The 275617-nt window shown below is 52.8% G+C and overlaps 8 protein-coding genes and 1 long non-coding RNA gene across 17 annotated transcripts; 3 read left to right on the top strand and 6 right to left on the bottom strand.

Annotated features, from left to right (window-relative positions):
- Positions 1 to 24665: 24665 nt before the first annotated feature.
- TNNT2 (troponin T2, cardiac type) lies at positions 24666 to 30554 on the bottom strand. 3 transcript variants are annotated; one of them, XM_064732926.1, is made up of 11 exons: positions 29609 to 29626; positions 29064 to 29096; positions 28528 to 28563; positions 28313 to 28334; positions 27381 to 27441; positions 27160 to 27276; positions 26483 to 26560; positions 26290 to 26400; positions 25792 to 25901; positions 25208 to 25298; positions 24666 to 24786 (listed from the first exon to the last, which is right to left on the bottom strand). In XM_064732926.1, exons 5-11 carry the CDS (start codon positions 27432 to 27434, stop codon positions 24742 to 24744), a joined length of 606 nt encoding a protein of 201 aa, XP_064588996.1. In that variant the 5' UTR covers positions 27435 to 27441; positions 28313 to 28334; positions 28528 to 28563; positions 29064 to 29096; positions 29609 to 29626; the 3' UTR covers positions 24666 to 24741. The 3 variants fall into 3 exon arrangements, with proteins under 3 accessions (XP_064588996.1, XP_064588997.1, XP_064588998.1); XM_064732927.1 differs by lacking the exons at positions 28313 to 28334; positions 28528 to 28563 and adding an exon at positions 30538 to 30554 and having other exon boundaries at positions 29609 to 29665; XM_064732928.1 differs by lacking the exon at positions 28313 to 28334 and having other exon boundaries at positions 29609 to 29622.
- Positions 30555 to 36250: 5696 nt separating this feature from the next.
- Positions 36251 to 46962, bottom strand: LAD1 (ladinin 1). 3 transcript variants are annotated; one of them, XM_064732990.1, is made up of 11 exons: positions 46801 to 46962; positions 46562 to 46691; positions 43328 to 43468; positions 41651 to 42128; positions 41086 to 41220; positions 40339 to 40388; positions 39588 to 39660; positions 39057 to 39188; positions 38694 to 38783; positions 37594 to 37671; positions 36251 to 37281 (listed from the first exon to the last, which is right to left on the bottom strand). In XM_064732990.1, exons 2-11 carry the CDS (start codon positions 46597 to 46599, stop codon positions 37273 to 37275), a joined length of 1224 nt encoding a protein of 407 aa, XP_064589060.1. In that variant the 5' UTR covers positions 46600 to 46691; positions 46801 to 46962; the 3' UTR covers positions 36251 to 37272. The 3 variants fall into 3 exon arrangements, with proteins under 3 accessions (XP_064589060.1, XP_064589059.1, XP_064589062.1); XM_064732989.1 differs by having other exon boundaries at positions 46562 to 46962; XM_064732992.1 differs by having other exon boundaries at positions 41086 to 41217; positions 46562 to 46962.
- A 6203-nt stretch (positions 46963 to 53165) lies between these two features.
- On the bottom strand, positions 53166 to 58325 carry TNNI1 (troponin I1, slow skeletal type). Its single transcript, XM_064733036.1, has 6 exons — positions 58269 to 58325; positions 57132 to 57263; positions 56959 to 57048; positions 56318 to 56494; positions 54667 to 54777; positions 53166 to 54254 (listed from the first exon to the last, which is right to left on the bottom strand). The coding sequence occupies exons 2-5, from the start codon at positions 57255 to 57257 to the stop codon at positions 54670 to 54672; spliced, it is 501 nt and encodes a 166-aa protein (XP_064589106.1). The 5' UTR covers positions 57258 to 57263; positions 58269 to 58325; the 3' UTR covers positions 53166 to 54254; positions 54667 to 54669.
- Positions 58326 to 66032: 7707 nt separating this feature from the next.
- On the top strand, positions 66033 to 70165 carry LOC135458213 (uncharacterized). 2 transcript variants are annotated; one of them, XR_010442876.1, is made up of 4 exons: positions 66033 to 66106; positions 66831 to 67048; positions 67586 to 68877; positions 68913 to 70165. It is a non-coding gene; the product is annotated as an uncharacterized LOC135458213 (long non-coding RNA). The 2 variants fall into 2 exon arrangements; XR_010442875.1 differs by having other exon boundaries at positions 67586 to 70165.
- On the bottom strand, positions 69829 to 72047 carry PHLDA3 (pleckstrin homology like domain family A member 3). The gene is made up of 2 exons (XM_064733224.1): positions 70364 to 72047; positions 69829 to 70010 (listed from the first exon to the last, which is right to left on the bottom strand). Exons 1-2 carry the CDS (start codon positions 70713 to 70715, stop codon positions 69889 to 69891), a joined length of 474 nt encoding a protein of 157 aa, XP_064589294.1. The 5' UTR covers positions 70716 to 72047; the 3' UTR covers positions 69829 to 69888.
- Positions 72048 to 75845: 3798 nt separating this feature from the next.
- CSRP1 (cysteine and glycine rich protein 1) lies at positions 75846 to 91335 on the bottom strand. Its single transcript, XM_064733195.1, has 6 exons — positions 91162 to 91335; positions 84192 to 84304; positions 79125 to 79293; positions 78663 to 78789; positions 76679 to 76772; positions 75846 to 76239 (listed from the first exon to the last, which is right to left on the bottom strand). Exons 2-6 carry the CDS (start codon positions 84301 to 84303, stop codon positions 76163 to 76165), a joined length of 579 nt encoding a protein of 192 aa, XP_064589265.1. The 5' UTR covers position 84304; positions 91162 to 91335; the 3' UTR covers positions 75846 to 76162.
- Positions 91073 to 108136, top strand: LOC135457974 (serine/threonine-protein phosphatase 4 regulatory subunit 3B-like). The gene is made up of 3 exons (XM_064732824.1): positions 91073 to 91440; positions 99401 to 99929; positions 108047 to 108136. The coding sequence occupies exons 1-3, from the start codon at positions 91073 to 91075 to the stop codon at positions 108134 to 108136; spliced, it is 987 nt and encodes a 328-aa protein (XP_064588894.1).
- Positions 108137 to 110859: 2723 nt separating this feature from the next.
- Positions 110860 to 248406, top strand: PPP1R12B (protein phosphatase 1 regulatory subunit 12B). Of its 4 annotated transcripts, XM_064733337.1 has the most exons (25): positions 110860 to 111253; positions 146466 to 146596; positions 147866 to 147984; positions 151155 to 151314; positions 155839 to 155983; positions 158283 to 158357; positions 160986 to 161065; positions 161636 to 161775; positions 166694 to 166797; positions 169935 to 170132; positions 170913 to 170995; positions 173117 to 173242; positions 178575 to 178754; positions 179270 to 179452; positions 192763 to 192853; positions 193850 to 193993; positions 194711 to 194894; positions 195432 to 195544; positions 196815 to 196859; positions 231299 to 231315; positions 231780 to 231927; positions 233562 to 233666; positions 233897 to 233950; positions 235287 to 235337; positions 245178 to 248406. In XM_064733337.1, exons 1-25 carry the CDS (start codon positions 110966 to 110968, stop codon positions 245262 to 245264), a joined length of 3051 nt encoding a protein of 1016 aa, XP_064589407.1. In that variant the 5' UTR covers positions 110860 to 110965; the 3' UTR covers positions 245265 to 248406. The 4 variants fall into 4 exon arrangements, with proteins under 4 accessions (XP_064589407.1, XP_064589409.1, XP_064589410.1 ...); XM_064733339.1 differs by lacking the exon at positions 178575 to 178754 and having other exon boundaries at positions 110862 to 111253; XM_064733340.1 differs by lacking the exons at positions 178575 to 178754; positions 179270 to 179452 and having other exon boundaries at positions 110863 to 111253.
- A 1101-nt stretch (positions 248407 to 249507) lies between these two features.
- SYT2 (synaptotagmin 2) lies at positions 249508 to 273525 on the bottom strand. The gene is made up of 9 exons (XM_064732945.1): positions 273358 to 273525; positions 258319 to 258501; positions 258014 to 258183; positions 256539 to 256655; positions 256154 to 256321; positions 255838 to 256005; positions 255314 to 255431; positions 253995 to 254128; positions 249508 to 253250 (listed from the first exon to the last, which is right to left on the bottom strand). Exons 2-9 carry the CDS (start codon positions 258482 to 258484, stop codon positions 253044 to 253046), a joined length of 1248 nt encoding a protein of 415 aa, XP_064589015.1. The 5' UTR covers positions 258485 to 258501; positions 273358 to 273525; the 3' UTR covers positions 249508 to 253043.
- Between the last annotated feature and the right edge of the window lie 2092 nt (positions 273526 to 275617).

Below are 275617 nucleotides of genomic sequence, written 5' to 3'. Positions count from 1 at the left end.
GGATGGGATTGTTGGTGTGTCTGTGCAGGGCAGGGGTTGGACTCAATACCTGTGGGTCCCTCCCAGCCCAGGATCTTCATGATTCCATGATTTCATCCTCAGTGGATTTCTCTCCCAAGAGCTTTCCCAGCCATGACTTCAGTCCATGGAAAAGTTAATTACCATGGGTGTCATTTGTGCCATTGCTGAAAGGATCCAAAGGCTGCAGCAGGGAAAACCCCTCAGCTTTTCCCAGACCTGAGCTGTGTTTGAAGCTCTGTGGTTCTGACATTTCAAAGGTGAGGTGAGGGCAAGGGGATCCTCCCCAGTTTCTCTGGGCCAGGCTGGGCAGGCCCAGCTCAGAGGAGCTCCTCACTCAGACCAGCAGCTTCTGGCACTCAGTGCCCTCCTCAGGGCCCTGCCCCATGGAATGGCTCCTTCCTGAGCCCAGGAGCCAGCACAGGGCACAGGGCGAATGAGCCCAGGCCTGTGCTGGACATCACAGAGCTGATCTCTGCTCCATCCCTGCCCTTGCCTTGTCATTGTTAGGGTGGTCACGACACAAAGCAGAGACCACAAGCAGTCTCAGATGGCTACTCTTTATTGGCCAACACAGCTGACTTTTTATACACTTTCTAATTGTTTATACTTCTTCTGCCTTAACTATTGGCTACAATAAATTAACATAACACTATTGGTGAAAAGTTACAGACTTCAACTAACTTTCTAAAAATACTTTGTCCAGCTGCAAAGTTCTCTTATCTTTCTTCAGTTCTTCTCTTCTCTTGGTCTCCCCTTAGTTACAGCCTTGGAGAGAGCTCCTTATCAGCTTCTTGCTTCTCAGCTTCTTCTTGCTCCTTTAGCTAACAGGATTGCTGTTAGCCCCTTCCCACAATAGCTGATATTCCCTTGGAATATGAGGTTGAGCTTTTGTTGAGCTGTCACTGGGATGGGCTGGCCATGAATCGTCCATGGAGTCCCCTCCACGCCCATCTCACAAATAAAAGATTATTTCACCCCACATGTTATCAACATTTCACTGTGCTGATGTTTGTCTGTCATTTACCTCCCCAAAATTCCACAGACATTCCTCCATCCTCAGGAATGTCACTGATGTATCAGGTAGAGCAGCTTGTAGGAATCCTCCCCATTTTTCACAGGCATCACAAACTGGAAAAGGTAAATAGCTGCTCCTCTCTGGTCCTCTCCTTCCTGACTTCTCCTTCTTGTGATCCCCACTGATCCCCACTGATCCCCCAATATCCTGGCAGGGCCTTCCCCTCTACTGAGAGATGCTCTGAATTTTTGGCTCGTTCTTCTGACTCCAGCTGGTTGTTCCTTCAACTGCTTTTGGCAGGTTTAGTGTAGTTTATGTTGAACTTGGAAGAGGTTGTGAAGCCTTTCCTATTTTTGTCTTCAGCTGTTTGAAAAGCACCTGCTGGTGCTTCCTCCTCCTGCTGCTCACCCAGGCCAGCTGCCATCTCCTGCTCCTCAGGGAGTTCCTCACTGCTGGGCTGAGCCTCAGGATGATGAATGCAGCCCACATTGCCTGGAAACTTTAACTGTCCCTTTCCTTTTCCCTTTAAAAGCATCTCCCTCTGAGTTCCTGTTTTGGAGGATGAGCCTGTGCTGGTGGATATGAAGGGGTTTTGTTGAGCCCAAACTTTTCCTGCTACTCAGGACCAAACTGGAAGCTGCACCTGCACCCCTTGGGGACCCCCAGCCTGCTCCATGGTGACAACATCAAAGGATTTGGTCTTTCCATCAGACCTGCAGGAACCAGAGCCCTGTGCAGGATGAACAAAGGACTCTGTACTGCCAGGGCTGGGGTGGGCAAGCACAGGAGCAGCCTCACACAGGGGATAAGGAACAGCTCTTGATCTCCTTCAGAGACTTTTCAAAGCAGACCCCTGGCAAAGGGGAATGAGCTCAGCTCTGTGTTTGGTATTTACTCAAGGCAAGGCTGGGGAATAATCCTCTGCCACTGCCAGGATCTCATGAACAGAGGATTTGCAGCCCATCAGACAGGCTGGGCTCACTCTGTGAGCCGTGCAGGGGACAAGGGACAGGTGCCACTCCCTGCACGTGGCTCAGAGCTGCTTTCCAGGAGCACCCTCTGCTGCTCTGCTCGGGCTGCTCAGGGTGGGTGAGCACTAAAGGATTAAGCACAAAGGCAAAGCATCCAAACTCAAATGTCTAAACGAGCTTTGGGTGGACCCAACAGCCCTTCAAAGGCTGATTGCATTTCAGCTGTGATCACTCAGATGTTCCTGAGCCCTGGCACAGCAGCAATGTTTGTCACTGGCCTTGAGTGTGGTACATAATAATTGTTTTATAAAGGCCCATTAGGGAGCAGCACATCAAACAGTCCTAGGGAGGATTAAATTCGGCATCACAAACATCACCAGCTGGGGATATCCAGTGTGCAGGCAGCTTCTTCAGGCATTAATCCCACCTGAAGTCACATCTAAGAAAGGTCAGATCAAGGACAGGCTGGGAGCTGCCTTGTACCCAGTCTGGAGTGTCTACAAGGAGTGCAGGTGAGTCCTGCTGCCCATTCCTGAGTAGCTCCCTGGACACTGAGAAGGGCAGGACATGACAATGTAGTTCAGAACACATCTCCAGCTGGGAAATGAATTCTTGCTCACCAGTGGAGCCAACACACAACCCCGTGTTTGGATCTCTGTCCATGTGCAGCCAGTGAAATGCATCCCAAGAAACCACTGGGTCTTATTGGGGTTTGCATCCTGTGTGTGGACATGAGACAAAAGCCCAGTTTTGGATAGGGAAGTCTGTGGACACACAGGGAGCACAGGGAGGGTGCAAGGTGGGACTCAGCTGTGCTGACAGGCACACAGCACTGATTTAGCTCACGTGTAATGGGACTTACAGCAGGATCCAGGGGAGAAAATGGATACCACAGGGTGCAGAGCACCCACAGAACATTCAGTGTCCCAAAGAGAGCAGGCACCAAATCCGTGGAAAACATACAGGTCCTACAGCCCCAGAATCTCCAATAATCCATGGGGCTCCACCAGCAAAGCCTCATCCCACAGCCAGGCAGCACCTGGCACTGCCCCTTCCCATCCCACAGCACAAAGTCTGAATCCTTTTCTCTGCCTGTGATGCTTCAGGGCATCACAGACCTCACTCTGCATTTTCAGGTCCCTGGGATTCCATCCCACAGGTCCCAGGCACCAGAACTGCCTGACCTTCCCAAGCTTCCCATGCAAGAGAATTCCACAGCCCAGGCTCCAGCCTGAACTGTGCAGGCAGCACCGAGCCCAGGGCAGGAACCTGAGCAGCCCCAAGGACCCCCCAGCATCAGCAGCCCCTGCAGAGACACACAGAGCCCCTGCAAGGACACACAGAGCCCCTGATGGGACACACAGAGCCCTTTCAGGGACACACAGAGCTCTGTGGGACACACAGAGAGCTCCTGCAGGGACAGGCTGACTCAGCAAAGCCCCACTGCCTGCGTTTCCCAGCTGCTGGGAGGGATCACCCCGAGCTCAGGCTGTGCTGTGGCCCCATGGCCAGGCACAGACACTGCTGCTGGCCCTGCCACAGCCCCAGGGCAGAGCTTGGCACTGGCACCCAGAGCCCCCAGCCCAGGGCAGCTCCTGTGGGATCTGGGCTGGCTCAGGAGGGGGCAGAGCCCCACAGGGACTCAGTCCCTGCCTGCCTGCCCTGGAACAGGCCGGGCTTTGGGCTCCTGCACACCCCCAGTTGTGCCTCTCCCATCCCACAGTTACCCAGCCTTGCAGACTGGATCTTGCACAGAAGGTGTTGCAGATCCCACATTGCTCTTGGGCCCTTTTTGGTGTTTCCTAAGCTTGTCTTTGTCTCAGAAGAGCCTTTTGAGGGATCCCCAGGAAGCATCCCAAGCACAGGGTCAGATCCCTTGCATCCAGTACCAGGAAATTTTTCCCCTGCACTGTTGGGATGCAGAAAACTGAGCCTGAGTCTCCATCAGAGTGGATGTGAGGCAGTGACACCCAGAGAAACGTTTCCCAGATAAAGGAAACTGAGAGCATTTTGTCAGGATGTGGCATGTACTCCCAAGCCCCAGGGATGCTTCTCCCATTCCAGCTCTCTGCAGCTTGATCCTCTCATGCAGAAAAGGCTTTGATGAGAGGTTTTGATGTAATTTCCTCCCTCTTACCCCTCCTGGATGTGGTGGCAGAAATGAGATGAGATCACTGGTGCTCCCAGCCTAATCATCACAGCAGATGAAGACCAAGAAAGAGTTCCAGCACAAAAAGAGCACAGCAGGAATCCTTGCAGGATACCAGGGAATGCCATTGGGATAATGTGGAACAGGCATTTTTAGGCAGCAGATCTGGTCTTGATCAACACTTTGGCCAATATTTCAGCTCCTGGATGAGACCTTGGGTATCCCAAAGGTGGGAGGTTGTCCTGGATTGTCAAGCAAATTGGATTCTATTTACCATCTGTGTGGCAGTTGTATTCAGTTCAGGGGGCAGTTTACCTTATCTCTTCCACAACTGAGGAGACACCTGCTGATAACAGCTATTGAATGTCACTGCCTGGCTGATAAGAGCTACAGCATCCCATTGGGAGATGTGAGCCCAGAGGGAGGAGCCAAGCATTGCTGCCCAGATATAATCTGGAGATTCTGGAACACCAGCACAGCTTCTGCACTGGATTGCCCAGAGGAACAGCAGCTGCCTCTTCTTCCACTGGATCTTCAGAGGCAGAGACTGCACCTTTCTCCAGGATCCCTGCTCCAGCAGAACCAGCCCTGACACTGCAGGAGGGCTGAGCCACAATTCCAATGGGACTGCTGCCAGCAGCCTGACCCACAGGGTGTCAGGTTGGGTTCTGACTCTGTCAGTGTTGGTTAGGTTTACTGCATTGTTTGTTTTATCCTTTTATTTTCTTCCCTACTAAAGAACTGTTATTCTTGCTCCCATATTTTTTGCATGAGAGCCCCCTAATTTAAATTTTATGGCAATTTGGAGGGGGGGGAGGTTTACATTTTCCATTTCAGGGGAGGCTCCTGCCTACCTTAGCAGACACCTGGCTTTGAAACCAAGACAGAGGTGGCCAGAGCTGAGTACAGTTCCTGCAGCAGTCCCAGAGCTCAGCACTGTGTGTGTGCAGAGCCTGCAGGGGCCCTGCATTGCTGCATTTCTACAGAGGAGAAGCAAAGCAGCCAACCCCCAGGCTGGGCAGCAGGGAAGAATCCCCTCATGTCCAGGGTGGGTCTGGCTTCCCAAGGGAATGCCATGGGAAAAAAAACAGGTGGAAATTTTCAAAGGTCATAAACTTATTGGCTATTCCTGGCACTGCAAAACCAAAATACTTTCCCAGAGAAGGAAAGTTGTTCCTGCCTTTCCCTGGCACTTGTCTCCACAAAGAGCCTCACAAGGTAAGGATCTCACTGGGAGCTGAGCTCAGGCAGTCCCTGTCCCTGCTTTGGGTTCCCAGGCCAAGTTTTGGTGTGGCAGATGCCCCAGCCTTTGCTGTCCAGGGAATGGCAGCAGAGATTTGCTTTGTGCATCTCAGTGCCTTCTTCCCAAAGTTGTTTCTTCTTTCTCCAGGAAGCCTCCTTCCCTCCCAGTGGAGGTAACTCCTGCTTCAACCAACGAGGATCTCTCCCAGCAGAACAGGAAAATCAGTCCCACTGATTTTCCCACGGCTGAAAGAAATGCTCAAAAAAATGTAAAGGAAAGAATTGGAGATTGTCTGGGAGCATTTGAGTAGAAAATTGATTCCTGTTTCCCTCCAGGGGAGGAGATGCAGTCAGGAGGGAGAAAGACACTGGAAAGGATCATTGGAGCAGGGTCACTGGCAGGATTTCAGTGGGACCCTGGATTTCCCAGGCAGCAGCACATCTCTTAAATAGCTTCTGTCATTCTTGGCTGTGTAATGAGAAACTGGCTATGCCTATCCCAAATATTTTTCTTTTTTTTCCCAAGGGTAAGCCAGAAGTCACACAAATGATTTCCTGTAGGATGTGCCAAAGCAGAAGAGGAGCCAGGAGAGAGGGAGCAGCAGGAGATGTCTCAGGGAGTGTTTATGGTGTTTGCAGTGGTGGCTGCCTGGTAAGGGAGCAGATCCCACACCCAGCACCCAAGAGCAGCAGCACAGGAGGAGCCACTGTGAGCCCAGCTGGGGCTGAGCCACTGCCCTGCGGGGACTGCAGGAGGCAGAGCCCAGGGGGATCCAGGCAAGGCTGAGCAGAGAGGGGCAGAAAAAACCTCATCCCATCCCACTGCCGGGGCTCAGCCAACCCGATCCCATCCCTCTGCCCGAGAGTGCGGCCGCAGCAGGGACAGAGGGACGGATGGACGGATGAGCTTTTCCTCCAGTGATTGAGGCAGTGATAGGCTGATGGTGACTTTCAGGTCTCTGGGAAGGGGATGGGATGGGATGAGCAGACACCTTTACTTATGGGCAGGAGTGCTCAGCTTTGCCCTGGGACAGGTCAAGCAGAGCCCAGTGCTGACAGAGCCAAGAGTAAGGGATGTGGGAATATCCTGCCCATGGGTGTCCTCTGCCACCACCATCCTGCCATGGACCATCCCTCTAGGGGGAAGTGCCAGCAGATTTCTGAGGCTGGGTTTGTCCCACACATCTCCTGGGCTTTGGCAGAGGGAGGGACCCTTCTCCCCTCCACCTGAGCTGGGGGACAGGAGCAGATTGTGGCAGGGCACACGTTCAGTGTCCTGCAGCCCCATGGCTGTGCCAAGGACAGGGTGGTAACCGTGATCCAGCAGCAGCAGAGCCACAGGCACCCACCATGAACTATCCAGAGGGGAATGCAGAATGTCCAGAATTGTCCAAGGGCAGCCCCTCCACACCCTCCAGTGCAGAGCTGGGTTCTCACCACAGGAGCACCAGTGGGGCACAGCCCAAGGCCAAGCCCTGAGGAGGAGCCAGGCCCAAAGCATTGGTGTGTCCAGCTGTGCCTGGGTGGGTGCTGCAGGGACAATCCCCGTGAGAGAGCACTGTGGCTGTTTCTGTCCATGGTAATGGATGTGCCACTGGGCTGCTCCTCCTTCCCAGGAGGGCCAGGAGCACGAGGTTCCCAGGCCCAGGTGCTGCCACCACCCTGTCACCCTTCCCTGGGCCACAGAGGGGCTGGCACCATGACAGCCTCTTTCCTTCAGCATTCAAGGCCCAGCCAGGAGTGGGTTTCTCTCTTTCCAGGTGCCTGCTTGGCCCCAGGGTGTCTGTTCTGCTGGTTTGGGAAGGTCCCAGGCCATTAACATGGGGCACCTGCTTTGGTTCTGAGCTGCCCCCACAAATCCCTGCAGAAGAGGAAGCTCAGGCATCCCAGGGAGTTCCCTGTGCCTCTTCCTTCCTGGAAATCCTGGCAGAAAACTCCTCACATAACCTCAGGTGCTCTGCGATACCCTCAGACACATGGCTGGAGCAAACTGGACTCATAGAATGTGCTCTTGCCCATGGCAGGGTGCTGGAACCAATGATCCTTGAGGTCGTTTCTGACCCAGATTGTTCTGTGGTTCTTTGATTCTGTATTTTTGAGCTTGGGGGTATCTCCAAGCATAATTTATTCAGAATAAGTGTGTCAGCAGTGCTGGTGCAGGGCAGGGCAGCTGTGCCAGGTGTGGGAGCAGAGGATGCCCACAGCACCTGCCCTCCCACCCCTGTGGATGGAGTTGCAGCACTGGCAGCTGCCTTGGTTCTTTTTTTTTTTAAGGTGCCACCAACGCCTGTCCACAAACTGAGCTCAACAACCACATCTAGGAAGATTTCCCCACCTTCCTGGCCTTTATTGCTCCTTCCTTGTTAGAAGGAATCTCCAAAGGTCAATGCACCCACACTTGGACAGCTTAAAATGAGACACTGAAGTCTGAGATGGCCGCTCTGGGTTCCCTTCATGGCCAGGGGGGAGAAATAAACTGCCCAGGATGTGGTTCACCTCATGGCCAGGCCCAGGTGGATGGAGGGGCAAATGAACAGTTTTCTATTTCCACTGCTGGTTGAGGAAGTGCAGATTAAGACAAGCAGAGCTCAGGCACAGGAGGGCTGGAACCTGACCCTTTATCTGCTGGGAGAGCACAGGCACAGTGTTGTATTCATATTTCTAGAGTCCCACACCTTCTGAGTGATTTTCTCACAAGCAGCTCTTCACAGCAGTGTTGTTCCTGCTTCTTCATCAAGGCTCCTCCAAGGCTCTCCCTGACCAACCAACCCACCCCCTTTTTATCCCAGTTATCTTCATTAGCCACAGCTGCACCCAATTAAGGACATCACAGCTGCAGCCCATTTAGAACAACTCCACTGGGGCAAGGCCACTTATACAATACATATATTTTACTAGAGCTCCTACTATATTTCCCCCTTTTCTTTTACTTACAGATATTCAAATACAATATAGATATTTAAGTACAATACATACATTTCCCCGTGACTCAAAGGCTGTGTTTCACCACAGCTCCTTACTCAAAGGCCATGTTTCTTCACAGCTCTCAGGCAGCCACAGCTCTTGGCTGTCCTATCTTCTATCACACCGGGGTCGCCACTTGTTGTATTCATATTGTTGCTATCATATTTCTGGAGTCCCATACCTTCCGGGTGGTTTTCTCACAAGCAGCTCTTCACAGCAGTGTTGCTCCTGCTTCTTCATCAGGGCTCCTCAAAGGCTCTCCCCACCCAGCCAACCCACCCCCTTTTATCCCAGTTATCTTCATTAGCCACAGCTGCACCCAATTGAAGACATCACAGCTGCAGCACATTTAGAACAACTAAGATCAGGGCAAGGCCACTTATACAATACATAGATTTTACTAGGACTCCTACTATAGCACAGGCAGCCTGTGTTCCCTGCAGAGGAACAATCTCCTTTCCAGGAAGCCACACCAGCTCTGGCCTGGCAGGCTGGGATGGCAAACAGCACATTCCTTGTGTCTCTGGCTAGAACTGAAACTGCTGCCAGCCCAACAAAGAGTTGAAACCACAGCAGCTCTGCAGCTCCTGCTGCACCTGAGGGGCTCCCAGCACTGCAGTGCTGCCAACTCCTGCCTTGCCATCCCCATTCCTCTGAAATCCCCTCCTCTTCCAGTCATTACCCTGCCCAGGACATTTGCTTTCTTTTCTTTGCAAGCAGAAGTCTTCAGAGAAAAGCTTGGCACACTCAGCACCACCCTTGTGCTGCAGGGTAATGCATCTTTATGGCCAGGATTAAGAGATTTCTCTGTAAATCCTGAGTGCTCTGACTCATGTTCATTGTGCTCAGCCTCTGTGGAAACCCTTCTGCCTGCATTTCCTTGGCAATTTGTGGCTGCTTTCCCTATCTCTGGTCGGACACAGCAGTGCAAAGGGAGCCTGGGTAACCAAGAAAGCTTCACCTGATGGTCCAGCCCTGCCCTCGTGGGGCTCTGAGCCAGCACTGAAATGGGAGCTGGAAATTGGGAACTGGTGCCAGTAGCCACAAAAGGCAGTGAAAAGGAAACATTTTGTTCCTCAAACAAGGAATACCATTAATTCCTCCTAGTATCAAGGGATAAGAGGAATTAATAATTTCTGTCCAGCAACACCAAGAAACAAAATTCATAGCAGACTCTGGGAAGGTCTCAGGAGTGCTCATGAGATGGTATCAGTGAAACCTGCAGTGAGGAGTGAGCCCTGGGAGCAGTTCATGATTTAATTCCCATTTATGTTCAGGCCTCGCACGTGCCCAGGGCTGAGGCTCACACTCAGCAGAGCCTTTCCCACAGGCTGGGCTTGGGCTGCTCCTGGAGCTGCAGCCTCAGGCTGGGCTCTGCAGGGTGACCAGCACAGCCCACGTGAGAAACACATGGATATTTCTGCTCAGGGATGGTCTGGAATTCAGCAAGAGGCTCATTCTGCATGTGAGACCACTGCAATGGGGCCAGCACAGGTGAACCACCAATTCTGACACACAATTCCTTGGAGCAGCCCAAATCCCAGCACATTCCAGCTTTTGAGGTGCCTCTGGTGAGATCCCAAATTGCCAGAGCAGCACCAGTGCCCAGCTATGACAGAGCTGTTGGAGCTGCTGCTGCCCAGGGCAGGGACCTGGCCAGTTCTCCTTGGCAGAAACACAAACAAAACTGCCAATACAAGTTCTGCTCTTTGGGCCAGACACACAGGAGCTGCTTCCTGTGGACAGAGCTGGTCAGAACCCCTCAGTCAGCCCCAGCTGCTCATTCATGGCTTTCTGGGCTGCTTCACTTTACTCCTCTCTATAAAAATCTCAGGTTCTCAGATGCTGAGCTTGACCCTGAACACACCCACATCAGGGTAGAAATTGTAAAAAACCTCAAACTGTCTTCAATCCCCCCTTTTGTGTCTGAGAGGAAATAAGTAGAAATATTTAAATTAATGGCCCAAATTCCAGATTTCCAGGTGTTCTGTTAGGGTAAGGTCAATCCTGGAGCTGTTGCTGATTGCCAGGGCTGGGATGCTGAGCCCTCCAGTTCTGCCTGAGTTGTGTTAAAGAGCTTTGGACTGAGGAGTCATTGAGCCTTGAATGAGACAGAGAGAAATCAGAGAGCTGGGTGTGAGGACAATTCAGATTTTAGTGCTATTCAGCATCTCAGGCTGAGCCTGGACTTCATTGCTCTGTCACATAAAAAGGATTGCAGATGAGCTAATAACACTCCACTCTCCCAGCCTGCTTTGCATCTTCAAAGCCTCCACAGAACAAATAATTAATTGTCCAGAGCACAAGCTCATAACTAAGAGCTGAGAAACCAAGTGAGTCAATGTGCTTACGACAGCTCCTTGCAGTTTTCAGTAAAAACTCATTTTGGAGGAAGGGCTTTACTGGCCCAACTGGTCGCCCCAATCCACATTCCAGGGACAGACCCGGGAGAAGCAACTTCAAAAGAGCAGCACCTGGGTAGGAATGCCCCAAACCCAACGTGGGGCTCCTCCTTTTCATCTGCAGGCTCTGGGTGAAACTGCTGAGCTCACACCCAGTGCTCAGCTGGGCTGGGGAGGGGGCTGCACACAGGGAGGCTCTGCCTGCACACAGCCCCTTCCCAGCATTGTGGATTCAAATGAGAGGAATTAGGGATTTGTCTTTACAAACAAGCTCTGGGGCTGCTGGGAGATAAAACCAGCACTGGGAGGTAAAAGAAACAATGGGAAGGGTTCCACTGATTGATGAATGGAAAAAGATATTTGCCTTCACAAATAAACTGTATGTTTGCTGATAAACGAAATTGGATATTGAAAGATGAAAGAAACAATGGGGAAGGAAAACCCCCTAAATTTCATAAGAATTAAAAATTAAAAGGGAGGGTTATACATTAGAGGCAAATCTTTGGTATCAGGTGTTCTGGGAAGTGTTAACCTCTCAAGTACCTCAGTCAATGGGGAAAGAGAGAAGGGAAATGTGGCTGGAAATTGGAATAAAAAGGAAGCTGCATTCTCCAAAATGTGAGAGACCCCAGGGGAATGCCCCATGGCCTCTCCCTTTATTGGAATAAAGCCAAAAAAGGACTCCTCTGTCTCCTTTTTGGGCATAAACCTCTAGTGTTTGTGGATTAATTTTCCTGACACAAATGAACTCCATTCCACTGTCTGTTAGTGTAGAATTAGCTTTTCTTAACATAACTCTGGGTGCTACAAACTCCATGCTCCTCCAGCCGGAGGAGCTCTGTTAAGTCCCAGCTCTTATTCCTTGCTTTGGGCAAATTCTTAAATGCCACAAGAATGTGACTTCTCTTGCAGGTCCTTGGCTTTGGGGGAACATGGGTCACATTCACCTGGGCAAAATAAAGATGAGAACATTGTTTTTTAACATGGATAAATGAAGTCAGAGCCTCAGCCCTACAGAAGAATTTAGAGATTTCAGGCCAAGAATTTTGTCTTGGAGATTCCTGCCTAGCTGTGTGTATTTCCAGCAGGAAACATCCCTGCTCTGTCTCTGAGGCAGAACCTTGAAACCTCAATCCAAATTAAACCAAATTTCCCCAGATCCACAGCAAATTCCAGCCCAGATTGAGGGGATTGGTGGGGAGGGAACACAACTGTGGGGCTTGCTCAAGGGCAGGGGCCTTTCCAAGGGAGGTGCCCAGATCCAGGACCCCTTTCAGGGATGCCAGGCCCCATCTCACCACCCCAGTCCCAGGGATGCTGGATGGGCTCCCATCCCACCTGGATGCAGTGCCAAAAACAGGTTAGAAACCTCTGTAAAAGAGCTGATAATTGTTAAGCATGTGGTGTTAGTTTCGTTATTGTAAAAGGGGTTAAAAGGGTAGTTATAAGATGTGACAGTGGTCACAAGGGTTTTCAGGTGAAGAGAGAGGTGAGAATGTTGATTCCATGTTCAGAAGGCTTGATTCATTATTTTATGTGATATATACTACATTATAACTATACTAAAAAGAAATAGAAGGAAAAGTTCTCAGAAGGCTAGCTAAGCTAAGAATAGAAAAGAATGAATAACAAAGGAGCTCTCTCCGAGCTCCCAGAGAGAACTCAGTCCTTGATTGGCTATTAATTATACACATCCAACATGGGCCAATCCCAGATGCACCTGTTGCATTCCACAGCAGCAGATAACCATTGTTTACATTCTTCTTCTGGGGCCTCAGCTTCCCAGAAGGGAAAATCCTAAAGAAAGGATTTTTATGAAAAGATGTCTGCGACAATAAGAATGCTCAATGTACCATAACACACCTGAGCAAAGTCACCACCCCCAGTGAAACAGCCAGCATGGGCAGAACTGTCATGGGCCAATTGAGTGCCTTAAATCTTCCTGCAAATGAGGGATCCAAACAGAAACCAACCCAGAGGGAGAAAACGCAGGATAAACAGGGGGATCTGACCCAGTGAATCTGTGCCACTCCCCCTGGAACATCGGGGACATCATTGGGGACATCATTGGGGACATCACTGGGGACATCATTGGGGACATCACTGGGGACATCATTGGGGGACATCACTGGGGCCGTCCCTGCTGAGCTGGGGCCGTCCCAGCACCGCTCCATTCTCCACAGGAGCTCTTGCTCAGCCCCTGGGCCCCCCTGCTTTAGGCCTTTCTTTTTATTATAATAAATGCTTGTTAGGAAAAGTAATCCACAAACACCAGAGGTTTATGTCCAAAGAGGAGACTGAGGAGTCTTTTTACTTTATGCCAATAAAGGGAGAGGCCATGGGGCATTCCCCTCAGATCTCTCACATTTTTTGGAGGACACAGCCTCCTTTTTATCCCAATTTCCCTTCTCTCATTCCCCATTTCCAAGGTACTTGAGAGGTTCAGACTTCCCTGAACACCTGATACCAAAGATTTCCTTCTAATGTATAACTCTCCCTTTTAATTTTTAATTTTTAATTTTTAATTCTTACAGAATTTAGGGGTTTTCCTTCCTCATAGTTTCTTTCATCTTTCAATGTCTAATTTCATTTATCAGCAAGCTTAAAGTTTATTTTTAAAAGCAAATATCTTTTTCCATTTATCAATCTGTGGATCCTTCCCATTGTTTCTTTTATCTCTCAGTGCTGGTTTTATCTACCAGCAGACCCACAGCTCATTTGTAAAGACAAATCTGCCATTCCTCTCATGCTGAAATCACTTTTAGCACTGGGAGTGTGGTCCCATTTCTAACGGCAGGATGCTGAGGATGCTGCCACCATGCTCTTGCTGTCCCTCTCTGCTCTCTGAGGGCTGCAAAGCCCCAGCCAGAGCTGCAGCTTCCCCTGGAGGAGCCAGAGAAACATTTCTGCACCTGTCACCCTCACACCCTGAGGCAGAACCTATGGGCCCAGTGCTTTTCCATGGAGCACTGAGGCAGATTTCCAAAATACCTGTCCCAGACAATGGGGTCTGTAACTGCAGAGGAGTTTTGTGCCTGAGGGAACCTGGCTCTTCAGGAACCATCCAGGGATGGGTTTCATGCTGTACCCACCTGCCTGGAGCCACCCTGGTTCCTTGCCTGGTTTGTGGGCAGAAGCCTTGGGGGCATTTGCATTGGTTTTCCTTCTTCCCAAAAGAGAAGCTCTTCCTTCCTTCCAAGCTGTTTGCGGGCTTGTGTCCCAAGGGCCTTCAGGCTGCAAATGGGGTTCAATAAGTGCCAGCAATCTCCCGAATCCTTTAGTTGGTTTTCTCAATAATGCTGTTTGGAGGCCGCAGTTAATCACAGGGCTCAGGAACATCCAGCACTGATTGCCCCATCCAGCAAACACTCGGGAGCTGGTTCCCATCCCAGCCAGGACCCTGTGCTGGCTCTGCCCTGCCAGTCACACAGCACTGAATCACCCTCTGGAGATGTTTATCTGTACCCACTGCTGGCAGAGACCTGGAGCTGAAATCAGGCCATCCTCTGCGAGAGCTAGGATAAACCTGAGCCTCCTGTGCCTGATCCTCTCTGAGCGGCTGCAGAAGAGTCAGGCTGAGCCCTGGGGGTATCCAGGGCTCGGTTTCAGTGGGGACATCCGGACCCAGGAGGGCTCAGAGCCCCTCCACACCGAGCCTGGTGCAGCCAACCCACGGTGGCAGCTCTGGGGATGTGCAGAGAGCAGGGACATCCCCGAGATATTCAGCCTGAGGGACCAGACCCGTCCTCCTCCAGCCCAGAGATGCTTCTGAGTCTTTGCCAGGTTATAATTACACCAACGGGTCTGAAACAAAACAAAAACCCTGAGGTGGAAACCTCTCAAAGTCAAACTTTCCTTTTCCAGAGATGCTGGTCCAAAATTTGAGAATGACAGGACTTAGGTGATTTTAATATTCAGTTGGACTTGACATTCTGTTGAATTCCGTGTCCTGTAGCTTTTCCCCAAGGTGTGGCAGGGACAGGGGACAGGGACAGCCCCCGTGGCACGGCCGCTGCCACCCCACGTGAAGAGTGCCCATAATTGCTCTATTTTTACAGCTAATCAGCAGCATCTGACTCACAGCGGAGATCAAAGAGCTGCCCTGGATCAAAGTGTTCCCTCTTTGTCATGCTATCAGAGCCGCATCTATTGCTCTGCCGAGGCACTGCCGTGTTTGTTTTCAGGCAGATAAAAGGTGTGAGCGGCTTCCAGCCCTTCCCAACGCGGAGCTGCAGAGGGATGGAGCCCATCCCATCCCATCCCATCCCATCCCATCCCATCCCATCCCATCCCATCCCATCCCATCCCATCCCATCCCATCCCATCCCATCCCATCCCATCCCATCCCGGGGTGCCACATCCCAGCGTGCCCGTGAGCCCGGAGCGCTGATTTACCCACCGGGGACACCTCAAGGGCCTTTTGGGACCTACAGGGGGCTCAAAAAGAGCAGCTTCTTACCCAGACAGTGACAGGGAGAGATCTGGATTGGTTATTGGAAATTCTCCTCTGGGAGAGGAACAGCGGATTTGTCTTTCCTAGCAATCTCTGGGTCTGCTGGTAGGTAAAATCAGCACTGAGAGATAAAAGAAACAATGGGAAGGATTCCGCTGATTGATGAATGGAAGAAGATATTTGCTTTTACAAATAAACTTTAAGCTTGCTGATAAATGAAATTAGACACTGAAAGATTAAATGAACAATAAGGAAGGAAAACCCCTAAATTCCATAAGAATTAAAAATTTAAAGGGAGGGTTGTACATTAGAGGGAATCATTGGTATCAGGTGTTCTGGGAAGTGTGAACCTCTCAAATACCTCAGAAATGGGGAAAGAGAGAAGGGAAATGTGGCTGGAAATTGGGATAAAAAGGAGGCTGTGTCCTCTGAAAATGTGAGAGATCCCAGGGGAATGCCCCATGGCCTCTCCCTTTATTGGAGTAAAGCCAGAAAGGACTCCTCTGTCTCCTTTTTGGGCATAAACCTCTGGTGTTTGTGGATTAATTTTCTTAACACCTGTAAGGTTGGTGAGACCCTGGCACAGGTGCAGAGCAGGTGTTGCTGTCCCATCCCTGGCAGTGCCCAAGGCCAGGCTGGGCAGGGCTTGGAGCAGCCTGGCACAGTGGGAGGTGTCCCTGCCACGGCAGGGGTGGCACTGGATCGGATCTGAGGTCCAACCCAAACCACTCTGGGATTCTGTGATAAACCAGCACCTCACAAAGACAGCACTGAGTGCTGCAGTTTTTAACCCCACCTCAGCTGGGTTAAAAAGCAGAGCTCAAAGCCATGTTTGTGTCAGACAAGGACATGAACTCGCATTTTCCACCCCATCAGCAAGTGCTGCGCCCTCTGAGCTGTCAGATAAGGGATGCTTTTCCCTTCCTCTGCTCTTCCCTCCTCCTCTTTGTTTATGGTTTAAGGCTCAGCTCGGAGGCAAACTGGGATAAAGCCCAGAGCTCTGTGCAGGTGCTGAGGCTGCAGCAGCCCCAGAGAGCAGGCAGGGCTAAGGGAGGTGTGCTGGCACCTCGGGGTCAGGCCCTCCCATCACCTGCACCAGAGCAGCTGCTCACGTGTTCACTTCTCATAGCAAGACATCCAAAGGGAATTGCTGTGGAATGAAGCTTTCCCAGGCTCGGGTCATTTCAGGCCTGAAGGGAAAGCCTGTGAGCCTGTGAGCATTTCCATCTCCCCCAGCTGTGGAGCTGGGCTTGCAGCTCCTGCGGGTACAGCCCTGGCTGTGGGACCTTGCTCTTGCTCTCTGAAACCCCATCCTCCCCTCACCGTGCTCATGGAGGGGCCTTGGGCCACCAGCAGAGCTGGGACCCGAGAGCGTCCCCAGAGAAACCCAAACTGACCCTGAGCATCCCCCCATGCCCTCCAGCACAGCCCCTGTGCCCCTCTGCCTGCCCTGTGCCCCCCGGACCCCCCTCTGCCAGCACAGCCCCAGCTCTGAACAGGGGTCTGGGAGTGGGGGACACCCAAAGCCCCATCCCGGGCTCTGGGACAGCCCAGCCACCAACAGGGCCTGGCAATGCCAGGGGAACAGCTTCTGTGCCCCCTGTGCCCCCTGTGCCCCCTCTCCCCAGTGCTGCTGTTCTATCTCCCTCTGGAGGGCCTGCACAGTGACTGGTGCTGGGAGTGTGGAGGCTGCTCTGTGTGTGTGTGCACACCTGGGACTGCACACGTCTGTGTGTGTGTGTGTGTCTGTGTCTGTGTGTCTGTGTGTCTGTGTGTGTCTGTGTGCGCGTTTATGTGTCTGTGTGTGTGTCTGTGAGTTTGTGTCTGTATATGTGTGTGTGTCTATGTGTGTCTGTGTCTGTGTGTCAGTGTGTGTCTGTGTCCTGAAGGTCCATGGCCTCAGAACGGCAGGGGTGGTTTCTGGGACCTGTCCCTGAGGGGTTTGCCAGAGGTGGCACCTGGGGGACCCTGCTAAAGGCTCCTGCCTTGCACTCACTGCTCCTGCAGAGCCCTGGGAGCAGCTCAGCCAGGGAGAGTCCTGTCCCCATGGGGTGAGTCCCAGATCATGGGGTGAGTCCGGTTTCTGTCCCCATGGGGTGAGTCCCATCCCCACGGGTGAGTCCCATCCCTGTGTGCCCTTGGCTGGGGTGGGTTGGGGGCCGTGCTGAGCAGGACCAGCTCCCTGCAGTGCTCCAGATGTGCCATCCCTTGCCTGTGCCTGCCACTGCACGGATCCCTCGGGGCTCAGCTCCAGGTCGGGCCCACAGGGCAGCACCACCCTCACCTGTCAGGGTGATCCTCAGGGATCCAGAGCTGGGCACAGGGCAGTCCCAGCTCCAGACAGGATCCAACCCCTCCGTGCTCCTGCCAGGGGCTGCTGCCTGTGCTCAGGAACAGAGTTTACACCCAGGCCCCACACTGAAACCAGGGCATGAGAGCACACGCAAAGCAGTGATTCACACATCACCAGGAAGCTCATTTTCCTTCCACCGAGTGCCAATAAAATGCTGCTCTAGACAGCAGCCAAAGCCTCTTCCTTCCATCCCAGAGCATCACTGCCTGCTGTGTCAGCGGGGCTGGGCTGTGGACACAGGCATTGTGTCAGTGCCAAACCCAAACCTCGCTTGGGGTGCATTAAAGACTTCGTTGGTGACTTAACACATCTGTGGAATCAGCAGAAACCATGGGTGACTTTACCCAATTAAAGGCTATTAATTGAGACCTGTGAATGAGCTGCTAGGGGCAGTGATTTACAGGGCTAACACTCAATGAAACTGGAAGTTTTATAAGGCATTTAAAAACAATCATGAGAAACTTGCAAACTCAGATGTTTGCAGGAACAAACAGAGCTGCCCTGCAGGGGCTGTGTGAGGAGGCCACAGCACAGCAAAACCAGGACTGGGGACTCTGAGGGTCAGGGCTCCACATCTGGAAGGTGCTGCAAAGTTCAGCATTTATGTTCTTTTTCCTGTCTTTTAATTTACAGGTGGTTGTTGGACCTGACCTGCAAGAAATCCAAGGTTGTACTTCTCCATTTTCTGTTTTTGGTTGTCATTTGGCCTTGGTTAGAGCTGGAGGCTGGGCACCCATTGCCTATGTGGGACAGTGGCACTGTGGATCAGGGCAACACAGGCACCCTGGACATGAACAGAAGGGTGCTGGAAGCTGTGAATTCCACAGCACACTCCAAAGGATGGGCATTGCTGGCTGCCCACAGTGGTGGCATCCAGTGCCACCTGCCCCCTGCTGCCCTGCACACCCTGGGTGGCACCAAAACCCTGACCCGGGCAGTGAGGGCTGTGCTGGCCCCAGCCCACCATGGGCACAGGGTCAGGGTGGGTTATCCTGCAGTGCCCTCCCCCTCTCCAGCCCCACAGGACCCATCCTGCAGCAGGAATGGGGCTCATGGTCTCCCCAGGAGCAGGAGAGGCAGAGTAGCCCACCCACCCTGGATGGGCCTGAGGGGGAAACAATACTCAACATCTCCCTGCTTGAGCAGGAAGGGGTGACTGGATCACAGAATCACAGAATTGTGGAAGGTCCTGAGCTGGGAGGACCCACCAGGACCATCCAGCCCAGCCCCTGTCCTGCACAGACCCCCCCCAACAATCCCACCCTGGGCATCCCTGGCAGCGCTGCCCAAACACTCCTGGAGCTCTGGCAGCCTCGGGGCTGTACCCATTCCCTGGGGAGCCTGGGCAGTGCCAGCACCCTCTGGGGAAGAGCCTTTCCTGATACCCAGCCTGACCCTGCCCTGGCGCAGCTCCATCCTAGCAAACCTCCCCTGGCCATCCCAGCATCCCCATTCCACATCTGCCATCTCTGAGCTGGGGTGAGGGGATCCCTCACTCTGTGCCCCAGCTGATGGCCCCAGTGAGAGGCCCCACATCCCCTCTGGTGAGACCCCGGGGCCCTGGCTGGATTCCAGCCCCAAGAGCTTCTGCTCCATTGTCCCAGAGGGCCTGTGAGCCCCTGCAGCCCCATCCTGGCCCGCAATGCTGTGGGCACTTGTCCAACCCTGGTTCCCTGGGTCATGCATTGGCCAGATGGCCCCAGGACATCAATCCCAACATGTCCCAGAGATCTAAATACATCTCCAGAACAGCCCTGGATAAGGGGAACTGGCCAAAGCCATGAGCAGGCAGTTCCTGTGTGGATGCAGGGGCAGCACCAGGCTCTGCAATATTTCACCGTGGCTTTGCTCTGGGTCTGGAATAGGCAGAGAAGAGCACGAGGCTGCCTCACTCCCAGCACTGCTTTAGCACCAGGACAGCCCCAAACACTGCCCCAGCATTTATCAGCACCTTCTCAGTACCACATGCATCCTCCCTCACATCCATGCCACCCCATGGGGACAGTGGCACCAGGGATTGCCCTGGCATGGGTGTCATGAGCTGCTGTGAGCCCTGGCACGAGTCTGCTGCAGGCTGGGCTCCTCAGCAGGGCTGGGACACCTGTGCTGGACACTGTGGAGAAGGATTTGGACGCTGGGCTGGCAGCAGCCTCTGGAGCTTTGAGCTCCTGCCAGGACATTGGCACCACCCTGGGGAGGGCAGAGCCACAGGAGCCCTGCAGTGCACACAGCACACACACACTGCACTCTGCAGTGTCACTGAGCAGCTCCTGGCTGCCTGCCCTGCTCAGGCTCCCTGGGACACAGCCTGACCGCCGTGCCCAGGCTGACATGGTTCCCATGAGCTCCAGAGAGGTGCTGCACAAGGGGCTCCTCAAAGGGCCACAGCATGGAGCTGGACTGGGTGATCCTCGGGTCCCTTCCAAGGCAGGGAATTCCATGACCCCAAGTCCACGTCCTGTGGCAGATGCTGCTCCTCTGCAGTCTGTCAGGGAAGGTTTCACCTCACAGCTCCTGGGCAGGTGCCCTGCTAGGGAAGGGCACAGCTCCTACCCCTGGCACCAGGGCAGTGCCTTGATGTGCCAGCCGGAGGTGCTGCTGCCCACGGGGACAGTGAGAGCACACAGCAGAGATGGAGGACAGCAGAGCCCTGCAAACACAGAATCCCTGAATGCTTTGGGCTGGAAGGGATCTCAGAGCTCACCCTGTTCTACCCCCTGCCATGGGCAGGGACACCTTCACAGGCCAGGCTGCTCAGATCTGATCTCCACAATGAAGCACTTCCAGGCTGTGAACGCTCTGCACGACCCTCCCCAGGCTGCTCCTGGGATCCCTCACCCGGGCTCAGCCCTGCTCTGCTGTGCTACCCCAGACTCACCATGTGCTCCACTGGCAGGTGGGGACAGCAGCACAGCACAGAGTCCTGGCATGTCCTGAGCTGGAAGGGACCCACAAGGATCATCCAGTCCAGCCCCTGTCCTGCACAGACACCCCAACAATGGCATCCCTGGCAGCGCTGCCCAAACACTCCTGGAGCTCTGGCAGCCTCGGGACTGTGCCCATTCCCTGGGGAGCCTGGGCAGTGCCAGCACCCTCTGTGGAAGAACCTTTCCTGTGATTCAGCCTGAGCCTTCCCTCGGCTCCGGTGGCTGCCCACAGACAGCAGAGATCGGAGCTGCCTTCGGGAGGAGCTGCAGTCCCTGGAGAGGGGTTGGGGGCAGAGCTGCCCCCCAGCACCAGCACAGACCCCAAGGCAGCTCCAGCCAACCCTGGCACAACCTCCCGAGGCACGGCAGCCACCCCTGTCAGTGCAACACCTGGGGCCTTTGCAGCACCCCGGGACCCCCAGTGAGCACCACAGGCTGTTCTGCCATATCCCAGGGACTGCAGCACCCTGCTCCTGCTTTGGGACTGCAGCACCCTGCTCCTGCTCCTGCTCCTGCTCTGCCTCTCCCGAGCCCAGTAGCAGCAGCACGCTCAGAGCGGGATGCCGGGGCCGAGCTGGGCCGGGCCGGGCCGGGCCGCGCGCTGACTCAGGCCGGGCCCCGGCGGTGCCGCACCGGGAGGTGCCGGGATCGGGCTGGAGCGGGGCCGGGAGCTGCCGGGACAGGCAGTGCTGTGGGAAGCAGGGAGTGCCCTGGCACCGCCGCCCTGGGCGCTGCCAGCCGCAGGGACGGGCAGAGCGGGGCAGGGGCTGGGCTGAGCTCCGGCCCTGCCTCTGCCTGCCGCAAAACTGCGAGGATGCGTCTGCAGGGCCCGGGAGAATGGATCTGCAGGGCTTGGGAGAATGGAGCTGCAGGGCCTGGATGGATCTGCAGGAAGGGCCTTGGAGAATGGATCTGCAGGGCCTGGGAGAATGGATCTGCAGGGTCTGGAGAATGGAGCTGCAGAATCTGGGAGAATGGATCTGCAGGGCCTGGGAGAATGGATCTGCAGAATCTGGGAGAAAGAATGGCTCTGCAGGGAGGGCCTGGGAGAATGGATCTGCAGAGAGGGCCTGGAAGAATGGATCTCAGGGCCTGGGAGAACGAATCTCAGGGCCTGGGAGAAAGAATGGATTTGCAGAACCTGGGAGAATGGATCTGCAGAACCTGGGAGGATGGATCTGCAGGGCCTGAGAAAAGAGATCTGCAGGGCCTGAGAGAATGGATCTGCAGGGCCTGGAGAATGGATCTGCAGGGCTGGGAGAGTGGATCTCAGGGCCTGGGAGGATGTATCTCAGGGCCTAGGAGAATGGATCTGCAGGGCCTGAGAGAATGGATCTGCAGGGCCCGGGAGAATGGAGCTGCAGGGCCCAGGAGGATGGATCTCAGGGCCTGCACAAGGGAGGTGTTTTCCAGAGCACACACAGCTGATTTCCCCTCAGTGCTCCTGTCTCTTGTTGCCATGCACCAGGCAGACTGGAAATGTTCCTTGCTGGACCATCACCCAGCCACCCTGTGGATGTTTCCTAGTGTCCCAGCAATGCCACCCGTCACAGCTCTCTCCTTTGCCTGCCACACCTCGGTTCTGAGGAGGGAGGTGGTGGGGAACTGGTTGTCCTCCACTTGTACCTCACTGATTCTGAGCTTCCCAGAGCCTTATTCCCCAAAATCTGGTGATGTATGTTGAAGTAGGGAAAAATAAATCCTCATCCAACAGGAACACATGGGAGAAACCTGCAGGGCACCCCCACATCACCAGGCAAGGGATGGGGAGGACAGGCAGCCTCAGCAAGGGGGACACAAAACATCTCACCAAGGGACAAGATTCACCACCCTGTGCATCCTCCCATCCCCACTGCTCTGGGAAATGCTCCTTGGATGCTGGATTTTGCTTTATCAACAGCATGGGACAGGCTGTCATACCATAACAGGGCAGCAAACAGCGCTCCAGGCCTCTGGTGCCTTGGGCTGGCTGCCAGTCCATGTTCAGCTACAGATCCAGATCCAAAACCAGATCCAGATCCACCAGAAACAGTGGGGGTTCTGCAGGTGATGTGTCCCCAGGGACAGCACACGTGTGACATGCTATGGATTCCCAGCCAGATGGGAGAGATCTGCCCCTGAAGCACAGAGCAGTGGCCTCCCCACACAGCTTTATCTCAAGGCTTCCTTGCATGCTGTCAGGAACATGCAGAGGCGGCAAACACAGCTGGTCAGAGCCTTTAGCAAGAGCTGGAAATAGGAATGGAAATAGCCTGGAAGGTGAGTTAGTGACTATTCCATGGGCCAAGAGGCTTGGAAGCAGTGCCCTGTCCATGGTGTCCCACAGGGGACCAGAGAGGAGCCAGTGGGGCTCTGGTACAGAAGTGGCCGTGACGAGGATTGCCCCAAGGTGCAGCAGGAAAAGCAGCTCAGGGCACTGAGGTGTGTCACCAAACTGCCAAGGAGTGTAGCTGAGCTGATGCTGGGAGGCACAGGGACACTGGCTTGGGGGGTCCTGGGTGGTTGCTGTGACCTCTCACAGCCTGGGCAGCAGGTGGGCAACTCCTGGAGCTGTGCTGAGCCTGGATCAGAGCCTCAGGATGGAGAGCACACCTGCACCCCTCAGCACCTCTTTATTTACAGACACAACAACACTGGGGGGTGGCAATGGGACACTCCTGAGGCCTCTGCCCCCTGGAACCCCCACTCCTGCAGCCAGGGCTCTGTGCAGCCCCTGCAGCTCCTGAGGCTCCTCTCTCCCTGAGCCTCTACTTCCTTCGGCTGCCCACCATGGTCTTCCCACGGGCACCCTTGGATCTGCAAGGAAGAGGAACAGCACGTGCAAAAAGGCATCAGTGACACAGGGAGGAGGAGGTGGGTGCTGGCAGTGGTCCTGCAGCCTTTTCCCATTGGAAACTGCCCTGGGGTCTCCACTGGCCCCAGGTAAACCTTGGGACCTGATCCAAAGAGCCTTGGGACCCCCTGGGAACAAGCTCATGCAGTGGCCGGGTGATTCTAAGGACCCACCATTTCTCTCCCATGTTTCTACCCCCCAGGAATCATTCCAAGAAGAATTGATAAGCTGCATGTGTGGCTGCAGAGGGATAAAAGCAGCTGCAGGATCCTTCAGGACCCAGCCCATGGCTCGCCTTCACCAGCACAGGGGAGCACAGAGGAGGAGTTTGGGTGGGCAGTGAAGGGCAGTGAAGGGCATTTCTTGCTGCCAATCCTTGGGATTGCCTCATCCCTGAGCCCTGCTTCTGCCCTGGGGTCCTGGTGTCCCTGCCACACACATGGAGTGGGACACACAGAGACACACACACACAGAGCTCCTGTGCAGGGACACACAGCACCTGTGCAGGGACACACACACACACACACACACACACACACACACACACACACACACAGAGCTCCTGTGCAGGGACACACAGCACCTGTGCAGGGACACACACACAGAGCTCCTGTGCAGGGACAGACACAGCTCCTGTGCAGGGGGACCAACAGACAGACACACACACACACACACACAGCACCTGTGCAGGGACACACACACAAAACTCCTGTGCAGGGACACACACAGCCCTCAGAAATGCCTGTACTCACCCTTTGCTGCAGGATCACACCATGGTGGGGCAGGAGAGAAGAGAGATCTGGTGTAAATGGGTGGGAGCTGCTGCCCCTGACACATGGGTGGGCTGAGCACCTCCCACATGAGGGGGAAGTGGGATGGGGATGTGAGAGCACCAGGGTTCTCCTGGGAGTAGGGGTCAAACAGCCTCTCCCACCCTCCTATGAAGGGTTCCTACATGCAGGAGCCATGGGCACAGGGACAGTTCCCATGGCCTTGTGGGCCTGCACAAATCCCACAGCCCGTGGGACTTCCCCTGCTGGACAAGCTGGCATCTCCAGCAGCTTCCTGAGGTGCTGGGCAGAGCCCCTGCAGGGAGGGGGTGGCTGGAGACTGGAAGGACCCCAGAGGACACAAAGCTTCCCATGCAGAGGTGGGTTCTCCCTGGGGCCCATCCCCTGCCAAGGTCTCTGGGGAGGGGGGGGGCTGGTGACAGTGGGACCATGGAGGTCCATCAGGAGCAGAGGGGCAGGGACTGAGATCCTGGGACAGACCTGCAGGTCCAGGAATGCCGGGCACCAGAAAGAGCAGAGGCAGGAGGGGGAAGGGGAGGAGGTGGTTTAGCAAGGGAGATCCACAGGGAGGGAACTGGGGAGCTGGAAGGGCAGGAGATTGAGGAGGGGTGGGCAGCCACTCACACTTTCTGGTGGTCACTGATGCGGTTTCGAAGAACATTGATCTGCAAGAAAAATGGTGGGTGGTGAGGTCTGACAAGAAAAAGCTGCAGGTGGACAGTGAGGTCTGACAAGAAGCCCCAGGTGGGGGCAAGGCTGGCTGAAGATGCATCACTGCTCTCTTTTCCCCAGCAGTTTTTCTGTGGGGTTGAGAATCCCAGAATCCCAGGATGGTTGGGGTTGGAAGGGACCTTCAAGCCCATCTCATTCCACCTCCTGCCATGGGCAGGGACACCTTCCACAGTCCCAGGTTGCTCAGGGCTCCATCCTGCCTGGCCTGTGATGTATTTGCCCTGTGGTGGTGCCATGCACGTCCCCAGGAGCTGGGAGATCACTTGCACAGCCCAGCTCATCCCCTGGCAGGGGAGCACAAGGACCAGTCAGGAACACAGAGGGTGGACAAATCACAGAGGCCCTGGGGCTCACCTCATATTTCTGCCGCTTGAACTTCTCCTGCAGGTCAAATTTCTCAGCCTCCAGGTCATGGATGTTCTGCCACAGCTCCTTGGCCTTGTCCCTGCAGGAAGAGCCAGCTGTGGACAGTGCAGGGAAGGGCTATGGCTCCCAAGGAGCTCAGCAGGGATGGGGCACTGATGCCAACCCCTCATCTGCTCTAGGGGATGGGGCTCAGGAGGCTCCCAGACAGGGATGTGTTATCCAGGCAGTGAGTTCCGGACAAGAGCCACGGGGGAGGTCAGTACATATGGGGACACACATCACACCCGTGTGACCCTGGCTCCTCAGGACACCCCTGTGCCACCCGTGTGACCCTGGCTCCCTCTCATGGCTGATGCCATCAGTCGCAGCCTGGCCATGGTAGCCCTGCACAGCCTTGGCACCCGTGCCCCCACGGGGTGTCACAGCCCATCCCCAGCTGTGCCACCTCCTCAGCTGGAAGCTCCAGGGAGCTGTCCCCAGCCCGGGATCCTGCCCAGGAGCTGTCCCCAGCCCAGGAGCTGTCCCCAGCCCAGGCTCCTGTCCTGGCCGTCCGTCCTGCAGCCTGTGCTCACCTCAGCTTGTCCTCACTGAGGTGGTCGATGTTCAGGGGCTTCCGTCGCTCACTGAGGATCTTTTTCTTCTTTTCCCGCTCTGTTTGCTTCTTGCCACCCTTTTTCTCTGACTGAGGAAACCATCATTCCACTGGAGAGAAGGAAGTCTGCCCAGCCTTTGCTCTCCCCCATCCCCAGTTCTGCACGCAACACCCTCAGCTTTTGGGACTCCAGAAGCACAAGAGGTCCTCGAGGACATTTTGGCATCAGTGGACAAGACACCTTGTCCCTGACCCCATCCCTGTCCCTGAGGCAAGGCTGGAGCTGCACATCTGCAGAGCTGAGCTGAGCTCAGGGCAGCTCTGAGCTCACTTTGGCCTGGTTACTCCTGACCCAAGCACAGTTCCCTGTCCCACCTGCCTGTAAACCCCCCAGTGTCACATGGATGAGGCCAGCCCATGGCCAAGCCCTCCCCAGGAGCAGCAGTGGCTCCATCCCAGCCCCTGGGGAGGGTCCCACCTTCTGCATGTATCCCCCAAAGTGCAGCATGTTGGAGAACGCCTTCTTCTTCCGCGCCTCCTCCTCCGCCCTCTTCCGCGCCTCCTCTTCCTCCTTGCGGGCTCTTTCCTCCTGCCAGGGTCAGAGGGCGGTCAGCAGTGGATGGATGGACACACAGCTCGTGTCCCAGGCCCCATTTCCAGAGGGCACTCACGGCCATGCGGGCCTGGCGCTCCTTCTCCCGCTCGCTGCGGATCCGCTGCTGCTCCGCCCGCTCCGCTCGCCGCTGCTCCTGCACGGGGAGGGCACCTGGGCTTGGACACCGCCGGAAATCTGCATCTTCTCTGCTCCCAGGGACAGAGCCCTGACCCCGAGAGCCCTGAGAGCCCCAGGGGAGCCTGGGCACAGTGACCCGGGGAGAGGTGCATCGGCACCGGGCACCGCAGCACCACCGGCGGCATCCCAGCGAGCAGGGACAGGAAGGGAAGGGCTGGAGCTGGGCCAGGGCAGGGTCAGCCTGGAGAGCAGGAAAGGCTCTTCCCCAGAGGGTGCTGGCACTGCCCAGGCTCCCCAGGGAATGGGCACAGCCCCGAGGCTGCCAGAGCTCCAGGAGTGTTTGGGCAGCGCTGCCAGGGATGCCCAGGGTGGGATTGTTGGGGGGTCTGTGCAGGGCCAGGGGTTGGACTCAGTGATCCCTATGGGTCCCTTCCAGCTCAGGGAATTTTATGGTGTGCAGGCACTGGGGTTAATAAAAATCTGGTTCAACCCTCAGGCTCTGTCCTGCAGGGTCAGGGGTGTCCCAGGTGTGCCAGCACTGTGGGGAGGGGACAGTGGCTGAGTGCCCACAGGACCGGGTGGCAATAGCCAGAGAGGGGAAGGCTGAACACGTACAATCCTGTCCTTGAGGGACAGCAGCTCCTCTTCCTCCTTCTTCCTGCTCTCAAAGTGGGCTTCGATGAGGGCCTGCAGCTCGTTCAGGTCCTTCTCCATGCGCTTGCGGTGAATGTCCTGCAGCAGGCACAGACAGCCAGGGCTCCAGCAGCTGCCGGGCACTGAGGGGGGAGCAGAGGGAGGGCAGCACCCCCAGGGGTGGGAACTGGGCCATAACTTACATCAAAATCCAGTCTCTCGCCATCTGGGATCTTGGGGGGCACCAGGTTGGGCATGAAGACCCTGCAGAGGAGGGGGAGCCGGAGCACGATGGGGCTGCAGCAGGTCTGGGACAGCCCGTGCCCCTTACCCATCCCACCCCCTGAGCCCCCGGGGTGCAGGGGGGCACAGCTGGAGGTGAGGGAGTGCAGTGCATCCTGCTGGAGGTGCCAGCTGGGCAGCCACAGAGAAAGAACTGTGGCATTCCCTGGAAATGCTCCCAGGTGCCTGCATGGCTGGAATAACCCTGCAAGCTGCAGACAGGGCCCTTTGCCAGCCCCCTGAGCTGGCAGCCACCCCCTGTCCCCACAAAGGTCACTGTGTGCTCTGTGTGACCTGGCACAGCTGGATCCTTCCTCCTGTGGGGCGTGAGGGAGGGCAGGGGATGCCCAGCAGGGGCACAAAGGGATGAAGGGATGATGGTGGCTGAGGGCAGATCTGCCTCCCACACTGCAGAGTCCCAGGGGCCCAGGAGGACCCCCAGGTTTCTGGCAATGGTTCACAGTCCTGCTCCCTCGGGGTGAGTCCCTGGCACTCCTGGACACATGTGCCTCATGCCAGCCATATCCTGGGCTCTGTATCCCACTCTGGGTGCTCTCTCTCTCTCTCTCACACACACACACACACACTTCTGCCACCTGCAGGGTCACAGGGCAGCTGAGCTTCTCCCAAGGAATGTACAAAATGCTTCAGAACTGCCTAAAGACCTCGTTCTCAGGGTTCCCTTCACGGGCTGTGTTTTGCTGTCATTTCTCTCCCTTTTCTCTCCATGCCCCATTCCCACCCTGCCCTGGAGGCTCCCTGTGCCCTGTCCCTTATGGACCAGGGCTGTCACACGGAGCCTCTGCCCTGGCATAGCTCAGACCTTGCCCCAGGGACACCCTGCCACACTTACTTGGGTTTTGGCTTCGATTCCCCTGCAGGTCCCAGGAGCAGCACAGAAAGACAAGGTCAGTGTCACCGAGGGTTCCTGTCACACCCTGAGCCCAGCCCTCCCTCTCCCCACAGCAGCAAGGTGCCAGCCCTGTGCCCCAGGTGTGCCCCAGGTGCTGCTGGCTGAGCAGGGCACAGCTGGAACCCCATGCAGGAGGAATGAGGGTGATACTTCACCTTCCCCAGGCTCCTGCTCCCGCTCTCCCTCTCCACCTGTGGACAACACGATGCTTTGTGTCCCCGTGGCCAGTGCTGCCCAGGGACACTGTGGGGGGCTCTCCCCCTCTTTCCCGTGCTTGTCCCCACTGCAAAGCCCAGCTCCATCCCTGCAGGATGAATGGGGGGACAGCAGCCCCTGAGGGACACACCTCACTCGCACGCCTCACTCACAGGGGGCCAGGAGAGCCCCAGGTGCTCTCAGGAGGAACCCAGACAAGTTGTGCAGGAGCTCAGGCTGGAAAAGCAGCAGTGCCTCCCTCTCCTGCTGTATTTTGGGTGAATTTCTGCCAGAGGCAGCACAAATCCATCCCTCCTGCTGCCCCTTGTCCTGCTGGGGGATGTGGCCAGGGCAGCTCTGCCCCTTTTACCACAGATTGTCCCTTTGGCAGCAAATAAATTCAGCACCAAAACCTCATTACAAGGGCCCAGTGTCTGAGGGGAATGGGATCAGGACTGGAATGGCCAAACCCATCTCTCCTCTGCTCCTGCATTACCTTCTCCTGCTGCTTTCGTTTCATCTTCTTGCTCTGTTTAAAAGCAATGGGAGAACATGAGCATCCCTGGGTGAGGGCAGCCACACCCCAGCACAGAGGGGCCCCAGCACCCTGACTTGGGGCTACAGCCAGGATCTGAGCCTGCCCCAGCAGAGGGGACAGCACAGGGTCACACACCATGCCCCAAAGCCACCTCATGAACCCAGGGCTCTTTTGGTGATCAGACACATCAGAGCTCAATCCCAGCTCTGGATACCCCCTCTAAGGCAATGGACCCCTTGGTGAGCCAGGCTTGGCCCATTTTTGGCATTATTTCAGAGGGCTGGACACAGGCACCAGCAGCAAACACCATTTGTATTTCATGGATTTCATCACCATTTCATGTTTGTAGGGCCTAGACAGAGCAGGGAAGGGCATCTCAGTTTGACACCCCCTTACTGCACACCCCATCTGGGTGATGTCTCCCTGTCAGCCCCCAGCTGGCAGCCCTGGAGCAGAGCATGGCCCAGCCAAGCCATGGAGCTCCTGGCACGGCCCCCACTCACCTTCTGCCTTGGCTTCTGTGGTCTCCTCCTCCACCTCCTCTACTTGCTCCTCCTGACCTGTACAGGGACGGCAGAGTGAGCACAGCAGCATTCCCTGGCTCCTGCAGCTCCTCACCCTTATCCCTGCAGCTCCTCAGCCTTATCCTTGCAGCTCCTGCAGCTCCTCACATCCATCCCTGCAGCTCCTCACATTTATCCCTGCAGCTCCTCACGTTTATCCCTGCTGCTCCTCACATTCATCCCTGTTGCTCCTCATGTTTATCACTGCTGCTCCTCACATTTATCCCTGCAGCTCCTCACGTTTATCCCTGTTGCTCCTCACATCTCTCCTGCTTTGGGACAGAGCCCAGAGGGACCTGGGCAGCCTCAGTGCCTGGGGAGCAAAGGGCTCCTCTCTAACCCTACCCAGGGCTGCCTGTGCTCCTCAGGGCAAAACCCCCTAAATTAATGAAATGCGAGGATTTGTCACCACCTCCTGCCTTGTCCCTCATCCCCTCTCACGCTGTCGGTCCCCCACAGCCCAGGAAGGAAGGAGGGATCCCCATGGCTCTGCTCTGGCAGGGAGCCCCAGGGCTGGCTGAGGATGCTCTGTGGCGCTGCTGGAGCCTTTTTCCACTGGAGGGAGCAGCGTCCCCGCGGGATTCACCGGCAGAGCCAGAGCGATGCCGTGCCCTGGGAACACCCGCGGGGCCACGGCCACGCAGAGGGGAAGGAAAAGATGACAGCAAACCACGGCTGCAGATATAGAGACAAGGCACAGACAGAGGATGGACACACAGCAGAGCAGGGCACGGCAGGAGTGCAGGAAGAAGAGAGAGAAGTGGAAGAATGAAAGAAAACCATTCCCCAACCAGGGAGAGGCAGAACACATGGAGCCAGGAGTTCTCCCGAGAGCAGAGAGAGGAAATAATGAAAGGTGCAATAACTACCGTCATCTTCCTCTATCCATTCTTCCTCTTCTGAGCCAGGGAGGAGGGAAGGAATAAGCACAGGGATTAGTTGGGTGCCACAGAGGTTGGGCGGGCGTGAGGTCAGGACTGGAGCACAGCAGGGGCTTCCCCCTGCACCTCTCTTTGCTTTTACACTCAGGGTGCTTTGCCTGGCAGTGGCCTAGAGCAGCCAGAGGCTCAGCCCAGCTCAGCCCAGCCCAGCCCGGCCCAGCCTAGCCCAGCTCAGCTCCCGTGTCCCCATCAGTCCTAGGCAGTGGCAGTTTGAGCTTGGCAAGGCTGTCACACACTCAGCAGAGCTCCAGCTCCCGTTGGGATGTTGGGATCACCTTTCAGCCCAGCCCAGCCCAGCCTGGCCCAGCCTGGCCTAACTCAGCTCAGCTCAACCTGGCCCAGCCCGGCCCAGCTCAGCCCAGCCCGACCCAGCTCAGCTCAGCTCAGCTCAGCTCAGCCCAGCCCAGCCCAGCCCAGCCCAGCCCGGCCCAGCTCCCATGCTGGGTTGTGTCCCCATCAGGTCAAGGCAGTGCCAGTTTGAGCTTGGCAAGGCTGGCACACGCTCAGCAGAGGCTCCAGCTCCTGTTGGGATATTGGGATCGCCCCTCAGCCCACAGCCATGTCCAGCATTGCCAGCCCTGCTTTGAGGCACTGACAAAAGAGATCCTGAGAAAATTCAGACTGGTTTGATCCTACTGATGTTTCAGGTGCAGGCATCTCAAACATGGTCACATCAGCCTTTCCTGGACATGGTTTTCCCATTGCAGCCCAGGAGATGATCCCAACCCCCAGCAAAACACTGAAGCCCTCTCCTTTGGCTCTTGGTCCTTGCAGGTGCAGCTCCTACCTTCCTCCACACACTCCTCTTCAGAGAGCACACAGGGCACAGACAGAGAGAAGGGAAAGAAGCCTCAGGTTATTGGAGTTTCTCTGATCAGTTTTTGGCCTCAGGGCAGCTGCAGGTGCTCCATGTCCTCTTACCTTCCTGCTCCCTGCAAAGCACAACAGGAATTTAGAGTCACATTGAGCTGCTGGAACAGGGCCATCAGTGAGGCTGAGGTGAGTTTGGGGCTCCTCAAGGCTCCCCTGTCCCACAGCACAGGCCGTGGCTGCCGGGGGGCTGGCAGGTGGCACTGGGGACAGGGACAAGGCCCAGGTCACCCTGCAGGCTGTGGAGAGCAGGGCCTGAAGGTCTGGGCCGGCACTTTGACAGTGGTCAGGGCACTCCCCCATTTTGCAGCATGAGAAGATGAATGACCTTGACCTGTAATCCCAGACATGGGAATCTCACATCCCACCTTTGCCCCCAAGTCCTTCCCTGGCCGTGGGGGAGATGCACAGCCTGTCCCAGGGTTAGGTTAGGACTGAGTCTTTTGTCCTTGGGTGTGTGACAGCCATCTTGACATCTTCAGTGTCATGCTTTTTATAAGCTACAAGAACGTGAAATTTGGTGGGTGATTGCTTGATGATTTATCATCATGGTTTGTATTTTTGTTTGGTTTTTTGGGGGGGTTAGTTCTGGGGTTAATTCTATGTTTGTTTGGGGGTGGTTGTGGAGTGATGATGACAGTTGGTTATTGGTTTTGATACTAGGAAATAGAAAGGAAGGTTAATTGAAAGTGTATTGATGACAAATTATTTGGATAATGTAGGAATATATGGTTTAATTATTTGACCAAAAAAAAGTCAAGGTTACAAAAAATGGATGCATAAAACTGAATTTAAATACTAGTTCCTGGTAAATGATAAAATAATTAATATGTCTGGCAGCCATTACACTATCTGTAATGGTTACCAGAAACACATGAGTCTGGTGTGGCACTGAAACCCCAGAGGGTTCAGGTCCTTTCCCTGCAGGTGGATGAGCAGTGCGAGCTGTGTTGGAGCTCAGCCCTGTAACCCAGCCCCATCTCTCCAGGATGTGCCTCCATCAGCAGAAGCTGCTCTCAAATCTTGGAGAGTGATGCTTTGCATGTGGCAGCAGGACCCCAGCAGCAGCAGATTGAGTTTCCCATTTCCCCACTGACTCTTGGGTTTTCCCATCTCTGTCCCACACATTGAGACTGCAGCATTTTTAATACAGCAATCATCCTTGTCCTGCTCGTGGCTGTGGGTACAGCTCCCCACGCAAACTGTGTGTGTTAATTCAGCAATCATCCTTGTCCTGCCCGTGGGGAGGATCCAGCTCCCCACACAAACTGCCCCTGCTGGGGTCAGGCACTGCCAGGGCAGGGGGGCTCAGGCTGGGGGTCCATGGTGGATGCTGGGTAACAATGAGAGCACCCCCAAGCAATGCTGCAGTGGGAAATGGGAACAGGGAGAAAGAGAAAGGGGTTAAAACCACCCCACTTACTGCTCATACTCCTCGGTGACCTCCTCTGTGTCTGACATCCCCGGTTCTCTGGCAGAGGTGGAGGCAGATTGGAAAAAGTGAGGGTTAGAAGGGAGATAAGGGCTGGCACAGCCTGTCCCTCAGCACAGAACAGGGGCACAGAGATGCTGCCTCTCTCCAAAGCCCTTGGAGCTGCCAGCTGTCCCCAGCTAGGCTGCGACAGCGTTATCTCAGCAGAGATAAGGTGCCTGCCCCCCCCCCCCCCGCCCTGTCCTGGGATCACAGCATGCCCCAAACTGGAGGCAGGAGGTTGGACACCACCTCTGTGACACTGATAACTCTGTCAGGAGCATGTCCAGGGCACTCAGCCCCCTGGCCCAGCCCTCTCAGGGGCTGTGTTTGCTCAGGGCACAGGAAAATCACCCATTGCAGTGTTCAGCTTGTTTTGCTTCCTGACTATTCTTAGCCCAGGGATGACCCCTTCGCTCAGATTTCCAGCCCTGCACCAGGCACAGCACAAGCCCTCAGCAAACCCTCCCAGCCCAGCCCTGAAAGTGCAGAACTGCTGGGAAAGGGGCCGCCTGGCCTCAGCAGGTGCATTCTCCCCCTGTTAGCTAAAAGGAATAATTTACAGCCTCGTTTAGTAACTTAGCCCTCATTTCAGGGCTAAAACATCTGCAGAAACAACTTTTCATCCTCCCAGCACATCTGTCTCCCTCCCATCTGTGCTCAGGAGGACTTTGCTCATTATCTCACCTTATCTGACCTTCACCCAGCACTGCACTTGGAGATCTGCACCCACCAGCCCCATCCCTGGACATCCTGGAGCAGCCCAGAGCCCCAGCCCAGCCCAGAGCCCCATCCTGAGCCCAGCCCAGAGCCCCATCCTGAGCTCAGCCCAGAGCCCCAGCCCAGCCCTGTCCCCTGCTCGTGCCAGCCCTCAGCAGGGCTGAGATGCCACAGGACGATGCAAGGCAGCTCAGAAATAACTTCCATGTGCTGAAGCACCTGTTCCCAGAGCAGCAAGGCTTCCCTGCTGCTGCTACCCAGAGTCTGAGAGCAACTGCTCCTGTTTGCATCTGTCAGGCATTCATTACCCGGGATGGGGAGGCCAGGCCTCAGGCTTATTCAGGATGCTGGAGCCAGGGCTGGAATGCTCAGGCATGGCAAAGGGGCATTCCAGGAGGGGAACCTTGGCATACCCACGGCTCCAGAGGGTCTCTAATCTCACTGTTCCCCACAAGGAGCTTTTTGGAGACAAACAAAGGCAGAACTCGGCTCCCTCTGCCTCGGCATCACCGCCTGCTCCTGCCACCACTGTTCCCCTTTCTGGGATGGGTCTGGGGCTTGGCTCCAGCACCATCCCCAGGATCCCTGCTTCCCACCAACAGCAATTCCTGCTTTTTCCCCAGGCTCAGCATGGTCCTGATGTCCCAAGTGTGGCCAAATCTGAGCTCCACACAATCATTTCATGGCACGGGAGAAGAGGGTTCCCAGTCCCCAAGCCTCTTCCTACATTCTCACTGCCCTCCTCCCTCAGACACCATTAGATCCCACAGAGCTGAGGGAACAGCAACAAGTCCGGCACTGTTAAGAGGGTACACAAAAGAGAAAGTGGCCCAAGGAAATATTTATGCATCCTCTGCACAGAAACACATAAACCTTTTCATTAAAACTTGGAAATCTTGATTTGGTAGAATTAGGAGAACCCAGCAGATATTACAGAGATGAAGAGGAAATATTGCACTGACTAGAAAAAATCTCCAAGAATTTGCTGTGTATTAAACAATCCAGATATACCTCACACTCCTTGAAATCCCCCTGTCCTTTAGCTCAGGGCTGGCTGCTCACAGCTCTGATGCTGAGTTAATTCTCCACAGTTCTGAGTCTCTGCTTTCCTCCAGGCTGCCCAGACATGGAGCTCTCCTTTCCCAGGAATGGGTTATGTCCCTGATCCACGTCTCATTGGCAGGGTCAGACCAGGCACAGGAGCATCCCATGCCATCCCATGCCATCCCATCCCATCCCATCCCATGCCATCCCATCCCAACCCACCCCTGGGCTGCCACAGAGCCAGGGCCAGGCTGCCCGTGGGCATCCCATCCCTGCTGTCACTGCAGACACAGGAATGGGATCCGGGAGATTTCCCAGGGCAGCCAAAACCCCTCTGAGGCACCTGGGCACCCACCAGCGCAGTCCAAAACAGAAATGGCAAACACAACCCGCTGGAGAGGCTGCAGATGCTTTGTGCATGGGAATGCCTGCACGTCATAAAACACCCGAGAGTGTGGCTGGGACACCCCGAGCCCAGAGCCCGTCCCGGAGCCCATCCCGATTCCCCCGAGGGGCGGCCAGAGACACTCCGATTCCAGGGCCCATCCCGGATCCCATCCTGGAGCCCATCCCGGAGCCAAGACCGGAGCCGATTCCCCCGAGGGGCGGCCGGAGACACTCCGATCCCGAGCCCATCCCGGGGCCCATCCCGGAGCCAATCCTGGATCCCATCCCGGACCAGATCCCCCGAGGGGCAGGCGGTGATACCCCGAGTCCGGAGCCCGTCCCGGAGCCCATCCCGGAGCCCATCCTGGACCCCACCTCGGGGCCCATCCCGGATCCCATCCCGGGCCGATCCCGAGCCCATCCCGGACCCCATCCCGGATCCCATCCTGGACCCCACCTCGGGCCCATCCCTGATCCCATCCCGGATCCCATCCCGAGCCCATCCTGGGCCGATCCCGAGCCCATCCTGGACCCCATCCCGGACCCCATCCTGGGACCAATCCCCCCGCGGGCCGGGCGCCGCCCCAGCCGTACCTGGGCACCGGAGCTGCGGGAGCGCGGGGAGCCGCGGGGTCTGGGCAAGGCTCTTTGGGCCAGGAGGCTTTAAGGGGCTGCAGCGCCCACCCCGGGGCGGGCAGCGCCGCAGGAATGTGCCCGGCGCCCAGCGAGGAATGCAACACTTGTGAGCTGCTATTTCGGCAGCCGCGGCCCTGGCCCCCTCCGCCGCTCCCCCTTCACCCCCAGGAGCCCATATAAGCCCAAGCTATTGTGTGGCCTCAGAGATTTGCTATTTTAAACCCTCCGGAGCGAGATACGTGAGTGCCCGAGGGGCTGACACAAGCCAGCCCAGCTGTCACCACAGCCGGGACGCTGATAAGGCAGCGCTGTCACCAGCACAGGAGCAGCCCCTGCCCGCACTCCGGCCCGGCTCCCGCAGCCCTGCTCCCACCGCGGGATGCTGCAATCACAAGGGAAGAGTCTGCTTTTAACCCCCCAGGACACATTGGATTCGGGGTTTTCCTTATTTTCCCCTTGTCGGGAGAAGGGAACAGTTCCCAGTCCCAGACCAGCAGTAGGTGACCAGGAGTGTTTTAGAAAGAGCAACTTTTATTAGAAAACAAAAAAAGCAGAGTCCTTTCCCAAGCCTAACAAGCAGGATCAGCTCCAGGGGCAGCAGTAGATTCCCACGCTGAATTTGTCACCACAGTGGTTGTTCAAGGCACAACCCAAACCCAAAGAATGGCCCCAATAAGAGAATTTGAGTCCTTTGCCCATGGCACCCTAAAGGCCTCGAGAGAGCATCCCCCATCCCTGCTGGGTGGGCTCAGCAGCCACGGGAATGCAGGATCAGGGGCTGCACAGCAAAGGGCTCAGGAGGAAAGGCAAGAGGGAAATGGGGCCCAGCCCGGGGCACTCAGCTCCATGAAATCCCCCAGACAGGTCTGTGGCCATGGCCAGGGCCAGCTCAGCTCCCCTGGGTAGTGGAAGGTCAGTGCTTGCAGGGGCAGGGGGTGGCAGGGACAAGGACAAGTCTCTGGTTCAGCTGTGTGTGGAGGGAAACACCAGGGCCAAGTCCCCCCTCATTCCATGGGACATCTCCGAGCACTCGTGTGGCTTCATGAGCCTCTGGTTGTGCCCCTGTGGCAGGGACAGCCTGGCAGGGTGACAGTGCCTGCCCCAGGCAGCAGGGACAGACGTGGTCCATGGATGTGCAGCTGGAGCTCCCTCAGCCAGGCAGGTTCTGACATCCTCCAGCTGCCAGGGAGCCCTGTGGGGATCCCCTTGGCCAGGGCAGCTCTGGGGCACAGGCAGAGATCAGGAACAGAACAGCAAAATGTGCTGGGCAAACAAGGCAGGAGTTTGCCTTCAGCATCTGTGGGGAGCCTGCAGGCCTGGACAGACCCACAGACAGGCAGTGATGGGGACTGGGGGCACAGGGAGACTCTTCCAGGCTTCCTCCTTCCCATCCCACAAGGACCCCATGCCCTGGGCTGCACCCACACATGGCACAGGGGACTCGTGGCAGTGGCTGCTGGACGGTTGGGTAGGGCTGGGCTTTGATCTTTGGAGCAAACCAGTTTTTCCCAGATGGTCTGATAGCACAGCTGGTGTTACTGCAACTGCAAAACAAAGTGGGAACCACTGAGGCTGTGCCTGAGGCTGCAACCCCCCCAGAGCAGCTGCTTTAACCAGGACAGTGGGTGAGACCAGCAGGGGATGGGGCAGGCAGCAATCCCCTAAACCCCATGACAGCCACTTTCCTTCTCCCCCCAGACCAGAGTCCTCCTCTCCCTCACAGATGCCTCCAGTTGTCCCCTCCTGCTGACTTCCTAAAGTCACAGGGTCCTGATTCCCCCACATCACCTCTCCCTGTATATCCTGGCTCTGCCTCAGATGATGCACCAGGTTCCAGAGAGCAGTTCCACAATTACCTTGGTGTCTCCAGAGGTGTCCCCCGGCTGCTTTATCCAGACATCTCGCTTTGCCAGGCTGTTGATTCTCCGGATTTCCTGCAAACAGGAGAGTCAGAAGTGACAGGAGATGTTTTCCCCAAGCATCGTGTGCAGCATTGCCTTGGTGTGACTGTACCTAGACCTTGAAGCACACACTGTCCAGGTAAAACCAGCCAGCTTTGGGATCCTTCCTGCACCTGGGAGACCCTCAGAGCCAAGTGCAGCTCCAGCCACAGAAGTGGAGCAGGTGCTACTGAAGGAGAACTGACCAAGGAGCTGCAGGCGTTCCCCAGGAGTCACCCCAGGAGAAACCCTTTGCTGGCACAGACACGTCTGGGCAGTGCTGATCTCCCAGCCCAGCCTGGCTGCAGGGCTGGGCTGGAGCTGCCCCTCCTGGGCTGCCACGAGCAGGGGCCAAAGCCCTCCCTGCTGTGAGCAGTGAGCCCTGCCCAGGAACACCAAACAACCAAAGGCTCTCTTGTCCCTCTCCTGCACATGGCCAAGTGGTGACCTCTGAGTCCCCTTGGCTGGGCACTTGGCACCCACAGCCATGAGACCCCCTCATTTTGGGGGGCTGGTTTCAAGTGGGGGTGCAGATGACTCCAGACCCCTCAAGCCCCTCAGAGCTGAGGGGCTGAGCACACAGCTCCTCTCCCACTGGCCCAGGCAGAGCTGCTCATCCAGACAGAGGAGATGGATGGCAGAGATGGGATCCTGCTGGGGGCAAGGTCAGGTGTCCTGGGTCAGGATCATGCTGGGGGCAGGGTCAGGTACCCCTGCATGTCCTGGGATATGCACCCAGCTGGCTCCTCTCCCTCCTCAACCTCAAGGGCTGGAATCAGCTGTCCTGGGAATTTTGGGCTCACAGTCAGGATGTAGCAACAAGGAGAGCCCTGATATCTCATTGTGGTGGTCCTGCAGCTCTGACACCTCCAAACCTGGCTAAACTGCTCCCAAATCCTTTAAGAGGTTCAGCCAAGGGTTCATCCACCCTTCAACCCCACCCCAAGGCACAGCACCATGTCCTGTGAGCCTGCCTGCTCCCAGGGCTCTCACTTGAGGCTGACACAAGCTGCTACCTTGCCATTCTCCTCCTTGGCAGGCTCCTGAGCTCGGCTGATCCACAGATTAATGCGGGATGTCACCGACCCTGGGATCTTGAGGCTGTCCTGTGGCACAGAGAGGGACACCGGGGTTACAGCAGCGGCTCTCCCTGCACGAATGTAACCCGGCCCGGTCCGCAGGGCCCAGCCCACACACTGGCTCCATCCCAGCTCCCCAGATTCCAGCGCTCGGCAGGAACCCACACAGCGCCGGGGCAGCACCGGCTCCCCCATCCCTGCCACAGCCTGCCAGGCCCAGCCTGTTATCGGGAGAGGGGAAATTCGCTCCAGAGCGGAGCCCGCCCCTCACAGAGCGCTCCGGGCCCCCTCCGGCCTCACCTTCCTGGGAGCCGCCGGCTCGGCCTTGCCCGGAGCGCTGCGCTCGAAGAAGTTGCGCTTGCTCGCCACCCCCTCCGAGGAGAGCAGGCGGTTCTTCTGGGACGGCACGGAGGATTTCACCCCCTCCGAGCGCTGCGAGAGAGAGAGAGGGGCGTCAGCGGGGCTGTGCTGCATGCCGCGGTGAAAAGGAAAGTGCAGCTTCTGGCTCATACCCTGAGCCCTTGGGGTCCGGTCCTGCTGGCCAGCCCCAGCTCACAGCCTTGTGCACTGCTCCCCTCAACGGACCACAGCACCCCCAGAGCCTCTCCACAGCACATCTCCTCCCTGCAGGGCCATGCAGCATCCCCAGACCCCTCCAAGGGTCCCTGCTCCTAAAACCCTGAGGCCAATCCCTTTTCCTGCCTTTCCACCTCCTTCACCCCCATCAGCTCTGTACTTGGTGCAGCTCAGGCCCTCGCCTCCCCACTGGGCTCCAGGCCACCCCTCTCTGTCTCCCCATCCCCTCCTGGCTCTGCTGAGGGCCCTCAGTACCTGCACAGCTGAGTTGTACTTTTCCAGCTTCTCCCCAATGGTGCTGTTGCTGCCTGGGATCCTCAGACTCGCACTGGGGAACAAGAGGGAAGAGTTGAAACAGCCCCCCAGGATGTCCTGGGATCAGCCCATGGTCCTGAGGCAGCACTTGGCAGGAGAAGGCCCGATCCCACCCAGCACTCCTGCATCTGTCAGGTGCACCAGGCAGCCCAGTCCTGCTGGTCACTGAGCTTTCTGGGCGTCACTGCCTTTCCAGGGCCACACTCAACACCAAAACACCTCAGAGCTCCTCAGCCTGCCCTGGGTTCAGCCCTGCCAGCCCTGAATGCATCACCCCCAATGTCAGTGTGGCTCTGCACACACCTGCCCCTGATCTGGTCACCAAAGCCAGGTCAGGCTGTCATGGAGCTGCTTTGATGTCCCCATGGATGGGACCTGTGCACACAAGCACCAACACGGAGCTCCATGACCCCAGAGAAGTGGGGGCTTGCTGGGGGATATTGGAGCAACCTGGCACAGTGGAGGATGTTCCTGCCCATGGCAGGGGCTGGAATGAGATCTGCAGGGTCCCTTGGAACCCAAACCATGCTGTGGTTCCAGGATCTCATTCAGATGCAAGCTGCACTTGGACATTGTCCTGTCCCCTGCCACTCCACAGGGCTGGGGACCCAGCACCTCCTCCTGCCTTAGAAAACAGAGCATGGCCATTCCTGCCCAGCAGGACCAAAGCAACACGACAAGAGGTGCTGACCTTCTTGTGAGAGGGCTTTGGCTCTCTTCTTTCTGCTTCTTGGAGATGATCTGGAAGAGAAAAGGAGAGGAGATCCTGCAGTGAACTTTGCTTATCCAAGATAAGCATGGGAGACACTATCTCACTGATCTCCCCCAGGAAAGCTCCATTTGCACCCACACCAGAGCTTATCTCATATCAAAGCTCCCCAGACCATAGACACTTTATGGTGATAACAGTTTTATTTCCAGTAAAGCCTCATGGAAGTCAATCAAGTGTAGCCAGTCAGTCCTGACTCACAGCAGGGATGATCTTGACAGTTCTAGGCTTTCCCAGCCTCTCCAATCACTTCATTCCAGAGATCTCTTTTGAAATGAAATATATTCTCAGACTGTAACATGGGATGAGAGGGAGGATGGATGCTATTTTTATCCTGTGCTTTCACATAAGACTGGAAAGGCTGGAAGGGGGATGGCAATTCCTGTGGCTCTGGAAATTCTGAGGACAATGAGTTCCCTGTTTTGTCATCACTTCCCATAAGTTTTCTGGCCAGCACAAGGTAGATGAACTGGACAGGTTCATCCTCATGGGGAAGGAAAACAAGGGGAAGAGGGAAGCAGGACTGCAGTGCCCTGACCAAGGGGAAGTTTTGAGCACACTTCTGGGAACAGGTTCTGCCCACATAATCCAGAGGCCACAGCAATCCTTCCTTCCCCCTATCCTCCTCTGCCTCACTGGAATCCCCTCCCCACCTGCTCCAGCTCTTACCCTGAAGGAGACAGTTCTGGGGCTGGCCCGTCGGATGGAGGTGACGTGGGTTGGAGAAGGCTCTGGCTTTTCTTCAGCTTCATCTTGGGGAGGGGACAGCTGGATTACCTGCTTTGAGGGGTTCCTGGATGGCTGCTGAGGAAAAAGGAGACCTCAGATGCATCTCTGCAGAGCCTGCAGAGAGGGCTGAGGTGCAGGAGTGGGACAGTCAGGGCAGGAACTGGGCTGGAGGCCAGAGTTTGAGGTCAAAACCCTCCAAACCTTTCCTGTCTCCGTTGGACATACAGAGTCCCCAACAGCCCTTCAGTGTCCCCATGATGGCAATCAGTGGGCCTTGCTGGAGAAGGTGATCAGGACAGCACAGATCAGGGAGGGGAAGGAGGTGGTGGGACCCTGTCCACCACGTCGTGCTTTGCAGCTCTCCGAAAATCCTTCCTCAAAATCCATCAGGTCCCCTTTCCCTGCTGGTACTTTTGGGCTGTGTCTTTCTCTGCTTCTCCCAGCACCCAGGAGAGGTGAGAAGCTCTCCCCCCCGAGGCCTGGTGCCCCATCCATTCCTGCTTACCTGCTGCTCTGGAGATGAGGCCACCGCTGAGGTTTTCTCTTCTGCGCTGCGGTTCCCCACCCTGGTGAGGATCTTCACCTCCCGCAGCCGGCAGCTCCCCACCTCTGGTGGCTCCTTTGCCTCCTTCCTCTGCTCCCCCCGAGCAGCCTGCACTCCCTGCTCTGTGTCCTGGAGCCGTGCCCTCAGCACCACCTTCTTCTCGGGGGCTGGCTCCGGGTTCCTGTCCCGGGCCGGGTCCCCCCTGCCCCCGGGCGCCTCCTCTGCAGCGCGGCCGCTCTGCTGCCTCCCGCGGGGCTGTGCCTCTGTCTGCGGGCAGCTCTCGGCCGCCCCCGCCTCCTTCTGCTCCTTCTCCTGCCGCAGCTTTTCGGACACGGGTGGGAGGCACCTCGTCCTTCTCCCTTCCTGTGTCTTCAGCGCCTCTGAGAGCTTTCGCTCCTCCCCATCCTCCGGGGACTGCGGCTTCACCAGGGATGAAGGTCTAGGGACAGGGACAACATGGGATGAGAACTTCAGCACTGGGCCTAGAGGGGTGCATTTCATGCTGCAAGTGAGGCAAAAGGCTCTGGAGAGGGACATAAAAATCCTGGAATCCTCCCTGCAGACCAGGGCTTGCAGCCACTCTCATCCCCATCACCCCAGCTCGGCTGTCTGAGAAAAAGTTTGCATTAAAATTATTTTTTTTCCTTTCTGTCATAGAGATGAAGCATTTCTGCAGCCTCATCCCAGGACACCAGGACCCACCAATCCTGTGCCAAGGAGATCCAGGCTTAGGGCAGTCTGGGTCTGCTGCTGGATAAAAAGTGCGGCTGTGACTCTTCACTGGACTAGGAAAAATCCCAGCAACTTAAAGTGGGAAGTGTTGGTTGGAAGCCAATCTGTTCTGGCAGGTCCACCCACAGTCCCACAACCTGTGAAAAGCTGTTTCCCCTCCTTCCCCCAGACAAACAGGCACAAGGCCTGGGAAGGGGCAGTAGGACACCTGGCAGGCTGTGTCTGCACACTTCCAGCACTGGGGAGGAGATGGGATAACATCTGCCCTCCTCCTGAATTGCAATCACCACATGGCCAGCCTGTGTCAGCACCTTGTCCTTCCCAGCTGGTTCATTTTAGTAATTCCCCATATGCAGCCCAAGTGTCCCAACTCCATCCTGTGAAACACAGGAACACCTCTGGAGTGGGAGTGTCACTGTGGACACAAACCACATAAACACTGGACACTCCCAGGACCAATTTAGAGAGTAGGTCAGGTTGTGTAAGGGCAGCCTGGTCCCAGAGTACCTCCAAACCCCAGCTCCCTGCAGCCAGGGACTTTGGCAGCACCAGTGGAAAGCCCTTGGCTCAGATCCCCACGTCAGCAAAGGAGCCACAGCGTCACTGTGAGGTCCAGAGGGGCAGCACAGCCAGCCAGGCTCTGCCTGCTCTGCTGCCCTGCACAGCTGGGCACCCCTCACCTGCTGCAGATCCCCCTGCAGCCCCACCCTGAGCTCAGCCCTGGCACCAGCCCTCCCCAGTCCCTGTGCCATGGGGAGCCCACCCGAGGTGCCCCCCTTGTGTCCCCCTTGTGCTCCCCTTATGCCCATCCCTCCTCCCAAGCTCTGCCCACAGCTCAGCCCTCCCTCAGCAGCTGCCAGGGCCCGGGGTCAGGAGCCTGGCCAGTACCAGCAGGGCCCCACAGACCTGCTGGAGGCTGGGCTGGTGTCCTTGGCAGGGCTGGCAGGTTCCTCCTCCGTGGAGGTGGATGACAGCAGGTTCCGGTGCCTTCGCCGGCGCTCTCTTTGCTGCTCTTCCTCATCCTCCAGGGTCCTCTGCCTGGCCAGGCTGTTTGGGAGGAAACACAAGGACATGGGGGGGCTGTGTCCTGCATGGGCACCCTGAAGCTCTGGTGCCAGATAATAAAGGAACACCCTGGGCAAGGCCAAGGGCTGGCAGAAGTCACCTTGCTGGAGGAGAGCAAGGCCAGCATGAGCCAAGAGCCCCAAAGGGCTCTCACTCCACCCAGCTGATGCAGGCCCTTCCCAAAGCAAGCACTTGACTTCCCAGCTCCCATTTTCTCCTGCTGGAGGGAGCACTCATTTCAAAGGAGTCCCTACATTAAGCAAACCTTGCAGGGGAAGGATATTGAACCTGTAGCTCAGCCAGACCAGGACCCTTGAGCTACCACACAGACCTCAACCACACAAACTGGAAGGGTAACCACTATGGCACAAGATTTTAGGCCAAAACCAAGATGTGGTGATGGCAATTTAATTTTTATAGAGCAAAAAGCCTCAGATGCAAAAGTCTCAGAGGCTGAAGGCAACTGCTGAGAGGCTCTGCCTGGGGCTGGGGCTGGCAGGGCTCCGCTCCCCTGCATGTGCCTGGACTGGGAATTGTTTATAATCACAGACTGAGACAAAAAGATGAGGTTTGGAATCATCTTTGAGCATTTTATTTTGTACAATGTGGGTTGGGTTTTATTAGTTTTGGTTTTTGTTTTGTTTTAATAAAATGCCACTCGGAATAAAAAGTTGTCCAGAAAACACCAGCTCTGCCATCCTTTCTCTGTGCCAAAGCTGCCCACCCTCTGTGCTGGTGTATGAAATGTGCTGGAAAATATTTTTATTGGCTGATGGAGCTTTTCAGAGCCTGGTTCTCCCCCAGCACGAGCCCTCAATCAGCCACAAACACTGCAGGGCACCCAGGGGAGCCTCCCTGCCCAGGTCCGTGCCAGGAGCTCAGCCCAGCTCAGCCTTTGCCACCAATTTGACTTTTAGTGAAAGTCAGAGGGGCAGGGCCGCATTGCGAGCGGGGACTCGCGGCTGGTTCCGAGTTACTCAGTAATCCCAGCCGGTCATAAATTAATCCGCTTTACCCCCCGCGAGTGCTCGGTGCGGCTTCTGCTCCTCCTGCCGGGGCGGGCGGGAGCGGCGGAGCGCGGAGCGGGCGAGGGCAGGGCGGGGGACAGGGCTGGGGACAGGGACAGGGCAGGACAGGGCTGGGGACAGGGATGGGGACAGGGCAGGGCTGGAGACAGGGCTGGGGACAGGGCAGGACGGGGCTGGGGACAGGGCTGTGTGGGCTGGGGACAGGGCCGAGCTGGGGACAGGGCTGTGTGGGCTGGGGACAGGGCCGGGCTGGGGACAGGGTTGCCCTGCCCTTCCCTCCGCTGGCCCCGCAGCCGAACAGCCCCAGCAGCAATCGGACCCAGGCTGGGGAGCTCCGGGCGGGCTCTGATGCCCGCTCAGCACCGGGACAGACGGGGATGGCGAGGCTGGGACAGCCCAGGGAGCAGCCCCTGGGCTGGGACAGCCCGGCCGTGCTCGCACAGCCCCGGCGCTCCCGGGCACATCCCAGCTGCAGATTCCCGGGGAGGGGACACAGATCCCGGTGCTCTGCACTCCTGTCCCTGAAGCAGTGACAGCACGGAGCACTAATGCTGAGCTAAATCCTCACAACGACCAGGAACTTCTTTGATTTTACACAGCCTCCTTCCAAGTGAAAATAGGATTTTCCTGCCTTGAATTACCGTGGCTCCTTCTGAGGTAGCACAAAACCTGGCACTATCCACAGGCAGCTCCTCGTTATTTGTAATTAAGTGATCCACCCATCAGGCTATGGATTCACTCTGCCAATCTTTCTCTCCTCTTTTCAAAGATGGATTTATTTTTCGCTGTCTTACCTTTTTTAGCTGAAAGAGATGAGTAAAAATCTTTGGCAAGTGTCCCTGCCTTGTCCTCTCCTGCCCTGTCAATGATTAGTGCAGAGGTTTCTGACATTTGTGCTGTTTCAGTGCTGCCTCATCTTAGGAGAGCTCAGGAAATGCCTCCCGGGCTTGGGAAGCACACGGGGTGCAGGACCCAGCTGGGCTGGGGTTGGGGCAGGTCTGGCTCAGGGGAGATGGATCAGGACAGGGCTGGAGGGGCCTCTGGATCTGTCCCACCCACGCCAGAGGCAGCTGAGAGCTGGTGGCCTCTGAGCAGAGGGGTCTCAACTAAAATAAGGACGTTTTTCACACTGAGAGTGGGCAGGCCCTGGCACTCAGGGCACTCACAGCAGCTGTGGCTGCCCCTGGATCCCTGGCAGTGCCCAAGGCCAGGCTGGACAGGGCTTGGAGCAGCCTGGGACAGTGGAAGGTGGAACTGGATGTGCTTTAAGGTCCTTCCCACCCAAACCAGTCTGGGATTCTGTGGACTCCCCTTCTTACATCTGGTACTGAGGTTTGCAATTAAGTCTCAGAGCCATAGCATCCATTTGGGCCAGGGTTCCTGCTCTGATGGTGGCACAGTGTGGCTCTCTTTGAGTTTCCATCCCTGGGGTCTGCAGGGGGTCAGGGCTGATCCCACCTCGCTCCAGCCTCGTGTGAGAGCCTGACCCAGCCCAGGGTGCCCGGGGGCCTCCCCTGCTCTGGAGCACTCTTTGGGGAGCCGAGGGAGCTGGTGGTGCTGCGGGGATTGCTCGGGGATTGCTCAGGGATTGCTCAGTGCCGCTGAATCAGGGCTGGCTCAGCACGGGAGGGGCTGCAGACTCCGCAAGCAGAGCAGGACTCACACCCGGGGGCTGCATGGGCATGGAGGGAGGCAAACGCCCCCATCCAGCTCAGAGCAAGGCTGGAGGCACAGCCCAGATGGTCTGTTCTGTTCCCCAAAGAAAGGCAAACCAGCCCCAAAATGTATCCAGCATGGCGCGAGAATGCTTATCCAGGTAATTCTCCTGTGCCTGGCCCAGCTTCCCCAGGCAGCAGAAACAAAACCGCCTCTGATCTTGCCCAGCCACAAGGAACTCCAGCAGCGCCGAGCTCTCCGTGGGGCTGGCATTCACCTCTGCAAACAGCAAACACCCCCAGGGCAGCTGCCCCCTCCTCCCATCCTCCCCAAGCCCCTTGGCCACCCTCACTCCTCCGTAAAGGGTTAAGCATTGATCCCCAGCACTCACCTGGAGAGATCGGACCAGTTCCTCCTGCTGAAGGACATCGCTGCTGGCCGGGAGTTCAGAGAGGCCCCAGAAGCTGAGCGGGCATCCAGGCCCAGGGAGCCGGGGCTCGGCGCTGCCCGGAGACTCTGCTCTAGGAGGGAGGGACGGAGAGGGAGGAACTCCCTGCAAGGTTATTTCCCTGTGCACCTTCACCCTGCCTGCCTGCTCCCACCAGCCGCATCACATGGTTCCTTATCTACCTGGCACAGGCAGGGCTGTGATTTGTGTGCCAGCGGCCCAGGGCCGCCCTGCCCAGCAGTGCCCTCCTCGCTGCCAGGCCCGGGACCCGCGGCTCGGGCCATGCACGGCTCCGGGCTTTCGGAGACAACTCCCTGCACAGAACCTGTTCTACCAGCCGCGATCCGCCCGTCAACAACCGCTGCAGCCCGCGGAGGAGGCGAATTACCCGGGCCGAGTGGGAGGAGGTTGGCTCCGGGGATCCAAAACAGTCATTAAAACACCTCCGGCTGGGCGCAGTGCGGCCTTAACAGAGCTTGGGAGGGTCCCCTGCTCCTTCCAACCTTTCTAGATTCTCAAATGGAGCTGTCAAGGTCTTCTCGTTCTTGGGCTTTGCTGCAGCAGTGAGCACTCACAGTCTCAGAGGGGCCTGGGGCATGGGGGGATGCAGTTTTCGTGTGCTGGAGCCCTGTGCCAGACAACACCTGTGTGCTCAGGTTCATCCCTCACCCAGACCCACCCTGGTCTGTGCCCTGAGACCCCCATCCTTACACAGGGCAGCCCCTCCTGCCAAGGGCAGGTGTGGAGCCACAGGTTCACTACCTTTGGTGGGATTGTCTTAGGGGAGGATGGGGGGCCCAGGCACAGCAGAGCCAGGTCCCAGCCCGGATTTTCCCACAGCATGGCCATGAGCCCGCTGCTCAGGCTGCCGGGCACTATTCCCTGCAGGAAATGTCATCCAGGACCCCTCGAGTACAAGCTCTGCTCCCAGTGAGATCCATCCCTGCACCAGCCTGAGGAACTGGTTGTGAGGCTGGGCTGGCCCTGCATGCCTCCAGCCCACAGGGGTGTGCCATGACCTGAGCAATGATTTTAATCAAAGGCTCCTGATTAAAATCCCATTTCTAGGAGATAGCTCTGTCAAATGAGCCTCCTGCTCCAAGCAGGGCTCGCTCTCTGCTCTTCTTTCTTCTCGCAGTAATCGCTTGTCTTTCAAGTGTTTTCATATATACAGAGAATTCAGTTAGTTGTGGCATAAGGGAAAAAATTACTTAAATAACCTTGCAAGCATCCTGCTAATTGCTGACAGACTATATATAGCAGCCCAGCATCAGCAGCTCCTCTAGAGCAATAAAAACTCTGTGATTAATGCACGGCGAGCACAGCGCTCACAAAACTCATTGCCAAAGGATAGCACTGGAGCACAGGACTTAGCGGGGTTTTCCAAAGGATTAGACTGAACGTGGCAGTGAAAGAACACCCCCAGCTAGGATCTACACAGCAAAGGAATATAAAACCTCCCAGTCTGCAATTCCTCTGGTTATTAAGTTGAAGAAATTCTAGATGGGCATTTAGTGCCTGGGGATTAGTCAGAGGATGAGCCTGGCTGACACTCGCCCCCTCGCTGACACTTGCCCCTTCCTGGGGCCTTATTTGCAGCTCAGAAACCTTTGGAGCTGAACAGAGTTTCCTCTTTATTCAAGATCTCTCAGAGGCTTTCTCCTCTATGGGTTTGCCCTGTTTCCCTCAAACCCAGGAAAACGGTCAGAGGATAAAATCTCCTTCAGCAAGAAGTTCCCAAGGCCCATTCCCCAGTGCTGGGAATCTGGAAATTCCCCAGATTCCCCAGTGCTGGGAATCTCCTCCTTTATCTTGGATGGGTCCTGCTGGGCTGTGCAGCAGCACAGAGCATTGACCTCTCATGTCTGGAGATCTTTGCTGCCATGGAGCTCCTGTTTCCCCTGATGTTCCTCACGTCCTTTCATGTCCACCATAACCCCAAAATTTCACTGCCAAGGAGGTAAAGCCGAGGTCCAGAGCTCCTCATCTCATAGATGAAGTTGTGTTGGATTTTTCCCCTGTGTCACTTCATACCCCTCTAAACCTCCTTTGCCATTTTATCCCAAACTCCAAGTGCTGCCAGATCCTTCTGAATGTCTGCATCACCAGTCTTCCCCTCTGCTGTGACAAAATCACAGGAATTATCAGCAGTCTGTTATCTCACTACTGTTTCCTCTCTGCTGGTTGATTATTTAGCTCTGTTTGGACTTTCCCTCTGAGCTGTGCTTGTCCTAAAGGTCTTTGCTTCTGGAATCCCAGGAAAATGCTTGTGTCCCGGGTCACCCTTATCCATAGGCTCATTGATGCCTTCGGCAAACAACAGTCACTTTGTCAGACCGGATTTCCCTCAGCAAAGTTATTTAGGCCACCCTGAACTCATCCTCAAAGCACAGCCCAAGCTGCAGGTCCCAGAGCTGAGGGTGATGAAATCAGGCAGAGGGATGAGTCTGTGAGGGAAGGGATGCCCAGAGAACCAACCTGGTGTTTGTCCAGACCCACTCCATTCTCCAGGCTGTCCAATCTGCTGTTCCAGACCCACAGCCCCCAGGGGAAGGCTTTGTGCTCATGGCCCAGGGAGCAGAGCTGCAGGATGTGCCCCGAGCCTTCTCCCCTGCTCTGCCCGGGGGAGCTGTACCTGCCCGAGGAGGAGCCCAGAGCTTCCCCTGGTGTGATCAGCAGAGCTCATTAATACCCTCTAAGGAGCTAGACCAGTTTCAGCAGGGCTGTTTTTCCCTTGGGAACAGTGTCCTGTGTCTCATCACAGAGCAGAGCCTGTTTCTTTGGCTACAGGGTGGTGGAGAGCTCTCAGTTTGCACAACTGTGTGTAATTATGGCATTCCTCAGCTTCTCTGGGGCCCAGCTCTGAACCCTGCACCTCCATCCCTTGTGCTGTGCTGGTCCCTCAGCCATGGCTCAGCTCCCCTCTCTCTCCTGAGGCTCATCCCTGCTGCTCTGCCATGGTGGAGCTGCATTTTCTTCCCAGGCTTCCCTCCTGAGCTGGGGCATGGGGCTCCATGGCCAGGAAAAGGGGTTTTCAGTTTTCACTCCTGCTGGGCTCCATCCACCACAACTCCCAGAGGTCCAACCAGCATTCAAAAGCTCTGGGAGGAGCTGGAGGTCTCCCTCCATGCCTGGAATGGTGCAGGGTTCTCCCTCCCCCTGAGATGTGTTCAGCTTTTGGGGAGATGTGTGTGATGGTGCAGACAGCTTTGTGAAGGGTTTGGAATTGGTGCTTGCTCAGGAACTGAACCATGGCCTTTTCTAGGACAGGAAATATTCCTAGTAAAGGAGATATCTATTGCCTGAACTGCCTGGCACCAGCTACCAGAGGGCTTATTTTCCTTTAGAATTTAGCTCTTTATTAAAAAAAAGACAAATCTTGCTTCAGAAATTCCACCATGGTGCCTCATTGTCCTTCAGTTCCCTTTCCATTCCCTGCAGATTGGCTCCTCACTAGATGCCATCCCTGTGACACTCCAGATCTAACCATGGCAAACGAGGGGCATCCCCCAAAAGTGCCATCAGTGCAAACTCTCAGGTGCTGCACAGAACAGGCTCAGTGCCAGCAGCTCTGTGACAGCTGCACCCTCCCAGCAAAGGCAGTGACAGAATCCCAGGGTGCCTGGGGTGCAAGGGACCTCTGGGGATCAGGCAGGGTGACCTGGAGCAGGGACACAGGGGTATATCCAGCTGGGTTTGGGATGGCTCCAGAGAGACACTGCAGGCCCTCCTTGGGCAGCTTTCCAGGGCTCTGCACCCTCCAAGGAGTGAAGTTCTTCCTCATGCTGAGGTTGAATTTCTTGTTGGGGTTTGTGGCCACTGCCCCTTGCTCGTGCTGTCCTTGGGCACCCCTGAGTTGGTTGTGATTCCCGAGGAGCCCCTGAGCAGTGAGGGACAGAGCTCAGGCCCAGCAAGGACAGCTGAACAAGAGGGATGTGCCCTGCTCACCCTGAGCCCTGCTCCTCCCTGGAGCTGCAGCACCTGGGGGGCTCCAGGAGGGAAAAATTCCTACCTGGATTCTACCACAGGGGACACACAGGGCCAGGGGGCTGTGCCATGGCCCTGCCATGGGGTCTGGCCTGCTCCCAGAGCCCTCAGAGGTCCCAGGGTGGAGTCCCAGCCTCACGTCAGGGACTGATCCTGTGCCAGCCCTGTGCAGGGCAAGATGCTGCAGCCACCTGCAGAGGCCATGGAATAAACTCCACTCCCTTCCCATCACCACTGACCTTTCTCCCATCCTCCCTTTGCAGCACCACCTCCAGCTGAGCTGCAAATATTCAGGGAGATATTTGGGCACAGTTCAGGTGTCTCTGAGTGTGACTGGTCAGCAAGGAGGTCACACAGCCCCTGTGTGACTTGGAAGGGACCAGGTTACAGCCAACAAACAGGGATGCTTTTGGCAGTCCATACTGCCTTGATAATATTTTTTTCCTTCTGTCCAATTTAATTTGAAATTTGTGTAATTTTAAGATTCTAGTGTTTTGCTTTGATTTCTTTCAGTCTAGGCTGCAGTGGAGAAAAGTGCAGGACAGTGGGGACTGGGCTCTGCTGAGCTCAAGGAGACAGGGCTGACTTCCAGTCCCTCTAGAAAGAGACACCAGTGACTCCTCCAGCATCACCCCCTCTCCCTGAGAGCAGCCTTGTGAACTCCCCCATTTGGGCTGAATTTTCAGTAAAAATGTACTGGAGGGCTCCTTTCTGATTCAGTGAGCAGAAGCTGAGGTTGTTGTCACCTGGGAGGGAAAAGCCACAGCACTGCAGAGCTGTGGCTGAGGGAAGGCAGCTGCACCCTGGGTGGGAGGCTCAGCCTCCCTTTGCCATGGGAGCACTGGCACCCAGCTGGTCCCGGGCCACAGGGCAGCTCCAGGGCAGAGATGGAGACTTGGATCAGTCCCTGATCCAACCAGGAGAGCTCAGAGCTGACTGTCCATCCTTCCCTGGAGATTCAGTCCCACTAAAAGAGATTTGTTTTCCCCTGCACTTTTTCTGTGTTCCTAATAGAACTGCAATCTGTAGAACTTTGTTTTCCCATGGCAGCCAGTGTGGTTTTCCCACCAGAGAGGGATGAAAATGGGACCCAGTGACTGGGGAGTGTTATACCTTGAAAAAGTGGGGAATCTTGTAGAGGGAAAAGTTTTGGGGTGGCTTTTCCTCTCCCCACTCAATCTAAAACACAAGGTGGTCTCATGAAGCCATCTGTAGGCCATGACAAGGGCATGTGGGCCCTGGGACCTTGCTGAGCACACCTGGCTGCCTTTGGGGCTGCAGATTCTCCCTGGGGAGCCCCTGGGTTTGGCTCTGCAGCAGTTTGTGGTGAGCAGGATCCGAGGGCAGGCTGGGCACAGGGACAGGGAAGGGACAGACACAGGGACAGGGACAGCCTGAGTGCCCAGCACTGGCCAGGGCCTGCTGCACAGCACCCACCCCCCCGTGGCCTTTCATCTCCTTTCCGTCCCTCCCCAACTCCACAAACCCCACCCTTGTTTTTTAATTACTAAATTAGCATAATTGTACTAAGCTCAGAGAACTGTACTCAGCCCCTGCTGCGCCGTTTTCTGCTTCTGTTCCAGCCCTGAACAAGGCTTTGTTTCCATGAAACTTCTCTTGCATTTTCCAGCTCTACCAGTTGGTCAGGTCACAGTTATTACCTCTCCCTGCACATCTTTCTTCCTCTGCCAGGACCTGTGTGAGTTCCCTCTGGGGATTCCTGGAGACATCCCAGGATCTCAGACCTGGGCCCTGCTCCTGCCTGGGCCCTGGGCTTGGAGGGGAGAGCTGCAATCCAGAACCTTCTTTCTCCAGAGTGGGCACCATGGCAGGCCCTGGGTCTCACCACACACCCCTGAAGCTCAGCCACCCGTGATAGCCACGACAGAGACACTTCCCAGGGCTGGGCCTGCCTGGAACCTGTCCTGGGGTGCCTGGGATGAAGACAGGGGAGTCCTGGCACCCTGCTAGGCTGCAGCTGCTTGGCCAAATTAAGCTTGAAAAGATAAAAAATAGGTGGGAAAGGCTCTGTGTGCCATGCAACTGCTCCAGTCCTGCAGGGGATGCTGAGGGGCTGAAGGGCCAGGAGGAAGGACAAGGACTGAGCATCCCAAAGCCTGAGCCAAAGGAGAATATTTTCCAGTGGCAGCTTCCTCTGCTCCAATCCTGATCTGGGGAAGAGTTTGCATTTGAGTTTTGAATCCTTCCTGAAGGAGCTGCAGGGTGCTGTGACAGCCTTGAGTACTGGTGGCTGGGATAGAGAGGTGTCCCCAGTAGTGTCCCCCTCACCCTCTGTGGCTCAGGATCCTGAATAGGCCAAAGGAAGGGATGTGAGGCCAGAGGAATTCAGCTGTCCTGGAGACAAATCCAAACCCACCTCCCAAAGCCTCTCCCTCACTCCCTCTGCCAGCCATGTCCTGCAGGAGCATCGGCATGGGGCCATGCTCTCCCATCCCCTGCTTTGGGAATGCAGTGTTTTCCTGGGAAGGCTGATCTCTCTGGAGCCCACACACTGTTTGATGCTGTTCCCTTCCAGTCCTGTCTGGGACCTGTGCTTTTCTCTCAGTTTATTGCATTTTCTGCACTTTACAGGCTCTCTCCAAAGGGATGGGGGGTGCTGCAGCACACCCCGGTGTGGTGTGGGCTTCAATCTGGGAGTGCTGCAATTCTCTGGATACCCTGGGAACACAGACAAGGCACTGCTGTAACTGGCAAGAGCAGCTCTGCCTGTGGGCTGAGCATCCCCTGCAGTGCCCCCAGCCAGGAGACCCCAGCAGTTTGAATTCTCACAAATTCACCCCTCCAGCCCTGCTCCAGAATGAGCTGGCACATTCCCAGCTGCCTTCACTGCCCAGCTGCAGGCTGGGGGGCTGTGACACAGAAATGGTTGGACTGGGGGGAAGAACGGGATGTTTGGCCTGAAATATGGATTCATCTCTGGAATTAACCCTTGAAATGCCCCAACTGCCACAGCTGCAGTGCTTGTGGTGGGCAGCTGGAGGGGAGCTGGTGCCTGGAGCTCTGAGGGCTTTTCCAGAAGCAGAGGAGTGGGGATGGAGAGCAGGCAGCTCTGTTCCCCCAGGCTGGTGCTTGGGGATCTCTGCAGCCCTGAGCCCAGCAGGGCTGGCTCTGAGTGGGGCCAGGGGGCTCAGCAGGGCTGTGGGATGTGAGGAACAGCCCAGGGCTGGAAGGGACGAGCCCAAAGCCTGTGTGAGCCCAGGGAGTAGGGTCTGAGTGCCAGCATGGGGACACTGCAGGGTGGCCTGGCCTGGCCCTGGGCAGAGTTCCCCAGTGAGGAGTGCACACAGCCTCGGCCCAGGACAGTCCTTTAATGCACATCTGGCTGGCAGGGACATCTCGGGCTGCCACGGGGCACTGGGGGCACAGGGGGGCACAGGGGGCAGCTCTGCAGGGCTGGCAGGGGTGGGTGGCACTGGCCCTTGGGGACAGCACGGCCTGTGGCTGCTGAGGGGACGCTGTGCAGAGGCGGGGCTGAGGGCACTGCTGGAAGGAAGAAGCTCAGGACTCCTTTCCACACCGCTGTCCTCGTGTTCCAGCTCAGGGGGAATTCAGGGACGGGCACAAAGGGACAGGGAGCAGCAAGGGCAGGCTGGCAGCAGGGACGGGGACGGTCTTCTTCCCAGTGCTCCTGTGGGAAAGAAACAGCAGAGGGGCAGAGAGGCAATGGGGCAGAGGGGCAATGGGGCAGAGGGGGAGAAGGGCAATGGGACAGAGGGGCAATGGGGCAGAGGGGCAATGGGGCAGAGGGGCAATGGGGCAGAGGGACAGAGGGGCAGAGGGGCAATGGGGCAGAGGGGCAGCTTTGGCTGTGGCTGGTGCCAGCAGTGCCTGTGGGATGAGGGTGGCACAGGCAGCACATCCAAAGGGCAGCACCCTTTGGGGTGGCAGGCACGCCATGGCAGGGAGGTGTGGAACAGACCCCAGCCAGGTGTGGGGTAGGACATGGGGACGGGTGGCCTTTTCTGTAGGGAGTGGAGACATTTCTGTGTCTCTCCAAGCACAGCACAGGAGGTGAAGGAGCTCAGGGGGATCAGCCCTACCTGTCACTGCCCCGTGGGGGACTTGGCAGCGTCGAACATCTTCTTCCTGCCCTCCATGCCCGACATGGCCTCCACATTCTTGCGCCAGTCTCCCACTTCCACAGGGCGCTCCTGCCGGGCACAGGGCTGGGCATGAGGCTCTGGCAGCCCTGCCCTGTCCTTCCCTGCACAGAGCCCCAGCTGGGACACTGCTGCCCCTGGCAAAGCCCCTGTCCCTCTGCCATGTGTCCTGGGGAGGTGGCAAACAGTGCCCTGATCTCCACAGGGAGCTCTGGATCCTTGTGGGCACTCCCCTCCCCAAAGCCTGGCCAAGCTGCTTTCATGCACCAGAAGGCTCAATAATCCCAGAAAGATTTCTTTAGGAGGAAGAAACCACATGGGACTTTGGGTTTACAGCAGCACAGTGGGGCAAATGTTTGTACTGAAGTAAAAACACTTCCTGCATTGTCCTCACCTTCTCTGAGCCTTTGGTGGGGACTGGGATTGTTGGTGTGACAGTGGGAGCCTGGCAGACACTTCCAGAGCAGTTCTGGGCAGGTGACAGCAGTTCTGGGAGCCCAGGTGTCTGTTCTGCCCCCCAGCATTCATAGATTACAAGCTGTGCCCCAACACCATCCCACCACACCTAGAACAAACCCAGATCTGTTCTGGTGCTCAGGGCTGTAAGCAGAATTTTCTGTCCAAAGGGCTGGAAAAGTGCTATACCACAGTGGGGGGACAAATGAAAAACTGCTGAAAATTGAGATTCTCATCCAATTCTGCTCATCCAATCCTCATTCACTCTGCTGAGCTGGAATGAGCTGGTGAAAGCCCTCTGGGAAGAGAGAATCCCCAGCTGTGCCTGGGGATGAGGCTCAGCTCCTGCTGCTGGGCACCTGCACACCCCAGGCAGGTTTGGGCATCACTGGCATTGAGATTTTCCCTTCTCACACCTTTGCCAAGCAGGTGGGAACTGGGCCATTTATCTCAGGCCAACTGCTGGGCTGCTCTGTCTTATCTAATCTGAGTCTGGGAGTTCCCTGGGAGATTTCTGGGTGTGATTGTGCCCAGCAGGAGCTCTCGTGGTTCCCTACATGATCAAACTCTGCATGTGCAGCTCAGCCATGGTGCTGGGGGACCCTGGTGAGAGAATCCTCCACATTCTGGGAAGGAAGAGCACCACGGACACAGCCCTGAATCTCACCAGTTACACCCACCTGGCCCAGTCAGATCCATAATCTCACCAGTCACCATCCACCTGGCCCAGTCAGATCCATAATCTCACCAGTTTCCATCCACCTCGCCCAGTCAGATCCATAATCTCACCAGTTTCCATCCACCTGGCCCACTCAGATCCGTAAATCTCACCAATTTCCATCCACTGGCCCACTCAGATCCCTAAATCTCACAAATTTCCATCCACCTGGCCCAGTCAGATCCGTAAATCTCACCGGTTTCCATCCACCTGGCCCAGTCAGATCCCTGAATCCCACCAGTCACCATCCACCTGGCCCAGTCAGACTGGTCCCACATGGTCCCACAAGATCCCACAGTGGGAATGGCTCACAGGGCTCTTTCCAAGGCTGATGGGGGTGAGCACAGGGTGCCCTGGAGAAGGGCGAGGGCACCCATGGAAGTGTGTCCATCTCCAGCCTCCAGAGGAGTCACCCACCTTCTCCGTGTCCTCCTTCTTGACAGACTTCAGGTTGGCCCTGAGGTCCATGGACACCTTGTGCTTGGAGCCCAGCAGAGCCCTGAGCATGGCGTCGGCCGAGACACGGACCCGGCGCAGGGGAGGCCGCTTGAACTTGCCCCGGAGATCGAGGACTTTGATTTTCAGATCTTTAATCTGCAGGGGCAGGGGAGGAGCAGGAGGGGAGGTCACTGCTTGGCTGCCTTGCACAAAGAGCCCCTATGGGAAGCAGGAGCTCTGGCAGCACCGAGCCCCAAGGGGATCTGCTCCTCTCCTGTGGGACCATCCCCACCAGGGCTCTGCCCCACCAGGCTCAGGGCTGGGCCATGGGCTGGGCCCAGCCTGCTCAGGGGGCAGCTGTGCCACCAGAAGCTCTCAGACCCACAGGGGTGACCAGGAGAGTGAGGAACCTCTCTGTGGACCGCGATTCCCTTGGGATTCCCTTGGGCAGGGATGAACCTTGCTCTGAGTGGTGCCTTGCAGAGCAAACATCAGCCCTGAGAAACCCTGGTGTCTGTCCCAGATCCCAGCCCAGCCTGGTCCATGACACATCCCCATTCAGGCCAGAGCTGCCACTGGGAGGGAGTTTCCAGAAGGAACCAGCCCGTCCTCCCTCCTACCTCCCGGGTGTTATGGTTGCATTTCGCTTCAATGTCGTATCTCTCCTCATCCACAATTTCCACCTTCTCGTGCAGCTCCCTGCACAAGTCCTGGGGCCAAGAAAACAGGAGAGGGGTGAGTGAGGCCCCTCATGCTCCCAGGGAGCCCAGTGCACCCTCGGGCTGAGCAGTACCTGGAGCTGGCTCAGGGAGAGCCCGCTGGTGTGCAGTGGGGTGACCCTCTCAGACAGGTACCTCTCCTTCTCTGCCTGCTTGTCCACAATCTCCTGATCCCACTCCTCCTTGGCCTTGGCCAGCATCAAACTCTGTGAGCACCAGGAAATGGCACAAGTGTGAACAGGCCCCTGTTTGCCCTGAGCCGCTCACACCACGTCTGTGGGATGGGACAGACTCGTGTGCCACCCCCTCCCTGCTGTCCCCAAACACAGCAGAGCCTCCCCACAGCTGGGTGGGGCCGTGGGGCTGTGGGCATGTGAGGCTGTGGGTCTGTGGGGCCATGTGGCTGTGGGGCTGTTGGGCTGTGGGACGAGGGGCTGTGGGGCATGGGGCTGTGGGCTATGGGGCTGTGAGGCCATGGGGCCATGGGGCTATGGGGCTGTGGGGCCATGTGGCTGTGGGCTATGAGGCTGTGGGACGACGGGCTGTGGGGCCATGGGGCTGTGGGGCTATGTGGCTGTGGGGCTGTGGGACGAGGGGCCATGGGTCTGTGGGGCCGTGGCACTGTGGGTCTGTGAGGCTCTGGTGCCATGGGGCTGAGGGTCTCTGTGGCTGTGGGGCCGTGGGGTTGTGGGGCCATGGGTCTGTGGGGTCGTGGGGCCATGGGGCTATGGGATGTGGGGCTGTGGGGCTTTGGGACTGTGGGGCCATGGGACGAGGGGCCATGGGGCTGTGGGGCTGTGGGGCCATGGGGTTGTGGGGCCATGGGTCTGTGGGGTTGTGGGGCCATGGGACGAGGGGCCATGGGTCTGTGGGGCTGTGGGTCTGTGCTCCCGCTGGCTGCTGCCGTTGGCCCTGCTGGGACAGGCAATGTTTATCCCAAGCAGAGCCCGGGGAGCTCCCAGGCCTGTGCTGGAGCACAATCAGGCTGAGGCCTCAGAGCTGAAGGTGTGGGGGTCTCTCCCCACCCCAGTGCAGGGGAGGTTTGTTTGGACCACAAATCCCACATGAGTGAGAAGAGAGAGGTGGGTGGGAGCTGCTCCCCACAGCCCATCCCTGAGCTTTCCTCGCCCCTGTCCCACCAATGTGCTGCAATCTGGCTCCTTTCCCCCAGCAAGACAAACCCCAGGGAGTTTCCAGCCCTCGGGACTCACCTTCAACAAGAGTTTGCGTGAGGCTGTGATCTTGGATTTTCTCTGGGGGAAAGGGGAGGGAAGGAAAACACCCTTTGAAAACAAACGCGCAGCAAACGCAGAGCAGCACCAAGGGCTCCACCAGAGGGAAAGGCACTTACCTCCCTGCAGGCAGGGCAGCAGCCAGGGAGCAGCAGAAAGAACAAGAGAAGAGAACAGGGCATCAAGGAATGAGAGTGAAAAAGAGGGGACAGTCAAGGAATGCATCTTGTGTGGTTGCAGTTGGTTCCTTATTTCTGTATCTCACAGCTGCCACCAGCATGTGAGCCAGGCCTGAGGGGAAGGTGCCCTCTGGAAATGCAGTGGGAGCTCAGGGCCACAGCTTAGAAAGCCAAAATGTCACTCAGGTGTGACAGGTGAGCTGGCACTGTGCCCATCATGCCAAGCCCAGTTCACTCCCTGTGGTTCAGACACCCTCATTGCCCCAGTCCCACTTCAGCTGGGCCGGGATGCTTGGATGCTGCTCAGGTTCACAGGGTTGGGACATCCCCAGGTCGTTGCTCCAGGAGAGCTTTACAGGGAGTTCCTCCCTTCTCTGCTCACCAGGGAATGTGTTGGATTTGTGCAATGTGCTACAGAGAGCCTCACGGCAAATCCAGAGCTGCTCCCTCCCCTCCAATCTGCATTTGGGGATCTGGGAAAGCCCCGAGGTTTGCACTGGGACATTGAAAGGGCAAACAATTTGCATTTAAAGCCGGTTTTTGCAAGGGGGCTGGCACAGAGGTGTGGGGCAGGGCAGGGTCTCCCAGCGGACCCTCCGCAAAGGGAGAAGCGCAGCCGGGCGAGGCTTTGGGGATCCGGGGAGCGCAGCTACTCACGGCTCCGGCATCGCGGCGGGGCTGCTCCTGCCGAGAGAGGAAAGCGGCTGAACCCAAGGAGCAAATCGCGGTTCACAGAGGCACAGGCAGCAGGAGCGATGCCGAGGCGCTGCTGCCCCGCGCTGTCGGCGTTGGGAAGCGGCCCCGCGGCTCCATCAGCCTCCGGGACATCCCGCCCGCATCCCGGGCAAGCTGCGGCGGGCACAGCCGGCCCTGCAGGGCTCAGCCCGCGGCTCCTCGGGGCTGTTCCCAAGCTCCCAGCTGCTCCCCCGCCCGCCCCGGCTCTGGAAACACCGAGAGAAATGGGGGTGCCTCGGGGGTCCCCCACTGGGTCGGCTCAGGAGTCCTGTCCTGCAACTCCCGTGGGCAAGGCAGGGATGGGAGAGCCAAAACCAACCGGGGAACGCCAGAGCAAAGGGCAACACCTCTGCTCTGAACCGGGCTGAGGGATAGGGGTGCCCAGCCTGGAGAAATGAGGGATCCAGGGAGACCTGAGAGCCCCTTCCAGAGACCAAAGGGGCTCCAGGAGAGCAGGAGAAGAACTCTGGGACAAAGGATGGAGGGACAGGACAAGGGGAATGGCTTCCCACTGCCAGAGGGCAGGGTGAGATGGGATATTGGGAAGGAATTCTTGGCTGTGAGACCTGGCACAGGTGCCCAGAGCAGCTGTGGCTGCCCCTGGATCCCTGGCAGTGCCCAAGGCCAGGCTGGACAGGGCTGGGAGCACCCTGGGACAGTGGAAGGTGTCCCTGCCATGGCAGGGGTGGGACTGGATGGGCTTTAAGGTCCCTCCCAACCATTCAGGGATTCTCTAAGTCAGATCCCACAGCTGAGCAGGGTCCTTCAGCAGTCACATTCCAGGTGAAACACTCAGGGTTTCCTGTTTTACATTTGCCTGGTGATCCCAAGCCCTGGCAGCTGTTCCAGCCCACACTGCTCCCCTGGCCCTGCTCTGACCCTGCTGTGCTGAGCAGCCAGGGCACCCTGTGAGGCCAAGCAGCAGAAAAATGTGGGGGGAAATTTTAGTATTTTTCCCCCTTTAAACAGCATTTTCCAGGCATGGGTTTAGTGCTTTTCCTTGGGAGTGAAATGGACAGGCAGGGGTTTTTTTGCCTTGATCCTTTTGCATCCCCTGATATTTTGAAACTGTTTTAGACCCCAAGGATTTTTGCTGGGAGAAATGAAAAGCTGGTCTCAAACAGCTGCTCACAGGTTTGTGTGGAGCCTGTGCCAAGCAAATCTCAGGGCACATCCTGGCTCTGTTCCCTTGTCCCTGTTCCCTCCCCATGTGCCCACAGCTCAGCCAGATATGTCCTGAATAAATGAAGTTTGGGGGATGGGGGGGAATGTAATAAAATCCCATCAGGAATCATCTTCCCCAGTGCCTCCCAATCCAAATCCCCAGATTTACAAGGAGAAATCCCAAGAACAGGAATTTCTTTGTCCTCAAACCACATCAAACATTCAGTTTCCTGCTTTTGTGGAGGTTTTTGGTGCCGTGACAAACATCCCAGCGGACAGCAGGCAGCACTGGTGCCTTGAGCAGCCTGGGTTTATTCCTGCTCCCAGGTTTATTCTGGGGGTGGCAGAGGAGCCTTTCTTTCCCTGGAGCTGAGGGGGCTGGGAGCAGCCTCAGCCTTTCCTTTGTCCCCTGCTGGAGCAGAGCCCGGCATTCCTTGGGGTGGGATCCACACCACACCTCGAGCTCACGACCTCTACCAAGGTCAGTCACATTTTAGGGCCAAACAGTTCTAAATTGGCTTCCCAAACAGCTGCAGGGACTCAGCTGTGCCAGTGAGACATCCCCAGCAATCCCCAGTGCCAGGACTTTTGGGCTCCAGCTGGATCTGGAGCATCCAAGAGAGACTTTGGTCCCTGATGGGGACGAGAGGATCTGGGCAAGGTAATTCTGTAATATTTGCATTTTCCCAGCTGTGAAAAGCTTGTAAAGCTTATTGAACCACTGGATCATGGAAATCCTTAAAAGAAATAATCCCATAAACCCAACCACAGTCCACTCTGACATCCTCCCCCATCCCAGGAGGCTGGAGACAAAGCACAAGCACTTTCCCAGCTTGGAGGGAGGGATCTCTGTTCCCACCCTGAACCTCCCACCAGTGAGCCAGTCTGGAACACACAGCAAGTGCTCCTCAAACAGTCGTGTTTGCCATGGTTTGGGAAAAAACAGGCAAATATCAGCTCAAAGTCTTTGTCCCCATTGCAGCCTCACCAATCCTCTCTCCCAGAGCAGAGGAAATGTCTGAGCCCCTCAGAGAGGGGCAGAAATTCAGGCAGATCCTCGTGCTGGGGGTTCCTCTGTGTCCCATGCCAGTGCTGGGGGTCTCGTGCCCATCTCAGCCCCAGCACACCCAGGGGGACAGGGGACAGGGCAGTGGCAGTGCCTTACCTGGCTGTGCAGGAGGGAGGTGACGCCTGGCTGGGACAGCCGTGCTCTGCCGGGGCTGGGGCTGAGGGGGGATATTGAATCCCAGCCCTGCCTGCAAGTGGTCGGTAAAAATAGCACAAATCCCCTCCTCTGCAGGCATCTGCTGCAACCCCGGGCGTGCTGGGACTGCTGCTCACACCTGGGGCCCTGCCTGGAGCACAGGGGCACACACAGGTCACCCCTGTGTCACTGCTCTTGGGTCCCAGGGTGCCCACAACCCCCCTTTGGTTTGGAGGATTCCAGGGCTGCTTGCATGGGAATAATCCCAGACTGATTTAGGTGGGAAGAAACCTTAAAAATCATCCAGTCCCAGCCCAGTCATGGCAGGGACACCTTCCACTACCCAAGGGTGCTCCAAGTCCTGTCCAGCCTGGCCTTGGACACTGCCAGGCATGGGGCAGTCCTGTGCATGGTGGGCACCCTGTGCCAGGGCCTGCCCACCCTCACAGGGAAGAATTTCTCCCCACTCTCCCCTCTATCCCTGTCTCTGGCAGTGGAAGCCATTCCCCTTGTCCTGTGCCTCCAACCGTTGTCCAGTCCCTCCCCAGCTCTCCTGGAGCCCCTTTGGGCACTGGGATGCCCCAGGACAGCCCCTGCTCACAGGGGGCTCTGGGGGTCACACACACAGGCTCAGGCTGCCCAGTGCTGGGGATGCCCTGGGCATGGGCTGCATCCTCCTGGCACCTCTGGTGTGACAGAGCTCCAGAGAGGCTGCAGAAGGCAGGGGAGGGGGTGTGAACCGCCTGGGAGCTGCTGCCCTGCACCATAGGGCACACACAGGACAGCCCTGGCCAAGGAACTCCTGGGAGCCACCAGAGGCACCAGAGCAGGACAGGGAACCCCAGCAGGCCAGGCTGCACTGCTGAGGGATGATAGTGAAAATCAGCCTGGTCACACCTCAGGCCAGGTGGGGTGGGGACCAAGAGGGCACTGTCCCCTCTCTAAGGAAAAGGAGCAGCACCACTGCCCAGCACAGCGCTGCAGCTTGGCATGCTCAGCCAGCTCCCAGCCCCTCACAGGCCCTGAGGTTTTCCCCGTGAAAAGCAGTGAAAAAGCACTGAAAAGGCTGCTGTCTGTCCCACTGCTCCCCACAAAGCCCCTTGCCCAGTGTCCCTTTGCATGACAAGGGCTGCAGGGCAGGCAGCACCTGTTCCCCGGGATATTTTTAGGGACAAATTTAGGAGCAAACAATTCCCTACGTGGGGCCCAGCAGGGACAATGCCTGGCATGTTAATCCTGGGGCTTTTATGGCCAGGAGGGACAGAGGGACACACAGCTGCAGGAGTGGGGCAGCTCGGCTCCTTCCCTCTGCCTGGGCACAGCAGGAGCTGCTGGCAGAGGGGTGACAGCAGCACTGGCAGTGGCAGTGCCATCCTCGTGGGAATTGCACCCAGCAAGTCCCAGTGGGCAGGGGAGAAACCCCCCTGCATCCAGCCCACCCGGGACCCTGCAAGGACCCTTCCCTGGCCAGCACGGAGGATCTGCTCTCCCCTCGAGCAGCAGGAGGAGGAGGAGGAGGCTTTAACCAGCCCCGTCAGACCTTTATAAGGAAAAGCCCCCTCGGGGCCAGGCCTCCAGCATCTTTCCTCCCGGATGCCTTGGAATTGTTTTCGGAGCACAGAGGAGCCAAAATTAGCCCGTGACAACGGCGCTGCATTCCCGCAGCTCCGGGGATGGGGCGGGGGCTGCTCCGGATGCCATCTGCGCCAGGCTCGGGTTTCATCCTCTGCTGGGACCCGGGGACAGGAGGAGGGAGCGGGATGGGCAATGGGACCCCCAGATTTGGGGTTTTTCCATGGGGTTCAAAGCCCCGGCTCTGCCATGGGGGCTGCACAGAGGGACTGACAGGGGACAGAGATGCCCCATCCCTCCTCCCCAGCTGACACAGAGGGGACGTTCTGAGTGCCCATCCCTGGCTCACACAGCACAGGGAGCTGCCTCCAGGTGAGGGGTTGTTTTATCAGGTGCCACCTGGGCCTTGGACACCACTCTGAGCTGCTGGGGGTGGGAAGGATCAGGCTGGAAATCTACAGGGCAAAGCAGTGCTGAGGGCAAATGGAGAGCAAAGTAATAAAAATGTATCTGGGATTGGCTCAGCTGGTCAGAGCTGATAACAGCCAGGTCATGGGTTTGATCCCCATTCACTTTAGAGCTGGACCCAATGATCCTTGTGGGTCCCTTCCAACTGAGACTATTCCATCATTCTGTGATTTGTCCATGTGCTGCTGCTGCTGCTACAAATATCAAATATCCCTCTGTTACTGGGAGCCACTGGTTGAAGGGAAGGGTTCCTCATGGGCTGCCACCAAGGGGATGGATGCCAGCAGAAATTTCCCAGAGAGCTGTATGGGGAGTTCAGAGCCAGGCAGGAGCAGTTCCCCAGGGACAGCTGCTTGTCCCTGAATGTCCCTGGGACCTACAGGTCACCCTTGTTTAGTCTTTTACACGTGGACCCCTGGCATGTGTTAAGAGGGATGGGGCATTTTCCCCCTCTGGTCCTTCCAAGTCCCTGGAGGGTGTTGGTGCATCAGCCCCACACCCATGGCAGGGGCTGCCAGAGCTGCGCATGGTCCCTGGCTCCTCAGGGTCTGGAGACCCCACATGCAGAGGTACCTGACTCTTGTGAGCAGTTCAGCTGCCCCACATGAAGCCAATCTCCCTGCAGAAATGGACTTGAAGCAATGCTGGAGGGATCTCTTCCCTTCCTCTGGAACCTTCCCATCCATCCTGTCCTCACCCTCTCCCAGCCACCATCCTTGTTCCATCAACCCCCATGGAATTCACAAAACCAATAGGTCCCAGAGCATCCAGGACAGACTTAGAAATGACAGCTGAGCCCCTGGTGTCCTTTGGGGCTGAGCCTCTGGTGTCCTGTGGGTCTGAGTCCCCGGTGTCCTTTGGGGCTGAGCCCCTGGTGTCCTTTGGGGCTGAGCCTCACTGCCACTCTCAAAGTCCAGCACTGGGGGCTGACAGGAGAGCCCCCAGCTGCACCAGGCTTGTCAGAGCCCTGGGACAGATGATGCCCCACAGACTCACCACGGTGTGGGAGAAGATTTTCCTTCTGTGGGACAGCTCAGGGACCAGGGCACAGTGAGGTCACCCCCTAAGCTGGGTGATTGCAGGGTCAGGTGGCAGTGAAGTGGTGAAGGGCCATGTCTTGAGGAATGTCCCCCATGGTGTTCCTCCTGCAGACCATCCAGCAGGAACCCAGCCAGTCCCACCTGCTCTGTGGATTGGTGACAGTGCAGTGGGAGCTCCTGGGATGCTTCTGTAAGAGCTGATGCCTCCTGCAGCCCTGAGGGGAATTTCCTCCCCCTGCTGCATCTGTGAACAGATCCCACCAAACCTGAGGGATGCCCCGAGATGGAAAGGGGGCCGAATTTGGATAATCATCACAGCCCAGCCTGGGAACCAGCACAGCCCCAGGCCAGACCCCAAATATTCCCCAGGGACTGAGAGGTCTCTCTCAGCTCACCTGCCCCACTGATCTTCATCCCATTGCATCAGCCCCACCAGGGCATCCCCATTTCCCACTGCCTGGCAGGGCAGAAGCTCCTCATCCCTTTGGGATGTGCTGCTCCATGTCCTGCTCCTGTCCCAGCCCCATTCTGGGACCCCCAAGCTCTGGAGCCCCCCTGGGCTGGTGCAGCTCAAGAGGGTGCCCATGCCAGCCCCTCCATGCTGGGAGGGACTCACCCTCCCCACCTGGCTACAGAGGGCAAATTCATTGCAGGCAGCTCTGGGGCTGGATACAAAGCAGGGAAATTGTCCCAAAATGCAAGAAACACCTTCCACTTCTAGAAATATCATGGCCAGTTTGTTTTTCTGTGCTTGAATACTTTGGGGAGGCCTGAAATGTTTGCATAAGGCTGGGGAGGGTCCCCCAAAAGCCAAGGGGCCCTTTAGGAGCAGCACAGGCTCCTGCCTTGTGCCTCTGGCACATGGAAAAGGCTTTGTTAAATGAGGAGGAATTACCTACTTTGGGATAGTGGAAGGACATTATTGAAATGGAGCCACCCACTGAAGACTTGAAGCTTTCAATGGCTTTGCCAGTGACACATGAAACCTTCCCAGTGCTGATCCTGTGGGCTGTTCTCACCAGGAGGGGGATTTGGGCTGTTCTGTGCCAGTGCAGTCATGGCTCAGCAGTGACATCAGTTTGAGTATCACAAACTCCAGGCTGGTTTCCAGCCGAAGGCAAAATATTCTACATGAGCAAAAAAAGACTATTCCAAATAATTCAAAATTTCTGGCCTGGGCAGGGACCCTGACAGAGTTTTTGGACATTTTCAGAGTATTTGCATGTAGGGGGATACAGTATGGGTACAGAATGTAATCTTATCCCCTAAAGAGTTGCAGCTGAACCAATTACTAAAGATTAGGAGCAGGCCTGATGATAACAGGCCACACCTGTAGCAAATAAGAACGGGGGTATAAAACAGTGGATTGGTGGGAGTCAGAGGAGTTAGATGGCTGCTGTGAGGGCTGGGAACAGTCAGTGCTTAGAGGAGCTGCTTGTGACAAACATTGAAGAGGTATGAAACTCTGGTGATATTGAATCCTTCCACTATCACGATAAGAGAACTCTTGATATATAAGACAACATTTGCAGACCTTTGCATCTGTCTCTGAGACACATCTCAGTATCCACTTTGGGTTGGCTGTGCCACCCCTGCCCCCAGAGCTGCTCAGTGGCTCCTGCTTGGGGACAGACAGGTGCTGGTATGTGCTGGTTGTTCCCCCTGCAGCTCCAGCAATGTCTGGGCCCTCGTTTTCTTTCTTCCTGGGCTCCCACAGCCTCTGCTCTACTGCTGGGGATGTCACAGGCACAGCTCTGAACCCCCTGGGACACAGAGTCCCTCCAGCAGGGCCCTGTGGCTGGGGAGTGAAGGTGTGACCCTGCAGTCCCTGCCCTGGCCCCGCAGCACCCCAGGGGCTGTGCTGCAAGCACAGGCATTTCTTCCCACACTGCAGTGCAGGAGAATTCAGTGGGGATGGCCAAGCCCCCACAGCAGTGCTGGGGACATCCCAGGCTCTGCTCCCTGCAGCAGGGACACACAGACAGAGCTCTGGGCAGGTGCCGTGTCCCAAACCAAAATCCAGTGATTTAGGAATTGTCATTAAGGATGGCCAACAATGAAATCGTTTTAGGAGCATCTGGAGGAAGTTGAACAGTTGACCTAAGCCAGAAAGCAGAATGCTACTTGGTACAGCTGGGGTTTCTTTTTTTTTGTTGTTTTTTTTCATTTTTATCTGAAGAGGAGCCACCCACGAGCTCAGGGATGATCCCAGGAGAAGCAGGACAGTGCCAGGGTCTCTGCAGGGCACCTGGTGATGGAGGAGCTCCCATGTGACAAAAGCATTGGCGCCATCAGGCTGCACCTCCCTGTCTCAGCACTGTGACCCCAGTGCCCTCCCTGGCACTCAGGGTGTCCAGCCAGCCCCAAACTCCAAAGCCAGCCCTGGGATGTCCTCAGGTAGGAAAAACTCCTGTCCTGTGCACCCACTGCACCCCCGTGGTGCTGCAGGGAGAGTGCCAGTCCCTGTAGGTGCCCCTGCCCAGGGTGGGGAGCACGGGGCAGCCCCCTAGAGCAGCCTCAGCACTGGAGCACTCTCACAGAAGTGTGGGGAGGGATGCTGGAACAGGGCACCGTGGGCTGGGAGCAGCAGAGCCAGATTTTCAGGCTCCTGCCTTTGAACTCTGGGTGCTCCAGGGCACCTCTCTCCTCTCCCTGGAGGCTGGGGGGGCCCAGCCATGGGAGCCCCAGTGCTGGAGGGGCTGAGGGGCCACAAACCCACCCTGCATCCCCTGTTGTGCCTCAGTTTCCCCACATCCAGGGGCATTGGAAATGCTTCCTGTAGGTCCTCTCCTGCTTTGAACTGGGAGGGTGCTGGCACCACATCCCTGGTGCTGGGGATGCTCCAGCCTCTGGCCCTGGCCCCTCTCCACTCCCTGGCTGGCTCTCTGGGCTGTTTATTTGTTTTTCAGTCTCAGGATGATTTTTCCTCTGCAGAGACATTCAGGCCTCCCAGGGGAGATGAAGCCAGCACACCTTCCACCCCCACAGGATCAGCCTGGGCTCTGACCCAGCCCCTGCTCCAGGGTCAGCCTGGGAATCCACCCCCAGAGGATGGGGCGAGTGTGGGTGTCTGCTCAGAAGGAAATCCCAAACCTGGAGGCCTGGGGAGCTCTAAAGTCCCTGGGGGATATGGGGTCCAGGCAGGGAGCCTGGATGTGTGTTGGACTGGATGAAGGGCTCAGGATGAGGATGGAAAAGCTTGACTTTGCCTGGACCTGAAACACTGACACAGGATTTGTGTTTTCTTATTGTCCCCTCCCTGCATTGACTGCCTGAATTTCCCCCCAGCTCTGAGGTACCATGGCCTCTCTGCTGCCTCATCATCAGTGCCCAGGGATGTACCACGGCCAGGGCTGGTGCTTATATACTCTCCTTGATAATTTTTTCTGACAGTTCCTTGCTAGTAGTTGGAAAACAGAAAATATCTATTTACAGGGGGCAAGAGAGCAGAAAAATTGATAAAAAGGAGTCACACTGAATAAAGCTGGTAACTTTGGGAACCCCTGGCACTGGGTTCTCCCCATCCTGGCACGCACCATGGCACAGGCTTGGGATACTCACATGGCTTTGACTGGGCCTCACTGAGTCCCCTGGCTCTGGGAGCTGGGGATTCAGGGGAAAGCCCAGGACAGGGATCCTTCCCCTGGAAATGCTGTGTAAGCAGCAGCACCTTCCTGCCACCCCATTCCCTCCTGACACATGTGCAGGGACCTGCTCTGGGGCTTGTCCACACAGGGCACCACTCCTGAAGCATGTCCTGTGGAGGGTCCCACCACCCCTGGAGCCCCCCTGTCCCCGTCATGACTCTGAGGTGGTGCAGAGCCCCATCTGTGCAGTGCTTGGGTCTGGCTCCATCTGCAGCCCCAGCCGGGGGGGTCTCGGTAAATGCAGCTCTGAGTCCCCCCTGGCCAAGGAGGTTCTGCTGGGTGGAACACCCCGGGGACTGTTCCTGCAGAGCCAGCACGAGCCTGGCCCTGCACAGAGAGCCCTGCCACTGTCCCCAAAGCCACCAGCACTGCCCCGGCATGGGGACCCTCAGGCTGGGCACAGGGTGGGGTACAGAGGTACAGGCTGGGGTGCAGGCTGGGGCCAGGCTGGGGTACCGATCGGGCTTCAGGTACAGGGTGGGGTACAGACTGGGGTGCAGGCTGGGGTCAGGCTGGGGTAAAGATCAGGGTTCAGGTACAGGCTGGGGTACAGAGGTACGGGATGGGGTACAGGTGCAGGCTGGGGTACGGATTGGGGTTCAGGCTGGGTGCAGGCTGCCTGGCCCGGGCAATAAGGACACCGCGCTCCATGGTTCCCACGCGGCCGGGAAATCTCCGGCAGGATCCGCAGCGCCTCCGGCCCCGGGCTGGGCTCAGGCTCCGGCTTGCGGAGCGCTGCTGGCTCCAGGCGCTGCTGTCTGCGCTGCCTGTCGGGGCAGGGCCATCCCTCCCTGCTGCGGAGCCACAGCGCTGCTCCCGCGTCACCAGCGCACAAACCACCGTGGGAATCCCTGGGGACACGGGAGCAGCGGGACTGGTGACCGGGGAGCCTCGGGGCGCTGCTGGGGGCCTCTGGAGCCCGACTGGGGGATGCTGCTTTAGGGGTCATGACTGGCAAAGCTCTGTGCAGGATTTGTGCTCTCCCGTGCCCTGTGGGTCCCACAAATCAAAGCAACACCAGGGTAAGAAGCTGAAAGTCCTTTTAAGGGACAACTTTGGTACAGGGAATTGGGGTCCCCAGCATTCCCCCACAGCACAAGGACATCCCAGGGTGAGACAATGTCCAGCAGCACGGCTGTGTCACCACACCATCGTTTCAGTGCCCTGCTGAGGGGTCCCTGCTGCAGCAGCAGCTTTCCAGCCCCTTTTTAAAATTGGGGCCCAGCCACATCCATCTGTCCCAGTGTCACTGTCACACAGGCAGAGCTCCCTGTGGCACAGATCCTTCGGGCACAGCCTCATCTATCCCCTGTCCCGCAGGAGAGGCCTGGGGTCCCCAGCAGTGCACCAAGGTCCTGCACACAGCTGAATGAAGGGCGGTGGGGCCCCAGGCAGGGATGTCACCTCCTGCCTTGTCTGAAGTAAGGTGGTGGCCCTGCCTGTGTCCTGTGCCCCGCTGTGCCGAGGGGAGGTGGCTGTGCCAGCTCAGCTCCTGCGGTGCCTCTGTCCTGCCCCAGCAAGGGGGGGCCAGCGCCAGCACCGGCCTCCCCGGGGCCACTGTCCTTGTCCCCGGGCTGCACAGCGGTGACCTCACTTGCCCGCAGGAATCCCGTTCTCCCCAGCTCCTGCCGAGCCGAGCGCCATCTCCATCCGGCTCCTGGGAAGCTGCGATTCCCGGGGCTGCCCCACCGGGGCTGTGTCCAGCTGCACCACTGCAGAGAGAAGGCTCCTGTCACCCACTGGGCCAGCGCTGGGACATGGGGCATCCTGAGGGACTGAGGAGTGGGGCGACCCCTCCTCACACCACCCCACCCCCCATCCCACGTGCAGGATAGCAAAGGGCCCTGTATCCCCCCAGGCCACCCCAGACAGAGGGAGGATGTTAGAAAGTCCCTGTCCAGGGATACAGAGAGGCCAAACCCACGGGGGCATCCCAGCCAGTGCAGGGGGGACATGGGAACATCAGCCTGCAGACCCACCCCTCTCCACGGGACCCCCTCTGTGATTCCCAAACCACTCAGGGAAGGGAACCTGCGCCCAGGGACCTCATGCTGGGCTGCGGTACCTGCTCGGCAGCTGTGCCGGGCGCGCACCTCCTGCATCGCCTGCTGGTTCTTGAAGCGCACCAGCCCCATGGTGATCTCGGCGTTCCAGCCCGGGTCCTCCTGGGCGCAGCGGAAATCGATCTCCAGGCTGTCGTCCATCACCACCGTGAAGTAAATGTGCCGCTCCTTCCACTCCACGCACTCCACGGCCTTCATGCGGGCGAAGCTCAGCTCCTTGCGCCGCGAGCCCTTGGGCTCGAAGAGCTGCAGCCCCTTCTCGGTCAGCAGGCACCGCTTCTTCTTCCAGAGCTGCAGGAGCCCCCCGCTCCGCTTCTCCAGCACCCCCTCCCTCAGCACCTTCTCGGGGGTCATGGCGGCTGCTCGGCCCCGGGCTCCTCAGCACCCTGCGCCGGCCCAGCTGGGCATTACCCGCCGGGGGAATCCCAGCCGAGCTCCCGGGGCCGGGACCCGCGGTGGCCGTGCTGCCCCGGGCCTGGCCGCTCCCGCCGCGGCTCTCAGAGGGGCCGAGGCTCGGGGAGCCCCATCCGGCCCGTGCCGGGCTCCGCTCCCTGCCCGAGCCGCGTGTGGGATCCGCGCTCGCAGGAGCTGTCGCTACTTGCCCGGCCGCTCTCCCACTCGCATTCCTGCGCCTCGCCTGGCCCCTCCTGCTCCCAGGCTCCCTTCACGCCCAGGCGAAGCCCGACCAGGCCCGGCGCAGCCCCGCTTCACCCGGGAGGAGCTTCTGGGGTGCCCGAGGGCAGGCGCGGCCTCGGGGCCTTCGTGTGAACAGGCGGGGTGAGGGACGGGGCTGCATGGCAGCGGTGCAGGGTGTGTGAGGGACGGGGCTGCATGGCAGCTGTGCATGGATGGAACGGAGCAGGGCTCGGGGACTTGTGCACGACCGCCCGGGGTGCAAGCACAGATGTTGGAGGTGCAGGAGCAGCTCTTGGGGGTGCAGCACCGCGGGCACAGGGTGTAGGGTGCAGAGGCCTCTGCGTAGCCAGGCAGGGGTACCGAGTGCAGTGCTACCGGGCAAGGGGGGCTGGGGTGCAGTGCCAGCCAAGAAGGGACAATGGGCTGCAGTGCCAGGGCAAGGGCTGCTGGGTGCAGTGTCAGCTGGGACAGTAGGCTGTGCCTGCAGGGGCCCTGGGGACCCCGAGAGCAGCCCAGGAGGAGAGACAAAAGCAGAGAACAGCAGCAATGAGGACAACCCCTGACAGTCACCCACCCCCAGTCAGTCACCCAAGGGTGCTGGGCCACGCCTCAGCACACAGAGCTCCCATCCCTCAAACCCCGAGATGGGAGTTTGAAGCGCCCAGGCTGTCCCACAGCGAGCAGCAGCATCCCCAGCCCTGTGACCTGTGCAGGAGCCGTGGAGCGGGGCCGGGGCAGCGCAGCGGTCCTCCTGCCTGATCCTCCCCCCCTGCCGGCAAGCACCGTCTCCTTTCCAGCCCGTCTCGTTCCCGGCCACCGCAGCACCGTCTGTTCCTATGCCAGCGCCCGGCACCGAGGGTTCCCCGGGCCGGGCTGGGCTGTCGGGGGCACACCTGGGGACTTATGCGGGCTGCCACGGGGGGTGACGGTCACAGCTGGCTGGGCAGCTGAATGTGCCCCTGCATGGGAGAGTGGGTCCTTCACCCATATGAGGTCTGCAATGGGGAGAAATCCTCCCGGGGTCACTGACGGGGGCTGGATCAGCCGCTGTCTCCCTGGCACACAGCGCTCACCCTGCTCCTGCAGCCCCCGCAGAACCCCGGCCGGAGTCCCCTCCTGCCCCAGCCCCTCCATCGCTCCGCTCCCTGCCGGGGGCTTTGCCGGCAGCCGCCGTGGCCGGCGGGCAAGTCTGCAGCGCTGATGAGATGCACCTCATTATCCCTCATTAAGAGGGCAGGGCGGCTGGCGGAGCCAGGAACTGGTTCGTGCTCCCTGGGGCCAACCTCGCCACGCTGGCAGAGATCCCGGCTGTCCCAGGAGACCCGGGCTCCTGACGTGGGACGGCCCCGGAGGTCACCCCGAGCACCCCGGTGCTTCGGAAGGGGCAGAGCAGCGTGGGTTCCCCAGCAGAGCAGAGCAGTTTGGGTTCCCCTGGCAGAGCAGAACACTGTGGATTCCCCCAGCAGAGCAGAGCAGAGCAGAGCAGTGTGGGTTCCCCAGCAAGGCTGTTTTCCCACACACGGGTAACGCTCAGCTCCAGGAATGCTCAGCCCTGGGAGCTCGGAGGGAGCAGTTTTGGGACTGTCACTGTTCTGGTAAGCTGGGATGTCCGTGGGCAGTTCTGGTTCACCATCCAGCTCCAGCTCCATCCTCACAGCCTGTGGAGAGCCAAGGGCTGCCAGTCCCTGCCTGAGACCCCTGCCACTCTGCTCACCACAGTCACTGCTCCTCCAGGCACCAGCCACCAAGGGAAGGAGCTGGTCCTGCAGCCCTGGGTGTGAAGGAGCTTTGGGAACGTCCTCCACTCCCATCTCCCCAGACACAGCAGGGGCAGGGCTTTCACTCTGCCAGGCTGCCCAGGGGCACATGGCACCTCCTGCCCTGCAGCAAACCCTGCAGGACCCGCTGTGCCAGGCTGTGGGTGAGCCAAGGGCTCTGCTGCACTCCATGGGCTGCCCACGGCTCATCCCATCCACACGGGCCCTCAGGGCAGGTGACATCCCCTCCCACGGGGCTGCCAGGCTCAGCCCTGCCCCGAGGTGACATCCCCACAGGGCTGGGTGACAGGGTGACATCCCCCCTCACAGTGGGGCCTGGGGGCTCCACTCTGACCCCTCCAGTGGTGCCATCACCTCGAGGCTCCAGGGTGCTGATTTGTCCCTTGAGGGCAGGTGTGGGTGCCTCAGCCCCTTCCCAAGGGTGGGAGCTGCCGGGCTCAGCGCGGCTCTGCTGCCTCGAGGGGGAGCTGGACAGCACCTGGCACAGGTGAGCAGACTCGGCTGGGCCCTGCCGTGCTGCTGGCCAGCAGAGGGTAGCAGGGTCAGAGCTGTCCCACTGCAGCTCCGGCAGGAGGTGCCCAAAAAGCACCTCTAGTCCCACCCTGCTTCTCCTGGGCCATGTCCCACCACCTCCTGCAGCCCCCCTCATGCCTCTGTCGGGATGTGATCCCATCCTGGTGTCCCCACGGTGGGCTCTGTCACTCCCTAAGCCACCCTGAGTGACCAGTGCAGGATCAGCAGGAGTGTGGCACCCAGGGCAAACCCCCAGGACATGGTCCCTGTCCTGGGATATGGTTTATCTGGGACCTTTGGGGCTGGGAGCTCTGCAGGGACCACCAGGCAGGAGAAAAGAGGACCTGGGGAGGCTGAACTTCAGTTTTCCACTGTCTATAGAAAGATTGTGGAGACATGGCCCTGCCTGGCAAAAGGACACAAGACACCAGGCACAGGGGCACCAGAGGACAAGCAGGGATTCAAAGAATCATTAATGTTGGAAAAGCCCTCCCAGGTCACAAGATCATCCATTCCAACCACTCCCCCAGCACTGCCATGATCACACTAACCCACGTCCCCATGCGCCACACCCCACACTGCAGCTGTGCCAGGGCCTGACCACCCTTTCAGTGATCAAACAACCCTTCCAAGGCTTGTGTGGCTCAATGCTGACAGGATCCACAGTGGTGGGACCTCCATCCTCAGACGGTTCCTGTACCTCAGTGGACACCAAATGCTCTGGCCAACCTGACCTCTGGAACCCTGCCTTAAGCAGTCAAGGTTTCTGCTGGTTCCTTCCTCCCAGCATCAACCTACATCTATCCATGGCCCTCCAAAACCAAATCCAGCATTTTCTCCTGGCTTTGACCAGGCCTCCAAGTGGAATTGGCCTCTCTGGGGTCCATCACATGTGAAATGTCACTATCTCATAGACCCACCAACTGGTTTGGGTTGAAAGGTTAAGAACCATCCTGTTCCACCCCCTGCCATGGCAGGGACACCTTCCACTGCCCCAGATTCCTCCAAGCCCTGTCCAGCTTGGCCTTGGACACTTCCAGGGATCCAGGGGCAGCCACAGCTTCTCTGGGCACCCTGTGCCAGGGCCTCACCATCATCACAGCCAAGAATTCCTTCCCAATATCCATCTAATTCTGCCCTCTGGCAGTGGGAAGCCATTCTCCCTTGTCCTGCCACTCCAGGCCCTTGTCCCCAGTCCCTCTCCAGCACCCCTGGAGTCCCTTTAGGCACTGGAAGGGGCTCTGAGCTCTCCCTGGAGATTTTTCCAGGTGACATCCCCAGCTCTCCCAGCCTGGCTCCAGAGCAGAGGGGCTCCCTCTCCTCCCCTCTCTCTGACAGAACCCCTACAGCTGCATGAGGAAGGGACAAAATACTCATTGTAGCTTTACTGACCAACCAGCACTGCCTGGGCACAATCCCACCTGGGGCACATCCAGGTGAGATGCCAGAGCAGCAGCAGCACAGCATCCCTTGCATGCTCACAGAGAAGGCAGCAGCTTCCTGACCCCTCCATCCCTGCAGCAGCTTCCAGAACAGGCCCCCTCACCTCTGTGGTGGAGCAGCAGGGCCTCTGCCAAGCGAGGGAGGCAGGTTTGGGTCTCCCCACCAGGCTGGTACCTGAGCCCTCTGTGCTGCAGCTCCCAGCCCTTCCTGAGCCTGGGCTGTGTGCCCCCACACCAGACCCCTCATTCCAGCCACCCCACAGCCCAGAGCAGGGGGTCCTGCTGGAATCTAGAGGGGGGAAGTTTCTGGAGATGGTAAAGATGGTAAAGATTCAACTCCCCATCTCTACTTCATAAACATCATGTAAAGCTGAGGGTGTGATGAACAGGAGAAAGCACTGAGGTTGATAAAGGAGCCCCAGGCCTGCCCCAAAAAAGGATTTCTGCCTCTGTTGTGCTTCTCAGAACACTCCCCATCTCATTTGCTCAACCACAATGTTTGTAACTCTAAAAACCTCAGAACTCAATTGCCTGTGGAGTCCCTAAGCTGCAGCGAGGGTGATCCGAGTCTGTCCCACCAGTCCAACAGGAGAATCACAGAAAGGGAGTGAAGAGTTTAGATGGAAACCAATTAGACCTGGGCAGCTGCCAAACTGGAGGCTTAATGATCCACAAGCTGTAAAAAAGCAGGGAGTAGGTGAAAAGCTGTTAATTACTGCTGGGCACACCTCTTGGAGAGGTGCCACCTAAAGCACTGATAGGGGTTTTGAGAGCCTGAGCACACGTGTGGTGCTACCAACACACCCAGGAGGGCCGTCCTGGCCTCCCAGCATCAACCTCTGCTTTTGGAACAGATAGCCCCATTCCTGGAAGTCTTCAACAGGGCTTGGAGCAGCCTGGGCTAGTGGGAGGTGGAACAAGATGAGCTTTAAGGTCTCTTCCAATCCAAACCATTCCATGCTGATTCTTGGTGGGAGCAGAGGGGGAGCCCATCCCGTGTCAGACTGCACCCCCACATTGCTGCCTTTGGGCTTTCATTCCAGTCCAGGGCTGCAAACAAACCCCTCCCCAGCCCGGGCCCTCAGCCCCAGCCGCAGTCAGAGGAAGGGCCAGGCTCTGATGTCGCTGATGTTTTATTGCTTGCTCGGTGTCACGGCTGAGCACGGGACGGGCGGGACTCGGGCACCGGGGCCTCTCTGCAGAGCCAGGGAGTGCCCCCCCCGTGCCCCCTGCCCCAGCAGGACGCCACGGGGACAAGGCTGGGACCCCCCGGCAGTGGGGAGCGCCGGGGCAGGGCAGGAGGGGCTGGTGCTGCCAAGCAGCGGTGGCTGGGGGTGACAGGGTGACAGGAGGTGACAGGGGGGCACTCACTGCGGCGTGGGGCGGGCAGCGCAGGACAGCCCTGGGCGAGGGCAGGGCTCAGCCCTGGGGCTCACTGCGAGTGGATCAGTGCCCCGGCGCCCTGCCCAAAGCCAAAGCCCTTGGGACCGAAGTTCTTGGCGTAACAACCTGCACAGGATGGAAGGGAGACACGGGTGAGGCTGGCACAGGAGCGGGTCCCTCCAAGGGGCACACCCTGCCTGGCCACGACAAGGTTTACCAGATCTGTTGGGCAAACAGAGGCCCTGGATCAGCAGGAAATTCTCCAGCTCTGTGGCTGGCACAGTCTGTCCTGAAAGCAGCTGCTGGGCCACCCCTTCCCAACTTCCATCCATCCCCCTGGGGCCTTTCACCTCTTCCCCAACCTCCACCCATCCCCCTGGGGCCTTTCACCCCCATCCCTTCCCAGCCTCCAACCCCCCCTGGGTCCATTCACCCCCACCCCTCCCCCAACCTCCATCCATCCCCCCTGGGTCCTTTCACCCCTTCCCAGCCTCCATCCCCCCTGGGTCCTGTCACCCCCAGCCCTCAGAGCCCAGGACAAGCCAGCAGGGAAGGTAGGGCTCACCTTTGCAGTAGATCTCCCCATCTTTGTCTGCCAGGGTGGTGGACTCCAGGCTTTTGCCACACTTGGCACAGCGGAAACAGGACTTGTGCCAGGACTGAGGGACAGGAGCAGAGCCCAGTCAGAGCCCAGGGACAGCACAGCCAGGCTCTGCTACCAGCCAGGCTCCCTGCCCTGCTGCTGATCGAAAGGGGCTGGCAAAGAGCTCTGAACGGGATAAAAGCTTTTCCCTGGAAAGCACTCCCAGCCCCACAGGGAAAACACAGAGAGGAAACATCAGGTGTGGGCACTGCTCCTGTGCTGATCTAGTTTTGGAGATATTTTGCCAACACTCTTAAGAAGTCACTTGTGCAGCAATTTCTGGAATAATTTGTAAGGAGCAATCCCCCCCTCTTTGGGGACTGCCCTCTTAACCAGTGAGATAAATCCCCCCATTGTCCAGCTGAAACCCACGACTGGGGTGGCAGCAGGGAACAACTGCCCCACACAACCACAGCTCCAAGGAAGGCAGAAAACAGAGAGGAAAAATGCCAAAACCAGACATGTTTAAAAATAACCCCCCATGGTTCCAGCAGTCCCCTGGAGATAAATGAGCTCACAGCCTTCAGGCAGACCTTAAGTAGCCAGAGCTGCTCACCGAGGAATTTAAACAAACACTTGGGAAAACATGAAACCTTTTTTGGAAGAAAATGTGAAATTCATGGGCTGGAGGAGGAGGTATTGGATGCAGTCATCCAGCAAACATTAGCACATGAAATACATGCTCTGGAATCCTCTGTGGGTCTACTTTGATGTAATTGCTTCACTTACTTTGGTTCTCAGTAAACATTGGGGCCAGAAGCTGACCAGGAAGCCCAGATCGTGGTTTTAAGGGTAAATTCAGCTCCTGACCCTGGGCTGAGCCTTAACGTGTCCACCACAAGCCAGCTGGGGGGTGATGATGCTGAGGGGCCCCTTCCTTCTGTTGACCCCCTCCTTGTTCTGGGGACAGGGGACAAGCACAAAGCCCCAGGAGGACAGAGCCCAGGCAGGCCAGGGAGTGAAACCGCATCACTAAGTGAGGCTGTCCCAGCATGGCCATTCTGTCCCCACGGCATAAAACCTGGCCTGGTGTCCCTGACAGGCTCTGCATGTGCCTGACCTGAGGAGGGCAGCTCCAGGCAGGGGCCTCATCTGGGGTCCCGGGGCTGGCAGGGCAGAAGGGACCCCCAGGCCTTGCAGAGGAGCTGGGCTGGGGCCAGGTCACAGCTCACGGTGCAAAGAACCCTGGTGAAGGGATGAGCTTGGCACAGGGGGTGCCAGAGCTGTGACAGCGACCTTCACACCAAACCTGAGCTGACCCAGCCCCACCAGAACAGCCCCAGGAACATTCACCAAACCCATGGCCACACTCCAGCACCCTGCCCGAGCTGTGGGCAGTGCTGACCACTGGAATTCACTGCCTGCCCCAAAGCCTGGCCACAGCATCCTGGCCTGTGGCACAGAGGGGAGAAAGAGGCACCTTTCAGTGACCAGGGACACTGGCCATGGCACATGTCACTGCTCACTCTCCCAGCACATCACACAGGATGTCCACTATGGCCTCTGCTGAGCAGGGCTGGAAATATTTAACATAAAATGTATTTTTCCCCCATCTACCAGTCTGTGAGAGTGGCAGCCTGGACAGCCTGGCTTCCAGACATGCCAACTTCTCCTTTTGGTGCCAGGCTTCCAGGTGAACGTGGCATTGGAGCCAAGCTCAGCCTTGGCTGAGGGCAGGTCCAGACCCTCTCTGAAGTGTCCATGCCATGCAGCACCCTGTGCCCCCCATTCCTGTGTCCCATGCCCCCCATCCCCATGCCCATCATCCCTGTGCCCCCACCCCCATGCCCACCATCTCTGTGCTCCCCATCCCCGTGCCCCCACCCCCATGCCCACCATCGCTGTGCCCCCCATCCCCATGCCCATCATCCCTGTGCCCCCATCCCTGTGCCCCCATCCCCGTTACCTTCCCAGCTCCGATGACCTTCTCGGCCGCGTACACGGCCTGCCCACAGCGGGGGCACCCGTCAGATCCTCCCACCTTCTGGGCCATCCTGGCTGCGTTGGGGTTCATGGGTCGGTGGGGCTGGCCCCTGTGGGTGGCAGGGAGCTCACGATCAGGGGTGCAAGGTGGATTCCAAACCCCAGCCCAGTTTATAAGGGAACTTCCCGAACAGTGAGCCCCATGGAAAGTTCAGCCTGGGGGCTGTGTGCTGGGAGGGGTGGGCAGTGTGCTCAGGCAATGGGGACATGTCCCATCCCATCCCATCCCAGTCACCAAACAGGGCTCAGTGGGATTCCCTGGAGCAGCAGAGGGGCCAGGCAGCCCATGGACACTGCTGGGAGCTGCACCACAGCCAAGCACCACAGGACAGGTGTGGGGAGAAGCTCCCACAGCCCCAGTGTGGAAAACAAGGCTCCAACTCACTCTTCATATTTGATTCCCAGGGACTCTCCCCTGTCCGTGCTCAGGGTCCCAGCTCCCTGCCCGTAGCCGTAGCCCTTGGGGCCGTACTTCTTCCCGTAGCAGGACTTGCAGTAGATCTCCTCACCGTGCACGGCCACGGTGGTGCTGTCCAAATTCTTCTTACAGACCACTGGAACAGAGGGGAAGGAGTGGCATCAGCCTGCTCTGCCAGAGCTCCTAATGAGCTGGGGAAAACAAGCCCTCACAGGGACAGCAGAGCTCCCAAGGAGCAGGGAGAGCCTCGCCAGGATCCAGCTGCAGGGAGCACATGCAAACCAGGCAGATAAGGATCACAACAAGAGCAGTGTCTGGCTTTAAAAGGAAGCAACCATCAAAGCCAACAGGGTGATACCAAGGGAAGGAAAGCTCTCTTAACCCTCTGGGCGCTGCTCTCCTGCAGCTGAACTGAAACCATGGGGGTGAATTTTCCCTAGGAATCACTGGGGATGGATGTCCTAGCCCCACACCTTATCCACTGCAAATCCACAGCAGGAAGCACTCGAGGCAGAGAAATGTGAGCAAATGTGGTTTTGCTGGTGTTTGGAGGGACCAAGAGCCATCCCAGAGCAGCCCTGTGGCCATTGCCACACCTGAGGCACTGCAAGGGCTTCACACATTGGGCAGTCACCTGTCCAGAGCTCAAAGGCTCCCTGACACCTCAGCCCTGGGTCTGGGGTGGGCATGGGGGGTCCCAGGTGAGGAACCCTCACCCAGCCAGGTGTCTGAGCCCTGGGGGTCAATGTGGGATGCAAGATGGGACAGGAGGAGATGGCAGCCAGGCTCAGGGGCCCTGCTGAGCCCACCCAGAGCTTCAGCTTGAGCTTGGTGCTGGGCTCAGGCCTTCTCTTGATTTTTAGGTTTCTATAGAATCACAGACTGGTTTGGGTTGGAAGGGACCTTCAAATCAGATTATCTGATTCCAATCCTCTGCCATGGATACTTTCCACTACCCCAGGTTGCTGCAAGTCCTGCCCAATCTGGTCTTGAACACTTGAACACAAGGATGGAGCAGCCACAGCTTCTCTGGGAAGCAATGCTCCACCACCCTCTGAGTAAAGAATTACTTCCTTATATCTAATCTAAACTTTCTCCCTTATATCTAATCTAGATTGTTCCTCTTTCAGTTTTAAAACATCCCCCATTACCCAGTCATTATCTGCCTGCATTTAAAGTCACTCTGCCTCTCTTTTATAACCCCCGTTAAGGTCCTGGAAGTACCAGCTCCTGTCCCAGCTCTGCCCACAGCTGCCCCATTCCTTCCCAGCCCTTCCTGAAACCCTCTGTGTTACGAGTAGAACAGCTGCCCATTTTTTTAAGAGTTCATAGGTTGGGATAGTTGCTGCCAGGGTGGAGTTCTAACTGTTTGTCGTTGTAATCACCTTTTTCGTTAACTAAGTGTCGTTGATGGTTAAGAATTCCCCCTTTTGTCGAGTGGCACCTGCTGCTTCCTGGAGGATGGCACTGGAGGGTGAAGAGGAGGGGACATCGAATTGGCATGCAAATGAAGAAACCCCTCACCAAACCTAGCCAAAAACCCCTAAAAACATTGAGCGAACATGGAATTGAGGGATCAAAGTGATGTCTACACGTGAGGAACAGAATCCAGTATCCACTAAAACCCTTTTTATCCCTCATCCTAACCTAAAAGATGTCGGCTGGACAGAGGCCCTCAAACATCAAACCAAAAAACTGGGACTCTCCTGATACTCTGGTGAGGATGGAAACCCAGCTCTGCCTGCAGACACAGCTGCACTCTTCCTTCTCCTCCATGCCCCTCCTGGGAGCATCAGTGGCATAAGCGCGACCTGTCGGCTCATCCCACCGGAGCTGATTTTTAACAAAGTCATTACAAAGCAAAAAGATCTCCTGCCCTATTTATTTCACTCTGCCAGGCAGAGCAGGCCCCAGCACCCAGGCTGCAGGTGCTGCCCCTTGTCCCTGTGCCCTGTGCAGGGTGGCACCCCTGGGGCAGAGTCTGCAGCGCTGGCAAGCCAGCCCCACACACATCCAGCTGCAGCTGCCACAGCTTCCCCAGCCTGCTCTCCACGCCTTAAATGTCGAGGCTTCCAGAAGCTTCTGGGCCAGCAGAGCAGCTCCTGGGCCTTTCCCAATATCACAGGAATGCAAACAGAGCAGAGTTCTCCCCTTGGAGCAGCACAAATTGAGCGGGGGCAGAAGGCAGCCCTTCCATGACTAAATACAGCCAGGAGAAGCCTGTGTGCCTCTGCTGGGCCAAGGAGGAGGAAAGGGAAGCATCTCCTGCCATCTAAGGAGGCTCTGGCAGAGTCCTCTCCTGGCCACATGCCCTGACCACAGCAGGAGCTGGGATGGAGAACAGATCTGCTGGGAGAGACCAGGGCAGAGAACTGGCTCCAAAGCTGCTCCTGGGCTCTCTGCATTGCCCTGCAGTGACACTGCTCAGCCACACCATCAGGAAGGAATTTGGGCACTTTCGCTGGCATTTCAAAGGGTTTTGTGTGAGCTTTGCCCGGGGGCAGCAGTGAATGGTCTCGGTGGGATCTGGATGCTCCAGCCCAACCTTTCACAGTCCCTCATCTGTACTCACAGAGCTTTGAGAGGCAACAGAAAAATTTCTTACCCAGCCCCCGGGTTTGTGCATTGCAGAAATTCCAGGGCACTGCACTCAGGAGTTAAGGACCCTTTGTTTTTCTAAGAGCAGCTGAGCTGCTCCCAAAACAATCAGACAAGAGCTGCCTCTGCTTTCCAAGGCCATGGGGCTCATTCCAGCTCGTTTTTGCTGCACTACCCAGGCAGCTGGACCATGGCCAGGAGTCAATCACCAAGCTGCTCCCCGAGCTCTAATGCACTGTGGTAGGCTTGGCTCCTTTTAGATGATGTTTTTGGCAGATCTGGTTGAAGTATTTGTTATTGTCCCCTAAAGATAATGGTTTTAAGTTCCTTGATGGGGCCCAAATGCAGCACTGGGGAACAGGCTGGGAATGCAGGAGCTCAGGAGCACCATGCACAGCCTGGGAACAGCCTGGGAACAGTGGGCAGCAGTGGGCACACGAGGCACAGCCTGGCAGGGGAGCCACAGCCAGAGCTGCTGGGTACCTGTGGAATGGCAAAACAAATGCCTGCAAAGCACAGGGACAGCAGTCCTGAGCCCAGGACCCCTCCCTGGGCATTTGCTTCCACAATCACACACGGGGCACCTTCCTCCCCTCTCTGGCTGTGTATTCCCTCCTGGAAGAAATGCCTTGGGCCTCATTCCATGGCTCTGGAGGCCTGCCCAGCATCCCATGGCATTTCCCTGGCAAACAGCTGTGTGCACAAGGGGTGAGGGCAGCGCTCCCACCCTCCTTATCTGAGGCTAAAACACAAACAGGATTTCCTTCTGCAGAGCAGCTGCCATACAAACCCAGTCTGTCACCCTCATCCTGCCCAGGAAATGCCTCAACAACTCCCACCGAGCCCTTCCAGCCAAAGCAGGTTTGCAGCCTGGAAACTGCCCCAGATGGGAGCTCCTGTTCACCCTGCAGGGAGCATGGGCACAGCAGCAGCTCCTGTGCCCTGTGCCAGCTGTGCCCAGCCAGGCTGGACAGGTCCTGCAGCCAGGCTGGGTGGGCACAGGGGCACCACAGGGATCATCCCACGAGGGCCCTGGAGTTTCCTGCTGGAAGGGATCAGCTCCAGGGCGTGCCTTGTTTCCAGATGCCACCTCTGCTTGCTGCCCCCATGGCAAAGACCCCAGCTGTGCTCCCTGCTGTGATGGGATGCTGAGACTGGCACCAGCTGAGGGGACATTAAACCTCAGTGGGGCCCTGCTGCAAGGCCAGCCTGGAGATGCACTTCTGCTGCTCTGTGACAGATCAATGTCTCAAGGAGCCATCGCAGACACAGACAACGTGTGTGCTCCTGCCCACAGAATTCCAGAGAGGTTTGGGTGGGAAGGGACCTTAAAACTCATCTTGTCCTACCCCTGCCGTGGGCAGGGACACCTTCCACCAGCCCAGGCTGCTCCATGCCCCATCTCCTGTAGGCACTGGCTCTGATATGTGTCAGTCTCCAGGGACAGAGGACAGTGATCTGGTACCACACAGACTGAGGACACTGCTCATTTTTTAATCAAACTTCTTGTGGCCTCTCTGGATTCCCCAGATTTAAGGAGCTGCTCTCAGCACTGCCCTAGGATCCCCAAAGGCAGGGAGGGGGTCTGGGGATTGCAGCAGGATCCCAGCAGCATCTGTAGGACCCTGCAGAGGGGGCAGGGAGGGGGCTCAGCACTGCATCACCTGCAGCCAGGTCCTGCCCTGCTGCCCCTCCCCAGAGGTGACACTTGGGTCCAAACACAGCCCAGAGACACCCTCAGTGACAGGGGATCTGCAGACAGGCTGGGGATGATGCTTCAGCACTGCTCAGGAGGCTTTCCATCAGCACCAGGGCCAGGACAGGATCTCCTCCCATTATCCCCTCAGACATGAGGAGATTCCATGGCTCAGCCACATTTAGTGTGGCACAGGCACAGAGCAGGCCAAAGGCAGCCCCTCCTGCAGCACTGCATGGCATGTGCCACCTCCTGCCCTGCCACCACTGCTGGGAGGGGCCCTGGCTCCTGCTGCAATCCTGAACATCTGGACACAGAGCAGAGCACCCAGCCTGGCCCTTCCCTGCAGGAGGGATGGACAAAGGCTTTGTGTGGGTGCTGGCTGAGCTCAGCCCTGGCAGCTTGGGCAGCCAACCTGTCCTGGGATGATCTGTGCTCCTGCCAGGCTGGGGATGAGAGAGATCCTGAGGAGCCCTGCCCAGGAAGCAGAGGGGGGAAGGGAAGGTTTGGGAAGGTTTGGGAAGGTTTGGGAAGGGAAGGTTTGGGAAGGGAAGGTTTGGGAAGGTTTGGGAAGGAAGGAAGGGAAGGTTTGGAAGGTTTGGAAGGTTTGGGAAGTTTGGAAGGTTTGGGAAGGGAAGGAAGGGAAGGAAGGAAGGAAGGAAGGGAAGGGAAGGGAAGGGAAGGGAAGGGAAGGGAAGGGAAGGGAAGGGAAGGGAAGGGAAGGGAAGGGAAGTACTCACTGCACAAGAAGCAGGACTTGTGGAAGCTGTTGCCTTCACATTGCACCTCCTCAGCGAAGTACACAGCCTTCTGGCACACCCCACACTTCTTCCCTCCTCCCCAGTTTGGCATCCTGCAGGGAAAGCAGAGTCAGGAGCAGGGCCAGGGCTCTGTGGGGCTGAGATGGGGCAGCCAGAGCAGGCCTGGAGCTCCAGCACCTTCCCACAGGTGCAGAGAGCACCCACAGTGTCTGCAGGGACTGAGATCCCCAAAGGCAGGGAAGGGCAGAAGCATTGGAACTCAGGGCCCCAGCAGTGCCTCCCAGGGAGCACTGGTCCTGTCTGCCAGGGGCAGCAGAAATCCCTGCCTTGGAGCCGTGGGACCTCACAGCTCCTGGCAGTGCCAGGAAAAGGGAGGAGCAGCACCATGCTGGGACAGAGCACCCACAGAGCCACCCAGGCACCTCCCTAGGTCACAGCCCTGCTGCCACCCCTGCCATGGCCAGGGTGACTCTGGTGCTGCAGTGACAGAGCTGCTGCTGCTGCCCTGGACACAGTGCCAGCTCCTCCTCCCTGACCAGGCTCAGGCACTGCAGGGCAGGGCAGAGCCAGGGATGCCCCTGGCACCACCAAGGCCCAGCTCTGGCACAGCTCCCACAGCACCACCAGCTCCTGCCTGACCAGAGCCTCCCTCCCAGGCACTCCCTGCACTCTCAGTCTCCCCCAGGACTGCAGGCAGAGTCACAGCCTGGAAAATCTGAAAGCAAGAAGACAGAGCAGGGCAAAGGCCTGAGCTCCAGCCTAAGGCACATCCAGCTCCTCAGCAGGCTGTAAATGCTTCTATTTCTCTTCTCATTCCTAAACTGTGTCTGATGAGACACCATCAAGAGGCCCCTGGATCTGCAGATAACCCCAAAATACTGTCAGCTGCTTACAGGAGCAGCAGAGCTCCAGCCCAGAGGGGCCCTGGCACTTGTCAAGGCCATAAACCTTGAAGCATTCACACAACAAAGTCCTGCAAGGAGATCCTGAGGGAGCCAGGCTCAACGAGTGTGGCCAAGAGGAAGCCAAGGAGGCTCAAACAGCAGGGGTTGCTACAAAGACAATAAAACACTTTTTGGAGGGGCCCAATGATACAAGCAAGGTCAATAGGCACAAGCTGCAGCCTGAGAGGTCTCCAGGGGCCTCTTTCCATCAACACCTCTGGAATTCCCCATCCTGCTCCCCTCTGGGGACAGGCAGCAGAGTCACCATGTGCTTCCTGACCCCTGAACAGTTAAAGCAGGGCAGGGTCTCCAAAACCAAACCCCATTTTCCCAGTACAAGATTTGCCAGCCCTCCATGTGGGCTGGATCTCGTCACCTCCCTCAGCTCAGCTGTGTGGAGATGAGGAGGGGAGCTGGCTCTGCAGGGCCCGCCAGGAGCCCCCCTTGGAGCAGATCCTGGCTCACCTCGGGCAGCGCAGCCCCCCAGGCCCTGTGGCTGTCCCAGCTGGGGCGGTGGGAGCTGAACCCTGCAGGGCTGTGCAAGCCCCAAGCAGAGATGGGAGCACGAAGGGCTCACAGGCACAGCAAGGTCCCTGCACCTCCCAGGCCGGGGCAGTCGAGATCTTCCCTGTGTGAGAGCTTTTTGTCAGGAAAAGGGAAACTGACCCCAGCCTGGCTACCAGGGCAGGGTCAGAACCGACCCTGCTTTATCCTGGGCAGAGCTCCCAGGTGCCCAGAGGGTCTCAGTGCAGGACAGACAGACAGAGGAGGGGAACGCAGGGCTGGGGAGGCTGTGCTGGCCCCCGGGATCTGGGAGCATGTCTGGGCTGTGCTCACAGCAGCTGGGAAGCCTTTTCTCCACAGGCTGGGCTCCCCACGCTGCCAAACCCCTCCCTTCCAGCCTGATCCTCCCAGTCCCAGCCTTTGGATTGCCTTAAAAGGACACAGGCTGCTCTCTCCTGCTGTTTCCCCTCCATCAGGACGGCCTGACCTGGCTCGGGAGTTTCCTTGGAGGGCAGAAACATCCAGCAGCACCCTGAGCCCTGCACGGGCTGGGAGCCCACAGCCCCTGTGTCAGATCCCAGTCAGGAATGACAGACACATTTCTGCAATTCTGACCCCCCCATCCCTCTGCAGCCACCACAGCTGGCAGACCCCATCTCTGGGATTGCCAGCCCTGCTTTTGGGGCAGCCCAGAGCCAGGACATCCACAAATGCACCCCATGTTGTGGGAGCAGCTGCTCCCTTTGCCTCCACAGCACGTTTGTTCCCCTCAGAGCAGCAGCAGTGAAAGAAGAGGCTTGGTTTGTCCTGAAGATGTGGCATTCACATTCTCTGAACTTGGTTTGTCCTGAACACCAAGGCTACCCTGAGATCAGCAGTGGGGACACCTTCCCCTGAGCTGCCTGGAAGCCTAAAGGAGGAGAAAACCTGATTGTGGGTGAAGCTCACCTGACATTTGCCACAAGAGGAGCCCCAGCCCTTTTGCTGCTGCTGATTTTCCTCAATCCACCACGGGAAGGCTGCAGGTGCCTCCACTCAGTTTAAATGATGTGATTAAATGTGATTTGAGCAGGTGACTCTCACCTGCAGCACAAACAGAGCCCCAGCAAAGCCACATCCCAGCAAAACCTCCTTGCACACACCAGGATGGATTTTCTGAGGGCAGAGACCATGGACATCAGTTTGTCCTGGGGATCCCTGTGAGGGCTCACAGCCAGACACAGAGAAAACATGAGATAAGATTTAAGTTGCTGAGAATTCCCTGTTAGTCCACAACAAATTCCCCCCACATGCTGTGAGCCCAGCAGGCCACACACAGCCCAGATTTGTGCTACAGGCTTTCAGCAGCAGCAAGAAAAGGAATAGGAAATCTCTGCTTTGGGTGCCTGGACCTGACCAGCCACATCCTCACAACTGTCATCCAGACAGATCCTCCCTCCCAACTCCCTAAGGAATGGCCACTCAAGATATGTCAGAGTGTTTACAATCCCTTCAGCATTATTTTCAGAATACTTTGCATATTTTGCCCAATTGCAACACTTGGTGACCACAGTCACACTTCTCCAAGTCACTCTGTGCCCCATGCAAAATAAGGAACAGGAGGTGACAATCCCAGAGCCAATGACCTCACTGAGCACAGGCAAGGGCCTGCCAAAACAACCAAGATTATTCTCCTTCCTCTTGCAGCTCCACAACTCCCAGTAAACATACCCAGAGCCCTACAAACACCACTCTCAGTGCCAAGCAGGGCTTGGCCCTGGAGCCACTCCATTATCCACCACAGATAAGGGAAGAGGCCTCAAACCAAGATGCCATCCTTCAGCAGCAGCTGCACCGTGGGGAGCACAGACATGGGGAGGCTTGTGCAGAACCAGCCAAGGCTGACCCCAGTTCCAGAGTGTGACGTTGCAGCAGTCCAGCTCTCCAGCAAAGACCAGCTCAGATGGAGCCTGGAGCAACCTGAGATGGTGGAAGGTGTCCCTGCCTATGGCATGGGTGGCACTGGGTAACCTTTGAGGTCCTTCCAACCCAAATCTGGCTGTGGCTCTATGAAATCCAGGCTCAGGCTCACACACATTTCAGAGGTGCTGTGTCGCAGACAACTTCTATGGAAAATCCTTTCCTTAGGATTTTTCCTCCTGAGAAGCCTCAGGAACAACATGTAAACAATGGTTATCTGCTGCTGTGGAATGCAACAGGTGCATCTGTGATTGGCCCATGTTGGATGTTTGTAATTAATGGCCAATCACAGTGAGCTGGCTCGGACAGAGAGCTGAGCCACAAACCTTTGTTATCATTCTTTGCTATTCTATTCTTAGCTAGCCTTCTGATGAAATCCTTTCTTCTATTTAGTATAGTTTTAATGTAATATATATCATAAAATAATAAATCAAGCCTTCTGAAACATGGAGTCAGATCCTCATCTCTTCCCTCATCCTCAGACCCCTGTGAACCCTGTCACAGTGCTGTGCTGCACCAGCCTGGGAGGCAGGGTAAGCCACACTGAACACCCAGGCATAAACCAGCATGGATGCAGGATGTCCTGGTGCTCTGGGATGTCAGCACTGGCTGTAAGAGGAAGCAGTGAGCTGCTGCAGCCTTCAGGCAGCACAAACACACTCATCCTCTTTTTCAGTGTGCTCCTGTCACTGTCCCCAGAGCTGACACCTCAGCCCTGCCATCCTGGGAGCAGCTGGGTGGGAGCTGCCGGAGCTGAGCAGGGCCTGTGGCTGTGGGGATGCAGCTCCATGGGAGCACTCAGGGCAGGGCAGGTCCTCCTGTCACTCCAGGACCATCCCTGCAGCCACCAGGATATCAGCTCAACCATCCCACCTTCTGCTATAGCTGGACAATCTTCCTGTGTCTGTGCCCTACTAAAATCCTACAGTAATTAATGGCAGAGCAATCACTTTGTGTTTGGAGATCACTTGTACTGACGCATGTGAAAAGTTCTTTTTTTCTGAATGGGGGTATTCAAACAAGCAAATGAGAGAAGAGCACGATCAGTGCTGCACAAAATTCACTCCTAAGCATGCTCACAGCAGTCCAGGCAGAATTAATCCATGCCCTGGCCAAAGGAAAAGTCAAAGGGGAGGAAGCCACAGCAGGAGCCCCAAGCCCAGAGGTCTAAGTAGAGCCTGCCAGTTTAGAGAGCAGCTGGCATGGCCATAAAATGGGCAGAAATTTGAAGCAAGAGGGACCCAGACAGATGGGACGTGGGCAGAGCAGAGAGGAAGCAGCTCCCAGGGACAGAGCAGGGAACATGCCCCGCTCTGGGAATGTGGCACCAGGGGCTCAGCGTGGGGACCTGCAGTCAGAGCCATGGGGACCCTGCCCCAGGCAGCCAGGAGCTGTCCCAGAGCAGCTTCCCCATCACCTGGGCACCTGGAACAGCTCTACAAGGGGCAAGCTAGAGCTGTCCCCTTGTCCCTGCTGTGTCATGGGCTGGCAGGAGCAGCAATGTGAGCGGACTCTGGGCCACCCACAGCATAAACAAGGATGAGTGAAGGTCATGTGTGACCCAGTGATGTTGAACTGGTGAGCAAGAGAACGGGGACCTGAGATATGGAAAACCACTGGGAATTACCAGGGAGAAATCACAGAACTGCCCCAGGAGATGCAGCTGGATCACATCAGATGCCTCTGAGTGTTTTGCTGGGATAGGAGGGAAGAAGTCAAGAGACTCTGAGCTCGAGAGTGATGCTCACATGTGGCTCATCTGCTCTATGACTCCAAGAGCAGTCAGGCCTGATTCCAGCAGCAATCAAATGATTCTGCCACCAAGGCAGCCTCAGGTTGTGCAGAGCAGGGGCCTGAGAGAGGCCAGCACAGAGCTGAGCCCCTGGCCAGACACGGCTGTCACAGCCACGGGCCCCTGCCTGCACACACAGCTCCCAGGCTTGGCTTACAGAGAACTCACAGAACTCACAGAATCACCAGGCTGGAAGAGACCTTCAGATCATCCAGTCTAACCCTTGCCCTAACACTCAACTAACCCTGGCACCCAGTGCCACATCCAAGCTGTGTTAAACACACCCAGGGATGGGGACTCCACCACCTCCCCGGGCAGGCTTTATCACTCTCTTCAGAACTTTGCCAGAACTTTATCACTCTCTCATAAAAACCTTTTCCTGATATCCAACCTACATTTCCCTTGGCACAGCTTGAGATTGTGTCTCCTTGGAAGCAGGGTTCTCCATGAAAATCCCAACTTGCTCCAGAACAAAAGAAACAGCATTTTCAGGGGTGCTAACAAAAGCTCCTGACTCCCACAGGGATCAAGATCCATCACTGGACTGAGCCCACTCGAGCTTCCCCAAAGCCCTGAAATGCCCCAGTTGATTGCATCCTCCCCTTCCAGGAGCAGGGGGCTGAGCTCAGACGCTCTCAGGCACTGCCAAGCTGCCTGGAGAGCCCCTGATCCAGGGGACAGCAGAGGCTGGCACAGAGCCCGTGACCCACTGGAGCAGCACAGCCCTGAGCTCCTGGGAAGGGCTCTGTATATATCCCAGCAGAATAACTGAACATCCTGAGCTGGAACTGATCCGCAAGGATCACACCCAACCCCGGCCCTGCACAGACCCCCCAACAATCCCACCCTGGGCATCCCTGGCAGCGCTGCCCAAACATTCCTGGAGCTCTGGCAGCCTCGAGGCTGTGCCCATTCCCTGGGGAGCCTGGGCAGTGCCAGCACCCTCTGGGGAAGAGCCTTTCCTGAGATCCAGCCTGACCCTGCCCTGACACAGCTCCAGTCCTGTCCCATCTCACAGAGAGCAGAGATCAGAGCTGTCCCTCTGCTGCCCCTCAGGAGGATGCTGCAGACCCCGGGGAGCTCTGACCTCAGGCTGCTCTGCTCCAGCAGTATCAGACCAAATGAGCACAGTTGCTCCTTGCAGGGCTTCTCCTCTCACCCTTCCCCAAGCTCCAGAGCCAGGAGGAGCAGCGCCCAAAGCTGCCTCACCCCTCACACTATTGAAGCACTGGCCCTTCTCATGCAGGCAAAGACAGAAGATCTGACACAGGAACTTGGCAGAACCCGAGTTTGCCCAGTGCTCCTGAACCCCCTCCTACGGGCTGAGGGCTCTGAGGCTGAAAAGCAGCACCTGGAGCTGTGCTGGAGCCTCTGCCCAGCCCGGTGCCCAGCAATGCAAATCTCTGCGAGCCGACCCGAGCCCCCAGCTGAGGTGCCCAGGCTCCCTGGCAGTGCGCGGTACCGAGCACCGATCTGATGCAAGAGCTTTGGCTTCCGCATCCCGCCATGTGCGCGGCGGCAGCGCGGGCACCTCGGGGGGCTCCGTGCCCGCCCCAGGGGCACACGGGGGGCTGAGCCCCTCCCAGCCCCGCACCCCCCTGCGGCCCGCGGGGATGGGGCACCCTCAGGGCAGGGACAGGGATGGGCAGGGATGGACAGGGATGGAGGCAGCCCCGGGCACGGGAGGGGAGGCGGAGGCGGCTCCGCTGCGCTCGGCGGGACCCGGCGGCCGCCTCGGCCCCGCACCCACCTGCGGCCGGGCCGGGGTCGGTGTCGGGCTCGGTGTCAGATCCGGGCTCGGTGTCAGATCCGGGCTCGGTGCCGGGTCGGTGCTGGGGTTCGGTGTCGGAGCCGCTGCCGGTGTCGGAGCCGCCGGGGCCGGCGCCGCTCGGCGCTTTTGTCCCTGGCGGGGCAGGGCGGGCCCGGAGGGCGGCACTGATGTCACGGACCGGGGGGTGACGGCACGGCCGGAGCGGCTCCTGAGGCTGCCCGGGAGCCCCTTCCCAGCACCCGGGCCGGGATCCTCCGGGTCAGGGCCCCAGGCTGGCTCCGGGCGGCGGGAGCGCTGCCCACGTTTCGGCGCTGGTTTGTTCTGCTGGGCGGTTTACTCTAAGTTAAAAGAGTTGCAAGATTGGAGAATGGAGAGAGAGCAGCCCTGGGCAGAAGGACATGGGGGTGTTGGGGATGAGAAGGACATGGGGGTGTTGGTGGAACAGGAGGACATGGGGGTGCTGGTGGATCAGAAGGACATGGGGGTGTTGGACATGAGAAGGACATGGGGGCGCTGGTGGATCAGAAGCTCAGCCCCAGCCCCGTGCTCTGGCCCCCCAGAGCCCCCTGTGCTGGGCTGATCCCCAGGGGGCAGCAGGGCAGGGGGGATTCTGCCCCTGGGCCCTGCTCAGGTGAGGCCCCACCTGCAGAGCTGCCCCAGCCCTGGGGCCCAGCACAGGAAGGAGCTGGAGCTGCTGGAGAGAGCCCAGAGGAGGCCACGGAGCTGCTCCAGGCCTGGAGCCCCTCTGGGGGTGTTCACCTGGAGAAGAGGGCATTCTCCAGGGAGGCCTTGCTGCAGCTTCTCCACAGATAAAAAGGAGTTCATAGGACTTCAGCAAGAATTGTTGTCCAATATGGGTGGTGAGGCCCTGGCACAGGGTGCCCAGAGCAGCTGTGGTTGCCCCATCCCTGGAAGTGTCCAAGGCCAGGTTTGACAGGGCTTTGAGTAACCTGGGGTAGTGGAAGGTGTCCCTGGCAGGACAGGTGGGACAAGATGGGCTTTGAGGTCCCTTCCAACCAGCCCAGGCTGGAGTTATGAGTCTCTCATAACAAATTGCAGAGCAGGGGATGAGGAGAGATTCTCTGGCAATGGCTCCCATGGGAACCCACCACAACAGTGCTGCTCTGGGTGCAGACAGATGGGGTGGAGAAATATGCACAGCCCCAAACTGCAGAGGAAAGGCTGCAGAGGTGTTGGGAAAGCGCTCCCAGCACAGCTGGAGGACAGGTGGGAGCCTGGCTCCCTGTGAAGGGAGAGCTCTGAGAAGCGAAGAGGCCAAAGCAGTGCAGGAGCAGAGACTCTGCTGCCCTTCCCTGGTGTCCCACACACCCTCTGTACCCTCACACGTGTCCCTCTGAGCCCAAACATTCCCAGAGCAGCCTACAGAAAGTGTGGCTGCAGGGCTGCAAAGCTGCTTTTCCCTTTTCCTGCATGTTTTATGCCAGGGCAGTACAGGAGCCCAGGAAGGCCCAGGACAAACATTTGTCAAACAATTGCCACAAACAATTCCAAGGCTCCAAGGGATGCTGTTTGCACCCTGAAAGGCTGAGGATGATCCATGTGTGGCCCTGCAGCCTGACCCCACCCTGTGTGCTCTGTCCATGCTCAGAGCCCTGGCAGGACCCCAGTCCCAGCTGGAGTTTGGCTGTGCCCTCATGTGCTCATCCCTGATGGATCTGCAGGTGCTGGGGTGCAAACTGCCATTCTCCATCTTCTCCATCCCCCTGGGAAACAGTGTCCTGGGTCTGTGCCCCTCTGGCACTCCGCTGTGCCTGTGGAGGAGGGCAGGGATGGCAGTGGGACACTCTCCCTGGTCCAGCAAAGCCCACACAGGGTCAGGAACCAGGTGGTACCAACAGGGAAAGGATCTTCCCTTTCTTAGGCATTTTTAGTGCTCTGGAACATTCCAAGAAGATTCCATCCATCAATGTTCTGCTCCCTGGACCTAGAGGTCAGCAAAAGGCTCCCACTTCCAGGAGCAGCTGCACAGGAAGCTCCTGCAGGGGAAGTCAGGAGAATGGAACAGTTCTGGTGACTAAATGGTTTCCCACCCTGAGCTGCTGCCCCGGCAGCCCCTGGGGCTCTGTGCTCCAGGAGGATCTGCCAGCCCTTGCAGCAGGGGAGGCTGGAGAGGAGCTGGATGCTCCAGAGCTCCTGAGGGCAGTGGCCACGGGCAGGATTGCCAGGGGAGGCCAGGATGCCATTGGCAAAGGCTCCCATTGAATTCCTCTCCCTGGGCTGGCCTTTTCTCCTTGACAAATGGAAGAGGGAACTGAGGAGCAGGCAGCTGACACGAGGAGCTGATGGCCGCTCTCTGGGGTTCAAGAATCCTTCCTCCCTCCCCTCTCCTGAGGCACCACAGCTTGCTGGGGCAGGAGCTGGGGAGCCCAGGCTGCTGGAGCTGCTGGGATTGTGCAACTGAAACTGGCAGGAAGGGAGGAGGACTGGGAGGGCAACAAGGAGCTGCTTCCTTTGGACCTGGAAAGCTTTTGGCACCAGATCCCACAGGAATTTTACTGTGAACTCTGGGTGAAGAAATTCCTGGCACAACTGGGGCTATTTCCTCTTGTCCTGTTGCCTCCCACTTGGGAGAAGAGCCAGATCTCCACCTGGCTCCAACCGCCTGTCAGGAGTTGTAGAAAATGAGAAGGTTCCCCCTGAGCCTCCTTCTCTCCAGGCTGAGCCCCCCCAGCTGCTCCCCCAGTCACTCCTGGTGCTCCAGAGCCTTCCCCAGCTCCATTCCCTGGACACACCCCAGCCCCTCAGTGCCTCTCTTGCCATAAGGGCCCCAAACTGCCCCCAGGGCTGGAGGTGCCCCAGCAGTGCCAGCACAGAGGGACGGGCACTGCTCCTGCTGGCTGCACCATGGCTGGCACAAGCCAGCATGCCACTGGCCTCCTTGCCCACTTGGGCACACTGACCACTCATATAGAGCAGCTGTCAACCAAAACATCTCCCCCTGCAGCTGCTCCTGGTGGCCAGGGATCTCCCACAGGGATCCCAAGGCTGTGTAGAGCATTACACACATCCCAGAGCTGATGCTACTGCAGTATTTGGGAATGAGCATCCTTTCCCTGGGGTTGGGAAGCCTCTGCAGATGGCCCAGAGACTGTGGCCAAGGCAGGCTGCAGGAGATGGTGCTGCAGATGCCAACCTTGGGCAGACCTGCCTTCCCCAGCCTCCATCCCACAGGAGCAAGGCAGGGGCTGCCAGGTTTCAGAGTTCTCCTACTCCTATTTCTTTTCTCCAGAGGAGGCAGAGCCAGTGGATTGAAAGCTGCCTGTCAGCTTCAGAAAGGTTCCCTGTATCTCCAATTCTACTGTGGAAATGCCATCTCTGGTCTTTGCTCTGAAGGGGCCTGAAGGGGACCAGGCTTGTGAAGGACCCCATTGCAGAGGGAGCGGGGCCCAGGCCTGGCCCCTTCCAGCACTGGCTCAGGATGCCTTGTGTGCCACAGGGGTACTCTGAGCCCCTCAAAGGGAGGAGCCATAAGAAGGCCCCCAGAACGAGCCCAACTGCCTCAGGATGCCTTGTGTGCCACAGGGGCCACTCCAATGAGAGCACTCTCAGGGTGTGACAGAGAGCCCGCAGAGCACAGGCATGCAGGATGCCTTGTGTGCCACAGGGGCACTCTGAGCTCCTTCAGGGGTGCAGAGAGCCCAGAGCCATCCCAGCTCACCCCCAGTGTCTCCCCAGGGGCAGAGTGGTGTCTCTTGGGCTCGGTAACCTGGGGCTGTCTCTCACCTGCTGCAGCCTTCCCATCTCCCCAGCAGAGCCCAGGGATGCAGGAGAGAAGGAGTTTCTGTTCAGGGACTTATAGCCAGGGGAGGGTCAGTCCCTTTTTCCAGGGAACAAGGGATGGGACAAGAGGAAGTGATCTCAAGTTTCCCCAGGGAAGGTTCAGGTTGGATGTTAGAAAAAACTCAATGGTGCTTTGCAGCTGAGAAACTGCTCAGCACCTGCTAGCCACGTCAGGGAGGAGGAAATGTCCTGCATCCAAGCCAACATCCAAACAGCTGGGTGAAAATGCTCTCCTCTGATACCACTCCTCTGATAAACGTGGTTCATTAAAGTCTAATTGTATCATTAACACACCCCTCCATCCCAAAGGTACCCCCTCTCCCAAAAGTATGACTACCCCTCACTGGGGTGGTTTTTGTGACTCATCTTTAAAAGCAAAGCAAAGGAATTTTACACATAAAGGCCTGCACCACTTGAGTCACTCAAGTTCCACCCAAACAGAAATAAACTGATAAAAAGTAAGTTGAGAATGGGGGAGGAGTGAGGGAAGACTCCAGGGTTACTGCTGGGCTTAGTCAGTGGGCTGAACCTGCCTTCTTCCCCTTCAGGACCTGTTGGGTAAGAACTGCACTCTGTGCACATTGAATGCTTTAATTGGGGATTAGAGCTTGTCTGGGGATTGCTTTGAACACCTTTATGCAGTCAGATCCTATCAGTGACAAATCCTATCACTGACAGGTGGTAACACAGACAATTCTTGAACTATAACCTCACAGTCTTATATCAATAAAGGGATTTATTCTGTGAACTCTGAGGGTGAACCCTTCCCCAGCACCAGCTGTCACCAGCAGGAGGAAACACTCTTGGTAAAGAGGAAGGGCCCCTGCGGCGTCAGAAAATGGGAAGAGCTGCTGAGGGCTCTCCCTTATGCTGGAGAAGGTCAGTGGCACCACCAGGATCCAGCAGGATGACCTGGGGGGGCTCCTGATGGGACACTGACAGACTGCTCAGGCACAAGGCTTGGCTGTCCAGGGGCACTGAGACAAATTAAATACCGAGGGTGTCTTGGTTTGGAAAGACAGGAGTCTGCTAAGGAAGGCAGGAGCGTCCCCTGAAATGGAGAGCGCAAACCTGCTCCCTCTGAATTGCTGTAAATTTTAAATTAAGGGGCTCTCAGGTAAAAAATATGGGAGCAGGAGTAACAATTTTTTATTAGAGAAGAAAATAAAAGGATAAAAATAAACAATGCAGTAAATCAAAACAACACTGACAGAGTCAGAACCCAGCCTGACACCCTGTGGGTCAGGGTGCTGGCAGCAGTCCCATTGGAATTGTGGCTCAGCCCTCCTGCAGTGTCAGGGCTGGTTCTGCTGGAGCAGGGATCCTGGAGAAAGGTGCAGTCTCTGCCTCTGAAGATCCAGGGCAAGAAGAGGCAGCTGCTGTTCCTCTGGGCAATCCAGTGCAGAAGCTGTGCTGGTGTTCCAGAATCTCCAGATTATATCTGGGTAGGAATTCTTGGCTCCTCCCTCTGGGCTCACATCTCCCAATGGGATGCTGTAGCTCTTATCAGCCATGCAGGGACATTCAATAGCTGTTATCAGCAGATGTCTGCCCAGTTGTGGAAGAGATCAGGAAAACTGCCCACTGAACTGAGTACATCTGCCATACAGATGGTAAATAGAATCCAATTTGCTTGGCAATCCAGGACAGAGGGTCAAGTAACTCTCCCCACATTAACAGTATAGAAAATCTCTTTTCATGTGACAGATGTGGGTGTAGCACTCAGGGACACGGGGTAGTGCTGAGCATGGCAGCTCTGGAGGAATGGTTGGACTCGATGGTCTTTAGAATTTTTAAAAGTTTAATAATAGGATAAAAAAGGACAATATTTCCAGTGCTGGTGTGCTTTTGACAAATGGCCAAAGAGCATGCCAAAGAACCTTAAAATCATGCTCTCTATATACAGTTACTTGTTGGGGTTACATGCATATTCATTAACTTGTACATTATTTAAATATTTCTGAGAGCTTTTGATACTGCAGGGCTCTTCGTGTTTAGCTTTCCCATCCTGACTTATCTGTATGACATCCTGAGATCAAGTCAATAAATTGTATTCCTTCCTGAGATTTCATCCCCGTTGTTTCACACTTTTCTGATAAGAGGAGTGAAGGAGTTCTTCCCCACTCTCCTCTGGTGCTCTGTCTTGTGTCACTGTTATCTTATCACTTGGACAGTCAGTCAATGGATGGTTTTGCACTGTTCTTAGTTACACAAAAGCTTTTTCACATCTTATGTCTGCTCAGGTCTATAGTACAATTCATTCATCACCCCACTATTTCTATAAGTGATACATAGATATCATATTCATTACACTACTGTTTCTATGAGCAATACATTACATAAACTGATGGATTATATTGTATTAACAAGCAGCTAAGAAAAGTTATAATTGGTACCATATCTAAATACTTATGATCAATAACAACATGCAAAAGCTAATACATAAATGTGAAAGCAAATATTATCTGGTCATTTTTAACACTCAGGAATGCTCACACTTGAAGGTCCAGCCAAGGAGTGTCCTGGGGCAGTGAGATGGGGCCAGAGGTGCCCAAAGCAGTGACCAAAACCAATCAAGGCATCACAAATACTGTTTAGACCTCGAACAAACGGGGTGGTGTTCCCTGAGGGAAGGACTTGGGGGTACTGGTGCACAGGCAGTGGCCCTCTGTGGGCAGGGGCTTACTTAGGGCCAAGCCCTGCCTTGTGAATCCCTGACTGATGGGATTTAGCACGGAGTTTTCCAGAGAAAGCAGCTGTGCCAAAATTTGGGACAAACTCCTCCAGGTGCAGATTTCCCTGCTGCCCATGGCGTGGCCATGCAGAGGCAGCTGTGCCCTGCAGCCCATGGAGGGCACGGGGTGCAGCCCCTGCAGGACCCTGCAGGCTGGAGCAGGGGGTGCCTGAGAGAGGCTTTGAGCCCCTGGGAAGCTCCTGCTGAGCAAGGTCCTGGCAGGGCACCACAGAGCCATGCAGGGAGGAGCCCTGTGTGCTGGAGCAGGTTTGCTGCAAGGCCTTGGGAGCCTGTGGGGGACCCAGGCTGGTCAGGCCTGAAGGACTGACCCTGAGGCAGAGTGACCCACCTGGCAGCAGGCTGTGGAGAGCTGGTTCCCATGGGATGGACTCCAGTAGGAGAAGTTCCTGGAGAACAATCCCTGTGACAGGGACCCTGTTGTCACAGACATCTTTTGTGAAAAATGCTTTCTTTAGGATTTTTTCCCTCTTTCGGGAAGCTGAGGCCCCAGAAGGAGAATGTAAACAATGGTTATCTGCTGCTGTGAAATGCAACAGGTGCACCTGTGATTGGCCCATGTTGGATGTTTACAATTAAGGGCCAATCAAAGACCGAGCTCTCTCTGGGACAGAATGAGACAGAGCTCTTTTGTTTATTCACTCCTTTTGAGTTCTTAGCTTAGTAAGCTTCTGAACTTTCCTCTCTATTCCTATTAGCATAGTCATAATGTAATATATATCATAAAATAATAAATCCAGCCTTCTGATCATAGAGTCAAGATTCTCGTCTCTCTCTTCACTCTGCAACCCTTGGAAGCCCTGTAACACCCTGTGCTGGAGCAGGGCAAGGACTCCAACTTCTCTCCTGAGCAACAGCAGCAACAATGTGGGATGAACCGATCAGAACCCAAATTCCCATCTCCCTGTACTACTGGAGGGGGGATGAGGGAGACATTGGGAAGGAGGGAGGGCTGGAGGAAAAGTGACTGTGAGATTTGTTTGGTTTCTCATGATCCTGCCCTGATGCTGGGAGTAGTCAATTCAGTCAATGCCCAAAAACTGAGGCAGTTTTGCCCATGAAGCTGAAGGGGGAGGGATGTCTCCCTATCCTTATCTCAACCCAGGGACCCTTGGCTCCATTTTCTTTGCCCTGTCCAGGTGCAGAGGGCAGGGACAGGGCTGTTCTGGTGGGTACCTGTTGTCCCACCAGGGCCAACCCACTGCACACCTCCAGGCCTGTGAGTCCACAACCTCTCTGGGCAACCTGGCCCAGTGCCCAGCCACACTTCAAGGCAAGAATTTCTTCCCAAGACCTCGCTGAAACCTGCCCTCCCACAGCTTCAGGCAATTCCCCCTGTCCTGTCCCTGAAGGCTGTGGGGAAAAGTCCCTCTGCAGCCTCGTGGTGGCCTTCTCCTGGTGGGTACTGGGCTGCTGGGATGTGTCCCCTCAGTTCTGCAGGTTCTCTCCTCAAGTCCCACCAGTTGGTTATGGGGACACAGCAGAGTGCAGGAGCTCTGGCAGCCTGGGCCAGGTTGTCAAGGAGCAGAGCAATGGAAGCCTCCTGCTGCAGAGCCAGAGGAGCTGAGGCAGCTCCAGGGGCAGAGCCAGCAGGGGGAAAGCACAGCATGGCCTTTCCTCTGTCCTGTGCTCCCCTGTCGCTTCCCTCTTGCTGCCTTTTGGCAGCCATGACCTGCACTGGAAGTTCACCCCAGATCTTCTGCAGCCACCAGAGGAACAGCAGGAGGAAATGGCTGCAACTGGCCCTGGGATCAGCCTTCCTCCCTGCAAGACCCACAGACTGGCAGAGATTGCTGAGCTGATCACCTCTGCTCTCTCCTCAGCCAGCTGCAGGGAAAGGCTGGTGCTGGCCTTGAAGAAGGAAAGCCTCATTCCCAAACTCTTACAGCTTTTCCAGATCTGCAAGGGGTTACAGCTCAGATGGGGCTTGCAGCATTTGTCAGCCATTATACAAGGAATTCTGTGTCTCAACCAAGCAGCTCTGCTGGAGGTGATGCTGTCCCAGGAGTGTATCATGGATGTGGTCATATCCCTCGACTATGGCCCCTCTCTGGCACAGCCCAAATGGCACCAGCAGCTCCTGCAGCAAACAACCCAGCTGAAGGAGCTTCTTCCCATCCGAGACCCTGAGCTCCAGCAAAAATTCCACCAGGTGTTCTGGGCACAGGATATTCAGGCTGTCATCTTGGCCAAGGCAAGCTGGGCTGGGAGAGGGTTCTCTGCCCAGCCTCACCTCCTTCATCAGCTGCAGGAATGAGGAGATCTTCCATTGGAGGGAAGTGCCTTCTGAAGAATGAGGAGATCTTCCATATCTTGGAGGTTAGTGCCTTCTGAGCTGCTCCCAATGGCTTGAGACCTGGAGCTGGGGTTGCCCAGGGACCACTGCTCCTCAGACATGCTTGCATGAGCACAGGATGGGAATGATCCCCCTTCTTTCTCCTGCCTTGGATTCTGTAGTTTAGTTAGGGAAGAGCTCAGGGAAGGATCTAAAGATTCCTGAATGGGCTGTCAAGAGTCTCAAGTTCTTCTCTTTGCTGGCCAAGCAACAGCCTGCTTTGGAGCTGGTTTTGGGGGAAGCTGGGAAACAAGCAGCTTTTGGGATTCCCTCTCAGGGCCAGGTGCAATGTCTGTGGAACTCATTCTGAAATGAGATGCCAAAGAGCAGGCTCAGGGAAATGCTGCCAGCGCTGCTTCCCATGGGAAGGAGTGGCGAGAAATGCAGGGACAGAGAGGGCAGAAAGCATCCAAAGCCTTGAGAGAGGATGATGATGATGATGATGATGATGATGATGATGATGTTAGCCTGGCTTTCTTGTCCCTCTGGAGGCTTAAGCAATGAGTGAACTGAAATCCTTGCCCAGAAGGGAGCTCTTGTCCTAGATGTCCTGAAGTGTTTCTTGGGAGAGGCTGTGGCTGTACCAAGCCAAGGCTGGGGCAGAAGTGCAGAGCAGAGCATCTGCAAGGGGAGCTGGTTTGAGTGTGAGGAAGGGCAACCAGGCCGTGGCTGCAGCCTGTTCATTTGCTCCCCCTTGCCTGGGGGGCCTGAAAGATGCTTTGCAGGGTTGCAGCTGCACAACAGGGAAAGGGATCCCTGTGGGATGTTCTCAGGGCAGGGGGAGTGGGGCAGGTGCTGCATGGGACAAACTGTGTCTCAGCTGGCTCTTGGGAGCTGCACTTTTGGGAGCCTCCCCTGAGCTCAGCTTCCCCTGTGGCTCTGGCCTTCTGCCCCTGCTGCTGCTACACACAGGCACTGCTGAAACAATGCCCTGGGAAGGAAGGATCCTGTGGGATCTGTGTGCTCTGCACTGGCCTTTGTTGGACTACAGTGAATGGAGGGGTGGAGAGCTGGGCTTGAGGAAGCGGGGGATCCTCTCAGGATGGAAGTTTTGCCTTTCCAGAGGGCTCATGCTAGTTGTGTTCCTTTTTTGTGTTCCACAGAAGGACCAGAAATTCTGGTCAGAAGTTGTGGCCCAGTTAGCAGATGGAAGTCCAGGTGCCCACCAGCAATGGGAACTGGTGTCAGTGCTCACAGGCTTGAAAGGAGAGGGAGGAAGCAGAGAAAGGGAAGTTGCTCTTGAGGCTTTCTGCAGTCCTTGAGGTCTTTCTGGAACCCAGGAATCCTTGCCAGTGCAGCTCAATCTTCATTCAAGTCTTCACTTAAAGAAATATTTCTGGCAATGTAAGCTCTGATGTCTTTGTTGTAAAGCAGGATTTCCTTGTGTAGAAAGGACTATCATGGAGCCAACAGGCTTGAATTCAAGCTCTGCTTTCTTCCCAGAATGTTTCAGCATCCCAGAGAACTTTATTTCTGTATCCCTGTCTTTCTGAGGTCAAGGCCAAGTGACAGATTTCTTCTTTCTCTGTGTGTTTCCTTTCCATGGCTTTGCTTTGTTGGTGTTGGCAAAGCTTGGAGGAGACACCACGAGAAGAAGACCTCTCTCTAGGAAGGGCCAACCAGGACACCAATTCTGCTAGAAATTGTAACCCTTTCCTCCTTTCAGGAAATTCTTACTCCGAGACACCAGAAATTCTTTTTCCTATGCAACTGGTGAATTTTCTGAAGAACTTCTGTGCCTGTTCCCTCATGTTTCACCAGAAGGGAGAGGCATTTTTACGAAGCTTGGCCAAGCTGGGACTTCTTCCTGCTCTTGAAATTCTACTGGTAAGTAAAAAGTTCCAGCTGCTCTTCCTGAAAGCAGGAAAGGCCAGAGCCACTGGCACACTTGTTGGACCTGCTGAGCACTTGTGTGTCCCTCTGCTGGCACACAGTGGCTCTGCTGAGAGTGGAAGTGGATTGGACCACTCCAATGCCAAAGTTCCTACAGCTCTTGCAGGTGCCTACCTGGACTGCCCTGATCCTTGTGACAGCACCAGGGGCAAGTTCTGTGCCCAGTGCAGTCCTTAGGACAAGGCAGAGTTAAGATGGAAGGAGACTCTTTGCCACGGGGCAGCTGCATTGGTGATGTTTTCCCAGGACTGCTGTGCTTTTGGTTGGATCAGGGCCACAGAGTCTTTTTAGCTCCTCTGGGGCTGTTGGCTCATTCCTCCCCAGAAGATCCTGTCCTGCTGGCAGCAGCAGATTTCTCTGTCGTGAGCAGCAATGGGAAACCAGAATTTTGTCCCTCCTTTGGCCGGGGCAGCTGTTACCACCACAGCATTGCAACCAGGCCCAGAGTTTGCAATCCAGGCTGCTGCTCCTCACAAACTCCAGGGGCTTTCTCTGCTGCAGGAACAGCCTGGGAACTGAGCAAGGCACAGCACTGCCAGCAAATCATTTGTTCAGCCCTGCTCAACTCAGCTTTAGGGGAAGGTTGTTTGAGCCCCTCACAGCCCTGTGTGGGAGGAACACTAACATTCCCAGCAAGTTCAAGAACAAACTTTGACTCACAAGCTTGAGGACATGAAGGCAGAATGAGGCACTTGACAAGTTTTTAAACAACATCCAGGCAAAGGAAGGCCCATCACAGACTTGACCTTGGCAAACTTAAGCTTAACCAGCTTTAACCCTCACACAACAAGGCAGGGGCTGGAGTTGTTTAGTCTGGCTTACAATCCATTTGGATGAGGAGAAGTGAGGAGAAGAAAGAGACAGATTGATTTGTACAATCAGTCCTTTGGTATAAAATGAATCAGTTGTGGTTAACAGGTACAGAAGAACAGTGTCTCAGCTATTCCAGCCAGAAAGTGGCACAATGGCAATGGTTCCTGCTTAAAAGAGAACTCACAGATTCACAGAAAGCCTTGTGTCCCTTCAAAAGGAGCCCACAAGTGGGCAAAAGAGGCTGCTGGTTTATTGTTGCTTCTCTGCAACCACATTACTGTGTTTCTCAGAGAAACTTGGGAATGAAACTTTCCCAAAAGCTTTCACTCCCTTTTCTTTGCAGCTTAACCTGATGAGAAACAGCAAACCTGATTTACCCTACCAAATTAATCTCTTTTTTTTCTTAAGGAATGGATGATCTGCAAGTGGCATCTGCTGCCACAGATATCTTGTCTTGTCAACTTTTGTCCATTCCCGGTCCAAGAAGTTGTCATGCAAGAGGCCCAGCAGAGGCACCACGTAAGTAAAACTGGTTTGGAGGTGCTTGGATAGAACAGCCTAAGGCAAATGGGAAACAAACCAGCCAAACAAAATCTCAATTCTTCTATTTAATTTTCATTTTTATTAAAAGAAATGAACCAAACTGATAGAAACCAGGAAACGCATTGCACTCTAATTATTTAGGGCTTACTTTGTCTGGGATTTTTGCAGGGTATCAACCTCATCCATGCACTCATGCCATGATGTAATGCCATCATGCTGCTGCATTTGGAGGAGCTGATCAGGTCATGGAGCTGCTGCAGACTCTGCTTGATCCAGGGAATCTCCTGGCCACAGCTGAGGTAAGGGAATGCAAAGGGCTGAAGACTTGGGACTGTCTCAGCCCAGGGAAACCCTGATCTTCCCAAGTGCTCTTCTTGTGGAAACAGCATCCAAACAGGTTGGGCTTGGACTCAGTGCTTGGCTGTACTGCGTGCTCTGAGCCTAAATGGCAAGAAGCTCCAAGGCAGAAGTTTCCAGAGCCTTTGGCTGAGGCCAGGGCTGTGCCTGGGACACTGTGCCCACAGTTGTTCGCCAGGCAGTGCTTCATGGACACAGCCCTGTCTGGCCAGAGGTCCCACAGCACAGCCCAGGAGAGGCCCTGGCACCCCTAATCCACAGGTTCATACCCTGGAATGGACAGGAGAACCTGGGAAAAGGCTGGCAGGTTGTCATGATGCAATGATGCATTGGAGAGAACTTGAAGGACACTTTGCCAAGCCTTGGGAGTCATGGATGGATTGCCATGAGAGATTAGTATCCCTGGTGGGGATTCTCTTGGGGATAGCAGGGTAGCCTGGATGTCTCTCATATTTCCTCCCAAAGAAAGAAATGGCACTTTGTGCAGGGGACACCTGAATGCTTCAGGCCCCACCAGAAAGACACAGGCAGAGCTGTTGGAGCCAAGGGAATTCTTTGTAGGCTGTTTCTGTTCATACTGTGCTTTCTGATTGGAAAGGTCTCTGCCAAGGGCAGGATTTAATGAAGCCATTTTCTCCCTTAGGTATCCAAAATACTTGGATTTTTTAATTCCTTCTACACCCGCTGTCTTTCTGTCCTGACTGTGCTGCTTCTGGCCAATGCAGCAACAGGTACCTGGGAAGTAGCACATGAGGATTTTTCCTTCTTTTCCCCTTTGGAGGCTTCTAGTGTCTGGAAGGGACTGACAGGGGTGCTCCCAGCAATCAGCTGGGAATGCACCTGAGAAAAATGGCTGCTCCCCAGGGACAGGGGTTCTGCAGTAGCACTTTTCAGCCCCTTCTTGCCTCTCCCTGACATGGCTTCAGGCTGTGCTTTGTAGCAAATGGACCTCCTGGAGAAGGGTTGTTCAGGAGTTGGACTTGTATCCTTTCCAAGATTTGCTTCAGGTGCCAAAAAGTCACCATTGTGTTGGCTGTTTTGTTCTCCCCCAAAGTTCTGCCTCCTAAAGCAACCCAGGAAAGCCAAAGTCCTCTAAAACCACGTCAGGAAGTGCAGGAGCACTTGAGCTGGGTGGATGGCACAGGACATTTCTTTTTTTCTTTTTCTTTGTTGCTCATTGAAGGCATTACTTTTCCTGTAGATGATTATCAAACAGCACAACTGGTCTTAATTCTGGAGCTGTTGAGTTTTTGTGTGACACAGCACGAGGAGCACATGAGGGGTTTCATCCTCCACTGGGATTTGCTAAGAAGAGTCGTGCTCTTGATCAATTCCCACATTTCTGGCCTTGAGTGAGTAGCCTTTGGCATTTCCTTCTTCCAAGCCTAGCATTTCCTGGGTGGAAGGTGTTCCAGGGGACACCTAACTGAGGATTCATGGGAAGGGATGGAAATGAATTTTCAGACTGCAGGCCTGGCCTGTGGCTTTGGAATCCTTGCATTTCTCTCTTCACAAAGGTTCTCTGCACTTCCTGAGGAAGATCGTTGCACTGAAGGATGAGCTTTATACCCGTTCCATCACCCAGGGAAAGCTCTTGGCATCCCTTGTTCAGGCTCTGCTGGATGATGGAGCTACATCCAACCTGCTCCACTGGGCTGTGCTGGAGCTCTTTGAATTCCTCAGATTGGAGTTCAGCAGCAGCTGCAGCTTGGACACGGCCGTGGCCTCTCAGCTCAACAGGCCCAGTGCAGCCTCCTGCTTCCATTGTCACCAACAGCCTCAGACACTGCTGACTCTGGTGTCCCTTGCCATGGGAAGATGAATCCTTCTTTCCAGATTCCAGCTCTTGCCTTCAGGATCAACCTGAATTGCTTCAGGATTGCTCCAGACAAATGTGTTTTAGTCTGGCCAAGGAATCTGTTCCTTTGCAAAGGGAACTCAGAAGCTTTCTGAACTTCAGCCTGTGACCACTGGAGACTTGAGACCATGTTCTGTTCCTCTGAAGGAAGATTGTAAGTCCCTGGTTGCCCGTGTCATTGAAAACTGGGTCCACTAAGGAGTGGATCTTGCCCTGCCCACTGGCTGGTCTGGCTGGGGCATGGACAGAGGAGATGGCATTTGGGTGTACAAAAATTGCACCTTTATAAGTATTCTTTCAACAGGAGAATTTCCTTTTTTCTTTCTTCTATTTGCAGAGACCTTGACCAGTGGAATCTGCTGATGATCAAGACAAAGTAATTCCAAAGAAAAGACTGCATGTAGCCTAAGGAAGGAAACCCACATTTTGGGATTTTCAGGCTGGGAACTGTTGGATGATAAATAGGTTTAGTTTGTATTGGGTTTAGCTCTTGTTTGTTAAAAGCTTTGCTGTTTTCTGTAGATAGACAAGTTGGTAGAGTTTGTTCAAGAAGGAGAAGTTTGCTTTCTGTTCAAGTTCCCAATAAAATTGTTTGAGATTGTTCAAAAGTAGGTGTTAAGATTAATAGATTAAGGCTGAGCTGTAAAATTCAGGAACTGACATTGGACTCTGTAATTGTAGAAGATGTATTATTGATACATGTTACTGGGATAAAATGTTCTCTGAAACTGGAATGGGTATGTTTGCCTGGTTTCCTGAGAGTTCTTGGACGGTGCAGTCAGCCATGGAATGCTGTGGGGAAAGGGGGACCTCTCCTGGTCTCATTTCCAGTCTCCTCACGCCAAAGCAGGAGAGGATTCCAAAAGATTTCTATGACTCTTCACATCAATTGTTGGGGACAGCACCAGCTTGGCATCTAAGGCAATTCCTTTTGCTTCAAGTTGTGTTTATAGCAAACTTGGACCCGCAGGCTGGGAAACTGCTCCAAATTTCTGTCAAATTATATAATCTGGTCTTCATATGGACATGACAGCTTGACTCCAATGTGCTGCATCTTTCACAAAAGCCAGAAACAATGGCACAGACTGCAGGGGTTTGGGGATGGCTGTTGGTGTGGGTCACAGACAGTTCTCCAGAGTTGTGGCTGTGCAGGCATTTTTGGCATTTGGTAGCTCACTCCAATGTCCAGAAGTCCTGGGAAGAGGCAGAAATCTCCACAAATACCAGGATCAAGTCCTGTCAGGACAAGGAAAGGCCTGGTTTCAGATGGCTGATTGGCCCAGCCGGGCAGTTTGCACAGGAGCCTGCTCTTGTCAGCTGTGCAAACAGAGTGGGCTCTCTCCCAGTCCCACAGCTCAGGCCGGGAAAGGGATTCCAGAACCCAAAGCTGAACCCAAAGACACCAATGTGGCCGTGCCCACAGCTTTGGGCCAGGGCTCCAGCTCACACCAGCCTGGCTTCCAGCCCCAGGGAATTCCATTCTGGAAACAAGAGGGGAAAAGCTCAGCAGCTGCAGGCCTGCTCCAGCACAGACCCAGCATCCTCAGGAAGAACCAATCCCGCTGGGAAGAGACAGACTGGGGGATGAAGGCACTGAGAGCAGCCCTGAGGGGAGGGACCTGTGGGTGCCTGGTGGGTGAGGGGTGGACATGGCCCATCCACACGTGCTGGCACCCAGAACCCCCCTGTGCTGGGCTGATCCCCCAGGGGGGCAGCAGGGCAGGGGGGAGCTCTGCCCCTCTGCCCCACTCAGGTGAGGCTCCACCTGCAGAGGTGTTTTCCACCCTGGGGCCCAGCACAGGAATAACATGAAGCTGTTGCAGCAAGCCCAGAGGAGGCCACAGAGATGACAGAGAATTAAGGAAAGGCTGAGAGAGTTGGTGTTGGTCAGACAGGAATAGCAAAGGCCTTGTAGTGACCTAATTGCAACCTTCCAGTACCTGAACAGAACCAACAAGGAAGATAAAGGAAGACTATTTACAAGGTCCTGGAGTGACGGGACATGGGGAAACAGTTTTAAACTGTAAGAGGAGAGATTTTAGTTTGGATATTGGGAATAAATTCCTCCCTGTAAGGGTGGTGAAGCCCTAGCACAGGTTGCCCAGAGAAGCTGTGGCTGCTCCATCTGTGAAAGCGTTCAAGTGTTCATCCAGCCAGGCTGGATGGGGCTTGGAGCAGCCTGGTCTAGTGGAAGGTGTCCCTGCACATGGCAGGGAGTGGAATCAGATAAGCTTTAAGATTCCTTCCAAATCAAACCATTCTGGGATTCTATGATATGGAGCATGGGAAAATAATCACCCAAGCCACAACCAGTCTCGTGCTCCCCAGGAGTGTGTGCAGAGGGATCCCAGCCTGCAACAACCACAGCTGAAAGCCTTTTTCAGGCTTTCAGGCCAAGGAGAATTATTTGGTATTGACTTACTGTAAATAATTTGTCGTGATGCTTTCACACCCACCTGAGAGGGACCAATCTGATTTTATTTATGCCTCAGCATATGCTATATTCTTATAGGGGCTGCAGATGCGCTGGCAGCCCTGTCCCCAGGAAGGCTTCACCTGGCAGGCCATCAGGGCAGAGGAAGCCTCCACGATCGGGATGTGAGCGGGCCCTCCACTCTTTGGCCGATGGGGCAGATGCCGCCAAACCGGGCTGTGAGGGAGCGTTAGCCCAGGGCTGCAGCGGCTCCCGACACACCGGGAGCGTTTCCTTCGGGCACCTCGGGGGGAGCGGGGCTCGCCCGTAGGGTTCGCCCGGCCCCCTCTCCGCCTGGCCTGTTCCTCCCTGTGCTCCTGCGTCCCTGTCTGCCCCCGTCCTGCCCTGCCTGGCCGGTGCCGCGATGCAGCTCGCCGCCACCACCAGCCGGTGTCCGCTGTTCTCCCGACGGAGCGGGCGCTGCTCCCGCGGCCCCCGGCCCGCAGCCACCGCGCCCCGACCGGAGAACAGCGGCGGCTCCAGGGCCGCGCCCGCGGCCTCGGCAGCCCGGCCGTGTCTGAAGGAAGGAGCACACAGCCCGCTGCTCTTTGGATACCGTGCCCAGCCCGCTATGTCCGAGGGAAGGAGCACACACAGCCCGCTGCTGTTTGGATACCGCGCCCTGCCCGCCTCGGCAGCCACGCAGACCGCGGTTCGCAGCGCACACGCTGGGTCGGCCAAGCCAGGCTGACACACAGCCGGGTTCTTGTGCTGACGCTGGCCCTGTCTTCTGTTTTGTTCTCTCGTTTTCCCTCTCTGCTCTTTTTTTCCTATCCCGCTGTAGTAAGAACACTTACCCTTTTTTATCAATAAACGGTTCTCAGATATCATATTGTTGCATTTGTGCTTTATTTTCGTCTATCAAATCTATCAAAAAGAATCCTTGCCGACTCCTCGTTTTATAGCGGATCGGACACCACCTCAACAGCCACTGTCCATACTGCCCGCTGCCAGGAGCTCCACACGGAACTCTGCCATGTGAAGCCCTTGTCCTTGTTGCTCTGAACTGAACCATTTCTGTTCTAGCAATTCCAAACGTCGTGTTTGTGATTTTATATTGTCATGTCAACCATTATCTGGCTATTCTATTAATATTGAACAGCCCTGTGGCTTCTAACAGTTCATTAGAGTGAGTCATGATATTTTGCACGCTGTGGGTATCAGATACTCGGCTCCACAGCTCCTGGGGGTTTTCCCTAGAACTTTGCTGAAAATTGCTGGAGTTGTTTTAAGGCTAACGAGCAAATGCCATCTGCTCTGGGGGGACTTGTCACTGATCATTCAGCAGCGTAGCCGTCCTGAGATTCCTCCAGTGAACAATTTGAGGCAAATCCTCCGTTCGGCAGCTGGGTACCACAGAACAACCTGACGGAGAGGGGCAGCCCCTTCGCCGAGAGCAGAGGTGCTGTGTGATGCTCAGCGGGACGGGACGGACGCGCAGCCACGAGAGGGGGCTCGGGGAAGGCACAACGAAGCCAAGGCAAACGCACGGTCCCAAGCCCTGAGCGCTGCAGCGGGTCCGGCTGGAAGGGAGCGGTCGGGGGGCTGCGCCGGAGGGAAGGAGCCCCAATGGAAGGGAGCGGCCGGGGAGTTGTGCCGTGGGGAGCCCCGCAGGTCCTGATGGAGGGGAACGGCCGGGGCGCTGTGCTGGGGGAGCCCCGATGGAAGGGGGCGGCGGGGGCTGTGCCGGGGGAGCCCCGCAGGTCCCGCTCGCCTCCCGGGGACGCCCGGGCTCGGGGCTAACCAGATATTGAAATACTAAATGTATTCGATCACGCATATTTGTCCCCCGCTATTTTCCCCAGGAATTCTTGAAATACATCTTTAAATGCCCAGAGAATAAAAAATTCTTGTAATATTTCTTCTCTAATGACTGTAACCTTGCGCAAATCCTGTATTAGTGCGGCAGAAGAGTTGCACAAAGTTCTGAGAAGCCTTCTTGCCTTCTGAGCTTTTCAAGGAGGATGAATTTGGTTTCACGAAGGTTTCAGAATGCCATACTTTTTTTTTTTTTAAATGTTCATTATGCCAGGGTTAGAGTTTTCACAGACCTACATGATTATGGCTTAGTTCTTGCTTGCAAATCTGCAGGTTCCGGCACTTAATAAAATAATCAGCCACTTGTGTGACTGATTTTAGACTGGCAGCTCTGGGAGCTCCGCACCCCTCTGTCGGTCCCGATGGCAGCGGGATATTTATCCCGAGGCTCCAGAGACGAGAACGGAGCTGGGAAAGGGTCTGGAGCCCCAGGAGCAGCTGAGGGAACTGGAAAGGGGCTCAGCCTGGAGAAAAGGAGGCTCAGGGAGCCCTTCTGGCTCCGCACAACTCCTGACAGGAGGGGACAGCCTGGAGGAGCCGGGCTCTGCTCCCTGGGAACAAAGACAGGACAAGAGGAAACGGCATCAGGTTGTGCCAGGGGAAAGTTTCGGTTGGATATCAGTAAGAATTTCTTCCCGGAAAGGCGGTCAGGCGTTGGAAGGGGCTGGCGGGGGCAGTGGTGGAGTCTCCATCCTTGAAGGCACGAGGCCTAAGGAAGACTGGACGTGGCACTCAGAGCTCTGGGTGGGCAGGTGGCGATCGGGCACAGCCTGGTCCCAACGCTCCCGCAGCTCCTCCCCGCCCTCAGCGGTGCCGGCGTTCCGTGACTCCGGGGAGGGCGGGGTCCGAGGCAGCCACAGCAATGGCACCCGACCGCGCCCGCGCGCGGGGGCCGCCGGGAGTTGTAGTCCTGGTCGCGCCCAGGTGCGGCGCCGCGCGGGGGCCGCCGGGAGCCGCGGCCGCCCCGGGGCAGGTGCGGCGCCGCTCCCGCCCGAACTACATGTCCCGGGGTGCCGCGGGGCGCGCGCGGCGCGGGCGCGGCGGCGGCGGGGGCGTAGCGAAGATGGCGGCGGGGGCGCTGCGCCCCGCTCCGGGCTGAGCGCGGCGCGGCCCCGCGCGGCCCTCAGAGCGGCGGCGGCGATGTCCGAGCCGGAGCACCTGGGCGGGAAGCGGGCCGAGTCGGCGCGGCTGCGGCGGGCCGAGCAGCTGCGGCGCTGGAAGGGCTCCCTGACCGAGCAGGAGCCGGTGGCGCCGGGGGGCGGCCGTGGCCGGCACCGCGGCGCGGGGGGGTCCCGCGTCCGCTTCGAGGAGGGCGCCGTGTTCCTGGCCGCCTGCTCCAGCGGCGACACCGAGGAGGTGAAGAGGCTGCTGGGCCGCGGCGCCCGCATCAACACCACCAATGTGGACGGGCTGACAGCCCTGCACCAGGTACCGGGGCCGGGGAGGCGGCCCGGCTGTGTGTGCGCTCGGTCGGCACCGGGCCGGGGGCGCGGCGGTACCTGAGCCCCGGCCGGGGGTGTCGGTAAACAAAGGGCTCGGTGCCGTTCAGCCGGTGTCACAGAACGGACCGGGGTGCTTCCAGTCGGGCAGCGGGATGTACCAACTTTCACAGGGTTATTAAGTAGCTTAATTAGCGAAATAAAGCGGGGGCTGGCAGGGCTGCGGGCCTGACCAGGCAGACAGTGTATTAATTTTTTGAAAACTTAAAATGTGATTGGAGTCTCCTGAAATGCCGGGAAAATTTCCCGGCAGGAGTGCGAATTTTGCAAGATCAGGGGTGTCTGGCCAATTCCCGTGTTGTGTTTTACCAGAGTTTCTTTGAAACTCCTCAGGCTGTTCCTTGGCAGGGAGCAGAGAGTGGCCGCATGGCCGATAAGCGACACAGATTCTATTAATACTCATCCAAATGTGAAGATGATACAAAGTGGTTGCAGGAATTGGCTGCCGAGCGGTAAAGCCTTGACTGTCAAGAAACATGTGCTGTGTTCCATCCGTAGCTTTGGCTGCTCTTGTATAAATGAGCAGGAATGCGAGGGAACATGCAAAATTGCCTCCACAGAATATTGGGAAACCTGTTGCTGTCCAAGACTGATTGAGGATTTAGCAGAATGTGTGAAATCAGTGTCCCAGATTGGTGCATCTGGTCAGCGAAATGAATCTGATTTGGATTCAGGCCAGCTTCATGAAGAAAATATTCTTAGCTCAAGACAGTGTAGATTAAGCATGTAGTGTAGCAACAGGAGTGGGGAAAAAAGCACAGTTCAGGAATAACATCTGGAACTAATGTGTTTGTAAAGAATAATGTGTTAACAGCACAAATACCAGGATAGTTCTTGAGTTAATCAGGATTTTTTCTTTGCCGGGCTGATGTTACAGAAGCATTTGGGACTTGTACAAGGTGGTTCAGGGGCTTGCTGGCTCCTGGCTGTCAGGGAGCAAGGGGCAGGGAGATGTATTCATTTTGGTTTAGGCTTCCAAAAATAAGTAGTGAGGTAAAGAGCATGCAAGCTTACAGACTGTCAGGCTGAATGAGACTTCAGCTGGCAAAGCAGTGACCTTTGTAATGGACGGGCCTTTTTCTTGGTTATTTGTGGAGTTTGGTGTAGCAATAGCAAATAAATTGCCCTGCGTTGGTAGCCTCCAGCACAGCACGTGTACATTTATTATCAGGTAAATAAGTAGTCCTGTGGACACTGGTAAGAACCAGGTTGTTCATTTTGGCAGCCAAGAAGGCTGAATTTGAGGTGGATACATGGTAGAGTTGGGATGACTTCATAGGGGTTTCCAGCCAGGATGGGTTGTGATCCCCTTGGAGGGGCCTGGCTCTGTACTGAGGTGTCTGGTGAGGGCTGGATCTGATGGCAGGCACTGAGCTCAGCAAGGTCACACTCCTGCAGACTGTGGCAGGCCATGTATTGACAGGCAGGCTGCAAATTGAATTCTGTGTACGTAAAGGATACAGAATTGTATCATATGTGCCTTATGAGCACAGTATCAGGTGACACTGACCAGTAACACCTAGGGCTTGATGCTTGGGAGAGCTTGGATGAGTGAGTGGTGGAGCAGATGCTGGCAGTAGCAGCCAGCTGCTTACGTGAAGTGTTTCTTCACAAACTTGACAGAAAGGGAGGGTGACCTTACTGGGATTGGAATAAAAACTCTGTTCCAACGTCCCATGGATGTAATAACAGTTTTGCTGAGGAGTGACAGGATGTTCTTGCACACCCAAGTGGTATAAACACTGTTTTGTAAAAGATTTTGCTGTGCATCTGTATCCTCAGTCTGTAAATCTCTATCAGATGAAAATGGTTATTAGCATGGTCGGGGAGGTTGTTGTGAGTTCCTTTCTCTGAACCTCTCCAAAACAGATTTGTTTTCATGTTGCTTGGAGAATGGTGCTGCCTATGGTAAAGCATCAGCCAAGGCCAGTTAGGTTGGGGATCCCCAGAGCACTGGTTGACAGCTAAAATGATGTAGTGCATGTGAGGATATTTAAATAACTTCTCTTAGTATTAGAAACACAATGTTACATTACAGGGCAGGTGGTAGTGACAGTCTGCCCTTGTTTAGTACCTGTGCAACCAAATGGCCACTCAATGCAGAAGGAAATCCTACACATTGAAAAGAGTTGTCTTTGTTGACAGAAAGATCAGGTAAAATATTTTGCTTTGGTTAAATAATTTAGTACATGAGACTTGCTCTGGATGAGCATCAGGTCTTTTTAGGTAATGGAAGGGTTAACCAAGTCAATTGACTTAATTTGTCAGACTCAGCAGCTGCTCCCACAAAACCTAAGACCAATCTTACAAATCAGGTTAGTTTGTTTGAAGTGCAGGGTGGCCCCAAATATTGTGTGTGTTCACAAAGGTAAAATTACACTTGCTCTGGTATCTGGGCCACTGTGGCTAAGATCCATTGTGTGCTTGCTGTGTGAGAAGCTGCCTTGGCTATTTATAGCCACCAAGCTGTATTTTGAAAATACCCTTTTAAATTACAGTGATGTTTCTGAGCCTGCAGCCTGTGTCACTGCCCTCTTTAGAAGCATCAGGTGCCACACAGACCTGCACCACAGACCATGTCTGGAACCTGCAGGGTGGCTTCAGCTGTGCTTTGTCTACCTCAGTGCCTGCAGAATGTTGCTGGAGGAACATCAGTCCTGTATTTTCAATAATTAACTTAATTATGTTCATTGAATTATTTTTGACAATGATTTTGTGTCTAATGCAAAATGGAAAGGGAGATATTAGTTAAATGTGAGTGAACATTTAGAAATCATCAGGAAAACTGCTACCAGTTGGTGAAATGAGCTGTTGGTGGCAGTTGAACTTCTCTGGTGTTTGCAGGTGGTGGGAAATGGGAATGAACTGCTGCTTTGTCTCCTGGGTGACAGATAAAACCAAAGAGTAAACTCTGTGAAAATTGAGTCTTAAGGGAAAAACATTCTGCTGCTTCTAGTTGGTAAAGCATCTCCCAGTGTAATAATAGCAATGCTTGGTTGTCTTCAAGGACTGGTTCACAAAGGATGACAGCAAAGATTGTTTATCCTCTGTCTGCCCTTTGATGATTTACTCTCTGTTTCCCTTTGGCCTGTTCCAAGGAGCAGTGAGTTGCTCATGAAATAGCTCCTGTGTCATTTACAGCACTCTGCAGTACCTTGGTGCTTGCTGTTGACTTTGTTTTCAGGTGCTGGGTGCCTGTGATAATTCAGGAGCTGCTTCTTGAATAGTCAGGTACTTTGTGCAGTAACTCTGGGTTAGGTGGAGGCTGTTTGTTGTTCTCAGTTTGTTATTCCTCCTTCTGAGCCACAGCTGTAAAACTGCAGGCATGTCTGGTTGCTCCTCAGAGCTTTATAAGGTGGCATCTGTGTCAGAAGGTTTGGACAATTTTCAGTTGCTGCTCAGCAAGTTTGCAATTTCCTCATACAGGTTGTGTGCAGCTGTAACAAAGCAGGAAGCAGCAGGATTTTAGGACAGTCCAGAAACCAGACAGAGATATGAGACAGCCCCCTGCCCATCACAGCAGTCTGGAGACTTGGAAGAGGCACTGAGGTGCTAACACTGGGACAAGATCTGGAGACTGAGGGGGAAGGAAGAAAGGATTCCCCCACCACTTCCATGTTCAGCACTAAACCATGTCCCTAGGTGCCACAACTTGCACTTTCTGAACACTTTCAGGGGTGGTGACTCCTTTGCCAGGGCCTGACCACCCTTTTGGCAAGGACTTTTCCATAAGATTCAGCCTAAACCTCCCCTGGCACAGCTTGAGGCTGTTCTCTCTCATCCTCTCCCTGTTCCTGGGAGCTGATTCCCCCAGCTGTCCCCTCCTGTCAGGAGCTGTGCAGAGCCCCAAGGTCCCCCCCGAGCCTCCTTTTCTCCAGGCTGAGCCCCTTCCCAGCTCCCTCAGCTGCAGCCCCTTCCCCAGCTCCCTTCCCTTCTCTGGACACAGAATTTCTTTATCACTGGAAGGTAGCAGCCAGTCTGTGCCTTGAAAGGTGAGGAGATAACACAACTTAAGAGTGGCATGATAACTCTGGAATGGATGTTCAGGTGCCCATCTTTGGGGCATCACAGCTGTGTTTTAAGGTAGTTCAGCTTCTGATCTTTAAGTTGGTGATGATAGCATCATAAATCAGGCTGCATTTTTTAAGATTGGGTGGCTGCATTGCCTAAAAATACATTCATTCCTGGAATAGAAGGTTATCTAGGGAGAGTCATACCTTTCCCACTGTGCTGTGCAGAGTTCCTCTCTGAAGGTGTTCTTCTGCCAGGAAAAATAAAAGTTGCAATCTTCTTGTGCTGCATGTAACACTGCTCGTCAAAGTGAAATATGGCACTGTCAAAAATAGGGTTTATCACTAGGGTGAGTGGAATGGGGTTTTTGGGTTTCAGTTATAAATGGGAATTTAGTAGCATGTACCATCCCACAGGGCTCAGAATAAAGTGAAATAGCTTGGAAAATGCCTACAGTACACAAGGAATTTATGAGACAAAATAGTTAAAATCTGCAGTGCTGTTTTATCAACCTCGTGCTTTTATTTTCTTCCTTTTGGCTTACTCAGTCCCTGTTTTGCCTTGATACTTTCATCAAGGGTTCAATTGTCTTTCCCTTGCATCTCTATTTCCAAGCAATCTCCTGAGTGGGCAGAATGAACTGTAGACTACACAAGCTAACCTTGAGCTGCAGTTAGAGCCTGGGAGAGCTGCTGCTCCTGGCAGCAGGGCACAAACCTTCCCTGCTTTGCTTTGGGGCACTTTCAGCTGCTTGCTTTGGCTTCTGGAAACTGAAGACAACCACATCATTTACTCAGTACTGGGTGCCTGGGAGGAAACTGCATTTTAGTAAGTAAATGGGTGTTTGGGAGGGGAAATGTGCATCTTCATTGCTTCCTTCCTCAGCCTTTGTTTATCCTCCCCAGTGATTCCGTGTGTCAGGCTCTGCTGCTCCCCATAAACACTGAGCAGGGGAGCTGGTGGGATTTGCAGCAACAACTTCCATGGCAGCAGCTGGAAGTGCTGACCCTGGTCCCTTAGTGCTGCCTGTGGAAAAGTTCTCATCTCCACTAGAGCTGCTGGGCAGTCTGGAGTCCTGGCCTCACATGGAAAGCTCATTTGGAAAGCAAAGGTCTTTTAGGGAAAGCTTGTTGTGCCTAATGTGTGCTGAAAGCTTTCTGACTCGTGCAAATGAAATTCTTGAGCCTGCATCAGAGATGGAGACAAGTTTTCCATGCTGCATACTTGTCTGAATCAACATGGCTTGATAAGATTGAAAGCCAGCTCAGCAGAAATGCAGGAATTAGCAATGAATGCAGTGCCTGGCCAGCCCCTGCTCCAGCAGCACAGCTCCTGCTGCCATGGCTGGAAACATTCAGTGTTTGTGCTCAAACATTCAGTACATTTATGTGCACAACTCTCAGCTGTAAGCTAGATGAAGCTCCCATCATCCTGGCATTATTTTTTGCAATTTATAATGTCTTTTGCTTATTTTAACAGGGAGTGTTTGGGCTGGGATCTGTTTCTATTTCAAACAGTTTTAGAGATTCAGAATTCAGACTTGGTACTGTGGGGCTTGTGAGACATCACAAGTGCTGTGCTTTGTAATATACTGAGATCATAACTGACTAATATTAAAATATAGGACTTCTGAATTGGTATGCTGGCTCCCAGTTGAGGATTATTATATACCATAAGTCAAAAAGGCCTGTCAGACTGTGCATATTAGAGCCATCAGTTTTAAGAAGGCTGGGAGAAGGGAATATTATGTAAGTGGTTGTATGAATTGATATTTATTCTTTCTAACTTTTGAATACAAATGAAGGCAGGTGGAGCATTAAATATTCTGAAACATGTTTTTTAAAAAAATGTATTTGTGCAGAGGGTTGGGGTAAAGAATGAAAGAGAAACCCAGAGCCTTCCAGGGGAATGGCAGCCCCTGCTATGCAGTGACAGGATCCCAGCTGAGTGAACCTTTTGACCTAGTGATGATGGGATGGTGAGGGTGCCCAGTATAAATCCTGGGATCTGAGTCTGCAGTTTATTTTCAGCTGTCCTTCTGAAGGGGGGTGCCACAGCTGTCCCTGCAATCTCCTTTCTTGGGCTGCAGCAAACTGATCTGCATGGGGAGGAAGGTGCAGCTTGCCCGAGGAGCTGGGCCATGGGCCTTGGCAGGAAAACTTCACTTGCTGAAAATCTGAGACCAGGTTGGACAGGACTTTGAGCAGCCTGGCCTAGTGGGAGATGTTCTGTCCATGGCAGGGTGTTCAGTGAGATGAACTTTAAGGTCCCTTCCAACCCACACCAGTCTGTGATTCTCTGAAGGATTTAGTGGGGATTTAAGTGCCTGTTTTCATGGGGCTCACTTCAGCATGAATGGACTTAAGAACAAGCTCATGGTGGGTATAGTCTGTCCAGGCCTGTGCAGAGATGTCTCAAGCTGCTGTGAACTTCAAATGGGAGCAGTGGAAGCCAGAGCATGGCTGTGCAACCTGCACAGCTTCAGGGAGCCACATTTTATTTCCTCCCTCCACTCCTGAGATATTCCCCCTCTCACTGTAGTGAAACACAACCTTGCTTAAATACCTAAGGCTTCAAATGATTTTCAGAGGAAATTTGCTTTTCTGCATTTCCAGCCTAATGAGCTCAATACCACACATTGCCAGATCCTGGCAGTCAGGCTTCTCTTTTCACATCCAGCTGACAATCAAGGGCATCAAAATTCCTGATTGAGACACCTACACCATTTTTCATGTCAGTTTTCATTCATAATAATTATAGCATGCAGTGCTTACAGGTGATCAGTATTTTAGAAAATACATCTGTGTGTTCTCTTGTTAAATATTTTCCTTGTTAAACAAATTTTGGAAAAATCAGTCTCCTTCGAGCTTTAAACTCTAAGTTTAAATATAGTCTTTGCTGCTCTGAAAACCACCAAAATAACTGAAAATTCACTCTTTGAGAGTAAATAGTATGATTTATTTTTCTTTAGTGCTGATTTGTTTGGGATTTTTGTAACTTGTTTCCTTTGGCTGGACAAAATAGAACACTCTTAACTTCCACTTTCACTGGAAATGTTTCTATAATACAATAAGCTGACCTTGCAGAGGGACACAAGCAGCTTCAGCGTTGCTTTTCCAGCATTCAGCCTTGCTCATAAATCTTTGTGAGATGTACAGAATGCAGAGTGACCACCTGCCATTAGCTTTTTATGTGTCACTGCCTTTTCAGGGTAAAACTAAACCTGGTCCCTGTCTGATCCTCTGAGCCAGAGCATTGATTTGCCACAGTGATTGCTCACCATCCATTTCTGGAATCTCTCTGAAGCCACCTCCTATTTATAATTTGCCATTCCCTGCTGTATCAGTTAATGTGATTTTGTATCAAAGACTGATGGGTTTTACATCTGAAATGTGGGATAGCAGCAAGTGCTGGTCCAGGCTTGTCTAAACACAAGTGCTGGCTTAGTGAGGGGACTCCAGCAGTGCTTTAGGGAGGTGAGGTGAGTGTGTGTGGGCTCTGCCCATACCCAGCTTATGTCTGTTTAGTTTGGACCTGTAAATGGAGTAGCATCCCCCAGAGGGATGTAAACCAGCGTGAAGCTGGTAGGGCCTGCACAGGGAGCTGCTCCCAGTTCACCACCTGGGCTTTGTGCTTGAATTGAAGCATCCAGAAGTGCTGCTGGTTTCATCCTGAAGTCAAAGTATGAAGCATCTTCATCTTCCAGGATTTCAATTCATATGGATTGTCATCCTTACCCAAAACAGCTATTAATTATGAATTATCTTGAGTGACAGTTATAAAAAGCAGGAGCTTTATTTAAAAAGTGGCTTTTTACACAGGCAGATAGCAATAGGACAAGGGGGAACACTTTTAAGCTAAAAGGGAAGAGGTTTAGATTGGATGTTGGGAAAAAAGTCTTCCCTGTGAAGGTGGGGAGGCCCTGGCACAGGTTGCCCAAAGAAGCTGTGGCTGTCCCACTCTTGGAAGTGTCCATGGCCAGGCTGGGCAGGGCTTGGAGCCACCTGGTGTAATGGAAAGTGTCCCTGCCCATGGCAGGGAATGGAACTGGATGAACTGTAAGTTCCCTTCAAACCCAAACCAGCTGGATTCTGTGATCTCTGACAATTTGATACTTTATGTGAGACATGTAAATAGGGATTTCCCCCATAGAAGGTTGGTGGGACAGGGGAGCTCTAACCCAGCTGGCTGTGAGTGCTGTGGCTTGCTTTAATTGTTTTAGTAAACTCAAATATATATGTGTATATATATATTTATATAATTGCTCTGAGTTACATCATCAGCAGAGACCCTGCCTGTGCCAACAGAAATAATCAGAATATTTACTTTAAATACTTTTGTGGTACTGGAGGATGAAATGTTCTAAATTTTTATCTAACAAGTCATTTTTCTACCCCATTTGCTCTGTGGTTTCTGTGAGATGACACACTCAGTGTAGACAGCTTTGGTGTTTTTGTGGATAGCACCTAAATCTGAGCTACTGGTTACATTAGCAGAGCAAACACATGTCCAGGAAGAGGTGCACATCCTGAGCCTGGGTAGGAGTCTGACTGCATCTGTGACACACTTCACGCTTGCCAAGTGTGTGATTTAATTTTTTTTCAAGTGCTGTGAACATGCCTGTGGTGGTTTCTGCAGTAGTGAACCCTGTGCCCTTACTTGAGCCTTTTAATGAACATCATAAGTGATGTTGGTATTACTGACATGTTGGTTTAATGTAATCATTTGTGTTACCAAAAAATATTCCACAGGCCAAGATGCTTTCAAAGTAACTTGATGGCAGTGAAATGCTACATTCTAGCCTATTACCAGATCATCTTCCATTTTTCATGCAAGATGTTGGCTTTAAGAGTCTGCAGCAAATATTTCAAGCAGAATTATGATTTCTGGGCTGAAATAGCTCTCTAGAACAGAGCTGCTGAGTTGCTGGGTTAAACCTTCAAAGGTGGTTTCATCACTTGATGCTGGCTCTCAGTTCTTCCCTGGCTTCATGCTCCCTCCCTGTGTTCTCAGGAAGCTGACTGATCTGCTCCATGCTTCAGCCAGCTCGACTTAGTGTGGGCTGATGTTCTCATCACACCCTTTTAGGGGATTCTGTGTACCCTGCAAGGCTTTGAAAGGTAGAAGTTGTGTTCGAAGGGACTCTTTCAAAGGCTTTGGAGAGGCAGAAAGTCACTGTTGAGTTGCAGAGTCTTCCAGACAGTTGTATGGATTATCTGTAGGAGCAGTTTATTGTGTCTGTCTGGCCTCTCTCTGTCCCCTTGTTCCCTGAGAGCTTGGCACGTTTGCTGCAGAGCTGAGGCAGCTGCCCCAGGGTGTGCTGGTGCAAGAGCAATTCTGTCCTGGGCAGGGCACTGTGTGCCTCTGTTCATAAACCCTCCCTCAGCCCCTTTCTCCAGGCTGTGCAGGTCCCTCTGAGAAGGATCTCCTGCCCCAGCCATGCCAGCAGTTTGGTATCATCTGCTGACTTGGTGAGAGCACTCTGACCCATAATTGGTGTTAATTGAGTTTGTTAATGAAGACGTGGATTTGTATAGACCCCATCATCACCTGAGGGATGCTGCTGGTGATCAGCTGCTGGCTGGACTTTGTACAGCTTTTGAGCCTGATATTTTCACCAGTGTCAGTCATCTGCTTCTGCAGTCCAGCTCCTGCCTGTTAAACACTGGCAGAGATGTGTCAAATGTGTACCACACTTGCTCTCCTGTCTTCCACACAGGCAGCTTGGAGGGCAATCAAGTTAGGCAAGATGTGCCACTGGTAAATCCACACTGGCTGTTCCACCTGCTGCTGGAAATGGCTGTCAGCAGGATTTATTACACAGCCTTTGCAGGGGCTACAGTGAGACTGAGATGGATGATGGTCCCTGCATCCTTCTAACATGGTGGGGTGGTGTTTGCATGTCATCAGGCCTCCCTTTGTCACCATGACATTTGAAAGTTGGCAGTGATTTGCAGTGACATCAGCCAGCTCCCTCTTAAGCCATGTCTGCATCCCACCTGGTCTCAAACGTGGTCCATGGTCATTCCTTCCCCCTCCCTCGCTGGGTCTGGGCTCTGGTGCTGCACACTGGGGCTAACAGGACACGTCTGTGCTTCCTGGGACCTGCACTTGGTCTGTTCCATCCTGTAGGACCAGGGCTGTCATCAGGAGCACTGCTGGAGTTGTGGCCTGCAGAAACTTCAGCCTTACTGGCCTCTGACTCTTTGCAGTGACTGTAAGACATTCCTAGAATCACAGAACTAGGGAATGGTTTGGGTTGGAGCAGCCCTTAAAGATTGTCTTGTTCCAGCCATGTCAGGGACATTTTCCACTGAACCAGGTTGTTCAAAGCCCTGTCCAACCTGGCCTTGGACACTTGCAGGGTTGGGATACTCCTGTGAGCACAAACTAACCATTTTGTAGGGCATTTTCCTGATTTCCTCATTTCCCTGATTTTCCCCTCCACCAGCCCTGCCCTGCCTCTCCCCATCCCCCTCTACAAAATGCAAGTTTCATGGTGAAGTCCCTGCCAGGAGGGAAATAGGAGATGTTCTTTCCACTTGACTTGTCTCCTGTTCTTCAGCACTCAGTCCTGCAGGAACAGCCAGTGAGCACTTGCTGTTGTGTCATACCTGTGGTGCCTTCCCTGCTTTTAGGTGCAAACTTGCACTTCCCCATCAGTTCCAGTTCAGCTCTAAGGCACGTTGTGACCTCTGTTCTTCAGGAGCAGACACACAATCAGCAGTGCTGCTTCCTCATGTCTCCAGGAGAGATGATAGCTGTAGATTTCTGCTTTCTGCTACTGCTTTGGTAAATGTTTCTTCCCATCCTGCACAGACATCAGTGGCTCCTAAGGTTGGAGGTATTCTCTTATAGAACTTGGCTGTCTTAATTTTATTAATGGCCTTAGCAATTGCTTCCAGTTGCTGAGGAATGCTTCTCGCTGCTGCAGTGTGCTGACACTGTAGGAAATGCTACAAAGCTGAACAGACATTTTTGGTTCCTGAGCCCACTTTAGTGGAGCCCTCTCTACTTTCTGTCCAGCTACCAGTTTAATCTCTGCTGCACTTTGGATATTAAGTGTTGCTCAGTGCTCTCTGAATACGGGAAGGGAGTGCAGGAGGCACCAGGTAGGGGCTGGGCTCTGGGGAGGATGCACAGCCTGTCAGTGGTGGCTGCTCAAGACTGAGCAGCCATAAGCTGAGCCATAAGACTGAAAAGCTCAACCTGGTCCTTGCAAAAAGGAATGTCCCAGTCCCACTTGTTAACTCCATGAGCCTGTCACAAGTCAGTCCCATGTGCCCAGCTGACACATGTGCCACCCTGGGGAGCTGGGTTTGAGTAGCTTTGAGTGCCAGAGCTTTGTGCAGGCAAAGCCTTGCTTCTGCCAGCAGGTGAGGAAACTGGGCTGGTGGGTGGGAGTCAGTGGCACCTGAGGTTTGGAGACCAGCAAACAGGGCAGTGAGGGGAGAGCAGGGCTTGGCAGCTGCAGTCCCTCTCTTGGACCAAGTGGAATAGCCTCTGGCTGGGAGGGGAAGGAACCAGTGAGGATAACAGCCCTGTTTGACAGCTTGTGTTCTTTTGCATAGTCCTGGGTGGGACTGTTTGTTTGCTGTTCCTGGGCAGTTCCACCATGTGTTGGCTGCTCTGCATCTCCAGGGCTGCCCAGATGCTTTCTGGACCAAAGTGCTGCTCTGGGGCTTCAAACTTCCTGGAGCTGTTGAGCTTGTGCCAGGCCCTTTTTCACTTGCCTATCAACTGCCATTTGTTTCCCAGACCCTCTAGTAACCTAATCTGATTAATTCAGTGAAAAGCTGAAAGGTAGTAGAGTTCCTGCCAGATCCACAGGGGTCCACTTTTCATCCAGGTGCCCTAGGGGCCAAGAAGGCCAGGGGTGTCCTGGGGTGCATTGGGATGAGCATTCCCAGCAGGTCAGGGAGGGATCCTGCTCCTCTGCCCAACCCTGGTGAGGCACATCTGGAGTGCTGTGTCCAGGTCTGGGCTCCTCAGGAGGGACCTGGAGCTCCTGGTTTGGGGCCAGCAGAGGCTGCAGAGCTGGGAAAGGGCCTGGAGCATCTCCCTGCCAAGGAAAGGCTGAGGGAGCTGGGACTGTTCAGCCTTGAGAGAAGACAGCTGAGATGGGACCTCATTCCTGTCAGTGTCTGCAGGGAGGGCTCAGAGCAGGGCCCAGGCTCTGCTCCCTGGGGCCAGCACTGGCACAAGAGGAACGGACAGGAGCTGATGCCCAGGAAGTTGCGCCTGGACATGAGGCAGAACTTTGTCCCTGGGCAGTGATGGAGCCATGAACAGGCTGCCCAGAGAGGTGAGGAGTCCCCTCCCCTGGGGATATCTCAGACTGTTCTAGACGATCCTGGGCCTTGCGCTCTGGGATGACTCTGCCTGAGCAGGGAGGTGGGACCACATGAGCCACTGGGGTCCCCTCCATCCTGACACATCCTGTGATTCTGTGGTGCCCAGTGCCATCTGAGCAGCACCCAAAATGCTGCTGTAGACAGAGGTGCTCAGGTATTGGTGTGTCAGCCCTCTGTGCAAAGGCTCTGGGCATGAACTTTCCAAATTCCAGGTTAGATCACCCCCACCTCTGCTGGGGTTTGCCCCTTCCCTGTTCCCACACACCTGATCTGGAGGGTGGGCTGTACAGGGAGAGGTGGGTTTGTGAGCATGAGCATATTGGCTGCACACACATGGTACTTCTGCAAACATCTACACACTGGACCTATGAAATGGGACTTCCAATGAAGAAAATAGGAAAGTGATGATCTAGAAGAATTTAAATCTAATTATTTCAAATTGGAAAGAATGATATGCTGTTCTGGTGACATATCTTTTATATGTTGTGGCCTGTGTGCATTCTCTTCTCTATCATAAATCACTGTTATAGGTACATGCTCTATTCAGGGAGCACACTGTGTCTGTTTTTGAGGGGATTTTCTTGAATGTATTGGGAGAATCTGAGTCTTGGATACAGCTCAACAGAATAGTTTCAAATGACAAATCTGTCCCACTTTTGGCATTGTGTGCTGAATAGTTTTGTAGTGTTTTCTCAGTGATACCAGGGCTGCGTGCTGTCAGTCTTTCCTGTACAAACATCTCTTAAGATAAAAAATTAAAATTCAGCTTTCTGAGCTTTCCCGAGCTGTAGTATTGACAGAACAGGTTCCAGAGCTGCTCAGACAAATGAGAAGTATCAGGTCTTCAGCATCAGTTGGAACTGGCACATGAGGTCACTGAGCTGTTATCCACTGTGTGTGATGGATCATTTAAAGCAGCTACCAGAGGATGTCAGCAGGAAATGAGAGTTTCAAAAGGGACTCCAAGAACCTGGGGAGTGATGAACCCAAAGCAGGCAACAAGCATGTGGAGAGGAGAAACCTGGTGGAGATGATGTGTTTGGATTTTCAAAACACTTTTGACAATATCCCTCTATGGAAGCTCTAAGAAACAAAGCTATTGTGAAATAAAGAGGTCTTATTAATTACTGTCTGAAAGAGAGAACACAAAGGCTGGCAATAAAGGGTCCGTTTGCAGGAGGAAGGAGAGTTATCCTGTGCATGTCCTCTGCAGTCTGTGGTGCTCTGCTCACCTTTGTGTGAGACAGGAAAGGTGAAATAAATAGGGCAGGAGATCTTTCTCCTTTTTAATGCCTTTATTAAAAATCAGCTGGGGTGGGAAGAGCCGATGGGTCACGCTCACACCACCGCTGCTCCCAGGAGGGGCACAGAGGAGGAGTAAAAGTGCAGCTGTGTCTGCTGCTCTGCAGGCAGAGCTGGGGCTCCATCCTCACAAGAGCACCAGGAGATGCCCATTTGTCAGTTTGACATTCAGGGTCCTCTTTCTAGCATCCTTTTAGGTTAGGGGGAAAGGTAAAAAGGGTCTTAGCAGACACTGGATTCAGTTCCTCACCTCTAGACATCACTTGGCTCTCTTAATTCCGTGGTGGCTCATTGTTTTAGGGGTTTTTCCTGCTAGATTTGGTGAGGTGTTTCCACATTTTCATGCCAACCCCGATGTCACCTCCTCCTCACAGTCCCAGGTGCCACCTTCCAGGAAGCAGCAGGGGGATACTCGACAAAGGGGATTTCTAACTATCAGCAACAGATAATTAAAGGAAAACTATTAACAGCAGGTGATTGCAACATGAAATTATTAACAACAAATAGTTAAAACTCCAACTTAGCAGCAATTGGTTTAACCTGTTAACTCTGCAACTTTTTTTACAAAATGGACAACTTTTCTACTCATAACAAAGGGAATAGTGTGAGGTTACAGTTAGCAAAGGTTCCTGCATAGTCGAGGTAGTGAAGTGTGAGCTGGCCCTGAAGGGTTCTGTATTGGCCAATTCACTGATACAATGGCTGGCAAAATTTGGTCTGTAAATGGGGAGTAATGTTTATGGGGAAACAGTGGCTGCCAATCCAGCTGTCACAGCTGGGAAAGCTTGTATTGGGCTCATGTGTAGATTAGTATATGCAATTATTTCTACCATCTCAAAAAATAATATAGTTAAGGGAAAGAGATGGGAAATAACATCAAAGGGATCAAAGTCATGGATTGGGTTCTATACCAGGGAAGAGCAGAACTTTGTGATTCCTTCTGACTGACAGAAAGCCACAAGCACAGATAGGATAAAGGTTTCCAGAATTATATGTAAAATGGCATTCGGGATGTTCAGTTTTTCCTACAAGGAGGGATTTAAGGACATCAGAGTTTTAAAACAAACACTTTTTCTCATCCAGTGTAAAATTCAGCTGTGGAACTAATTGCTTTAGGACACTGCTCATGCCAAAAGCTTCAGTGTGTTCAGAATCTGCATAGTGGGTGCAATTCTAACTGTGTAAATTAAGCTCTGGATTGCCAAGCTCTAGGATGGGTGGAAGATACAAAGAGCAATTAAAAAATATTATTTATTGCAAGTGAGAGTCAAGAAGAGAAAATAAGATATGGGAAAACTAGTAAGGCCAAAAACCTTCTCAAATGTTAAAGCAAAAGTTTCAGAATTAAAACCTGGTGCTTTTTAGAGGGCTCATAATACTGTCCTGCAGAAATTGTGGCAATTGTGCTTTGTGCTTAGTGGGCAATTTTATTGAATGTTTTGGTAACTTGCTGCAGTGGTGTGAAGTTTACATTTCATAATATCCTCTAAACTAGAAAGAATATGTATATGTGTAGGATATCATCTCACTAATCCAGGAGGTTTTGAGCATTTTTCTCTTCTGGCTCATAATAAACTGAACTGATACATCTGACTGAACACAGTGTCCAGGTGTTCATGCAAGGGATGGATTTCCTCTTTCTTCATCATCTGCACTGGCTTTTCTTTTCATTCTTGGGTGATTGACAAACACAATTTGACCTTCACAGCCCTAAATGGTTTGTCTTTTAAATGAACATCACTTGAGTCATTCTGAACAAGCATTCCCTCGTGCTGAAAAAGATAAGTGGTAAATGTGTCTGTCTCTGATGAGAGACTTCAGGGCTGTGCCAGCCTGTGCAGCAGCAGAGCCAGGGTTTGAACTTCAGAGCATATTGCAAGAGTTATTTTTGTTCCCTTATATTAATAGCTGCTGTAGAAGGAGCCCTGTGCTTAAGGCCAAATCCTGTCTTACACTTACTGTGAGTATTGGCTTCTCTACAGTCTACAACTCTGTCCTCAAAATCCATTCTTTTCCATTTAGTTTAGGTGCTGTCAGTCTGTGAGGAAATGGTTCAATGTTGCAGAAAGTGAACAAGGAATAAAACATTGATTGTAGTCCTTGGGAGGGGATCCATATGCTGACAGCACAGCCAGCTTCTTGCAAATTGTGCTTGGAATGTCACTTCAGGCCCTGGCCTAAACAAGAACTGCTGCATCTTTTAAATTACAGTCTTGTGGTGATGAAAGAAACCTTCAGAGTCCTGGAGATTGGGTGATACCTATTGTTGACAAAACTTCTAGCTTCTTTTTGTAATGGAGTCATGGAACCATTATGTTTGAAAAAGACCTCCAAGATCATCATGTCCAGCCTCTGACCAACAGGTCAACCATGTAGTCAGGCAGACCTGAGCACTGAGTGCCTTCTCCAGTTGGTCCTTAAACACCTCCAGAGATGGGGAAGTCCTTAAACACCTCCTTGGGAAGTCCCTTGAAATGCCTGACCACCTTTTCTGTGGAGAAATTCTTCCTGATGTCAACCTGAACCTCCCCTGCTACAGCTTGAGGCTGTTCCTCTTGTCCTGTCCCTTGGAGCCTGGGAGAAGTAGCCAACCCCTGTCCTGCTAATGTGTTGTGCTGGCCTGGTCTCAGTCTCTAACCATTCACCTCTTCTCCAGTTTGGTCAAACTTGTTTCCTCATGCCTTGGCTTCTTGGAGCAGTGCTTGGCTAATTCCCCTTCTGTGGTAGATGCTGGAAGCTGCACCTCTCCTGCTGCTTTGTGTTTGGCCTTTTGCTGTTTGCCCACAAACCAGACTGGGCTGTCTCATGGTGAGTGTCACCTGTCTCTGGTGACAGGCAGGTGAGGGCAGGTGGTGTGTGGGATCTCAGCACAGCTGTCCTGATGTGCAGAGACACCGAGACAACCCTTGGGGGGCTCGGAGGTCCTGGAATGTGGCCAGAAGTGTCTGGTGGTTGGACTTTGACCCAGCACAGGAAACATCACCTGTATGAGGATGGGAGAATCACAGGGGATAAATGGTGAAGAGATAGATTAGTTATGGTGTGAAACACAGGATTTAGAATTTCGGTACAGGGGGGTGTTAGGGAGACAAAATGGAGGAATTGGGGCGTGTCCTGTCCTTCTTCTTCTTGTCTTCCATCTTCTGTGGTGGTGGTGGCACTTTGGGATTGGTTTTTACTAAAGGCACACTTGTCAATAAGGGTGAAAGGTATTGGGGGGAAAAGGTAAATATCTCATACGTACTTTTGGGTATAAAGATAACTGACCGCCCCGAGGGCACGCAGTGTGCTCATGGCTGACGTGCTGTGTGGACCTCTGTCGGGCCGAGAGAAGATATTGTAGACAAAAAATTAATAAACACTGAAGACCAAAAAAACCTGAAGACTCCTTTCGTCCTTTGGAGAGCGGGCTGCCCCCAAGGCTATCCCGAGCCTTTCTAGGCCATCAAAACAGCCGACAATGGGACAGTGGTGCTGCTGGAGAGTTCCAGACACAGCTGGAAGAGGTCACAGAAACCCTTCTAGTTCAGTCCTCTGTACTGAGACACGACCAGGTTTATCAGAGCTCTTTAGAAAAGACAGTTAATTATCCCCTTCCCAAACATCATCACAAAGCACTTGTCTGAACTTTCCCCCGAGGGTGAGAGCCCCAGTGGTGGCAGGCTCAGCTGGAACCATGGGAGATGTTCTTCCTGCTTCAGCAGCACCCTGTGAGTCATTCAGCCAGCCTCAGTTACCCACTGGGGACACAGAGGAGGGCACAGATGCTGGATTAAAGCAGAGCTCTCAGTCACTGGTGCTGTAACAACACATCAGTGAGGGCTTGGTGGAGGACTGAGACCCCCAGGAAGCAGCGTGGGAGCTGCCAGGGCTGCAGCACAGCAGGGCTGGGGCTGCTCTGGCCTCCTCAGAGATGCCACAGTGCTGTGGCCTTTATGTGCTTGTTTTGCCTTTAGATTCTTCCACCTAAATGTAGGCATATTCCTATTTTGCTTCATTGTAGGACTGTTTATGAGGGGCTGGGCTGTGCTCTCTGGAGCTCTCCACCTTCTCTGCTTTGGTTTCATCTCACACCAGTAAAAGGTGAGCTCTGATTCTCCTTTTGCTGAACAGGAGGGACAGAGCTGGGCCTTGTTAGTCTGTGCTGGTGTGGGACCTTTGGAGGACTCAGGGAGCTGCAACATCACTTATCACAGTTCAGCTTTAAGGAAATGCTTTCTTTGAAATGCTTCTTTGAAATCTTGATATAATTAGATTCCATGGATTCCCTGCCCAGCCCCATCCCTGCTGTGTGGCTGCAGTGGGTCAGGGTAGCAGCTATGGGAAGCAAATGTGTAACAAACGTCCTGGTTTCCTCAGCTTTTACAGCTTGTTCTTTTTATCTTTCTGAAATCTTCAGCCAGTTTGTTTTATCCAAGGAGTTTATTTCTGTGGTACCCTAGAAATAGCATCAACCATATTTGTGATGGCACAGAAATCCTTAAGAAATGCTATTGGAAAATAAGGGCAGTTGTTTGGGTTTTTCGGGAGCGAGCTTTTTCTAGTTTGGTTTTTTTTTTTCATTTTTTTAGCTGAGCTTTTTCTCATTCATGCCCTATTCATATCTTGTATCTTTTTCAGTTGTGGAGACCAGAATTTCTTATGATACGGAAAATCTGTTACATTATATAGAGGCCTAATGATATTTTATGGTTTGTTTTGTTCCGCTCCAAGTAATTTCTAGAATTTGCTTTGATTTCTGAGCTTGGAGCTGATATTTTCCTACAGCTATTTGTTATAATCCTAAGAGCTTTTCCCTGAACTCAGTAATAAGCTCAGAGCCTTTCATTTTGGTATGTTTTGTTGGGTGCATTTTGTGCCTGTGATTCACTCTGCAGTGATCTGCACTGCATTTTATCTGCTGTTTTATCAGCAGTTGCTCAGTACTGTAAGATTTTTCAAGTTTGTCCTTTGCTTTACCCCTTGAATAGTTTCACCAGCAAACTTCACCTCACTGATCACCTCCTCTTCAAAGTCCTTTTTGCAGCACATTTGGTAGCACAGCCCCTGGGAGAGAGCTTTCTGCAGAGCTCTCCAGGAAGATCTGTCTCATATTCTGGTCTCCTCATCAGGAAAATACATTTAATTGTGCAAGAATCTTCCATCTTAGCTGGGCAACTCAGTGGCTTCAGGAGCCACAGTGAGGGTCCTGTTGAGAATCCTTTAGAAAATCTCATAGAATCTCTGGAACTGGAAGGGACCCACAAGATTCATCAAGTGCATGCCCTGGCTTTGAACAGGACAACCCAAAAAATCACATCATGTATCTGAGGTGAATGTCACCTCTGCACCTTCCTTGTCTGCATGCTTATTTACCTTTCAAAAGATTCCACTGGCTTAAAAACTTTGGTGGATATTTTCCAAAATACAACCATTTCTTATACACCTGCTCTTCTGCATTGTGCCATCCACTAAAGTGACTCCAGCAGGTTGGTGGTTCTTGGGTTTGGTGAAATCTTGTCCTTTCTCCATTCCAGGAGTTTCTTCACTTATCAGTGACTTTCCTTCCATATTCTTAGTCATATAGTGACACACTTGCTGTTTGTCCATTTGTCTGCTACACCAGAGGCTCAGGCTGGATCTCAGGAAAGGCTCTTCCCCAGAGGGTGCTGGCACTGCCCAGGCTCCCCAGGGAATGGGCACAGCCCCGAGGCTGCCAGAGCTCCAGGAGTGTTTGGGCAGCACTGCCAGGGATGCCCAGGGTGGGATTGTTGTGGTGTCTGTGCAGGGGTTGAACTGGATGGTCCTTGTGGGTCCCTTCCTGCTCAGAAGGTTCCACTGTTCTGGTGTAGCCTTGATGAGGTTTCCAGTCCTGCTGCCCAGCTCCTGTTCCAAGCCTTGGAGCTCCTGGAGCCTCCCCTGGCTGTGCCTGCCATGCCTGCAGGAGGAGCTCACCTGCATCCATGGCCATCACCACCTGCCCACACTTATGCCTGAAATCCACCTGCTCATGGCCTGGCTTTTGCTTCAAGCTGAGAACTCAGGGGTGCATCCATGGTTTTGGGGATCTGCAGTCAAGTTGCAGTGGGAGAAACACAGGATTGCTCTCCCAAGGATCATTTCACTGCTTCTTCCTTGAGCATTTCCTTCACAGCTGGCACAGAGATGGGGCTGCATTTTAAACCCTCTGAAAGTCTTCCTGTGTGGTGTTCTTTGTGTCTCTACTCTCCAGCAGAAACCATAGAATCATGAATTGTTTGGCTAGGAAGGAGATCTCAAGACCCATCTGGTTCCAGCCCCCCTGCCTTCAACTAGACCAGGTTGCACAGAACTTCATGCAGCCTGGCCTTGAACTCCCCTGGGGTGGGGCATCCACAACTTCCCTGGGCTACCTGTTCCAAGGCCTCACGTCCCTCACAGTAAATAATTTTTTCTTAAGATCTAATCTAAAGCTGAATTTGAACCCATTCTCCCTTGTCATGCCACTACATGCTCATGTAAATAGCGAGAATAGTAAATAGTCTCGCCACATCTTTCCCTTAAATTTCTCTAAGACACTGGAAGGCAACAATCAGGTCACTCTGGAGCCTTTTCTTTTCCAGGCTAACAATCCCAATTCCCTCAGCCTTTCCTCATGGGAGAGGTGCTCCATCCCTCTGATTCACTTGGTGGCTTTGTCTGGCTGGGGTGATGCACTCAGACAAGAGGTTGTTCCATGCCTCTGGCAGTTGTGCTTTGTTGACAAACCTCACCCTCTCCTTGATTCTCCCGTTCACCATGCAGGTTGTAGCACTCTGTTCCTGAGGATTTCCTGTGCCACCCACCTGCAGGGCAGGCTCGTGCTCAGGAGACACAGTGCAATAAACAGGGAATTCACCATCCTCCAGCTGGGCTTGCACCAGCTTTTGATTTCCTTCAGGGATGAGTAAGGGCTGTAGTTCACCTGGAAGCCCAGGCAGCTGCCTGGCTGGTGCTCCTGGTGGCTCCAGAGGTGGGGAGTTTGCTCTGCTGCCAGCCCTCCCTTTACTGGGTGCATTCATTGCTCTCACCATGTCTGGCTGTGACTTTTGTCATGTGTGTGACACTTGGGAGTCCTGTTGGGGCACTCAGGCAGGGTTCACAGCAGGCTGCCAGACCTCAGCCAGTGGGGTATGTGCACAGCACTGAGGCAGTGACTGGCTTTATGTTACTCTGAGGAACACATCAAAGTTTGTATCAGGTCTGTATTTCTTAGATCATGGAGACCACAGTTTGTGATTAGATTTGAAATGTGATTCATGCCACTGGGGAAAGCTGACACCTTGGCTGTGTCCATCTTTCAAACTACCAAGGTATCTGATGTCATGCTGTGACAAGGGGCAGTGCATGGCCACATCCTTGGCGCACTCAGCTACCCTGGGAGATCTCACAGGGCAGTCAGGCAGTTCCTCTCCCTCTGCAGTGACCTTATTCCATAGGTCATTTTCTTTAACAGCTCAGTGCTCTCTGTACCATGTTGGCCACCACCTCTCTTTTCCACAGACATCACCAGAATGGAGTTCCCTGCCCTTTCTTTGGACTGCTGATGGCAGCAGGAATGGAATGTGCTCAGAAACAAGCGGTGAAGGATTTTGTTACTGGTGGCTGTGCTGAGATTTGCTTTAGTTTGTTTCCCACAAGAATAAAAAAAACTCAAAGACACTTTGCTGTGACCAAGCAGCTCTAGCAGTGTCAATTGATTTCTTTTTCTTCTTTTTTTCCTTTGAATAAAGGCAAGTGCAAAAGAGCTCTGCCTGACTCACACAACTTGGATCCTCAAACATATATATTTTTCCAGTACTGAGAGTTCTTGAAGACATTTTACCTCTGCTCTGGAGCCAGCTTGGGGGAGCAGGGGGTGTTCAGCCTGCAGAAGGCTAAGAGAGTCTACAGGGGCCCTTCCAGTGCCTAAAGGGGCTCCAAGAGAGCTGGAGAGGGACTTTGAACAAGGGCCTGAAATGCCAGGACACAGGGAATGGCTTCCCACTGGCAGAGGGCAGGGATAGATGGGATATTGGGAAGGAATTCTTGGCTCTGAGGGTGGGCAGGCCCTGGCACAGGGTGCCCAGAGCAGCTGTGGCTGCCCTGGATCCCTGGAAGTGTCCCAGGCCAGGTTGGATGGGGTTTGGACCAACCTGACCAATGGAAGGTGTCCCTGCCCATGCCTCTCCTGGAGGCTCTTAGGTCTCCCCAGAACCTTCTCTTCTCCAGGCTGAGCCCCCCCAGCTCTCCCAGCCTGGTGTCAGAGCAGAGTTCTGACACTTCAGAGCTTTAAGTTCCTTTCAAACCCAGACCAGTTTGGATTCTGTGAAGGATGTGCAGACTCTGTCACAGGACCATGAACTCCTGTGCTCCTTTACCTGCTACACTAAAAATGCCAGCTGTAGTCCAGGCTTTAATTGCTATCTTTAGGTAGATTTATTTGCTGTGTTTTGGGAAAATGCTTAACTTCTGCTGTAATATCTAATTATATCAAGGTTTCAGCAGCATTTTAAAGAAAGCATTTCCTTAAAGCTGAGCTGTGATAAGTGATGTTGCAAATCCCAATGATAGCACTAGAAATGGAAATGCTGCAAAATCGTGGCTGTGGGCCTTTCAGGAATAGTGTAGAATTACTTTATTTTTAGAAAGATTTCTTTATCCAGCCCCCTCTTTGTCAGCTCCATCATTTGTTATGCTTCAAAGAAAATTCTGTGTCCTCTGATTGCTGTGGAGCCTTTTCCTGCTGAGAACTGTGACTGTGGCAGTTGAGCCAGGCTCTTGTTCAGGTGTGGGCAGGAACAGTGGCAAAACTCAGAAAAACGCCTTGTTTGCTTGGCTGAGAAGGCTTTGAGTGGCATGGGACTGGAAAATGCCCAAGCAAGCTGCCACACATCTGCCTGGGGATGATTTTTGCCTCTAGGAGCACATGGACTGATCCTTAGAGAGGTTTGAGCCACTGAATATAGAACCGCAAAGTAGCAAATTTAACCTTTCCTGCATGCTGCCAGACTGGAAAGGAAAATGAATAAATAGAATTACTGACTGTATGTGCTTCTCTTTATATACCACCTTCTTTTTTTTCTGGCCACAAAGGTAAAATTCAGATCTTGAAACAAAACTTGATGTGGCAACAAGACAGCAAGACAGGGATGTGTATGGAAACCAAGGGCCTGACAGTCTGTCTGTGAATAAACTGACAGTGAATCCCTCCAAGGAATCTCCTCTTGCTCTTCACCTGGGCTTGTGTTGAGGTGTTTCTGCTCCTGCCACTGGTTTCCAGTCCCTTAGTGCTAATTCAGCATTTTTGGCATTTGCAGGAGTTCATGAAAGTTCTCGTACATGAACCTTGATGTCTGTACAGCAGAGCTGGTTTCTGTGAAGGCAGTACTGGGCCTGGAGTGACTTGAATGCTTTCTGTGTTGAAAAATCCATTTTTCCCTGGGCTGTAGGCAGCATGAGCTGTCTGTCTTGACATAAGCAAGGTATTATGTGGCAGCTTAAGACTATCTCAGTGCTGCCCTTCCTGCTGCTCCTGTCATGTGCCTTTGACACCAGTGCCAGTGCTTGTCTGGTCCCACTGTGAGCCAGTTGAGCTCCTGGATCTGTTCAGGGGGGTATCAAATGAGTGCCAGTGCCCTTGCTGGGGCAGAGGGTCTGCTGGCAGGGTATCAGGTGTATGAGGGCAGCCCTGGCTTCAGCAGAGCCTGCTGCAAAATCCTGCCATGGCAGAGACTAAAGAAAGCCTGCAGTGATCCACAGAGATTTTTCTGTCTGCCTTTGAGGTCTATAGTTAGGCAACACAAATCTCACCTTTAGTTTGCCAAGTTGTAGCTAAAATCATTTGCAGCTGTTTTTCCATGTCTCTGCTGGGGTAGGAGACCTGGAGAGGCTCTTCCTGTGGAGGATTCTCTGCCAGAGCAGAGGGGCCCTGCTTGGCCTTCCCACCCCACCTTGCCCTTCCAGCAGGTGTGCTGTGAGTGGAGCCACCTTTCCAAGTGGGCCACAAAGTGATTTTGCATTTTTTCCTCCCATTATTCACCAGGAGAGTCCCCATTTGGCACTGGCCATGCTGTGCTGCTTAGCCCCCGCCAGTGGCCCTGCAAGGCACTGGGGTGGGTGTCAGCCCTGGCCTGCAGGGCACCACCTGGGTTTGGCTGAAGCTGATCTAAGGCTGCATCTTGGGTGTTTAGGGTGTGTTTGTGTTGTAGAGATGATGGCAGAACCATATCTATATTTGCTTGTGTTGTGAAAATGAAGTCTTAAGGAACTGCATTAAATAGTGCAGTGTAGCCCGTGATGGAGCTCCTGTCAGGTCAAAGGATTGTTAGCTGAACATTTCTTTGCTAAGCAAACCTGCAGTACCTAAATTTCAATTTTCCACTCAGGATTGAGATGCTTGTGAGTTTTCTAATTATAAAACATAGTTATTTTGGGCAGGAATGAAAATTTCAGTAATTTAAAGGCAAGGTTTTATATAGACTGTCTTGATCGAGTGCCAGGGAGCGCTGGCTGAGGGGGAGAGAAATTACATACTCAGTGGTCAGAATGACTAAACTGGTGAGACTTGAAAAGCCAGTGCTGTTCCACACCATTAGAAAACTGGCAGTCCCTGCTTTTTAGTGACAGAAAGACTTTATTTTTAGTGTTGGCAGTTGATCACGTACTGGACTCATTTCAAGCTCTTCTCAGATGGTACCAAGCATTACCCTGTGCTGTTGAAATAATGGGTATTAAAAATCATACTGGAACTAGTGGGATGATGATGATGATGATGAAGAAAAGGAAGGGAGTAAAATGATGATCTAGAGTGAATTTTGAAGTCAGTCCCACGTGGCCTGGTGCTGGTTTAGAGCTGTGTTGTGGGCTGTAAACACAAATGGCAAACCAGTCAGTCAGCTGCAGGGGAGGAGCACTGTGGAAGTGGCAAATCAATGTCTTGGGCCCTGTTTGGGTGAGAGGTGAATTCAGTGCAAGTTGTTGGACACATGGGAGCACAAATACTGTGAGGCTGGAGGGGTTCATAGGACCATAAAATGTCCTCAGATGGAAGAGATCATGGAATCTAACTCCTGGCCCTGCACAGGTACCCCAGCAATCTTAATCTGTGTCTGAGAGCATTGTCCAAACCCTCCCTGAGCTCTGGCAGGCCTGGGCTGTGACCATTCCCTGGTCCCTGGGGCTCTTTGCATAATGAATCCATGTCTGTGTGGTCCATACTGATCTTCTTAGGTTTGCCAAAATGCTTTTTGATTAGAAGAGTTCAAGGAGAGGCAAAGAGCTGGCAATCCTGCATGCCTGTGCCTGTCATCCTAGGAGAGTAAAAGCAAAGCAATTTAGCTTTCTTGCCATTTCCCTCCCCTTTCAGTAACACAGAGTGTGAGTGTCCAGCTGACCTTCTCTCTCCTTCCCAGTGGCTCCTGTTTCTTACAGAAGCTGAGCTGGGAGCTTTGGCATTGCCAGGGTGAGGGCAGGTCCTGCCCAAGCAGGGACCAGCAGTGTGGTGCTCCAGCCCTCAGTGGCAGCTCCATCTCTGCAGCACATGCAGGGGTTCTGGCAGCTGGAAAGAATCCCACAGACATTTAGCCAAGCTATCTCTGCTTTAGTGCAGCAGGGATTTACATCTAACTCCCTGGAAATAACTTGATGGCCCCACTACATATATGAAGGTGTGGGGAGTTTCAAAATAGTTTCAAAATGTGGCTTCTATTCAAAGCACTTCTCCACCTGACATTTCATGGTGCTGTTTCATCTTGGAAATGCTACATTCATGGCATAATTATGCCTTTGCACGTATTCCTCTCTTCCCATGTGCTCTGCTGGGTTTTTTGTTGTGCTAATCATTGTAAGAGATTTGTTGTTGGTTTCTTTTGATGACTGACGTGGATACTGCTGAGTACTTCTCGTTGTGTGTGGGGCTTTTTTCAATGGAAAAATCTGACATAATCCACATATTTCTCTTCCTGCTTACATGAGAAGTATGACTCAACTGCTGTTAAAGAAATGAACCTCCATAGCTAATTAATCAGACTAGAAAATTAATCTTTTTATCTAATTTCACTCCCTTTCCTCTGTTCTTTTTAAAGCAGAATTTACCTCTCTCTCCTGGTTTTAATGTGGTTGTTTCAGAATTAGATTTGCCAAGAATTTTAGAGCATAAAGATTTTGAAGCTGGGTTGGTGGTACAGAAGTGCCTGTGCAGGGTGTCAAGGCATGAGGGCATGCAGAAGCCAAGGCTGAGCAGAGAGAGGGTGCAAAAGCTCTGTGGTTATGCAGGAGCAGCAGTGGGAGCTGTTTGTTGTTCCCCAGATCACTGGAGAGTGTAATCTGTGCTGCCAGAGATAGGGGATCACTTGGAGGTGGAATTTTTGGGCAGTGCTGGTTCTGACAGAAGCCCCTTAAGAGCAGAGCTGTGATCATGGGACACCATGGCAAGGTCATAGCTGCAGTGCCGACAGTCCGAGTGCTGACAGTTGCCAGGCTATTTTGGGAGCGCTTTTCCCTTTGTTTTCTGTGAACTCCTCTCTCTGTGCTCCCAGATTTAACCCTGGTGCTGTTCAGCTGTCATCAGCCCTGCCTTTGTTTGTGGTTTTGAGGTGTGTGTTGACATCACGTATTTACTCTTGCTTTGCATTTGCTGGAAGATGCACTCCCCTATCTCCTGGCTAACCTTGTTCATGGATTTCAGACTTACGACAGGAGAACAGTTGAGAAGTGAGTCTTGTCATTTAATCCCTTTGGCTGTGCTGTGACAGCATGGCTGAACTGCCCTGCCAGTGCTTCCAGCCCAGTGTGTTACAGTTAATGGTGCTGCTGGTGTCAGCGTTGGCCTCTGGTTTGCAGGAACCCTTTAACCATTTCCAGAACTTCAAAGTGGTCTCGTTACACCAGTAGAAGAAAATGTTGTAAAGAAAATGTAGAAAATGTTGTTGTAAAGAAAATGTAGAAAATGTTGTTGTAAAGAAAACCCTCTCAAAGCTCAGGCTAAGGGGTGAGCTGGTGGATCTTGGCTCGAGGAGCGTGGCCTGTGGCTGCTGGTCAGTCCCGGAGGGGGGCGGCTCAGCTCCCCTGGTGTCACTGGGTCTGTGCTGCCCTGCAGGCAGTGGGAAAGGACAGGCACATCCCACCCAGCTAGGCAGGCAGTGCCCTCTGGGCACATTTTGAAAATGTGGATGAGACTGATCCTGTGCAAGGCACGGTGTGGGAGCACATGGCTGGGAAGGAGGAACCCTGGCAGGCCGGGCTTAAACCTGCTGGGGCTCTTATGGTGATCTTGGGCTCAATTCAGACTGCACTTACATGAATTCAGAAACCATCCTGCTTGTAGACTGCTGCTTTTGATGGCCTCTATTCAGTCTCACACTTCACTTAGCACAGAGCAAACCTTTTAATAATTTGAGTGTGCTGTCTCCCCTTGGTTTGTTTAAACAAAACCGACTTTTTTCGCCCATATCTGATGCAGAGTTTTTTGTAGTTCCTGGGTGGTGCAGCCTCTGTTTTCAGCATGAGGACATCATTTAGGAGGCAAAAGCCAGAGGCTTGGGCACATAAAGCATCAAAGCTGTGGAGGTGAGTCAGGTCTGGATCAGAATGGCTGCACAAATCTATGTCTTCTAGTCCTTCCCCACAATTATAAAGTTCCCTGAATTTTCAAGGAATAAATGTGTCTTTGTATGTCTGTATGAACATACATGCACATGTACATATGCATATATGTGATAATCCACACAGCCCAGAAGGGCGAGGAGAATTCCCTGCTGAGCCTGGAGGCACTAGCCAGGAGTCTCCAGAGGGGCTCCCCAGCTGGTTCCCTGCTGTGTCTGTGCCTGCTCTGTGCCTGACTGGCACTGGGCTCTGTTCAGAGCTGGGTGCTCTTCAAGCAGTAGCAGCTGCTCCCTGCTCTGAGGGTCTCCATCTGAATTGTAAGTGCTTTCACCTGATGGAAGGATGGAGTGGCCTTCTGGGCACATGGATGTGTGGAGAAAGGTCCTGAACATCAGTGCAGGAGTGATGGATGTGTGGTTGTGTGGGAGAATCTCAAAGGACTCAAGAGTTGCAGAAATTTGGAACGGTGGTGGAACAGAGGGAAGCAAACCATGTCAGGGTAGGGCTGGGTGTGTAAACATGGTCCAACACTTGATTTCTAGATTGGAGGAGAGTCTGGTAGAACAATTAATAATGGGGGTTTCATGAGCAATCTGATTTAGCAGCAGCATTTTGCACAAGGCAAGGGGTGCCATAGTGCTGGGAGGCTCTGGAGGTTGGTATTTCCTGCAGTAATCAAGAAGAGCTGAAGCATGGCCTCTCCTGGCCTGGCAGCTCATACTCCATTTCCAAAGGCAGCCTGTGCCTGAGCAGGCAGTTTATGTATCACATTTATGTGTGACAAGGGGAGCTGCCAAGTGTGATTTCCATGTGGGAACCATGGGGATTGCTACCCCAGGATCTGACACGGTAGGATTACGAGATTTTCACTGTGCACAGAGAAGTCACCGAGATTGGGTTCTGTCACAAGACTGGGTATTCATAGCAGAAACACATAACACAGCAGCCAAGCATGCAGCCCTTTCTGCTTTCCCCCTCCTGCATTTTCCTTGTGCCTGGAGCAGATGCATGGCTTCTCTCTCTCAAATCCCAACCAACCACATTGGGAGCACCAGGGAATTAAATTCAGCCAAAGTTAGCCCACAGCAGTTATTACAGGCTTCCTGGCTGGCTGATGCCAAGTGTCTACATGCTGCTTTATCCTATGATCATATGACACTGGCAGATGTGACATATTATTTGTAAAGTGACTGTTGGCTCAGAGGGGCTGCAGGGAGCAGAGCTTGTGCTCCCAGCCAGCTTCCCCCTTGTTACAGGTGTTGCTGTTGGCAGGGCCAGCACCTTGTGCAGGCACAGGGCAGGACGTGGCCCAGCTGCTGAGTGGCTCTCACTGACATCCTGGCCAAAATTGTTCTTCCTGCAAACAGATGTGCTGAATGTTATTCTTGTATTTACGTTAAATCACTAACAATTGGGCAAGTTGTGGAGAAAACAACCACGTCCACATGGGTGCCTGTCACAGCACTGCAGATGTGCAGTTACTGCCTGACATCTGTGTTCTCCTGGGCTTGTGTTTGTAACCACTTTTCTCCTTGTGGAGGTGAAAAGGGTGGGGTTTTTTCCCCTCTCAGCTGATCCCAAGCAATTTCTTAGGAATTTGTGAGGTGGTTTAGATGCTCTCCTCGCTGCTATCCTGTGTGTATGTAATATGTAGTGAAATGTAACACCAGTCCTAGGGACTTTGCTAAATGTGCTGCACCCCTAGAAGGTGAGCAGTGTCACACTGTTCACACCTTCTTGGAGCTCGATTCCCAGTCTCTGAACCCTCAGTCTCATCCCATCTGTCTCCTTTTCCTCACTGATCCTCCAATCTCAGGACCAGGGGATGCTCAGGAGATATGCAAAGCCCTTGGCAGGCAGCTGGAGCAGATCCTCATCAGGCTCAGCGGTGCCTGTGCGTTCTGGGTGCTCAGAGGAAAGAGCAAACACAACACCATTGTAATAATGAGGTTTCATTCAAGATAAGATCAGATTTTGTCTGGTTGCTGGACAAGCCTTGCCAGACAAGCCAAGTTGTTCTGTCCCATTTCCTGGTGTCCCCGTTTCCTTACTGTAATGTAAACTTCATGCTGGGAAGAAGAATGCCTTGGCAAGAGCTCCTGGCAAACTGCAGTCTGCAGCGAGCGTCCCTGCCTGGAAAGGGCTCCACCTGTTCACTGCAGAGGGGGTAAGCTAATATGCCATATCTGCAAATTTTAGAAACTGAGCACTTCCTCCCTATGGAAAAACTGCTAAATGCTGGTCTCCTGCCAGGAGCTGGAGGAACACCATGAGCTGGGGATGGAGGCTTGCCCAGCGATGCCTGGGATTTAAATCCTATGAGCCAACTTTCTTTGCGTGTTGAGTGGGTAATTCTGGGCACTGGATGTGGTTTGCATCAAGGACTGCTAAAACTGTAATACATTAGTACCATTCCAGAAGCCCTTGAAGCTTATCAACTGCCAAGAAAAATACAGGGGTGGCAAGAGATTAGCCTGCTGAAGATCCACCATGAAAGGGAGAGATACTCACCCTCTACTCCCACCCTGTCACATCACCTTGAAGGTTGTGTTAGAGCTTGTACAGAGGCAGAGGATAAAGAAGGAATTAAAAATTTCAAGACAAAATTGCTATGCTTTGTAGCTAACCTTGCTTTTAGCCTCTCCTACGTGTGAACCAAGCAGCTGAGGGTTAGCAAGGCCTGAAATGGAAAGAATTAAGCCTATCCCTCTATTTTTCTTCATGCCTGATTCCAAGGGCAGTTTAAGAGAGAGAGTGTTTCCTCACATGAAGAAACTACGCACCAGGAAGGCAACATTACTTCTGAACCAACTCTTTTTGACTGTCTCCCCTCCCTTTGGGGGCTGAGGGCAGGTGTCTGCTCTGTGACTCTGCTCCCTGAGGTCGTGGTCCTTACCATGTTCCTGAGGAATGAGGGATCAAATAAGAAAGGAGAACTCTGCATAGCAATAGATCCTCTCGGGTTACTAAACTTATCCACTCTCCTAAATCTGTTGCAGGATTAGTAGTACTTAAAGGACAACATATCTACCCCTTTACTTCCTCTTTGTCCTCTTCTCCTTCCTCCAGTAACCTCAGGTAACCCAGCTGGTCAGCCTGAAGGTGAGCTGTACCCCTGAACCCCAGAAAGGCCATTTTTCCGGCAGCCTGGCTCACAGGGCTTAATTTCAGTAGATTGGCACAAGAAAACACACAGCAGAGATGTGCCAGAGGGGTATCAGCTGTCAGGCCTCTCAAAAATTTTAGGTGGACAAATGTGTGCCCTAAGTTCTTCTAAACAGTGAGAATTTTGTTCTTCTTGGTTAAATGGTGACATGTATGAAACTATAAATACCATTGATGTATGTGCAAGTATGAATTCTCTGATAACATCAGTGTTAATCAGTTGATACCTTAAAAGTACTCACAGAAATACATTGCAACCCCTAAAAGTTGCCATTTAATCTGTTGTAACATTTTTAGAGGCTTTCTAAAGTTCTTAAAGTTCAGAAGATCATTAGAAGTTACCAATTTTACTCATTATCCAAGTTATTGACCTCGTAATTCTTGCTCTGAGTTGTGTTAAACATGTCATTATCATATCAAGATCTGAGAAGTGTGTTCTTTTAGGGTGTTTGACTAAAAAATTGTGTAAATAATCAGTTGCCTGATAGTTTCTTGCACGACACCATGATGAGATTTTCAGAGCTGAGCAGGAGTTACTCAGTACATTTTTGTCTAATGCCGGTTTTGGAAACTCCTTTTCCACCTCACTTTTTCAAATATCGCCCAAGGTAATTAGTTGCATGTAATGATACAACAATGCAAAAAAATCTTGTATTTTGGTGTTTGAGGTAGGCATGGCCATACCTGTCAGTTAAAAAACTGTTCATGTTACTCTGTCTCAGTTCCATTCCTGTGTGTCATCAACTCGTACTAAAATCAATATTTGCCAGGCTGGATTACATACGTGCAACAGCAGCTTTTCCTTGATCACATACATTGAGCAGAGCTTTTCATGAACTACAGAAGAGGGGAGGAGGGTTATTTCTCTTACAAATGAAAGAATATTCTCCTGCTGCATTAAGGATAAAGGTGGAGGCCTTTGCACTTGGCTTTCTCTTGGTGGTGAGTGCAGACAGCAGGTGTTAAATGGTCCTGGCTCCCTTGGGAGTCCCTGGTGCTGTCAGCACCCACAGAGCCCTGACTCCTCATCCTTGCTCTCTGCAGGAGCCAGGAGAGGCAAATCACTGCAGATTTCTGTGCAGGAACAGGTGGGGATTGATCCCATCATCCTGCTGGTTCCAGCATGCATTCCATCAGAGCCAGGCAGGGTGGGCACAGCACAACAGCAGGGCCAGTAACAGGGAGAAGTTTAAAAGAGTGACAGGGCTTCTTTATGCATTTAAACAGGCATTTAATTGGAGAGTTCAGTTTATCCAGTGGCTTGGGCAAGAACTGTGCTTCTCCCTTGGCTGATTCCCAGGCTGTGCAGATGTAGTGGGTGTGTTTGATAAACAATGTAAATAAAATTCTCTCTCAAATATGTACAAAGCTCACGCTCTGGAGACATTCTTCAGTCTAAATTTAGATTCATGCTCGAGCTACAGGTAACACTTGAACAAAGCCAGCAGAGCAGTGAGTGTAGGCAGGATCCATCCATCCACCTTGCTGCCTTGGCTGATAAAATTCCTCTGTGAGGCTCCAGGGCTGTGGGCAGCCAGAAGGGATTGTGCCCAAAAGAAAAGCACTGCGTGGGTGAGCCTTGCCTGGCTATTTCCAGAGCAATATGCTTTTAGATGAAGTCAACACTGGTGGTGTTCCAGGTCAAAATGTAAGTAACTCATCAGGAAGATGTTAAGTGCAGTTTATTTTAATTGTGTTGGGGCAAAGCTTGAAGTAAATCACAATAAATATAAGTGCTAGCAAAACAGAGATTGGATCTGAGTTTTGCAGGATCAGACTTGAATTCTCAGAGAATTCCTCCTTGAGCTGAAGAGGGATTATTATGGATCCATGTGTTTCCATGCACCTCTCTATACATCACATCCTTTGCCTTCCTGCTGCATTTCAGTGTGTTGGTACAGACAGAAGAATTCATAGATTTGTTTGTGTGGTTTGTGGGATTATGCATATCAGGCACTTATCCTTTCTACAGTGTGTCTTAAAATTAATCAGATGCACATTGGGCGCGCTGAGTTCTCCTGGACACTAGGAATATTTGACTTGTGTTTCCTGCCCTCATCACTTTTCTGCCCATCCTGCACTCCTGCTTTTCTCTTGATATTGAATTCTGAACTTCTGAGGATGAAGGTGAAGCCTTCAACTGGTTGCCTTTTTCTGTTGCCATTGGACTCTCTTATGATTCATTAGGTACTTTAGCTAAAGTGCCAAGCAGAAGGGAAAATGGGACAGCTGCTACAGGGGTGTGTAGTGAAGGAGCTGCTCCCTGTGAGGGTGGGCAGGCCCTGGCACAGGTGCCCAGAGCAGCTGTGGCTGCCCCTGGATCCCCGGCAGTGCCCATGGCCAGGTTGGATGGGGCTTGGAGCAACCTGGGATAGTGAAGGTGTCCCTGCCATGGCAGGGGTGGGACTGGATGGGCTTTAAGGTCCCTTGTGACACAAAGCAGGCTGGGATTCTGTGAGTGCATTTCCTTACCACAGACAGACTGAGACCTGGAGGCTGCATCTGTGTTGCTGAAGCAAAAGGAACAAGTTGCAAGGAAAATCCTGATTAGATTGTGAGAAAAATTAGCCACAGAGAGGCTGGTGAAGCACAGGGATAGAGAGTGTCCATCCCAGCAGACTGAACTGAAGCAGGCCCTGAGTTGTGTGGTCTAACAAGATTTAGCCATGCTTTGAACAGGGGGTCAGACCAGATAAACTAAAAGAAGACCAAACCCTTGCTCCCGAGGCTGGTGGTAGAACCTGGTTTGCACCCACATTGCTGAGATTTAACCATGTCCTGCCCCATCATGCTTGGACCTGGGGCTCCTCCAACCTTATGGTGATGCTCTTCAGTCCCCAAGGTTTTTTGTTTGTGTTTGGTTTGGTTTTTGTTCCCAGTTTTACTTTTTGAAATCATCTAAGAGAAGCCTCTCAGAGCAGGGTTTACAGGACAAAACTGTTTTGGGCCTGAGGGTGGGAGATCAGAGATGGACTGAGCAGGGGGGATGGAGCCGGTCCAGACTGGGCTCAGCCGTTCTGGGTTAGGAGCAGCCCCTGAAGTAAATGACTTCTAGATTTCTGCTTGTGCTTTTCTGGCCAAGGTTCAGGTAAACCAGTCTAAAGCAGGGCCAGGAAACACACTGATGCTTCAGCACAGGCTCAGCTGGGACGTGAGCCTGCTCCTGGGGCATCCCTTCCCAGTGCTGTGGATGTTCCCTGTGCTGTGTCATGTCTGCCAAGTACCTGCACTAGGAGTTAGTTATCTGCAATGTGCTTCCTTGGGGGTTTCAAAGCTGGGCTTGTGCATGGCTGCTTGTGAGCCAGGCAAATGGAGGAGTGATTGTGTCCTGAGTGGGCAGTTTGGGATTTGCACTGAGGATCCCAGAGTGTCCTGAGTCAGAAAACCTCCACAAGGATCATCCAGCCCAACTCTCTTTGCAGTAAAAATAACAAGAGCTGGCTGTCCTGGTCCAGGACATGCCTCTCCTTTGACTTGAGCAATGCAGCACAGAAGAACATGTGGTCAAACCAGGATTGTTTATTTTTGGGGTGTGTGGATATTGGTTCAAGAGGATTTCCTCATTTTTTCCCTTGCTGGGACAGGAATGGATGGATAGTCAGTGCTGCTCATTTGAGATGGATCATCTGGGAGTCACCTGCCTGCTGTAAGCAATAGGTGTGCCACATCAAACTGTGCAAAAGGATTGGGATTTTGCAGGAATCCTGAACAAGCTGTTTCCCTCTCTAGTGATGAGGAGCTGTATTTCTGCCTGGGGATGGACATGTGGTAAAAAGCAGTCCTTGCACCTCCTGGTCATGCCCTGTGCTCCCAGCACAGGCACACACATTGGGATGTGTGTATGAAGTTGCCAGCTCGTCCTTGAATAGCAGCTTCCAGTGAACTGTAAATGTAACACAAAATGTGCTGGAGACAGGAATTTGAGGAAGGAGGAATTCCACCCAACAGAAGTGCTGAGACTTGAAAATCAAGCTGGGTTTTCTTCTGGCAACTTCAAAGCAGGGAGCTCTCTGTAAATGCAGGCTCAGGAATGACTACAGCAGCTAATCAAGGGCTGTCATTCTCTTCAGCAGCTCATGGGGCTGTAGAACAGGCAGGGAAAGTTTCCTGTGTCAGACTCAGGAAAACAAAGAGGTACTGCTGAATAAAGAAGTTATTAAGTTCTCTAGAACTCTGCTTTTGCAATGATTACCTCTGTAACTGAGCTGCTTTAGTCTGGCTCCTGGAGCTGCTGCTTTCCCCTCTCATCCCTGCCCCTAGTGAGGCCTCATTGTGTTCACTGTTACAACCCTTAGTCACTGACATTTTGAGGACCAGTATAATCTAAGTAAATGCACAGCTTGCCTTGCTTAGAGGTATTTGATGCTGTACCTAAAACTACCACAGATTCATCATGTCAGTGTCCCCATTGTGGGGAGGGAACTGTGGGGGAGACTGGAAGGAGATCTCTGGTGAAAAGGGAAGTTGGAGCAAATTCAGAGGTTGTCCATCTGGGAACTCTGGGTTACAGTTAATTTTTGAAAATTCTGAAATTAATTGGTTTTCATTGACAGATTGAAGTTACCCTGAGCTTTAGGGTGTGATTGCTCACAGCAGGGGGAGTTCAACCCAGATATTACTGCCAGTGAGGGTTGTATGTTTGATTTAACACCAACGCAATTTTTTTTCTCTCTTTCTTTTCCCTTCAATTCTTCTGCCCCCTGGACATCCCCTCCCATCCTCCCTCAGGCCTGTATTGATGAGAACCTGGACATGGTGAAGTTCCTGGTGGAAAATGGAGCCAATGTGAACCAGCAAGACAACGAGGGCTGGACCCCTCTTCACGCAGTGGCATCGTGTGGCTACCTGAACATAGCAGAGTGAGTGAGTCTGGGGCTGTGCTGGGTATTGATAACACTTCCCTGTGCCTTTCCATTCAGAGCAGGTACTCAGGTGATGAATACTCTAAGCCTTGTTCAATGCTTTGGAAAGCAATGCTAAAATACCATTGATGTATGTGCAAGTATGAAAAAATAAGTGCTTTTCTCCTGGTGTTGAATTCTGAACTTCTGAGGATTAAGGTGAAGCCTTCAACTGGTTGCCTTTTTCTGTTGCCATTGGACTCTCTTATGATTCATTAGGTACTTTAGCTAAAGTGCCAAGCAGAAGGGAAAATGGGACAGCTGCTACAGGGGTGTGTAGTGAAGGAGCTGCTCCCTGTGAGGGTGGGCAGGCCCTGGCACAGGTGCCCAGAGCAGCTGTGGCTGCCCCTGGATCCCTGGCAGTGCCCATGGCCAGGTTGGATGGGGCTTGGAGCAACCTGGGATAGTGAAGGTGTCCCTGCCATGGCAGGGGTGGGACTGGATGGGCTTTAAGGTCCCTTGTGACACAAAGCAGGCTGGGATTCTGTGAGTGCATTTCCTTCCACAGACAGACTGGTGTGAGCACTGCTGTGGTCAAGTGGGGACTTTCAAGTTCAGCTGTCAATCCAGCACCACCAGTACATTCACCACTAAACCCCAAGTGCCACATCCACTCCTTTTTTGAACACTTCCAGGGATAGTGATTCCACAACTGCCCTGGGCAGCTGTGCCAGGGCCTGACCACTATTTCTGAAAAGAAACTTCCCCTAATCTCCAACCTGAACCTGCCCTGGTGCAGCTTGAGGTCATTTCCTCTTGTCCTGTTCCCGTTCCCTGTTGGAGAGACCAACTCCTACCTGGCTGCACCCTCCTGTCAGGAGTTGTGCAGAGCCAGAAGGGCCCCCTTGAACCTCCTTCTCTCCAGGCTGAGCACCAACCCTTTATTCCTTACCAGTCATACAATGCTTATATATTTAGTCCACCACAGCTACTAGAAAGTTTCCAAAATTTGAATTAAGATAACTATTTCTTAAATGAATTGAAAACAAATTATAAAACCAGGCAACCTCACCCTCCTATATTTGTGTGCTTAAACAGATACTTCTTTTACTTCTCAGAATTCTACTGATTAAAAGATGTGCAAGCCAAAGAAGATGTCTGTTGTTGTAAAGTTATGAAAGGAAAAATTTAAAAATTGGTGATACTTCATGAGACTTTTTTAAAAATTAGTAAAATTTCCTTTTCTTAAAAGAAAATCAAAAGATAATCAAGCTGTCCTTGCTGCAGGTACCTGATCAGCCACGGGGCCAACGTGGCTGCTGTGAACAGCGAGGGCGAGGTCCCGTCCGACATCGCGGAGGAGGCGGCCATGAAGGACCTGCTCCTGGAGCAAGTCAAGAAACAAGGTAAAGGAGGGGCTTGAATGAGTGAGAGCTGGCACCCCTGAGAGTTTCTGTATGAGAATTCTGCTGCCTCGCTGTCCGTTGGTGAAGAGATCTGAGATCTGGCCCAGGAAGCAGCAGGCAAATTTTGCTTTGCTGTCAGGACAGTGGAGCAGATACAGGAGGTTTGTGGTCTCTGTCCTTGGGGTTCTTCAAAGCACCACAGTCCTGAATTCTGATTCATCAGATCTAGTTACTTTTAAAGTGAGATTTAATTCTGACCTCTGATATCAATGAAAGGTCTTGTTTCACAAAGGCTTGATAAAACTGAGGTGAAATTTGTCATGGTGAGGGAAGACTTGGGACACTTAATATGAGATCAGCAAGCTTCCTTTATTGAAGAGAGCATCAGACATTTATGCACAACAAGTAATAAGCTCATACATATTCTGTAAGCTAAGCAGTCTATTGGTTATACTGTAATTATCAGCTCCTCTCTTACTCCTTCATTCTTTATATCTTGCATCTACTTTTTCTCACATCTTTGTCTCAGCTACAGCACTTTGTTATTGTAATCCAGCTATGCTCAAGGCTGCAGTGTCCTTGCAGGTGCAGGGACCCAGATTAGCTGGGTCCAGCACCCTTCCAATTCTTGGTCAGCTATCCAAAATTCCTCCACAAGATTTATGGGACTGCCAAAGGCAGGGACCAGGAAATGAATATTCCAGGCCTGGAGTGACATGCTTTATCCTGATCTTTCCCTAGTTTTCTTCTGCCATATCCCCTTTCTCAGCAAGTGTGCCTGGCTGAGGGGCTGCTCTCCAGGCTGTCCCTGCACAAACATCCCTGGCTGAAGAATAGTTTGGGACTGATATTAAAATAAAGAATTGCTTTATCAGGCTAAAATTTTCTTCATACTCATGGAATTCATTTGGGAGTGGTTGAACGTCTGCATGTGTGTCTGAGAAGTTTAAATCATGTCTATGAATTTCATCAACAATGCTGGAAAAGGAACCCAAGGAATTCCTGGAGCTTCTATCCTTGGACATAGGCAAAGCTCAGCTGCATTCATGTCTGAGCTGATTCATCTGGCTTTGAAGTTACTCTCCTTGGAGTGTGTGTTGGGGCTACAGAGCCCCACAGACTCTGCTCTGGGTTATTTTATTCCTGCAGATTTGGGGTGGTTGTTTACATGCTGGATTGAATCCAGTCCCTCTATCAGATATATTTTGACACATGGTGGTAACTTTGTTTATTAAGGTATAGTTAGGAAGGAATCAGTCCCTCGGTGCTTTTCACCCGTGTTAATGTTCCTGGGCCACCAAAGGCACAGCTTGCCCTCAGAGAAGCCAGGCTGGCTGTCACCTCCTTATTTTCCATGGGCCTTAACAGTTTCCAGGAGAATCTGCTCCATGATCTTGCTGTGCACAGAGGAGAGGCCAATTGGCCTGTAGTGCCCCAGGTCTTCCTCTTGTCCCTGTTTAAAAATGGGGGTTATGTTTTCCATTTTCCAGCCCATGAGAAGTTCACTAGGCTGCCACAACTTCTCAAATACAAAAGTGATTTAGATACTTCCTCTACCAGCTCCCTTGGGTGCATCTCACCAGGTTCTGTGGACTTGTGCACCTTCAGGTTCCTTAAATGACAGTAATGTGGTTGAAACCTTACAGGACATTGAGGCAGTGGTTCTGCCTTACCTGCAGGTCTTTTGCCAGACACTTTTTGGGATTCTGCTTGCATTGCCTCACCACATTAGTGGCATCCTGCTAAGATACCCTGAAACAACCATCTGTCTCCAGATGAAGATTCCCATCTCACAGTTTAAAAGATCATATTGCTGGAGGAAATGGGGTTGAACTTTAAATAAGCATCTGTCCAGCTCTGCAGCCTGTCCTCAGCAGGGGCTGTGAGCAGATGCCTGCTGCAGGCTGTAACAACAGCTCAAGTGTGTACAATTGCCCTCCCAGCCTCCACCCACTGTGCCTCCAGAAATTCCTGAGCCAAACTGGCTTTCTGTGTATTTGTGAGTGCCCCATGGCTTTCTGTTTCCTGAGCTCGTGTAGCCCTCCTTGGGAACTCCAGCATGTTCAGAAATTGTGTGTAACACAATTTTGTGTGTAACAGCTACAAACTTATCTAGCCCTTGATCTGAAGCCAGTTTATTTCTGATCTTTGCAAAATCCTGCAACAGTGGGTCTCACACGGCCTCACTCTGAGTTAAATGTTTTCCTTGGTTCTGTTTTAAACCTAATGCCCCATAATTTAATTAGCAATTATGTCATTCTTATACTGAAAGTATTAATCCATAGGAGCACTTGCACTTCAGGACCCTTCTTGATTTTTGAGATTTGTCTTCTTCTAATTTGTATGTTTTCCTGAGTGGAGAGTTCAACTCTGATTAATCTTGTTTGAATTGGTATCAATACTTGTGATTGATATATTGTCCTTCTATGATCTCATTGTTGTGGAAACTCCACTTAGGAAAATAAGTGGAGTTTTTCCTCTCATTGGTTTAATGAGTGTGTCAGCCAGAGATCTCCCTCTCCACATCATCCTCCTGCCTCCCCACACCTCCACCTGCCCCTAAGCAGTCACTTAGGCCATCAGCATAGACTTCTTCTGGCCTTCTAATGCCAAAATTATTTCAAATTGTGTTTTGTCAGAATCTGGGGGTATGCTGCTCAGTGGAATAACTCAGCCCTTCTCTCAGCATGCCTGTCAGGAATGCCTCTGGAGCAGTGCAGATTCCTGTGTGTGTCACATGCAGTGTCCTGAATATGGAGTGAGCACAGAGCTGGCATCACTGTGCTCTTGCAGGAACCACCTGAGGGTCCTCAGACCTTCCCTGTAGATGATACCAGGTCAATGGAGTCAGTTAAGCTGTTGTTCATGACTTTGTTATTTCAGTCTGGGACACAGCCCATGTAGAACTGAATCCTTCTACCCTTAATGCACACCTGAGCTTTTAGTTAACTGGACTGGGTTGCAACCACTGGCCCAGCTTTCACAATTTTTAACTCAGGCAGTTTTTGAAGTCTCTGTCAATGACACAGAAGAGGCTTTTGCTGATTGTTTTGTGGAAGATCAGAAATAGTTTACCAATATTTTATAGCAAATGAAGCATAGGTTAAGTGTAACAAGTACTTCAGAGCTTTCATCTCTTGTTGGTTTTTGTTCTGTGCTTCACCCCCTAGGTGTGGACCTGGAGCTGTGCAGGAAGGAGGAGGAGCAGCAGATGCTGCAGGATGCCCGGCAGTGGCTGAACAGCGGCAGGATCGAGGATGTGAAGCAGCCCCGCACAGGGGCCACAGCTCTGCACGTTGCTGCAGCCAAGGGATATTCTGAAGTCATGAGGTAGGAGCTCCTCCAGGGCTGCTGCATGAAGTTAAGGCTGAAGACATCTTGCTTTACATTCAGAGAAATTTATTCCATAGTGAGATTTCCAGGCTGCCGTTTCTCTGTGGTGTTATGTGTACAGCCACAGTGGTTCACCCAGAAATACACAGGGACTGGAGGATTCCCTTTCATACCTCCAGGCCTTTTTGGAGTAATGAAAGCTTTTTGGAGAATGAGGCATAAATTAGGAGGTCTCTAATTTTTCTAATCACAAGGTCTGATTTTCACTGTTACAGTTTCAGGACTAGCAAGTTAAACAGCAGTAGGGGATAAAAGTATAATGTTGACATACAAAGTGACAACACATACTGCATGACAGTCACAAACATGACCAGTCTTGTGGGAAAATGCAGTGTCCACCCCTGTCTCACTGTCCTCTGCCTCTTCTTGTTACTGCTCCTCCAGTGACAGAGGGATTCCAGCACCTCACAGCTCTGCTGTCCTGGCACTAACAAGATTGTTATGACCATAAACCTGCCCAGTGTAGCATTTCCTGGTAAAAAACCATTAATATTGTTACAGGTAATGTCAAATTAGGCTTTCCACCAATAAAGCTTTCTTCTCTGCTCTTTATTTGTGGCTGGAGCTGCCCATGAACATAGAGCTCATGGAATCCCAGACTGGGTTGGGTTTGGAGGAACCCTAAATTCATCTTCTCCCACTCTCTGCCATGGGCAGGGACACCTTCATCTGTCCCAGGTTGCTCCAAGCCCTGTCCAACCTGGCCTTGGACACTTCCAGGGATGGGGCAGCCACAGCTGCTCTGGGCACCCTGTTGCCAGGGCCTGCCCACCCTCACAGGAAGGAATTTTTACTTCATTCTAATCTAATCCTGCCCTCTCTCCATGTGAATCTGTTCCTCTTTGTGTTGTTACTACATGCTCTTGTGAGTAGTCTTTCCAAAGTGTCATAGTTTGACACTGCCCAATGCCAGGCACCCACAGGATGGACTGACTGACTGACTGACTGACTGACTGACTCACTCACTCACTCACTCACTCACTCACTCACTCACTCACCCTCCCCTTCCACAGCTGGGCAGAGGAGAGAAAAAAATTACCAAAGTGTTCATGAGATGAGATAAGGACTGGAGAAAACCCTTCAAGGGCAAAACAGACTCAGCTTAAAGTTGCAAAGTGAATTTATTACTATCAGAATCAGAGGAGAATAATGAGAAGTAAAATAAGCCTCTAATAAGCCTCTAAATAAGCCTTTTACCCCCAGCCCCTTCCTACTGACAGCACAGGGTGTGGGGTTTGGTCAGTTCATCACTGAGATTTTCTTTGCTGCTCTGGGAGAGGAATCCTTCCCCTGTGAGACCCTGGGTTCTCTGTGAACTTTCCAGTGTGGCTTCACTCTCACAAGCAGCAGACCTCCCAGAATTGCTGCAATGTGAATTCCCCCCACAGGCTCACAGTCCTCCCAAAACTGCTGCAGCCTGGGTCTCTCTTCCCACGGGGTGCAGTCCTCCAAGGCCAGGCTGCTCCAGCCTGGAAACAGAGCCCCCTCTCTCCACTGGGTCTGCCTCTGGATCACAGCTTCCTCCAGGCATCCACCCACTGCAGTGTCAGCACCTCCCCTGGGAGGTGGCTGAGGGTGGGTCTCTGCATCCCCCAGGGATCCCCATGGGCTTTGGGTGGATCTCTGCATCCCTGTGGATCACCACAGGGTGTGGGTGGATCTCTGCATCCCCATGGATCTCTGCATTCCCTGTGGATCCCCAGGGGCTGTGCATGGATCTCTGTATCCCCCATGGATCCCCATTAGTTGCAGGGCACAGCTGCTTCACCACAGCCTGCAGAGGAATCTTGGCTCTGGTGTGTGGAGCACCTCCTCCCCTCATTCTTCTTGGTGTCTCCATGTTGTTTCCTTCACATGTTCTCACCTCCTCTTCTCTGACAAGAAGAAAAACTGTGCATGCCCACTTTGTTTTGATTTCCTTCTTAAATCTGCTGTCACAGAGGTGTCACCAGCCTCTCTAACTGGCCCAGCCTTGGCCAGCAGCCAAGGTCAGAACCATCAGGGACTGGCTCTTCCAGACATGTTAGAAGCTTCCAGCAGCTTCTCACAGAAGCCACCTCTGTGGCCTGCCTGCTACCAAAAGCCAGGCTGTGTAACCAGCACACAAGCTTACTCTGTTGCCTGTGTTAAAATCCATTCTGGAAGTGTTCATCTATCTTGATCCTAAGTTTCATAATTTTAAGTGGCATGACTTGATGTCAGAGAGCTGTTTCATATCAAGCCCAAGCATTTTACTGTACTTCATGTTTCTGATTTGTATTCAGTCATTAGAACTTATAATTGAGTGATGAGCTGGCTGTACCTGTACTGTGCCCAAGAACAGGAATCTAACACAGCTCACATGAATAGAAATGTAACATCTCTGAGCTGGAGGTGTTGGTCCCATCACCTGTCAGGGGAGGGCTGTGTATCCAGTGCTCCTTGAAAGTTCAGTGTGTGCAGGATGACTTAGCTCTGGAAAGTCTCTCCTTGGCATTAATTGTGGTAATGATAAACACATCTCACAGCAAGCTGACATTGTTTCACTCTTGTGTATGTGGTGGCTGTGCTGAAGTTCAAATCCAGAGCTTTAGTGACTTAAACTAAGGGGGCTGACAGCCAGGAGCCAGCTAACTCTAAATGAGACATGGAATTTGTCTGTGACCTTGAGTCTCTTAGCAGCTCTGTTTCTCCCTTCTGCCAGCTGGAAAATCAACAGAAACTCAGCACCTAATTTACAATTTCTTTCACAGAGAAGCCCACAGCTGTGACTGTGTTTTATTTAGCACAGTAGCACTTTGGTGTGAAGCTGCAGGAGTTTCCAAGCATTGGTGCCATGTTGGGGTCCTGCTGGATTTCCCTCATGCTGTGCAATGGTGGCTCTGCATGGGGGAATTTCCCACAATAGAAATTTTCAGGAGCAGTTTGACCAAACTTGCAGGATTCCCCTGGGATGTTATTCACTATTTAAGCAGTTTGGATAATAGTTTTGATACAGGAGCTGCTCAGTGCCCTTGCCTGATTACTGCCACACCATTGTGCACATGGCTCTGGAGCTCCAGACTGTACCAAACCTTTTGTGTTTGTTATGGTGTTAAATATTCAAGCTCCAGATGCTGTGAAACACCAGTGTTCTCCTCTGAGGGAGAAGGGAGGCTGGAAGGGGCACAGCAGTGAGGGTATGGGAAGGAGATCCCAGGCAAGTTCACTCGTGGAAGGTTTGCCTGAACTGTCCAAGGGCTACTCTGAAAACATGCATTTGGGGTTGTTTAATCCACATGAGGGTTGTTTAGCATACAGATTTTACCTCTGTCATTGTCCCTGGTGCTTCCCTGCAGTCCTTTGGTCTCCTTGAGGACCACCCCTCACTGTGGCCTTGTGTTCTCAGAGAACCAAGCGGGAGCTCCAGTTCCCAATGTCCTCTCCAGTTCCCACTGTCCCTCTCCGGTTCCTCCATGTCCCTCTCCAGTTCCCACATGTCCCTCTCCAGTTCCCATCTGTCCCTCTCCAGTTCCCCCATGTCCCTCTCCAGTTCCCACCTGTCCCTCTCCAGTTCCCCCATGTCCTCTCCAGTTCCCACCTGTCCCTCTCCAGTTCTCCCATGCCCCTCTCCAGTTCCTATCTGTCCCTCTCCAGTTCCCCCATGTCCCTCTCCAGTTCCCCCCTGTCCCTCTCCAGTTCCCCCATGTCCCTCTCCAGTTCCCCCATGTCCTCTCCAGTTCCCCCATGTCCCTCTCCAGTTCCCCCATGTCCCTCTCCAGTTCCCCCATGTCCCTCTCCAGTTCCCCCATGTCCCTCTCCAGTTCCACATGTCCTCTCCAGTTCCCCCATGTCCTCTCCAGTTCCCTCATGTCCCTCTCCAGTTCCCACCTGTCCCTCTCCAGTTCCCCCATGTCCTCTCCAGTTCCCCCATGTCTCTCTCCAGTTCCCACATCTCTCTCAAGTTACCCATGTCCCTCTCCAGTTCCCACATGTCTCTCTCCAGTTCCCACATCTCTCTCAAGTTCCCACATGTCCCTCTCCAGTTCCTATGTCCTCTCCAGTTCCCACATGTCCCTCTCCAGTTCCACATGTCCTCTCCAGTTCCCACATGTCCCTTTCCCGTTCCCACATGTCCTCTCCTGGCACAGGGATGCAGCTGAGCCACTCCAGACTCTCTCCTCTGCTGGAGCAGGAGTTCAGGCTGGGTCACCAGTGCCAGATGAGAAGCCAAGGTGTTCTCCCAGTTCAGGACATGCTGAAAGGAAACCTTATCAGTTTGGCATGTTCCAGCAGGTTTTACATTGAAGTCACTTTTTGTTCATTGCCCTTTCCATCACCGTTTTGAGCACATCAAGTGGGAAGTTGCTTTGGTTAATAAACAAGTCCAGAAGCTCCTGGCTGTTATGGAGCCAGGCTGCCCACTTGGTGCCTAGCAGGGGAAAGTGCTCTGTCAGGAAGTCATTCCTGAGGGGCAGAGATCAATGCTGCTGCTTTCCTCAGGCTCCTGATCCAGGCTGGGTTTAATCTGAACGTCCAGGACAATGATGGCTGGACCCCACTCCACGCTGCTGCTCACTGGGGAGTGAAGGAAGCATGTTCCATCCTGGCTGAGGCTCTGTGTGACATGGACATCAGGAACAAGCTGGTCAGTACACAACTAATGCAGGGTATTCTATAGCCACAGTAATAGTGACTGGTGCCTTCTGCTTGATCATGGAATCATAGAACCCCAGACTGGTTTGTATTCAGAGGAACCTTAAAGCTCCTCTCATCCCACCCCTGCCATGGCAGGGACACCTTCCATTAGCCCTGGTTGCTCCAAGCCCTGTCCAGCCTGGCCTTGGACACCTGCAGGGAATGAGCAGCCCCAGTTTCTCTGGGCAACCTCTGCCAGGGCCTGCCCACCCTCACAGCCAAAATCTCCTTTCCATATCCCATCTAACATTGCCCTCTGGCAGTGGGAGCCATTCCCTGTGTCCTGTCCCTCCAGGCCCTTGTCCCCAGTCCCTCTCCAGCTCTCCTGGAGCCCCTTTAGACACTGGAAGGGGCTCTGAGCTCTCCCTGGAGCCTTCTCCTCTCCAGGTGAACATCCCCAGCTCTCCCAGGCTGGCTCCAGAGCTGGGGGGCTCCAGCCCTGTGGTCAGTTTAGGGGGCTCCTCTCAGTTCTTTCCAGCAGGTCCATGTCTGTTCCTGAGATGGGAGCTCCAGAGCTGGACACAGAGATCCAGCTGGGGTCTCATAAGAGATCCAACATCATGATCCATCTACATGACAAAGTCATTGCAGTCGTCCTTGCCTGTGCAGTGGATAATTTAAATATATCAGTAAATGAAGAATCTTGACTGGCAGAAGACAGAAAAGATTTCAAATATTATGGGAGATGTGACCTGATTGAACCTTAGCACTGAGCTTGTAGGAAGGGATAGGAACTGATCTGTGCCATCCTGAGTTAGTGTAACCCTGAGAAATCAAACAGCAGCAAAGAAACCGTCTTGGAGTGCAAATAATATACCAATATTAAGGTATAAGGCACTGAAAACAAGTGAACCCAGGAGAAACTGGCAGTTTTAAATCCTCCTTCTTCTATGTATTGGTCATAAAAAAGAGGAAATTGAAGATTTGTGAGACATGAGTGAAGAAAAATAGGACAGAAGAAAAGGAGCAAAACCATTTCCTTTCTAACAGTTGCAGGTTTTTCCTTGAGGAGCCCTTGAACTTTCAAGAGTTTGTCCAGGGCTGCTCTTGGTGTTCATCCCTGCTGGGATGTGCACACTGGTCTGTGAGCTGTTCCCACTGGGCCAGGTGTGCTGTGGCTGCCTCTGGGCAGGAGGGAAGGCTGAATGTGCTGGAGGAGGTGATAAGAGAGGGCCCTGTGTGTTCAAGTGCATCCAGCTGTGCTGGAACTGCTGCAACTCAAATGCCCCATGAGGAGCCCTTTCAGCCTGGTGAGCTCTTTGGCACCCAAAATCTGGGGAATCTTTTCTGTTTAAATGCCATCAGGTGCTTTTCCTGTTCAGTGTTCAGGATGTGTATGGGGTCTTCATACATATATTCATACATTCATACATACTGAAACAGCCACAGGTGTATTTATTGTGTTACCTGCTCCTTCCAGCCCAGAATTGTCTCCTTGTTGGGTCAGATGGACAAGGCTACCTTTTATTTTCTGACCTGTAGCCATTGGATTCCAGGTTATTAATGGCATTTACAGCTTTAATTTGGTGAAAATGTAACCAGCTGCTTGGTTTGTGCACTAGAGTATTTTTTCTGATTTGTTTTAGTTGATAAATTCCCATGGACGTGGAAATGGATCCCAAATTTTTTGGCTTGCTGGCAGCCTTTCAGAACATTTACATACATGATGAGAAAGTAACACAGAATCAGGAATCTCCTGGGCTGGAAGGGACCCACAGGGACCATCCAATCCAACCCCTGCTCTGCCCAGACCCCCCAACAATCCCACCCTGGGCATCCCTGGCAGTGCTGCCCAAACACTCCTGGAGCTCTGGCAGCCTCGGGGCTGTGCCCATGCCCTGGGGAGCCTGGGCAGTGCCAGCACCCTCTGGGGAAGAGCCTTTCCTGAGATCCAGCATAAGGAGAGGTTGATCACATTCCCTCTCAATACAAGAGTGTCCTTTTTAGAAACTTGGAAACTCAAGCGTAGTCCTGGCTGTTGGACTTGAGCAGCAGCAACCAGGGAGCTGCAGTGCCCTGGGAAAAGCTGCTCACCGAACATAAACATGGTCCTAGAGGTGTTTTCCAGCCAGAATGGTTCTGTGATTCCATGATCACTGGCACTTGGGTTTCCTTGCTCTGGAGTGGAAGAATGTCTCTCACCACTTGGGGAGGGAGGATGTGGAGCATATGCTCTGGGAAATGGGACTTTCTGGAATATTCCCACTGTGCCATCTCAGACATCCTCTTGTGTTCTCTCTTTGGACCAGGGCCAGACACCCTTTGATGTTGCTGATGAGGGACTTGTGGAGCATTTAGAAATGTTGCAGAAGAAACAGACTGTGGTGAGTTTCTGGAGATCTTTTTCCAATTACCTTTTCACACCCAGGTGTTCTCCAGGACATATGGTGCCAACAGATGCAGGAAGATGAGGCCTACCTATTTTCTTTAGTTACTCATTTGCAATCTTTAATCACAGCAACATTTTTAATAGCTAGAAATCTAGATAACAGCAGCAAGGAGGTCAGTAGTGTGATGGCATGCAGAATTATGGGAACTGGTAAGGAATTTGTGTTCATCTTTGTAACTGTTGTTACCCTGCAGTTGCTTTGTTGGCTGGCAGGCTCTGTAGCATCAAAGAGCTCTGTTCCCAATGAGTGATTACCCAAGTCAGCTTTGTGTTTGCATCCAGGGAAATACACTGTCAATGTTGAGAAAGGGATCTGTTACCATGTCTCCCTTTCTTACAGTAGGGAGGCTTTGGATTGAGGAAGAAGAAATTATAAACTTCAGGGAATTCTGGACTGAAAAAATGTCTGGTTTCAAAATGATATTAAATTGCCATTTCATAATGCAGTGGAAGGGATTATAAGCCAAAAGTTGGCATAAAAAAGGAAAGCAAAATATATCTTGTTCAAAGTAAGGGCAGTTGTCAAGCCAGAAAGTTTGGATTGAATTTTTTCCTATTTCATCTGATCTACTCAATTATCTCATTTGGGTGCTTCCAAAACACAAGCTAACCTTCTTTGAAAAAGAATTAAAAATCTGTAAGTATCACTTAAAACATTGGGTTCAGAAACAGACAGAATGGGAGCACTGCTGATAAACCCAGGAAGGGATTTTCAGGAACTGACAGTGTGGGTGGTTAGAACTCCAGCTCTGATCACAACACAGCTGCTGCCATCCTCAAATTGCAGCCTTAGTATTCACAGGAACCTCTTAAAAATTAATCAGCTTCTCCCTAAATGAGGTGTTGATAAATACTATCAGGGTTGTGTTTTGGATTCTGCTCTCTCTCTCACTACCCAGGATTTTGCAGATAACTGCACTTCTTAAAAGAAAAGAAAAAGAAGAATTTTTTGGGTGACTGCTCATCCATTTTTAGGGCTGCTTTGCAGGGGCTACAACCCCCTGTTCTCTATATAGAAGCACTATATAAAGGCCTTCTCCATTTATTCAGTCAGTGTAGAGCTGAGCAGAAGAATCCAGATTTTATTACACTTTATTTTAGTGGATATGTTTTTTTAGTGGAAGAGCCCAATCATCACGTGTTTATCATGTGCCACTTCTGTCACTTAAAACCAGAAAACTTATATTTGTTAAGGATAAAACAGGCAGTTCCATGACATTATTTCTCTTCCAAAATGGCTTTCTAGTCAGATATGTTTCTCAGTCAAAGGCAGAGCACTGTGCCATCCTTGCTGAAAGATCTGCTGCCATTATTGCAAAGCAGGAGGGATTTTTGTATGCTGGAAGCAATTCATTTAGTTTGGGTTTGGATTTTTTTCCCAGTTACTGAATTACCTGTGAATGGAGCAGGCTGTTTCCTGCACTTCCCTTTGCTGTGCTCCAGCAGTTGGGTCAGTTTAACAATGTTGTAGCACAGATTTTTGGTGTTCCCTGGAATCCATGCAGCTTTTCTCACTTCACAGGGTGCCCAGGGCAGTGTGGCTGCCCCACAATCCCTGGCAGTGCCCAAGGCCAGGTTGGATGGGGCTTGGAGCCGCTGGGATAGTGGAAGGTGTCCCTGCCATGGCAGGGGCTGGGGCTGAATGACCTCTAAGGTCCCTTCCCACCCAAATAATTCTGGGATTCTGTGATTGAGAATTTACAGTGCTTTTACTTCCTTTGCCTGGTGTCAGCTGCTGTCAAAAGAAAAAGAATAACCTGGTGAGCCATGACACAGCAGAGTCAGCTTTAAATTGAGCCCCTAACTGCCATCCCTACTTCTGCCTCAGCTCTTTCTGTGCTTCTGGAAGGCACTAAAACAATTTTTGGGTACTGTTTTGGCCACTGATGGTAAAATTAATATCGTTACTCTCTAGACAAAATCTTTCCATTTCTGTGTGATCCCAGTTATTCCCATGCAATCACTTTATGCATTTGAGAGATTTAAGAAGTGACCCATCCTCACAGGAGTTCCCTGGTTGTCTGTACAGAGCAAGTCAATAACAGCCACAAAAGCAGCAGATTTTTAGCTGAATCTGTTCTGATTTCATGGGCACACACACATGGACAGACCTCCAGCAGAGTCCCAGAATGGTTTGGGCTGGAAGCAACCTTAAAGCTCATCCCACTCCAACCTCTGCCATGGGCAGGGACACCTCCCACTATCCCAGGTTGCTCCAAGCCCCATCCAAGCTGCTTTGGACCCTTCTAGGGATGGGGGAGCCCACAACTCTCTGGGCAGCACTCAGGGTTCATCCCTGGTCATGCAGGGGCAGCTGCTAATAAAAACTTTGAAGTTTTTGGTAAATGGCAGCTGCATTCCAAGGACATGCTGGGTGCTGTGCCCAAGGCTCACAGTGCCACTGCAGATGTGCTGCTGTCCCAGTGGCATCTCACACCAGTCTGCAGTGGTTGGTGCAACAAGGCTGGGCTGACCTTGTGCTGCTGCTCACTGGGTTCTGCTGACAGGGCTGGTTAATGTCTGTCCCCATTCTCTCTCTCCCATCTCCCTGGACTGTGAACAGCTGCGAAGTGAGAAGGAGACAAGGAATAAGCTGATTGAAGCTGACATGAATGGCAAGCCTCAAAACAGACTCTTCACCAAGTAAGTCTCTCCCTCTTAGTTGAAAAGAAACTGCCCAGAGAGTAATGGGAGAGCAGCTTCAGCTCTCACAGGCAGCTGGCCTCAGCTGGGTCAAAAACAATTCACTGCTCTTTAGTTCATGCATTTTTTTTTAATCTTAGTACTCTCAAGTGCAGTTTTAGTTGTGTCAAATGCAGTTTGTGTTGTGTCTTAACATACCCAGTGAGTGGTGGAACAAGGGCTTGGATTGGTGTTTGGTTCTCCAGCTCCTGCTCTGGCTGAGGATCAATCAGATCTTTGGGCTGGGAACTGCACCTTTTTGTGGCACAAAGCCCAAGAGCCCAACTGCTGTGTTGTGTGGCACTAGAAAAGGAGAGATCACAATTTTGTGGATGGAAAAATGCTTGCAGAATTAGAAAATGTCAGACTGGCAGTGGAATCCATGGCAAATTGGCCATGATGGAAGTGCTGGAGTGTTCAGTCTGTAGATGGATTTTATCCTTTGCTTATTCTGTATGTAGGAAATAATGTTTGTGTCTTCCTGAGAAGTACAACTTGCTTGCCTAGTCCTAAAAAATTCCTATTTTGCAGCAAAGAGAAGATTCTTTATGAGGAAGACACGTTGAAGTCCATGGAAACTGAGGAAGAGAACAAAGACTCAAGCAGTTCTAGTTCTGAAGAGGAAGAAGCTGAAGATGAAGTTTCAGAGTCAGATGCTGAAAAGGAGTCAGGTAAGACTTAGTACAGCCTTGGATTTAATAACTAGCCTAGCTATTACCATTATTAATGGTGTTGTTATTGTTAACTAATTATATAATTAGTTGTTAAGGACATGCTGAAAGTTTTACTTCCAGTGTATATGAATTTGAGAGTTTGGAGAAACCTGGAGCTACTGTGCTAAAAAAGCTGATTCAAATGCTGACTCACAGGTCAGCATAATTATTTTTTTTTAAATCCTTCAGATCCTGTTTTAATTCATACTTCCAGCTCACATGTATTGAAAATAACACATTGTCCATAGCTTGTTCTCAAACAGGGTGTTTTTCTTGTTGGCCCAGTTCAAGAGGAATCCTTCAGGAGGGTAGGGAAGCAGGTGAAGGTGTAGGAAGGCAATAGCCTGTTGTGTTTGGATCAGTCTGAAATGAAGGACTGAAGCTGTTCTGACTGATTATAGAGGTGAGGAACTTCTGTTTTCTAGGCTGTAATGAATAATGATTGCAAAAGGTAGTGGAAAATAAGGATTAAGTACACAGTCACAGTAGCATTTACATTACAGTATATTGCTGGCATCTTACTCTCATTCCTTTTCCATAATTTCTGTGGCTACCTTAATTAATTTCAGAAGTGTTTATGTGCAGCACAGAAAGTTTAAATGCAGATACTTAATTGTACAGTAAGCCAAGACTTATTTGTACTTAATATTTTGCAAACACAGATGGATCTTGGAGTATGATGTGTTTAAAGGTTAAACTACTTTTAACATCAACTCACTTGGTCTATATCCAGTATACTAAGAAACAGGTCCTGAGGAGAAGTGTAGTTTAAAGTTTTGTTGTGCTTTGTGCCGGTGAAATTGTCACTGTGTTAGGATTGTATCAGTGAATGCTTTGGGACAGGGTGGGAGAGTGGGAAATGCTGGCTGGGCTCTGCTGCCCAGGCATGGGCATGGCAGGAACACAGGGAAATGATCTTGGGGCTTTTAAATTAAGCAAGTCTAGTGGACATGTCAGGGGTAGAAAGAGACATGCAGCACAGATCACATATATTTTCTCCATAAATCAGGGGTTTACCCTGACTTATATACATATTTATATAAATATAAATGATACCTGTCTAGCTGGGTGTCCTTGTTTATAATCCTTGTAAACACGGTGGCAGTTTGACCAAAACAACTCAAATGTTTGCACACCTCTAAGACTTATTGCTGTGTGGGGTTTAACTGAGTCAGGAGCAGCCTAAGATCCTTCAGCAAGGAAAGGTCTGCAGCACTCAGCATTAAATTTTGTTTAAAGCCAGAACAGGTCTTTTTATTGCATTAACTCACTGAGCAAGGCACATTATAGGAGTATATGTTAAACCACTGAAGCTAATAGAAATGGGAGACAACAAGGATTCAGGTAGTGATTCAGCTGCAGGCTTTGTTACCTGTGCTCTTCTTTCCTGGGAATGTTATTGGGTCCTTTGAGAAATTGAAACCTCACCTTATAAACTTCTGAAATCTCTGCTAAAATGAGTGTGGGGTTGCTCAGCTGGATGGAGACACAGCTCTCACTTGCTGCAGGTGTGAGTGGAGGGTCACATGCTTGTTGCTCTTTTTAAAGCAAGATTCTGGAAGGTAACAGCATCAGCCCACATTGTAGGAGCCTCCAAAGAGAAGTAGGATTTTTCATTTTGGTAAAAAAAATAACAAATGTCACAGTATTACTGATTTCCAAGACAGACAATGGTGTTCCTGGGCTGATCCCCAGGGGGCAGCAGGGCAGGGGGGATTCTGCCCCGGGCCCTGCTCAGGTGAGGCCCCACCTGCAGAGCTGCCCCAGCCCTGGGGCCCAGCACAGGAAGGAGCTGGAGCTGCTGGAGAGAGCCCAGAGGAGGCACCAGGGGGATCAGAGGGATGGAGCAGCTCTGCTGGGAGGAAATGCTGGGAGAATTGGGATTCCTCAGCCTGGAGAAGTTTTAGGTGACCTCACTGTGACCTCCCAGGACCTGAAGGGAGCCTGCAAGGAAGGTGAAGAGAGACTGCTTACATGGGCCTGGAGTGACAGGACAAAGGGGAATGGCTTCAGACTGACAGAGAATAGGTTTATATAGAATAATAGGAAAAAATTCCTCCCTGTGAGGGTGGGCAGGCCCTGGCTCGGGTTGCCCAGAGAAGCCGTGGCTGCCCCTGCATCCCAGGAAGTGCCAAGGCCAGGTTGGAGCAGCCTGGGATAAATGAAAGTGTCCCTGCCATGGCAGTGGGTGGAATGAGATGGGCTTCGAGGTTCCTTTTGGTTCAAACCAGTCTGGGATTCTGTGTTTCTGTGTTTATCTGGTCAGCATTTTACATGCTTGCATTCTGCAGGAGGCAGGGGTATGAACACATGATTATTATTCCCTTATTCCTCTTCATTTTCTGTAATATTCCCATACCTTTATCATTCTGAGCAGTGCTGGACACATAGATTATGGCTGTTGTTCCAAAGTGTTCAAAGTCCAGATGAAAAAGAAATTTTGAATGGTCTTTTTAAACCTAAAAATCCCAACCCCTTTGGTAGCTGAGCATAAAGCAGGACATGTAGAAGCTGGCAGTGTAACACATAAGTTTATTTTGAGGTGTGTTTTGAAGAGTCTCAGGTTGCAATTAATTTGTTGAATTTGCAGAGACTGTGAGAGGAAGAAATTGGATGAGGGAAGCAGTGAAATTGTTGGAAGGCTTCAGAGTAGTATGTTTCTTATAATCTGTAAGAAATTTTTGTTCTTCAGACAAAGGAAACTAAGAGCATTCATGTCACTTTATTCATTTTGAAGACAATTAATTTGGCATTGAACTCTTGTAAACAAGAGAGAGATCAGTGTAAAATATCTGTGCTGGGAACTTTTACAATATGTAATTATTGGGAATTAAAGCAGGCCAAGGAAGCTTTTAATGTTGTTTTGTTTAGAAAGCAATCAAACAAAAGCCCTTATCCAAAAAGCCTTACAGAAAAGGAATTAGAAACCTAAATTTTTACTCTTACAAATTTGTTTTGAGGAGATTGAACTAATCCTCTCCAGTTTTTCTTGTCTGGAATTCATAATGTTTATGACTGAAATTTTGGTAGAATAAAATGTAGGATCCTGTCCAAAATAAAAATAAAATGTGGGATCAGCCCTGCCAGCACAGAGTCCCTCTGCTTGTCCCTTTCTGCAGTGACAGAAGATGTCCCACAATGTCCCAGTCACATTGCTCACAGTTAGTCCTTCCCAAGCTGTCATTACCACTTTAGCCTGTGCCCTTCTAATTAGGCTTGACCTTAAATCTGTCCTGTGTGCTGTGAACTGCAGAGCAGGCTCCCAGTGCCCACCCAGCCCAGCCTGGGCAGCTGCTGCCACCCTCCCTGCCTGCAGTGCTCTGTGGTACAGCCCCAGTCACAGCAGAGAGCAGCTGGCACAAAATGGGCATTTCCATGCTCTTGGATGCCCAGGGTGGCAGGCAGGGCCTGCAGGGAGGAGTGAGGGAGGCTGGGTGAAAGCTCTGCTCCACAACTGACATTTCTGCTTCACAGAGAGGGAAAGTGGCTGGGAATCCATTCTTCTGCAGACCCACAGGAGCAGCTGGAGCTGGGCCAGGGCAGGCTCAGGCTGGATCTCAGGGAAGGCTCTTCCCCAGAGGGTGCTGGCACTGCCCAGGCTCCCCAGGGAATGGGCACAGCCCCGAGGCTGCCAGAGCTCCAGGAGTGTTTGGGCAGCACTGCCAGGGGTGCCCAGGGTGGGATTGTTGGGGGGTCTGTGCAGGGCAGGGGTTGATGGATGATCCTTGTGTGTCCTTTTCAACTCAGGAGATTCCTTATTCTGTCATTGTCTCTTTAGTTCAGGCTCTGTCAATCCTGGTAACTTCCTGCTATTTTAAAATGTTTCTCTTGGCTTGCTCTTTTCTGCTTTTTGTGTCCTTTGAATCCTTATTTTTCTAGTACTGAGAATATTTGTTACAGAAAGATTGATCTTGACACTCCAAGGTGCCATCCACCAGATGCTCCATCCCAAACAACTCCAAATATGGAACAGCAGATTTTTATTCCCTGCACATAGGTTATTTGCTAGGACTGTTGGGATGCTTATGCTTAAAATTGCTTTATTTTTTCCAAGCCATGACTGTGTGAGCACTCATAGCTATAAGGAAAGCTGTGACTGGTGGGTGTGGGTACATCATTTCTCAGGCAGGTTCCATGTGCCTGGGTTTATGATGAATAGTCTGTCTCCAGCCTCTGCTCTTCTGTCAAGTGAACCTGCTGCCTGAGTCACACTTTCTGCTTACTCTCCCCCTGGTAATGTCTGCTGAATGTTCTTTTGTCAAGCATGTGCATAGATACAAAAAAAAAAAAATGTGATACTGGACAGCTGCTCTTATCTAACAAGCAGGGAGCCAGCTGTAAGCTTGCTTAGCTTGCTTGGAGCCCAAGTAAGGGTTTTTGTTGGGCAGCAATCCTGATTTCTTGTAGAAAATGGATTTTGCTGCAGAAGATCAGAAATTCTGCCCAGCAGCACAAGCAAGTGCAGAGAACTGTGCAGTGAAACCCAGCACTGGGCACTCAGGGCTGGGGGCTGTACCACACTTGTGTACAGGAAGGAGGAACAGCATGTGCCCCTTTTCATCCCAGGATTTACCAGGGAAGAAGTTCCCATACAGGAAACAAAACTGTGAAAAACAAAAACTATGTGTCCTCTTTATGGTGCTTTCTGCAAAGATTCTGCTTGTCTGTGAGGATAAAGTACAAAAGCTTTGCCTGGCAAACGTGTCCATGCTGTTCTTTAGGAGGTGGGGAGCTCCTTGCAGAAAGCCCTGGCACTGCCAGTGCAGAGGGAGGTCACACAGCCCTGAACTGGAGTGCAGACCACACTCTGGGTAAGGAAGGGCCTCAGAAGTGCAATACTGAAACATTTGGTTTCTCTTCTTGTTTAAAATTGTAGAGAGGAAGGAAGAGCCCTTTGCCAACTACTCGAGCCGGGAATCCAGGCCCAGCATCCCTGAGCCAGCACCTGAGCCCAACTCCTTCACTGCATCTGCCAGAAGAGTAAGTGAATGTGGATCCCTGGGGACCCAGGAGTGCTCAGCAGCAGGAGGTGTTACTGGGAAGTGGATGCTCTGAAACCAGTCTTCAGAGCACTTGAATTTAGAAAAGCCTGGTAGTTTGAAATTCTGATAAAGATGTGCGTTAACAGCAGTGTAGGGACAATATGGTTCCTCTTGAATCTCTGACCTCCAAAGCCAATTGTGGTGAAGAAAGCCAGCCTAGAGCACATGCTTTGTGTGCTGTCAGTTCTCAGGGGGCTGGTGCCAATGTCTTCTCAGCAGATCTGTCACCAGAGCTGATTTCTGCCTGTGTGCCAGTGGTGAGTTCAGCACCATCATTTAAAGTGCCTCTGACTTGCCAAAGCCAGCTGAGTCAGTGGTGTGCTGTTAATGCCCAGCAAGCAGAGGGTGGTTTGCATGTGGCTGGCCAGCTGGGCTATGAAAGCTTTGAAAGGTGAAGTGGTCACTGAAATCTTGTGTGATTGAATCCTTCAGCTCTCAGATCATTCAGCTAGATGGCACCAGGAGACTCTGCTCTGCACAGGACTCCTGTTGTGTGCTGCTGCTTTCTTTTTGCACCAGACTGTGGAGAAAACAGCACAGAAACCTGGCCCAGGGCTGAAGCTCTCGGTGCTTGTCAGGGGGAAGTGTTTCTTGCTTAGTCACAATTTTTTATTTTTCACATGTAACAGAGCATAACCAAGATCAAATGAAACAGAGCTCCTCTGGGCATTGTTCAGCTCAGGCTGGCTTAGCAGGGGAACTGTTAGAGGGAGAAGGATGCTGGGAAGTGTGAGTACTTCAGTTAACCTTTTCCCAGCTGCAGAGGTTTGGTCTCTCACTCATTTGAGCTGTTGAACACAGAATAAGAGTGTTAGGGTGTAGGAGCTGACCTGTGAGTGGAGGAATTATTGATTTTACCTCAGTGACTTAAGGTCAGCTTTTTTACCTTCTCTCACCTGTTTGTTTTTTCTGTAGTTCTCTTTGACTGACTGGGCTTTAGATAGTGTTGCCCTCTATGAGGGGAGTTATTAGTATGTGCTGTTCCTGTGTTGTTCAGAATTCACAGATGGCAGCTTTTGCTGTGGTTTTGAGCATTCTCTGAGGAAAGCATCAAAACTACATGAAAATGTTAGAGCTGTGTAGCTCAGTAGACTGGCAGTGCTGGAAATGGTGGAGTACAGATTAACCCTTTGCATCTGCATTGAAATAACACAAGCTGAAAACATTGCTCAAATACTGGAGGGATAATTTCAGCTTGGCAGTCTTCAGACAGTGAGTCTGAGGGCGGAGCTCTCCAGTAGCTCCGTTTGTTCTGAATAGTGTCAGATAGAATATGGTGTAATAATGCTTAGATCAGCTTTGATCAAAAGCCTTGTCTGCCCACTGTCCTGCCCAACAGTGACCATCAGAAGCTACTGGAGAGCACAACCTTGCAGGAATTCCCTCCCACACTCCAGCAGTTGGCTTTTCAGGGACTCGCTGACCCTGGTTATTTTTTGTCTTCAGTAGCCCCTGTTGGACTTTTCCTTTATGCACTCACTTTTTAATTGGGATCCTCTAATGTCCAGTCCTTCAGCTTAGTTCAAAACTCTACAAAGCTCCCTGTCCCATTAACCAACCACACACTGGGTTTGTTTGCTGTCCCTCATTCCTTTATGGGAAGAACCAAAGAATAATTGTTCCTTACTCACCCTTCTGTGTTCCACTGAGGGTTTCATGTAGCTTGGTCATATCTCAGCCTGGAGACTACTGAAATACTGAATATCTCCTCATGCACAACCTCTCTTGCTCTACTCATTCTTGCTGCCTTTCCCTGAACTCTTCCCTTCTTGTCAACTGCTGCTGATTGCTGGACCTGAGCTATGTGTGGTACCAAAGGTGTGATTGTACCCTGCAGTAACACAGCCACAGGGGTTGTGTGGTTTGTATTCTGTACTTTGCCAAAAATTCCTTATAATCTATTTGCTTTATTTCCTGTACAACTTGGTGCTTAGCCCTGCACAAGTACCTCTTGTGATGCTCAGGCTTCATTCTTGAATGGCAGTGTGCAGCCTTTTGAAAGACTTGATCACTGTAGCCAAAGTCATGCATTGAAGCAGTTGTACATGGAAGCAGTTGTACATGGAAGCAGTTGTACATGGAAGCAGTTGTACATGGAAGCAGTTGTACTTGAGGCAGTTGTACATTGAGGCAGTTGTCCATGGAAGCAGTTCTACATTGAAGCAGTTCTACATTTAAGGACTAATACATGCAGGTCACAAGTGCCTCATGTAACAGAAAGCACAAATCCCATTCTGTGCTGTGCATTTACCTGCCCATGGAAGGGGCCTTAGCGAGGCTGAAATCCAACGTCCTGCTCAAAGCAGGATTAAGCTCTTGTCATGTTGCTTTGTCCTACCTGAGCTCAGCTGAGTATTGAAATGTCTCTGAGGATGGAGATGCTCTACTCCTTTACTCTCTGTCCCAGTGCAGCTCTGATCCTGCCAGGAGTTACATCTCCATGTCAGCTGGGATTTCCCAAGTGGAAACTTGTCTGTTGCCCTCCTTTCACTGTAGACTGCAGAGAAGTGTGGTTCCATGTCCTCTGTAAACCCACCCCTAGGTAGCAGAGCAACTAAATCCTGTCTTTGCCTTCTCTTTTCCATGCTGAACAATCCAGATTGCCTCAGTTTCTTCCTTTACAGTGTTGTTGGCTACAGCTCCCTGGTAATCTCAATGGCTTCTTCTGGACTCCACTGGTTTATTTGCAACTAGTTCCATAAGAACTGAGTATTTGTTTTTGGAATTCTGCCTTCACTGAATAATTCCCCCTTCCTAAATGGGTGATAATGTAAGCTTCATTGTTCCTCATATTCTTTCCTCAAAGCTGGAGGAGGACATTGTGTAGGCAAAGACCTGCACAGTGACAGAAGATTCCTTTCATCCTCTGTCCTTGGGGATGAGGCACCACAGCAGTTTGCATCCCTGTGAGTTCACCTTGAGCTCGGTCCTGTAATTAAAGTGAAGCAGGAAATAAGTCATTCTACCTTACAAGTCTAGCCCAGCAAAAACTGGAGCTTTTTGAAACACTTTGTCAACTTAGAGTTGCCTTGCAGTGCTCTTCCTTTTCCCAAATGTTCACTTTCTCCTCCACAGTTCAGTTGGCTCAGCAAGTCAGACGAGCAGAAGGACGAGTCGCCTTCGTCGTGGCGCCTGGGCCTGAGGAAGACTGGCAGCCACAACATGCTGAGTGAGGTCTCTGCCACTCGTGAGGCACAGAGGGACAAAACTTCTTCCATCTATCGCTCCTCGTCCAGCCCTCGCATTTCTGCACTCTTGGACAACAAGGAAAAGGTTTGGCTTTCAGCAAGGATATTTCAGTGCATCCACTTCACCCCACAGGTGTAAACCCCTTTCCCTTTGAGTTGTTGCTGGGGTTTGTATCCATAACAAACAAGGGTCTCTTTCATTCTTATCTTCTTTTTCTTTTGAAAAATATTTTCCTTCTGTCAGTTGTTTCTCCAGAACTGGAGTTTGGTGCCCCTTTGGCCCAATTCCTACTCAGTTTGGACTGGGCTGCCACTAAACAGGGGCTGCCAATCTGGCACAGCCTGTTCTTTACCAGAAAATGTCTAGCAGACAACAGCACATACCTGCAGTGGAGATTGTCCTTCTCCATCATTTATATGGATTTCTCCTCTGTCTACCAGCTGCATTTGTAAATCCCATCCCACGTATTCAGTAACTATATCCCACGTAACTGTAACTTTTCTGCCCATGGGTAGATCCCTCATCCCTGGAGGCATTCAGGGCCACCTGGGATGGAGTTCTGGTCTAGTGGACTAAAGATCTCTTCCAACCCAAACCAGTTCTCTGATTCTGTGATTGACAAGTTATTCTCTAAGTTAGAAGATGCTTTTATTCACTGGTCATCAGGAAATCCCTTTCAGAACTGATATTTCTATGCTGTGCTATGTTGCTTTAAGCAACATTAGAGAAGCAAGAAGCTGCTTTAAACCAGCTGGTAGGAGAATGCTTTCTTAGTTGAAGAAATTTGAACATGAATTTATTTACTACTGGATGTGCTGGAAGGGTAAGAGATGTATAGCTGAAGTTCCTCTTTTGCTTCACCAGGACAGAGACAACAAGAGTTATCTTGCCACCATAGTCCCCAGAAGACTGAGCAGTACGAGTGATACAGAAGAAAAAGAAAACAGGTGAGACTGGCTGAAGTTAATGCTCAGCTTCCATCCTGTCAATAGTACTTGTGGAATATAATTTTTCTGTAGTCATGCTCTGTATATTTTCTCAGCAGTCTCAAGTACACAGGAATTCCCAACATCAAGAGCCAGCTCTGTCTGTAAAAGTTCTGGTACGTTGGTTTTCATTTAGGTGAGCAGGAATCAGCAGACTGGTTCCTCCACCCTGTACTCACACAGGCACAGGCTCCACCCAGGCAATCAGATTTATGGATCCTTTTTCCTTTTAATAGGCAAGTGCCTCATTTTGTAGCTGCCACCTGCACTTGTAGTTGTCACTTGCTCAGCAGTCACCTTCAATCCCTTTGTTCACACCTCTGTCACTTAAGATTCACTCGAGCTTGTGAACTCTGCCATGTAGGAACTGTTTCATTGCATGGCTGTTTTTACAGTCAGTGTGTGTAAATGCCCCTGGTCCTAACCATGGTGTAAATGGTGTGTGTATGTCCCAGAATTCCAGATGTATTTGAGGAGCTGCTGTCTTCTAGCAGCTTCTTCAGGGGCCTTCCAGTGCCTAAAGGGGCTCCAAGAGAGCTGGAGAGGAACTTTGGACAAGGTCCTGGATTGGCAGAACACAGGGGAATGGCTTCCCACTGCCAGAGGGCAGGGTTAGATGGGATAATAGGGAGGAATTCTTGGCTGAGAGGGTGGCCAGGCCCTGGCACAGGTTTCCCAGAGCAGCAGTGGCTACCCCAAGCCTTTAAATGTCCAAGGCCAGGTTGGATGGGGCTTGGAGTAACCTGGGCAGGTGAAAGGTGTCCTTGCCTGGGCAGGTAGAAGGACAGGATGAGCTTTAAGGTCCCTTCCAACCCTGGCCGTTCTATGACTCAGTTTGTATTAGAAGGAGTAAAATTTGACTTTAGCCTCAATTCCAGCTACTTCCCCAACAGAGGAGGAAAGGCACATGCAGAGCAGTGGCTGTGAGCTGTAATTGTTGGGCAGGAGCTGTGGCAGATGACACCCTGAGAGAATTTCAGCACAGCTTGGGAATCTTTGCTGATCTTTTGCTGGAGCCTCCCTGCTGTGTTCTTGTTCACTCTCAGGCAGTCTCTGAGATCCAGAGTTTTACAGACAGTTTGTGTCTGTTGATCAGCTCAAGAGGCTTTGGCAGAGGTTGCTGTTGAGTGGCACATTCAGCTGTAGGAGCTCAGTGTCCTTTTCTGGGTGGAGTTGGGACTGCCTGAGCAGTGCTGGCCTTCAGGAACAGATGGTGCCCAGGCAGGCTGTGTAGTACAGATTTTTTCCTAATATTCTTTCCTTTCAAAACATTTGGATTTTCCTTTCTGGAACCCACAGGTGTCTTTATACAGCATTAGTCTAGGCATGACAACTGGAAATGAGAAATAATTTCTTGCTGATAAGGGAATGGATTAGTGCTGCATTGCAAGCTCCAGGTGCTGTCCTGCGCCAGCAGAGAGCAGGATGCACTGCCAGAGTGTGCATTAGCATTGGGGAAAGAGCCCTGTTTTCAGATAACCAGGGTAAACAGGACTACTGGGAATTTCTTGATAACTTGTCAAGTAGCTTTAGATGCTATAAATATTTTGTTTGTTGTTTTCTGCTTCATGATTTTGCGGTTGACCTGGTAGTGCTGGGTTAATTGTTGGGCTCAATGATCTTAGAGGACTTTTCCAAGCCTAATGATTTTGTGAAATGCTTTGCTGTGCTGAATTGCTTTTGTCTTTTCCTGGATAACTTGAAGAATAAAAGCTGCCCTGCAGTTCCAGTATCTGCCCATTTATACTTTATTGTTTGATACAGACTGCAGTGAGAATATTAAATGACACTATTTAATATGTTAAATTACTTTTATAGACAATCTGAATTTCATTTGCAAGTTTTCTCACTAAAAAGGATCTTGTTCCTCTTTATGCAAAACATGACATCATCTGTGGTTCTTGAGTGAGCTGGCAGGAGCAGGAGCTGATGCTAAGGCCAGAGCAGGTGTTTCTCTGAGCTGTGTCACCCTAACAATGAAGCATGTAGGTGTAAGGGAAGGATTTGTGTTGTGAAACTGAAGGAACCAAAAGCAGACTCCAGAGGTTTTTCTAAGCTTTTCTGTGCTCTGTGCTGCTGCAGGGAATCTGCTGTGAACCTGGTGAGGAGTGGCTCCTACACCCGGCAGCCCTGGAGGGACGAGCCAAAGGGAAACGAAGCTCCCCACTCTGGGGCTCCCACTACCTACGTATCCACCTACTTGAAAAGGTATGTTCTGTCTTCCATGGGCTCTCAGGCAGTCAGAACCACTCTTAACATGCCTCCCACACCTCAGCCTCCTGCTTGTTGCCTCCTGCATCTTGTAACTGGCCTTGGGACCCTCTTCTGCTGAGAGCAGGGAAGAAAAGATTTATTGGATTTGTCATGCTAAATAGTGTTTTTAAAGGATATAATTTTTATTAATTTGCAAATTGCTGTACTAAATTAAAATACTCTTCTTCACATAATTCAAATGTAAAGTTTTCTCTGTTTAATGCTGGTGTTATGGTTAGAGAATAAAACCAAAATTTATCATAAAACAGATTAATGTAATAAGAGTCCAGAAGCATTGTTCGGATAACTCTTGGTGAGTAAGTTATAGCTTTTCTCTAATTTTGGTTCATATTAGTCCATGTTTGTAGTATTATCAGAAAGTGGCAGTGCTCTTGAGCATGGTGTACAGCACTTGCTAAGGAGTGAAACTGATGCTTCCACTGTTGCTTTGTAAGGCAGTAAGGAAGCAGTTTGTTCACAGTGTGTGTGAAGTTGCTGAGGCTGATTATTTGATCATTGGTAAAGGAGCCGGGAAGAAGCAGGAAGGCAATTCCAGGCAGAACTCCTGTACCTGCAGTGTCCTGGACCCCCTTGGGAGGCAGAGCCTCGGTGTCCTTGAGGTGCCACCTCAGGGCTCTCCGAGTGGGCTGGAGCAATGCCCTGCTCTGGTGAGCAAACAGTGCATTGCTGGGTTCTCATGGGAGCAGGAGGATCAGCAGTGCCAGCACCTCACCTTTATTTCAGCTGATACTGAAGACCATCAGAGCAGCCTGTAATAAACATGTCACACTGCAAAGCCATTGTGTTTCTGCTTAAGGACAACAGCAGCAATAGCCTAAGGTTCTAGATTGAGTTTCATGAGATTCTACACCCTGAACTAAATAACTGTCCTGAAGTCAGAACAACTGCTTGAGATACTTGGGAAGAGGCAATTTGTTCCAGTGTTTGTGCTGTTTCTGTAGAGGTAAGTGGTGCTCAAGGGTGTGTGTGGCCAATTGCTGAGCACGTACAGATCCATTGCCACAAAAGGTGAAGCAGCCCCTTCAAGCAGGAGCTTCTGCTCTGCTGCTCCATTCTGGTGACTTCACAGCTATCCTGGGATGTGATGACAGCCCAGCCTCCATGGCTTGTCTCTCTCTGAAGCTGGTCTGACAAGCTGCAGCTGATTACATTGGAAAACTTGTCCCTTGCAGCTGGCACACCTGTGCTGCTCCCTGAGCTGAGGGACAGCACAGTCACCCCCAGGCAATCTTACAAACATTGCTGGTTTGTCCCAGCTAATCCTGCACCAGATTTAGTGTTGCACTCACACAGTTGTGCTGTATTTCCTTGGTTAAACTGTACAGAGAGTGGGGAAGGTTTAGGCTGCACTGGGAGGTCACTAATAATGAGTTCTTGTTATAAAGGCTGAATTCTGCCCTTTCATAAGGGAGTGACTGGTTCACATGCAGGTACAGAGAATAGCTTTGTCAGGTAGGAATAAATGTGCTTTTAAAGGAGAGATCAGTGGTTTGATTTGCATTTCATATACAAACAGTAAAACCATGATCAATTAGACCTTTGTCCCATATAGCATTCTGTAGGAGAGCACAGAGAAATTGAACACAATTGTATTGAACTTTTGATTTCTCCAGCCTTGTGCATCCACCCCTAAGATGAGGAAAGGAACCTGGTTAGACATAAGCATTTTGTCATTTCCAGATATTAGCAAAACTCTCAACCCAGCTCCAAAAGGTGAAAGCTTCTTAGAGAGGAAGAATTCAAGGGAATATGGCATGCTTGCATGTCACTGAGGGGATGACTGTACACATCTGCAGCTCCCCCTTGCCTCAGCATTTGACTGATCTCCATAAAGATCACAGACTTTGGGTTGGAAGGGACCTTAAATCCCATCTCCTTCCACCCCCTGCTATGGGCAGGGACACCTTCCACAAACCTGGCCTTGGACACCTCCAGGCATGAGGCAGCCACAGCTGCTCTGGGCACCCTGTGCCAGGGCCTCACCACCCTCACAGGGAACATTTCCTTCCCAATATCCTTAGTTGCTTTCTTTAAGTGCTTTATGTGACACCCCAAACAGAATGAACAACAGCAGCAGGTCATCTTAAGATGGGGAAAAAGCTGGGTTTTTCCTTTTTTCTTCCATTTTTTTAAAATAAAAGGGAATAAAATAACTTGCAGCAATGTTACAAATGTTCTTCAGCTTTAGTTGAAGCATATATTGATGCTCTCTGTTGTGGTACTGGCAGTTGTCCTGCTTTCTCTGTGTGTGCCACTGGCCCAGAAATCTACAGAACCCTGCTCTAATATCCTGGTGTCCATTTTAGTGTGTACTGGCCTTCAAAAATCCAGGTCACTTGGACTGTAAATGAAAGGATGTGGAGGAAAACTGGCAAAGCAGGTTGGGTTAGTTCAGCATGCTGCCTTTGACATCAGCCAGAAGTGCTGCCTCCCAGGAAGGGCTCACACTGGAATGAAATCCTTCAGCCACACAGATTTGCCTTCATTTCACATTTCTGCAAGTACCTCCTTGCTGGTTCTGGTCACATAAAAGCCATTGCAGTGAGCCAGGACAGCAGTCCCTGCAGCCCAGACTGTTGCTGACAGCAGCTGGCTTTGAAGAAGTTGCAAGAGCCAGGATAACTTCAGAGCACTTTGCTGCCTCCCACACTCTCCTTGCTTCCAGCAATCAGGAATTGAGGAGCCAGGGGTTATATTTAACCATTGTTCTCAATAGCTACCACTGCAGCCAACTTCCATACCCAAATCCCAGTTTGATCTCTGCACCACCCCATGGCAGTGTGTTTAAAGAATAGTTATGTGCTTTGTGCAAACCTTTTTTATTACCACATGTGGAAGCTTTTTAAGAGTGTGAAGGTTCTTAAGTAAAAGTTTTTAATGCCTTTAAAGTATTTCTTTAAGTCAGAAGTAGTTTTTTTCTTTATTGCTTTGAAATGTTGCTTTACATTTCATTGCTCATTCCCTGATGGTTCTGTTGTGATATTGTTAGAGAATGAGGAGCAGTGTGTCAGTGCCTTTTTTTATTTCTGACATTGAATTATTCAGCATAATTTCTTAGTCCTCCCTTTCACAGACTCCTATGGATACAGCTGTTAATTAGCAGGATTCCCTGGCTAACCTTTATATTGCAATTTTCTGGTCCATTTCAGATCAGATGTGAACAATGGAGTAATGCCTTGGAGTGCTCCTCCCACTGTGCAGTGCCACCCATGCAGGGGACAGGCTGGGAGGGGGATTCCCACAGAGGTGGCAGTGCCTTGGCTCCCTTTGGAGCAGGAGGCTGTTCCTGGTGCCCCAGCACCACATTTCTCTGCCCATGTGTGTTGGAGCTGGCACAATGCCATCCCTGTGCCCTCTTCTTCCATTTTTCCTCCTCCTTTCCTCTTATCCCCCACATCACTGCTCTCCCAGGCACCTGGTGCTGCTTCCATCCTCCTCACCCATTGCCTTTCCCTTCTGAAAAACAATCCTTGGCAGGGCATTTTTGGTAACCCTCCTGCATCCTCCCTTCCTGACCTTGCAGCCACCCTTGCGCCCCAGCCTCTCTGCCTTGGGCTGTCCTAGGATGGTGCCACATCAAGTCTGTTCCCCCAGGGCTGCCATCACCTTTTCCCCTGCTGATCCTCTCCTCCCCTCCCCAGACACAGGCTCCTGTGCCCTCCTCTCCTCACAACACTCATTCATGCAGCTCCACTGCCCTTGCTCCACACACCCACCCCAGCCAGGCTCCTCTTTCCACTCCCCCCCTCCTCCCAGCCCATCTCCAGGCCTTGGCTTTTCCCTCTGGAGCAGAGAGCCAAGAAGGGAAGGAACTGCTGCTCCTGCATGCTCCAGGCATGGAGCATTGCAGAGAAAGCTCTGTTCGGGGTCTGGCAGAGGTTGCTACCTGGTGACAATGACTTGCTTGTTCCTGCATGACCTGGATATGGCAGGCAGCCATCAACTGAGGGGCCCAAATGGGAGGTTCCTCCCTGTGGAGGCCCTCCAGGATGCTCTGTTGTCCTTTGGCTCCCCAGGGACCAGCTGCTCATGCTGGGCTTGCTGGGGGCCTTGGCATGTAAAACTGGCTTGTAAATTGGTGCCTGGGTGAGCAGGACTGGATCCTTTCTGTGGCCTCCTGTCCCTGGCTGTGCTCCTGCCCCTTCCCAGTGCTGTTTCAGCTTTGGGCTGCTCTCTGGATTCTTACTCTAGAGTTGACTTCCAGTTTCATTCCCTGGCTTTCCCTAAAGCCTGCAGCTCTGTCCTGCTTCTTTCCTCTAGGTCAGCTTTTATTCCTGTGCAACCACTTTGGTCCATGTGCCCTGCCCTGGGAGCCTTTAAGATGCAGGTGAGAGCCAGCCTTGCTAGGCTTTGATCCTTCAGACAGTCCAGTCTGACCAGTAGCAGCCAGGCATGCCAGGTGCTGGGAAAGGTGTGGCAGGGCCTTAGGAGCTCTGGACTGCTGTGTGCAGGCAGGGAGCAGCTTATGTGCAGGGCTTGGATGTGTCTGAGAAGGAGATTCTGCCAGACTTCATCAAGTCTGTTTTAGAGATATGCAACTTTTCCCACTAGAATGGATTTTCTGTCACATTAGGGTGGATTTTCTTTGAAAAAGTGAGAGTCCATCCTTGTATTAGAGCCCTTTTTCTTTCCTCCTCCATCTTCTCCAAAATATGAACACAAACACAGTAAGATTGGTTTTCAGGGCTTGCTTTAAACTGGCAAAATATTATTTCCCTTGCTCATTCTTGAATATTTTTGGACAGCTGTGCTAGCTATTTTCCAGAAATACAGTTTGTGCCAAATATGTCTTAAAGAGAGTTAAAGTCTGAACTGATCATCTTTGCGAAAACTTTAAGCCACTGGAAATAAGTTCTTAAAACTGGAAGTCCTGGACATCCTCAGGGGTCATGCAGCCGGCCCAGCTTTTGTCACTCTCCTTTCCTGCTTTAAGCATCCTCATCCTTGCCCCTGCCTTTCCCCAGGGCACAGGGTGCTCCATATGCCCTGCTTTTACTGCAGCAGGGCTTTTTCCTTCCCTGATCCTTCCAGCTCACCCCCATGCCATTTTTCTGTTGCTGGAACTGAGCTGGGCTTGGCTAAGCAGGGCTCTGCTGGCACTGGCCTGTGTGGGCAACCAGCAGCAGCCCCTCTGCTCTCTGATCTCCTTGCACACCTTTTGCTGCCCTGTGGTACCTGCTCCCTTCCCAGCTGCCAGCCCAGCTGGGGGATGTGCTGTTGAGTATTTGCTGTGCTCTGAAGGACGTGGTTTTGTGATGTTTTACAGTGCTTCCTTTGGTAGAAGTAGTGACCTGAGCAGTCCCTACATTTCAGCCAGTCCATCTCTAGCTACCTCACCCACTGCCATTGGCTCATCTACCTCCCTGGGCACCCCGTGGCATCCTGTCTCTTGCTGCCCCACCTCTCTCGGTGTGAACACTCCTGCTCCAGCCCTGCACAGCACCAGGTAATGGCTCCCAGAGACACCACTCCAAAAATCAGTGTTTGGGTTGGAATTCTGGAGTGGATTAGGGATTGGAGGTGTGCTTCCACATGGGACGTGCTGATAAGCAGTTCCACAATGATAAGCGATCCCAGGATGGTGGTGTTGGACAGTCCCATGGTGGGTGTGGCTGGCAGGCAGGTGACAGCCCTCAGTGTGTCCCTTGTGCCCTCTGTGACACAGCGCGTCCCCAGGCTGCCCTCGGGTGCTCACTGTACAAGCTCTTGGAGTTCTTCCTTCTGCTTTCTCACCAGGTACACTTTCTGATCATTTTTGCTACTAAAGGGATGTGAAGGCTAATAATTCCTCCTCCTCATTCTTCTCCAAGTTTTGTAAAATTCATTTTGCTGTGGCTGTTCTCTACAAACACATGAGTGTAAAACGAGGAGGATGAACCGTCCATGCTCTGTCGAGGAAGTTGGGCTTGGTCAGCACTGGAGTTCACTTGCTTTGCTTTCCGTATGTCTTCTCTATTTCAGAGCCCCTTTCAGGCAACAAAGTGATTCTGCTGTAGAGAAAAACACAGAGGGCAGCAGTGGCAGCACCCCTCTAGGTGTAATCACAAACCATGCTGTGCTCGGCGCTGCCAACGGCGCCGCGAATGCCGGGGCTGCCTGCCCGGGGAAGGACCTCTCGGCTGAGGAGGCCAGGGAGCGCAGAAGGTCAGTGAGGACTGGGCTCTGCTGGCCCTCTGCGTGGGCAGCTCTCACATGGTGGTGATGGTGGGGGTGTAAGGACTGGTTTTTAGGTGTTCCATGAAGTTCCCAGGCTGCTGTCCCTACTCTGTCAAAGGTTTTGAACTGAATCGTCACTGGCTTGGAGGTTAAATTTAGTTTCATAATTAAATTTAGTTCATAATTTAGTTCCTTGAAGTTGCCAGGCTGCTGTCCCTACTCTGTCTGAAGGAATCGTCACTGGCTTGTAGGTTAAATTTAGTTTCATCATTTTTTACTTGTCTCTTCAGCAGCTCAGCCTTTTTCTTCAGTACTAATCTCAGCTCCTAATCTCAGCCCATCCCAGTGTGTTTGCAGGGACACATAGCAGAGTTTGTCCACTGACAGTGGGTTCTGTAAAACGAATTCCATCCTGAAAAGAACATTGCACTGAGATACAGTCAGATAAAATCTGTCCCTCTGATTCAGCTCAGCTGTGTTTACTCATGGCCTGATGGAGATGTCTGTGCTGCACAGGTCCCCCAGATTCCCTTTACAGTTAGTGGGAGAAAACACACATTCCTGGGGTGTGTAGGTGTGTGACACAGTAGGAGATGGACTCCAGCAGCAGGTGTGGCTTTGGTTGACTGGACAGGCCAGAGGTAGGGGACTGCCATGTGCAGCTGAGGCTGTTCCAGCAGTAGCAGCAGTGGGAATGACTCTGACTCCAGCTGGTGGTATCTCTTTCTTATCACGTGGTGCTATTTTCAGACTGGGGAAATGCAAACCTGGGGAGACAGAGCTCTTTTCAAAGGAACACTACCCTATGCATTAATTGCAGAGTATGAAATGATCCATATATTCTTCCTGCAAACAGGTTAACTTTTCCAAAACCTGTCTCTTCTAATGGCATCAGTGAAAGCAAATAGTAATAAACAAAATGCAGTGATGAACTGGGTGTTTCTAACCAGCAGTGAGTTCATGCAGAGTACCCAGTGCTTGGATTCTTCCAAACTGTCATAGTGATTTATTGAAATCCAGCCCTTCCTGAGTGCAGATAGTGCTTTGACACATCTTAAATGGCCTGAGGCTGAAGGATGGCAAAAGCAATAATGGGAATTACCAGCTTACAGGGCTAAAGGTGGTGGGGCTGAGCTGCTGCTCAGCTTCACCTGCAGCACATCCAAGCAAGGTGGACTGTGCTGTTGGAAAATACTCAAACTTGTAATGCTGCTTGGGATTTTTTTTTCCCAGAGCTTGCACAGGGAACACTTGGAAGGTATTAAAACATTCATGAGGAGCCACGTTCATCAGCTTTGTGTGCAGGGACAGTTTGCACTGGCCACTGAAGGGTATCTTTGGTGTGAAAACATTTGGGTTAGCCCTTGAAGTGCCTCTGTGTGCTCCTGTTGTGTACCTGGAGGTCACTCAGCTTGGGGTCATTTGCAATTGAATCAAGATGAGCTGCCAGAAGATACTGCCAGTGCCCAGTGAGGTTGTGCAAGAGGACAGAGTGAGTGTTGTGCTCTCAGTTCTCCCTAGAGACCTTTCACAATGATCTCTCCGTTTTAGCAAGCCCAGAATCAAGTTGCAGAAGCAGGTTTTTCCCTGCAGAAGTGGACTGCTCACAGTCCCCCCAGACTTCTGGCACTGTCTGCAGATAAGGAACTGGACTGGGATAGTCACTTGTAGATGTCCAAAAAAGCATCCATTACTATTACTGCATTGGCATTTACTGCCAAATCTGTTTCTATAAATAATACAGAAGATCTCTTTGTCTCCTGCATTTTTATTAGAGAACCATCTCCTGCGAATTATGGTAATGTAAAGAGAAAACACCAGAAAATTCCTCCCACCTTTAATTGATGCTTTGAAACTACTGAGAGGAAAAAAGCCCAGAAATTATCCATTGTGCTCATGGGGGAGGAAACCTTACTGATGAATGTATGTCCTCACAGTGGGATGAAGTGACTGGGAGCTGCCTGCACATTGGAACTAGGACACATGGACCCAGGGAGACAGGAGAAGTCACCTAAACAGGAAAAGCTTAGTAGGGAAGGAGACCAATTCCAGTAAAATAAAAAGGCAAATGGCAAACAGTTGTCAGGGCAGTGCTGTATGGATTTCAGTTCCCAGTGGCAGCTGTTGCAGGAGTGCTTGGGCTGCTTCGGTGTTTCCAAAGCACCAGCTTGCTCTTAGCAACAAAAACATAAACAGCCTGATCATCTAATTTTAGATCACAGGGATATCTCCCAGCTTGTGGCCTTAAAATTATCTGTGTGAAGCCAAAAGGTTAAAGCAGAAGAGGCAGCTTAGGGCTGGGAATGAACGACTGGCATTGTGCTCTGGGGTGCTGGTTTGCATCCTGTGGTGGCCAATAAGCCTTACCCTGCCCCACCACAGTGTGACCCATGGTGATTCACCTGCTCCTTGTTTTCCAGCTGAATTGGTCAGGCTCCAGTAAATGCTGGAAAATAGTGTAAATTACAGGGGGAGGAAGGAACAAACAGCAGAGGGGCGGTGGAGCAGAGATCTGCTTGGGGCGAGTGATGCCATGTGGTGCCAGCTGTGCCCGGTCAGGGCTGGGGCCTGGCTGCTGCCACGTGTGTTCTGTGTGTGCTGCTGCACATCCCAGCCTCCTGACACTGCCATGTGTGTTCTGTGTGTCCTGCAGCACATCCCAGCTTTCTGTATGTCCTGCTGCACATCCCAGCCTCCTGACCACATGTGTTCTGTGTGTCCTGCTGCCCATGCCAGTCTCCTGATACTGCCACGTGTATTCTGTGTGTCCTGCTGCACATCCCAGCCTCCTGACCACGTGTTCTGTGTGTCCTGCCACATGTGTTCCGTGTGTCCTGCTGCACATCCCAGCTTTCCATGTGTCCTGCTGCACATCCCAGCCTCCTGACACTGCCATGTGTGTTCTGTGTGTCCTGCTGCACATGCCAGGCTCCCGGTGCTCCTCTGCAGCACTGCAGTGTGCTGATGCTGTGAGCTGGAAATGTGCCATCTCCCACAGCCACTGCTTGTGCCAGGCAGTTTCTTTTGGCTTTTTTCTGGAATTTTGGAGCTGCTGATGATCAGTGTGGTCTGGCCATTTGAATGATCTCCTGCCAAAAGCAAATTGTCTCCCGTTGTCAGTGTGTTTGTCCACTGAACTCAAACAGCCCTGGCTCTGCTGAGGGTGGATTTCAGCTGTGTGGATGTTGTGCCTGCAGTACCTCACACAGACCCAGCTCTTCCTAGGGCAGAACTAACAGCTTCCTTATTTCTGCTGGGTGCCTGTAGATGGTGGGGAATGGGGATTCCTGTTGGTTGGAGCCCAGTGCTGGATTATCCACCTTCATCCAGGGTGACAGCGGCCTCTAGTGCCACCAAAAGCTTCTTACCCAAGTTCTCTGCATCCTGTCTGTGCAGGTTCAGTGCAGGGCTCTGTCCTGCATTGCTGCCCCCAGCAGAGTATTCCTGGTGTCACAGGCCTGGGCTGCTCAGGGCTCTGTCCCCTGGGCTTAGAAAGGGGCTGCAGGAGATCCTGCCATGCTGCAGTTCCACCCAAGTGACTGGAATGTCACTTGAGCCATGAGATATCTGTGCTGGAAAGAAAGTCTGGAAGATCTGGCTGAAGCTTTTCATACTCTTCTTATGGAACTCTTACTTCCCAGAACAGCTGGAAATGTGACCATGCAGCCCACAGCTGGCATGTGGGGTGAGCCATGCTTTGCCTGAGAACTTCTGAAAGACAAGTCTGTGCTCTCAGCTATGTGGCCAGTTTGAAAGGACTCTTGAATTTGAAATCTCTCCTGGTTTGCCAAGAATTAGGATTTTTTTTTTAACCCCCCCCACCATTGTGTTTTTACAACTGAATTCTGCTGTTGTGTATGTTCTTCCTGTTCCTCAGGAAGGTTCCAGCACTTGCCATCAGACATGATCTTAGAGACAGGAAACTCATCTCTCTCCTTACTTTTTCATTTATTCTGACCAGTTTCTCACATAACTCCCAATCCCTGGAATTGTCCAAGGCCAAGTTGGACAGGATTGGAACAACCTGGTGGAGTGGAAGCTGCCCCTACCCATGGCAGGGGTGGAACTAGATAAGCTTTAAGGTCCCTTCCAAACTAAACCATTCCATGATTCCATGACAAATCCAGAGCAGGAGTGAGGCGGCCTTGTTTTCTGGGCAGCTTTGGGGCTGGTGGCTCTGCTCAGCCTTCTTGCCCTCTAAAGTCTCCCCTAGAAATACTTTTCAGCTGAAGGAAATTCACTGACCTGCCAGGTAACTGTGTTTGACAAACACTTCTGTTTCCTGCTTCATTCCCAAGAGGAATTTATTTTTCATTCTAAGGATCCAGCTGCTAATTATAGTGGCATATATTATTAATATATTAATAACTGAGTCCTCCTCCACCAGTACTGCTAGATGAACAATTTTTGGCAAGTCCTTTTACCTCGTGGTTCTTGTCCTCTGGGCATTCTGAGTGTTTCTCCTCTAGGAAGAGCATGGATGTGTCACCTGATATGTCCTTTAACCCTTATGATCTGATGGAATCAAGGACCCTGACCTCTGTGAAAGTTAAACTCTGAGATTTGCATTCAAGGAGTATTTAAATTTCACTTGAGAGGAGCTGGCAGAAAGGGCTGTGAGCAATAGTTCACTGCTGCCTTATTTTTAATAGCATTTAACTCTATAATCCTTATCACTGGCTGATGTAAAGCTGAGTGGTCTTAATCTCCTGGGAAAGGTCCCTGGGGAAGCAGAGCAGTGGGATGCTCATGCAAGGAGCTGCTGCAAGGCAAGGGAAGGATTCCTGTCTACACCACACCGTGGACAACAAGAAGTTAAGAGGTTTCTCTCTCCTGTGAAGAGCTGAACCATCATCTGGCACCTGCTGTGACAGCATTTCCCTGCCACTGCCTCTGCCTCTGCACTTAATCACCTTCAGATAAAGCTGTCCCTTTTTTCAAAGGCTGCTGGTGCAGATGACGTGGGAGGGCAGGAATTCTGCTGGCCTGGGATTGTCCATGTTGGGAAGAGGCGAGGTTGCTCCTGCTGGATCAGAATTCAGGCTGCATTTTTATTTTGAGTGAGGTCGAGGTGTGGGCTGGGGTCAGTCTGTTTCCTGTAGGGGTGGTGAGCAGGTGTGAGCTGCGTGCTCAGCCAGCAGGGCTCTGTCCAGCCAGGCCTCAGGGAAGGGGGGTGGATATTTTGGCATTTGCTTTCAGCGGGGGAGCCCAGGCTGTAGGCTGGCCCTGCTAACAAAAGCAGGAATCCATGCAGGATCCCTCAGGAATGGCCAAGGAAAGGAAGCAGGGACCACTTGAGCTAAGCATTGTAAAAGAACTGCAGCTTGGCAGCGTGGAGCAAGCAGCAGGTAAAACTGCCTTTTCCCCAGCCCTGTCCATGCCCAGTGTGTGTGCAATTATTCCTCTTGGCTTACTAATGGGAACCACTGCCCTGCTGCACCTGCTTCACCCTGGGTCTGACAGCAATGATGGCACCTTCTGGCTCCACTGCCATCCCAGTGCCACTGCCTGGGTGTTCTGGGGCTGGGCTTTACTAACTTTGACAAATTCAGCTACTTCTCTGGGCCTAAAACGGCTATTAAAGCCAAGGATGTACCTGAAATATTTATAGAGATCCTGTGTGTCACTAGCTGAGAGCTATTTCAGCACTAAATCAGCTAGTCTGATTTAAATCTGTGCTCCACGATATTGACCTGGGGATGTGACAGTTGGAGGAGCCAAAGGAGCCAAGTAACCTCCCTGGCATTTCTATTTGAAAAGTTTTTGTGCAGGCTTAATTTTCTGTACCTGAGAACAGCAGACACTGAAAATTGAACCAAAGCCACTGGCTAAGAAATTGCAGTGTGAGCTCAGTAGGAAATGGAAATCTTTGATACATTATTAATATTCAGTGATATTTTGCATAATTCAGCTGGGGCTGGTCTGTGATCTGTTCCTTGGAGCTGCTCAAGCATCTCCTGCTCCCACAAGGTGGCAGTGGGAAGCTGCTGGGATGCACTGCCAGGCAAACGCTGCTCCTCAGGCTTATTTGGTTCAGCAGCTGAATTTGATCACCATCAAGTTTGATTTTACTTTATTTTATAGTTGCAGAAGACAATTTACCAAACACTCAGAGTTTTGCCCAGTAATTTTTTTTTGTTTCCCCAGGGATTTTCTGCCCTGGAAATTTCCTGTTTCAGGCTGTGAACTAGCTTTTGGGAAAGCTCTAACAGGTCTGCTTAAAGTTGTTGAAAATGTCAAATTGTGTTGGTTCAGTTGCAAATGAGAGGGATGCTGACAGGGGCAGGACATTGGTTTCCTCTGGCAGTGTCAGGAAGTTCCATCCTGTTCCAATTCCTGCAGCACATTTTTAATGCAAGGATGCAGCTCCTGAGAACTGCAGACAGTGCACCTTGTTCCCTATCACAGTGCTAACCCACTCAGTGCTCTGTATTGACACCTGGAGTCCTGTGCTGAACACAAACAATTCCAAAATGTTCCATCCTGGTAAGCTTTGTGCTGGTGATGGTCACAGCTGACACGTTCAGTGACAGGGTCATGCTGCCAGCTCAGGTGGTGTTGGCTGTCTCTGCTCTGGGGCTGCAGCACTCTTTGCTTTTCTCTTACAGAAAGAATTCCTGGATTGTTTTTGGTTTTTAGAAAAGTAAGTGTTCTCCTCTTCTGGCAGAAGTTTAAAGGTCTGAGTTCACAGCAATGGTTACTGCAGCCAGTTTAGGGAATGTGATCACTGTGGTGTTTGTTGCCTTTTCACTCTTCACCATAATGCTGAGTGACATTAATTAATGTGAAGGGATTACATAGATCATTAAAAGCCTCTCATGTATGTGCTGACTGCCCCAGCCCCAAGCTTGGTGAGCTCTCAGGAGCACCAATGCTGTATTTTATTCCTCTGGCAGAGGGATTGCAGGGCTGTGTTCCCAGCTGGATCTGCAACCTGAGCACTCCTCAGCTCGTATTGGAGCCATCCAGGCTGCCAGGGAGGCACCAGGAGCTGCTCTGGGGGCACAGCACAGAAGGAGCAGCTCTGCTGTGTGAGGGGCACAGACATGGAACCATGGAATGCTTTGGTTTGGGTTGGGAGGTTGGTCAGGATCTGCTCCTCTCATCATAAGGATGCCATCCACTAGACCAGGTGCCTTCAAGCCCCATGCAGCCTGGCCTGGAGCACTTCCAGGGATGGGGCCTGGGAAAGGACCAGAATTGTTCAGAACTTCCTGATGGGAAATGTTCTTGTAGCCTCAGCTGTCACACATTTAACCTCACCCCCTTGTAAATGTCCCATGGAAGGAGGAGTTCTGCAGGTACAAAGGGACCTGGTTGTTCTGATTAACAAGTGGCAAAGATCACAATCTCTTAATCTCTTGGATCAGCACCTGAACATGTTGAGCAAAGCAGTGCTGTGGGAAATAAAGAAGTTAATCTGCTGCTAGTGAACCTCCTAATCAACCTGCAACCAAAGTTTCAGACACTGAAACTTGCAGGAGCTGACAATTCATTGTCCAGATTGAAACACAACAGCTCCCAGCAGCAAGAGCCTGAACATGGAGAATTCTCAGCCAAGCCTTTTTGAGCCAGCTGTGAAAGGCTTTAGGACTATGATCTTGTTATCCTTCTGTCTTCAGCTTATTAAATAACTCAGCATTGTCAGGCTGTCTCCCCCCTCATTCTGAGCTCCAGCACTCACAGTCTGATGCGTTGTCCTTGTCTCATGCCTGGAAGGGTCTCTCAGAGCACATCCAGCTTCTGGCAGTGTCTCTGATGACTATTTCCAATTGCAGGGGACTGATGGGCAGAACATGTCAGCACAGGGATAAATTCAGGGAAGAACCAAAACCTGTTGCTTGGATAAGAGAGCAGAAAAGTTTCTTTTTCTGACTGTTTCCATGTAGCTGCCAATGATTGACTTGCTGCTGGGGGCATAGTTCATTTTCTAACTTAAGGAATTGTATTTTGGGAACTGCTGTCAGCATTGTTGCCTGCAGAACTTGCACTTGCTTCTCCTCCCTCCTCCAGCTTACAGATAGTTATTTGCTAATGGCAGCTCTCCAGTTGGGAGGAATGCATTGCTGGGATGCTGTACTTTTCCAGTTGTTTCCAGGAGAACAGGATCTGTACTTGAGACTTTTGTTGACTTTTATTTTTATCTTCCTTTTTTCACAGTGCATATGAGTTTTTAATATCCATACATCTATATATAAACATATATATGTGTATGTGTATGCCTGAGAAATAGATCTATGTGTGACAAAGACATTTTAAATCACTGCAGTGCTTGGAATAGGGATACTGTACTCTTCTTAAGAAGAGAAATTTCAAACATTTGAAGTCTGAGTATCCACATAGCTTTCCATGTGATGAACACACCTCCTTGTGCACAGGGAGCCAAACCTGTGCCTGGCTCCCCTGACCTGTGTTACGTGGATTTGGAAGAGCCAAAAGTCTGTTCTGGCTTCCAAGAAGAATGTCACTGTTTGTTCCAGTCTAGTAGTTCAGAGTCATTTCTAAGCTAGAAAGAGGTGAGAGGATTTGGACTGGCCTAGGGAGAGCTTTCTTCCAGAAGAGCCCATCAAGCCCAGCTCCAGTTCACAACCAGCAGAGTCTCATTGCCAGAGACTGGGGCAGACTGTGATAGTGAACCAGTTACTGTGTGCAGTTCATGTTCTTACTGTGCTGCAGGACCTGGATTTACTGGAGAAGGACCTGACAGGGATGGAGGGAACCTGTCATGGCCCAATGCAGCTCATGGTGGGGGTTTATCTCAATCTTCAGTCCTGACGTTCAGCAGAACGAAATTCCTTGAAGAAATTCTGAGAAGAGAGCAGCTGTAGAACTTGGTGGATGTTTAGCTTCCAAATTTGTTGCCAGGTGTTCATAGAATGCCAGAAAGGTTTGAGTTGGAAGGGAATTTACAGCTTATCTAATTCCATCCCCTGCCGTGGGCAGGGACACCTTCCACTAGACCAGGTGGCTCCAAGCCCTGTCCAGCCTGGCCTTGAACACTTCCAGGGATGGGGCAGCCACAGCTGCTCTGCCACACACATGTAGATGGTGGAAAACTCCAAGTTTTGCACATTCTTGCTGTTCCCTCTGGGACTTGGTGATGTTCTGCCGAAGGACTCCATGGTGGTGAAAAGTGTTTGCCAGAAACACTTAAACCTCTGAGTGCCTGAAGGAGTTCAGGATGGCAGGATGGAGACCAGTGTCATAAAAGGATTATCAAAAGACTCTATGTTTCTTGGAGAAATTAATCTTCTGTTCTTGTTACTCATGCACCAACCAACAGGGCATTGTGCCTCTCTTTTCTGCATAGTTCACCCTTGACTTGAGAGGGGTTTCTCCTCACAATATTTTCTTTCCTTCTGGCCAGCATTCTCCAGCATACAGAATGCTCATGTATTCCTGGTTTGCCAGCCTGTATACCCAACCCTCCTATTTCCTGGGTTGAATCTCCCCTTCTATTACTATTGTATTGCAGCTCCTTTTGCCTTCATGTGGTGATGAGTAGTTGGGATCCATTTGAGTTTTACACTGTCCTTGATGAAAGAATTGATAGATGAAGATAGGTGTTCTCTTGAAAACAGGCAGAATTAAGTTGAAGCCAGGTTCATCAGTCAGTTTCCAGGTTTTTTCCAAGGTAATACACAAACCAGAAGCCTGTAGCTCTCTCAGGGCAGCAGGACACACTTTTCTCTCTCTATGGGAGTTGTAAACCTCTGCAGTTGTTTTGCTGACTCTCACATACACATCTTGAACAATTTCTATTCTTCTCCTTGAACTTACAGCCAAAACTCTGGTAAAAATCTGTTCTGCTTTGTATATGCCTTGAGCTTGGTGTGATGGCTGCTCTTACTGCAAGTATTCCTCAGAGAAAGCTTATTGCAAGGAAGCACAACACGTAGGGCCTTTCCTTTGAAGATCTGCTTGGACCCTGAGATATTTGCTTGAATTAAGAGGGTGACACAGGCTCTGCACTTGAGGCAGCAGCATGTTCTTTAAAACATAATTTAAAACTCTGTGGCTTGTTCAGAGGCTGCCTCACACCCCATTTGGTGCTTGTGCCCTGCAGCCTGCTGTGCTGTGCAGTGTTTGTGCTCTGGAGAGCAGCGTGCTGCTCTGCCTGTGCCATCCAGCCCAGCCCTGAGCTGCACCCAACTCGCTGTCTCCTTCCTGTGCATTTGTCCTCTCTCACTCTTCCTGCCCATTTAGCACGCTCAGGTCTCTCAAAATTCAGTTTGTAAGCAAAGTGACACATTGAAAAGTCTGTCTTTTCTCTGCCTTCCCCCAGAATTAAAAAGCAAAGCACACAGGGTCCCAAGCAGGACACACCTGGCCTGCCCTGCCAAGCTGCTGTTGCAGTTACAGGTACTGACAGCAGAGCCCCTCCTCTGGCACCTGCAGCAGGCTGTGGCTGCTGCCTTGCAAAAACCAGCTCTGTCACTGTGCAGTGGCTCTGCTGACTTGCCTCAGAAAATTCAGTTATCTCATGCTGTAAATGGCTTTGGGTGAGCTCCAGGAAGGGATGAATTGTGTAAATGGAAAGAACCCAAAAGTTGGCGAATGACTGCGGCTGTGGCCCAGGCTGAGCCGTGCTGACCTGCAGGATGTGCTCAGCTGAACATCAAGTCCCTCTTACAGGTTCGACTCCCAGAATGGTTAATGATGCTGTAAGATGTCTGGTTTTTTATATAAATTCTGGGGGAGCTGAGGGGGAAAAGCCTGGGAGGATGATGGGGTAAAAGACCCAAAATGTTTTTTTCTTGCCATACCCAAAGCAAAGCTGTGGCTGAACTGCACCAGGGAAATGCAGCAGCCTCCTGCAAATGCCTGGGCTGCCCCTTCTGCAGAGCCCCTCCCCATGCCTGGGGCTGACCTGGTCCCCACAGATTTGCCAAACCATTCCTGAAACTCATTTGCAAGCCTGTTCTGTCCTCTCTGTACCTGTAGCTCCTACATACCTGTGTCCTCATTGCAGAGTAAATTCCACTGATTTAAATTCCACTGATTCAAAGCCATTGCAGCAAAGTGCCTGCTGTACTGAGCTATAAATTTACTTGGTTTATCCATTTCAGGAATTTATATTATTTTACTACTGCTCTGAACTTCATTTGCAGTATATTTTGCAAATGCCTTCTTCCTGTAGGTGGCTTATTGCTCCTGACTGCTGGGCAAACAGCAGTGATTCTGCTTGTGTCAAAAGCTGCAGAAAATGCTTATGTTTCCTTAATGTGCCATTACCTGGACAGTGCACACACTGCAGCAGAGAGAGCAGGAGAGCTCCTGCTCTGCAATATTAGGAGTTGCCCAGCTTTCAGTCATCAAACAGGAGCTTTTTTTGTTCATGAAACAGCAGATCCTTGAGAGACAGTCATCCCTCTGGAGTGTAGGCGCTTCCGTGTTGGCATATCCATCACAGCTCCTGTGTCTGTCTGGATAATCAATGGCAAGAGATGAGCTCCTCTGCAGTGCATGCACATGCCTTGTGCTGGAGGCTCCTTGTGAAGGTGATAAATCACACCCTGGGAGTGCAGCTCTGCAAGCCCTCTCATCTCCATTGCAGGCAGCTCCCAGGGCACAGTTCAAGGAATCACAGAATCTCCTGAGTGGGAAAGGATCTCAGGGATCATTGAGTCCAACCCCTGGCTGTACAGACACCCCAACAACCCCACTCTGTCCCTGAGAGCATCATCCAAACCTTCCTGGAGCTCTGGCAGCCCTGGGGCTGTGCCCATTCCCTGGGGAGCCTGGGCAGTGCCAGCACCCTCTGGGGACGAACCTTTTTCACAATATCCTGACCATCCCCTGACACAGCTTCATGTCATTCCTCTGGGTCTGTGCCTGGTCACAGAGAGCACAGATCAGTGCCTGCCCCTCCAGGAGGCTCCAGTGCAGCATCCCTGGCACAGACTCAGTCCTTTGCACTTTCCTCGGCCTCTGGAGATCAGGGATGTTCAGTGCATTATCTGTCAGGTCAATCCTTGTGCCAGTTTTAGGTGAGAAGGCTCTCACATGAGCGCACAACACCTGAGGAGCTGGGAGGTGTCTGTCTGTACCTCCCACAAGCCAAGAAATCCTGTAAAGGGGATTCCTCTCTGGAAGCCAGGCTGCTTTTGCTGCACAGCTGAACCAGTACTGAACACAGTCCTGAGGGTGGATAAAACCCACCATGGCAGATTATTGTAGAATGATCCAAATTTCCAGATTCTCTGTGGTTTTTTCACAGTGCAGCACTTTAGTGGACTTTCTAATAAATGATTTAACATACTGGATCAGATGCAAATCCTCTTCAGCCCATTACCTTTCCCATGAAGGTGGTGGACTAAAACAGGGAAAAGAGTCCAAGGACAAAGGAAGTGTATTCACCTTCATCCCTCACTTAGCTCCCTGCCCTTTGAACACATGCAGACCTCTGGTACAGTGTGAACCTGGCAGTGATAGACCTGCAAAGAGCCTTCCTGCACCCTCCTCCCTGTACAGTGAGACAGTGTGAATAATCATTCCATATTAACCAGGCTGAGGAGTAAAGTTTAATTAACTGTTCATAAGACTGAAGCCTCTCCTCCAGCATGGAAATCATTTACTGCTGTGCACTCCTTGACTCAAAGCTCTGCTCAATTCCTCACCAGTTCCTCCCAGTGAATGCCAGGGCAGAGGCTGCAGTTTATTCACATTTTCTCATGTGAATAATTCTTTTGAATTCTCCCAGCTTTGATGAAATCTAGTTGTGCCCAGGTCTGTGTTTAGCTGTGGGTTTTTCAGTGTTAAGGATCTTGGTTTACACAGAGTGTGAAGGTCATTTCTTTATTTCCATGGCTCTTTCCAAGGTGTGTCTGTGTGCTGCCTGCAGTTCAGTGGCTCCCAGCGTGATGGGTTTCATATTGATGAAGGCAGCAGATTGCAGGAATATGATCGTGACTGTAATGACAGGAAGGAGGGTCTGAGGAATGCACCAGCACAGGATTTCTGTTCTGAGAATTTTGTCTGAGTGAGAGGGTATTTATGAGGAGTGGGGTTCTTTTCCTAATGATGCAATGATTTGGAATGGAGCAAATAATCTAGGGAATAGGTGCATCTTTTAAACAGAATTAAAGGGTTTATTGAGAGGCTCTGGGGAGAAGGTGCTGTGAACACATTTGTGTTGTGTGCTCATGGGGAAGTTGTCCCAAAGAAACAACAATAGCAGATGGAGCTAAAATTAATTTTTGTCCATGAGAAAGAATAATAGCTCAGGAGTCTACAGAGACAGGAAGGCAGATCATCTGCTTTTACTTTAACCTCTTCTGCACCTTCTTTTTTTCCAGGTCATATCTGACTCCGGTGCGGGATGAGGAAGCAGAATCACTGAGGAAGGCACGATCCAGACAGGCCCGGCAGACTCGCAGGTCTACCCAGGTACAGAATGGAAATGTTCACATTCCTGTGTGGGATGAATAGAGCTGCTTAATTGGTTACCCAGAAAAGCTGTGAGTGCCCCATCCCTGGAAGTGTCCAAAGCCAGGTTGGACAGGGATGGGGGCAACCTGGGATAGTGGGGGGAGTCCCTGCCATGGCAGGGGGTGGAATAGGATGAGCTTTAAAGTCCCTTCTAATCCAAACCATTCCATGATTCTGTAAAGAGGCAAGATTTTCTTTTCTGTTATGTTATTTCTTAGGACAAGGGACTTGTCTGCACTCACACTGTTTTGGAGAGGTTCTGGCAAAATTTCCTTCAAACAGTTATTACAAAACCCTCCCACAGACATACATGAGTTAGATTTCCAAGCTTTGCTTTCTGCAGTGTACCTGCCTCTTAGTTTGTAGGGTGATCACATGTATTTGGGTTGCTTTGAGTCAGTGATTATGTCAGTAGGCTGAGAAATACAGTAAAGGCAACAGAATTCTTCCCTTTCTCTTACCATAGGGATGAAACATGAGCCTGACCAGATGTGAGTCTGTGGCATTTTAAACTGACCTGGAAGACTGAAAATGTAATTTCAGGCTGGAGAAGTCTCCAAGGAGACTGTAGAGCCCCTTCCAGTGCCTAAAGGGGCTCCAAGAGAGATGGAGAGGGACTTTGAGCAAGGACCTGAAGGGACAGGACAAGGGGGAATAGCTTGCCATTACCAGAGGGCAGGGTCAGATGGGATATTGGGAAGGAATTCTTGGCTGTGAGGGTGGGCAGGCCCTGGCACAGGGTGCCCAGAGAAGCTGTGGCTGCCCCTGGATCCCTGGGAGTGTCCAAGGCCAGACTGAATGGGGCTTGGAGCAGCCTGGGCTGGTGGAAGGTGTCCCTGCCCTTGGTGGGGGTGAGATGAGATGAGATGAGATGAGCTTTAAGGTCCCTTCCAAGCCAAAGCAGTGTGGGGTTGTGTGATCGTGTGCACGAATGGCGCTGCTGTTTCCCTGCAGGGAGTGACCCTGACGGACCTGCAGGAGGCCGAGCGCACGTTCAGCCGGTCGCGCGCGGAGCGCCAGGCACAGGAACCGCAGGGGGACACAGCTGAGGACAGCGGGGACAGAGCTGCACGCTGGGCACGGAGCGCGGATGACGAGGTGATCCTTGTGCACCCCTTCCCTGAGAGCTGCCAAAACCCTTTAGGAGAGCTGACATCAGGAGATACTCCCTGGCAGTTATCTTTTTGTTCTGAGGAGGACAGCCTGGCTGGAAAGAGGCACTGCTGGCTCAGGAGCAGCAGTTCAGTGTGAGGGAGGTGCACGTGGAGGGGCTGGAGCTTAGCTCTGCCTTTGCTCTCCTCTGGGAATTTCACCTTTCTGTCTCTTGCCAGAAAATAAAACGGTGTAAATCCCAGAAAGTGTAATGAGAAGGCTAATGATAGAAATGTGGCCTGGATCCACCCTGCTGTGCAGTCTAGGCAGAGGCTTTGTGTTCACATTTTTCCACAGATGTTCAATGTGTAATGGAAAGGTGGGGAGACGGGTTTCCTGCCCCTGCCACCACCTCTGTTTTTTTCACTCTAAATCATATCTTTCTATTAGATAACTTGTGTCTCCTGCCATGAGCTGTAGGAACAAAGGGATTGATCCCAGATCTCCCTGCTGTGGAGGGTGCTTTTACACTGTAGCTGTGCAATGACTTTAACATCCATCCTTATCTGATAGAATGGACCTGATCTGGCAAGTGCAAGTCATCACTTCCAGCAGCAGTGAAGAAAACATTGCACTCTGAAAAATTACTGCATTCCTTGAAATCCAAAATCTGGTACTTCCTTTTCATTGTGCTGTTTTTCTGTCATGGCTTTTTGTTTCTAGACCGTCTATCGGCGGCTGAGGGGCCCAGCACAGCCTGACAAACCCACAACGCCTGTGTCTCCTTCCACAGCCGCTCCTCTGCTCTATACCAGCTCATACCTGACTCGAACAAATAAATACCTAGGGCTGGACTCCGTGAATCCAGCAGATTTCAGAGCAGCAGGCACAGAGATGGAGAAAAATGGTACGTACCAGGAGAGTGAAGAACAGACAAAGCTCAGGGGTTTTCTTGTGGTTTAGAACTTCCAATGTGTACTGATGGAGAGAACACGTTTACTTGTTACTCTGAAGGAAGCTGCCATGTCACAAAACAAATGTTATTTGTTTAAATGGGGTTAAACAAATTCCTATTGCGTGTAACAGAGGGATAAAAGGATATTTTTCATTTTGAATAAAGAAATGAGACAGTGATCATGGAGCATTAAGCTATTAGAGCTGGGGAAAGAGGTTCCCCTAGTACAGGTTGAGGAGTAAGTCAGGATGACTTGGGGAGAGCTGGCAGCTGGGGTAACTTTCCTGGCTCTGATGAGGGAAGGAGTGTATATATACAGTATCCAGCTGTAGTAGGACACTGAGATTCCATTTCATTTCATTTAATAACTCCTTTGTAATATAACACAAGGCAAGATGACCTTGATCAGCTTGAAAAGAACCCCGGAACCTTAGCAAAAGCACAGATGTAAATCACTGAAACCAAAGCAGTCTTTCTTTGCTTGGCCAGAGTGTGAAGATCAGGATTCAGACGACAGATCCCTGAACAAACAGTCGATCCGAGAGCGGCGACGGCCAAAGGAGAGACGGAGAGGCACCGGCATCATCTTCTCCACACAAGATGTGAGTTTGAGTTCCTTAGAAAGAGAAACTCCAGGGTGAATTTTCTTCCCATTCCAAGCTTTGTGATTTTCTTCCAGTCCATTGATTTCCCATTTAGTTCTTCCCTCTCCAGCTCTCTTTCACACTGGCCTATCCAAAGGTCTCGCATCCCTGTTTGGGCTCTTTCAGACCGAGCAGCAGCTCTGGGCAGCCTGTTCCTGAGCTGTATCATGGAACCCTGCAGGACTGGGGAAGGGCCACATGGGAGAGGAGAGATTCAAAGTCTCTCCTTTTGGAAGGACGTCGCAAGCCACCTGAAGTATTTTCAAATTTCTTCAAGCCCAAATTTGTCTGCTTTTTAGGCCCCCTGAAAGAAAGACAGCAGGAAGAAAACTCGTGTCTGGGTCCCCTCCCGTTACCAGGGAACACTCAGAGCATAAGTGCAGAAGAGCTGTCTGTGTCATGGTCATTTCTCTTAGTCCTGGTTTCAGAGGATTTCTTCAGTCTGAGGGAAGAAATCCAAACTTTGGTTAGAGCCTCAGCTAGGAAAATAGATCACCTTTACCAGGAGAGAATAAGAATTATGAAATTATGGTTAATGAGTTGAGTCCAGAGTCATTTGGGATGCCACGGTAGCTCACATTTGCTCTGTGAAATCCTGGAGCAGTTACTAAGGGCAGTGGCTTAGAGAGGCTATGCAAGTGCAAGATACCTGGGATGATGAGTCTTTCCACCTGGAGTCTAACTGAGCTGGAGATACTTTTGGAAGTCAATATTATGACAGTATTTCAGATGTGCAGTTTTTCCAAGTTTTATCTCCTCAGTGTGTTAGGGACTTCCTCCCAGTTCCTCAGAGGCATTGGAATGGCAGGAGCCATCTCAAGAGAGTGATTCTGTCCTCAATACCAAGATCTTCTAAATGGCCATTAGGACACCAGACCGGATCTGATAATTAGCCAAAAGCATTTGGACAGGCATTTCTTTTGACAGAAGTTTTCCTAACATTAGCATCAAATAATTTTTTAACTGAAAAGGTTATTGGGGACTGTCACAAGCTGCCCAGAGCAGTGGTGGAGTCACCATTCCTGGTAGGGTTCAAAACACACACAGACATGGCAATTTGTGTTGTGGTGGAGTTGACATGGTGTGTTCAAAGGTTGGACTTGTTGGTCTTGGAGGTCTTTTCCAACCTTAATGATTCTGTGATTCTATAAACAATACATTATCTTCTTGGGATGAAGTTTAGTTGTCTCCAGAGCTGCCTAATTTTATTGTTTGCCTTTCCTCCTAGGATGAAGATGAAGTTGATGGAAATGAGGAAGTGAAGGAAACTCGGGTAAGTGAGACCATGTGTCTGGATCACTGATGTGTCACTCTTGGCTGTTGGTGGCAGAGTGTTCTGTGCCTTTCACTCTTGTCTATAAGAGAGTTCAGGCTCTGCTCGGGAGTATGAACAGGCAGGTAGCTCCAAGCAGCAATTTCCTTCCTGATTTCTCTTGTGAAAGATGGGGTGTATCTGCAGAGTGGCCTGAGCTCAGTGTTGGCTCCTGGGGAGCTGCACAGGAGTTGTGGAGCCTGGAGGGAAAGCAGCAGTGGGGCTGCAGTGCTGGGGCAGTGGGATCCCAAGTGTCCTGGGGAAGGTGTGACCTTGGATCTTGGAATCACTGCTATTTTGGACAGGATGTTTTGTATTTCTGGAATCTGCTTTCCTGTCTCTTGGATTTGTTTTCTTGCGGGAAATGGTCTTTGCAAGCCGCACGTCAGAGGTTGTTCAGTGTTGCCCTGTTCTTGCAATAGTCTCATCCTTTGAGGCCCTTTCTTTCATTTTATAATAATTACTGACTCTTTCCAAATTGCCTTGGTTTCCTTTGCTTTTGTTTGTCTTTGAAACACATTTGAGCTTGACAACATGACTGACTCTGACAATGTCAAAGCTAAATACATTTCCAAGCTATTAAAGTGCAGTGTGGAAGACCTGGGAGAAGTAGCAAATGTAAGGTTGCCTAGGGGTCATCCTGCTTGTGGGATGTTCCATTTTTGCTGGGAAATGTTGAATCTGGAGAAGCCTTTCCCTATACTTTGCAATGCAGTAGAGTGCTAGAAGCATCATTTAGTTGGAATTAACTGGTTCTTTGCTGAAAATTGGCCATAACACTCTTCAGACTGTGTTTTTGTTTTCATTCTTGCAATATTCAGTCAGAATGCGGCAAAGTCACGGCGAGCCTTGCTGGGGCCAGAGGCTCACGTGGTGCTGGGATGGTGTTTAGCATGTGCTTATCTTTCCATGCCAGCCCTTGCTTTCCCAGTGCTTACTTTGCACTTTACTCCACTTGAAATGTGAGATATTCCTGCTCACAGAAGCATCACCTGCTTCAAGGAGGCCAGCTCTTCCCACAGGAGTTTCTGCTCATCACAGTGCAGAGCTTCCTGAAATCCTCACTGAACCCTGCAGCAAAGACTCGGCCATTTATCGTCATTAAAATTGTTTTGACATTTCTGCTGCCTCACAGTAAGACTGAAGGAGGGGAGTTTTGTAATGTGTAAAAGTAATAATCGTAATAGGGACACCTTGTTTCCAGCAGGCATGTTTGGGACTTGCTGGGAATGTCTTGTTCTTCTGGGAAGTTGTCCCAGATTACCTAAATTAAGACAAAAGAGTAGCTGAGGCTGCAGGTTTGGAGGCTTCCTGGAGTCTAGTTCTAAAATTGCTGAGGATTTTATTGAGCACAGTCCTCACTGCTCATGTAAATGGACAAGCTGCACTTTGGGAGAACCCAGCTGCCCAAATAGTCAAGGTCAACCAGTCTCTTACAATGAATAATGCTGGTTTTCCCCAAATTAACAGCAAGGATTCCTTTTGCCTAACACTTCATGTGATTTTCTTGTGGGATCCATCTAAAAGCAGAGGAACATCCTTTCAGTTCCATCATCCGCTTTGTGCAGGTGCTTCATGGCACCAGTACCATGGTTTCTTATGCACCCAACATATCTTAGACCTGGGTCAGACTCTCCTCCTACTCTGCTAGAGCTGGTTTTCCCATTTTCCCAGTCCTCTTGTTTTTATCCAGTTCCCAGTTTATTTTCTTGAATGCATGCCTCCAGCATCATGTCACTTGGTCAGTCTTCCCTGGTTTATTTGAGATCCAAATCAGAGATTTCTGTCTTAACTGGCCATCACTTTGGCAGGAATCATGGAACAGCTCTCTGTTTTCAGTTCTAGAGCCAATAAGAAAGTACAGTTAATAATCATTATTTCTTCAGTAACTATAGTTCTAGAATGGCAGGTGCCAAATGTCACCAGGTTGTGAACTTGAACAGCCTGGAATGTCCCATTTTAGTAGCAGAACCCCAAAGAATCTGATTTTGTGGGAACAGTTGCATTTTTCCTCCAGTGTTTATATCTTGGCTGATATCAGGATGATTTTCATGGAAGCCAAAAAAAGAACTTGCTTGAAATCCTTCCTCCAAGCTCTGCAGTGCAGACTAACACAGAAAAGGTAAAGGCAGTTTTGGGAAGAAAAAAAAGGAGCAAATACATGTTGTTCTGATTCTCAGAAGTGGATGAATTATTTTGGCTGAGCTCATGAGCACCAGAGTGGGAAACCAGCCCAGACACTTTGGCTGAGCTTTAGGCAACTGAGAGCTCTCATAGTGGGATGTGTCAGTGTCCTCCATGTGTTCTCCCCCCACCCCAGCTCCCTCCTTGGGACACAGACTGCCTGGATGCACTGTGGAAAGTTGGAAGAGCAGACAAAGTTTTATTGTGGAATAAATGTTCAAGGGTACAAGGACTTCAGCTGGAAAAAGCCTCTGGGGAAGCAGCTTTAGGAGAAGTTTTTCCGTGATTCCAGTGGGAAGGAGCTGCAAAGGAAGGAGGTTTTGTGTGGTCTGGGGAGACCTGAGCTCAAAACAGAGGTGGGGGAGAAGCTTGGCCACACTCTTGTCTCTGTTTCTCAGAAAATAAAAATTGGGAGAGTCAAAGGCTCATGTTGTACCCAGACTGAGCTGGGGGAGGCTGGAGCTGGGAAACCTTCCCTGTTCCCTCAAGCCACTGACTGCAGAATGCCAGAGAGAATTCCAGCCCTGGTGAGGCCAAATGCAGCAGAGCCAGTGTGGGCAGGGATCAATGGGCTCGTCTGGGATGCAGCAGGAGGATGATTATGATGAAGAATAAAGAGAATGTTCCAGTGTTCCATTTCTGAGCAGATTTTCTTTATCCCTGACTCTGCTGGCTTTGACTTGGCCCTGACTTAAAATAATGGAATCCATTACAGACTGGTTTGGATTGGAAGGGACCTTAAAGCCCATCCAGTCCCACCCCTGCCATGGCAGGGACACCCCCACTACCCCAGGGGACTCCAAACCCAATTCAGCCTGGCCTTGGACACTGCCAGGGATCCAGGGGCAGCCACACTGCTCTGGGAAACCTCTGCCATTGCTGTTGCACAGCAGGAACAATTAGAAACATAAAGTATATTTTAAATGACAGAGCATAGAGAACAAGTAGAAAATGTTTATAATCATTTAAAGGATTGTTTCTCCTTGCAGTTCTCTGCAGGAGGATTACAGATGTGCCTCACCCACAGGAGAGTTTGTCAAAGGAAAACTTTAAATTCAGAGGAAGACACTGAGTGTTATGTTCATAAAATAACAATTTCTGAGCAGTAAAAGTATCAAACAAAATGTCTGTTGTCATGAACTGCCTTCAGGACAGTCTGTATAGCCCAGTATAAACCCCAGACACACTAATGGAATTAAGTTTTATGGAAGAATAGCACTGAAACGTTTGATTGTGAATTACAATTGCAGTAAGTGGATTAAATAGGCTCCATTCCTGTCTCCCTGCGCTTTGATTTATGGAATGAACCAGGCTCACTCTGGTTTGTAAATAAGTGTTCTGCCTACTCGTACTGGTACCATCAAATCACCAGATGCAACTGGATACCAATATAAATTAAATTTCTGTTTTAGAAGGGCTGAATTTCCAAGCTTAATTCCACAAGTTCTAAAGGAGGACCAATGAACTGGAAAATTCGTTATACCAACTCAATGTCTTAATGTTATTGCTGATTCAGAACTATGACCTGGGAGTCCTGATTTTGGTGTGCCCTATTTTTCACCTATATTTTTGCTTTTAGTTCCACTTTATCCTTCCACAGAGGCTTCAGTTCAGCTTTTGTCACCATGCTGTTTGCCTTTCTGTGAAAGACGGATGTGATGAATAACTAGAAGATCAGGAATAGCTTTTGTTAAGTGCTTTGTGAATGTGCTGTTGTAGCCACACTGGGTGTACTGGGAGCCCTGGGAGTCCCCAGTCGTTGCTGCCCCTTTCCCAGTGCCATGCAGCCATCCCTGTGCCTGTGGACTGTGTTTGGGAGCCAAGGAAGGCTCAGAGTCCTCCACTTTCAGGGCTCACATTGCCTAATATGGTAAGGTATGTCTGCAAGAGCTGAGCTGTTTTGCTGGGATACAAGGGAAAGTTGACCAATAAAAGGAACAAAATAGGTGAACTTCTGGCCAGCTGATAAGAAACTGAAACCCTTTCAATCCAGACAGTGCTGTATGGTGGTGTTCATCCTCTGCTTCATTGCTGCAGGCCCGGGGTCCCTTCTGGGGATGAAGGATATGAGTATTTTCCCCTGGTTTTACCCTTGAATGTTTATTTCTAGAAGAGATGTGGTGTGATGTGGGAACGAAACCATCTGGCTCCTGTCCAAGGGCACGTAGATGGCACTATGCGTCACTTGCATCATGTAGTTAAATTGGAGAGCATTTAATTCTGTGTAACATAAGGCTGGCAGAGATTGGCTCTGTTTAGTCCTGTTTATAAACAAATTGCTCTAATGGGCTGTGTATGCTGCAAGGAAAGATCTTTAATATGTATAGCAATATGAAATAGCAGCAAAGTGCTGCAGGAAGGAGCAGGAGCTGAGGCTTTGCCATAGAGTTGGACGTGGTGAAGAACGTCCTCAGTGTGTTCAGAGTGCCCTGGGTGCTCTGGGAGGTGAAGGGGGCAGACAGCAGAGAAATTAAAATTCATTCTGCAGATATTCCTACAAAAATGCTTCACATCTGCACAGAGCATTTGCCTTGTGAGTCTCCAGCCTGGTGTGCTTGTGTTGGTTTTTCTTAACCTCAGTGTGTGGAGAAGGGCACCAGCCTGGGTGGCTGCTCTCTGTGCTGGTACAGCACTTCTCTCCTCAGCCTGGCTCTGAGCACCAGTTTACAGCTCTGGGAATACATTGTTTGTGCCTAAAGCCAAGTGACCCAAGTGGGTTATGTGACTACAGGGTTACAGCTAAATGCCTTCAGGTGAATTCCTCTAACTCACCAAGTTGCTGAATTAGGAAGGTGTAATGTGAAGCAGTGATGAGGATGGGGATGGGTAACACAAAACCAGCTCAAAGCCAATCTGTGAGTCCTGGGAAGATGAAGCAAAACAGCCAGTCCTCCAGGAGTGATTCCCAAGGTCACAAACTCATAACTATTTAAGGTAACTTTATGCTGTAGCATCTTGTTAGAAGATTGCTGTCAGCCTTGTGGTGCAGTCTGAGGTGATTGATCCTTCTCAGTTGTTGGTAAGTCATTCCCCTGCAGCCATGGGGCTGGGGTTGGCCCTGCAGCAGCCACCCACAGCTCCCTTGGCTGCTGCTGGCATTGCTGGGAGGCCTGGGCAGTCAGTTCAGCTGATCCCAGCTCAGCCCAGGCTCCTTTTCCTTTGCACCCATGGCAGCTGTTGCACAGGGTCCTGGGATTCTCCTGCTTTCTTCCCAGAAGGAGCTGGGAGCAGTGTGATGGACAGGGTGACAACAGGATCCATGACACGTGTGTGCTTCTCTCCAGTGCTGTGTGCACACAGCAGAGCCACTGCAGGAAATGGGAGTGCTCACTCCAGGGTGAATGTTAGCCCAGAACCACTGGCCTGAGGAGCAGCATTGCTCCTGCCCCATATCCCAGAGACAGAATAAATCTCACCATTGTTTTATGTCTGTTTGTAATTTTTGACTTTTTAAAGGTTAACAGTGTGTGGTTGTGCTTATTCATTTAACAGAGCATCCCATCACTTTTTGTGGGAAACTGTCAAAATCTGTCTCCTTGTGACATGTTCAGAGCTATGGAGAGGAGTCTGTGACTGCTGAGCTGCTTGGAGCAGGTTCTGGGCCCCTCTGGGAGCTGATGATCCCCCCTCAGTGTCAGTCATCCACTGGGCTGGGGGAGGATGTCTCTCCTGACATGATTGAAGTCATCCTCCAAAAAATCTGATCTGCTGAATTAAAATTCCTGCCTGGAGCAGTGGATACCTGGGTGGGCTGTGTCGTGCTGACACAGGGTCTGCCCTGGAGAAGGGGATTGGGGACAGTGGGAGGGCTGCAGTAATGTACCCCCTGTTTACAGAGTGACCAAATTATCCTTTGTCTCCTAAAAAGGGAGAAAAGCCCAGAAATTTCTCTCCTCAATTAGGTGAAAAGACACCTCATAGGACCTCGGGGGCTTCACCTCAAACTTAAGAATAGCCAATTGGACAGGAGCTAATAAGTCCTGCCTAAGCAATTTACTAGAAAAAGAAGAGAAAAAAGGAACTAATTGCTTTTGTGAGATGTTTTACCAGGAGCAAGAAACTCTTGTCCTGGCTCAGTTTTTCTCAGTAAAGAGCTTAGTTATTTTGCCTTTTATTAAAACTTTCCTGTTTCCAACGCTTCCAACACAGAAGCCATCCTGCTGATTTTATGACATCCGAGGTGGCTGAGCTATCTCAGGTGTGACATAGATCTCCAAGGGCTCGTAGGACCTGGCTTGAGGAGGCCCCATATCACAGCACATGGAACTGGGATGTGCCATGCTCAGGCTCTGCTGTCTGGCCCTTCTCCCCAGTGTGAGAATCTGCATCCAGTTCTGGGGTCCCAGCACAGGAAGGATGTGGAACTGCTGGAATGAGTCCAGAGGAGCCCATGGAGCTGCTCCAGGGCTGGAGCCCCCTTGCTCTGGAGCCAGGCTGGCAGAGCTGGGGGTGTTCACCTGGAGAGGCTCCAGGGAGAGCTCAGAGCCCCTTGCAGGGCCTAAAGGGGCTCCCGGAGAGCTGCAGACTTTGGACTAGGGATGGAGGGACAGGAAAAGGGGAAATGGCTTTCCACTGCCAGAGAGCAGGGATAGATGGGATATTGGGAAGGAATTGTTCCCTGTGAGGGTGGGCAGGCCCTGGCACAGGGTGCCCAGAGCAGCTGTGGCTGCCCCATCCCTGGAAGTGTCCAAGGCTGGACAGGGCTTGGAACAGCCTGATCAGTGAAAGGTCACTGCCCATGGCAGGGGTGGGATGAGATGAGCTTTAAGGTCCCTTCCAACCCCAACAATTCTGTGACTCCAGCATTCTGTGGATGCTTCTCTCTGGCAAAGCTAGAAGCTGGTTGTCCTCATCTCCTGCCATCCTTGCAGGCTGGTGCCATCACACGTTTCTGTAGTCAGTTATTTATCTCCCAGACATGTCCAGAAGGAACAAAAAGCAGAAGCTGTATTGCTTCATGGCTAGCAGAGAACTTAGGATTAATCTAAATTTGTTTGGAAAATTGGAGTCAAATTCTCTGGCAATAATATATCATTTGGAAACAACCACTGTAGGACAAATGGTATGTTGCTGTGATATAAGTGGTGATGTGGTTTGTCCCTTGTGTCTCTAAAAGGTCACTTTTTGTTCAGAGTTTATATCCTCCCACATGCCTCTCTTCAGAAAAAACCCATGTTTGGAAAGTCATTGTTAGTTTTGTGCTCTTGGACATGGACTTCCCCTATGAAAAGTAACATTATGTGGCATAAGCTGCTCCATTGTTTGGTGTGTCAAGTTGTTGAATCCTTAAGCTGCAAAACTCCTTCTGGCAGGAATTTCCCACCTGCTCTGGTTAATTTACACCTCTTTGCTTATTGTAGGGAACCAAAAGAAAGATGGAGACAGACTTTTTACAAGAGCATGTAGTGACAGGACAAGGTGAAACAGCTTCCCACTGTCAGAGGAGAGGTTTAGATCAGGTCTTGTAAGAAATTCTCCCCTGTGAGGGTGGGGAGCCCCTGGCACAGGTGCCCAGAGCAGCTGTGGCTGCCCCTGGATCCCTGGCAGTGCCCAAGGCCAGGCTGGATGGGGCTTGTGGAATAGTGGGAGGTGACCCTGCCATGGCAGGAGTAGAACAGGATGGGCTTTGAGGTCCCTTCAAAGGTCCCTTCCCAGGCCATTGTGGTTCTGTAGTAGGTACCTACCAGGTACCCAGTGCTAGCTGGGTTTGAGTGGCTGTTTTACCATATTTGTTAACTTTTCATTGATCTTAGATTTCATCCTTGGCAGAGGACATGACCCTCTGCAACACAGCGTGCTGCTGCTGAGGGCTGGTCAGAAATGGGCTGGGGCACAGTTAGGTGACAGTGTGCTGAAGTTACAGATTTGCCTGGCCAGTGGCACTGGGACATTGTTGTCTGCCAGCCACTCACTTCCACAGCTGAGCTGGCAGACAGGTTTTACAGCCATGGGTACAGAGAATCTGATCAATGCAGATAAAGAGCAGAATGCATCATGACTATTGTGAGAGCCCTGAGATTTTTATTTCTCTATGTCATATTTTGGAAAGTCCCTTAGCTTGAAATAGCTGTTTCCATCTGGTTCTTGTACTGCTGTTTGCTTTCTCAGCTTCTCTGGCATGGCCTGTTCATAGCTGTGCAAATTGTTGTGTTCCTCCTTGTAAGAAACCTGGGTGGGTAGAGGGAACCTGTCAGGAAACACTTGCTGAGTGCAACTGCCAGACAGCTTCCCCTGGGAAATAATATGTTCCAACACTACTTTATGCCTTAATGGTTAGAACTGGATGAAATCAATTGATTTTTTGCATGAGCAGTGCTCAAACTGGACTTGTGAGTGGACAGAGCAAAGCATCTCCCTGGATTTGCTGAAGCCTGTCCAGAGAAGGGCAACAGAGCTGGAGCAGAGTCTGGAGCCCAGTTCTGATGAGGAGCAGCTGAGGGAGGTGGAGAGGCTCAGCCTGGAGAGAAGGAGGCTCAGGGGGGCCCTTCTGGCTCTGCACAGCTCCTGACAGGAGGGGCAGCCAAGGGGAGTTGGGCTCTGCTCCCAGGAAACAGGACAGAGGGAATGGCCTCAAGCTGAGACAGGGGAAGTTCAGGTTGGTAATTAGGAAAAATTTCTTCCTGAAAGGTCTGGTCAGGCCCTGGCACAGCTGCCCAGGGCAGTGGTGGGGTCACCATCCCTGGGAGTGTTCAAAAGATGTGTGGATGTGGCACTTTGGGCATGGGTTAGTGGTGAACATGGCAGTGGTGGGGGAACAGTTGGGCTCATTGGTTTTTCCAACAGTCCTTGGTCCTGTGATTCTCTGATTTTATTGTGATGCTTTTTTCGAATGAACCTTGGTACTGAGCTCAGGAGGAGCCAGGTTTTGGGTGGACATGAAGCAACCTCTCCATAGCCACAAGGCCAATCTCTGGTGTACAGACCTGGCCAGGATTATGACATGACAATGGGCAGTGCTGGGGTTGCCTCAGGGGTTGTGCCCATGGCTACGTCTACAGCCTGAATGGAATCCTGTCTGTGATCTTAGAAGCATTTATATTTTGCAAAGCTGACACATCTGTCCCCTTCAAAGGCAGAAATCTGGTGGTTTGTTGTTTCTGGTTATTGACACTGTGGCCACCCATTTCTGTAACCTCTCACCATCAGCCTGTGCCAGGGCAGGGTCAGGCTGGGTATCAGGGAAGGTTCTTCCCCAGAGGGTGCTGGCACTGCCCAGGCTCCCCAGGGAATGGGCACAGCCCTGAGGCTGCCAGAGCTCCAGGAGGGTTTGGGCAGCACTGCCAGGGATGCCCAGGGTGGGATTGTTGGGGGTCTGTGCAGGGCAGGGGTTGGACTGCATGGTCCCTGTGGGTCACTTCAGACTCAGGATATTCTGGGATTCTCTGAAATACAGCTTAATGACACATCAGAGGGGGAATGTGAACATCTGTGGGCTCTCTCAGAAGCATTTCTGCCTTTCATACTCTCTAACTGTGGGTTTGTCTGCCCCCTCCAGGCCCTGTCTCAGGTTGTGCAGATGTAGATTGGTTTACTGGGCTTGTCCTGAGCTTGATCTTCAAATAATGATGAACTCAAGACAGTGAAACATCTCCCTCTCTGCAGCCTTTGTTTTAGATCCAGTTCTCCCCTCTGCATTAGGGATGTCCCCAGAGGGGTCAGTGAACAGCCCAGCTTCTCATCCTGCTCTGCCTGCTGGATTTGAGTGTCTAAGACACCTTTTATTTCAAAAACTCAACTTTGCTCCACAGAACTGCTGGAAGATGTTTCTCCTGCATGCAGAATGGGGCACTTGCAGGTCCTAAAATGATGTTTCCCTGCTGAGAATGCTGCTTTTTGAACTGTCTTTACCCTCTCTCTTTATTACCTCTATTTATAAGAAAGGAAAAAGAAAAAAACTCTGAAATTTTATATTTAAAATGTGCTATTCTCAGCCCCCACTATTTGATCTGCATGTGCTGCTCAGTGCTAATCCAGGTGTGCCTAATGCATGGTGCTTCCAGCTTTTTTGTGATAAATTTTGAGATGGGAATAAAAAGTGGGAGAAGAATGATGCTGTAGATGCAGTTATGGACTCTCAGCTGCTGTGTGTGCCTGTAGGACAGGAAGACCCTTTCCTTCCTCTCCCTATTGGCACCCTGGCAGATCTGCTCCTGGGAACCCTGGCCTGGGCCCTGCAGATGGAAGTGTTCCCTCCTCCAGTCCAGATTCCATTTATGGAAAACTCCAGCAGAGCCTGCACATCCCATTTACAGAGCAGCTTCTGCCTGACCATGTTGCTTTGCTCCAGTCCTACAGCCCAGCATAACCCTGAGTGCTTCTGCAGTGCTAAATAAACCCTGCAAGCTCTGTTTGACCCTGGTGCAGCTTGAGGTTGATTTAAAAGTCATTTATTTACAGTAGCATTTATATATCATGTACAGTTGTTGTGTAGCAGTAGCAGTAGTAATAATAATAATATTAATAATTTGAATTATTAAATCTTGAGATACAAAGTTCCATTAAATAAGCTAAATCAAATGCCCAGAAGTACAAATTGTAGACTAGAGTAAAAGTCATGTTTTAATAACTTATTTTAAAGGTGATATGTGTTGGCCTTGTTAGTGCTAAAGGAATTCATATATGTGTGTTTATACATCTATATACAGACAGTTCCTCTGCTCTTCTGTACACACAGTTCCTTGGCTATACTTGCTGTATAGCACATTCATTTCTGTAATCCAGCAGCTCGTCAGCTGCCCATGACTATACCCCAGGAATAAAAATCTGTATTTTGGAGCCAGTTTTAGTTCTCTCACTGTTCAAAGACATACTTGGTCAAAATTACCTACTCAGGTTCCCCAGTGTCATGAGAATGTGACTGTTAATAAGCAATGCAGAGGGGAAGAGTGGAGCTGAGTTACATCTTTTAGGTTGAAAAAGACCAATTAAACACAAAAAACAACCAACCAACCAATGCCATCAACCCCTGAGCTGGACTCCAGTCCTTCTCCAGCTCTGTAAGTGTCTCAATAACCAAAACAGAAAAGCCTTGTCAGGAAAAAACCACAAACACCACCCAGAACGCAGAATAGCTGAGAAGACTTGTGATATTTTCCACACTTAATGACATTGTGATTTTCTGGGTTCTGTGGTCACTTTTGAAGATTGGCTTTTGGTCCCATCCCCTGGGACAAGTGACTGTGCTGCCAATTCCAAATTCACTCATTATGCACCAGCATGAGCAGTTTCTCTCCAGAGCAAGCAGAATTTGTTTGCACAGAATGGGATGGGTGCAGTGAATAAAGAGGTGAGAGCAGGAGGCTTAACAAGGCTCAGCCTTTCCTTCCAATGAGCTCCTTTCCATGGGAGTGGAGGAGGAGTGGATGGATGGATGGATGGATGGGGATGGGATGGGATGGGATGGGATGGGATGGGATAGGTTAGAGACATTTTCCTGCAAGATCCCCTTATGGAAAGAGCAGTGACTGATTCCTGGTGCAATGGCCCCCTGGGTGTAACCCCTTCTCTGGCTGTGCAGCCCTGAGTGCTAAACCAGAGCTGTTCCTGGCTGTTGGAGCCACCCTCGGGCTGGTCATGGCTCATCCTTTGCAGATTCCAGCTCTTGGTCTGCTCTGGGTGTAGTGGGAGAGAAGTGTGAGGTGAGGAGGTTCCTGTTCCAGGACAGAGGTAGGGACAAGGGGGACACAAAGGATGGCTGCTGGTTTGGGCTGAAGGAAGCACTAATATAGGACACCCTGAGATGATGCCAATCACAGGATCATTCATCTTTGCCCACTGTTGCAAAGGGGAGGTGCAGGATTGTGGCACTATGGATTTCAGTTTTGTGGGCCACTCCAGTGATATAAAAGCAGTGGGAAATCAAATTCTGACTCTGTTCTCTAGAACCCATGAGGGTAGTTCGATGGTAAATGGGTTTTTATGTTTAAACTGAGTTTCCTGCACAGATTGCCCAGAGAAGCTGTGGCTGCCTCATCCCTCGAAGTGCCCAAGGTCAGGCTGGAGCAATCTGGTGGAAGGTGACCCTGACCATGTCAGGGCTTGGAACAAGATGAGCTTTAAGGTCCTTTCCCACCCAAACCATTCCAAGGTTCTCTTTTTTTTCTGGATATTTTACAAAACTGCTTTATACCTAGAAACATTATTTTCTGGACATATAATGACTTTGTAGCCTGACTCTTGGAAACAACTGCCAGATTATTTTGTTCCATTTCTCCAGAGAAGTGGCATGAGAATAAATGCAGTGTTACAGTTGATTTAGGTACTGCATAAAATTACAGATTTCAGTGATTCCCTGGACCAGCACATGACTCCACAGACAAACAGCACATTCTGCTCCTGCAGTGGGAAACCCAGAAGGGGAGGACTGGGAAGATTTGTTCACTTGAAGAGCAAACAGCTGAACTCTGTAGAAGGAGGTGCCAGCAGGTGTCAGGAGTGGCATGAAGCAATTATGGAGGGTCTCTGCTTCTCAAAGAAGAGTGAGCAAAGTGGGCCCAGTGATGGGCTGGGGGGGCTGAAGGAAAGGAGGCTCAGGGGAACCTTGTGGCTCTGCACAGCTCCTGACAGGAGGGGCAGCCAGGTGGGGGTCGGGCTCTGCTCCCAGGGAACAGGAGGAGAGGGAACAGCATCAAGTTGTGCCAGAGGAGGTTCAGGTTGCACACTGGGGAAAATTTCTTCTCTGAAGGAGTGGTCAGGCCCTGGCACAGACTGCCAAGGGCAATGGTAGAATCAGCATTCCTGGAAATGTTCAAAATATGTGTGGATGTGGCACTTGGGGGCATGGTTTAGTGGTAAACATGGCAGTGAATGGGGAATGGTTGGACTCAAAGATCTTTTCCAGCCTCAGTGATTCTGTGACAGGTTCAAAGGACAGCATGAATCCTGCTGCCTGCCTCTCCCTGTTCTGCCCCTCCAGCTGGGTTGTAGCTCACAGGCAGCTGTGCTGCCCCATGTTCTTGTATCACAGGAGGGGCTCACAGCAGGGGCTGTGAGAGCCCAGCCTCAAAGGCTCAGGACCTCAGTGCCATCAACCTGCTGCTAGCCCTGAGGCCAGCTGGGGAGGAAGGGACTGAATCCTCCCAGCCTGCAGATCAGGGTCCAAGGGGCCTGTTGGGAGTAGTGCCCAGAGGAGTGCCCAGTGGTACCCAGAGGAGCCCAGAGGAGCTCAGTGGTACCGAGTGCTCAGTGGTACCCACAGTGCTCAGTGGTACCCAGAGTGCCCAGTGGTACCCAGAGGAGCCCAGTGGTACCCAGAGAAGCCCAGAGGTACCCAGAGGAGCCCAGTGGTACCCAGAGGAGCCCAGTGGTACCCAGAGTGCCCAGAGGTACCCAGAGGAGCTCAGTGGTACCCACAGTGCCCAGAGGTACCCACAGTGCCCAGTGGTACTCAGAGTGCTCAGTGGTACCCACAGTGCCCTGTGGTACCCAGAGTGCCCAGTGGTACCCAGAGTGCTCAGTGGTACCCAGAGGAGCCCTGGTTGGCCAAGGACAAGATGGTGCCAGGGACCTTCCCCCTGCTCAGTGGTCACAGGGTTGTGTGTTGGGGGTCCCTGGCTGTGATTGATTTAGCAGATGTAGGCAGGGAGGCCCTGGGGGGAGGTCACAGTGCTGAGAATGTCCTGGAGCTGTGTGGGCCCAGTTTGTGTTTTCTGCCCCAGCTGAGCCCTGTGTAGCTGGAGACACCACTGTGCTCCCTGGGATGTGCCTGCATCTGGAGATAGAGGAGGTTTGGCTGCAGATGAAAGAGCTCAGCTGGATGGGAAGGAATTCAGTCAGGTATGTGGTAAACCTGGTGTGAAAAATGACAGCTAGGACTTTCAGGAGATAGTTTTGGGATAATTTGTTCCAAAAATACCAAGTACTCTCATTCTTCAAGTTGTGTTAGAGTTCTGCTCTCCCAAGAGGGCTTCTCCTCCTCTGCTCTCAGGGAATGTGCTGTGGGCTTGCATCATCCCTGAACATCACTGCAGCTCTGGCTTCAACTCCCAGATTTGTTTCCCATTTTTATCTGCTGCAGGTTGGAATGTTGCAGCGCTGCTGACATTTGTTTTACCAGCATCATGTTCTGTAGGTGAAGATTTTCCACACAGATAAAAAGGGGGTGTGTATTTTCCTCTCAAATATTCAGCTCAGGGTTTCATCCTATTTCTGCTACATCATTTTCCTGAATATGAATTCTCCTGGCTAACTAATTTTAAAAATGGAGTACAAACACAGGCATCATCACCAGAGGAAGGGAGAGGACACGCATCTGAATGCAAAAGGAAGTAACAGAATCTGCTGAGCTGGAAGGGACCCACAAGGATCATCCAGTCCAGCCCCTGCCCTGCACAGACACCCCAACAATCCCACCCTGGGCATCCCTGGCAGCGCTGCCCAAACACTCCTGGAGCTCTGGCAGCCTCGGGGCTGTGCCCATTCCCTGGGGAGCCTGGGCAGTGCCAGCACCCTCTGGGGAAGAACCTGACCAATTTTTGGGTGAAGGTGTATGAATATGTGATCATAGCCAAGGCCACAACTCTAACTATGGGCAAACACTCTTTCCTATGAATATAGCAAAGACACAATGCTGTAGTATAGTTGTGCTGCTGTAGTCCAAGGTGAGAAGAAACTTTAAGGTTATTTTGCCCAGAAATAGGCCAGAGCATGAGGTCAGCATTCAGACAGCCTCGGGGGATTGTGTGCAGTGGTTGTGGAAATGCTCATGGAAGATGATTTTTGTGCATGTCTTTCTGAAAGTTGTATAAATATTCCTTATAAAGTATACAGCAGCACATGGACCAGCCTGGTACTGACTGAGGAATCTCCTGAACAGACAGGAACAGTCAGATCTAAACAATGACCTTGAACATGACAGAGCTGAGGCTGTGAGGAATAGCAGCACTGTGAAGGAGAGTCATGTTTCATAATTCCACTGGGGACTCCTTGCAAGTAAACTGTACAAACCAGCAGGAAGAAACCCCTAAATCAGGCATTTGTTGGAATAATGCTGAAACCTGGTGTGTTTTGCCATATTGCATCTCTTGCTGCTCTCTGTGTCCTGGCTAATCAAGCCTCTTCTTCTCTCTGAATTGAGTTACTGTCCACCAAGCTGTATTAATCAGTCTGTGTGAGATCTACACTGGGTCACTAAGTAATTAGTGTGGAATGGCTTAGGGTGTGTTTTGTATTTGGGCTGTGAGTTCTGTACCAGAATGTTGATTTTGGAGCTTTCCTGCCCCTCCTCAGCAGAAACGTGACTGTGGAGGGATGGGAGGGTGGTTTATTTGGGACTGTATGGGAGGGGAAGCCAAACACTGCAATTGAGAGCTGTGTAGCTCCACCTTGGTGATTAAGCTGGGCTTTGTCAGCCCTGGAGCTGGGATTGGGACACTCCAGTGCACCTCCAGCCAGTTTGCCCAGTTTCGCTTACACTGTTTTGAAACTCCAGAAACTGAGACTGGTGTGAAAGGATCACCCTGTGTGCAGGGGCTATAAATATGCCTCTGAAGCATCTGAATTTCCTCGTTGTACAGCAGAGTTGGGCTCCAGCTACAGGGAGGGGTGTGTGATGAGTGCAGCAGATGCAGGCTGGAAAGATGCAGGTCCTGCCCCAGCCCTCTGGAGTAGCAGGGTGCCTCTCACTGCCTGCTCGTGCGTCTGGACTTCATTTTCTTACCTTGAAAGGGGAATGCAGAGATATTACCAGGCAGAATTAGACCTCTCCTAACCCCTTTTCCCCTTTCCTGCAGTCCGTGGATGATTAGTCCCCTCCCTCCTTGTGAAGAGGTACAGAGAAACCTGATATCACTGTGACTTTCTTAGAGCAGGAAAATCTGGCAGCCCCCCTCCTGCTCTCCCTGGTTACACAGTGATGCTGCTTTGCCCCTGAAAAGTGGAGATGCTGGATGGCAGGAGGAATTACTGTAGCTGCTATTCCAAGTCCCTTCCCCAGCTCTGTGCCAATTAAATTCCTCAGGTGCCAAGCAGGGTGCAGAAAGGAGCAAGATTTCAGAGCAATGCAGAATGGGATAATACTCTTAAAATACTTTAATATAGATACTATTCTGCACTTCACAGAATAGTTTGAATGGGAAAAGACCTTAAAGCTCATCTCACTCCACTCCACTGCTGTGGTAGGGACCCCTTGCACTATGCCAGGTTGCTCCAAGCCCCTTCCAGCCTGGCCTTGGTAGGAAATGTTTAATATTAAGCAGATGTGAAGCTGGAGCAGGACAGACACTGCTGATGCAGTGGCAGGACAGGCACCTGCTCTCAGTGACCCTGCCTTGACAGGGGGGTTGGACTGGATGATCTCCAGAGGTGCCTCCCAACCCCAGCCATTCTGTGGCTCTCTGTGGTTCTGTGAGCTGGTTTGAGGCATTTTTCAAGCAAACATCCCATGGGCCCATTGCAATGGGACACACGCCCACCTTCACAGGGAGCCATCTCACCCCTTCCAGTGAGCTTGGGCAGAGCTGGGCAGAGAGAGGGGAGTCTGGGAGAGCACATGCTCCCCACACCCTCTGTGCTTTCACCCGAGCTCCTCTCCTTCCTCCTTGAAAGGCTCCCTTGAACCAGGGAGCTCTGCCGCCCTTGCATAGCTCAAACAGGCTTGTGAGCAAACAACAGAAATCTTGTTGTGCTGTCCAAGTGTGTCCTCCCTTTCATGGCATGAGCTGCTCCGTGGCCTTTAAATCATCTCCCTTTGTTGCAGCCACACACAACTTCTGGAATTTAGCCTCAGCAAAATGCTGTCAGCTCACCTCCAGCATCCCACTCACAGCCCACCAGGCCTCAGAAGCTCGAGAGGGATTTTCTCTTCTCTTCTCTCCCTTTCCATTTTTTTTCATTTTTTTTTCCTGCCCAAATCCCAAAACCAATCCCAAACCCAATTTGGCAGCCCAAATCCCAAGCTGAAAGTGAATCGCTGCTGCTGGCTGCCCTCCAGCATTCCTCTTGGAGCGAGTCAGGATCTGGAATGTCAGAATGTCAGGAGGCAGCGGCGGGAGGGAAGGGACGGGAGAAGCCTGTGCGTGGGTAAGGGCGCCGGAGGGGGGAGGAGGAGGAGGAGGAGAAGGAGGATGGAACAAAACCCAACTTCAGCTGGACTGCCCCTTTCCAAACCAGCGTTTGTTCCTGATTTATGCTTTTGTGTTTCACTTAAAACGTGCGGCTCCATGCAGCAGGGGCAGAGCTTGCGGCCGCGCTCCGGAGTAAATCGGGGTTTGCTTTTCCTTTCCTTTTTTTAGCTTTTTTTGGCAAAAGCTTCGTGTGTAGATATACCCAGCCAGTTTCAGCTCTCTCCTTGAGCCGGGAGTTTGTGCCTCCTGCACTTCTGGGGAGAGGTTGATCCCCCTGGGCCCGAGGCAGGGGAAATGTCCTTTTGCGGAGAAGCCGGGACGGGGCCCAGGCAGTGAGGCTGGCACAGAGCAGCGCCCGGCACTGGAGCACAGCGAGTCCTTGACACCTTCTCTGCTTCTGCTCGGACAAGAAACTTGGTGGAGCCTCAGGTCTTCCTGCCGCAGATTAATGCCTAAAATTATACACCCTAAACAGGAGGGTTTAATTACCAGAGCTGTGAATAGTTTAATTAGTTTGTTCTGACCTTGGAAGAAGGACCTGCCCAGCACCGTAGAGCGACAGGAGAGCACGCCTGGTGTTGCAGCTCAGAGCCTGCGAGGCCATGTCGTCCCTGTACAGCAGGAGTAAGGATTACACTCGCAGCAGGAAGGCTCAGTCAGACTCTCCCCCGTCCTCTCCTTCCCCGATCGCAAAGACTCTCAGAGTAAGCAGCTTTTTCCTTTCTGTATTCCCTGCTCAGCACATGCTCTGGGCACAGCCCAGTGCTGGTGGTTTGTTGTCTTACCCTTGGAGACCTGTGCCTGTGGTTTCCTTTGGAAAGAGGATGGTTTAAATGAAACTTTGGATGGTGCCTCTGCAGCAACAGGTTTAAAGCAGCTGCCAGAGTCCCTGTACTGGGGTTAGCTGTGTTATCTGTGGAGGGAATTGCTGGGATGGTAGTTTCCACCTATCCTGGAACGTGGCTCACCTGGTAGGCTGTTGCTGGATGAAAACCTCCCTGGTAAAAACGAGGCAGAACCTGACCAGCTTGTTAAACTGCACTTTTTCCATAAACACTTTGATATCGCTGGTGAAACAAGGTTTATGTTCAGCTTTCACCCCTGGGGCTGAGCTGGCCAGTGCTGTAGTTTAGTAATTTCAACACCACAAAAAAATTGAGTAAGACCACCTGTAGCAGGAGGCAAGTCAAGGTAGTTACCTGTACTCCCCAAACCAGAGCTGTGTCCTCCTCTCCCAGGGTGTTGGAAAGTGGGGAATGCTTCCCAGCAATGCTGCTGCTAACTCCTGTCATGGGAGAAGCTGTCACAAACCCTCTGGGTCTGTATCATTGTGCAGGCAGCCTCTTCACCATCAAGAAATATTATCATGCTGGAGTCAAAGCCTGGAGGAATTAGTTTTTAACAGCCAGGCTAATTTTAGACGGGAGCATTAAATTAATTCCAGCACTGGTATTTGCTCAAATCAGATATGCATTGCCTGCTCTGTTGGAAGGGACAGATCTTGGTCTGGAAAAAGTATTGCCCAAAATATTTGATTTCTAACCCACTGCTGTGGCATTAATGGAAGCAGTTCCTCACCTAGGGAACTTCAGCCTCGAGGCTTCTGTGGCCGCTGGTTGCCCTGGGCTGTTAACTGTAACCAGGAGCAGGTGGTTTCTTCCTTCTGCAGCTGGAGTGGCTTTGGGATGGTTCAGGTCATCTAAAACTCTCCCCCGTGGGCTTGGATGGGCTTCCCTCATCAGTTTAAGCTCTGTGCTTACCACTCCTCCCTAAAGGGCTGCACTGCTGATCACCAGCCTGGTAACAGGTGGGGAACCATCCCAGTGTGCTGGAAGTGGTTTCATTTCTTTCAAACCCCAAGTTTTTAAGGGTCAGGCATGTTCAGACTGACTCATTTCTCCCTCTTATGCATCTGGGCATGTGAGTGAGTGACAAACATCTCACAAGAGCCCTGAGCTGTGCCTGGAGCAGGTGACAGGAGGGGCTGGTTCCTCTGTCCGGAGCCATGGAGGGATTGCAGAACTCTGAGAGTCCCTGGGTGTTGGAGAAGGTGCTGGGAACTCTCAGGTGGGTGGAGGAGGTGCTCGTTTCTCTCTCCATCACCACAATGAGATTTGCAGGCTCCTGGAGAGCTGTGGGTATTGGAGAAGGAGGTGGGAGTTCTCAGGTGGTTACAGAAAGGTGCCAGGTGGGAATGAGGGCCTGGAGAAGAGCTGCTTGTTAGTGAGGTTTTGGTGAAAGCCAACACATGAGCACAGAAATCCTTGCAGTGGTAAGGCAGTGCCAGCTGTGACTCCACAGCATCTGCAGGGAAAAGCCAGGTGGGGAATGCAGCAGCATGGACTCAGTCAGGGTGGGAAACAGCCCTGGTGCTCTCTGGGTTATGGAAATAGCCCATGCCTTAAAAGGCTGATTAGGGCAGGAGTGACTTCAGGCTAAAACAAGGATCTGAGTTAACTCTTTCTCCAAGACAATGTAATTTTGCCATGAGCAAGAGAAGTTTACTTCTCTTTTGCCATGAGCAAGAGAAGTTTTACTTCTTGTTTTACTCTGGGTTTCTCCATGTGTTTGTTCCTCCCCACCCACTGCCCCGTGCCCACAGTAACCGCCCTGTGCCACGAGGAGCCACCACCCTTCATAAAGCAGGTAGGAATGTGATATCTTGGGGTCTTTTATCTTTCCATGCAGTCCATTGACACCAGCAGAGCTGTGGGCTCTGAGCAGGGCTGTGAGCTCACACAGGCAGGCAGGAGCCTCACACAGGGAGAAAACTCCTGCAGAAGCAGGCCCAGCAAAGGAGCTTTGACTGGTCAAGGTGTCACTGCCAAAAGCTTCCAGCAGTTTCCTGTGGCATCCCCTCTGCACCTGCACTGCTGCTTCCTTAGGAATGCCCCTCCTTAGGAGTTAGGATAATATTGCCTGGGCTTTTTCCTCCTTTGATTGATGGGAAGTCCCCAAATGCACAGCTAAGGAAGGGAGCACTCTGCACTGAACTCATGCAATCCATGAGAGGGAATATCCTGCACAGGAGCTTCTGGTAACAGTGGGATGGGGTCCCTGTGCCAGGGCAGCACTGTGCCATAGCCCTGGGACCACCACAAACTAAAATACACAAATCCTGTTCAATCCCCCAGGGTAAGTGTTGCTTTAATGAGGATGTTCCTCAAAAGAGGAAACCCAAACCCCTTTGAAATCAGTTCAGATGGTCCCATTATTTGGCACAAGCTTCAAGTGTTTGGCAGTGGGTACCTTGTCATCATGTTTCTCCTCCTGAAAAAATAATATTCACTTTCAAAAATGCAATAGGCATCCAGTGGCATGAAACCTGTTGTGTGCATTTAAGCAAATAAATGACAGGACTGGAAGGGTGAGAGTGAAGTCAAGGACTGAATTTTTAATTTTTTTTAATTCCTATTACTACTGGGCTGGTCATTTTTTTCATAGGAAAGGAAGTGCCATGTTTGTGTTTAGGCTTATCCATCTGTCTGTTGTGGTACTTGTAACCTTTGTGCTTCTCCACAGGTTATTGGTTAGGTGGGATAACAAAGATTAAGGAGAATGCATGCTCCTAACTTTCTGCAGAGATTCCAAATGCAGCTTTTTATTTGTTTTCCACCTCTTGTCAAACCTTCCCCTTTTATATAAACTGCTCCTTCTTGGTTTATTAGCTGATATTTTTTGCTGTAAAAAAGACCATCAAGATTTAAAATTGTCATTGATGTGTGTGGGCTGCTGTTTCAGTAGTGGCTGCCATCACTTAGAATCCCAGAATAGTTTAGGTTGGAAGAAATCTTAAAGCCCACGTTGTCCCATGGGCAGGGACACCTTCCACTTGCCCAGGTGGCTCCAAGCTCTGTCCAGGCTGGCCTGGGACACTTCCAGGGATCCAGGGGCAGCCACAGCTGCTCTGGGCACCCTGTGCCAGGGCCTGCCCACACCACAGCCAAAAATTCCTTCCCAATATCCCATCTAACCCTGCCCTCTGGCAATGGGAGACCATTCCCTCTTGTTCTGTCACTCCAGGTCCTTGTCCAAATTCCCTCTCCAGCTCTCTTGGAGCCCCTTTAGGCACTGGAAAGGGCTCTGAGGGCTCTCTGGAACCTTTTCCAGGATGAGAATCCCCAGCTCTCCCAGAGGGGCTCCAGGCCTGGAGCAGCTCCGTGGCCTCCTCTGGGCTCTCTCCAGCAGCTCCAGCTCCTTCCTGTGCTGGGCCCCAGGGCTGGGGCAGCTCTGCAGGTGGGGCCTCACCTGAGCAGGGCCCAGGGGCAGAATCCCCCCTGCCCTGCTGCCCCCTGGGGATCAGCCCAGCACAGGGGGGTCTGGGGGGCCAGAGCCCGAGGCTGGGGCTGAGCTTCTGATCCACCAGCGCCCCCATGTCCTTCTGATCCACCAACACCCCATGTCCTTCTCCCCAAGGCTGCTCTGTGTCCATTCTCTGCCCAGCCCAGTTGTGAAGTAGCTGCTTGATGGTTGATACTCCTCAAGGGAGTCTGTACAATTCTCCTTGTTCTGTCCATGCTCACACTTTCACTACAAGGCTCTTCCCTCTGATTTTGGAGCACTCCCTTCAGAGTACATAACCTGAGCTTTCCAGCTGAATTTTCTCAGGAAGAGCTCAGCAATAAAACTCTAAGTGTATGCAGTGGTCTGCACTGATTTATTTTATTCTGCCTTTCATTGGAGCATCTGAAGGAGCCGTGCTGGGTGAAATATGGGATGTAGGAGCATCACCTTTTATGGGCCGTATGTTTGCAGCGAGTCACTTGATAGCAATGCTTGAGTATAAAAAGCAGCCATTCCCAAATCAGTGTCTGTGTTAAGGAGCCCCACACGAGCCTGAGCTGCTCTGAGCACTGATTGCCATGGCAGCAAATGCACCAAGGCTGCCACGCTCCTGTGCACACACACGGCAGGAAGGCAAAGCCAGTCTTGCAGCAAAAGGAAAAGCTAATGCACTGAAATGTGAGTGAGTGGCTGAGCTGCAGGTGCTCAGCATGCAAATCACACTGACAGGGTTGGTGTTCATGTTTCAGTGATCATAGAATCACGGAATCCTAGAATTTTTTGTTTGGAAGGGACCTTAAAGCTCATCTCATCACCCCCTGCCATAGGCAGGGACACCTCCCATTGTCCCAGGTTGCTCCAAGCCCCATCCAGCCTGGCCTTGGACACTTCCAGGCATGGGGCAGGAAGAATTTCTTCCTGATATCCAATGTAAATCTTTCCTCTCTTACTTCAAAACTGGCCCCCCCACTTGTCCTGTCACTTGCCCATGTAAAAAGTCAATGTCCCAGAGTGCTGGGAGGTCATTACAAACGCCTGCTAGGATTACAGCCTTCCTCCAGTTTGGAAAAGAAATGTGTCAGATGGTCAGTTTTTGCTCTGTGGTGTTTTTGCAACAGGTTCCATCCCTTTCAGATATTCCTGGTCACAGGTTTATTCTCACATGGGGTTTTCTGCTATGAATCATTGAACTTGCTGTGCTGCCACTGCCAGTGTATTACAGAATAGAAACTGTTATGAAAATATTTTTCCAGGAACCTTTACGTTCCTGGGTTTCCATTTAGTGGCTTGGATCCGTTTGGTTGTGATAAAAGTGATGCTGCATAAATTGAAAGAGGATCAAATTTAAGTTGTGTCATGACAGTTTCTGTCTCATTTCTGGATTGCTGACTAGTTACACAGTGTTTGTGGAAATGATTCCCTTCTCTCCCAGCAGCTAACAAAAAATGTGGGATACTGAAACTTGAACTTTCAGGCAATTAACCTTTGTCTGTGTTCTCCAGCACCCTGCTTTGTTCTGTCTCTGGTTATTCCTCCAGCACAGTGTTTCTCAGATGGGTATCAGGATGAAATCCTTCTCCCTTGTTTGTCCTTGGGTTTTTTTTATTGAGTCCTCCTCTGTAAATGTCCATATCTGGAAGCATATTGGGAACTTGTGGTAATTCCCAGGGCACCACCCATGAGATGTTCCCTGCTGTGACTCAGTAGCCAGACGATGCTCCTGCATCTGGATGAATAAACAAGATGGGTCAGGGCATTGCTGTGACCCGTGGGCTGAACAGCCTCTGTCCCTGAGGCTGAAGTTCCTTCAGCTCTCCTCCCTCCCCAGCAGCAGAATTGATCCAAGCCAAAGCTGGAGCAGCGAGTGTGTTAACTGTTAAAGGCTCTGAGGGTCATGGATGATTTGGAAAGGAGCTGATGTGACACTTCAGCCTCATTTACAGCTCCTGTTTGACCCTCAGCTGCCTGCTCAGAGGTGTTGCCTTTGGAGAAGCTGGTTAAGCAGTTGGAGAGCAATCCCTCAGGATAGCTCAGCCTTGGAACCACGGCTCATTGCAGGAGGTCACAAGGTCAGGGGCAGCTTGAGGTTCCACCAGAGCTGGGAATCAGTTGGGACTTTGAAAGGGATGAAGGGAGGAGGAGAAAAACAATGCCTTTAATTTGGGTCAGTTAATGGTACAGCCACAAAACCAGGGACAGAGAGAGGGGGAAGTGCTGCAGGATGGGAATGAGCAGCCACAGGAGTGATGGGGAGAGTGGGTGGAATCTCTGTGAGAGCAAACCTCTTCATCCTGCTGAGCTGGAAACCAGTGTCTGCTTCCCTGCAGGGGCCCACTAGAGCTCTGGTTTTCATAAAATGAACACAAACCCATCAAAAATAGGGCTGGAAGAGACACAGAGCCCAGTTCATCCATTTCCCTGTGTACTGGCTGCTCTACTTGTGCTGTTCATGGGAGGTGGTGCATAGAATCATAATCATGGAATCACTAAGGTTGGAAAAGCACTCTAAGATCACTGAGTCCAGACATTAACCCAGCACTGCTGGGTGGGCATCATTCTCTTCTGCCGGGTGAAAAGCAGCAGGACAAGAGGAAAAGGCCTCAAGTTGTGCTGGAGGAGGTCCAGCTTGGATATTGAGGAAAACTTCCATGAAAAGGTGGTCAGGCACTGGCTTAGACTGCCCTGGGCAGAGATGGAGTCACCATCCCAGGAAGTGTTCAAAAAACATGTGGATGTGGCACCAGGGATATCACACCTGGGGACATGAGTTAGTGGTGAACGTGGCAGTGCTGGGGTAACATTTGGGTTTGATGGTCTTAGAGGGTTTTTCCACTCTTCAGAGTTCTGTGATTCCCTGATTCCAGTCTCGCTCCATGTGCTGCCTGTGCCCACGATGCTGTTGTGGGAACGTGGCTGCTGCCTCAGGAGCTGTTCACTGAATCTTGGAGTGGACTTCGCACTGAAAAGTTGCTGGTTGGCTGCTGGCAGCTCTCACCCTCACTGCTGCTTCAAGAGGTATTCAAATCCCTAATGAAACATATGAGAACATCCTGCCAGAGGTTTTCAGGGCAGGGAAGGGGTTCCTGCAGACCTATGGCATTCTCATCTGGAAGAAATTTAGGAGTAGAAATCTTTTCCTCTCATGTCACTTGGCCGCTTGGTTTTTATTTCCACACGTCTGGAGAGTTTTGTCTAAGATCACGTCGCTTTGCGAAATTAAATTTTTCACCAATAAAATTTGATCCCTTAGAAAAGAAGGGAAAAAGGGCAATGAACCCTGGGTTTCAGAACTATGGCCTTTCCTAAATTAAAATGCTATCCAGCCTGATGTTTTACATGGTGAGTTTTATCCCCAAGAGACAACGGGAATAAACTGCAGCTGCTGGAAAGCCCATGGTCCATGAGAGAGTTTTGGAGCACAGAGCACAGGCTGGCCATGGCACACATGACAACTGTTCCAACTGTAGTTTGTTTGGGATGGCAGGAGATGTGGCCATCAGTCCCTCACAGCCCTGGATGTTTGTTTCTGATTAAATATGTGCTGTTTGTACTGAAAACTATGGGATCTGCTGCAGCCAGCTGCCAAAGCCACTATTCCATCTTGGAGAAGCTTTTAATGTTATGCTTCAGTAATAGCAGTTTTTCTTAAGCAAAGTTTATTGATTTATAGTTTGAGAAAACATATTTTGCATCAGGCTTTGGGGAGTTGGAGGTTACATGGAGGTGGTTTGGCTGCACTGGATTATTAATCATATCCAAGGATTTTGGAATCCTTGCATTTGCACGCTTGCAGGCTCGAGCTGGAAGCAGCACATCCATCACTCCAGTGGAGCTAACAGGATGCTGCACAAACCACAACTCTCAGGTCAGAGGAGCAGCTTTCTGAGGGAGGCAATGACCTCAAAATAACTCTCAAAAGTAGAGTTCAGCCAGACCTTCGAATTATTCTGCGCTCACTGAAAAACTAAACTTGATCCCAGCCATTCCTGCTGGGAGTGACAAATGCAGCTGTAGGGGAGCACCGACCTGAGCTGTACCCACTGGGGATGGTCTGAGGTGTCCCAGGCAGCCTCCTCCTGCCTTTTCTTCCTTCCAGCTCAGCTCTGGCTGCACTGGCTCCTGGAGGATTCCTGTCCTCAGCAGTGTCCTGCTCTGCCCTGGTGCAGCCTCACCTCAGTTCTGGGGACAGTTTTGGGCACTGCAATGTAAGAAGGATCTGAAGTTGTTGGAGAGTGTCCAAAGGAGGGACACAGAAATAGGGGAGGGTCTGGAGGGGCCACATGAGGAGCAGCTGAGGGCACTTGGTCTGTTCACCCGGGCCCTGAGGGTGCAGCTCTGATCTCTGCTCTGTGTGACAGGGACAGGACCCCAGGGAGCAGCTGGAGCTGGGCCAGGGCAGGGTCAGGCTGGATCTCAGGGAAGGTTCTTCCCCCAGAGGGTGCTGGCACTGCCCAGGCTCCCCAGGGAATGGGCACAGCCCCGAGGCTGCCAGAGCTCCAGGAGTGTTTGGGCAGCGCTGCCAGGGATGCCCAGGGTGGGATTGTTGGGGGGTCTGTGCAGGGCCAGGAGGAGAGCTGGGTCCTCATGGACCCCTTCCAGCTCAGGATTTGATGCTCCTAAGAGGGAGAGGTTGTCCTTTGGGACACACATCAGCCTGGAGCTCATGTAGGAGCAGCTGAGCTACGTAACTGCAGAAATATAGTGACTTTTGCTTATAAAAGGGAAAGAACCCCAAAACCAGCTGGCTTTATTTTATATTTACTTTCTAAAATAAACACAGCTCATCAAGATGATATTTGCCAGCACAAGAATATAATTTGAGGGGTTTCTAAAACTTCCCCTGTTGCTTAAAGAAGGACTGAGCTGGAGCTGTGCCCCTGCATCTCATTACATGGTGGTTAATTAATCATAGGCATTGATCAGGATTTCTGAGACAAAACACACCAAAATAAATTCCTTGACAACTCTCTTAAAATAGTGTACACAGTCCTGAGATTGGCCAGTTGGATATAAAGTATAAAATGTTCCCAAAGCATCTATTTTGTTTCCTTTTCTTCCTTGTTTTTTTTTTCTTTTTTCTTGAAAAAATGTAAATAGTAGGGAATTGCGCCTTCACTGGCTCCAACCTCAGCCACAGAATGCAATTGGAAGCAATTAGGGCAGTTTCTGCCTTGGCAAAAGCAGCAGCCAATCCCCCTTTTGTCACTGCAGTTCAGGGCTGTATTTTATTGAAACCTTCCATGAGGAATTTGGTTTAAATTATTCATCACTGAGCTCCCAACAGCTGCAAGATTTTCTGGTTTTTGAGGGAAGGCTCCTGCCCTCCACAGTCCAAGTACATTTGTAAAATCTGTCCTGGATGGTATTCCTGGCACAAGGCAGCATCCCAGCACCCGGGTAGGTGGAGCCACAGCCTGTGCCCAGCTGTGCCTTTCCCTGAGACTGACCAATGTCAGCACCCTGAGAATCTCTGAAGTGCCCAAGGCCAGGTTGGGCAGGGCTTGGAGCAACCTGGGATAGTGCAAAGTGTCCCTGCCATGGCAGAGGGTGGAGCAGGATGAGCATTAAGGTCCCTTCCAACCCAAACCATCCTGTGATTCCATGGTTCTGTGGTGTTCTTCACCCTTTTTCTTGGGTCCCATCTCAGATCCTGCTGATTTTCCAGCCCATCTGGGTTGGATGATCTCTGAGCTGGCAAAATGGGCTGACCCCCTTCAGTGTCCTCCACCACCTCAGCCCTACCTGGATGTGCTGCCCACCATGAGATGAATGGGAGGGAACGTGATGGGATCTCTGTGGTGAGAGCTCCAAGACCTGAGGATTACCAGAAGCTTGTGAGCATGTTTATTGGTTTGGAAAGACAGGACTCTGCCAAGGAAGGCAGGAGCCTCCCCTGAAATGGAGAATGTAAACCCTCCCTACCCCTCTGAATTGCTATAAATTTTTATATTAAGGGGCTCTCAGGCAAAAATATGGGAGCAGGAAATAACAGTTCTTTAATAGGGAAAAGAAAAAAAAGGATAAAATAAACAATGCAGTGAATCAAAGCAACACTGCCAGAGTCAGAACCCAACCTGACACCCTGTGGGTCAGGCTGTTGGCAGCAGTCCCATTGGAATTGTGGCTCAGCCCTCCTGCAGTGTCAGGGCTGGTTCTGCTGGAGCAGGGATCCGGGAGAAAGGTGCAGTCTCTTCCTCTGAAGATCCAGGGGAAGAAGAGGCAGCTGCTGTTCCTCTGGGCAATCCAGTGCAGAAGCTGTGCTGGTGTTCCAGAATCTCCAGATTATATCTGGGTAGGAATGCTTGGCTCCTCCCTCTGGGCTCACATCTCCCAATGGGATGCTGTAGTTCTTATCAGCCAGGCAGTGACATTCAATAGCTGCTATCAGCAGGTGTCCCCTCCCAAGGAAGAGGTGATTATGATCACTCAGAGCGAGATAAGGCAAACTGCCCACTTGACAAAAGACAACTGCCATACAAATAGTAACAGAATACATCTTGCCTTGCAATCTGGAACAGCAAGTCTGCAAGTGCTCCATGCTTTTGTTTTCCTTTGGAAGTCACCCCTATGGGTGTGGGCAGCAGCAGCCAGGCTCAGCTCGACTAGATTCTGAACCAGGACAGCCTGTTTCCCCACCCCAACCCCTGCAGTGCTCTGACCCTCTTTAGATTATGGAAGGATAATTTCACAACTCGATGCTTCCCTGGCTCTTGATGTTTTTAGTTGAATTTTGATCCCAAGGGAAATAAATGAATCTGGGCAAAACTGCAGTGCTGCTCCAAATTTGCCAGGGAAGGAAAAAGCCTCCAGTGCATTTGTTGATAATGACTGGAGTGGATACTGCAGTTTCTCAGCATCCCCTCACAAACCCGAACAATTCCCTTCAGGAAAGTCAGGAAGGAAAAGACCCTTCTTGCACCAGCTCAGGCAGGTACACATGTGATGCCTCAGGTCTTCATTCCCTCTGTTCATTCCTAGCTTCTCTTCCCAGCAATGAAGGAAGAAGAGTTTTGTCCTTCACCTTCTCACTCTCACCTTGGAATTTCCTCTCTGAGCAAACAACCTCCTTCCTCACTGCCATGGGCAGCACAGGGAGCCAGCCAGTGCTGCTGGAATTCAGTGAATATTTGGTGGCTGTTGGACAGGGCAGGGCAGTGCAGGCAGGGCCAGTGGGGGCTGCTCTGATGGAGCAGGTGCAGCTGGAAGCACATGGAGAGGGTTCCAAAGATGCTGTGGTCAAGCACTGGGCAGAACTGAGCAGGAAAGCAGCTGTTCTCTGCTGAAAATGTCTCCAGTGAGACATCCCAGTGGCCTCTGAAGATATTTGTCTCTCTTTGAACAAATGGCAGGGATGTCTCAGTTGAACACCTTCTCCAGTGTTCCATAGAATCATGGAATCACAGAGTCAGTGAGGTTGGAAAAGCCCTCTAAGATCATTGAGTGAACACTGCCATGTTCCCTGCTAGCCCATGTCCCAATTGCCACATCCACATGTTTTTGAAAGACTTCCAGGGATGTTGACTCCACCACTGCCCTGGGCAGCTGTGCCAGGGCCTGACCAGCCCTTCAGGGAAGAAGTTTTCCCTGTTATCCAACCTGGCCCTTCCCTTGAGGCCGTTTCCTCTTGTCCTGTCCCTGTTCCCTGGAGCAGAGCCTGACCCCCACCCTGGCTGTCCCCTCCTGTCAGGAGCTGTGCAGAGCCACAAGGGCCCCCTGAGCCTCCTTTTCTCCAGGCTGAGCCCCTTCCCAGCTCCCTCAGCCCCTCCTGGTGCTCCAGACCCTTCCACAGCTTCATTGTTCTTCTCTGAGAGGGCTTTTTCATCCTTAATGGTGCTGTCATTCCATGGTTCCAGGTTACTGCAGGGTGGCTGTCTCAGTGCTGACAGCAGCAGCAATGCCTCCCCTCTCATCTGGCACTTTGCTTTCCTTTAAACACACAGAGAGAGTCACCGTCTGAACCAAGCCATTGCAGTATGCATCACAGCAAAGTCATAAATACAATAAACCTGAGGGGTTTCCCCCTTTTTGCTGTGTATGTTTAAGGTGATTCCTTCTCACCCCAGCCTTCCTTTGTGGAAGCATGCCCCTGCTCCCCCTGCATATGGAAATTCTCATTTCTTAGAAGGAAAAAGGACAGAAATGGTTGTTCCTCTTGCTGCAAGTGCCCTGGCTGGCTCAGGGACCTGGCTGGGTTCATTGCCTGGATTCCATGTCACCTTGCCCAGCCACGGGATGTTTCCCAGCACTGTTCAAATCCTTTAGCACGTGCAGTTGCTGCAGTAACTCAGGCTTGCTAAGGAGTGGATTACTTGCCCAGCCATTTGTCATCGTATCATAAGTCATCACTGAAGGGGATTAGCATGAAGTGCACAAAAAACTTTCCACAAGAGCCTTGTTCATCAGTGTAATTCTCTTCTCCAGCTCTTCAGGGGAGATTGGGTCATTGGGCCAGGATTCAAAAGGAACTCTCAGGCTGCTGAGGGGTTTAGGAAACAAATGTTGAAAGCTCAGCTAACAAAGCACCATGGAGAGATCACCTTGTGTGGCTGAAAGTGGGAAATCCTTTGTAGAATCCTAGAATCACAGACTGATTTGGGTGTGAAGGGACCATCAAAGGTGATCCAGTCCCACCCTCTGCCATGGCAGGGTCACCTTCCACCAGCCCAGGGTCTTCCAAGCCCTGTCCAGCCTGGCCTTGGACACTTCAGGGATCCAGGGGCAGCTGTGCCCAGTTTCTCTGAGCAATCTGTGCCAGGACCTCACCACCCTCACAGGGAAGAATTTCTTCCTGCTGTCACAAGTCACCCTGCCCTCTGGCAGTGGGAAGCCATTCCCCCTTGTCCTGTCCCTCCATGCCTTGTCCACAGTCCCTCTCCAGCTCTCCTGGAGCCCCTTTAGGCACAGGAGGGGACTCTGAGGTCTCCCCAGAGCCTTCCCTTCTCTAGGTGAATATCCCCAGCTCTCCCAGCCTGGCTCCAGAGCAGAGGGGCTCCAGGTCTCAGAGCAGCTCCATGGCCTCCTCTGGGCTCTCTCCAGCAGCTCCAGCTCCTTCCTGTGCTGGGTCCCAGGGCTGGGGCAGCTCTGCAGGTGGGGCCTCACCTGAGCAGGGCACTGGTCAATCTCCCCCTCCCCTGCATGAGCTGAGAACGTGGTTGGATTTGTGGTCTCTAACAGCCCTCTGCAGTAGCCATCTGTACAGAAACTGTCCCAGCTTGCTGCCTTCAGGTGTCACACAGAGCATGGCCTGAGCCAGGGCTCTTTGGACAAGAGGGCTGTATCCCTCTCACGACATTGAGTGGCATGAGATGCTTCCCAGACAGCATCCAGCCTGGCTTGTGGAGGTGCAGCAGGGCTTAGCCAGGGTGGAAATGCATCTGCTATCTTCCTTGGGAGGTTTCTCACCTCTAAGATGAAAAGAAGAAAGAGATTTTATTAGCGCAAATAAAATAGTGCCAGGCTGGACCCACTGCTGTGGCTCAGGGCCCGTGGCCTGGGGCCTCCTGGAGCTTTGGGTGTGGTGTTTACAGGGTAGGGCTATGTCCTGGTTTGGAAAGTCAGGTGTCTGTTAAGGAAGGCAGGAGCCTTCTGTGAAATGGAAAATGTAACCCCCCTCTCTCTGAATTATTATAATTTTTAAATTAAGGGGCTCTCAGGCAAAGATATGGTCTGGGTTTATCTCGGCTGTTTGAGGGGCCTGGAAAGGCCCAGGGTGGCCTTGGGGCACCCGCGTATCAAAGGACGAGAAGAGGCTTCAGTTCTTCTTTCTGGTTTTATGTTTATTAATTGTTTATCTAAAAGATGTTCTTTCAGCCACCAGAGATCTGCTCAGCAGTCAGCCATGGGCACACTCAGTCTCCCTCCGGGGCAGGCACCTATCTTTATACCCATTGTGACGTATACAATATTTATCAATTTTCCCCAATACCATCTATTGTTATAACTCGGTGTACTCTTAGTAATAACCAATAGAAAGGTGCCACCGTGGCCAAAGAAGATGGAGGAGAGGAGGAAGAAGAAGGAGGACAGGACACACCCCAATTCCTCCATCTTACTCCTCTAAACCCCCCTGTACATAAATCCTAAACCTTGTTTCTCACCCTCTAATTAGCTAATCCCTTCACCATTCACCCAGTGAAGCCCTCATCCCTGTCGTCTCCTGTGCAGGGTTAAAGTCCTGCCACCAGACACTTCTGGCAACATTCCAGGACTCCCGAGACCCCCAAAGTGGTCTCGGAGGCTCAGAATCTCAGGGCTGAGATTTTGAGATCCGACAATATGGGAGCAGGAATAACAGTCCATTAATAGGAAAATTAAAAATACAAATGCAATAGTACAAAAGAAAACCCTGCCAGAGTCAGAGCAGGCCCTGCCCCCTGTGTGTCAGGGGGTGTCCCAGCCCCATCCCATGGGGGCTCAGCCCTCCTGCAGTGCCAGCTGTGGCTCTGCTGCAGCAGGGATCCTGCACAAGGGGGGAGTTTTCCTCTGCAGCTCCAGGGCTGCTGCAGATGGGCCTGGGCTCCCTCTGGCCATGCAGGGCAGCAGAAAGCTGCTCCTCTGGCAATGCAGGGGGCAAAGGCTGCTGTGCTGTGCCAGGCTCAGATTGGATCCAGGTAGGAATGCTTGGCTCCTCCCCTGGGCGGAGCATCTCCCCATGGGATGGTGGGATTGGATCAGCCCTGCAGGGACACTCAGTGGCCATGGACAGCAGAGATCTCCTGGCGGGAGGGTTGGCTGTGGGAGAGATAAAGAAAAAACTGCCCCATGAACAGCAGAGAACTGCCCCAGCTCTGACAGATGGGGATAGAACGCACACCCCCAGCTGCATCTTGCAACCTAAAACAGGCACTATACCTAAGCAAGGGCCTGGCTAAGGATGGCCCTGTGGGCACAGCTGGAGGGAGAATGTGCTAATTCATAGCAGGGTTTGCTTGTCCTTTTGATCCCTGCAGGTAGCAGCTTTGCCTGAGCTGTGCTCCATCCTCGAGGCTCCACATGCAGGGTCCAGCAGTTCATTTTCCTGCTGCTGGTACTCACAGCACAGCGTGTCAGAGGCTGTGCTACACAGCCCATGCTTTGCAGACTCCCTGGGCACCTTCCTGTCCTGAATCAGGATGCCAGATGAGGGTCACATTAGGCTGGGATGAATTCAAACCTCAGCTGTGTTGGGTGATGGGTTGCTGTGTCCTGGCAAGCAGCAGGCAGGGCTGGGCACTGGGCAGGATGCTCTGGGAGCTGCCCCCTGCTCCTCTGCCTTGGAGTGGAGGGGTGGCTGGGTCACTTGTCCACTGGGTGACTTAATCCCTCTCTCCATGGGGTGTACTCCCAGATCCCTGCCCAGGATCAGAGGCAGGCATTGTCTGGGTGCCAGGCAGGAGTGGGTGGTCTGAAGTCTTTAAGCACCAGGGTGCCAGACAGGCAGCACATCTGCCTCCCAGTGAGGCCTTAGCACTGGATTTACTGGTGTAGCTGACAGCACAGCAGTGCAAGCATGTCTGGGCACAAAAAGCCTGACCTCTCATCTGCTCTGTGATGTCCTTTGTGTTGACTCTGCTAAAAAGAGCTGAGGGAATTGGCTGGAAGTGCCCGTGGGAGGTTTGTGCTCCTTCAGAACAATGATGCTACTGATAAAACAACAGAGGAATACTGAGCTCAACTTCCAGTTCAAGGGAGGATAAAGAGTTGGAATGCACCTGGAATTTGAGTAAATGTCTGTCAGAGGAGGTGACTGTCAGTGTGGCATGTCCTGCAGGATAGTGATGCTGTCACCACTGGATTTATGCAACTGTAGGAAGCAACTGTTCAATCTAGAAATGTCATTGAAATGGTGCTTTACTACATTAAGCTTCTGCAGGATAGTCATAGAATCGTTACTAAGTTGGAGAAGCCTCTCTAAAATCATTGAGCCCAAACTTTCCCCAGCATTGCCATGTTCACCATTAAACCATGACCCCAGGTGTTACATCTGTACATTTTCTGAATATTTCCAGGGAGTGTGACCACCACTGCCCTGGGCAACCTGTGCCGTGGCCTGACCACCCTTTCAAGGAGGAAATTTTCCCTGATATGCAGCTAGCCTGAACCTCCCTGACATCACTTGAGGCCTTTCCTTGTGTCCTGTCCCTTGTTCCCTGGGCCCAGAGCCAGGTCCCCCCTTGTACAGGCTGAGCCCCTTCCCCAGCTCCCTCAGCTGCTCCTGGTGCTCCAGCCCCTTCCCCAGCTCCATTGCCCTCTCTGGACACGCTCCAGCCCCCAATGTCCAAAGGCAGCCCAGAACAGCACAGCAGAGGTTTGGGTGCTGATGGGGAAAGAAGAATCCAACAGAGGCTCCAACCACCCTGGTGTAAGCATCTTCTCCCTCCCTCCTGCAGCTACTGTTGTGTCTCTGTCTGCCACAATGAAGCTTTTCTCCATGGAGAGCTCTTGCCCATGGAGAGAAGAGTGTGTGATTTTCTCAAGTTCAGTACAAACACTGGGAGATCCCTGTGTCTGTTCATCTCCCTCACCCACATCACTCAGCACAGTGATCATAGTCAGGAAGAATAACTTCACTGGAAAAGGGAAACAGTAGATTGGTTTGGATTCCAGGGAAGGTGTTTCAGTTCTGGAAATGAGGATTTGAACAGCAAGGTTCAGGATTTCTTAGTTGAATTAAATAAGTGCTTCAGAGGAGCTGAAGCAGTTGAAGATTCAGGCAGAGATTGGAGATTCCCAGTTTGGGCTGGGAAATCTCTGTGTAGCCTGGCATGAGCTGGGTGCTGGTATCTGAGGTGGGAAATTGCTGCTGCCTGGAAGCTCTGCAGTTTTGAATTGAATGTTTTGTTCTCATTATTAATTACCTTTTCCTTTTTTTTTTTTTTTTTTTCCCTTCAGCATGAAAGACTTTCCAGGTAAGAATTTTATTTTTTTCTTACTTTTTTTTTTTTCTGTGTAATATTTATTGGCAGCATGTTTTTGTATGCCTTTGAGGATTCCCTGTGCTTCAAATCCAGTCTGGTACTGGCTACTTGGTCCTTTCCTGAGCTTAGCTGTGGCACCAGTTTGCTTCTGTTCTTTACTCCCCAAATTATTTACCTCAGTGCCCTCTTAGAAATGGAGCTGGTTCCCACCCTGGAGATGAGAGGTTTGTGTGAAGTCAGTGCCCATGGGAGGCTGGGCTGGTACCCTGGGATTTTTTCAGGTGTTGTGGTGGTGGTGGCTGCCAGTTTTGGGCAGCGATGCCCAGGGCCAAGCGGAGGGTGCTCCCACTGGCTCAGCTGGGTCTGCCCTCCCTGCAGTCCCAACCAGCTGGGCTCTGTGCTGGCTGTTCCAAGTTCCCACAGCCCCACAGTGCTGGATGTTGCTCGTGTTTCAGGTTGGAGGCAGCTACGAACCCCAGCACGAGCGACTCGTCGTACGGCGAGCGTTCCTCCGGCCGCTCCAGCGCCTACAGCCGCAGGGAGAACCGGCTCGCCGCGCTCAGCAGCCGTGCCGAGGAGGAGAGCAACAGGGACTACAAGAAAGTAGGGGTTTAAACTGATTCTTGTCATTGCACACACTGCAGAACCTGCCTGTTCTGCAGAAACCAGCCCCAAGAATCAGTGGGAAGAAGAAGATGTTTATGCTCATTTTCTCCGTTTCAAAGAATCCAGTGGTTTGGGTTGGAAGAGACCTTAAAGTTCATCCCATTCCACCCCTGTCATGGGCAGGGACACCTTGCACTATCCCAGGTTGCTCCTGTATGTCTTGGTTTGAAAGACAGGAGTCTTTCAAACCACCCCCTCACCCCAAATTGCTGTAAATTTTAAATTAAGGGGCTCTCAGGCGAAAAATATGGCAGCAGAAAATAACAGTTCTTTAATAGGGAAGGAAATAAAAGGATAAAATAAACAATGCAATAAACCAAAACAGCACTGTCAGAGTCAGAACACAGCCTGACACCCTGTGGGTCAGGCTGCTGGCAGCAGTCCCATTGGAATTGTGGCTCAGCCCTCCTGCAGTGTCAGGGCTGGTTCTGCTGGAGCAGGGATCCTGGAGAAAGGTGCAGTCTCTTCCTCTGAAGATCCAGGGGAAGAAGAGGCAGCTGCTGTTCCTCTGGGCAATCCAGTGGAGAAGCTGTGCTGGTGTTCCAGAATCTCCAGATTATATCTGGGTAGGAATGCTTGGCTCCTCCCTCTGGGCTCCCATCTCCCAATGGGATGCTGTAGCTCTTATCAGCCATGCAGGGACATTCAATAGCTGTTATCAGCAATGTCCCCTCCGTAGGGAGGAGTGATTGTGATCACTCAGAGAGAGATAAGGAAAACTGCCCACATAACAGAAGACAACTGCCATGCAGATGGCAAATAGAATACATCTTGCCTTGCAATCTGGGACACTGTGACAGATGAGTAATGTGATGATTGACTCTCACAATTAACAGACAAATATCATGTATATAGGTTAAGAAAAGTTTTATAGATTTATAGTTATGTTGTACCCCCTCACGTGGTTATCAAGGGACAGCTGGGTTGGGACATCTGGGACGGTCAGATTGTCACTATGGAACACCTGACCTCCAATCAGGATTTGAAGAAGAGATCTCCACTACTGGACAGCAAAGAAGGGGTTGATGGACAGAACTTTGGGAGGGGTTAAAGGGTTAAAAAGGATCCATTGTGTGGGAGAGAGAGCACATGGTGGGGAAAATCCTTTGCTCCCTGCACTGTAACCTTTTTTCTCTATTCAGTCTTCTGTTGTATTTTTGATAAGGTTTAATGGACCTTCCTAAACTATGAAAAGTGAGTAACCATTTCTCACACTCCTGGACCTGGACACTTCCAGGGATCCAGAGGCAGCCACAGCTTCTCTGGGCACCCTGTGCCGGGGCTTGACCACCCTGTGAGTAAAGAATTACCTAAATTAAAACTGTCCCCTCTTGGCTGTGTTTAAACTCCCTACAAAATTCAACAGCTTTTTTCTTATTTCTAATTCATGAATTATGAAAACATAAGTAAAGCATCCAGGTTGGTTTTGTTTTCCCTTCTCATCTGTTGATGTGTGGGAGCAAAGTGAACCCCTCAGCTCAGTGCTGAGGGCAGTGTCTGCTCAGCCTGGCAGGATGGGGTTAATTAACCAGGAGCAGCCTGGTTAATTGAGCTCTTGTTTTGCATTTCAGTTATACGAGAGTGCCCTGTCTGAAAATCAAAAGCTGAAGTCAAAGCTGCAAGAAGCTCAGCTTGAGCTGGCTGATATCAAAGCAAAGTTGGAAAAAGCAGCCCAGGTAAGGGAAAATCCAGGTCCTGACTGGAGAAACTGAGCATGACAAAGCAACACTTGTTCCAGAATGGGAAAGGGAGGGAAGGTGCCATAGAGGAAACAGAAATAAGCAAATAATTTTGTAAATCAACATGTTGCATCCCAAGCAAGAGCATCTGCAGGCTGTCTTGGCCTTTGTGCAGCACCCTGTGAGAGCTCTCGGGTTTAATCACTTTCTATTTTTAATTTCCATAGCAGAAACAGGAGAAAACTTCTGACCGGTCCAGCATGCTGGAGATGGAGAAGAGGGTACGTGTCTCTGCTTTCTTCTGAGTCACAGCTGTGCCTCGTGCAGGGCAGTCATTTCTAGAAGGGAAGTGTTAATTAAAAGATAAGTTGTATTTTTGCCTTAAGGAGCAGTGCACAATGATAATTGTGTTCTGACCTTTGCAGGGCCTGAGACTCTGCTGCTCTCAGCTTATTCTGATTCCTCTCTTTGGTTCTAAGCAGCTGAGGACCAATGGATTGTATCACACTGGGAGACTGTTGGTCCATTATGCTTTAAAATATCCTTGATCCTTACAAATAAAGGCTGGTTTGGGGTGGTGGAGGAACAAGGCAGAATCCTGGAAGGGCTGCTCTCAATCCCTACTTTCCCCAGCCTGGGTTGGTACCAAGGATTGCCCCAACCCAGGGACAGGACCTTGAACTTGGCCTTGTTGGAGTCAGGGCAGCATCCTGTATAACTTCTGTTGAATTAGGATCACAACAGCCACAATTTCTGTGAGTTAGAAAGCAAAAACACGTCCAGCTGTTCTCAGTGAAGATGCATTAACTGTTTCCAGGACAGCTCATGCATTTTGCACTGAAGAATCCCTGGATGAACTGTGCTGTGGGCAAAAAGTGCCCCAGAACTCATCATCCACAGCACATCAGAAGCTGCCTTTTCCTCACTCTCCTGGCCTCATGGCTCTTTGCACAGGGTAAAGGAGCAGGGCAGAGAGTGTAAATCTTGTTCTTGGTGCATGTTTCCCATTCCCCCTTCTCGGGGCATGTCCCTGGGGCAGTTTGAGCCCCTTCATGTTGGGAAAGTCACTGAGGAGAGCACTTCTCCTCACCTGGACACAGGTGTAGCTGAGGCCACTCACACAGCAGAGTCTAATCCTCACTTTCTGAAATGCACTGAAAGCAGTCAGCTCTGCAGCCCTGGATTATCTGGGAGGAACAGGATTTCCAGGCAGGGAATTTCCATGTTCTGTTTCCTATTTGAGCAGCTCAGGGACTTTTCTCATTGCCACCTTCAGTGGAGTATAAGTAAATCCATGGCTTCACCTACACAGCTCAAAATCACATTATATCAGCAGCTCCTGAGAACTGGGATCACTGAAAATGGGGAATAATTTCATTAGGGGTATGAGTAGAGCTTGTGCTGTGCCCAAACAGGCCCAGCTTATATCCCTGCTGGTTTGCCAGCTGCCCTCTCCCATCTGATCAGCTCCTGGTTGTAACCTCTGCCTTGCATTCCCCTCTTCAGGGGATGCTGCTACAGAAACACAAGATTTCTATTTTTCTTTAAAAGAAAATATACTGTAAATTTTTCTTCCAAATCCTTGTGACCTTCTTTGTCATGAATCCTTGTAAACAGGAGAAGCGAGCCCTGGAGCGGAAACTCTCTGAAATGGAGGAGGAAATGAAGGTAAGAAATAATCTTCACTGTGTCTATTCCATTTTATATGCTTTGTATTCATGTCTTTGGGGACTGTCACCCAGGAGGAGAATGTTAAAGGTGTCCATGGGAAGGATCTCATTTTCCTTTCTGCAGTCAGAACTTGCTTTAATGGCCCTGTTCTCCAAACATGAAATGCTAATAAACTGTCCTGGTTCTTATTCATCTGATTGCTCCTATGTTTGATTTGTTCTGCTGTTTAATCTGAGAATGGTGAAAGCTGTTCTCCTTAAATGCCTTCCCCAACTAACTTTCTGTGGCATCGCTGAGTTCCAGTGTGCTGACCCCCTGTGCTCTGACTAGTCTGCAGCCCGAGTAAAGGCTCTGAGGTTCTCTCCGGATGGGTAAGAAGACAAAGCTGGCTTTGAGCTCACGCACACTGGCCAGGAGAAAACACAGAGTGGTTGTGTTCCTGTGCTCCCTTCCCACAGCATGTCACTGGGAGGCCACGGCAGCCTGGGATGGATAATTCCAGCAGAGAGGAATTTGCTTCCTGATGGGATGTGCAGCATGGCTTGCTGTCACCAGCCATGGCCACTGGGGCTGTGGCACGTTCTTGCTCCCATGGTGTGGCTTCCAGGATGGCTGTGGCCATGAGGGGAGCCCTGCAGGGCCCAGCAGTGTCTGGCTGCCCTCACACCCCCACAGCCTCTCCCAGCTCAGCAGCACTGCAGTTCTGCTGGATGTCAGTGCTGTGTTCACAGAGTGGGTGCCCCTCTGCTCTGCCCCTGCTTTCCTTCCCTTTCAACATCAGCAGGTGGGACCAAGCTGCTCTCAGACAGAAGGAAGGACCCACCTGAGAGCTCTCCCTGCACTGACAGAAATGACTTCCTGCCACCCTGGAGGAGGCTCCAGCTCTGTTTCTGTTTGAAGCTTTTGTTTCTACCAAGCACATAACTCTGAAAGGCCTGTGCTGCATCTTCTGCAATAAGTAGCACAACAATATGGTGGATTCTTGCTGTAAGGCTCTTGTTCTCTCAGAGAGGGGAAAATAAGCGTGAATGTGTGAGCCAGGAGGAGAAGGAGAAAGGATTGAATATGTCTAAGTTCCAGATTCTTTGTTCAGTGAGCAGGTAGGAACCTTCAACTGCACAGAGACTTTCCTATAATTACAGCGCTGTGGTCTTCAAGAGAGATACAGGCATGAGCAGTTTGTGTTGGTCCTTCAGCTCTGCAGATCCCTGCAAACCTGCAGCTTCAGCCCATGGAGTAAGAAGAAAAGGTGGTGGCCTCTAGTGGCCTCAGTTTGGAAACATACTGCTCTGGAAGAAGTAATGAGGGAAGGTTCCTGCAGGGTCTGTTGGACACAGCCAGGGCACCTCCAGGTCAAGTGGAGCTGCAGAGCCATGGAAGCCAAGGGAGGGCAGGAGGAGAAGCACTGCTGGAGGTTGGACGTGTTCTCACACTGCCTTGAGAGACATGGGCTGAAGGAACCTGTGCTCCAGCTGAAAATGAGCTTCAGCTCCTTGAGAGTGGTGCTGATTCTGCTCTGTCTGTTCTTGCTGCATTGGACAACCACAGTGGCCTTTTGTTACTAGAACAAATAGCCAAGGATTCGGAAAATCTCTTTTCTGAGGTGCTACTACATTTTTACTAGTTTTTGCAATCCTTAAGCATGCAGTGAGTACCTGAGGGCACTGTGACATGTCTTGTTTGACATCTACTAAAAAAAAAAAGGAATATAAAATCCCTTAAGAAAGAAGCATTGAATTGGACTTTTCCAAAAGGAAACTGTTGTGTCCATTTTCATGATGCCTTGAAGTGGGAGAAGCAGCCCTGCTGTGTTTGCCTGGAGGGAGATAACCTCTGCAGAGCATCCCTGTTAGTCACTTCTGTGGGAGTTGAGCCAGGAAAATCTGCAAATTCTGGCTGGGCTTTCATTCTTGCTCCTTGCACTACCTGAGTGGCTGTTGTGCAGAGTCAGAATAAGGAAGGAGTCGTGAAGGAAAAGGCAAATCCACCAATTTCCTTTCATGTGGAAACAACAAACCTGTCAGGTGATGAGGTCTCAGGCTGTTTTGGGGAATTCTTCCCACTAGTCTTTGAATCCAGCAAGACTTACATCCAGCTGTTGGATCCAGGGGTGTCTATGTCCAGTTGTGCACATGAGATGTCCTGGCCAGGGCTGTCCTCTCCTTGCAGCTGACTTCTGAGGAAGAGGAGGCAGAGGTGGCAGAAATGTGCAATACTTCAGCCTGTGTTTGAGGGAGTGAGCTTTGTTCCTGTCTGGAGTGTGGCCCCTGCTACCAAAGCCATAGAGAAGTGAAGAGGAGCAAGACAGGCTTGGTAACTTCAAGAACCTTGGTGGCAGAGCTGCTCCTCAGAGCTGCTCTTGCAAAGTTGACAGAGACTCAACATTTCCCTGAGTGACTGCACAATTCAACTGGAGATCCAGAACCTTGGCTGAGGCAGGAGAAAGAAAATTAACATTTGCACTGAGCTGAATTCAATGCCAAGTGCCTGAGGTCCCAACTTAACACAGCAATTGTTCTTGAAGGTCACAGAAGCTCCTTTATTCCATGGCAGTGCTGCAGCATCGTGCAGGCTCTGGGCATTTTCATTAGTGTTGCAGGCACAAAATCTGTTAATTGAAGGCAGGTACCAAAAACTGAGAAACCTGCTTTTGCTAAGCCAAGTATCAAGCAGAGTGATAAGCAATCACAGCGGTATCATCCAGATCCTGCTCTTTGCCCTTGGCTTCAGTCCCAGCCTCCCAGCCCTTGCTGGATTTGGTGCATAAACAGGAGCCTGGCCTACCTGCAGCACACAGACATTTTTACATAAATGATCCTTTCTGAGGGCTGTGCAGGTGTGGAGGCTGAGCAGGGGCTGATGGGACCATGCTGAGGTTCTGTGCTGTGCTGGTGTGGAAAAACAAAGGTGGTCTCTGAAATGATCACAGTCCTTTCCACCTCACACAGCACCATGCCCCTGCTGTGTGTGTTAGATGCTTTCTGCCAGCTGTGAGCCATGTTATAAAACAGAGGGGCTTTATTATCTGTGTATCATAAAATCAGGGAATATCCTGAATGGAAAGGGACCCACAGTCCAACCCCTGCCCTGCACAGACACCCCAACAATCCCACCCTGGGCATCCCTGAGAGCATTGTCCAAACACTCCTGGAGCTCTGGCAGCCTCGGGGCTGTGCCCATTCCCTGGGGAGCCTGGGCAGTGCCAGCACCCTCTGGGGAAGAACCTTTCCTGAGATCCAGCCTGAGCCTGCCCTGGCACAGCTCCAGCTGCTCCCTGGGTCCTGTCCCTGCTCACAGAGAGAAGAGATCAGAGCTGTCCCTTGGGAGGAGCTGCAGCCCCCAGTGGGGCCTGACCTCAGGCCCCAGGGTGAACAGAGCAAGTATCCTCAGCTGGTTTTGGTACTATCAAAAGAAGGGACTATTCCAGTACAGCCATCTAACAGCAGCTCCTGTACACCTCCTAACAGCAGGTGTGGTGTGTCACAGGACAGCTGTGCCATGTCTGTCTGTCTGTCTGTCCTCACTGAGCACAGTGGCAGCCAGCAAATCTTGGACTGTGAAGGGATGGATGGATGGATGGATGGATGGATGGATGGATGGATGGATGGATGGATGGATGGATGGATGGATGGATGGATGATGGATGGATGGATGATGGATGGATGGATGGATGGATGGAATCCATTGATGGATGGATGGATGGATGGATGGATGGATGGATGGATGGATGGATGGATGATGGATGGATGATGGATAGGGATGGATGGATGGATGATGGATGGATGATGGATAGGGATGGATGGATGGATGGAATCCATTGATGGATGGACTGATGGATGATGGATGGATGGATGGATGGATGGATGGATGATGGATGGATGGATGGATGGATGGGTGGATGATGGATGGATGATGGATGGATGGATGGATGGATGGATGGATGGATGGATGGATGGATGGATGGATGGATGGATGGATGGATGGATGATGGATGGATGATGAGTGGATGGATGATGGGTGGATGGATGGGATATGGTGAGCAGGGATCTCACTGCTGTGGTGTCACTGCAGCTTTCCTGCAGTTGTTTGCTGTAGCTCTGTCTTGGGATCTGTTGATTTATCCAGTGTCAGAACTGTGTGTGTGTCCCAGGAGCTGCTCTGTCAGTTTGATGATCTCAGGGGCTCAAACCCCATCCTGTGCTGGCTCCCTGCCTTCCTGTCTTGCTTACCTTGGTTTTGCAAAGCTTTCCAAAGAGGTGTCTTCATTCTGTCATGGAGAGTAAATGTAGGGCTTTTGGGCAGCTAGGAACAGAGCTGATGGTTGGGGGTGTACAGAGTGCTTCAGTTTTGTACAGGAATGAGCCCTTGGACAGAATGTCCTGGGACACAGCAGATTCCTTGCCAGCTGCAGTCAGCTCTGGGTCATAGAGAATTCCAGTGGCTTGGGTTTGAAGGTGCCCTTCTCATTCCACCTCGTGCCATGGACATAGACCCTTCCACCATCCCAGGCTGCTCCAAGCCCTGCCCTGGCCTTGGACATTGCCAGGGATGGGGCATCCACAGCTTCTCTGAGTAGTGCAGGTTGGGTGGATGGTCACTGTCTTTGTGTCCCAGTAGATTCTTTCATGGTGCTCTTTGTTCAGGACAGACAGCCCCTCCCTTTGAGTGCTTTTTGCTAATGAAATGGTAGAAAGGAACCCTCTTCCTCATAAACCCTTGCCTGTGTCTTCTTCTGCCACTAAGTGGACATGGGGAGGAATATGGTGCTTTGTGGGACTGCTTTGGTTTGGGACTGGGAATTTGCCACTTGAATTTACAACTCTTCTTGTGGATGGTTCCTGCCTGCCCCTGCCCAGTGCTGGGGCTCCTTCCATCATGCAGGATGGGTTCTTGCTCAGGAGGGGTTCTTGTTTTCTTCTGGCCCAGCTGCCCAACCTCTCAGGAGGAAGGAGGGCAGGGATGCTGCTCAGGAAGCAGCTCCACAGCTCTTGGCATCTCCTGGCGCCTGCAGTGGTGTAAATGTCCAGCACATGAATTCACTTTGGCATTACTGGGAACAGTGTCATCCTTGTGGCACTGGGATGTCTGCATGGCTTGGACCATTTCCCTGTTCTGCTTCCTCATGGCTCTTCTGTTCCTGACCTCCCTCTGCTGTTGAACCTGTGCAACCCCAGTTTGTACCCATGTCCAGTTTGTACCCATGCCCAGTTTGTATTTGTGCAAGCCCCAGTTTGTACCCACACACAGTTTGTACCCATGTCCAGTTTGTACCTGTGCCAGTCCCAGTTTGTACCCACACACAGTTTGTACCCATGTCCAGTTTGTACCTGTGCCCAGTTTGTATTTGTGCAAGCCCCAGTTTGTACCCATTCACAGTTTGTACCCATGTCCAGTTTGTTCCTGTGCCAGTCCCAGCGTGGGGCTTGGTCTCTGCCCTGTCCTGTGCCCCTCATTGCCTTTGTCACCAGGAATGCCCTCCTGGCACATCCCCACTGTGGGAGATGCTCTCATTCAGACTCCTTTTCCTAGAATGAACAGTTTAAGGTTCAGACTTGTCCCCTCTGAAGGTCAGAGATAAATTGAGCCCTGAGACAGAGAAGAGTTGAATCTGGGCATGGATGAGAAACCAAACCCCAGAGGTTTTGGCAGGACTGAGCGTGGGCAGAGCCAGGAGCATCACTCAGGGATGAGGGACACAAGGAGACACAGTACCTGTCCTGGTGATCTGCTGTGGGACAGTGACACTTTCAGGTGCTTCATTCTGTGCCTTTGGGATCTTCAGGAAGCTCTGGTTCCTCTTTGCTCCACACAGCTGCTTTGGCTTTTAGAGATACATGAAGAAAAGGAGTTTTAACAGAGTTATCAGTTCCCAGCAGAGCTTTCAGAGCCTGTCTAGGTGTTAAGTCACTGGTGATAGGTCTCACAGCAGTTCCCAAGTCCTAGGGCTGTCTGGGTAAACTTGAATATAATCCTGCTTTGTGGTGGGAAATCCCTGTATTTGACCTTTTTTAAGATTTTGGGGGCCCCTGGAGAAAGGGCTGATTCCCAAAATATCCTTGGTGTGTTGTCAGGCTTTTCCCATCCAGCACTCTCTGCTACTAATTTCTTTTATTCTCTTTTTTTCTTTCACTGCCTATGAACTAAACTCCCATTTCTGTGCCCATTTCTGTTCATTTCCATGATGTTCTCTCTGTATTTCTCTGTCCACTCCTCTCACTCTCTGCAGAATCTCCACCAGCTCAAACAGATTCACACTCTGAGGCAGATGAATGAGCAGCTGCTGGCTGAGAACAGGGCTCTGACCCGGGTTGTAGCCAGACTCTCTCTGCCCTCCAAGCCCAAGGAATCAGAGGAGCTGTAGCTGCTTTCCCTCGGGCTCATCTTGCCTCCTCCTCCTCTCCTCCAGGCAGGTCTCGGCTCTGCTCTGCTCCCCAGGCTGCCTTGTGGCTCAGAGCTTGTGGCACAGCATCTCTGCATTCCCAGGGCATGGTGCTGCTGCCATGGCAGGGCTTGCTGGAGCTCTGCTCCCCCCTGCCTCCTGCTCTGCTTGGCAGATGCTGCTGCCCTTGCCAGCTTAGCTCTGGGAATGGCTTTGGGGTGGCTTGGCAGTGCCAGCAGCTCCTTGCCTGGTACTTGGCCTTCAAACAGACCCACAGAATGCTTTGGGTTGGAAGGGGTTAAGTTAAAGTTCATCCGTTCCACCCCTACACTTTCCACTAGACCAGGTTGCTCCAAGCCCCGTCCAGCCTGGCCTTGGACACTTGAAAATAAATGGTTTATGCACATGGCTGCTTAGAATAGAATTATTTTTTAATTAGACTTAGTTCAGGGAGAAGCTGGCACTCAGCAAATCAGATTATCCAGAGTCAGGAAATTTGCAGGGATGTTGTGAAAAGCTAACATTTTAGACAGAAAGGGTATTTTTAGAAAAACTACAAAGTGAACTGTCCTCAGCAGGTTTTCTTGGTCACTTGAACAAAAAGGACAAGCTCCATTCCTTATTTTAAACTGAAATTTTTGGGTGTGAGTCCACAGGCTCAGCATCCCTGCCTCCTGTGGGCTGGCACAGGGTGGGGGAAGCAGCAGGAGCCAGACCAGGAGCACTCTGTGTTTTCATCTCCTGTTTTAAATCCAGTGCTGGACAATTAGTGGTGGAAACACAAGGATGAGTCTTCCCTAAGCTTTGCCTTCACACATCACACAGTTAAATTACATCTCTTCCTGCTACTTCATTGGTTCAATGCTAAAATAAAGCTGTAAGTGCTCCTTTCTGGGGGCCCTGCCTGTCCTTTGCAGGTTAGTAGGGATATTCATATCCCTTGGGACACAAGAAGTTGTGTGCTCTTGTGGGCTGGAAGTGGCACCACAGAATAAAGAAATCTATTCTTAGCACACAAATTATACCAAGGCTGATTAACCATAGAAACAAACTAATCAGGGGAATTGTGGCTTCCCCTTTCCAGGAGTGTCAGCTCAAGCCCACATGTGTGTCACCAGGGCCAGGAGAGTCAGGGGTTTTATTGTGTGCCCTGGATTGTGCAGGTGGTCAGGTGAAATGATCTCACAGCCTTTCTGTGTTTAATCTGTGGAACTATCCTCCAGCCTGACCCTGCCTCATTTCTTCTCATAAACTGTGAGTTTAAGTCATTCTCCTTCCCCACATGCTTTGAGATCTGAGAGGGAAAATTGGGCAAAATTATTTTCAGAAAAAGAACTGATGTTTCACAACCTGCAAGTGACCTCTCCTCCTCCCAGGACATGCCCACATTATCAGTGCCCTGCATCCCCTGTGCTCTGGCTGGGGCTCACACTGCCCTCCTCACTCACTCATTCACTCACTCACTCACTCACTCACTCACTCACTCACTCACTCACTCCTCACTCACAGGTTTGCAGTTCCCTACCAGTGCCAGGCTGGGCAGAGCCATGGTCTGTGAGCTCTGCTGGTTTATTTCAGCTGTTTGAGTAGGTCTGACACAGGCTGTTGCTGCTGTGTGTAAACTCTGCCTCAGTGGTGTCTGTGCACATCACAGCTGTGCAGAGCTGTCCCTGGGTTAGGCTGTGCCAGCTGTCCCACGCTCTGGCAGCAGAGCTTCTCAGTGAATCTCATTTTCCTGCAGGCACATGGGTTCTGAGGAGCCCTGTGCATTCAGTGAGTGTTCCCATGTCCCAGGTGCCACACAGCCCTGCTGCTCTGCCCAAACCCAGGTGACACCAACACTGCTCATGGTCAGCCCTGCCCTTCCCTGGGGCTGGGCCACATCCCTGCTCAGCATTCCTGGAAACTCCAGCCCTTCCAGCCTTGGAACCCCAGTTCCCCTGGGGTTCATTTCACCTCACTTGAGGCTACTCTGCTTCCAAGGGAGGAACACCCTGGGCTTGTGTTGTCTCAGGATGATGTGCAGCTGTCAGGAGGCCTCAGTGGGCACGGTGGAGCTGGGTTGTGACCAGGAAACGTGTCCAGAGGCACTTATTTCACATTCCTTCATTTTTAAATAAGTGACACAGGTCACACGAAGCCTCCCATGAGGAACTGCCCAGTGGGTGGAGGGGCTCCTGCAGGCACTGGGAGGCACCAGTGTGAGCGTGGCTGGTGGAGCTCAGGAGGAGACAGAGGAGTGCAGAGATACCAGGAGCTCTGCTGTGTCTCTGAGCTCCTGATCCTTGGGTGATGATGATGGCAATGCCTCTTGTTTGGCCTTGAGAAATGGCACAAGGAGCCACGAGTGCTGTTCTGTCACCACGGTGGCACCAGCACATGGATTTACCCTTCCCACAATGTCCCACCATGCAGCACCAGCCTCTCCTCCCTCCCAGCTGGAGCCTCCCCCAGCAGTGCCCACGGGGATGGAGCTGGGGGTGTTGGGGCCCACCATGGCTTGGCCCAACCATGTAAGAAGGGAATTGCTCTGGTGGGAGCTGGAGCTGCCCCAGGAGCTGCCCCCACTCAGAGCTGGTGAGCAGGGAGGGACTGCAGGTGGAGGGGGCAGAACATTGTGGTCAAAGCTGAAACACCTGGTTAGGAGGAAGGAGATTTAGTGCAGATTTTTAATCTGAAAGAATTCCTCCAAGATGCAGCTTGGCAGACAGGAGTTGTGGCTGAGCTCATACAGGTGCCATGTGTGTGACCCCACTCTGCCCTGGGTGTCCCTGCAGCCCTGGTCACCCATGCTGGCAGTGACCCCCTGTGTGCCACCCCCAGACAGGAGCAGGGTCTCCCTCTGGTTGGGAACAGCCCAGGGAAGGTCACTGGCTGCAGCACAGGAAGCCAGCAGGGTTTGTGCCAATGGGAAATGCTGGAAGGGTCTTGTTGAAGCCATTTCTTCTCTGTTTCCAAAGGCTTTGGTCTGTTGCAACCTCAGCTGAGCACCCAGGAGGTACCTCCAGTGTCAGTGTGTTCTACCAGTCCTCTGGCCTCAGCACTTGGGGCTGTATCACACATCTGCAGGGTCCCAAGGAGATTTGGGGGTATTCTAAAGAGATTTGGCAAGGTCCAATCCTAAATGAAGATTCCAGGCCTTTGGTTTCCCTTCCAGTCCTGGCAAAATGGAAAAAGCATATCAGGAAAACCAACTTTACTTGTCTGCTGAGCTGTATTTGGCCTCTGGGCAGAGGTTTGGGATGAAGCAGCTCAGAAATGGTTCCTGCCCTGCTGCTGGGGCTGAGGCCTTGCTTTGCACCAGGGCTCCCTGCTCAGTGCTGTGCTCGAGACCCCTCTCACCCAGCTTGTGAGAGCTCTGGGGATGCTGCAGAGCCATGGGAGGTGCTGCTAGAGGGGGCAGGGTCCCCCTGGCCCCCCAGCCCCTCTGATCCCACCTTGTCTCTGTCTCTCCACAGATTTTGACAGAGCTGAAGTCGGACAACCAAAGGCTGAAGGATGAGAACGGAGCCCTCATTCGAGTCATCAGCAAACTCTCCAAATAGGAATCAGAGCAAAGGGAGGACAAGGAGGGGTGTCCTACACCAGCTGCCAACCCCACCACCCAGCCCTACCCCTTCCTTCCCGTCAGTACAGCAAGTGTTTCAGCTGTGGGATCAATGTCACACCTGCCTTGCCCTGCCCTTTGCTGTACATTCCCTTTCTAGCCCTATTTCCCCCCAACACACCCCCTGCCATTTTATTTTTTTTAATTGATGCATGTTGTGGTATCTCGGACATTTTATTCAAGGGAGAAACGTGAGGACTGGGTTTGAGCTGCCAAAACTTCTTCCAAAAGCTCAGTGTTTGGTTTTGGACTCTGACCTGGAGTGGGAAGCTCCTACTGTAAAAAGTGACATCTGAAGAACTAACCCAGCATGTCCAAGCCCTTTACAGGTGGGAAATGTGAACTGGGCTGGGACTCTGAGGATGCACATCAGCCCACTGAGATGTGGGACTCTGGTTAAATGTGATGCTGTGAAAGCCACCAGAGCTCATGTTTGTCACAGGCTGATGAGCTGTTTTGCACAGACACCTTCTCCTCTTGCCCCAGTAGACTGAGTCTTCTATTTTAGATAAGATTTTGAGCCTGTTCAGTACCATCAGTGCTGTGCTGACACTCAGTGTCAGACCCTTGTCCCTCAGCTTCCCTTTTCCCCCAGCCTGGGTGATCCTGTGTCACTTTGTGTCCTTCCAGGGCTCCTGTCTCTGTGGTTGGTAGCATCCAGTTGCCACCTGGACTCTTGTTCCTTGGGACAGGACATATCCCAGGCACTTGCTGAGTTTTCTGAAGGACAAACTTGAACCCCTACAGACCCTCTGCTGCTCTCACCTGTGTGTGAGCCTGAATCACCTTGCAGGGAGCTGTGCCCATGCCAGAAACCAGGCTCCCCTTCCCAAAAGCCATCTGGGACATTCTCCCACTGCCTCCCTGAAGGCAGAGCCCATAGCAGAGCCTGGTCTGGTATTTCAGGTACCCTCCCTTTGATTTGCAGCAGGATTTTATAGACAGAGAATGCCAGCATCCTGTCCCACACACCTTGGAGAGGCCAGAGTGTGTCAGTGTCAGAGGGACAGGGAGCTGCTGGTAACTGAATCATGGTAAATGAAAGTCTTCTGACCTGTCAGAAACTTGTGATAAGCTTTGACCTTGAAGGAACCCCCCAGAATTATTCCTCTTTAATGTTACATGCACTCTAAACGGTTTGGAATTGTTCTCTCCCATGGGCATTCAGACATTGGCTCCTCTCTCCATGCTGTGGGACGTCAGCAGTTCTGTTCAGCTTCCCTTTAACAGACTCCTCTCCAACAGAACCTTCCCTCCCAGAGATGTCCTGCTGTATCCAAACATTCTCCCATCTACATCCTTCCATATTTTCATCCTTTCATCCCCTTTGTCCTTCAACTCCCCAGGCTCTGTCTGGCCAAGGGCAGCAGTTCTTGGTCCCTGAACCTGGGGGTGGCCATGGGGCAGCTCTGCCACGTTCCTGAGCAGCTCTGGCTGGGGGGACTCTCCACTACCAGAGAGATGAGATACTTGAACATGAGCAGAATACTTGAGCTTGCTCAGCAGGGTAAAACTTCTCTGTCAGGCAATCCTGGCATTTTTCAAAGCTTTTGCTGGTTATTGCCTCAGAAAGCATCTCTGTTTTCCCCTCTCTGGGGTTTTCTCTCTTTTTCACCCCCCTAATTCTCCATTTTCCCCCCTTCCCCTCCCTGTCCTGCCTGTTTCCACCCTCTTGCTCTTCCTGGAGCTGCCAGTTCTCCCCAGGCAGCTCTGACCACAAGTTGCTCTTGAGCTGGTGGAGCCATTGTGCAGCTGAGGCACCGTTTCTCCTGGTACAGAGGCCCTGCCTCTGCTGCTGAGCTTTGGGAGGAAGAGACCAAAGCTGGTAAAGGCATCAGGGTTTCTGCAGAGCACTGCCTAAGCCAGGCATCCTTTTTATATTCCTTGATTTTAACCCCGCGCTATTTAACAGCTTTAAGTCTTGAGATCCAGTCAGTGCTTCCGCTGCACGCCATCCCCTCCTGGTGCACTCTTTCTGTGAGTCCTTCTGCTGTTCTTGGTGTTTTCTCTCTTGGTGACCACTCCTCACTTCAGCCTCGGGCTCTGCTCTGCTCTGGAGCTCGGGAATCAGGAGCTCTGTCCCTTCTGTGCTCAGAGCTCAGAGCTCAGGAGCCCTGTTCCCTTCTGTGCTCAGGGATCAGGAGCCCTGTTCCCTTCTGTGCCCATGGAGCAGGAGGTGCTCCCCAGCTGGGCTGGAGCCTCAGGCCGTGCATCCCGGCAGGATGAGGAGGAGAGTTCAGAATCAAGATCCTGTCCTTCTCACAGGTTCCTGGCAGCAGGAAGAAGCCTGGTGTCTGTTTTAGCGAGAGGGTTCAACCCAATCTGACAAATCCATCCTGCACTGATGTTTTGCCCCTTCTTCCAGGACACTTGCTGCCTCTTTCCCAAGGAGCAGAGTGCAAAGGCTGTGGGGGCTCGTTCTGAGTGGCACCTTGCAAAGCCAAACCACTGCAGCTGCAGTGGCTGCTGAGCACTGGATTCTCTGAGCCCTGGGCCCCTCAGCTCAGTGTCCCTGATCAGCCAAAGCTGTGAGCGTCCCGTGCTGACGGCGCAACTGCAAATTACATTCTTGACAATGGATTTTCTTTGTCTCACTTCATGCCTGACATAACCAGTGCACTGAGGAGGTGACAAACAGGACACCTCAAACCCTGTGCTTGGCACAAGGTGCAGAGCAAATAGGTTTTTAAAATTGATCCCTCTTGGAACCAGAGCATTTGCCAGACGTGGTCTCCCTCGGGGAACATGAGCTTTTTTTTCTAAGCAATTGCTTGGGGTGAGTTAATTTTTATCGCTTGGGGTGAACCCACCTGTTGTGGCTGCAAGTTTGGTGATGGCTCTTTGTAAATAAAGTCCTTGGAGAAGCAGGACTGGCTGATGAGATGGGGAGAGAATGTATTTTTATGCAACTTTTGAGTGGCCTTTCAAACCCTGAGATGAATGATTTGTTTTACTGGTTGTTGTTATATAGTATTATAAGTATTATGTGTTTGAAAGTTTGGGAATAATATTCACAGCTATGATGCTTGTAAACACAACAGTATTTATAAATGAATAAAGTAAGAGTTGATAAAATAGAAGCTTTGACTTTGCTACCATCTTTCTGGAATTATAAGTTGTTTGTGCTAAAATTCCCTGTTTCTCCCAAAATTCTTGTGGCATAACAATGTCCATCATCCATCAAAGCACAAAAGTTTTGCAGCTACAACAAAAGTGCCTTTTCAGGGGAAGCTGAAATGAAGGAACTGGGATGCACATGCCTGGAAAGCACCCACCAGTGGGAAGGTAAAACAGGAGAGGGTCCCATCTCCTCCTCAACATCACACTGGGGATCAGGCCCATTTCCCACTCTGGTGGCAAGCCCTGGTTTTGCTCTGCTCACAAGTTTGGTCAGCACAAAGTGTGGCACAGGCAGGAGGTGGTGTCACATCTGGGAACCTCTGTCTTGGGTGAGGCTGCTGGAATCTCCATGTATTCCAGTGTTCAGAGGTGGTTGGTGCAGGCTGAGTTCTTTCCTTAGGGCTGGTGGAGCAGGATGTGACTGTGGGCCACACTCAGTGTGCTGGGGGCCAAGAATTCTGTAGGGCATTTGGTATTTCCCACCTGTGCCCCAGCTCTGGTCCAGCCTTGCTCAGCTGGGGTTTGAGGTTGCCCAGAGCACAAGTCAGAGGGAGCTGAGGGGCTCAGTCTGGAGAAAAGGAGGCTCAGGGGGGATCTTCTGGCTCTGCACAGCTCCTGACAGGAGGGGACAGCCGGGTTATGTTGGGCTCTGCTCCCTGGGAACAGGGACAGGACAAGACAAAATGGCCTCAGGTTGTGCCAGGGGAGGTTTAGGTTGGATACTGGGGAGAAATTCTTCCCTGAAAGGGTTGCCAGGGCCTGGCACAGCTGCCCAGGGCAGCAGCAAAGTCGCCATCCCTGGAAGTGTTCAAATATTTGTGAGTGTGACACCTGGGACATGCTTCAGTGGTAAACATGGCAGTTCTGGGTTAGTGGTTGAACTCCACGATCTTAGAGGGCCTTTCCAAAGTATTTATTTCACGATTCTGTGTTTTGGGGGACTTGGGCCCTTGTGGGGTTCCACCCACACCTCCATCTCTCCAGCATCCCTGGGATCACTGCCCTGACTCTTGCCCCTCATGCCCTGTGAGCCCTAGCAGAAAGACCAGAAGGGAGCCAGCTCCTTTCAGCTCGTTTCTTTAATAAGGAGACGTAAATCATTACAAAATAACCATCAAACGATCAGAGACGGAACGACAGAGTCCACACGAGGGGAAGGGGCATTAAAAGCAGCTTCCGCCGGAGCCGAGCGCTGCGGGGCTGGCGCGGCCCGAGCGGGGCCGGCACCGCCGCCCAAGGGTGGCCGAGCCTGCGACTCCAGAGGAGCCGGCTCCTCCCTCCCAGCCCGGCAGAGAAAAGGAAAAGGAGCCCGAGCCTGTTGCCAAGACTCGTGGATTCATTTTCCTCTGGTACCCCCGGGAGCATCTCCGTGCCACAGCCGGGTTTGCTCCGCGGTGCCGCCAGGAGAGGGAAGTGCCAGCCCTCGTCCCCAAAACAGAAACCGCCGGCTGGGCATGGCAGAAATAACCCAAATTGCTCCGAACAGCCTTTTCACCACAGGCAGGTCGAGCCCCACATCTGTGCCCAGCGCTGTCCCGTCCCTGGCCCGGGTGACAGCGGCACCCAAGGGCAGCGAGCCCGAGCCCCGCGGGCCGGGGGACACACGGGGGAAGGGGTCACGGCTCAGCGCGGGCTGTCCCCGTGGGGTCCCGCTGCACCGTGCTCTAATATGGCTTCTAAAGTTGCTCTGACGGTGAAATGCACCAACGCGACACAGGACACCGAAGCCACGATGTTGCTGCTACCCGGCCATGGGACAAACGCGACAAGACACAGGAACACGACACACATGGACGCCACGGCCGCGGCGGTGATAGCTCACTCTCCGCTGGCGGGTCGGGCTTGGCATGCTTTGCTTCTTGGCATTATTTTCTTCTTTTATATGATTTAATCGGGGATTTTCATTTTAATTGGGGGAAAAGAATCAGGGCGGTGGAGAGCTCTCGAGCGATGGGGTTTGGTCGTCGCCTCCTCCGTGGCGGGGCCGGAGATGGGGCCATGCTGCTGCTGCTGCTGCTGCTGCTGCTGCTACGTGGCGGCATCACATGCACTGCTCGTGGTATATACAGCTATGTCTCCATATAATTTACCTACACACAGCTAAGGGGCGGGTCAGAGGCAGCGCAGATGGCTTCAGGATGTTGGTTGGTTTTCCCTTTTTTATTAAAAAAAAAAATTAAATCATGTATTAAAGTCACAGTCTTCCCCCTCCCCAAAGGCTTAGAGAGTCTGAATGGAAAGCAGCCAGGTGGGATCGGCACTCCTGGCCTGGATCCCCGGACCCCGGCCGATGCGGTGGGTCTGGGGGCGGCGGGAGCACAGGAGGGGGTGCACCTGGGGTGTGCAGGTGTGATGTGCAGGTGTGCAGATGTGCAAGTGTGATGTGCAGATGTGCAGGTGTGCAGGTGAACACATCTCCACCTGGGAAGGCTGCAGGGCCATGCACACTTGCTGGCTGCAAACAAGGATTTCAGTGCTTTTTCTAATTCTTCCTCTTTTAACTCATTCCATGTAAGGCAAATGCCCCCACACACCCCACACTTCCTCTCCCCCACTGCCTGGATGGACCCCAAAATGAGACTGAGTCCTACCAGTGCTCCTGACCATGGGACATCAGCCCCCCTCCAGCTCCCCATTATTAAAAGCATCCCAGGACTTCTCCCTTTGGCTACAGGGGCAGGGCAGGACCCCATCTGTTGACACTGACACATCCATCAGGAAAAGGGACTAATTAAAGCTGAGATGGCCCTGAGAGAGCACTGACTGCATGACCCCTGCAGACCCAGCATGGCCCCCGTGCCCCTTCACCAGGGCATGGCCAAGTGCAGCTGCAGTGGTGGTGGAGGTGGTCATTGGAGGTCCCTGTCCAACATCCCCTTCCCACACTGCAGCTCAGCCACCCGAGCCCCAAACCTGCCAGATGGAGATGTCCTGCCCTGGGGACCTGTCCCAGAGCTGCACAACCCTCCAGGGACAGGGGTTGGTCCCCGTGTCCATTTGAACCCCTTGAGCCAAGTTTCAAACCTGGTGACTGCCACCAAGTGTCCCATCATCTCCCCACCTCTGGGGAGGGCCAGGATGCCCTTTGGGAAGTCAGAGCTGCGGGAGCTGCTAAAGCATCCAACAGCTCTGGGATGAGCTCAGTTTTGGCACTGTGTCCCTGGGCCTGGGTCCCAGTCCAGCTGTTGAACCCCCAGAGCAGCGTCCCCAGTGCCAGCACATCCCTGGGGCTCAACCCTTCACTGCTGCAGGGCTGGAACCCCCAGCACTGAGCCCAGGGACGCCAAAGGGAGCAGAGTGCGAGGCTGCTGTGGGGCTGGAGCTGGGACAGGGACACGAGCTAACATCAGTGCCCCAGTACAGACTGGACTGCACTGGGCAGGGCTGCTGGACCCTCTCCCAGCTGCAGAGAACTGTGTTGGCTTTCTGGCTTGGGGGCTTTTCTGGGACAGTAGGAGACAGAAGCCTAGAGAAGCTCTTAGCCACTATTAGGGTCATGGATATGGCTTATACCCCCAAGGGGAGCAGGATGGGGTGGGTTTAACAGCCAATGGCCTGGTGGGGAGTAGCAGCTCATGGGGGCCGGGGCTGTGGTCCCTGGTTGGCCCCAGGCTTGCTCTTGCCATCCCCACCCACAGCAGGTGGGGCTGGAGCTCCCCATGGCCCCCTGGCTGCCCTGAGGCTGGGGTGTCCACAGCAATGATGGGACATGTGATGGACAGTCCTGGGGAGACACCTGGTGCAGCTCTGGGGAGCTGCCCCCATCCCATCTGGAGACCTGTCATTGTAAATCTGCCTCATGGAAGCATTTTGATCTATGGGATTCACCAGCCATGGTGGGACACAGATGCAAATCACCCAGCGCTGCCCCTCTGGAGACAAAACAGAGCTTGTGGTGCTGCTGGTGGTGGTGATCCACACAGTGCTGCTGGTGCCTCCACGTCACCCTGTGTCTCCTTGGAGCAGCCCTCCTGAGGCTCCCTGTGCCCAGACTGGCCTCCACAGCTCCTGCTGCAACACTGAGGGCTCGGCACCCCACCAGCACAGCAGGATCCATGGCCCCTGCAAGCCCCTCCTCAGAGAACCCAAGCCTGGAGCTGGCCAGGGGCCCTCAGCCTTCCTTGGGGAGGGCCAGGAGGAGGCACCTGGGTCTCTTCAGAGGATCTTTGCACAATTTTTCTGTCTCACTGCTGGTGATGCCCAACCAAGCACAGTGGGTCTGGTCATCTCACACCATCAGGCTCCAGCATCACCTCCACGCAACGTTCCACGGTTCCCCACGTGATCCCAAGGGCAGGACGGTGGCAGCAATGCTGCAGGCTGGTGACACAGCTGCTGGGGAAGGTCCCAGGTGTGCTGCTGGCTTTGCTCTGGGAAGGGATGGCGAGCAGAGGCAATGGGACATGCAGCAGAAGGGAGCGATGCCGAAGAACAAAAAGAACCATCCATGTCTTTAACCTCTTCCCCTGGAAGCGATTGGGACTGCCTGGATACCCTTCCAGAGGCATCGAAGGGCATTTCAGCTTGGAACAGAACAAAAACCAAAAGGAAGGGTGCAGAACTGAGGTATCAGAGCTCTGGGTGAGCTGTCCGCAGACTATTTGTTCTTGCCGAGAGCCGCATCCACCTCCTCCTCGGGCTTGAGCGAGTGCCACTGCGCGATGGGCCGCCGCGGGTTGGCCAGCATGTCGGACCAGTGCCGCAGCTCCGTGCCCGTCGAGTTCAAGCCCGTGAAGATCTTGCCGATGGCCTCGTTCTTCCCCAGCTTGTCGTAGTCCAGCACTGTGATGACCACTTGCACTTTCTAAAGGAGGAAACTTTGTTTAGTGGGGTGGGAAGGTGCGGTGGCCATGACAGCTGCATAGCCCCAGGGATCCCCCAAGGATGAGCCCCAAGAAGAAGCAATGAAAATCTCTAACAAATGTGAAGAAAACATTCTTAAATCATCTTTTTAAGATAGTGAACGTTCCCCTTTTAGGATCCAAACTGCTGCTGGATGTTGTATCTGAGAAAATCTCAGGTTTTTTGTATCAGATTTTACTATAACTACATTCGGCCCATTTCAGGGCAAGGCCCCCTCCCTGTTTCCTTCATGTCCTTCTCTGAGGAGTGCAGAGCCCAGTGGGGGCCCAGCTCATCCTGAGCTGATTCACCTGGGAAAGGTCACCAAACTGTGGTGTGGGGCTGGGCAAGAGCTGTGGGCTGCTGCAGGGACTTGCACAGGACATGGAGGGGCAGAAGGCAGGGGGGGCCAAGAGTCCAAAATGCCCCCAGGACCATCCTGTTATGCTTAGGGTGAACACTGTAGGATCAGGAGCAGAGGAAAGCCCAATTTCAGCTGTGATCTGGGTTGGGGTTCATCTCCTACGGGTGCTGCCCCCACACCAGCTGCCCTCAGCATCAGCCCAGGCCCCAGATGAGGCTGGAAGAATCTCCTGTGTGACCAGACCAGGAGTTCAGCAGGAGCAGCTCAGGCTGCTGGAGGGCTGGGATGAGGGCTCAGGCAGCTTTAGGACATCTTCCCTCCCAGGGGAGTCATCAGACAAACCTGTATCTGCTCAAAGGGGATCTCAAAGCTGAAGGACTCATTGAAGTAGGGGTTCAGGGTCTTCTTCTTGACTGTGGTCTTCTTCTTCTTCAACCTCTTGCCATTCTGCAGCAGGTGGATCTTCACGTAGGGATCTGGGGGTCAGGATGGGGCATTAGCCAGGGCTGGGGTGCCCTGGGGTTACCCCTGGGACACCTCCTGCTCCCAGGAGACATCACAACCCAGGGTGAGGGAGAGACTGCCCTGAGTAAAGACAGTCTGAGGTTTGTGGATGGATGCCAAAGACAAAATGGGAGCAACTGGCCAAGGGATGGAGCTCTTCTGCATTCAGCAGAACTGGGGAAGGGTCTGGAGAGTCAGGAGAGTGAGGAGAGGCTGAAGGAGCTGGGGGGCTCAGCCTGGAGAAAAGGATGCTCGGGGGGACCCTCTCATTCTCCACAACTCCCTGACAGGAGGGGGCAGCCAGGGGAGGTTGGGCTCTGCTCCAATGGAACAAGGGACAGGAAAAGAGGAAACAGCCTCAGTCTGAGACAGGGGAGGTTCAGGTTGGACATCAGGAAGAATTTGTTTATGGAAAGGATGGTCAGGCACTGGAACTGCCCAGAGAGGTGGTGGAGTGCCCATCCTTGGAGCTGCCCAAGCAATGCCTGGTGGACATAGCACTCAGTGCTCTGGTCTGGGTGACAAGGTGGGGTCCAGGCACAAGTTGAACTTGATGGTCCTGGAGGTTTTTTCCAACAGTAATGATTCTGGGATTCTGTGCTGTGGGCCCCTTGTAGGAAGGCAGGGACAGCAGAGTGACAACTGGCCTGTCAGGTGAGTGACACTGGGTGGGCTCCAGCCTGACCCCCGTTTCTGGAGCAGGAAAGCCCACAATAAAGCTGAATCCTTCCAGCCATGCAGGTACTGCTCTTGTTGTGGTTAAAGCACGTCTGGAGAGGGCTGAGGACCCCTGGGCACAGAGCTGAGCCCCAGGATGGGGCTGGGAAGACACTTTAAGCACAAAACATGCTGGCAACCAATGTCCCTGGCCACGCGGTCAAGGAGGAGCAGGAGCAAATGGCAGAGGACACTTTCACCACCCAGGTCCTGCAGCATCCTGGGGGCCATGTTTGAAGGTTCCTTCCCAAGAGCCAGGGATGCATCCCATGCCCACCTCCCCTCATCCCCAGCCAGACCTGGGGCTGCCTCCAAGGCACAACGAGGCCCTGAGGGCTCTCCCAAGCTCTGCCAGACAGGAGGCCCCAGAGTCCTTTCCCACAGAGGATGCTGAGAGCCCCCAGCAGGGCAGGGGGAGGCTGCCCCTGAGCAACACCCACCTGAGAGGCCCCCAACATCCATCTTCTTCAGGTTCTTGGCTTCCAGGATGCAGACAGTGAGCTTCCCGGCCGTGGGCACGTACCGCAGGGAGATGCAGATGTCTCCCAGCTTCTCTGGCTGCCAAGCACAGCAAGGAGGGGAGATCAGAGCCTCACCAGTGCCTGGGACTCCAGTGGTTGGACACAATCACACATGCAGGTCCCCCCAGACCCTGCTCAGCCCAGGCACAAGCTGGCACCCTGTGCACCAACACAAGGGTTTGATCACTGGGTCCAGGACAAGCTAGGCCCAGCACAGCACTCAAGACATTTTATAGTCTTGATTTTTTTGTTTTAGAAACATTTTCACAGAGAGGAACAACAGGTCAGATCCCAGTAATGACTGCCAGGATGTTCATGGTGCCCTGGTGGGACCCCACAGTGAGTGGGACCCCAAGTTGTGGGATGGCCCTGGAAGCAGAGCTCACCCATGGCCAGCCCCATGCCAGGCCCCCAGCCAGGGTTCAGCTGTGGGCTGCTCTCACCTCCTCCTTCTCCCCACTCTGCAGGTCCCGCCACTCCTCGATGGGCTGGCCCAGGTCCACTGTGTTCATGGGCACCTTCACCTCCCCGATGATGTCGTGCTTGGAGAAGCGGTCGAAGTCGTAGATGGCCATCACCAGCGTCTTCCCACCCAGCTCCTGGTAGGGCACCTGCACAAAGGGACAGCAACCAGGCTGCAAGGGGGGCCCTGAGCCAGGACCACCTCTCCTGGAAGGGAGAGTCAGCACACGGGGCTGCTACAGCCAGGGGAAGGACTGGAGGGAGAGACAAGGTCCTTGTTATGGATGCAGGGCTCACCTTGAAGGTGAAGGTCTCATTGAAGGCAGGGTTGAGGGTCTTCTTCTGCACTTTGGTCTCATACTTTTTCTTCTTGTCAGGGAGCAGGAACACTTTGACATAAGGGTCTGAGGTGCCACCCATATCCAAAGCTGGCAGTTCAGCAGCTTGGAGGATCCCCACTGTGAGCTGGAAGGGCAGAGGAGTCCTCAGTGAGACAGCCCAGCCATGCCCTGCAGCTACCAAGGGCCCATCTCCTGTCCAGCATGGGGCAGGACTTCCTCTGACACAGCACCCAGCTCCTCCTCCCCTCGTGAGTCTCCCAGGTCCAGCACAGACCTGTCCTCCTCTCAACTCCCCCCCAGGCAAAGCCCACTCCTCAGCTGAGCCCCAGCCCCTCCATCACCTGGTTTGCCTGGAAATCATAGTCCAGTGAGAACTGCAGCTTGCCCAGGTTCTCTGGCTCCTTCTCCTCTTCCTCACCTTCCCCCTCTGTTAGACCCGTCTCCGCGTCATCGTCGTCCTGTTGGTCCTGCAATGGCAGCCAGGTCCAGCTCAGCAGGACAGACAGAGCCCCACAGCCCCACAGCCCCGGGCACCCCAGCACCCCAACCCTCCTGGTGTCCCAACAGCCAGGATCTCCCCACCAGAGGGAAGGGGACCCCCGTGCTGGGGACAGGAAGCACGGACAGAGCAGGGGGGTGGCACTGGGGTGGCAATGGGGGTGGCAATGGGATGGCACTGGGGGTGGCAATGGGGTGGCACTGGGGTGGCACTGGCTGTGCCACAGCCACACAGCTCCCAGGGAGGCCCCGGTGCTGATCCAGCCAAAATGACAGGGGGGTTGCCAGGGGTGCCAGGACAAGGGATTGACTGCAGTGGAGGGAGGTTTGGTGCTTGCAGCTGGTGGGTCCTGTGCCCCCAGCCCGTGCTTGGAGGAGCACCACAGCCAGAGCTAAGGGCTTGTCAGGTCCATTTCCAGGCTTTGTAGGCTCAGAAATAGATTGTCCCCAGGAAATCCACCCCTCTTCCTGCCTCTCCAAGCACAGTCCATGGGCTGGGAGCCCCAGCTCCTTGCCCCCTCTTTGATGTGTCCCCAGTCCCCCATCCCACCCAGAGGCAGATGATGGAGAAGGAGGCTCATGGTGACACTTACGTGGAGGATGTCCCCAAGCAGAGGCAGCCAGGGAGGGACAGCAAGGGCACAGTGGGCAAAGAGAGACGCAGACACTGAGTTACACAGACACTGAGTTACACCGACACTGAGTTACACTGAGGGACCTGGCGGGGGGGGGATCAGGGCTTGTGCCACCTGAGCAATCCCACCTCACACCTGCCCCCTCTCCTGCTCCAGCCCTATCTGCAAGCCCACGGTGCCCACATGGCTCTGAAGAGCAGGAACAGATACCCAATTTCTCCCACCCACTCCAAATGGCCATGGGTCAAGGCCATTGAAAAGGCTGGGGTGGCCCCAAGCCTGTGGGTACCAAAGCCTGCCTTGGGCTGCCCACCAGGATGAGTTACCAGCACCTGCCACTTCACCACAGACATTTTGGGGATCCCAAACTGCCCGGTGTTCTGGCCTGGTGGGCCTCCCCTCTCAGCTAGAAGTTCAGAGAAATGAGTCTGACCCAGAGGGAGGCAGGATTAAATCAACATTTCCTGGCTCAGGTGAAGCATTGGCAGGTCCAGGCCAGCTTGAGCCTGGTCCATCTGGGCCACCAGACACTGGAAGAGGACAGTGCTGCTGTCCCAGGCCCTGGCTCCATCCTGGGGTCCTGGTGGCTCCATCCCAATCTGCTGCCTGGTCTATGAGTGCCCTGACACAGCCCATAACTCAGCCAGAGGGACTGTTGGCCAAGCAGCCCAGGAGGACATCACCTGGTTGCCTGACTTCATGTCCTTCATGTTCATGGCATTCTTCATGCCTTTGCCCTTCTCCTTCTTGTTCTTCTTCTTCTTGCAGCAGCACTTCTTGCAGATGCAGAAGCAGCAGGTGAGGATGAGGAGTCCGGCCACGACAGCGATGGCGATGAGGGCCCAGGGTGGCACTGTGGGCAAAGGCCATGTCCTGGTCAGCCCTGCAGCTCCCTGCCAGCCACCCAAACCTGGTTCCACAGCTTCTGCTGGGACCAGCGTGGTGGGGAGGCCATCAGGAGGGTGACACCTGGAAAGGAGCTACTCACAGGGGATCTTGTTGAGCTCATTCATGAACTTGTCCCTCAGCTTGGTGAACATGTCCTCCTTGCTCTCGCCCGGCCCTGCAGCCTCCGTGGAGTTCTCCATGGTGCTCATGGGCAGCGTGCTGGCCGTGGCCTCCGGGGCCATCATGGACGCTTGCTTGAAGGTCATGGTGGGCCAGGGGCTCCCTGGAACACATCACCCACGGTCACACAGCCCTGCTGCCCCCACTCCTGCCCAGGGTCCCCAGGACAGCGCCTGCAGCAGGGCTGCACCAGGACACCTCATCTTCTGCGGGAGGGGCACAGACCCAATGGCTGTGAGAGGTCACCTGGATCCCCCACAAGCCATGGGAAGCCCAGCTGGCCTCTGAGTTTCCTGGTCCTTGACACCTCCAAAGCCACTGGGAGCATCACCCAGCCCTGTATCAATGCTGGTGCCAGCTCTGAGCCTCCTGGGGACAATGGGGACACTCTTGAGAGTTCACCTGGCAAGGCCCCTTGGGATGAGGGGAGGGGGTTTGCATCCCCAGGAGAAAAGAATGAGATCAGTTGGGACAAATGCAGCCCTCCCATCTCCTCCTTTTCTCAGGCAGGGACCCCAGGCATGGGGCACCCACAGGGACCCAGCACTGGTCTGGCACCTCAGGGCTTGTTCCCAGCCCCAGGGTAGCTTCCAAGTCTGGGAACAGCAGCAAACCTGCTCTTCTGCCAGCCCCCAGGGAGTTTTGACAGGGCACGTTTTGAGGATGGATGGAAGCAGGGAAGAGCTGGCTCTACACAGCACTGGCAGGTTCAGTGTGCAGGTCAATGGGTCCACCCACATGTCACAGGTACCATGTCCTGGGTGCCACACCTCCCAACCCCACAGGGCTCTCCTGGCCAGCTCTGCTCCTCCATGGAGCCAGGGAAGGGGTTCAGGTCACAAACAGCCCCACAGGCTCTGCAGCCCCTCCCCAGCCCAGCTGGGTCTGAGCACCCACCAAGAATGGGCACAGCCATTGTCCTGTAAATGTGGCTTTGACTCCTGCAGGCAAGCCTGGTACAGAGTACCCCCAGAACCCCAGCTCCAGCCCCAAAGGGCCTCCACAACCCCATCAGCAAGCAGCTTGCAAGAGAAGAGCAAAGCAGGGAACAATGCCAGGGAATGCAGAGTGCCAGTGGGGTTCAGGAGAACACCAGGCTCTGCAGCAGGGGAGGCAGAGACAGCAGGATCACAGATAACCCAGGAAGGAGTTTCTGGGGGCAGCTGAGCTGTGGCTTGAGTGAACCCCCTTCCTTGCATCTCTTCTTTCCTCCTCACACTCAAGAAGCCTCTCAGCCAGAGCATCATCCCCTGGTACCAGGTGCTCCTCTCCTTTCCTGCAGAACTCAGAAAGGTCTGAGTGCTCTCACCTCAAAAAAGGCAGCCAGAGAGACCTGGGGGTGTTGCTGCCCCAAAGTGACACTGCTGTGTGTCTCTATCCACCTCGCAGGTGAATCAAGCACTGAATTACCCAGAGTGTGGCTCCACCCCTGGACACCTTCCTCCTGCACCCCTGCTCTGGGGGAATGTGGTGTGGGGGCCTAGGGGAGCCCCCCATGAGGCAGAGACTGTCATTCACACAACAAAATGGGATTATGTGACCCCCATCTAGACAAAGTCGCTGCTGCAGCTTTGTCACCCTTGGCCACAGTCACTTTCTCACCCCACTGAGGGGCTGTCACAGCCCAAACACCAGCATCAGCATCCCCTAGCCCTGAAACCTGGCACTGGGGGGCTGGAGCAGGAGGCTGGAGGTCCCCCAAAACCCCCACATCCTTCTTGGGATGAACCAGGAGCTGCTGCATTTAACCCGTATATTGGGGAAGATGAAAAAGGAAAGCCTTATAAATATGATAGCCTGGCAAAAGATTTTGAGAATGTGGAAACTATAAGCGAGATTGAAATGAAAGCAAGCTTTGAGATCCCTCAGTTATTGAACAACTGGAAAACAATGGTGTGGCCAGCTGAAGGTGATCCCCTATTGATGGAACAACACCCTCTGCTTGCAGACAGCTCCAAGGGTCAGAGCAGACCCTACAGCTTGGCAGAAGGGTCCAAAGAGGAGTTTTTAGGGTTTAAAATGTAACACAGTGTGGTAATGTAATGATTAGTGGAAATGCTGTAGGATTTGTATCTTGTACTAGATTGGTTAGTGAGAATTAGAATATTCAACACAGAAGAGGATTTATGGTATTGTAACGGGAACCTCGCTCTCTTGCCTTCTTACCCTCTCATCCCCTCTCTCTTTCTCATCCTCTCTGCCCCTCTCCTCTCTCAGTCCTGCTCCAGCTGTGGCTGGCAGCTCCCAGCAGGGCCCTGCACCCAGGCCCTTTGCAATAAACTACAAGTTCCCAGCCCTGGCTGCAGAGATCTCTCCTCTCCGTCCGTCCCGACTCTCCTATCTCCTGTAGCTCCTACACCCCTACCCAGCTGAGGGTTATTTGATCTTGAAGGCCTCGAAGGTTCCCCAAAGCTTCCAGCAGCTGAGGAGACCGGGATGTGTGTCTGGGTCTGTCCCCACCACTCAAGGGGTTTGTCCCCATCACTACCCATGTGCACCAGGGTGGTGGGAGGAGAGCCAGGATTTGGAAACCAGGGACAAAGGGGTGGGGTCCAGGCCACTGACACCCTGCAAGCTCCCCAGAAAACAGAAGGTGGGGGACCCCAGGGCTGCCTCCCACCACAACACACTGCAAGGCACCCAAACCTGCCACACAAGGTGGGCAGCATCCAGAGGGGGCACCTGGCTGAGCCGCCTCACCTCACTCAGGTGCTCAGGTCAGCACTGCCCGGGGGGATCCAGCAGGGCCCCGCTACCATCAGGGACCGATGATCTCCATGACCTCGGGGCTGCTCGGCAGCACGGAGCCACCAGCCAGGGACTGGTGCAGCGGGGAGCGCCCAGCACCCGCAGGCCTGGCAGCCCAGGAGTGCCACGGGCAGGCACGGGCAGAGCGAGGTGTGCCAGGGGTGTCTGTGCACTGAGAGTGTGCAGGGGTGCGCACCAGTGTGCAAGGGCCGGTGCGTGTGCATGGGGAGTGTGTGTGTGTGTGTGTGTGTGTGTGTGTGTGTGTGCACGGGGAGTGTCTGTGTGTGCACGGGGAGTGTGTGTGTGTGTGCACGGGGAGTGTCTGTGTGTGTGCACACAGGAGTGTGTGTGTCACGGGATGTGTGTGCACACAGCGTGTGTGTGTGCACGGAGTGTCTTGTGCAACAGGAGTGTGTGTGCACGGGGAGTGTCTGTGTGTGCACGGGGAGTGTGTGTGTGTGTGCACGGGGAGTGTCTGTGTGTGTGCACACAGGGAGTGTGTGTGTGCACGGGGAGTGTGTGTGTGCACGGACAGCGTGTGTGTGTGCACGGGGAGTGTCTGTGTGTGTGCACACAGGGAGTGTGTGTGTGCACGGGGAGTGTGTGTGTGTGCATGGGGAGTGTCTGTGTGTGTGCACGGGGAGTGTGTGTGTGTGCACAGGGAGTGTCTGTGTGTGCATGGGGAGTGTCTGTGCACGGGGAGTGTCTGTGTACGTCTGCACACCAGGGGAAATGGAGGTGCAGGCGTGGCCATGCACTTGTGCAAACAGGCATGCACAGATGTGTGAAGGTGTGAATGCTTGTACAAGGTGTGTCCACAAGGTATGGATGTGTGTGTGTGTATGTGTGTGTGTGTGTGTGTGTGTGTGTGTGCAAACATGCACAGGGTATGGGCGTGTGTATGTGTGTGAGTACACAGGGCATGGGGATGTGTGTGCGCGTGTGTGTGTGTAAATGTGCACAGGGTATGTAAATGCTTGTGCACAGTGTGTGTGTGTAAGTGCTCGTGCTTGGGTGTGTGCCCATAGCTGTGCACAGGTGCAAGCACAGCTGCCTGGGGCTGTGTGTGAGTGCCCGGGCCCATGTGTGACTGCACACACAAGCAGTGTGTGCCCCAGGCTGTGTGTGAGTGCTCAGGCTGTGTGTGAGTGCACACACAGGCAGTGTGTGCCCGAGGCTGTGTGTGAGTGCACACATGGGCAGTGTGTGCCCGGGGCTGTGTGTGAGTGCACACACGGGCAGTGTGTGCCAGGGCTGTGTGTGAGTGCTCAGGCTGTGTGTGAGTGCACACATGGGCATGTGTGCCCGGGGCTCTGTGTGTGAGTGCACACATGGGCAGTGTGTGCCCGGGGCTGTGTGTGAGTGCACACATGGGCAGTGTGTGCCCGGGCCTGTGTGTGAGTGCTCAGGCTGTGTGTGAGTGCACACATGGGCAGTGTGTGCCCGGGGCTGTGTGTGAGTGCACACACGGGCAGTGTGTGCCCGGAGCTGTCCCCGGAGCTGTCCCCAGGGCCGTGCACACCCGCCCAGGCTGTGTCACCTGTCCCCTCAGGCAGGGCCCGTGTGGCTGTGCCAGCACCCAGCCGTGTGTAGGCGTGTGCCCACCTGTGCGAGGCAGTGCCCGCAGCCCGTGCAAGGCTTGCACACCTCCGCGCAGCCCCGAATGCCAGCTGGGTGCCAGGGGGGCTGTGGGGCACAGATGCAGCCCAGACCCTTATCCAGGGAACTGCTGCTTCGGGGGCTGCTGCGGGAACTCTGTGGGGCTGCCCGGGGCTGGGGGCGGCAGGCAGCATCAGGCGTCGCTGGAGGGGCTGCTTTTGAACGGGGCAACCTAATTAGCATCACTAATTGCTCCCGTGTGGTGCTCAGCGGGCGCTGGCAGAGCTGAGGCCGGGGCTGCCTGCGGGAGCCAGGCAATGGAGGCCCTGTTGCTGCTCCCCTCAGCCGAGCGCCCCACAGGCCCTGCCATGGGGCGGGGGCTGATCCTGCCCTCAGGCGGGGGCACCAGGCTTTGATCTGCCCCTGGCATGGGCAGGACAGGGCAGGGCAGTGCCGTGGGCAGCCGGGGAGGGACGGGAGGCTGGGAGGGCAGGGAGGGGCACTCTGTGGGGCACGGAGAGCAGCCTGGGGGCACTGTGATCTCGGGGATGTCCCCTCAGCTCCAGGTCCCAACCCCGCGGTGCCTCCCTGGGTGTCCCCGGGCACACCCCGTGTCCCCAGCAGGCACAGGCGGGCAGACCAAGCCCTCAGCTGCGGGGGCAGAGCTGCTGCCAGCCCCGGGCTCGGGTTCTCAGGGGTGGGGCCCGTCCAGCCGCCTGTCCCAGTCCCGGCCCCTTCCCCGGCAGCAGGCGGGGGCCGTGCGGGCACGGCTGCGGCACTGCATTGCAGTCCTGCTCCGGCTCCGCTGCCTGCTTGGTTTTTTTTTTTTTCCATTCCTTTTGCAATTTTTTCCCCTCCTCTTTGCAAGTTGCGGCAGCCGCTGGCGAGGAGCCGAGGGCCGGCGGTGCGGGCGGGAAGGGAGCTCGGCCCCCGCAATCCCCACCGCACCCCGAACCCCGCTGGGCTGCCCCTGCCGAGCACTCGCTGCCGTTCTTCAAGTTTCCTCTTTATTCTGCCTGGTTTGGAGTTGTTCCCTGCCAACCCCCACTGCTCCCACCCCCCCCAGCCAAGATCGCAGGTTAGGGACATAAAAAAAAATATGAGGGTTATAATTAACCATTTCTATCAGTCCTTGGCCGAAAAATGAGCATGGGTTAAGGCATGATGAATAAATTCTGGCTAGGAAGGGGCCCCTTGCTGCCTTGCTGGTCCCTGGGGATGCCCCAGCCCCTCTGTAGGGTGCAGCATCCATCAGGGGAGGGTGATGGGAATGCACCAATGCACCCCATGGGAATGCACTGCACCTCTTCCTCCACAAAATAAACCCCACAGGAGCTCCCCATGGAGCAGGACAGGCTTCAGCTCGGCAGCTGCTGCAGAGACCCACAGGGGCAGCGGGTGGGGATGGTGGCACATCACCCACGCACATCCATTACACTGCCCCCGCGGTGTGGGGTCCCTACAGCCCCCCAGCTGCCACCTGTGCCCCCACAGGGCTTTATCTTGCTCCGTGTTGCTCCAGCCCCCCAGTGTGTAGCCCTGAACCCCACTAACCCACTAACCCCACTCCCACGGTGCATTTCTCCCTTAATGCACCCCCCTGCAGCCCCCAATGCCTCATCCTGCACCCCTCAGTGCAGCACCCCAAATCACCACTGCAGCACCCCCACCCCCAGAGCACATCCCATATCCTGTGCCTGCAGCACTTCCCAGACTCTCTGACCTATCACCCCAGCCCCATTCCTTGCATGCACCTGCATGCTGCACCACCCTCAGAGCCCCTAAAGCCCTTCTGCACCCCACACTGTGTTACCCGGTACCCCTCAGGCAGTGTTCCCCAGCTGCAAACATCTGGCCTAGGACCTCCCGGGGCTGGATCCAGCGAGCTCCCTCCAGGCTCAGCCCTCAAACTGGCCCCAAGTTTCCATCCCCCCTCCCCGCGGTGAAGCTGATGCTGAACCCCGAGAAACTGCACTGAGCTCCAACCCAGCCCTTCCCGGTGTAAACCTCCCGGGCTCCATCGCTGGTTTTGGGGAGCAGAGGGGGTTGGGGTGTCCCCCCCCCGCACACATTCCATTTGCTGCATTCCGTTTGCTGGCACCACCCCAAGGTCTGGCGGGATGCAAATCCCAGGCTGGAGCCGGCGATCCCATCCCCAGGGCATCCCCAGTGTACAGAAAAGCAATTTAGACACTGAAAAATCCCCTTCCTGAGGCCTTCATCCCTCATCCTCCTCCTCCATCAAAGACTCCATCCCAGAGACCACCCCCCCTGCTGCTGCAGCACCTGGCACTAAAAAGGGGATTTGGGGTTTCTGCAGAGCTGGTTATCCTGGGTATCCCCTGCCCCAGCAGCAGCTCCCTGTCTGGGTGGGATGGGGAAGGATGGAGGGGGGGAGTCACTGGCTGGGGGCTTTGAGGATCTCTCTTCAGCTGGGTGAGGATGTTCTGCCAAGGACCAGACCCGGGGTGAGAATCTGGGGGTGCACAGAAGGACCGGGATGTCCCTGGACAGCTCAGTCCCCATCAGGGTGAGGCTTTGGGGGAATCCAGCTGCTGCTCTGCAGGGGCAGCAGGAACCTCCCCCTCCAGGAAGGTGAAGGCCGCGGAGATGATGGAGAGCAGGAACGGCAACAAATGAGGATTAATGAGGCTGAGGCTGCAATTAGCAGCAGCGGCGCTGACCCAGCATGGGCTGGGTGTGGGCACGGAGGGTGATCCCAGCTCCGGCCCCCCCAGCCCGAGGGATGAAGTGTCCCAGGGAGACCCCGACCTGGGGGGGCTCGTTAGCTAAGGCAGGGCGGCCCTGGGCCCAGAGGGATGTTATTGCTCCTTTAGGGGATGGCAAAGCCAGGTCTGATTTGTTCTGCTGGGACAGGAATGTGGGAGCCCCCAGAGCTCCACAAACCAGGAGCTGACCCTTAAACTGTGCTGCAGTGTGCCAGGGCTTGGGCTTGGATGGTCATGAATGAAAATCCCAAGCCAGTTTCAAGGTAAGACCTCTCCCACCCCAAAGCCAGCAGGAAGCCTGGGCCCTACAGAGCCTGCACACCCTGCAGTGCAGCCCGGGGGCAAGCAGAGATCCCAGAGTACAGCTGGGATAACTGGCAGTTCTGGATTTCGATGCCAGCAGGTGCTTTGTTTCAGGGTCAGGAGCTGGAGGGGGAGATCCCATCCCTGCTGGAGCCGTGGCACAGTGCCCGGGCATCCCTGGGCGGGCACAGCCGCTCCCCACAGTGCCCGGGCATCCCTGGGCGGGCACAGCCGCTCCCCAGCGCTCCCCCCAGCCTCAGTGGGACACGGAGGGGGACACGCTGGGCCCGAGGTTCAGCTCACAGCAGTGAGACAGGAGACTCTAATTAAGGCAAAAACATGACTTGGCTTCTAATGGTCATTTAATTAACAGAGCAATCCTGGGCAAGGGATGTGTGAAGGCACCAGACCAAAGGATCAGGGGGGAGGGAGGAGAGGGAGTGCTGGTAGGGAGATGTTGCAGGACCCTGCTGCAAAGGGACTCTGCAACAGCCCAGTGAGCTGTGGAATCCCATTCCTGCTCCCCTTCCCCAGCCCCAGCACAGCAGCTGCATCAGCTGTGCCACATCAGACCCTCAGCATGGTGGAGCAGCTCCCAGGGCTTGGGGAGCACTTTCCCCCAGGATCCCCCCACGTTCCTACCCTGATCCACTGTGCTGAGGGCAAGGGCAGTCTCTGCTCCCCCAGCTCCACATTTTTCAGGGGAGGGTATTCCTACAGCTCAGGGGTGTGGTGGGGTGAGGATATTCTGGTAGCAGTGGCACCAGAGGACTTGAGCTGCTGAGACATCACCCTCACAAGGACAGTGTTCCTGTCCCCAAACCCATGTAGGAGCTGCTGGCCACACACCCCCACTCTCCAAGGGAAACTGAGGCACAGCATGGGAAGCAGCATCCTGGGAGAGGAAATCCCAGAGCAGGGCTGAAGCTCAGCATTCCCCCAGCTCTGAGTGTGCCAGTGACAGCCACCAGACCTCACTGGGACCCCCAGCACTGCTCCCCATCCTGCAGGCTCCAGCAGCATCTCTGGATGGGACCAGAGCTGGCAGCACCCTCCTCCCAGCAGGGCACACTCCACCCATGGCCTCATCAGCGCCCTAATCAAAACTAACGACTTGCTGGGCTTCAGCAGCCCCAGGCTCTTCCCCAGGGATGAGGAATCTGAGGAGGGCACCCCACTGCCCAGCTCGGGATCAGCTCCTGCCTCACTGACCACAGCTGGAATCTGGGCTCCTCATCATGGAGCCCCTGGCCTCAAGGAAGAATTAAGTCAGCCCCTGGCTCATGAGGGGGAGCTTGTAAAATAAAAAAAAATAAAACTGATGGTGGTTTTGCAGCCAGTGCTTGCCTGTGAGAGAGGATCTGTGTTACTCACAGCAAACCCAAGTGAGGTCTAGCAGTAAATGCAGCCTTAAGGCAGCCTGTGTCCATCATCTGGGCTCCAGATTGATGGCTGCTGGTGTTCCCAAGCCAAACCATCAGCTCCTGCTGCCAGGACTCTCCCACTGGATGGACACCTGAAGGTCAGTGTGGGGAAGGGATGATCCCACCCTGCCCTGCTCGCTCCTGTGCATCTCCTCCTGCAAAGCACCCCCAGCCAACACCCAGCAGGTATTGGGGAGCTTCTCAGCAATGGCAGGGCCCCCCAGAGCATTGTGACTCAGGAGATGGCAGGTTTGTCCCTACCCAGGGACACCTCCCTGCATGGGGACCACTGCTGGCACCCACCAGCACCAGGGTACCCAGTGAGGCAGCTCAGGGATTTTCTGTGCCTTTGCCTCTAAAATCAGAACAGAACGAGGAGAAATGGGGGATGAGGACAGTGACAGCCCACAATGCCAACACCCACATCAGAGGAGAGAAGGACCCACTGCTGGGCACTCAGAGCCCTGCCTGGCACCCAGAGGTGGTGATCCCCCAAAGCTCACTTTTTCTAGAGGGGTCAGGCCCTGGCTCTGCTTTGCAGCTGCCCCAGGAAGGAAGGGCAGGAGGGAGCTGAGCTGGGACTGGTGCCACAGCCACTGCCACCTGAAATTTGGGTGCCAACAGCAAAGGGACTGATGAGCACCTTGTCCCCCTCTCTACTGGGCTCTCTGCTTCCCACTGTCTCCCATCACTGCTGCTCTGCTCTCTCATCCCACAGGAATGCTGCAGAGGCTCAGGCACCATTCACCAGCAGCATTTCCTCCCAGAGGGTTTTGGCTCATGCCATGTGCCACAGGCAGAAAAGGCAGCTGGGGATGCTGCACACCCCATCCTGAGCTGTGGGGACACAGCTGTTGCCAAGGCCAGCAGGGCACGTGGAACATCCCACAAGGCACTGACCACTGCCACAGCCAACCACCAGGCTCACCCCAACCCCAGCAGCTCACTCAGTCCGCCCTTGGCACACAGAGCCATGAATGGCCATAGAAGCCTCCCAAAAACAGTTTCTATGTGGTGGCACAGCCCAGCCCACTCCCCAGCTCTGTGATGCCACAGCAGCAGTGCCTTGCTCTGAAGGCAACACGAGAGCAGCTAAATAGGGCACCAGATGGTGATGGGCTGAGCTGCCCTGGCACTCTGGAGCCACCACAGAGCCAAGAGCTCCAAGTTCTGCCCTCCCGGGTGGGCACCATGCTGTTGGCACCACGGCCACGCTGCCAGCACTCCCGGCCATGGCTCTGTGCCACGCTGATGGCTCCAGATCAGCAGGGGAGCAGAGCAAAGGAGCCAGGTCAGCTCCTGGGGAAGAGCCAGGAGCGGCTCCAGGAGCAGGGCGAGACGTGGAGATCGATCCCAGACGGAGCAGGGAGGGCACGCCCCGTGTGCTCCCCGCTCAGAGCACGGCTGAACCAGCAGGCACAAGCCACCAGGGGCCATTTCCAGGGGGAGGCTCCAGGGAGATCTCCACAGCTCCCAGCCAAGCACGGTGTTGTGATGGGCTGGTGCTGGAATCCAGGAAAGCATCTCCCATCCCTGGGGAGCTCCCAGCAATGCTCATCCCCCTCCCCCTGTCAGCCTGGGCTCAGTCCCCCAGGACTGGATCCTGTGGGAGCAGTGCTGGTGCTGCTTGCCCAGCCCAGGGGCAGGGCAGAGCTCTGTGTCCCCAGGGCCTGCCAGCCTTGTGGCATTTGGGGTGGCAGGGGAAGGGAGGAAACACAATGGTGGGATCAGCAAGGACACAGCGCCACAGCAGCCCAAGGGATTTTGTGGTGGCACAAAGCCCCACCAAGGCGAGGACACGGGACTGAGTTCCATGAATAAACCTTGTGCAGATGGACAAATGTCACTGGGAGAGCTGGGGCACAGCTGGGGTGGTGAGCACAGCCCCTGAACACCACAGAGGGATCATCTGTCCCTGCCCAGCCCCTCCGGACTGCACCCCTGTGTGACTCCAAGTGTTCTGTCAGCACAGCAGCACACACTTTCAGGGCTGCACAGAGGAGCTGCTCCACCAGTGCATCCTGGAAAAGGTTGTTCCTCCCCTGGAAAAACCAGATGCAAAGCACCCTGGTTCCTGAACTGCTGTTGGTGGTCACCATCCCTTCCAAGGGTCCCCCCTGGCCAGGCCCACACCACTCCACCAGGAGGTCTCTGCTGGGCTCTCCCGTGGCACAGATCAGAGGCAGAGCTGGCACAGCCCCACACAGTTCTGCCAGGCTGCTGGAACTGGTGCCACCATGCTGCATGGGCAGAGTGGGCATCCAGGCACTAACCCAGCTCTGCCAGGCCTCAGCTCCTGGAGGAAACCCTGGGAACAGAGCAAGACAGCAACAGAGCCCGCAGGGTGCTTGTAAATCCACACATGGCTCTGAAATTTGGGGTTGTTTTCTTCCTTGAATCCTCTGCTTGAGGCTGCTGGGAGCTGTGATGCCACTTGGGGTTCCCCAGAACCAGCAGCCCTCAGTCCCAGCATGTCCCCAGGGACACCCTGTGTCCTGCAGGGGAAGGTAGGAGGCATCTCCCTGGGACAATGCTGAGCAGTTTGGGGGCTGATCCCACCTCCGTGGTGTTTTGGTGGAATTGCTGTGGTGTGAGGCACCACAGGAGGCTCACAGGAGTCAGGGATGCTCATCCCACACCAGCACTGCCAGAATGAATGTCAGCTGCCAGATCATCTCTGCTGAGCCCAAACCAGCCTGGCACACAGGCATGTCACACTCTCTGCTGCTCACAGACACCCCCAATGCCCATGGCCTGGCCCCAGAGCAGCTCCCCAGGTCCCTGGCAGCAGGACAGTCTCCCCAGGCCACCTCCACTTCAGCCCAGACTCAGGGCTTGGACTTCCCCATTGCACCCCACAGCCCCCATCTACACCCCATGCCACAAGCACCCACTTTGATACCCATCTCCCCACATCCCCAGGGATGCACAAGCCCAGAGTCCACGTCTGCTGCACCCTGCAGGGCTGGGAAAAGCTGGGGAGCATGAAACACCCCAGATTAATTAAACACACCAGCTTTCCTTAAGATGCACAAGGAGAAGGACACCCTGTCAGTGCTACAAGTACCTTCCAGGCCAGTGGGGCCACAGCCAGTGGGGATGGGTTTGGTGCAACAGTCAGACAAATTCCTGTGTGGGAGAGTGGGATGTGGCTCCAGGCAGCAGGAATTTGGCACAGCCCAGCACTGCCAGAGCTGGCTGCAGTCACCCTCCCAAAGCACCAGCACCAGCAGAACCACCCTGGGAGAACAGGGAGCTCTGCCAGACTCTGCTGACCAGCAGCTAAATTCAGGGACAACACAATTCCTACTCCAAACACCAGATCTGATGAAACATCACAACTTCCAGCAGGCAGGGAGCAATGGAGCAGGTGGTCCCACTGGGATGTGGCAGCCCCCAAACTCAGCAGGAGACGCCAGGATCTCACAGCCCAGGGCTGACAGGAATGGGCCAGCACCATCCCCAGCAGCAGCAGGATCACACCAGAGTGGGGCATTCAGGTTCCAGACGCACGCTGCCTAATTTACGGTTTAATTAATAAATGGGGAATTATGCCAAGTTTATCCAATACTTTTGGACGCGTGATGTTATCAAAATCCCATTACTGATGAAGGAAGGCATGAAGAGCAAAATTAGCTTTGGCATCTGAAACAGTTCAGTCAATGCGATAACACAATTATTAGGGCTAATAATCAAAGAGCGCTTTGGGGAGCGCAGGCTCAGGCAGGAGCTGAGCTGAGGGAATGAGCCGGGTGCTCGCCCAGGAGGGAAAGGCCGAGCACAGCCAAGGGCAAAAGCTTTTTGCTGATTGCACTTCCCGGCGGCTCCAGATAACTGGCACAGGGAAGGTGCTGGTGGCCACCAGGCTGAGGAGGAGCACGGCCGGGCACAGTGCCGAGCTGCACTGCCGGGAGTAGGGAATTAAAAAACCCAGGATTTTAAACCAGTGGGCACTGGGTCCCATCTGTACACTGGGCATTGATCCTGCTGGAGGACATCAGGGCTGCCAGCTCGCAGCTCTCTGCGCAGCCCGGGGAAGGAGAAATTCCAGTCGTAATGAGGAGCCGCAGTCATCCGGCTCCCAGAGCTGGGACTTTGCCAAAACCATGCTGAACTGGAGGAAGGGCCTGCGGGGGAGTGGGAGTCCCAGCTCACTTCAGTGGCCTCAGTGACCATCCCTGGGGCTTATGGAGCAGGAGGCAGCTCCCATGGGAGCAGTCAGCAGCAATTCCACAGTGGCTGTGTTTGGAAATCCCTCTGCCATGGATATACAATATATATCTATGTACATGTACATACAGGGTCTGTATGACTGTATTTGTGTGTCCTCCCTCCTCTGGGCCCTGGGTGCAGAGCCAGCATTCAGTGCCGCGGGTGCTGCTCAGCGCCGCTGCCACCCGGGCTCAGGCAGCCAGGGACGCGTCCTCGCCCTGCAGAATCGGGGGCACCAGGGCTCCAGGCTGGCTCCCGGCAAGCAGGGCAGGGGTGCTCACCAGGGGAGGCCGGGCAAGGTGCCAGGGGATCGGGCAAGGTCAGACCCATTCCTGCACTACACCCATAAGCAAGGAGGAGACATGGCATCACCCCGAGAGGCGCTCGGGTTTGGGGGCACGGGGGTGCTGCGCTGGGCTGGGCTGCACAGGTGACTCCCGCTGCCACTGCTGGCCTCAATGACCTTGGGTGTATCACCTCCCCCTTATGTCTCACTCCACCTGCACACAGACCACCGCAAACCGCACTTTCTCCCACGCAAACCCTGGGGCCAAAAGCACCGCACGCAGCGCAGCGAGGCCGAAGAGCGCCGGGGATGCCCCAGGGGTGCCCCGAGGGTCCGGCAGCCCCGGCAGCGTGCGGCCGAGGCTCTGTGCTAGCGAGCAATAATGCAGCAGGCTGGAGACTCCTGCCGGTGGCTGCGCTGCCGCTCGGTGCGTGCAGGAGTAACCCCGCTGCAGCAGCAGCTCCCGTACCAGCCTGCGCTCAGGACTGAAGTTTTGCTGCAGCAGAGGAGCAGGCGGGGAGTCCAGCAGCGCCCTGCAGCTCCACAGCGCAGGAGGCTGTGCTGTCGGACACTCTGCAGTGGGTGACACCCGCAGCACCCCGGCCGCTCGCTCTCGAGTACAGAAGAGCGCTGCGCCAAGGAGCGCCCGTGCAGAGAGAAACAGAGGCGCTGATACAGTTGGAGACCACAAAGCAATGGGTGACACAGACTTGTGTCCCCCCCTCTCTGTGCCACAGTCACCTTGCAACGCTGCCTGTCCCCTGCGCAATTTGCAGAGCTCCTTTGGGATCACTCTTTAAAACTAGGCTGAGGGGAGCAGCGATGTGCTGAGCACAGCAAGGGCTGCGGCACCCCAGTGTGACATCCCGAACCCCTCCTGTGCACGGCTGCACTCTGAGGGCACCCAGCCAGCCTGGGAGTGCTGGAGGACCCCGGAGATGGTGCAGCCACGGCGGGGGAACCCAGACGGAGGGTCTGCCTGGAGCTGGCTCCGGGCCAGGCCGCTAGGAAGAAGCCGTCAGTGCAGCGGGGCTTGTAGCTGCCCACGCTGGGGCCACGCCGCTCCCGGGTTCCCAGCACCAGGGTGGGTTCCCCGCAATGCTGCGGGAACAGCCCCGCACCCCCGCCACTCCAGCACCCCAAGGGCACCCACTGTGGGGCATCCGCAGGGATGAGGAGCTGGATCATCCCGCAGCGCCCAGAGGGCACCTCTGACCCGGCGGCACGGCGCGGCATCCTCGGGGCAGCCCCGCATTCCCAGGGGGTCTCACGCTTTCGGGAGGGTCCCCACGCCCCTGGGCGCTCCCCTCCAGCTCCGCAGCCTCCTGCACCACTCACCGCCCCCCTCCCCATCCCTCCACGCTCCGTCCCCAGCCGCCTTCTGGGCGCAGCCCCGCACGGGCAGCTCTGGGACCCGTGTCCCGGCATGGGTTCCCGGGAAAAGCGCAGGTCCCTGCCCTGCTCCCGGCACCGGGACACGGCGAGCTGCACTACCCGGTGCCCACGGCGAGTACTCCATCCCGCCCCACGGGGGACGATCGCACCTCGGGTGGCGGCGCCGGGACGGGCTCGGCGAGAGCTCGGGCAGCCCCGTCCCGCACGGTCCGCGCCGCTGCGGCACCGGGGAAACTTCGGCGGGAGTGCGGGCGGGCACTTACCGGCCGGGGCGGGAGCGGAGCGGTGCGGTCGGTGCTGTGCGGTGCGGTCGGTCCGGTCCGGGTTAGCCCGCTCGGCGGGGGCGGGCGGGAGGGGAGCGGTCGGCGCGGTCGGTGCGGGGCGGGCGGCGGGACCTGCGCGGCGCTGCGGCAGCCCCGGCCCCTCCGGGCTCGCGTGCGGCGGCTCCGCGAGGCTCCTCCCGCCACCGGGAGGCCCCGCCCGCGGCCCCGCCCGCACCTCGGCCCGCCCGGCCCCCGCTGCGCGCACCGGGGCTCGAGCGGGAGCGGCACCGCCCGCGGGCGTGCGGGCACTGGCACCGGGCACCGCATGGGGCCGCCCCATACCGGGCACCGGGAAACCCCCAGCGGCACCGGGCACCTCATGGGGCCGCCTCACACCGGGCACCGGGCAGCGGGAAACCCCCACTGGGGTCACCTCACACCGGACTCTTCACATCCGCACCGAGCACGGGCACGGGGCACAGGCACCTCGCCTGGGGGTCACGTCACACACAGCGCTGGCACCTGGCACTGACACCAGGGACTGCCAGCAGGCGCCTCACACCGGGCACTGATACTGGGCACCAGCACCAAACACTTCACGTCCATCACCTCGCACTGGTCACGCACGCTGTTCCCTCCTCACCAGTGACCTTGCCCAGATCGCCACCCGCCAGTCACCGACCACTGCCACCACTGCCACCACCGCCGCCACACGGACCTGCCAGGCCCTGCTGCGGCCACAGGACAGTGGCGCTGGGGGCAGCTGTGGTGGTGGCACCTCCATCGTGCCTCCCCCCACATCCAGAGGGCTCCTGGGAACCCAGGTTTGGTTTTAGAGCCGAAACGTGAGGAAAAAGCTGATGGGATACAAGCGAGGAGCCCGGGTGAGGAGCAGAGAGCAGTGTGGGGACAGTTTTGCCCCTGCTGTGGGATCCCCTTTCCATCAACGGAGTCTCCAATGGGAAAAGGGAGCCCTTGGACACTCCTTACTCTCCATACATAAGCCAGGACAGGGGCCCTGTGGGTTCACCCCACACCACCCCAGCTGAGGATCTGCCACCTCCATTCCAGCAGCCCCTGGTCCCAGTGTCGCAGCCAGAGCGTCTGAGCTACACAGGGAGGCACCGGCTGCTCCAGGAGAGGTGGTGCCTGGAGCAAGGAGGGCATCCCGAGGTTCCAGCTCAGCTGGGAGCTGCACCGCCCAAAACCTCTGCACACCCTAGTTTTGCTGCAGCAAACCCCTCTCCCAGCCTTGCACCAGCCCCTCACAACGTCAGAGAGCCAGGCAGGAGCTCCCAGCGGATACCGGGGCAGGGGAAGGGCCCTGCATGGGGCCATATCCCCACTGCAGCACCCAGGCGTGCTGGTTGCCCGAACCGAACCTTGCCCATCACTCTTGAAAAGGGCGCTGAGTGTTCCCAAACGCTGAAATGGAAGCGTCAGCATCGGCCCCGTGTGGTCCCTCCGCATCCTCCCACCCTCCATGGCTCAGACCGATTGCTCTGGCTCTGTGCCGTGGCAAATCCCGCATCACGATGTGTGGGACCCTTCTGCCGCTCCCCTGCCTCCTGCCCCGCCTGCTCTGCTGCCTGCACAGGGCTCGGAGCCAGCACAGGTCGGGGTGCACGCACTGGGCACATCTTGCGGACGAGGGGCCGAGTGTCACCCAAACCGGTCCCACTCTGTCCGGGACCGCACCCAACGTAAGGAACTCGTGTGAACTCGCCCTGCGGGAGGCGCGGTGGCGATGGGAAGAGCCCTCTCCTGGCCCTGGATCCGCCACTGCAGCCTCTTACAGCTCATCGCCATCCCGTCATTAATTAGAGGCTCCTGAAGCATCTGTCCCCGCTCCAGCATCGCTCTCCGGAGGGGAGAAAACAGATTTGGAGGCGCCGCGGGAAGAGCGGGCTCTCCCTGCCTGCTCCAGCCTCCAGCCGTGTTCTGCTGCAGGCAGAGCAACTGGATTTGCACAAGGGACACCGTCCCAGCTCTGTCCCCCTGCGCTGATGTGGCATCTGCCACCATCGTGTCCTTTCAAATGGGAGATCAGATCAGACCTGGGGAGGCAGAAGGGGCCCTGAGAACGCCCACCCACCCTGAGCCCTGCTCCCCCTGCTCACCTCGGCAGGACCTGTCTGTCCTGCCCCAGGAAAGGGACCTCCTGCTTTCCATGTCCTGAAGTGCCATGATTCCAAATCAGGAGTTTCTGCCCACCCCAGACTTTACAGGAGCGTGACCTCGGGAGAGAGGTCCTCAATCC

Source organism: Zonotrichia leucophrys, chromosome 26 (assembly GCF_028769735.1).
Source record: "Zonotrichia leucophrys gambelii isolate GWCS_2022_RI chromosome 26, RI_Zleu_2.0, whole genome shotgun sequence".
NCBI classification, from domain to species: domain Eukaryota; kingdom Metazoa; phylum Chordata; class Aves; order Passeriformes; family Passerellidae; genus Zonotrichia; species Zonotrichia leucophrys.
The sequence above is the reverse complement of the archived record's forward strand: the minus strand, read 5'-3'. Positions and strand labels throughout refer to the sequence as shown.

Coding starts and splice junctions, on each gene's coding strand:
- TNNT2 (XM_064732927.1), bottom strand. CDS start 27,434: ATGCCCAACCTGGTGCCCCCCAAGATCCCAGATGGCGAGAGACTGGAT. Junction 26,561..27,159: donor TGTCCCTCAAGGACAGGATT/GTACGTGTTCAG, acceptor CTCCCCGTGCAG/GAGCAGCGGCGAGCGGAGCG. Junction 25,902..26,289: donor TTGGGGGATACATGCAGAAG/GTGGGACCCTCC, acceptor TGGTTTCCTCAG/TCAGAGAAAAAGGGTGGCAA.
- LAD1 (XM_064732989.1), bottom strand. CDS start 46,599: ATGTCCTTCAGCAGGAGGAACTGGTCCGATCTCTCCAG. Junction 41,221..41,650: donor CCTCATCTCCAGAGCAGCAG/GTAAGCAGGAAT, acceptor CTTTTTCCTCAG/CAGCCATCCAGGAACCCCTC. Junction 39,189..39,587: donor AGTACAACTCAGCTGTGCAG/GTACTGAGGGCC, acceptor TCTCTCTCGCAG/CGCTCGGAGGGGGTGAAATC.
- TNNI1 (XM_064733036.1), bottom strand. CDS start 57,257: ATGCTGGCCAAGGCCAAGGAGGAGTGGGATCAGGAGATTGTGGACAAG. Junction 57,049..57,131: donor TCTCCCTGAGCCAGCTCCAG/GTACTGCTCAGC, acceptor TCTTGGCCCCAG/GACTTGTGCAGGGAGCTGCA. Junction 56,495..56,958: donor GCAACCATAACACCCGGGAG/GTAGGAGGGAGG, acceptor CTGCCCCTGCAG/ATTAAAGATCTGAAAATCAA.
- PHLDA3 (XM_064733224.1), bottom strand. CDS start 70,715: ATGACCCCCGAGAAGGTGCTGAGGGAGGGGGTGCTGGAGAAGCGGAGC. Junction 70,011..70,363: donor CCGGCACAGCTGCCGAGCAG/GTACCGCAGCCC, acceptor TTCTCTCTGCAG/TGGTGCAGCTGGACACAGCC.
- CSRP1 (XM_064733195.1), bottom strand. CDS start 84,303: ATGCCAAACTGGGGAGGAGGGAAGAAGTGTGGGGTGTGCCAGAAGGCT. Junction 79,294..84,191: donor CAAGTCCTGCTTCTTGTGCA/GTGAGTACTTCC, acceptor CCTCTGTTCCAG/TGGTCTGTAAGAAGAATTTG. Junction 76,240..76,678: donor TGGGGAGATCTACTGCAAAG/GTGAGCCCTACC, acceptor CATCCTGTGCAG/GTTGTTACGCCAAGAACTTC.
- LOC135457974 (XM_064732824.1), top strand. CDS start 91,073: ATGGAGGCAGCCCCGGGCACGGGAGGGGAGGCGGAGGCGGCTCCGCTG. Junction 91,441..99,400: donor CCCGGGCCGGGATCCTCCGG/GTCAGGGCCCCA, acceptor GCCTTTTGGCAG/CCATGACCTGCACTGGAAGT. Junction 99,930..108,046: donor AGGCTGTCATCTTGGCCAAG/GCAAGCTGGGCT, acceptor ATATTCTTATAG/GGGCTGCAGATGCGCTGGCA.
- PPP1R12B (XM_064733337.1), top strand. CDS start 110,966: ATGTCCGAGCCGGAGCACCTGGGCGGGAAGCGGGCCGAGTCGGCGCGG. Junction 195,545..196,814: donor TCATCTTCTCCACACAAGAT/GTGAGTTTGAGT, acceptor CTTTCCTCCTAG/GATGAAGATGAAGTTGATGG. Junction 231,928..233,561: donor GCAACAGGGACTACAAGAAA/GTAGGGGTTTAA, acceptor TTTGCATTTCAG/TTATACGAGAGTGCCCTGTC.
- SYT2 (XM_064732945.1), bottom strand. CDS start 258,484: ATGACCTTCAAGCAAGCGTCCATGATGGCCCCGGAGGCCACGGCCAGC. Junction 256,322..256,538: donor ATGATTTCCAGGCAAACCAG/GTGATGGAGGGG, acceptor CTGCCCTTCCAG/CTCACAGTGGGGATCCTCCA. Junction 256,006..256,153: donor ATGAGACCTTCACCTTCAAG/GTGAGCCCTGCA, acceptor CCCTTTGTGCAG/GTGCCCTACCAGGAGCTGGG.